The 260,128-nt window shown below is 40.0% G+C and overlaps 7 protein-coding genes and 2 long non-coding RNA genes across 29 annotated transcripts; 5 read left to right on the top strand and 4 right to left on the bottom strand.

Moving 5' to 3' along the window:
• Positions 1 to 2,200: 2,200 nt before the first annotated feature.
• Positions 2,201 to 15,485, top strand: TAGLN3 (transgelin 3). Of its 3 annotated transcripts, none has more exons than XM_006217319.4 (5): positions 2,201 to 2,552; positions 2,843 to 3,024; positions 4,193 to 4,367; positions 14,009 to 14,111; positions 15,007 to 15,485. In XM_006217319.4, exons 2-5 carry the CDS (start codon positions 2,845 to 2,847, stop codon positions 15,146 to 15,148), a joined length of 600 nt encoding a protein of 199 aa, XP_006217381.1. In that variant the 5' UTR covers positions 2,201 to 2,552; positions 2,843 to 2,844; the 3' UTR covers positions 15,149 to 15,485. The 3 variants fall into 3 exon arrangements, with proteins under 3 accessions (XP_006217381.1, XP_072821518.1, XP_015105911.1); XM_072965417.1 differs by having other exon boundaries at positions 2,201 to 2,562; XM_015250425.3 differs by lacking the exon at positions 2,201 to 2,552 and having other exon boundaries at positions 2,569 to 3,024.
• A 21,585-nt stretch (positions 15,486 to 37,070) lies between these two features.
• Positions 37,071 to 76,839, top strand: TMPRSS7 (transmembrane serine protease 7). The gene is made up of 16 exons (XM_072965403.1): positions 37,071 to 37,178; positions 39,470 to 39,537; positions 40,625 to 40,818; positions 42,252 to 42,290; positions 43,009 to 43,237; positions 44,546 to 44,676; positions 46,611 to 46,723; positions 49,393 to 49,499; positions 52,626 to 52,762; positions 54,676 to 54,783; positions 56,337 to 56,447; positions 57,175 to 57,291; positions 70,461 to 70,632; positions 72,958 to 73,226; positions 74,789 to 74,925; positions 76,669 to 76,839. Exons 1-16 carry the CDS (start codon positions 37,086 to 37,088, stop codon positions 76,837 to 76,839), a joined length of 2,196 nt encoding a protein of 731 aa, XP_072821504.1. The 5' UTR covers positions 37,071 to 37,085.
• LOC140698217 (uncharacterized) lies at positions 59,117 to 63,181 on the bottom strand. 2 transcript variants are annotated; one of them, XR_012075863.1, is made up of 3 exons: positions 63,048 to 63,181; positions 60,854 to 60,935; positions 59,117 to 60,183 (listed from the first exon to the last, which is right to left on the bottom strand). It is a non-coding gene; the product is annotated as an uncharacterized lncRNA (long non-coding RNA). The 2 variants fall into 2 exon arrangements; XR_012075869.1 differs by having other exon boundaries at positions 59,117 to 59,886.
• On the bottom strand, positions 63,680 to 92,420 carry LOC140697542 (uncharacterized). The gene is made up of 4 exons (XR_012074685.1): positions 92,142 to 92,420; positions 89,386 to 89,495; positions 81,657 to 81,863; positions 63,680 to 63,797 (listed from the first exon to the last, which is right to left on the bottom strand). It is a non-coding gene; the product is annotated as an uncharacterized lncRNA (long non-coding RNA).
• Positions 80,191 to 106,698, top strand: C1H3orf52 (chromosome 1 C3orf52 homolog). Of its 2 annotated transcripts, XM_015252222.3 has the most exons (7): positions 80,191 to 80,440; positions 86,403 to 86,532; positions 92,656 to 92,783; positions 98,914 to 98,984; positions 101,972 to 102,153; positions 102,963 to 102,988; positions 105,205 to 106,698. In XM_015252222.3, the coding sequence occupies exons 1-6, from the start codon at positions 80,303 to 80,305 to the stop codon at positions 102,977 to 102,979; spliced, it is 666 nt and encodes a 221-aa protein (XP_015107708.1). In that variant the 5' UTR covers positions 80,191 to 80,302; the 3' UTR covers positions 102,980 to 102,988; positions 105,205 to 106,698. The 2 variants fall into 2 exon arrangements, with proteins under 2 accessions (XP_015107708.1, XP_072821499.1); XM_072965398.1 differs by lacking the exon at positions 102,963 to 102,988.
• Positions 106,699 to 111,293: 4,595 nt separating this feature from the next.
• Positions 111,294 to 125,281, bottom strand: GCSAM (germinal center associated signaling and motility). Of its 4 annotated transcripts, none has more exons than XM_015252219.3 (7): positions 125,163 to 125,281; positions 122,323 to 122,397; positions 120,026 to 120,070; positions 118,954 to 119,000; positions 114,007 to 114,048; positions 112,545 to 112,573; positions 111,294 to 111,633 (listed from the first exon to the last, which is right to left on the bottom strand). In XM_015252219.3, exons 1-7 carry the CDS (start codon positions 125,189 to 125,191, stop codon positions 111,319 to 111,321), a joined length of 582 nt encoding a protein of 193 aa, XP_015107705.1. In that variant the 5' UTR covers positions 125,192 to 125,281; the 3' UTR covers positions 111,294 to 111,318. The 4 variants fall into 4 exon arrangements, with proteins under 4 accessions (XP_015107705.1, XP_015107706.1, XP_031537191.1 ...); XM_015252220.3 differs by having other exon boundaries at positions 122,323 to 122,391; positions 125,163 to 125,278; XM_031681331.2 differs by lacking the exon at positions 125,163 to 125,281 and having other exon boundaries at positions 122,323 to 122,468.
• An 8,879-nt stretch (positions 125,282 to 134,160) lies between these two features.
• Positions 134,161 to 200,240, bottom strand: SLC9C1 (solute carrier family 9 member C1). 10 transcript variants are annotated; one of them, XM_072965349.1, is made up of 30 exons: positions 200,154 to 200,240; positions 199,737 to 199,864; positions 198,258 to 198,460; positions 196,983 to 197,083; positions 194,501 to 194,629; positions 191,751 to 191,916; positions 189,570 to 189,698; positions 185,116 to 185,277; positions 181,186 to 181,285; positions 178,675 to 178,818; positions 177,329 to 177,503; positions 174,702 to 174,783; positions 172,762 to 172,928; positions 170,839 to 170,964; positions 167,641 to 167,735; positions 164,334 to 164,453; positions 161,948 to 162,143; positions 158,546 to 158,731; positions 157,287 to 157,436; positions 155,864 to 155,915; positions 154,579 to 154,727; positions 146,467 to 146,592; positions 145,237 to 145,335; positions 144,532 to 144,705; positions 141,946 to 142,077; positions 141,627 to 141,812; positions 140,002 to 140,125; positions 139,352 to 139,401; positions 136,906 to 136,993; positions 134,161 to 134,534 (listed from the first exon to the last, which is right to left on the bottom strand). In XM_072965349.1, exons 3-29 carry the CDS (start codon positions 198,400 to 198,402, stop codon positions 136,913 to 136,915), a joined length of 3,546 nt encoding a protein of 1,181 aa, XP_072821450.1. In that variant the 5' UTR covers positions 198,403 to 198,460; positions 199,737 to 199,864; positions 200,154 to 200,240; the 3' UTR covers positions 134,161 to 134,534; positions 136,906 to 136,912. The 10 variants fall into 10 exon arrangements, with proteins under 10 accessions (XP_072821450.1, XP_072821452.1, XP_072821455.1 ...); XM_072965351.1 differs by having other exon boundaries at positions 199,741 to 199,864; XM_072965354.1 differs by having other exon boundaries at positions 199,737 to 199,860.
• A 99-nt stretch (positions 200,241 to 200,339) lies between these two features.
• Positions 200,340 to 237,039, top strand: LOC107035137 (OX-2 membrane glycoprotein-like). Of its 2 annotated transcripts, none has more exons than XM_072965388.1 (6): positions 200,340 to 200,597; positions 211,296 to 211,634; positions 212,357 to 212,656; positions 221,233 to 221,332; positions 222,566 to 222,649; positions 236,867 to 237,039. In XM_072965388.1, exons 1-5 carry the CDS (start codon positions 200,570 to 200,572, stop codon positions 222,603 to 222,605), a joined length of 807 nt encoding a protein of 268 aa, XP_072821489.1. In that variant the 5' UTR covers positions 200,340 to 200,569; the 3' UTR covers positions 222,606 to 222,649; positions 236,867 to 237,039. The 2 variants fall into 2 exon arrangements, with proteins under 2 accessions (XP_072821489.1, XP_072821482.1); XM_072965381.1 differs by lacking the exon at positions 200,340 to 200,597 and adding an exon at positions 205,905 to 206,052.
• Positions 237,040 to 237,475: 436 nt separating this feature from the next.
• Positions 237,476 to 253,480, top strand: CD200 (CD200 molecule). 4 transcript variants are annotated; one of them, XM_031681303.2, is made up of 6 exons: positions 237,482 to 237,615; positions 239,726 to 239,807; positions 242,880 to 243,200; positions 245,523 to 245,795; positions 247,745 to 247,852; positions 252,207 to 253,480. In XM_031681303.2, exons 1-6 carry the CDS (start codon positions 237,604 to 237,606, stop codon positions 252,212 to 252,214), a joined length of 804 nt encoding a protein of 267 aa, XP_031537163.1. In that variant the 5' UTR covers positions 237,482 to 237,603; the 3' UTR covers positions 252,215 to 253,480. The 4 variants fall into 4 exon arrangements, 3 of the variants coding, with proteins under 3 accessions (XP_072821337.1, XP_031537163.1, XP_031537154.1); XM_031681294.2 differs by having other exon boundaries at positions 245,523 to 245,916; XM_072965236.1 differs by lacking the exon at positions 239,726 to 239,807 and having other exon boundaries at positions 237,476 to 237,615; positions 245,523 to 245,916.
• Positions 253,481 to 260,128: the final 6,648 nt, after the last annotated feature.

Genomic DNA, 260,128 nt, shown 5'->3' with positions numbered 1-260,128 from the left:
TAGCTGATTTCAAGCTGCCACAGTGACGCCACTGAACATAAGGAAGCTGGAAATAAACAACCAGTAGCCCATTATATAGCATATACACAATATAGAGACAATAAACATAAATATGTTTAAAAACATGCGAGATAGTCAAATACAGCAAAATAAATTAGGCAGCGACTTTTTTGTGATATAATTTATTCAAATATAAATTTACATCATTTAATTGCTTATGGTGGCTGAGTTTAACAACTGGCTTTCAAAATTCCTGAAAATTTAACCATGGACACTTGCAAGCATACTATTTGAAGATCTGTAGCCTGCCTGACATTCCAGCTATAGTTTTCCTTCTGTGTGGCTCTTCCTTTTAACCCTTCCTTTGTTGACACTAGACTATTTTCACCTTTTTTTAAAAAATTGAAGTATAGTTGATTTACAAAGTTGTATTAGTCTCTGGTGTACAGCATAGTGATTCATTTACTGTTTACAAGTTTAATTTGCTACTAGACCATGCTGTCATGTCTCATTCATTCTTTTTTTTAATCTCAGATACATAGACCCTTTAAAAAATTGTTGAAAAAATTAACTATAATATTAAAATGCATTCAGGATACGGAAAATTGAGCCAATTTCCACTGTCAGTCCCCAGGGGATCAAGCGGGTTTTTTTCTCTAAAGACTTCCTGTGGATTTTTGGACACTTCTAACCTATGCCTTGCATGGACACCCCTCTTTGCCACTGTATCCTCTCCAGAGCCGTGATTTTGATCATTCACTTACAGCACCCCACATATTTTGTTACAATGGGAAAAAACCTCTGGGTACAAAAATCTGTATAACAGTCTGGAAAAAAAAGGGGGGGGGGAGGCAAAGGTACATCTTTTAGAATTGTTTTTGGCTTGAGATAACAAACTGACATCTCCCTCAGAGCAATTCCAAGCCAAGGAGGAAGTAACATGCTTTCTGTTTGGGTCTCTGTTTTCTTAGTCCCAGGTTAGAAGTGACCTTCTTGCTGCCACCCAAGACTCAGCTGAGTGACTTCTGAAATTCTGCTGACAATTTCCCTGCTCTAAACTCTTCCCTTCAGCTCCAAGCCTCCAGAGCCAGGTCTGCTGTCTTCAGAGCTTCCTCACGATTCCACGCAGCATCCAGGCCCGCCCTTCGCCAGCCTTTCTCATGCCTTTTCCTAAACCTTCTGCTCTTCTCAAATCTCTGATTCTCTCACGAGCATTTGTTTTTTACAGCATTCTGTCTCTTGTGCCTTCAGCTACTGACCGCTAAGTCTTTTCTCAGGCAAACCACCCACATATCTACTGAGTAATTAAATTTTCTCGAGTCCAGGCCCCAGCCGGCAGGAGATTTTTCTCAATACATGTATTATTTGAGGTAATTTCCTGCATAGCTTCTCATCAATTTCCCACGGGGAGAAAAATCACTATCCCATGTCCTAGAATTGTTTGCGCTAATGTTCCTGAATCAATTGATCATTCTTTTCTCAAGGAAAAAAATCATTTTATTTCTCTCCAGTATAATACTTGGCAGAGTTAAGTGCTCAAAAAAAAAAAAAAAAGAGAAAATGTTGAATGGACCAAAGAACAAAATGTGTGGTATTTTTCTCATGAAAATTACCCAGAGACTTAGACAACACCAACAAGACTCAGTCTTTACCCCTAAGCGTGTTACAGTCTGGGAAGACAAACTGCCAAGCCCTCCAGCAGTTATAAAAATTTCAGGCCAACTTAGGTCTCATGATTTCTCCTGAGGTCTTATTTGTTCACACCAAACACTCAGTTCCCATGGATAGTGTGTCAATTGTGCCTTCCTGGTCCTTAACTAAGATAAACAGATGCAACCGTTATGCTCTAACCAGACCTTTTGCTTCAAGAGTTCTTAGTGCATTGAGCTCCATGAATTTATAAAATGTGCTCTCAGTGTCTTTTCGATTAAAAAATTGTGTTAAAACGCTACATTCCTTTACTAAGTCAAACCGAGGCACAACAGTTTCCCACCAGGATGGAAGTTTCTGGATCAAATCTGGTTGGCAGCTGAACAAGTTCATGGTTGCAGCTCTCAGCTCGGCCCCTCCCGCCCCGCCAGACAACTGTTCCCTCAAGGCAGGGGGAAAGAGGTTTGGCAAGTCCTGACAGATGGACAGCTGACACAATGGACCCTCCCCCAAACCCCATCCCCTGTGCAGCTGTGCTCTGGCCTGGTGTCCAATCGGCCGTCCCCCAGAGAAGGGGAAGGAATTGTGTGTCTGAGAAAGCAGCTCTCAGAGGGAGGGAGGCGGGGGGCCTTGACTGACATACCAGAGGGCTGGCTTTTTGGACGGCTCTTAGCAACGGCCCTGGTTTGACTCTCCTCAGCCATGAGAAAATCGAATCAGTGTACCATTCTTCCAGGCGCGATGCAGCATCAGCAGCTCAACGTCCAGGGGGCCTTCCTCTCTGCGTGTTAATTACCAGCTCTTTCTCATCTCAGGGTTCCTGCCTTTGCAAAGTGCTCCGGAGAAGAGGCAAGAAAGACCACCACCCCGCCCCCTCGCTGCCTGGGGCTTCAGGCTTGATCGTGAGTCCTGGTACATCTGATAGGCGGGACTGAGAGGGGGGTTCCAGCCCCCCTGGTCCGGCAGGGGCTTTATTCTAAGAGTCACTGGCGCGTGGCTGCGCTTTTCTTTCCTGTTTGTAGGTGAAACCCCAGTGGCTTCATTGGCTCCTCGATTTAAACCACGCCCGGCTTTCTGCCCGCTTTGCTGCTGCCGGGCCAGGCCGACCAGCCACATCCCAGCCCCGTTTGCGGGGAGCCGGGCTGCTGCTGCTATTGTGTGGATGCCGCGCGTGTCCTCTCTTCTCTTGCAGAGATGGCTAACAGGGGTCCCAGCTACGGCTTAAGCCGAGAGGTGCAGGAGAAGATCGAGCAGAAGTATGACGCGGACCTGGAGAACAAGCTGGTGGACTGGATCATCCTGCAGTGCGCCGAGGACATAGAGCACCCGCCCCCCGGCAGGGCCCATTTTCAGAAATGGTTGATGGACGGGACGGTAAGGCTGGCAGCGATCTTGGTTGCTGGGGCGGTGGGCAGGGAAAACACTCCAGGGTCTTCTTTAACGTGAGGCTGCGGGAGCAGCTGCGTCTGCCAAGCTCTGTCTCACGGGGGGGGGGACGGGGATGCCTTTATTTCTTCGCGGTTGGAAGATCTGTGCTCCCTGCACAATTCCCTCGCCAGATTAGAGGATTCTCCACCCATCCCAGATATCGCAGCTTCCTTCTGAGTTGTTGGCCAGTTTAAAGCCCTTTTGCTCTTTCCAATGAGAATAGAGATAAGCATTTCTCTGAGATCTCTCCAGTCTTCTTGGTGTATCAGCTCCTCTGGGGCCATCCCTTCCCCCAGGGGAATAGGTTGGTTACATAGTAAAACAAAGGAAGGGGTGGAGGGGGAGGACTAACCACCTTCCATCCTTCCTGGAGCCATACTCCTTGGGAATGCTCAATGCCTGTCTGTTGAATGGATTTGTTCTCATGAAACTGAAGGGAATCCTTATTTGATAACTGCTTTTCTATGGAGATCCTCCTGTGTGTTTGGGGGGTTGGGTACCACAGGCTCTACTGATTCCAACAAGCCTGTCTTTCCTCGCAGGCTGTGCTTGCTGTTACATAATGCTAGCCCACGCGTCTGTTGGATTGTGCCCAGCACTTGGGTTATAGGTTTCTGGGAGGAGGGTACCCCGTTCGGTTCTTTTACATATCACTAGCCCTTACCGGATGAGTTATTGAAGCCTGATTCTGACCTGCCTTTTGATAGAAGAAATAATATTAGACTCTATCCTTCAGCCTCTCCTGGGAACCCCTAACTCATCCCTCCATTGAAAGTCTGAAATCATGGCCTCATCACTGCACATCATTCCCTCTCTGTAAACATTCTTTCGCTCACCCAGAAAAAGGAAGGGAGGAGCGAGGGAGGAAGAGGATTCCCAGGCTACTGAATGCACTGCAGTCAGGAGAAGCCCTGAAAGTGGGGTCGCCTGGGTCTTTAGGGCTGGGTATGGTAGCCTGGCCCCCCAGCCCAGAGCCCATGCCTTCCTGGGGTGCAAGATTTGCCCATGCCCTAACCTGTGGGCTGTGCCCCGTGGGGGCTAAGACTCATTTTGCATTAGGGACAAGCACACACAAAGAGAAATACTGATTCTGTCTCCCCCTTTCCCTCCTCAGGTCTTGTGCAAGCTGATAAACAGTTTATACCCACCAGGACAAGAGCCCATTCCCAAGATCTCAGAGTCAAAGATGGCTTTTAAGCAGATGGAGCAAATCTCCCAGTTCCTAAAAGCTGCGGAGATCTATGGCGTCAGGACCACTGACATTTTTCAGACGGTGGATCTATGGGAAGGTAAACAGCCCTTATGCCTCGTGCCCCCAGGATCATCCTCCCCTCCCCCACCCGGTTGCTTTTCTCTTTGTGAAGCCTGCTCACAGTGTTCTTCCCTGTGTTTCTGTGTGTGTGCGTGCACACATGATTGTGTGTGTGAGATGGTTATCAGCTGTCACCCAGGGGCACTGTCAGCCTCCCCTTTGTGATGTTCTATTAAAAGTGTTCCTTCTCTAAGGAACACACACCCCACACAGCAGGGACCTCAGCAAACTAACATGTAAACAGAAGCCTCCGTGGAGAGGAAGCTAATATGGTTACGTGAATGCCTCTCATTTCTCTTACCCCTCCCATCACGTACTCTTAGCCCACAAATGAAAGCTGCCGGAGGAGAAGGGGGCGGCGAGTGTGCTTCTGACTCACCCGCAGCCGGGCTTATAGACAAAGCTGCCTACTGCAATTTTGTCATTCAATCCAAGAAATAAATAACCCCCCACCATTTTATTAAATGGTTATCTGGCAGCTTGGTGACTATAACTTCCAGATGTGTAATTTCTCAGAGAGGGTGACAAATGACTTTTTCCTTTCATATTTGTGAATTGACATAAGAAATCTAACAAGGCCTAAAAAAGAAATCAAGTTTCTGGACGTATTTAATGGTCCAGTGTTATTGGGGGAAATGATGTGAATGGAGATATTGCCAGAGAATTTGGGACCTATGGTCACAGACCTTAGTGTCCCCCTGAGCCCAGATGTGCATGCCCACCGGTGTGACTGTTCTACCCACATCAGGCCCACCCGGAGGCATGGACCCATCTGTGCTCTCATCCTTATTGTCACTGGCTGTCCTCAGTCACTGGCCCAACCAATAGGATACCCAAGGCAGTGACCCAAATGGCTCTGCTGACAGTGAGAATGGGCTGATTTCCCTGTGATCAAGAGACAATGGTATTTTAAGGGGCATTCAGACGATTTCTAACAGAGAATCATCCAACTAAACAAACTTAATTCCTTTATTCTCACCCCCTCCTCTGTTTCATACAGAGAGCTGGCAGTTCCTGTTTCCTTCACAAATGAGTAGTTAAAATCGTAAGACGCCGATCAGTTTATCAATAATGTTTTTCCATTATTTAGAAACTCATATATTCAGACCTTCAGGCCAGGCCGTTGGCCTACATGAACACTTGCCTCGAAATCCCCATGAAATGTCACAGTTGTGACTTGGTCCTTGCTTTTTAGGTCAAAACTATGATGATATTTCCTTGCTAATAAAAATAGCTACTGCTTATCGATATTTTCCTATACACTAGGCACGGTACTGGGGCTTTTCTGCATAATGCCAATCAATTCTCCTAACAAGTCCAGGCGGTGTTATAAATTCCCCATTACAAAGGTGATGAGACTGAAGCTTGCCCATGGTTACTTGTATGATTACTTGTATATATCATATGACCAACTAGTAAGTAGCAGAACCAGGACTCAAACCCAGGCTCTATGATGCCAAAGAAGGGAACTTTAACCAAACTGCTGTGCCGGGGCCAGGACGCTGTTTCCTTCACCTGCACCATGAGTGTGTGGCTGAGTCATAGGAGAGACTAATGAGATAAAGAGGAAGGGAAGGATGATTCAGGGCTCTGTGGGACACAAGGTTAGAGGCCCCATACCAGGAAGTGTGTGTGAATGGGAGGGAACCCAGGGAGGCCCCCCACATGCAGGAAGTGTGTAGGTAGAGGAAGAAACAGGGACCTCTGTGGGAGGTGGGGATCCGGAGGGTACTTCTCTGTCCTGAGGATGCGTTGTTTGCCTTTCCCCTTTTCCCAAAGACCACACAGGTGAACTTTATACCCAGGAGGTGCTAGCAGTGAAGGGAAAGCGGGTGGGGTGCAGTGGTTCCTAATAAGCAGAGTAAGTGGACGTCTACACCACCTGCTCCAGTCCTGTGCGATAGGGCACCTCTTAGGAAAGAGGGAGGTTGAAAGACATGAGTGTGACTGCAGTAGTCTGAGATCGGATAGTGGACACGTGGAGTCCAGGGCAGAATATTGCTCCTGGGAAAAGGGAACAGGGCAGACACGGAGGGCTCTCATTCTCAGGGCAAAGAAAGGTGGGGCTTTAAAGGAAAGGAGAAAGGAGACCTCTCCCAGGGCGCTGTGGCTGAGCGGCTGTAGATAGGTCACGCAGCAGGTAGGGATAGCTGGCAATAGGGAAGCAGATGCTTGGGAGAGTCCAAACGTCCTCTAGAGGCCCCAGGTTCTGGTGCTCCGCCCCACCCCCACCCCTATGGAGGGGAGCCGGGACTTAGGTTTGGGAGATTCACTCTCTAACTTGAAGGGGATACTTGGTGTCTCCCCAAAGCGCTGTCTGAAGCTCAGGCCAGAGCTGGTTTCCAGCGGGGCAAGAGGAAGGAAAGTGGGTTGCTTTGAGCAGAGAAAGGCGGGAGGGGTGGCGGCCTTGAACGAGCCCAGCAGTGAGACGCATTCGACAGCAGCAGGGACCAGTGCCCGAGGCTGGGTCCTTCTGCCAGAGCTGGTTGTCCCCTGGGAATATGGGGATGAATAAGCTGGGATCAAAGGGACGCCGTGTGCAGGGCTGGCGTGTGTTGCGGTGCCTGTGTGCACGGGAGGTGTCCGAGGGTTTGTGCGCACAGCTCTTGGACTCGCCATCTCGTTCTCCCTCCTCTTCTGCGCCCTGGCTGTGGTTTTAGTGCTGTGCTCACGTATTAGATTGTTCACATTCACTCCTGATTCCACACATCGCAGTCATGGTGGCCGTGGCTTGGAGGGGCCAGCCCTTCTCTCCTGAACCTTTCTCTTCCTCCTCTGCAGGCTTTTTATACTCCGCAGCTCCGGTCTCCGGTCTCCCCTGCTCGCCATCTTTCTAAGTAGGGCTGTGCTTACCCACGGCTGCCCAGGGACTCCACGCTGCTCTTGAGTCACGGCCGAATAAAGCCGCGGGAGCCCGGGCTTGCCAAATGTCTTCTTACTGTTTAGATAGACAAGCCCCAGATGTACCCTCTATACTGAAACCTTTTTTTAGATACAAGGTGAAATGCTTAGAATGGACTCGGGGTCAACCAGAATAAAAGGTTCAAGGCTTCAAGGAGGAACCCAGGACTGAATGTTCCAGAAAACAATCCAACTACAGGGATACAGACGAGGTTACTGACGTTCCCCTCGGAGGAAGCTGGGTGACAAGCCCCTTTCAGTGATGGGGGAGACGTAAGGGCAGCTTAGAGCAGGGAAGGGGACAGGGGAGGTCTTTCTTGTGGATGAGAGAAGGTGGATGCCTGGTGGGTTACTTTGGGATTTGCCCCTCGGGTCCTAGAAAAGGGTGGGCGGGGCCGTCTCAGCTCAAGAGAGCGCAGTGGAGGTTAGGTTTCAGCATCTCTTCTGTGGAGGGAAAGGCAGGAGGAGGGAAAGCGAGGAGCCAGGACAGGAGGGGTGTGTGTGTGTGTGTGCGTGTGTGCATGTGTGTGTGTAAAACAGAACACGAGAGTGAGTAAGTGTGCTGGTCAGAAGAGAGAGCAGAGAGAGCTCACCCTGGAGGGTAGAAGTGTGCAGGCTCCTAAGTCAGAAATTAGACTGCCGGGTTCAAACCTCTGCTCCATCACTTACCAGTGAACTTTCCTAAGCTTCAATTTTCTCTACTGTAAAATGGGGATGATAGTATTGATTTCACGCATTGAAAGTGCTCACCATAGTGCTGGCAAGAGTCGAGCATCACGTGTGGTGGCAAAGTAAAAATGACTATTGTCATTGGCTTTTTTTTTTAAGACTGATGGAAAATGAGAGCAGCAGGAGCAAGGGGTAAGGTCACATAGTCTGTCTTGGAACAAACGGACTTCATTAATAGCTTCACACAGCAGCAGGTAGGGTTGCCCCTTTGTCACCTGCAGCGCGTCACCTCATTGGCCGTTCTCCAAAATGAGAGACTGCCTTTATGAGTCTTCTTGACTTTTCCCCACCTCGTGGTCATTACCCTCTATGCCTTTCCCCAGGATATATTATTGCTTTGCCCATCTCACACCCGGACGATTTTGATACTGCGGAAAGAGCATGAGTTTTGGAGTCAGGTGGGTGGGTTGAAACACTTTAGCTACATACAAACTCTGTGACCTTGGTTAAGCTGCTTAGCTTCTCAGAGCCTCAGTTCCCTTCTCTGCAAACAGGTCTAGCACCTCCCTTGCAGGATTCGTGCAAGAATTAAATGTATAAAATGCCTAACACAATGCCTGGCCAAGAGATAATCCGATAAATGTGGGCTTTTCTTCCTCTGTTGTCAGTCCAATAGCAAGTAGCCTTTTTGGTTCCTGTGCATATCTAGGTAATGAGCATTAGACACCTAGAATTCTAGAATGTCGGAGCAGGCAAGACTCAAAGATCAGTCAGATCTGATTGCTCTTCTCCATCATCCAGCGGCAAGGATGCAGACACGTGGTTTCGTCCTGCCTCACTGTTCCCCTCCTTGATGACTGGGTGTTGAGGAGCCTGGTTTACACCAGGGGCAGAGTGCCTGGAAGGTCCAAATGTCTTCTCTGGGAGGTGTCACTGTGTGTGTCATTCCTCAGCAGCAGGAACAGAAGAGACATTTCACCTGATCTGAGAGCTATCTGGGGATATGGTACAGTACCTGTAGTGACTTGAGACATCACAGAAATAAACACCTGTTGCTGGAAGCCTCCTTTTCTATCAGAGCAGCTTTTACTGCATTTACTCCAAGTGCTGCTCACACTTATGTTTGGCGGGTTCTTCCTTCAGCGCTGGTTCTCTGGCTCCAGTGAGCACCAGAATCATCTGGTAGGCTTGTTACAACTCCGATTGCTGGACCCCAGCTCCAGAGTTTCAGAAGTATTAAATTTAGGCTGGGGCCTAGGAATTTACATTTCTTACCAATTCCGGGGTTCTCCTGCTGGCCCGGGAACCCTGCTTCAAGAGCCACTGCCCTCCGGAGTTTCTCCAGGGAGGCAAGCAACAAAAATTCATAAAGTCCACAGGGCAAGCCCAACCTGCCCTCTGACGTTTCTCCCTATCTGTAGCAATAGTTTTTCTATCTTCAGTGGAGAATTGGGAGCCATGCCTAAGTTATTACTCAGGGAAATAAAAAATGGTGTCTTCATCCACTGACCACTTTCTCTATATAAGTCCCAGAAAGATAAAAAAAAAAAACAACCCCCCCAATATTCCAAGGATGAGTCAAGACTAACAAAACAGAAGTAGCTCTGAAGCAGAGTTTTGAGTGTAAGACTGATCTTTAGTATTAGAATGTCCAACCTGGATTTACATACCCAGATGACTTCTCTGGCCTTTTTCCTTTCTCTTTACACTCCTTTTTATTTTTCCTTCCCAAAGATATGCATAAGATAGCATGAAAGTAATAAAAAAATTAAGAGAATAAAATTTAAAAAAAATTTTTTATTGACATGTAGCTGGTTTACAATATTTGTTTCAGGTGTACAGCCAAGTAAGTCAGTAATACATATACATATATATTCTTTTTCAGATTCTTTTCCATTATAGTTTATTACAAGGTATTGAATGCAGTTCACTCTGCTATACAGTAGGTCCTTGTTGTTTATCTATTTTATATATAGTAATGTGTATCGGTTAATCACCAACCTCTAGTTTGTCCATCCCACCCTTTGCCCTTCAGTAACCATAGTCTGAAGAGATCAAAATGTTTGTTCAAGTATTTTTAGGGTAATAAGACTCAAATTTATGAGCATAAGAAACCCTGGATTAGGATGGGAGTTGGGGGTGGTCCTTACAATGCAGAGCCCTTGGTCCCTCTTCCCAGAGATGGCGTTTGGTAGCTGGGGTGTAAGATCACATCTGGGAAGACACTACCTTGTGATAATGCAGTAAACAGAGGACACAGTAGCTTCTAGTAAAGGTGTCGGTTCCTCTTGAGACTCTGAAGAGGTTTGTCAGGTGAGACAGGAAAAGCTACTCTGCCACCATCTCTTTTTACAACTTCAAGACTAATATTAGCCTCCCCTATGCTGGGGGCTACAGGAGTCCAGGAGCCTGATTAAACTCCTGAGCCGTTAGTGTAAATGTGGCCCCTCTCTTTCTTGTCTCACTTCCTTGCTATGGCCAGCGGTCTTATTCATAGATCACCACCCAGACTCAGTTTCATTTCTGCTCTCCCAGCATCTAGAAAATTCCCAGCACCTAGTTGGTGGTTCTTTTAGAACTGTTCTTCTTTTTTTTTTCCTTGGCAGAATGGCCTTAAGCAGTGGTTTTCAGGCTGTCTTGCCAAAGTATCTAGGGGTTGCTTTCAAGAAGCAAAGGGATGCCAAGCTTCCAGGGCTCGGAGCAGGCTCCCGGCCTGGATCACAGCCATTTCAGTGGCTGCGGCTATGATCTGACTTTGTGGAAGATGTCTCTGAAGGGAGGAGTTATTGCTTAACAACTTTCATCTAGTACTTACCACATGCCAGACCTTGGGACAGTTTTAAAAATTCAAAACCAAGGTGCTGGGGCAGTGCTTGCCTATCTGTCTGGCTGTATCCGCATCATTGCAGATCATCCCAGAATCTGAATTTTCAAGATCCTTGGGTAATTCTGATGACTAGTCTAGTTGGGAGTCACCAGAAGAAACTCATATTTCTTAGACTTCCATGATGGCATATCACCCAGGGAGATTATTAAAAATATAAACTCCAACCCCTCACCCCCACCCCCCAGGCTTACTGAACTCGTCTCTCCTGGAAATGACCTCAAATTTTGTATTTTTAGAGACCTCCCCATCCCATCTCACAAATAGTTGAAGGAGTTTGGGAAACCATGCTCTGAAGCAGGCTGTGTTCTAGGCAGATGGTACATTTTGTTAGGCCAGAATACTGGGATTCTTTCCAAGGGAGGTCTACTAGATAACTAACTAGAAATGAACTGATTACAGGAGGTAGATTTCTGTTCACAGTGCTATGCAGAATCTTAACAATAATTATTTTAACTTGATCTGTACACTGATGGGGGACTCTGGACCCCAGCTGCTTTTTCTTGCTTTAATTTTATTCGCGTTGAGACCTTGAGAAATTATGCTAAACCATCATCATTACCATCATTTGGGGTTGGTGCCCTAGATCTTGTGGGACCCAAGAACTATGCCCCAGTTTCATCCCTCCACCTGGCATTGAAGCAGCCACTGCCACCCCTCAGGTCATCCCTGATCACCGAGGAACATGCCTCCCAAACAGCCTCCACCGGGGACCCACGGGAGATGGCAGTGCACCCTGCAGACTGCCGTGGGCTTTGCGTTCAGACCAACCTGAGCTGGAGCTGAGCCCTAATTTACTTGCTGGGTGGCTCTGGCACATTAATTAGCTTCCCTGAGTTAGTTTTCCCATCCACACATTGGGAGGAATAATAACAAGTCCATGGGGTTGATGTCACATATAGCAAAGTGTCTAGCCTACCATTTATATCAAATCTTTAGTCCTGAGGGCTTTCTTTTTAAAAAGTGTTTCCAGGGGGAGGATATAGCCCAGTGGTAGAGCACATGCTTAGCATGCACAAGGTCCTGGGTTCAATTCCCAGTACCGCCATTAAAAAATAAAATGAACAAATGAACAAACCTAATTACCTCCCCCTACACACAAAAAATAAAATAAAAAAGCATTTCCAATTTGTTCCTTCCCCAGCTTCTTCTGCCCCAATCGTATAATTGCTTCCTTTTGCACTTTCCAGGGATGAGGGTGGGTGGAAGTTACAGTCCGAGGTTCCCAGATACCTTACCCTTGCCCCTAACGTAGTTCCCTCCGTCCTTTCTGGGCTCATGTAGTGTACACCTTAGCGAGCTACTGGTGACGGGCGCTGGGTCTGTGGTTTAACAGGGCTTGTTTCGTCACCCATGGCTCCAGCGTGGTGTCTGTGGCTGGCTGCCAGTGTCAGGCTCTACAGTCCCCAGATCCTGGACATGCCAGACTTGCTCTTTTCAGTCACCAGAACCAGACTTCTGGTCTGCTATACATGCACAGTGGAGACGACTGGTGTACCCTGACCTTCCCAAGCCTCCGTGTGCTCCATCGTCTCTCTAGGTGCTCTTTAAGGACTCACTGCTTGAGAGCAAAACCTTTCCTTAAGTCCTCCGTCAGTGATCCTTCAGAATATCATCACGATGGTTCTATCAAAAAAAAAAAAAAAGGATGCTGTTATAGAGTGACAGTTACAGAAATGCTTTTCCTCTGCGGAAGAGAAGGATCATTCTCATAACCTCCTCTGCGCTTCCCCTCCCTTACTTCCCAGTATTCTTTGTGACCTCCCCCTTCCATCTGCTGCCCAGATCCTCCGTTCTCCACTACCCCAGCTGTTCCTTGAGTCTGCGGGGTTCTCCCTTGAGACCCTTTCATCCCTGTATCCATTCATCAACCCCGCAGGGCCTCAGGATCCAGGAAATCGTCCCTCGGTTCATGTGGGAGGTGGGGGGTGGAGGAGAGGGACCAGGAGAGAGGGATCTGCTGTCTCTCTCTCCTCTTTGAACAAACGGGCATCCTGGACTGGACTTCCTCTGTGGGCCTAATTGTTTATTTTGTCAGAGTTATGTTCCATTCTCCCTTTCTGTCTGCCTGTCCCCAGTAATTCTGTATTCCCTGGTGACCAGGCTGCCGCAGCCTGGCCCAAGAGACCACAGATGGTTTACTCGGTCTGAAGAGGGCCATTTAATGTTTGCCCTTAACTTTCACAGCCCCCTCCCCCACCCTGGGCCTTCAGCTTTTGTACTGCACCCTCGTGCTGTGTGTGGACCTTCAGGCTGGTTCTGACCTGCAGGGCTAACCACACGGTAGCATCTTTCCCTTTCCCTGTGCAGGACTCATCAGTCAGCAGGAAGGGGTGGGGCGAGGAGAAAGGATGGGAGGAGCAGGCTGCCTTGTAGCCCAGTGGCCTTCTCTGTGGGTTAAGGGTCCTTGGGCTCCACAGGTGATGGTGCGCCCCCTCCCACTGTGTGCCGGGCACACCACACACTCTCCCCCCCAACACACACACACTCCATTTATTTATTGTCTCCATTCAACTCCTTTCAAGCAGCAGAGAATGAAGGGCCTCTCACCGTGTCCTGTCGGAGTGCTTTCTGTGCTGATTTGCTTTTCTTCGTCTGCCAGGCTTCCAGCCCAAAGGGCCAAGTGAATACTCAATCTGATGCACATGGATGAGTTCAGACCCTTTTAACCCAGATAAAGGGAAAGAAAGAAGCCACCTGGGGTTTGGTGCAGTTCATCCATCCAGTATATTTCTTCCCGGTTTCCTTTTCTCTTCCCAGTCCTGAGGAGAACCCTCTTGTGCGGACCCCCACGCCAGCCCACACACAGGACCTCACCTTACAGCCGCCTGTGGGACCCCCTGAGGCAGGGCCTCTCAGCAGGGCAGGGACCTCTATCTGAGCTGCTAAGTGCTTGGAATGTGTTATTCATGCAGCAACTACGAGTGGATTAGAAACGGGATCTTTGGTATGTGCCATCTAGACAATCATTAGCCAGATTCCTTTCTGAGAAGTTTGGCTATGTGGTCTTCAGGCCACTTTGAGGGGCACCCTCAAACATCCCTCTTCCTTGAATGTGCTCACCTACAGCCTCCTGTCGGAACTTCCTTCCCAGAGGGCCAGTTGCATCCTGGATTCCTTGGCCCTGACTCATACTAGGTTTTAATCACTCCTTTGGCTTCCAGGGAAGGACATGGCGGCCGTGCAGAGGACCCTGATGGCTCTAGGCAGTGTCGCAGTCACCAAGGATGACGGCTGCTACCGGGGAGAGCCATCCTGGTTTCACAGGTAAAAACTCCCTCCCAGCCCCCCAGGAACAGACGGTAATGTTAGCGAGAGGGAGCATCAGAAGCCTTGTCACGGCCCAGAGGTGCTTGGACGCAAAGACCCTAGGAGCAAGCACTCCCAGCCCCACAGCCGAGTCCCCCGGAGCAAGGAAAGACCCGTGGTGCAGAAAGAGAGCTTAAACTCAACCCAGTAGCTCAGTGGGAGGTGAACACGTTGTAGCAGGTAATTAACTCTTCATGCCCCTAACCCCCTCTGCTTCTTGACAACTATAAAAAGGTACCAGCTTTTGGCGTTTTAAATGAACCTGATCTGAAACTCCTACGTATTGGCCAGTTGAAGCCCTGCTTTTAGCTCCCACTTTGTTAGTGACCTACTGAGGCCTATGTGGCCCCAAATTATTCACCATCTGACTCTTCACCGAAGTTTGCAGCCCTCTGGACTAGAGTGAGACATTTCCCCTGCTTCGCTCCCACACCCCTCAGCTCTAAAGGGGAGCAGTGACCTTGGTCCCATACAGGGAGGGGTGGAACAGGATTAATGACTTTGTAAGAAGAGCTGACTTCAATTTTCACAAGGGCTTGAGGTAACTGTGGGGGGGGGGGGACAGGAAAGCTGTCTGAGAGTAAAGTCCCCAGAGAGGCATCACTGGTTTCTTTGCTGTAGAAATTCTGGAAAATCATCCGAGCTTCTAAGGAGCAGAGAGGTAGGGCCTGTTCGTGGTGGGACCGTCGCCCAGGGCAAGAGCATAGTTCATAGAAAGACTGTCGTTCAGTATAAGGCCTGCCCTTCTGCTTGGTGACCCTTGACCTCCTGTAGAGCCTGCCTAACTGCTCATCTAGGCAAAGGTTTGGAAATGGTCAGAATGACACTGTTCCATCTCACTCCCTCTGCCCAGGAAAGCCCAGCAGAACCGGAGAGGATTTTCAGAGGAGCAGCTTCGCCAGGGACAGAGCGTGATAGGCCTGCAGATGGGCAGCAACAAGGGGGCCTCCCAGGCAGGCATGACCGGGTATGGGACGCCCAGGCAGATCATGTGAGGCGCCGCGCCCCGCCCCACGTAGAGAGGACGGACGTTCCACACCGCGGTCTCCGTGATCAAGAAATAGCTAGTCACCTTCCGGCCTTCTCCTCGTCCCAAAGCCTCCTGTCCCTGGTTGTTGCAAGTGCTGCGTTTCTGCCGCGAATCCACGTTGCCTACTGCCGCCACCTTCTGTTCGTTTAGAACTATGCAAAGACTCCGCTCCCTCTTCCCGAGCTCCCTCTCCCTGAAAGCCCGCCTTTGTCTGACTATTTATTTATTTATTTATTTGCCAGAAATTTCGCTCCTCAACTTATAGAAGGCACCTAATAAATGAATGAGTCTTGTGTCTTCAAGTGTAAAGTTCCTTCTTTGTCTTAGGGACTTTGCGGGCAGGGCTGGTCTTCATTGCATTCAAGAGGCCAGCAAGAGGGAATTAAGCTTAAATGGTAGCTGTAGAAATACAGGTTAACCTTGAGGAAGGCTTGCGAGGTTGTGTGGTTTACCTTGGCAATTGCAGTAGAAAGCGTAGGAATAGTTTTGCCCTCTCTGACAGCCGAAAGCCAAGAGTTCAAGAATGAGGTCTTTGACCCCCACATATTTTTGAGTACCTACCTTGTACCTGTTATGCTAGACTCTCTGGGGGTACAGGAATGAGCAAGCTGAAGCCCCAGTTTTTCAGGAGCTCTCAAAGAGATGACCACGAAGTGTCTGATGGAGGGGTGGTTTTGTCAACTGGGCGGGTGATTACTGGTTGAAAGAAAGAGCAGTTTTCACTTCTCTGTCAATAATCTTCCCACACCAGAGGCCAGATCCTGGGTCTGATGCAGACAGTCACACAGTTTCTTCATCAGCCAGGAGTGACAGAATGTAGATTGCTCTCTTACAGTCATTTGTAAGGTCTAACCCCCTAAAACGCTTGGACATTGCCTAAGATTGAGATCTAGTTAAGATGGGATAGGGTTTAAAGATTTTCTCATCTGTAGAAAACTTGAGAAAGCAAATAAGCCTGGGGACCACCAAGTCATCTTACTCTTTCCTGCCAGTAGAAACAAAAAAAAAAGTGACACATTTAGTAAGAAAAGAAATAAGGTCTTTTATTCATATAAGAATTTTTTATAACTTTTTTATTGAGTTATAGTCATTTTACAATGTTGTGTCAAATTCCATTGTAGAGCACAATTTTTCAGTTATACATGAACATACATATATTCATTGTCACATTTTCTTTTCACTATGAGCTACCACAAGATCTTGCATATATTTCCCTGTGCTATACAGTATAATCTTGTTTATCTATTCTACATATGCCTTTCAGTATTTACAAATTTTGAAATCCCAATCTATCCCTTCCCACCCCCCTCCCCCTTGACAACCACAAGTTTGTATTCTATGTCTATAAGTCTGTTTCTGTTTTGTATTTATGTTCTTTTTTTAGATTCCACATATGAGCAATCTCATATGGTATTTTTCTTTCTCTTTCTGGCTTACTTCACTTAGAATGACATTCTCCAGGAACATCCATGTTGCTGCAAATAGCATCATGTTGTCAGTTTTTTTGTGGCTGAATAGTATTCCATTGTATAAATATATCACATCTTCTTTATCCAGTCATCTGTTGATGGACATTTAGGCTGTTTCCATGTCTTGGCCATCGTCAGTAGTGCTGCTATGAACATTAGGGTGCAGGTGTCTTTTTGAAGTAGGGTTCCTTCTGGATACATGCACAGGAGTGGGATTCCTGGGTCATATGGTAAGTCTATTCCTAATCTTTTGAGGCAGCTCCATACTGTTTTCCACAGTGGCTGCACCAAACTGCATTCCCACCAGCAGTGTAGGATGAAGAATTGTTAATTAACAAGAAAAGGTAAAATAAATGAAGCTATAGACACCGCCATAGTCCAAATGTTTGGATTGCTGGTTTTTCAGACTGTGTTCTTTGCACTTCTAGGCTTTTATAGAGAGTCTTGAGGGGTTCCCACGGTGGGGTGGTCGGGTGGGTGGGTGATTGGGAGAGAGGAGGAGCCTGAATTCTGAGTCCCCACTGTGCTTCAGTGAAAAGTGTTACTGATCTATGTATTTTATATATTAGGATTCAGCACAGGATTATAAAAGACTTCTAACATTAAAAAAGAACAGGAAAAAAGGATTATGCTAAAGGAAATTAGCTAGTGAGTCTTGTAAGGGACCTAATGTGTCCTCTCAGAGCCTTACTGACCCTCTGACAACCCCTGGTGAGTTGTCCATTCCTGGAAGGATGTTATACGAACATGCAACTGAGTTTCCTCCTCAAACCTTACCCTGGAGTTGCCACAAAAGCAAGAGAGGAAGGTTGATGGATCCTCCCTAAAAAGATATAAAACTGGGAAGAAATTCTTGGCAAGAGATAGAAGCTGGTTGGGTCCCCGTTTGGGTCTGGGAGTGGGGGGCATGGGAAACAGCTTCCATCAGCGGGGTGGGGAGGGCAGGTGTGGGAGAGAGCTTTCAGGCTGTGCCTGTTCTGTTCCCCACATCGCCCTGGCTCCACCGGTGCTGTGCCAGAGACACCAAGGGGCAGAAAAGCAGCTCAATCTAGGGCGGCGCAGAGCCCGGCTGGAAAAGACAAACATATTGAGTCCAACTCACTTCATGAAGCTAATTTAACCTTGATTCCAAAACCCAGTGCGGTTAAGAAAAGATTAGACTGATTTCACTTGGGACCACAGATGAAAAATTCTAAACAAAATAATATCTAACCAACTCCAACAATGTATTTCAAAAATCTATCAAAATGAACCATTTTTTTCTATTGAGAAAATTCTTCTTTTTCTTCTTCTTCTTCTTTTTTTTTTAATGGATGGGCTGTTTGGGACCCACTCTCTTATAGAGCCAGAGACAGCCCTAAGGAAAACTTGAACTCGTGTTTCACTCCTTGCATTTTTCTCTTCTAAAGTCATAGAGAAATCACCTATTCCAAGCCCTGAATTTTATTTATAATACTGGAGACCAAGGGAGAAATGACTCCTCCAACGTCATTTAGTGAATTAATCTTTGGAGGGAGATTTAGATCCAATTTCCTAGGCCCCCAGAGCAGCGCTCATTTCTTTCTATGGCCTTTCTGCTAATTCTCTCTCACTAATTCTTCCTGAGGTATTACTAACTAATGTGCTAATGTCTCATTCTATTTTTTCATTCATTTATTTATTCAAAAGCTATAATCAGCAAAAGCTGTCAATGTCCTGAATGTACGAAAATGACTAGAAAAATCATCCCTGTCAATCAATCAGTCAAGAGTTTACTGAGTTGCCAATACAGTTAAGGACTTGTGTTATGAACTAGGAGATACACCAAAATACGAATGTGGCTCTTAACTGAATGAATTCACAGCCGAGTTGAACAAACAGAATAGGCTGAATGGCTCCTTGTATCATTAGCTGCTTGTTTAAGAGCCAAGTGACCACAATGTTCACTCAGACCCTCTGAAGGAAGACATCTCTGGCCTGAGATGGGCAGGGAATGTTTGCTAGAGGACACTGGACTCAGGAACTTCTGCCATTATGAGACTGTACTGGCCATTTTACCACTTGTCCCAATCTGCCTGGACCCCAAGGAGTTAAAGCAATGAAGAAGAGGCTTGGATTTCAAGACAAATCCTTCCTGGGTGGACTTGAGCAAGGGCCATAGTGATGTGAGAAACCCCTGTGGTACCCATGTCTGGGAATTTTATTCCATCTTAGACCTCTGGGAGGCAGGATTAAAGGTTAAGCCTTAAAGAAAGGCATAAAGTTTGTTTGTTTTCAAGTTACTTATCAAAAGGCCAAACTCGGTCACCATTGTTAGAGATCACCTTGATGTGGAACATACAAAACTTTCCATGGTGATTGTTGCAGGTCCCCCACAGGACCAAGATACCCCGCTCTCAGCTTCACATATCTGTTACCTCAACCCAGGAGCCAAGAACAAGGTTCCTGATGGTCACAGAAACAAAAAGGCTTGCTAACAACTAGTGACATCTGTAGGCATGCCATCAGGTCGCACCAGGCTGCTCTGTGAATGCAGGTCCCGTTTCTGATATGTCAAAGACAGAAAGATGGATTAAGAAAATGTCTGACTGCAGGCAGACAGACTAGGCCAGAGTTCTCTACTTTTTATACCATCCCTCCCACCAACAACTGGGACTAAAGCTGGGTCTTCCGTCAACGGAAACACAAAGCTCAGTTTTGATAAGGTCTTGTTTTTTGTTTCCAGGCATGCTGCCATTTTGGTTAACATTTACAGAAAGCTTTAATGATATAATAGATTAGAACACTATTGCTGATAGTAAATTTAATTGCCATGGCCTCAAATTAGCTAAACTGCTGATTTCATCGTAATTGAAACTGACATAATCCTGCTGACTGTGAATCTTTCACTGCTGTGGTAACAGCACAAAGATAAAATTTTAAATTATAATAGTATTATTGGCAGAAAGCACATCATTCCTGCAAGTTGTTTTGTATACCTAGTTCCCTTGAGCATTTTGAAGGCTAAATTTCTCCATTTGAACAGTCCAGCTCCTTGAATGTTATAGATGCAAGACCGTCTTTCACACGGGCTTGGTGATACCCTCATGTGCAGATGGTGACTAAGTTTAAGGCCGCTACATGCCCTGAGTAAGGTAAGATTCTCTGCTCCCAAGCATTGTTTAAGAACCACTTCAAATGGTAAGTGCCAATGCTTGATAGTTTCTTTACCCATTTCAGCTCCATAAAATAATCTAATGGTTTAATTGGCTCTAGACTATAGTCAAGTCCATTTATTTAAAAGAGCAGACTCTTTTCTCTCTCAAATTATAGATCTACTTAGCATGCTATGATTCTTTCTAATTACAAGCAGTGGTGATTGAGGCAGAATAAACTCTAAATAATCATGCAAATCCCATGTCTCCCCAGGGACCCTATTGTGACATTAAAACCACTGGCTAAGGGGGCCAACTGAATTGTTTTCTTCTAGGCCTCCAGTGCTTAGTTTTTCTCCATGTGATATGACATACTGTAAATTGTAGGAATGGGAATTTTCATGTCAAATAAGTTATTTGTCATGGTGTACACCCAACAAAGAAAAGAAACATAATTAAATATTTTCTAACATAAATTCTTTCTGGAATATATAAGTCAAAATTACCTTGTATTGCAAAAAGTAGGTATGATGTAATCCATACTAGCATCTCTGAGCAATGCTCCCTGGAAGCACATGGAGATTCTAGATGTTGGCTTGTTGTTTTATTATCTTGCTGCTGCTTTAATAACACTGATCTCAACTGATGTTTAGCACACTTTACTGTCACCCTAGCTTCAAGGTATCTGTGCACTGGGCTAGCATAATAATTATTCCTTTTTTAAATTTCAAAACAAATTTCCCCCCTTGATAAAACTTTGTAAAATATCCAAACAATTCAGGGAGTGTGACTCTTCCATCTCATCGTCCAGGATAACCACTGTTCACAGTGTAGTGTGTATCATCATAGGATATTCAAATCCATATGTAATCAGCCAAACGTTTTTCGAATGTCTCCATCTTCATTATCCCTTTGCAGGGAACTAGTTCCTCTTGGATACAACCTGTTCACCATAAAGCTTCATAGGAAGGGGAGGGCAGATACTGTCTCAAGAAACAGGAGGATGTGGCTCAGGGGGATGTCCTAACAGGACAGGAAGAGGAAGTAGTACTTCCTACATGGAAAGCTTCTCCACATGGAAATGACTGAATAATTTGCCATTGAAAATCCATTGAACGGATGTATCACATTTCAGTTAATTGATCCTTTAGTGTTGAATTTTGAAACATTTCCAAGTTTCACCACTAAAATTAATGCTATAAGAAATTCTTACAGATATATCTTCACATTAATTTCCTGAAAATAACTTCCTAGATGCTACATATCCGTTGTTGATTAATAAGGTCAAGTCAGATCCACACTGCCAGTTTACACCCACCTGTAAACGACAAGTGAGGCCATTTCTCTACACTCTCACTCTCACTTAAAAGTATATTTGTGAATATTCTGAAAGACATTGTCTGCATCCTCGAATGTCAGTGGAACTTGATGTTCTTCCTGGGCAGCTGCAAAGGATTTTTATGATTGCTCGGTCTTTGCCCCAAATCCCAGCATTTTTCGTTTCTACAAAAGAGCACAGTAAATCCATGAGCTGTTCATGCTTGTTAGTGACTCTGAAGTGGACACGGTTGGCAAAGACAGAAGAGCCAACTGGAAAAAAAAAATCCAAAACATGGGACCAGAACAGAAATGATTGTTTCCAGAATTTAACTTGAATGTCTGAGGCAAGAGAATTAAAGCAGAGTGTGAAATTGATTTGTCATTCAGCAAAATCAAAGTTCTGCTATGGCAACGGGCCTATTATATATTCCCAAAATAAATATGTCAACTTTCATGGCCCTGAGCTGAGGCCCTAATGCTGTTTTGAAGGGCAAGGACCCATCTCACAATGGTTCCAATGGGCTTGGGCTGAATATGGCTCTTGCTGCCCTTTAATTAATGAAACAGATATTGAATGGCCATCTGTCAGATAAATTTAAGAATCTATTTTGGTTCCACATTCTTGGATCAATAATTCTTTGGGAGAACATTGCCATCAGTCCTAGATGGGATAAGCTTGGCTCCCATAGATTGCAAAATGAGAAACTCTGCTGGAGAAGAAATCCTGCTTCAGAAAACTGCAGGGAAAAACAGTGGCCTAGGGGAATTCACTGGAAAAATATTTATTAAGTAGGTACTAAAGACTGGGCGATCTATATAATTCATCTCCTCTAATGCTTCCTGCAAATTGAGTACCTACATAACTTTCCAGACCCGGAAAAGGAGGATCAAAGAGGTCAAAGGATTGCCCAAGATCTCACAGTAAGAGAGGAAAATAGAATTTGATCTCTGAACATTATGATTCCAAAGTTTTATGAAATTCAATGAATACTGCTACATCCTAAACACACTGCTAGGCTCTAGGGAATACACAGGGGAAGATGTGGTCCCTGTACTCAACTAGCACTTAATCTCTCTACAGTAGGAACTCACAGTGAAGAGCTAACCTGTTTATGATTCAGGAAAGCACAGATATGACTGATTTTCTGCTCCCTGCTCAAAGGATAGGCTTAATTCCTTCCTGAATTCAGAGCACCCTTGTGTATACAAGTAACCAACACTTATGGTAGCTTGTTTTACATATGAAATATTAACCTATGATTTTTGATCAGAATTATTCCTGCAAAACCATGCAAATTTTATGCAAATCTTTCTTTTTCTTTTGACTCTTTTAATTAGGGCCAAGATTAGGGTAAAGTGCAAGAGGTATTCTCTTGGAGCACGAAAATTAATTATGAAGAGCAACTTAGTCTAGAACACTGTAAAAGGAATAAGAAAAGGCAAACTAGGTCTTTAGCAATGTCGTGTTCATTAATTCATAGTAATTAATAGATTTTATTAATTAATATTTAACACATTAGCCAAGACTTACTGAGCACCTGCTGTACGTCAGGCCCCGTGCCACCCTCAGGGTGTTTGTAAGGAACAGAGACTCAGCTGATGAGGGTTTATCATAAGGATAGTCGGGAAGCAGAGCCCCTTCCCTGAGCAGCCCTGCCTCGCGGCTCTGAATGACTGTGGACAATAATCACTCTCCCAGTCTGATGCCAGCCCAGTGAACAGACTCCATCCATCACTGGTTTGCTAAAACACTAAGGCATTTTATCAGTGAGGCTGAAAAGTCCGTATTTTGAGAAGAGGATTTGGCAGCTGTGGGTAACTGTCAGTTGATGCTATCAAGGACTTCTAGTGACATTCAACTTGCAAACGAAGTGCAAAAATACCATTTAAGATAAAAAACTTTCTGGCCCACTGAAGCAAATTGATGCACTGACTGATCACTTAGCAGAGACATCCACCCTTACGCCCTTTATGCTTGACAAGATAGTGAGAGGATGGCCGCAATTGCCTCAATAAGTCAGAAGCACTTAGCCTGTTGGGAAAGGCGATAAAATCCCCCTGGAGGCTCCTGCATTCTGGTGCGAGGCCCGTTAAAGTCCCCAGCCACATTGTAGAATTCTCAGATGAGATCAGAAACCATGTGATGGGCAGGAGACATCCTGGCAAATAAACACGTATCTCAGATACCCTGAGGTTTTCGGCAGGTCAGCTTAATCAAAGAGTGATACCAGTGAAAAGGAATAAAGTAGTAAAAAATAATTTAGTAACTGATGCTACAGAAACCACACGCAGACCTTGTATGTGCTGGCTGGAGCAAAACCTGAACCTATAGTTTGTAATTGAAAAAAAAGGAAAAAGACCCCCTTATTTGACACTAAATAATTGCCCACAGTTAGGGTAGAAAATGCTGGAGAGCCAAGATCTTTTTTTTAAGAGAAAGGGTCTAATTCAATTCAGAAATATTCTCTCTTGAGGGTTAGGGGGTAGGATTTTGTTTTTGTTTTACCACATCACTGATGTTTTAATTTGGATTTTAGCTGTGCTCCCAAGCATCTGATCTTTTACAGAAATGATCAGAACATGTAACAAAGGATTTCTCATTCGCCATTTGTAGATTTCATCAAGGCTATTGGGATCTTACTGTGAGGGATTTAGGATAATGAGCAAATAGCTGAACAGTATTTATTTCAGATTCCAGAGTATGTGCATAGCCTCTGGGGAAGTTGGAATGACCAGGGGCTAAACTCCAAAGGAGCTTGGAGCATCGAGCAGTGTGAGAGATGAAATTGGTGAAGAAGCCAGTTCTGCAGAGAGCCGTGTAGGACTTGATTTTGCTAAGAAGGGGATGTTCCCCAGGCCGACTCTGGCCTTGGAACACACATTCAAACTGATTTAATTGCTCCTGTCCCTCTGTTTTCCTCTCCTCTTGTTTTTATTCCTCCTTCTCTTCCCTGCCTCCCTATGCCACATTCATTTTTGATTCATCTGTTTTATTTCATTCTTTTTAATGGTTCTCATTTTTCATCATCTGTCATTTCCCCAATCCTATCCTTTCCATCTGATTAATCTCATTTTAAAGTTGGTTTTTCCAAAGTATTCTTTCGTATTCTAGTGACCTTTGCATAATTTCCAAAATCAATACTTTTTAGTGCTGCAGTTCATTCCCTCATCAAACTCTGAGCTGAAGCTTTGCCAGCTCAGCACGTTCATAGCTTCTGGAGGGTTCTGTGCACCATCTGGAGCAATCTGACCCCGTAGGGTTTGTCTGGTAGAGACGTGTTGTAGAATGACTTCTGGACTAGTTTACCCAAGTGCTCCTTAGCCCAACCACATGTTTTGTTTTGTTTTTACTGAATTTGAACATTCTTTACATCAGACACCTGAAAAGGAAAAAGAGGTCTTTTTAATGTGTCCATTGAACCAAAAAGAAAAGAGGCATTAGCCATCCAGCCCCTTATTCTCCCGTTACTGGCCCAATGCAGGACAATCTCGTCTGAGCATTCATCTCTTGCTGTTGAGATGGCTGATCTCGGATGGCGTACTAACAGCTCCTCCTGGACCGTGACTCAGTCACAGGGCTCCATCCTTCACCCTCCTCACCGTGGAGGGAAAAGGAGTCAGAAGAGCGTGGTGAGGTTTCAAGATAACATCTAGATAATATGGTTAGAACGCCACTGGCAGCATTCCCAGACTATGCGCAGGCTTTGGAATTTTTGCAATGCTGTCCAGGAAAGGCAAGTTTACTCTGTTGAGAATGACGAGCCTCCAGTAGTCTCCCTATTCCTACCGATCTCCAGGATGTTATGGGCTTGTGTCATTCCAAAAGAGAAGGTGAAGTCCTACCTCCCACAATCTCAGGACATGACCTTACTTGCAAATAAGGATGTTGCAGATGTAATAGGTTAATAGGAGATCAAGGAGCTTGGAGACAGAATATATAGATGACAAGCTAAATAACCAACAAGACAACATGAGACAGGCCACAAGATAGTGTTTGATAGATTATTATAACATTATTTAAGTCTCAAGTACTGATATGAACAGTAAAGATTTTGAGTTGCAGGAAGAAAGGAGTGCTGTGGGCTTGGGTGGAGATGCTGGCAAGAGAGCTGCAAGTAGGGTGTTGAAAGGGGTTAGGATTTGAATAATGTATTGTGGACTGGGGCACACATTTAGAAGAGAGGGCTGCTAATAGCAGCCTCTGTGATTCCATGGCATTTTGTTGACACCTTCTTGATAGCACTTATTACATAATGTAGTCAGTGGTTCGCCTGTCTGCCCCAGCCAGCTCTTGAGAGCTTTTTAAGAACAGTGGTATATTTTATTCATTAAAAAAATATTGTCACCTGTCACATAGTAGACATGCAATAACTGTTGAGTAAACAGATGGGTGGGTGGATAAATGGATGGCTAAAGATTGAAACCACATGATTTGACAGAGCAAATTTAGCAGATGTGATGGGAGGACACGAAAAGGTGGCCTGGTGGCACACGGAGGAAGACCTTGAAGGTCAGGCTAAGGGGACAGAAACAAAGGAGACTGGGCTGCCATTGCTAAGGGTGGAGGTGCCATTAGAGAGTTGTTTTAGGAAGATTTATTTAGCAGTGATGTGCACATGTGAGAGATACGCCTGGAGGAGGAACACCTGTGAAGGGAATATTACAACAGTCCAGATCTAGGGGTTCTCTAAGATGCTCCATGTCATTTCATTTTTCAAAAAGATCCATGTGATGTGATGCAAAGGATTAGGATCAGGCTCCCTGTGAGTCAGCAGGAAAAGAGAGGCTAGGATCACTGTCATGTCATTTTATTACAGGACAAAGGGTGATAGTGTCAAACGGCTGGCTGGCTTCCCAGGCTCCTGAGCAACCTGGTGTTTCCTCAGGATCCACTTCCCGCTGCAGAGACTGCTCAGTGGTGAGTGGTGATCAGATGGCGACTTTGTACGTGGCCATTTGTCATAACAGAGAAAAGTGGATCCTAAGTAGCAGAAATGAACTTCATCCGTTGCGGGAGTGCTGGCCTCTCCTCCAGCTAGGCAAGGACAGAAGTGTCACCCCCACTCCCAAGTGCCTTCTATGCCAGGGGCTCAGAACCTTGCTCATGTAAGGTGGATGACTTGGCCCTACCTCCAGGCCTTCAGATGTGCTGGGCTAACCTTTGGGACAGAAGGTTGAAGCATCTTAAATGTTTTCATGTGATATATTGGTATATTGGGTAAGTTATGTGCTCCTAACCATCACTTTGGACTCCAATGGGGAGATGTTTTGCCTCTGATCCAGGTCACCGCACACCATCCGCTCAGTGGGTAGACACCTGCCCCCTTTCCCTCAGCACAGGGGCCTTTGTTCCTTGGAAAGGAACAGAAACCTCTTCACTGTCTTTCAGGCTGTTTGTAACCGGAAGCACCGAACTACACCTGGCCATTGTGATTGTCTTTGGCCATGTGTTTTGGAATTCAAAGGATTTTGCCCCAGAACTTTCACACCAGTAAAAGCAAAAGATGACTGCAAACTCATTTACCAAGCCTTTATCTTGTTCCCCCACTTCCTTTGCTATTGCCTCTCAAAACCAGAGGCTTATCTGGAGTTTTGACTTCTGGAGATGATCATTTTCCCTCCCCATTTTATCAAGAAAAATGTCAAACATATAGCTGAAGAATTCTATAGTGTAAATGCATATACCCACATCCAGATTCCACCATTAATATTTGCTATACTTGATTTATCCGTATCTACCCATCTGGAGGGAGTCACTTTTTAACAACACTTGTCTTGACACAATGAACACATTTTCAGTAATAATCATGAAATAAAATGAATAATGAGGATGTCTAGAAAAAATACAGTGAAAAATTTTATTCAATTGTATATGTATAATTATACAAGCAAAAATAAATTCAACAGAATAAGTGTTGCATACAAAATATTGTACATTGCAGTTTACACTCTGTATAGTTATTTTAAATATAAATAAGTCCCAAATGGCCACGTGGAGTAACAGGAATGAAATAACTACCGTTCTGTTTCTTCATCTGTACAACCATTATGCTGTTATTGCTTCTGCCGTCTCTCTTGTTTAAGTGCAAGAGTATTTGTCCCACAGGGGTTCTTGAAGAAAGATTCTATCCCCCCAGATAAGCTCAGATGATTCCAAACTGTGAGAAATGTGATCTCAAAATGAGCTTGTCTCTTGTGTGTGAGATGAGACCAACTCTACCAACGGGAGTTCTTCTAGCTAACTTCTACATAACATTCCTTATGTATTAAATGATGAGTAATTAAAATGTGCTCATTTGAAGCTTATGTAGATATTATTAAAACTCGGTTGTAGGCAGCAATTGTCTGAACTTATACCAAATTTTTTTTTGTTTTTCAGAGAGGAGTATTTTATCACTGACATAATTTTAAATTACTGGCCAATGATGATAATAAAATAGTAGACTGTGGTTGGTTTTATGATTACTTTTAAATTCTGTGCACACAGTGCAGCCTCCTGTGATTTGCTGCTCCCACCATTCTTGGTGTCAAAGAGAAACAGAGACACACACTAGTGAAATGCTGGAAAGACAGATTTTATTCAGGACTTGTGTAATAGGGGAAAGAGATTCAGAATAGAAATTTGCTAATTCCAAATACAGTAAAGACAGCTGGTGATTTATGGCAGACAAGCAGAGTGATGGGGCCAATAGATGGAAAATTACTAAGAAAAAATATTAAGTACAGGGGGATTTGCTAAAGGCAGGCCAAGGATTTGCACATCAAAGGTAGAAGATGAGGAACTTGCCCAGATATCAGGGTGGGGGGATCCTCTCTAACCTGACGGCAGGGTTCTTACTGCAGCTGGGTAGGCAGCTGACGTCAGGGCCAAGGATGAGACCTGATGGTAAAGCGGGCTCAGAGGAGCCGGTGTGAAGTTTGATGTCTTTGTCAGTGCAAAGTGCCCAGGACATACATTTTACTCATACTGGTGAAATGAGTAGCTCTAGAAATAAGGGAAATAATACAGAAAGGATGGGCAACTAAAAAAGGCTTCATCTTTAAGTTTCCCAGTCTTGTCATTAGAAAGCCTGAAGCATTATTAGTCATTTTTATCAGTATTATTAATAAATAACAAAGCCAGGAAGTGAATTTATACAACATGACACAACATGACACCTTCCAGCACTTTCAGCAGACAGGTTCTCCCTTGCTCCCTTATGACGGACCCTTGCATGACATGGAGTTGGTGTCGGGGTCAGCAGAGCAGCGTTTCTCCATTAAGGCACAATTGATCAGCTTTCCACGGATGCCCATTGCCCAGAGGGAAGCCCGGCTGTGTCACAGGGACAAGAAGTGCAGTGTGTGGGCCTTTCCCACCCCTGTCTGCTGAGGAAGGTCCTGACAGCAACCCCTCACGGTCACTCTCCTCTTCCTGCCCTTGAACCTAACGCAGGTTGACACAGGAAGAGCAGGAGAGATGGAAACGGGACTTTCATCAGAAGGGGCCTTGGTTACTGAGGACTGCAAGAGGAGGCAGAGAAAAAAGGGGGAAAAAACCTATTGTAGACGGATTTTCAGAGTGTAGCTGGAAAGTTGAGAGCAGAACTGGAGAGTGAAGCCTCTGGAACAGGCAGGAGATGTGAGTAAGAGAAATGGGGGTGTGGGCATTACTATATATAAAATAGATAAATAATAAGCACATACTGTATAGCACAGGGAACTATTTTCAATTTCTTGTAACGAGCCATAATGGAAAAGAATCTGAAAAAAATATATGTATACATATGTATATATATATATATATATATATATATATAACTGAGTCGCTTTGCTGTATACCTGAAACTAACATTGTAAATACACCATATGTCAATAAAACATAAGAATTGAAAAAAAAAAAAGAAATGGGGATGTGGAGGTTTCTTTTTTTCTTATTGAGGTAAAATTGGTTTGAAACATTATATAAATTTCAGGCATGAAACATTATAATTTGATATTTATATACACCCCAAAGTGATCACCTCCCTAAGTCTAGTTACCATCCTCCACCATGCAAGTGACCCCTTCACCCATTTCAGCCCCGACCCCTCTGCAGTGTGGGGCTTTCTAAGAAGCATCACTGAGGGTTAGGAATTAGATTTTTTAATATTTTTGAGTAGATGCAGGCAAAAATTTAAGTGACTTGTAAATATTTGAGGGTTGTTGGACTGTGTCCTTGTGAGGCAACCTTGCCTTGAGGCTGGGCTCTGAGAGGACTAACTCACATTAGAGTAACGTTCAGAAACCTTTAGTTTGGGTATGCAAAGCTGACTGCTTGGTCCCTTTAACATTCACTGTATAGCAATGAGGCAGCTCAGTTTCTGAACTGGACCCGGTGGAGGTAAATTGATTCCTTGCCGCTGAAAGCTAGCTTGCATGTGGGAGCCCATCCTTCTCAAGCGAGAATGTGAGGGGGTGAGAACCGACTCTGAGGCACCTCTGGAAGTTCACATGTAGAACACAACACCTAAAAATGGACAAAGGAAACGGTGATGTTTCATCCAAACCTGCTGATGTGAACGTAAGTACAGCGTGAGACGCCTTCTCTGTTACTCGAATTCCATTTCTTGTTGACCCTGTTAGTAAAATGAGACTGGGTTACTTTATAAAAATAAAAGAGAACAAGAATAAAATACTGTACCTTCCTTTGGTACTTAATGGAGTTTACAAATGTGAGCTTGTTTTAAAGTGCTTACTTGGCAATTGATTTGCAGCTATTTTTCTAAAACTCCAGGGTAATTGTGCTGATCTCTACACAAATTCCATTTTAAAATTTAATCAGGGCTAACTGAGACTGCGCTTAAAGTGTATAAAGTATAATGTGTTACTGTGCTTAAAGACCCAACCTCGGCCTTGTCGGTCCTACATGGGCTAGCATTTCTGTGTTTCCCTTGTTTTACTTCTTTGGGGGAATGTTTGAAAGTAACTTGACACTGCAGTCAACTCATCCTCCAACAGAATGTTTTTCTCTTCAGAAACACCACCCTTACTCCTACCGGGAAGCACATTAAATGAGGTCTGGTCTAGTTCAATTTCGCCAGGATGGATAGAAGCTATGTTTTACTCCAGGGGTTGACAAAGGTGTTTGGCAAAAAGAATGAGGGAGCCATGAATAATTGAGAATGTACTTGGCCACATATTAGCCCATTCACTGGTAGGATTAAAGATGGGAAGACATGTGCTTTGTTGGGAACAGTGAAGGAGAGTAATAGAGAATGAGGCAACTCTTAGAGGAGAGCGCCAAAGAGAGATGATTTCTTTGGAACTGGTGTTCTAGATTCTGGCCTTTAAAAGAATGTGTGGTTAAGAGTTGCTCTGTCACTGAAGATTAGTTACCCTGACATGTCTAAATCTCTCCTTCAAAGAAGCTAAACTCTCGCTTACATTATTGAAGAATTTACAGCATCAAATGACAGAGGGTAGAGGAGAAAACAAAAGAAGGGGGAAACAGTTAAATAGTGTATTTTTTTTCCTGTCTCACAGAACACTTTGCACATCAATGCACTAATACCAGTAATTTTCTAATCTGAGGCTTCTGTTTCAGTCTTTATTTTTCAATCATTCTTTCATTTGTAATTGAGAACCCGAGTCACAGTCAGTTCGGTGACTGGCTTTGAAGTACATGCACGTGAGGCAACAGTGAAATAAGCCCTTTGATCCCTGTCCTACAGCCCTACACAAACCAGAGCATCTTCCTGAACGTTTTCTTCTTACCACCAGGTCAGGAAGCCCTAATTAGGAAATCAACTCATTTCTCTGAGGAACTCACTTATCTTCTTACTTTCAACCCTGCCTCAGCCCAGAAGACACTGATTGTGGGAGAAAAGCTACATGATACAAGGGCATACATCCCCAGAGCTGTGCACACATGAATCGAGCCACATAGAAGCCTAACCTTGGGATTTTCAGGTCCTCTGGTCTACACTCCATAAAATTCAGGACCATCCTCTACAGCAACTATGTAGTGGAGTTAGAGAGTTGAGGAAAGGACTTGGGAACCATTTCACTAGAGTTCATACAATGTCTTTTTTCTCTGATTGATCTTCACTATGTGATTCAATGCAAGTCAATTTAGTACGCTTACATAAATGACTGACTCATTTCGGCCTTTCAGCACTAAGATTCTCCTGACGGGGTGGTTGCATTTCAGCTCTAGACTGCTTCTAATTGATAACATTTTTATTTTTTGGAAGATATCCAATATCTCAGTTCAGGTGGTCAGTGCCCAAGGGAGGCCACCAGGGAGACGACCACCAAGAAAGCCCATCGGCAAAGCCAAACCCAAGAAGCAGCCCAAGAAGAAAGCTCCCTTCTGGAACGTCCAAAACAAAATCATCCTCTTCACGGTGTTTCTCCTCATCCTAGCGGTCACAGCCTGGACACTGCTGTGGCTCTACATCAGTGAGTTAAATCCGTGTGCCTTTGGGGTTGGGGTTTGCCCTGTGGGTTCTGCTCAGCAAGGCAGGCTCAATCTGCCCCTGGGGGTGTCTGGTAGAATTTTCTTATTTCCCTGACTGATAGCCATTTTCAAAACTGTTGAGGTTTTAAGGAGGAAGAAACCCGAATGGTCATTCTTATTTCTTCTTTTGCCACCACTGCTCTCTTCCCAGAGGAGCAGAGATGGGAAATAGGATGAGAATGCTCGGGAGCTTTGACTGGTTCAGAAATGTAATGCATTTTTAGCTTAAAAAAATGAATGGAATGCTAGGCTGTTGTATTTCCTCATCCACCCACTGCCTGTTCCTAGGCAACCTTGGATTTCCAGCTCCCTGAGCTTCATTTTACTCCTGTGCCTGTCTCTCGTTTTTGTATTTCTGTCTATCCAATTGATCACATTTTTGTCAATCTTACTGATCCTTTTGGATAGGAGTCATAACTGAGTTCTTCCTTAGAGAGCACTTACCTATGCAGCTCAGGAACTATAGTATTTATTGATTCATGCTGGGCTTCCCACCTTATGCATCTTAATATATTTGATGCAAGATATGTATACTCTCAAGGATATGGAAATTTGGTTGGAAAGCCAGATTTATAGGCAAAGGATTAATGACTATTGTCTTGAGCTGTTCAGGTCACTTATAATATCAATATATAAATCAATATATAAATTGATCACCTATATTTTTCGTGGCCCAGTGTAAGACATTAGGCATATCAAGATGTGTCTCCTACTTTCAAAAAACTCACAGATGAACTTTCTACTTTCAAAAAACTCACAGTTCGGTGCTGGAGAGGGAATGTGAGTTGATTTTTTTTCTTTCTTCCTTTTTTTTTTCACTTGAGCAATTACTTTGCAATCACAGAAGGGAGACATCTGACCCGCTCAGGGACAGAATCTAGATAAGGCTTCATGAACTGGTTCCTGAAAATTCCTTAGACACATCTTGGGAGGGCCCACTATGAACTGAGCCCCGTGACAGGCTCTGGCCAGAGCAATAGACAAGAAAGACTGTCTTTACAGACTAGTACGGGAAGTCAAGTCAATAAGCAACTAAGAAACACAAAATTACACACAATCCCAACCCAGAACAGGCCAACTTATTTCCCATCAGTTCTCTGCTAGCCCTGAACTGATATGTTTGCACTGCCCTAGCATTTCTATGTACAGTTTTGGGACATCACTGTGTAGAGGTAATTTGTTGATTGTGTGAGAATCAGACAAGGGCATTTCAGGAAGACAGACCAGTCTGAGCAAAGGAAAACTGAGAAATTTATGAAAAAGTGAGAATTTTTCAATTAAACAAGAGAGGTTAGTTTTGACACAAGAAATCTGGGCATGGAAGGTGGCCTTGAGAAATGTCAAAAAACAAAAATTCAACCAAGCAAATCTAGTTGGTTGTAGATCTAACTGACTCTATTCAGTGGCTCATGAGTCCGTAACATCCCATCTAGTAAATAACAGGGCACTCTGAGCGGGTGTGTGAAATGGACCATATTTTTAGGCAGGAGGGTGGGGCAAGGAAGCACAGTAGCAAAAGAAAAGAAAGGATTGTTCAGGGCCAGGCCATCTTCTTCTGGGGGTAGGGAGCAGCAGGGCTCTTTATCATGCAGATTACTTCACTAGAGTTGATCTGGACATTTCCAATTGTCTGTTTAAAGGTCACATTCCTGGGAGAGACTGAAATTGCAATTAAGTCTTGGTCTGCAGTCGGTCATGGGAGTAAGTGACTCCATTTGGGGCTTGTGATTTCTTTTTAACAGAAATGAGGTGCACAGCTCATCAGGGAGACCTTGTGTGGCTTGTGCACTGGGCTGAGCTCAGAGTGAGAAAACATAATCTTGCTGAAGGCTAAACTGACCTCTCTTGCATTGTTCACCCCTTGAGAACTTACTGATAGAAGAAGGATATATGTGCTTGTAAGTAGAAGTCTTGGGTTTTGTCGACGGAAATGAAATGCGCAACATAAAGGCTGGGAGTTATGTTTTATTCGGTGGACGTTTCTGAGGACTTGAACCCCTCGAGCCCGGGATGACAGCCTCTCAGATCGCTCTGAGGGACTGCTCTGCAGAGGTGAGGGAAGAGCCAGGGTACACAGGAGTTTTTACAACAAAGACCAGGTAGTTGGAACGTCAAAAGAGTACTGTTAATTAAAGAAAACCAGATAGCTTAAGTTAAGGAATTTAGTGCTTTTCTATGCACGGGAAGATGCAAAGGTCTGGGCTCAATGAAACCTTTCCTTTGATACACACCAACTATCCAGGGCCAGAATCCTGTGCTTTCACATATCTCAGGGTGCACTGTTGCAGGGGTGGCTGCAGAGGCCAGGTTGCCTGCTTGTCTGCATCTGAGTCCCCCAACTCACTGTCGGAGGTGGCAGTAGTGGCTGATGACTTGAGGGCCACAGCATTCTTTGTTTACTGATATGACTTGCAGTATTTTTTGTTCACACTTTCATTCAAATTTTAAAGAATCTACAGGGAAAAAGAAAATCTAAGAAGGACATTCCTGGTAAAATCAGAGATAAAAACTACTGTTGCTTTATACAAGGGTCCTAGTAAGGAAAGGTGATTTGTCCAAGGTCACGAAGCTTGTCCAGGCCAAGTTCATGTGCCTGACAAACAGTGAGGCCAAACAAATCGAAATGTCAGTGTTTGGAGCAGAGAAAGGTTTATATTAAGGACCAAGCAAGGAGAAAGGCAGCTTGTGCTCAAAAGACCCCAAATTTCTGATGGTCTGCAGGGAAGAATTTTTAAAGGCACATTTTTGGAAGAGGGCTGCAGTGTGTGTGACTTTCTTCTAATTGGTTGGTGGTGAGGTAACAAGGCTGTGTTTCAGGAATCCCAGCCATTAGCCTCTGGTTCTAACCAGTCTGAGGTCCACTTGCTTGTGCTCAGCCTCGTCACCATCCTCCACCTGAGTGGGGGCCTTACTTCCTATAGAAGAGAGATGTATCAGATGGTCATGTACATCCTTTGAGGAGGAACTAGAAACCTGCTTTATTGCTGCACTATTGTTTCTTGACTGCTTTTCATTTGTTTCTGCATCCCTTCACTTCCCTAATTAGTAGCAGTCTGAATCTGCTCTTTGGAACTCAGGGAAGGTCTGGGAGGTCGAAGTCCTTTTCCTACAAACAAGAAATGAGGAACATGGAAAGGTTTTTCTACCCAGGAGGGCCGCATAGGGTCCTGCTCGATTTTCATCCCCCCTTTTCTTTAATACTCCTTCATCTTGAGGTGAGCAGGTGTGGGACAAGAGAAGGAATAAATTTTGGATAGAGACGTTAGTCATGAAGTTGGCAGAGAAAGTCGGTTTTAAGGGGACTTGGTTTCATAAGTCAAAAGAACAAATGGAGGAGAGATGCTCAGGCCTCCTGCCGCTTCCCCACCCTCCACAGCCTCACTACGCTGCCGGGGGCTAATGTGACCTGGGATGGGTCACACAGGGAGGCTGCTTCCTGCCGTTTACATAAGTTACACCTTTTTTAAAAAATTATTTTTAAAAAATTATTTTATTGTGATATAATTTCTGTACAATAAACCATATATCCAGAGAAAAAAATAATTTGAAAAGACACATGCACCCCAATGTTTACAGCAACACTATTTACAGCAGCCAAGACATGGAAACAACCTAAATGTCCATCACCAGATGACTGGATAAAGATGTGGTATATATACATAATGGACTATTACTTAGCCATACAAAAGAACAAAATTTTCCCATTTGCAACAACATAGATGGACCTGGAGGATATTATGCTTAGTGAAATAAGTCAGCCAGAAAAAGACAAATACTATATGTTAGCACTTATATGTGGAATCTTAAAAAAAATAAAACAAACCAACGTAACAAAACAGAAACAGACTGACAGATACAGAGAATGAACTAGTGGTTACCAGTAGGGAGAGGCATGGAAGAGGGGCAAGATACAGGTAGGGGATTAATAGAGTTACAAACGCTACGTATAAAATAAATAAGATATAAGGATATATTGTACAACACAGGGAATATAGCCAATATTTTATAGCTTTAAATGGAGTATAATGCCATTTGCAGCAATATCCAAGGACCTGGAGATCATCTTTCTAAGTGAAGTAAGCCAAAAAGAAAGAAAAATGCACCTTCTTTTTAATGCAGCCATCACTTCTTTAGCATTTCCACCTGCTGGGCATTGTGCTTAGAGACTGTTCTCTCCCTCTCTTCTTTTTTCTCCCTTCTTGCCTGTGAACATCTATTGAGCTTCCAAGCTAGGTCAGGCACTCACCACCCTATGTTATGGACTGAAAGACAGCAGGAAGACCTTGTAACAAAAAGGAAAGGCTGAAAGGAGAGTGCCCATCTCCTGAAGCTATTCTCAGGTGCCTGAAGGCAGCTCAGACCCGGCATTGTTGCTGACTGTCTGGTCAGCAGTTTCTGGCCCCACTTGATGCCCCGTCCCACGGCCCTCACTGGGCAGGGTATTGAGCAGGCGTGACCTGATACTGGGCTGAGGACCACACTTTGTGGATGAATTCTCCACGCTCTGCCCAGAGCTGAAGACTGGCCTGGCACCCGGGGCATCAGCCACACAAGTCAGAAAGGGGCTCAGTGCCTGCGGCTTGGTGAAGGGTGAGGGGCCCTTTCCCCTCCTCCCACTGGGCTCGTGTCCCTTCTGAGCTTGGCTGAGTGCATTTCTTACCTCCTTACCTTCCACAGACTCGAGATCTATGAACGTTGTCTCTGCTCTTTTTGGCCCCTTAGTAACTCTAGGACATGTAGAAAGTCAAAAAAGTCTGTAACTGAGCAGGACCCTGTGGGGTCTTCACGGGACAGACGCCTCCCCAACTTCCTCTGCTGCAGCTCCTCTCGGAAGGACCCAGATAATAGTATCTCACGAAAATTTCCCGAGTTTTTCAAATGCTAAAACCCACCACCAAAGGGAAGAAGTTAACTACCTGAGGATGGAACATGGCCTCAGGCCTTCTGGCGTGCAGAGGCTGATAGTGTTGACCGTCCTGTGACCTCAGCATCAGCCAATCAGAGAGTCGTGCACAAGCTGATCACATACCCTGTGACCCCCCTCCCTTACCTGACCTTTAAATATGTTTTGCTGAAACCCTCTGGGGGGTCCAGGGTTTTCCTGGGTGTGAGCCACCCCTTTCTCCTTGCTCAGGCCTGCAGTAAACTTTTCTCTGCTGCAAACTCCAACGTTTCAGTTTCTTCAGCCTCGTGGTTCCTCGGGCACAAGAACTTGCATCCAGAAACAGGTCTATCTTTTACCTTTTAATCTTGTTCTTAAGTATTGGCCAGAGCGCATAGAAAGAATAAAGAGGTAGGCTGATTACTGCTGATGGAAGAGATGTTGTTAACTACAGTTAGAGCTTCACAGGCTGTGACCAGTAAACTACAAAGCTGTCTAGAATAAAGGCATTTTAGGAGCCTGCACTGACAGAGATCAGACATTGCCTCGCTGCCACACAGATGGGAAAGCCTCCTAACCACCTTCTCTCTTGGCTTACAGGTAAGACAGAGAGCAGAGATGCTTTTTACTTTGTGGGGATGTTTCGTGTCACCAACATTGAATTTCTTCCTGAATACCTGCAGAAGGAGTCCAGGGAATTTCTGTCAGTGGCACAGACTGTGCAGCAAGTGGTGAGGCGATGGGGGGAGCTTGAGAGTCTGGGGAAGGTGAGGTGGGGGGTGGGGCAGGAAGTGGCGGCGGGGTCACTGTGTTGCAGCTGAGCAGAGCGGATGAAGGAAGAACTCAGGGTAGCAAGGGATTTAGCGCATCTTGGTTGTAAGATAGAATTGCTTATTTATTTTTTTCTGCTGAAAGTAAAACAAAATGTCTCTCTGAGCATCAGTGTTTCTTATCTATAAAATAAAGGAACTGGATCAAGTGATCTTTAAAATACCCTGTAGTACAGAAGTTACATGCATACTGATGATTCTGTGACCCATACACATTTATTTCCACCCTGAAGCACTGGCATCTCTACTTAAAAAAAAAAAAACTTTCATATTGTAGAACTAATACATATTTATTGTAAAACATTTTTAAAAATTTACAGAAGTATTTAAAAAATAAAATCTCTAACACCGTCTCCAGAGACAGAGCCCCTTTTGATTCTGGACCACGTGGATACAGGACATACTGCAATATTGAGGTATTCGTAGATACTCAGTATTATAATCTGACTTTTTCCTCTTCACATTAGGTTGCATGTTTCTATGCAAGTAAACATTCTTTAAAAAGCATAAGTTTGGATAGCTACAAAGTTAGCAAGTGCCTTTTTACTGGATATTTGTTTCCAATTTTTTTAAAAGCACAATTGGTCCAATAGAAAGACATCTGTTGCTGGCTCTTGGTACCTGTCGCCAGTTAGAAGGCTTCTGCCAGTTTGCACGTTCACAGTGATGGAGAGGGTGGCCCAGCAGGGGCGAGATGCCTGTGGTGACAGGCACACTGGAGTGTAGAATGGAGGAGAGCCGAGAGACAGCAAAGGCTACAGTGGGCATAACAACTCTTACTGACCGAAGGCCTCCTATGTTCTGGGTAAATCGCAGAACCCTTCACCTTTCCTATATGTCAGTCAGTCCTCAAATTAGCCCAAAGGGCTAGACATTTAAAAAAAATTCTCTTTACCATTTTTCCTCCTTCCCCACCCAAAGCCATTCCTCTCTACTGCTGGAGTGATCCTTTAAAAAAACAGTATTTCATCTTCAGTTGAAGGATAAAGTACTGATTCTTAAGAATGGCAGGCAAGCAAGCACTTTTCTAATTCTGTCCCCTGATTGTCCCAGTCTCATTTCTTACCACCTTCTCCCCAAAGAAACCTTGTGACCTAAGGCAGTCATTACTTGTGTTATGAATAATCACTGCTCTTGCATGTTTGGGGGCCCTGATTTAGTGCTATTCTCTCTGTCTAATTTCTACTGAGTGAAATTTCATCCATCATTCATGACCCATCCAGGGGTCTCCTTTTCTGTGAAGTCCTCCCCGGCCTCCTGCAGAGTCAGTGCTGGCTTTGAGTAAACCCTGTTTGTATAGTTTGTATTACACTCAATACATTGCATTGCAGTTATTCAACAACCTGCCCAAAGAGGTAGGCATTTTGATCACATTTTTACAGATTAAAAAAGAAAGAACGAAAGAGAAAAAGGAAAAAAAGGAGGCTCAGCAGGTCTAGGTAACATGTTATGTGTTGCAAGGTGAATTTAGACTCCACAGCCCATTTTTTTTCAAGATGCTATATTTCTAAGGTTTTTTTGTTTTTGTTTTTTCTCCTGGTAGGTGATTTTGCCTCTTTGTCAGAAGGGGAATACAGGAGAAGATTTGGCAGAAGAAATTGGTTTTAGAAATACTAAGTAAGGGCAAAAAAAAAAAGTCAATTGATTGAAATAGCTCTCTTTTGAGCTTCATTTATGGTGTTTTAAAAGCTGGGTGCTTCCCTGGAAACTGGAGAGTTCTGAAGGGGATGAAGACCTGACTGTGGGCACCCTCTGCCCTCTAGTGGCTAATATAGGAACGTGTCCTTGAGAATATAAATTTTCCATACTGTGCATTGATAAAAAAGAGATTGGGTCAAATATTTTGAAAATGTGCTTAAAGGAGTTTGATTTACTCATTGTGGAGAAAATGAACCTTTGGAGTAGGCAGAATGCAGAAGTTAAGCTTGATTAGGGTGTATAAAGACAACAATAAATGAGTAAAGTTAACTGATGAATCTTCACAGACAGCGGAATGACAGTAGGTAACCCAAGACTGCAACAGAAAGTAAGAATTTACTTGAATTCAAGATACAGTGTCTGGGTTTGGCATTAGAGGCTTCTAGTTGGAGTCTTGCTTTTCTCCTTGCTAGCTGTCCAAGCTTGGACCTACAGCACGCTGGGTACCAAGTTCAAGAGACGTTTGACACCTTGGTTCATTTTTTTTTTTTCAGTTAAACCTGGTTTATACAACATCTGCCTTTTCCAAATTCTACAAGCAGTCTGTCGTTGCAGAGGTCAGGTAATGAGTGCATCTTGCTTTGGGACTTGTCCGTTCGTTCATTGCTGTAAATTCCTTGAAAGGCTGTGGAAGGGCTGAAATAGTGCCATTCTCAAGTAACTTCCTGTTAGCACACTAGTGACCCAATTCTTTGCCAAGCTGTCATGCTGGGTTTTTCTCTTCACTTACTAAAGCCTGCTGTCTCCCCAGAACTGGGACCCTGGACTTCTGCAATAAGGCCACTGGGCAAAATGGCTGTAAACATGGCCACTGTATTGGGTGGGGGCAAAAATAAAACACAGGCCAATGTCTCTCTAAATATGTTCAATATGTAAAAATACTGATTGCTAGAGATCTTCTGAGAAAAAAAGGATCCCATGGTCAAATAATTTTTAAGAAACATTGTGCATCGTGAACTGCATCCCACCTTCCCCCATTCCCTATAGATCTGTGGAAATTCACAGATTAAAGGCACTGAGAAGTCTTGGAGTAAAGCAATTTGTTTCTTTTCCTTTACCTTCCATTTCCAAAATTTATGCTTTACAACACTATGCATCTTTTTTTACCCCGTAAAACATGGCAATATTTGTGCAGTTAGGAGCTTCTGCTCCAGGGTCGGACTGAAAACCAAATTAGGCTTGATTCCAAGACTTGCTACTTAGTAGTCATGTGATTTTGAGTTGTAGAGGACCTTAATTTCCTCATCTGTAATACTGAGATAACAATAAGACCTTCCTCATAAGATTAAGGGGGATAAAGCAGATGTAGCCCTGTGTCTGGACATGGTGAGGTATCAGACATTCTAACTTCTTGTTTGTAATACCAGTGAATACTTAGTGATTTCCACAGAAATAGTATATTCTCCATAGAGATGCAAAATATACTAACTGTTATAGATTTGAACCCAGCACAAGAATACACATACCATGATGCTTTGCTTTTCAAATTCCCTTAATAGGAGTCAATGACTTCCTAAAGAAGGAAATGGTGCTCAGTTGAAGGATGTGCCCATTGGCTTTACCTTGAGGTTATCAGTTGGGTCACTGGCTCCTTAGGAAAGTCTGCTTCCTAAGAGGTATCCCTGAACTTCTTTCTCTTTTCACTGTAGCAGTAACAACAAAGGTGGGCTCCTTGTGCACTTTTGGCTTGTGTTTGTCATGCCAAATGCCAAGGGCCATGTCTTCTGTGAGGACTGCGTGGCTGCCATCCTGAAGGACTCCATCCAGACGAGCATCATAAACCGGACCTCAGTGGGGAGCCTGCAGGGTCTGGCTGTGGACATGGACTCTGTGGTACTAAATGGTGATTGTGGAGTCATTCTTTAAGCTTCCCTTCCTGCAGCACTCCTGATATGCCCTTATCATAGTCAGTATTGTAATAAAGAGCCATCTTCCCTCAGTATCCATGGACTCCACTTTTGTGGATTCGACCAACTGTGGATAGAAAATATTTGGAAAAAATAATTCCAGAAAGCTCCAAAAAGCAAAACTTGAATTTGTTGCAGGCTGGCAACTATTTACAAAGCATTTACATTGTATTAGGTATTAGAAGTCATCTAGAGATGATTTGAAATATAAATGAGGATATGCATAGGTTTTATCCAAATAGCTTTTTTAAAAAATTGAAGTATAGTTGATTTACAATTCTGTGTTAGTTTCTGGTGTACAGCATAATGATCCAGTTATAGATATATATATTCTTTTCATTATAGGTTATTACAAGATATTGAATATAATTCCCTGTGCTATACAGGAGGACCTTGTTGTTTACCTATTTTGTATATTACTACACCATTTTACATAAGGGATTTGAGTATCCATGGGTTTTGGAATTTGTGGGGGTCCTGGATCCAGTCCTCCCTGGATACTGAGGAATAACTGTGTTCTTTTCCCCAATCCCATGGGGCAGGATTAGCTGAAGACTTTGGAGCTTTGTTGATAAAGAAACCTGCTAGATGTTACACACAGTGATTGGACAATAGAATTGGGGTCATATACATGAAACTGAATTTATGAAAGTGTACCCCTCTCTATATTTATTTTGGCTTCATGCATCTTCAGACTAAGGCTCCACAGAACAAAGTGGGAGAAGGAACATGTTGCAGAGGTGTACCTTCCTCGTTTCTTCCCTGCTGAGACAGAACCGTGCCTGTGTTACTTAGTGTGTCCCAGTGTTTCAAAGTGGCTTGCTCCGTAGCACAGTCAAAATGCAAATTCCATCAATTGTCTTGACAGTAAAGTGGTTTAATCATTGTTTAATTCAAAACTTATTCAGCTTTCTATTTTGATTTAAATTATATATATATTCTAGGCAGATAGTAGGTGGCTGATAAGTATTTGTAATAAGTAACAAATGAATGAACAAAATCTCTGGTGGAAAATTCTGTACCACATATACTGTTTGAGATACAGAACTAATTATCATGTCTGGTTGCTTTTTTATCTTTAAAAAATGTTTAAAACTTCTTACTATGGGTGATTTCGAGCACGAAAGCTAAGAGAAGAGTTTAATGAACTCTCTCACACCCTTTGCTCAGCTTCAGTAACTGGGAGCTCCTGGCTCTCCTATTTGAGCTCTAAATACCTAAACAACCTCCCTTCCCTTCAGGATTATTTTACAGCAAATTCTCAGGTATGTTGGTTTGCTTTTAATGACTGAAAATACTTTTACTAAGCAAGATTCTAACAAAATGAAATGCTGGGACTGACTCTTTTCTATGTACTTTTTCGATGCAGCTGGGCTTCGGTCAGATTACTCTTCAACCATAGGATCTGGTAAATTATATCATGTGGTTTCTTCCTCTTCCCATCCCCCAGCTGCCTCCAAATCAGTATGCTTTCTGACTGTAGTTTTCCTGTTTAAATGAAGGTGTGTATTAGTGCTCTTTCAGTTGCAAGTAACAGATATATACTCAAACCAGCTTAAGCACAAAAGCAGCTTGATTGGCTCATATAACTGGGACATACGTGGAGGAGGCTGGCTGCAGGCATGGTTGGATCCAGGTTCTAAGAGATAAAATATCAGGACTCTGCATGTTTGCTTTCCTCTGTTGAGGTTTTATCAAATGGGTTCTTCCCATGTGGAGGCATAAATAGCCACCAGCAGATCCAAGCTTTGTAATTTATCAGTTTAGCAGTCATAGTGGAAAAAAAACTCACCTGATGGTTCCTGCAGAAGTCCTGGGGCCGAGTCTCATTGTCTCAAATTGACTGGCATGCCTACTCCTGAACCCACTTTTTTGACTCATTGGTCAGTCTGGGTTGTGTACCCACCTCTGGACCTAGGGGTGAGTTTAACTCCAAGCAAACCATGTTGACAGGGTAGGAACAGTTTCTCAAAGTAAAATCTAGGTGCTGTGAGAAGAGATGAGAGTGGATTCCAGGCTGGCAAAGATAGCAGATGTCCTCCCTGTGACCTCTTTGGCTCTTTTCTATAAAGATTTCTAGAAAACTCATTCCTAAAACAAAACCAAACCAAGTACCATCTTCACAGACAGAGGCTGCTCTCAGTACCTCTACGCAGATCGTCTGTCTCTCCGCTACCCTCTGGAGATTTCTGCAACCTCAGGGAGGCTGATGTGCCACTTCAAGCTGATGGCTACAGTGGGCCATCTGCTTCGTCTCTCCATAGAGTCCGTCCAGATTGAGGCCGACAACTGCGTCAGCGACTCCCTGACCATTTACGACTCCCTCTTGCCCGCCCGGAGCACAGTCTTGTACAGGTATCACGCAGGCACCCTGGCTGGCGAGTGAAAAGAATTTTTACAACATCTCTCTTTTGCAGTATCTGGGTTCCTTTTGGATTTTTTAAAACCATTTTTGCGTATTCTTATGAGGTCAAAGATTGCCCTGTGCCCTATTTAGCGCCCCCCCCGTTAGCCAGCACCTATCAGACACAATGTTTGCTTTTCACTTGTAGCATACACGAGTCAAAATCAGTACAGTAGGAGCTTCAGCTAGTATTTCTGATAGATAACAGATTTTTTGTTTGTTTAAATTTACTTTTATTGCAATCACAATGAAGTCTACTATTTCAACAGAATGTGAGAATATGTATTCTATTATGATTGCCTAGCGTTAGTAAAACAATTACATTTTTTCCTTATTATAAACATAATACAGTGTTCATTGTGAAAGTGAGGTCAATCAGAGAAAATAATGTCGATGACTTTACATTCTCATTACCTAGGATAAATGTTATATTTTTGCATGCATTCTTTCATTCATACATACACACAATTACACACACACACACATACACAGACATACCCTAGTATTTCTTTTTTACTAGTAGATATCTTTTTATGAGTGCTTAATATTTTGATGATCTAATAATGTCAGGCTTTATTAAGAATTTGCTCTTTTTACTCACTGTGCTAAATAGGCATATGAATTATCTTATCATTTTTAATAATGTTTATGTATGCATACAATAGTATTTTATGTACGTATGAATTTATATGTTGGTGGTGAATGCACACATTAAAAATTCAAACCATGTCTAAAGATTTGTATTGAAAAGTTAGGTTTCTTTTAATTATTCCCAGGTGTGTTTAGTTATTATTTCATTTAATCCTCACCTCTATGTTATGAGGAGTATACTGTTTTATTACTACCATTTCATAGTTGGGAAACTGGCATTTATGAAGATTTAGTTACTTCGTTACCCAGAATCTTTCAGCCAGTTATGTGATGGAGCTGAATTTGAACCCAATTTTCCCTGGTGAAGAGCCGGTGACTTCAGCCATTCAGTACCCTGCCTGTGCACCTTGTTTGTGCTCAAAGAGTGTCCTCTGACGGCCATTACAGAAAATTCTTCAGTAGTTATTGGACAAAAATTTCTGTACCTATACCAGCACCCCTCTATCTGTAATGTCCTGTGGTCACTTACTGAAGACCTGGCTGACAGACTCTGATTCACAAGAACTGTGCAAATGGCCCGGGAAATAGGGAGAATTCGTGGTGGATGTAGGGGTCCAATTCTCAATGACCTATTATTTATGTCCTTTTGTTTGGTTATCTGGTTTCAGAATTTGTGAACCCACAAGAACATTAATGTCATTTGTTTCCACAAATAATCTGATGTTGGTGACATTAAAGTCTCCTCAGATACGGAGGCTGTCAGGAATCCGGGCATATTTCGAGGTCATTCCAGAACAAAGTAAGTCTTCCCTAGTTGAAAAACAGTCATGAGAAACATTTGTTTCGATAGATACTTCAGTCTTACCTCTCCCGAGGCTGTGTCGTAATACTAGTTGCGTTAGTCAGGACCTTGACACGGTCCAGTAAGAAGAGAGATCACATTAGCTATTCTAACAGAGAGAATGTAAGATAAACAACTGTTCACAACAGTGTAAAGGTGTTAACTGGGTAACGCAAAAGGCAAAAGCAAAACAAAAATGTCAGGTATTATGATGTAACACGTGTAGGAAGCAACTAACACCTGTAGGTATGAAAGAACAAAGGAAAGCGATTTAATGATTCCAACTTAGGGCTTGGAGGAGGGCGTCTGTGAAATGAAACTCAGACCTCTGAGAAGGGGGTGCTGCCCAGCTGATGTTGGTGTCTGTGTGTTCAGAGGCAGGTGCTCATGAACTGGGGACCTGGATCTTTGAGAAGAGAGTACCAGGCAGCTGAGCTGGCATCTTTGAGGGAGATGCAATAAAGCAGAAGTTGGAAAAACTGCTAGCAGGATTCACCTCTGTTGCAGGAAGGAAGAGTAGCTGCGGGGGTGGGTAGGATTGCTGGGTGACACTCCCTGGAATAAGAAATTGACAGAAGTCCCGTTCTCCTGCCTCCAGGCTTCTGGTCTCCCCTTAGCAACCCCCCTCCCCGCTACTGGCAGAGCCTGTCAGGTAGGAAAGGAGAGAGGGGTTTGCAGAGTCCCAGCCCAGCCTTGCAGAATAGAGTAGAGAGGAGTGGGTTTGGAGGTGAGAGACAATAATAGCTCAGTAACCAGCACACAGACTGTCTTTTGTGAGCTCTCATTTATAGAGAGAGTGCCGTCGTGGAAGGTGCTTGTGATGCAGAACCCAGACAATGTAATGGGTTTTTCTAGTGAGCAAAATGTGCTTTCTTCTGTGTTCTTGTTTTGACTTGGTTTGATGTAAACAGAACAGAATAAAAAGAGACTTCACTGAAACTGTCATGTTTTTGTAATATTTGTTGCCCTGGAAACTGGTCAGATCTTAGTGGTCACATCGTCTTTATGAGCATCAGCAAAGCTAAAGGGATCAGAATGAGAGATGGAAGTGAGAAGGGAAGGGAATTTGGCTTAAGTAGATGGTAAGAGCCTCAGGTTCATCTATATTTTAGGCCAGTGGCTCATTTTGATAGGTTTTCTCTATCAAATGATTACAAAACCAATTATAAAATAGATTTATTGTACAAAATCGAACTAGATATTTGAGATATTTTTAGGTCAAAACTTATCTCTAACTCCAAAGGTTAAAAATAGAATCATATCAGAAATATTGTACTAGAATTTGTCTATTCACTCAACAAATATTTATTGAACATCTATTGTGTGCCAGAAATGACTCTAGATGTTAGGGAAACAGCAATAAACAAAACAGACAAAAATCAATACTCTTGGGCAGCTTATATTCTAGCAAAAAATGACTACCTCAGTAAGAATAAGCATTTAGACTGTCTTATTTAAACAGAATAACATGTTATGTAAACTGGGTATATTTCTTGAACAACAAATACACATTAATTTGAGGAAAATTAACTCAGAAATTTTAAAAATATGCATTTACAGTGCTGCATGTCAAAAGATGCTGTATGTCAGTTGTATCTCAATAAAACTAGAAGAAAAAATGTATATTTAAACCATGTTTTTAAAGAAAGTAATAGCATCCTATAGATCTGTAGCCAAAATGTATAATTTGAAAACAAATAAAGACTTTGTACAAGTACTTCAGCTATACAACTGTAGAGTACTATTGCTTTTTAAAACATTAGTTTGCATTTCAAAAAATATATAATCTTCTTGATTAAGGAAGTATGCATTTGTAGTTAAAGAAATGCATGGAGTGTATTTCCCATAATCTCGCAACTATAAATCATTGTGTATTATTGGATATTTTTCAGAATGTGAAAACACAGTGTTGGTCAAAGAAATCACTGGCTTTGAAGGGAAAATTTCGAGTCCGTATTACCCCAGCTACTATCCTCCGAAATGCAAGTGTACCTGGAAATTTCAGGTAACCTAGTTTTACCACTATCTTAGAAAAAATACTATTATCCTATTTTTTAATTTAATTATACTTAGTTTTTAAATTCCAAACAAGATATTAGTTAATTTTATAATATTTAAACCTTATTGAAATATATTACTTACAACATGCAACTTTGTTGTAATTTCAACCCTCTGCCCACGGATTAACTGTTTTTTTCAGACTGGGGCTTATTTTTCCAGTCTATTATTTTGTTTGTATTAAAAAATGCAAAGACATTGTGACGGGATCAATTTATTTCATTATGGTAGAGCTCATTTGTTAATTTTTAATTACTACATCGGCATTATAACAAGATATAATAAAGAAATAATAAATTGAATTTGGCAACATATATTTCTGTCGTATAAGCAAATCAGAGGGTAAATTTATATGAAATACACATCTCCCTCTGATGGTGGACAGGGAGTCCCTGCTTTTTGTTTGTTTGTTTGCTTTCAGAATCTCAGTCTGTAAACTATTTTTCTTTCTCTGCCTGTAGTATCATGAGGAGGGAGATAGAGCAAGGAGTCAGTCACCTTGGTTCTTTCACTGTATATGTGCAAAATCATTTCTGAGAGGACACACAGGCTGTGCTCTCACAGAACGTACTATAAAGTAGGGGGAGACAGGCGATAAACAAATATACCAGCGAAATATATACAGTGTGTTCCATGATGGTATAACGCTATGGAGAATAATAAAGTAGGGGAGGGGACCTCTCAGTTTGCATCTATTTTTTTTAACATGGGAAGAAATAACCAGATGACCAGAGTGGAAAAAATGTGATACATGTTCTCACGAGCCTTCTGAGTCTTATGATGAACAAAAGACAGTCCCGATCCTGCTGAGTTCCCAACATTGGTCTCTAAGCAGCCCTGAGGAAGGGAGGCCTTTAGAGAAATGCAAGACTGGTTTAAGTCTCTGGTCGGCGTTTCCTCACCTTGGGAAAGTTGCTTCTCTTTGGTTAGTCTTGGTTTCTTCTTATATAAGTTGTGAATTATACTACCTGCCTAACTGTGCTGTTGTGATATTTATTTTTTTATTGAGAGGGGAGATAATAAGGTTCATTTATTTATTTATTTTTAGAGGAAGTGCTGGGGATTGAACCCAGGACCTCTTGCATGCTAAGCATGCACTCTACCACTTGAGCTATTCCCTTCCCCCTGTCATAGTGTTTCAATGTGAGTCACTGTACCCAATCCATCCCCTCTCAAAGGTAGGTTAAGGGGAGGGGCTACCCTAAACACACATTAGAAAGAAGCACACAACACAACAAAAAAATTATAATATAAAATATGACAACATAACTGAAAAGCCAAATGTCTATCAGAACAATAGAAGACAACGTGCAAAATTCATCTATTAAAGGAAAAAGACAGTAGGACTGAATCACAAAGTATTGCCTAAAACTTACCTGTATGTTGTTTTCAAAAGACAAAATGAATTTAAAAAGTGATTTAATAAAGCTGAAAATAAAAGAATGGACAATATCATGCCAGGCAAATGTAAACAATAAGAAAGCAGGGACTGCAAACCTAATGCCAGGCAGAGCCGAAATCGGAGCATTCAGTGAGAAAAGGAAGGCAATCTACAGTGACTAAGAGGCCGATGAACATAAGAATCTAATTATGACAATTACGCACCAAGGCACAGAGAACTAACACTCATAAAGCCTGTAAGACGGACAAAGAGAGATTTTCCTTTCTCTTGGCTCATGACAGAGACAGCTGGGGACAATAAATAAGGCAAGGGAGACTATTAAACCATACAAATGATGAATTTGGTAATACATATAAACAGAAATCACCCTTTAAAAAAATTACATTGGAGCATTTATAAATTTGATCACAACAAAATCCTTAATAAATTAAGAAATCAAAAGCTATACTGTAATAAGTAATCTCTTCTCTAACTAAGATGGAATTTTAAAATTTGAAAATAGACAAACCAAAATTCTACTCCCTAGAAATGTAAGAACTCTCTTAAATAACTCCTGGGCTAAAGTGAAAATTAAAACTAAAACTGTGGCATGTTGGTGGTGATGTATGTGCTTATCATACAATGACATAACAAGGTCAGTTGCATTTTGTGTGTGTGTGTGTGTGTGTGGTCACTTGTGCATGTTTCAAATAAGCAGCTACTTCTCTTGTTTGATCTATCTCTTCTGAGAAGACATAGGAATGACTCAGTGACTGCCTTCCAGAATACACAGGTTTAATATGAAGAGGAGGCTGATTCATCCCTCTACCTAAAGAATCAGAATAGTGCCTTAAATAAACTACGCCATTATTGTCATCAGAGGAGGAAAGTGTGTACACTCATTAATAAGTGGGTGTTCTCAAAGTTAAGCTCATTTACTGGGAGGAAACTGAAACCTAGAGGTGATCTAATGTGTCCCACGTCACCCAGCTCGTCACACTGGGGCTCACAGCTATTCCCTGAGCACTGGAAGGCTCACTTTTTCTCTGCTTGCTCTTCTCATCAGGTCAGTTTGTTCAGGAGAACTGGTCTACCCCATCAAAGGCTACAGGGCACAAGGAATAAAACACCCTTAAAACAGCAAGCTTGGGGAATGAGCTCTGGGTAATAAAATCTTAGTCTGAAACCTATTCTTCAGCTGAATCATTTTTCTGACTTCTGCTCGTTGTTCACAGACTCCCCTATCAACTCTCGGCGTAGCACTGAAATTCCATAACTATACAATAGCCAAGAAGAGTGTGAAAGGCTGTGACCACGGATGGTGGGAAATTAATGAGCACATGTAAGTGGTTTCCATGAGTGAAGAATCCAATGACAAGCCTTGCCCTGAAGTTCAAAGCCTTGAATTCCTGTCCCCTAAAGAGTTTGCACTTTACAGACCGGGAAACTGAGAAATATGGGAGGAATAACTTGCTCGAGGTCGCTCAGCTCCTAAGTGTCTAAGCCGGGATTCAAGTCCGTATGGCCTGAAGTTCTATCACTGCTCTTTGTTGCTGGGCTATGGATGGAGTATGTATGGGCTGTGGCACTCTATCCCATGCAGACATAACTGGCAGATAAGCCACTGCACCCACGGAGGAAAACAGAGTACAGGTCCTGGTGTTGACAAAGGTTAGAACCCATTAGCTGGTTCCGTGCAGCAGGAGAGGCCCGTTCGTCCTGGCTGTATCCTGAGGCTGGGACAGGGGCTGAGGCGGACCAGAAAGCAGCTGAGAGACACCTAAGTGCCCAGGCTTCCTGACATGACCCAGGAGGTCCTCACTCTCACCCTTAATTCGTCCTTTGGTTGTAGTTATTGTTTATTTGCTTCTAAAGTTATAATAGGTCTTTTATTTTTAAAAATACAGGAATGCTCCGTCTTTGCAGAACAGCTTCTCAGTTACTTCAAGGATCCCTGTGAAGTTGGCTGAGGGATCCGTCTGCTAATTCTTTGCTCATTGCTATTCCATGAATGAAACCTTCTCTTTCTAAAAGATCTTCCTGAACAATCTTATTTCATTTCCTTTAGACTGTTACACGACTTGCCAAATAGTCACTGATCCTGTCTTCATTGGAATTCATTCTACCTGATTTAAAGGCATCCTCGGATCCATTATTAAGATGTGGCCTGTACTCCTTTTGGGAGTATGTTTTGAATAAGGGTCTATTGCGTAGACCTAGGTTCAAATTGCAGCCCTGTTATTTGGTAGCTACATTAACTAGAACAAATTATTTAACCACTTTAATTGTCAGTCTATAAAATGAGGTAATAAGGTGAGGATTTTTTGTTAAGTATTCAATGAAATGATGCTTACCACACACCAAAAAATGTATTAATACGATTAATAAAATTGCTTTGGAAATGATACTGAACACATAAATACTATGGAATGTACCCAGGGCTTTAAAGATACTGCATTTTGATTTTGGTATTTAATTAGAGGTCCAGAAAACAAATCTTTGCAGCTCTTTTGTAAACTTGTGTGCTTAAAATAGAGCAGTACTTTGAAAATGAGATTTTTTTTTTCCCCCGCTAAATAACAACCCCGACCACCCATTATGTAGTGCTAGAGTTCCTCCCACAAATACCAGGAAAGCTTTCTGCCCTAAATACTTCCCCTGGAGGGCCGGCTCTTCACTTGTGGGCTGGCTGAAATCCTATCAGATTCCTTTGACACTAGTTGTACCCTTGGGATTTAAAATGCCAGCCCTTCCTATTATCAGTCCTTTCCATCAGAAAGGCTCTAATTGAACGAATTTGGGACACCTTGCTGGTAAGTTAGCACTGGGTCTGTGCTGGGGAGGGAAGAAGTAATGCCAACACCAGGAAGCCTAGTGATCCTGAATTCAGAGAACAAGGCGGGGGTGGGGGAGGTGTGTGTGACTGCTCAGAGCAGCGGAAATGCAGTATATAAACCTGCAGAACTGAAAAGCCTTCCAGCGAAGCTTGTGTGCAGCAGAGTTCCTCAGAGGAAGGCTGTTGGTGCGCTAGTAAGTGCTCGGATTTAGTATCAGGTGGACTGTGTCTCCATCCTGCCTTTCTACTCAGTTGCTATTTGAACTTTAACAAATTACTTCACCTCTTTACACCTCAGTTTTCTTACCTGTCACCTGCCTGTCCATGTAAATTAGCTCTCACTGGGTTTCTCCAGTCTCTCACTTTATTTTACTTTTGTTCCATGAACTACCACTATGCCCCATTACATACCCCTTGTAGACTCTGGTCCATGCATAGTTTCAACTATCCCTTTCCTCCTGACTCCTCCTTAACATCCAAGTGAGGCTCTTCTTTGCAAGAAAACGCTAGCAAATGTTTATGGAGAGCACGAATAAAATCGCTATGAGACAGATAACAATCATCATGTTTTCAGAATGCAGGATTCTGATCCCAGGATGACCAACTAGAGTAGACTCTGGCCCCCCAGATCTTGACTCACCTTTCAGGTGCCTCTCATACCCTGGCTCCCACTTAGCCTGGCAGTCACCTGCAGCTGCTGCCTCTTCCTGGTATCCCACCCATCAGGTCCTGAACTTCAGCCAATTCCAAAGAGTCTTCCTGAAATATACACGAATGCTTTAAACCTTAAAACCATAGGTTCCTCCTGTACTCCTCCCACTATATGCCAGTGTCTGATCCATGGAACATGTGTGGTTCCTAAATGCCTTGAGGGTTTGGCGTGACTGTCATGCACAGATCTCAGCGGAGGACGACCCCCTCAAACTTTCTGTCTGCTGTTTCCCTTTAAGAACTTGCATGTTTCACCAGGGAAGAGCTTCGCCCACAAAGGGCAGGAGCCTAACTTGCCATGGGCCCCCCGGGAAATACTACTACATGTCCCAGGAACCACAGTGCTCACGTGAGAATTACTACTAGGAGAGACATTTTCTCTTCGGTGATGAGAAGTAAGAAAAATCAGGGTAGGGGAGCATTGTAGATAGACATCACTACTTTGAAATTTTGTCAAGGACAAGCCCCAAACTGCACATCAGACTTGAATTTAGATTGAAATATTGTTGTCTTTGGCTGTAAGTGTTGCTGGGATTCTTTGCATATTTTCAATCTGGGTTCGTGGATTCCACTCTGCCCTCTAGAGAGCTTTGTGGCCAAAGCAGTCAATGCTTTTTGTTAGGCAGTTATTTATGCCTAAAGAAGAGAGGACTAGGAGCATTAAACCCGTATCTCTTCTGTATTGTGGGAAAGCAACATGATAGCTGATAGTACTGCCATTGTTTTCTTCAGCAGAGGAGAAAATCAGGGGGACAGAAGTGACTGAGAGGCACTTAGCACAGAACGGATAGCTACCATCAGCCCCACCATAAGCATCTCCATTCACGAAGCTCAAATGACCAAAGTATCAGTGAGCTCACTGTCAACAGGAGTGTGGTTGATGGACCCTCATGCTGTGTGTCTCTGACCCTCGCTCCTCAGGTACTGTGGCTCCTACATGGATCACCAGACCATCTTCCGAGTGCCCAGCCCCCTCGTTCACGTGCAGCTTCAGTGCAGTTCAAGGCTCTCGGACAAGCCCCTCTTGGTGGAATACGGCAGTTACAACATCAGTCAGCGTAAGCCGGGGATCAGCTCCTTAGAACACCTTCATGAAGGGGTTAAGCAGAGGCCACCCCTTTACAACTCTAAACTTTGAGAATTTAAGGGATTTTTTATAGGAATATATAAATAAATATGTAATGTAAACAAAATAGGTGATAAATAACACATACAATTATGTGTTTATTCTGCTGAAGTTTAAATTATAGAAGAAGTAACACAGTTGTTACAAATGAAAAATAGTTCCTTACATCATTCCTGAAATAGAGGGCAAGCTCATTTCTTGATTTGTTGTTCTTCTTGCTAGCCACGATTCTTGGTAGATGGGAGGTATACACCAAGACTTGGTGGATCAGAAGGCAACAGTTTCGACTCACTGTGGCCTCTGATGTGCAGGGAGAGCTGGTCGCTCAAGGAGAGCCCAAATACCAGCCCTCAGAATGTTGAACTTCACACTGAGAACCGCTGGCACGGGGGCAGGAAGCGGTCAGCGGAAGAGGCAACGTCTGAGGGACGGCGTTAGTGCTGGAGGGAGTAGATACTGATTCAGGAAATCCTCAACCCGTTTTAAAAGGGGAAAAGTAAGGGTTAGCCACTTAGGTAACTATGAGGATAAGGCTTTTTAGACCCTTCCTTCTTTGCCAATCCCAATATACCTGCTTCTGGATTCAGAATATTACACTTCTGAATATCAGAATATTACAATTTCCAGCAAGGATCCAGCTATATAGTAAGCCATCTTATTTTTAACTGTTTTTTTCAAACCAGAAATATTTCCTAGGGACTCACGCTTTCCATCGTGTGCAGTTGCAATGGTGGTTGATCTGATCGTGCACTCTCCCTAATCTTTTGCACAAAGCACAGACAATATCGCTTATAAAGAACAGAAATTTCTTTCTCACAGCTCTGGAGGCTGGAAGTCTAAGATAACAGTGCCAGCCTGGTTGGGTGAGGGCCCCCTTCTGGATCTCAGACTTTCCGTTTTGTCCCCACATGGTGGGAGGAGTAAGGGAGTGCTGTGGGGCCCCCTTTATAAAGGCACTAATCCCATTCGTGAGGGAGCTGCCTTCATAACTTCTGTAAAACCTCCGTAAAACCCCACCTCCTCAAACCATCATCACCTTAGGCATTAGGATTTCAACACCTGAAATGGGTGGTGGGGGGTGGACACAAAATTCAGACTGTGGCAGAGAGCAAGGATTGATTACTTCCCTCATGTTTGGCTGTAAGCCCAGGATTAATGATTCTGGAGCAGGCAGGGAATGGATCTTCAAAGAGTAGCCTAGTTGAAGTGCACTGAGAGGTAGGAAGCAGGAGCCCCAGTTCTGAGGCCAGTCACTAATGTCCTTAGGTCCACTTTCTAAGGTCGGTGGTTACTACTACATTTTGGGACAAAGGTCACTTGAAAATGTAATTAAAGACACAGACTCCTCAGAATAATGCATCTGATCATAGAGGATTCAGAGACACCAGAAGACCATTTGTAATTCCCTGGGGAGTCTGAAGACAACACACTGGGCATGCTGGACTTGAAGGTATCATCCAGCTTTCTCTTTCTTCAAGTCTGTGATAAAGTCAAGTTGAGGAGTCAAGGATGGAGGTAGTAGGAATTAGACTGTACATGTGACCTGGATGCAGTGTTGACCCAGAACTCCTGCAGGATTAGTTTGCTTTCTTTGCTCTCTTAAATTCTCCATTTTGGTCTTTCAGTGACCTTGCTTATTATTTCAATTTTTTAACTCAATTTTTATATTTATTTAATTTATATGTTTCAATGACCTTTCAATAGTCTCCTCTGATGGAGAAATTGTATATTTACTACTGGTACATTGCCACCGCTTAGCCATTTAACACTTCATGCTTCTTTGTTAACGTGGTCTGGTGCCTTTTAGGGACCCACACAACATTTCCTGTTTTTTATTATCTCTAGCCTGTCCTGTTGGATCTTTTAGATGCTCCTCCGGTTTGTGTGTCCCTCAAGCCCAGCACTGTGATGGCGTAAATGACTGCTTTGACGAGAGCGATGAACTTTTCTGTGGTGGGTATTCAAGCTTTTACCAGGACTTTCTCAGGAACAGAGAGCTTGTCAGGACCATTGTCGCTGATGCTGCATATCCTGGGTCTTTGTAGCTGTTATCTCTCACCACGTAACAAGCTACCCCCAACCTCGGTGACTTACAAAAATCACTTGTTCCAGATCATCCATCTGTGGGTTGTCTGAGATATGACTGATCTAGGCTGGGCTCAGCGGGGTAGCACTGCTTTAAGCAGTGGTCCTCCTGAGCTTGGTTCTTCGCAGGTTGGGGTCACTCTTCTCCTCATGGTTCTTCTCCTTGCTGAGCTAGGGGGCTGGGAGAAGAGTTCACCTGACCATATGACACCATTGGCAGCACTTTCTTCTAAAGATCCAGAGTTAGATTTCAATACAATTGCAATAGTGACGCTATTTAACCTTTTTCATATTGTTGGGAAAATATTATAATTAATATAGCTAACCATGAAAAAATTATATTCATGAAAAATAATCTGTGACTCTACATTTTTTTTATTGACAAAACAAAATATAACCCTCCTAGCTTATGCTTCATTGACCTTTTAAATCTATAGGGTCTTCTATTCCTTAAGAAAAGAATACAATTAGATAGTGATTGAGGTTGCTTTTGTGTTTTATATTATTATGATTCCCTACCATGACGCTCCAAACAAGAGTGATTATTGTTACTTCATAACAAGGATCGTTTTTTGATCATTATTATTTCTCATCATGCCAATTTGGAAGCTGTTCTCCAGGCGTTGACTTGGTACTCTCAGAGACTTAATAAACTGTTTCAGGGCAGCAATGCTCTACCCCTGCCCCCCAACAAGACATACATTTGAAAAAACAGGAGCAGATAACAAAAATGATAACTTTTCCAAAAAACCCAGAAATGTCTAAGGAATCATACTCTATAAGTGTGCTTGCTAATATACTCTGTCTGTCATGTGGCTATAGGCAATTAATAAAAACATACCAAAGAAGAAATATTGTAATAGATTTACACTGGTATTTCCCAATTGAGGAAATGAATGTCTCAGGATAAAATCATTTAAAAGAGAGTTTTCCATACCAATAGACTACAAGTCCGCTGCTCTTTAAGTTCTTGCATTCGTTCACCTAGTCAACAAATCCTTAGTGAGCACCTACTACTTGATCAGGGGCTTGAAATACAGAGACGAATACGACAAAATCCCCAATCTCAGGGTACTCCCACTTTGTTTAGCAAGGTAGACAAGTTCAGTTTAGAAAACAGCTTATGATTTTTATTTTTCTTAAAATCTTAATGATGCATTCAATTGTAATTAGATAAACAAACCACCAGAGTTTCATATATTTAACGCACAGCTAGAGTCAGATCTGACACACTCAGGGTGCTAGGAATCACACCAAAGTGTAAACATTTGCTTTTCCTCATGGAGGTGTCAGTTTTGAGGAAACACAGTTTCGTCTGATTTAAGTCATCCTAAACACTTGCACCTTTAAAGGGCACTGCTGGCCATCAGAGTCTGCCGATGTCTCAGGCTCACAAGACTTCATGTCTGTTCTCGTTCCAGTGACCCTTAAACCTGCCTGCAACGCCAGCTCCTTCAGGCAGCTCAGCCCTCTGGTCTGCGACGGCTTCAGGGACTGTGAGGATGGCCAGGATGAGCAGAACTGCACTCAGAGTGAGGAAGACCCCTCTGTACTTTGCTGTTCTTCCTAGCAGACTCTTCCAAGTCAGAATTGAAGTAACTGTGGAGCTAAGGCAATTGACTTGTCCCAGTGTTCCCAGGACTCTCCCAGTTTTAGCACTGAAAATCCCAGGTCCCAAGAATCCTCTTGGATGCAGACAAAATGGAAAAGTTGGCCACTTTATCTGGGGTGGGGTGTGTGTGTGTGTGTTTGTATGTGTGTGTGTGTATACTGGAAAAATTTTCTTGCTTACTTGCTTTTAAAGCTGTTCCAGACTAAAGGATACTGAGATTCTGATACAGCGGGACTTGCCAGATACCATAATGGGGCGTGTTCTATTCCAGCCCCTGCAGAAACACACACCACCAGAGGTGTGAACAAATATGCTATAATTCATAAAATCTGTCCACTCCCCTGCCTCTAATGGCATAAAAGGACTAAATATGGTGTTGACTTTTGCTCAAATATTTTCTTGGAGAATAAGACAAAGTAATGGCAAAGAGAACATGGCTTAAGTCACTGATAAGGCCAATTGCCTTGCATCTCACTTACAGTGGAAGAAGGGAGAGGCTGTTGGATTGATTCTCAACAGGTGTCCCTGCCTGTCTTCCAGTGAAGCTGTTGAGATGCAGGGACGGGACACATGGGGTTGCTTCATTTCCTTTCACTCAAAATTGTTTCTGGGAAGGAAAAACTCTTCCTTCTTCTGCTCATTTTTAGGTATTCTATGCAGCAACAGAACTTTTAGGTGTGGCAATGATATTTGCTTTAGGAAACAAAATGCAAAATGTGATGGGACTGTGGACTGCCCAGATGGAAGCGACGAGGAAGGCTGCAGTGAGTAGAAACACGTTCCCCCTGATTCCTTGTACTTTCCTCCACAGTTGATTTGTTTTGCATTTGCATTCCCTTCTTGGTATAATCCCCTTGGCAGAAGTTGCCACAGGCCAGGGAGGAATAGTAAATATTAATTAACTGAATCTGAAATGGTTTCTCAGAATTAAAAATCCTAGAGTGGATTCTATCTTCTTTTTTGACAAGCATTAATGCACTGGATGTTTATAATGAAAACTTTTCACTGTCTAATAACTCTAATCAGATAAGTTCTTTAAAAAAAAACCTATGAAAAAAGAAATAAGTACTGGAATGCCGTTAATGATTATGTTAATTATGCTGTATGTTAAGATCTGTAGGTTGTCTTTTCATTTTGTTGATGGTATCCTTAGCTGTGCAAAAGCTTTTAAGTTTAATAAGGTCTCATTTGTTTATTTTTTTTGCTTTTATTTCCATTACTCTAGGAGCTCGTCTGAAAAAAATATTGCAGTGATTTATATCAAAGAGTGTTCTGCTTATGTTTTCCTCTAGGAGTTTTATAGTATCTGGTCTTACATTTAGAACTTTAATCCATTTTGAGTTTATTTTTGTTTCTGGTGTTAGAGAATGCTCTAATTTCATTCTTTTACAAGTAGCTGTCCAGTTTTCCCGGCAACATTTATTGAAGAGACTGTCTTTTCTCCATTGTATATTCTTGCCTCCTTTATTATAGATTAATTGACCACAAGTGTGTGAGTTTATTTCTGGACTTTCTATCCTATTCTGTTGATCTATGTGTCTGTTTTTGTGCCAGTACCATACTGTTTTGATTACTGTAGTTTTGTAGTATGGCCTAAAGTCAGGGAGCATGATTCCCCAGCTCCATTCTTCTTTCTCAAGAATGTTTTGTTTATTCAGAGTCTTTTGTTTTTCCATACAAATTTTAACATTTTTTTGCTCCAATTCTGTGAAAAATGTTTTTGGGTTTCTGATAGGCATTGCACTGAATCTGCATATTGCCTTGGGTAGTATGGCCATTTTAACAATATTGATTTTTCCAACCCAAGAACATGACATTTCTTTCCATCTGCTTGTGTCATCTTCAGTGTCTTGTAGTTTTTGGAGTACAGATCCTTTGCCTCCTAGTAGATTTATTCCTAGGTATTTTATTCTTTTTGAGTGATTGTAAATAGGATTGTTTCCTTAATTTCCTTTTTCTGCTATTTTGTTGATAGTGAATAAAAGTGCAACTGATTTATGTACATTAATTTTGTATCCCACAACTTAACCAAATTCATTGATGAGCTCTAGTACTTTTCTGGTAGCATCTTTAGGATTTTCTCCGTATAGTATCATGTCATCTGCAACCAGTTTTACTTCTTCTTTTTTCATTTGGATTCCTTTTATTTATTTTTATTTTCTAATTGCTGTGGCTAGGACTTCCAAAATTATGTTGAATAAAAGTGGAAAGAGTGGGTGTCATCGTCTTTTTCCAGATCTTAGAAGAGATGCTTTCAGCTTTTCACCATTGAGTATGATGTTAGCTATGGGTTTGTCATATGTGGGCTTTATTATTTTAAGATATGTTCCCTCTATACACTCTTTCTGAAAAATTTTTATCATAAATGGATGCTGAATTTTATCAAAAGCATCTTCTGCATCTATTTAGATGATCATATGGTTTTTATTCTTCAGTTTGTTGACGCAGTGTATCACACTGATTGATTTGTGAATACTGAATCATCCTTGCCTGTCTGAGATAAATCCCACTTGGTCATGCTGAATGATTCCTTTAATGCTTTGTTGGAGTCAATTTGCTAGTATTTTGTTGAGAATTTTTGCATATATATTAATAAGTGATATGGGCCTGTAATTTTCTTTTCTTTTTTGTGATATCTTTGTCTGGTTTTGGACTTAGAGTGATGGTAGCCTCTTTTACCCAAAAGAAAACAGTCTTTTCAAGCAACATGTGTAAAATACCCCAAAACTGAATTTAGTACACAAAAAATGACGTTGAACACTGTCCATAATGCAATAAAATTAGAAGTTTACATAATTCTTTTCACTCTTTAATCATATCAGAAATCATAGCAAGAACTATGAGTTACTATGAATGACAATGAGAAATCTGTAGAAAATCTGTAGAAACTGATAAAGCAGTTCTCAGAGGGAAATATTTAATCCTAACTTAATTTATTAAGAAATAAGAAAGGTTAAAAATGAGTACACACATATATCCAAAATTCCCATCCCCGCCAAAAAAATAACAGTTAATAAAGTTAAAAGCGCAAATTAATAAAACGGTACACAAAATGTAGAGTTAATCAAAAACACCAAAATCTGTTTTTTCTAATGCTAATGATACAGATAAAATGGCTAGAGTAATCAGGGAAAACGAAGGCAGCCCAACAACATCCTCTCAACAACCCTGAACATCAGGAATGACGAGATGGGCACAGCGACACGTACAAATCAGGAGCCCCGAGTGGTGCATACGTCCTGTTTCAGTGAGGGGTACTCTCAGTGGATGTGCATAGTTCCAGGGCAATGCCCGTTGTTAGGACCAGCGTTTCCTAAACATTGGTTGAGATGTTGCAGAGCAGAGATGTGAAGAAATTGCTGCTTTTAGAATGGAGAGGAGAAAAGGGTATCAAAGCTAGAGTTTTAACATCTTGGGTGATTTTCCTCTTTGACTATGGAAGAAATAATTTAGTGGAAAGTCTACAATTCTTTGCTGCTTGTATGAAATTCCATTTAGAGTCCCCCAGTCGGTAAATCCTGCTCTGTAGATGGTGTGACGCTTCCCCTGCCCACAACGTGAAGGCTGATGGAGAGCAACAGCACACAGGAGATAAAAGCCCCGCAGCACTTCCTTCCGTGTAGCACAGGGAACTACAGTCAACACCCTGTGACAACCTTTAATGAAAAGGAATATACGTATGTATATGCATGCCTGGGGCATTATGGGGTACACCAGAAATCGACACATTGTAACTGACTATATTTCAATTAAAAAAAACCAAACAGGCCAGCAGCAAGGTGAGGGGTGGTGTCTTATGGAATCACGGAGAAAGGTCTAACACAAGTAGGAAACTCAGCAGATAAGTGGGCGGTGCAGGTGTATGGTTTAGGCAATAGACTATGTGAACCTATGTAACCTCCCTATTTCATTATTTTTAATATTTTTCTGTAATAGAGGGACACACCCAATTTTAAGGCTTATTGCTAAATTACCTTCCAAAAAGGCCCTGTTCACTCATACTCCCCCAAGTATTCTCAATTCTTTACAAACATAGAGAATTATTATTTTAATCATTATTCAATTTGATAGATGAAAAATTAATCTTAATTTAGAAAGAATTTTTACATCTTTTTTGTCTATGAAAACAGTTTCTAAATATCAAAGTCTTTGAAAACAAAAATGTGGAAAGCAGAAAGAACCACTCCCACTCTTCCAAACGAATCACACATTGAAATAATCCACGCAGACAGACGAAACAGCACGGCACAAACAATAGTGCCCAAATGGCTCCACTCTAGAAATTGTGTTTCCTGGATTCCAAGCAGGGCAATGGAGTATCTTTACCTTGTGCCTCGCATAGCATCAGAGCTGACAAGAACCAGATCAGATTGCAGGTGAACAGATGACAGAAGAGCCTCCTGAACACCTGAAGACAGAAAGCAAAGCACAGAAATGGGCATTTGGATGAAGACAAGGCTAAGGAAGCTTTGATCTGATTGCTATCTCAGGGAGTGTTGCAGCTACAGTTTAACCACTCGAAACCTTTGGTTTTGTGGCAGAAGAGCAGCAGCGTGTCTCTCATCATGGTGGTCCCTAGCGATGGGAGGCCTTGGCGTCACGGCAAGGGAACAGTGAAACAGAAAACACAGGAAAGCAAGGCACAGATGCTTTCTGCCCTTGAATTTCAACCAAGTCCTATTACCATCCTCCTGAATTCCCCATTCCTGGGGACCAGGCACAGAGCATCCTTTTCAGGACACAAACTGGTGTCTTAGCATAGACACTAGTCAGTCCCTCTTTGCTCCCCCAGCCTAGGGTCAGAAAAGCTGCCACCTCCATCACCTTGTATTCTTCCCATCAACTCCTTCTGGGATGAAGCTTTATCCTTGGTCTTTCAGCATTTAGGCTTTTAAAACTCAAATACTTAGGCTCTCGCTATTTAACAACTTTGGCTTCTGAAACTAAAACGTTTTCTCTGGCATTCTAATCCCATATCAATTTGTTTTAAACCATCATGCCACATGGAAATCCAGGCTTTAGCAAAGGCTGTGATGAGGAATGCAGAATAGTTTGTCTCTCAGCGTGAAAAATCTGAGGTTTAGGATAGGAGAGAAAGCCAAAACACAAGATGTGTGAACTGGGAGCCAGCAGTGGTTAAGAAGCAGAAGCACAGTGACTGAGGCAAAGGGAATTAGAAGGAAAGGCCTGCTATTAAATGTACACATATTTCTGCTGGCAGACTTGAGTTCAGGCGAGCACAAAGGCTAGCTGCGTAAGCTGGGGCAGACCATTTTACATTTCTGAGATGCAGAAAAAATATTCCCAACCTTCTTTCTGTAAAAAAGACTAAATGAGGTCATATATGTAAAGCTTTTGGAACAGAGACTGATAGAAGTAAGTACTAAATCAATGTTGCTGTTATCTCATTGGGTTACTGTGAGAATTAAGCATTTAAAGCATTTAATACAGTGACTAAGATATGGTAAATGCCAACACGTGTTACGTGGTTAATCAAATTATACAGTAATGGAAATGGATAAGTTCATTTAATAACCCTTCACAAGAGGGCCAGGGTTCACAGAGGCCTGGCTCTTACCTGACAGCTGCCTGCCTGGCAGCTCCATTGTCCCTATAGGTACCTCTTACCCTGAAAGCTTCTAGGTCCAAATTCTGACCCTGACATATTACACAGTCACATGGACTTGGAGACATTTTCTGCCTGTTTCTTTGTGAAACTGGGTAATAATTCCTCCTCTGAAGGATAGTTGTGAAGGTTAAGAGCATCTAGCACATGGTAAACATCACTTGAAGGCCTTTGTTAAGAAAGACATTGAAATAACCGGCTGTGGGGTCTTGCCAATAAACTACATATGAAAAAAAATTTACCCTGAGGCATTACCTGTATTTGGATTTTAATATTTATTGTTTTCTAAAATTATACCAGTGTAAATGAAAACCCTCTCCTTCATTTTGTCATGTATACAGATCCTGAATAAACAAAATGTCTGTCTCTCATAGCCTGGGTTTTAACCCTGATGTATCCGATCGTTTATGGCTTCCCAAGGCAAAGGCGCAGAGGATGGAGAAAGAGGCTGGAGCGTCATGGAGGGAGCGAGCTCTCCCAGGGACAGTAATCCCGAAATTCACAACCCCACCCCAGCCTTCAGGGCCTAAACGGAGCCAATACAGCACCCTCCATCCCTGCCACCAGCGCGCGACCCCCAGGCCCAGTTCCCCTCCAGGGATGTCAATGGTCTTCGGGGAAGCGCCTGCGGAGCCACCGCCCGGCGGCATCCTTTCTCTAGCACGTTGAGACAGAGAACCGGGTGGCCAGAACGGCCTGTAAACCGTCAGCTAGAAGGCAAAATTAGCTTCTCTGCAAGGATAAGCGCTGAGAGGAAAGCGCTAGCAAAAATCCCAGCTCCGGACCAGCCTGAGGAGGGCCGCAGCCTGGCGCTCTCAGCCCGCCACCTCCCCAGGGCCGCCGGCGCGACGCCGCCCACCCCGAGCCCTCTTTCCCTCGCCTGGCCCGGCTCACCAGCCTCTCCATCCTCGCTCCCGGCCGCGCGCGGTGGCGGGCTTCAGCTGGAGGTCCGGAGGGATCTCACGCCAGACCCGGCGGTGCTGGAGGAAGCTCCTCGCCACTAGGACGCCCCCCGCAATCGCAGTGATTCCCCGCCCCTCACTCCTCCCCCCCCGCCCCGCCCCTTACTTTCCCCTGCACACACACACACATACACACACTTACACACATCACCCACACAGAGGAGCCGAGGCCAGGTAGGTTAGTGCTAGGCAATTAAATGCCTTTTAAAAATATGCTCATCTTTTTCTATCTTCAGAACAGTTCGCATTTTTCAGAGATGGCAACTGGGGAAACGGAGAAAGTGTTTGAAAAAAATATACACTTTTCCCATTTTCATCTTACAGAGAGAAAGGATACAGGGCGAGATGGGAGGACGTGAAGCGTTTCATGGCATTCGCGCTGGGAGGAATGGCAGTCTGCGCTGTGGAGCAGGCATGTAGGAAATGATTTTTGAGCAATGTTACAGTTTCCCTAGTTACCACCTCTGAAAAATGCAAATATTTTGAAGCCGAATCTAACCAAGAAGCACTTTACAAAAAACAAATGTATATTTATTTTTATCCAGAACCAAATTGTATCTTTAAGCCGTCAACATCGCTCTTTCACCAGCGTGACTGGATTTCTTTTCTGTGAGGCATTTTCTGACACTTGCGTTGATGCTGAGGATTCTTCTTATTTTAACAAGTTCCAGAGTTCTTGGCTCTTAAAAAATAAACAAAGACAAACAGATCAATGAAGTGCTCAATTCCTAAAGCCTTTCCTGTTCGCCCACCAGCACCCCTCTGACAAGGTGCTGGAACAGAGCCTTTACTTAAGGATTCATAGGGCTGTAAATCCCAGGGCTGTAAATAAAAAATGACTGATTCTTTTTTCCCAGAAAAACATTAACATAAAGTACACATTGAAAGGACTAAAAGATTCACAGAGTGGCAAACAGGCATTTATAAGAGAAAGCCAACTTAAGGACATATTACAATGAAATGAAGAAGATCAAAGTAAGGAAATCGAAGAGAAAATTCTTAAAGCTTCAAAAATGAAAAGTAGAGACACTGAAGAAAAAGAAATAAAGTGACTTTGTCACAAGGCAGTGCTGGATGCAGGAAGGCAATGAGCTAATTATCAAAATACTGAAGAAAATCAGCTTTGACTTCCACTTTGCCTTTTATAAATATTGCTACAAAGGTATATTTTAAAAAATACTTTTCACTTTTGATTGTGTTATTCATAGAGGAAAGTGCATACCTCATGAGTACACAATTTGAATTGCCGTAGAGTAAACATGCTTGCATAGCTGTGAGCAGATAAAACCCTGACGGTTCCCAGCCCCACAGAGCCGGTTCCACCCTCTTTGCTCACTCTTCCTGCACTGTCACCTTCTGTCACCTCCCACTACTCTCTTACTCTTAGCATCATGAAATAGGCCTGCCTGTTAGTGATCTTGATATAAATGACGTCATGGAGTATGTCCTCACTTGTATCTGGGTTTGTTCACTCAACAGTAGATTTGAAAAATTCATCCACGACTTTGCATGTAGCTGTGGGTCATTCATTCTCACTGCTGTATACTATCCCATTCTGTAAACACCGCATTTACTTACTACTTTACTGTTACTAGACATTTGTGTGTTTTCCATTTGGGGGTTATTTTTAATAGTGGTGCTATAAACATTTTTATACACGGCTTTTCCTAAACATGTGTACATCATTCTGTTAGATTATTTTTTGTTTTATCTTTTCCTCTTCATTTTTAATCTTTCTCTATTCTTTTCTTTCTCAGTTGTGTAGATGATATTTTGTGGGACTTCAATTTTTTTAAACTACTGAAAGACTCTGTCCTAAATTTTAAGAGCAAAATATTACAAAATGACAGGATGAAAAAAGATTTTGTTAAGCATATAAACCTCAGAAAATTTATTATATCAGGACTCTCCTTGAAAACACTTTTGAAAAAAGCATTCTGGAGAAAAGAAAAATGAACCCAGGAGGATGCTACATAGAAAGATATGCAGAAAGGACATAGAACTTATCAAAATTTGTAACTGCCTAAAAAAGCAAGATTCCCCCAAATCATGTATCTATAATAAAATAATTCAAAAATTCAAGCCTACATGGAAGGACGTAAGGGTTTAGGTAGTAAGATTATGAGAGGTAGGTGAGAATTATGCCAAGATGTATATGCTTAAGAAATAGACATTAAAAAATAAATATAAGTATTATTCTTAGTAAGTTAGGGCAAAGCATCAAAAGAATAGCATAATGTATGACTCAGACTAGAAAAAGAATATTTAACCTAATGAAAGACAGCACAGGAGAAAATAGGAAAATATTACCAAAATGACATATAAAGGTAAAAAATTAAATGGAAAAAAATGCCCTATTAGTAATTATGACATGCATGAATAAGGTGAAAACACAAAAGATAGAGACTTGGGATACAGAAGAGTGAACCAAAGAGGGGAAAAAGTTCCTGCCATCATGGAAAATAAATACTACTTTAAAAATTCTTTGGAAGAAGGGTGAAGGTATAGCTCAGTGGCACAGTGCATGCCTAGCTGTGGACTCATCATATGTGGCTTTTATTATGCTGAGGTTATTTCCTTCTATACCTACTTTCTGGAGAGTTTTTATCATAAATGGGTGTTGAATTTTATCAAAAGCTTTTCTTCATCTGTTGCGATCATCATATGGATTTTATTCTTCAGTTTGTTACTGTGGTGTATCACACTGGTTGAATTGTAGGTATTGTACCATCTTTACATTCCTGGGATCAATCCTATTTGATCATGGTGCATGGTTCTTTTTAAATATTGTTTAATTTAGTTTGCTAATATTTTGTTGAGGAAAGTTGCATTTATGCTCACCAGTGATATTGGCCTGTAATTTTCCTTTTTGTGTGATATATTTATCTGGTTTAGGTATCCAGGTGATGCTGTCCTCATAAATGAGTTCAGAAACATACCGTATTCTGCATTTTTTGAAAAAAATTTGGGAAGGATAAGAGTTAACTGTTCTCTAAATGTTTGATAGAATTCACCTGTGATTTATCTGGTTCTGGCCTTTTGTTTGTTGGGAGTTTTTAAGTTACTGATTTGATTTCCGTACTGGTAATTGGTCTATTCACATTTTCTATTTCTTCCTGGTTTAGTCTTGGGAAAGTGCACATTTCTGAAATTTCTCCGTTTCTTCTAGGTTGTCCATTTTATTGGCATATAGTTGCTCGTAGTAGTCTCTTATGATTCTTTGTATTTCTGTGGTGTCAGTCATAACTTCTCTTTCATTTCCAATTTTATTTATTTGGAACACCTCTCTTTTCTTCTTGATGTGTCTGACTAAAGGTTTATCAATTTTGTTTATCGTTTCAAAGAACCAGCAATGAGTTTCATTGATCTTTTCTATTTTTTAAGTCTATTTCATGTATTTCTGCTCTGATCTTTATGACTTCTTTCCCTCTGTTAACTTTAGGTCTTGTTTGTTCTTAATTTTCTAGTTCCATTAAGTGTAAGATCAGATTGTTATTTGAGATTTTTCTTGTTCCCTGAGGTAGACTTGTATCATTTGAACTCGTCTCGCAGAAAGCTTTGGCTGTGTCCCATATATTTTGTATCATTGTGTTTTCATTTGTCTCCAGGTGTTTTTTAAAATTTCTTCTTTGTGATTTAATGATTCATTGGCTATTTAGTAGCATATTGTTTAGCTTCCATGTGTTTGTGTTTTACGCAATTTTTTTCTTAGAGTTTTTTTTTTGTCTAATAGCCTGAGGGTTAGAAAAAAATGCTTCATTTGATTTCAATCTTCTTAGACTTACTGCGACTTGAATTCTTCTATGAATTAGCATGTGATCTGTCTTGGAGAATGTTCCATGTGCACTTGAAAAGAATATGTATTCTGCTCTTTTGGATGGAATGTTCTATATAGATCTACTAAGTTCACTTGGTCTAAAGTGTTTTTTAAGGCCACTATATCATTACTATTTTTCTGTCTGGACGATCTGTCCATTGATGTAAGTGGGGTGATATTGTCCCTTACTGTTATTGTATCAGTGCAAATTTCTCCCTTTATGTATGTTACTATTTCCTTTATATATTTAGGTGCTCCTAGGTTGAGTGTATATGTGTTTGCAATTGTTACATGTTCCTGTTGGATTGATCCCTTTATCGATGTGTAATGTCCTTCTTTGTGTCTTGTTACATCTTTGTTTCAAAGCCTATTTTGTCCGATATAAGTATCACTTCCCCCGCTTTCTTTTGATTTCCATTTGTGTGGAATACCTTTTCCATCCCTGTACCCTCCGGCTAGTGTATTTTTAGATCTGATGTGAGTTTCTTGTAAGTAGCATATATATGGGCTTTTCTTTTCATTCACTCAGCCACTCTGTCTTATTTTATTTCTTATTTTATTTCTCTGTCTTATTTTTACTTCTTAATTTTTATTGAAGTTTAATCGATTTACAATGTTAGTTTCAGGTATACAGCAAAGCAATTCAGTTATACATATACATTTTTTCAGTTTCTTTTCCATTACAGCTTATTACAAGAAATTGAATATAGTTCCTTGTGCTATACAGTAGGTCCTTATTGTTTATCTAGTTGATATATAATAATGTGTATCTGTTAATCCCAAACTCCTAATCTATCCCTCTCCCCTTTCCTTTTTATAACCAGTGTTTTTTTTTCTGTATCTATCAATCTATTTCTGGTTTACAAATAAAATTTGTGTCATTTTTAAAAATTCCACATGTAAGTGACATCATATAATAGTATCCTTTCTCTGCCTGGCTTACTTCACTTAATATGATAGTCTCTGGGCCCATCCATGTTGCTGCAAATGGCATTGCTTATTCTTTTGTATGGCTCAGTAAGAGTCCATTATTTATATATATATATAGAGAGAGAGAGAGAGAGAGACAAATATAGATAGATAGATAGATAGATAGATAGATAGATAGATAGATACCACATCTTTATCATTCATCTGGTGATGGACATTTAGGTTGTTTACATGTCTTGGCTATTGTAAATAGGGCTGCTGTGAACATTGGGGTGCATGTGTCTTTTCCAGTTATAGTTTCTCTGGATGTATGCCCAGGAGTGTGATTGCTGGATCATATGGAGAGTATATTTTTAATTTTTTAAGGATCCTTCTTACTGTCCTCCATAGTGGCTGCATCAATTTACATTCACACCAACAGTGTAAGAGGGTTCTTTTACTTCACACCCTCTTCAGCATTTATTATTTGAAGACTTTTTAGTGATGGCCATTCTGACTGGTGTGAGGTGATACATCATTGTAGTTTTGATTCGCAATTCTCTAATAAATAGCAACAATGAGCATCCTTTTATGTGCCTGCTGGCCATCTGGATGTCTTCTTTGGAGAAATGTCTATTTAGGTCTTCTACCCATTTTTTGATTAGGTTGTTTGGGGTTTTTTATGTTGAGCTACATGAGCTGTTTGTATATTTTGGAAATTAGTCCCTTGTCAGTTGCATCATTTGCAAATATTTTCTCCCATTCTGTAAGTTGTCTTTTTATTTTGTTAATGGTATCTTTAGCTGTGCAAAAGCTTTTTAACTTTAATTGTGTCGTATTTGTTTATTTTTGCTTTTATTTCCATTACTCTAGGAGCTCGTCTGAAAAAAAATATTGCTGTGATTTATGTCAAACAGTGTTCTGCCTATGTTTTCCTCTAGTTTTATAGTATCCAGTCTTACATTTAGTATGTTAATCCATTAGTATGAGTTTATTTTTGTATATGGTGTTAGAGAATGTTCTAATTTCATTCTTTTGCAAGTAGCTGTCTTGCTTTCCCAGCAACATTTATTGAAGAGACTGTCTTTTCTCCATTGTATATTCTTGCCTCCTTTATTATAGGTTAATTGATTATAAGTGTGTGAATTTACTTTTAGACTTTCTATCCTGTTCCATTGATCTGTGTGTCTCTTTTTGTGCCAGTACCATACTGTTTTGATTACTGTAGTTTTGTAGCATGGTCTAAAGTCATGGAGCATAATTCCCCAGCTCCATTCTTGTTTCTCAAGATTGTTTTGTCTATTCGGGGTCTTTTGTGTTACCCTGCAAATTTTAATATTTTTTGCTCCAGTTCTCTGAAAATGTCATTGGTTATTTTATAGGCATTGCATTGAATCTGTATATTGCCTTGGGTAGTATGGCCATTTTAACAATATTGATTCTTCCAACCCAAGAACGTGGCATTTCATTCCATCTGCTTGTGTCATTTTCAATGTCTTTCTTCAGTGTCTTGTGGTTTTTGGAGTCAGGTCCTTTGACCCTGTTAAGGTCACTACTAGAAGGGCTCTGCCCTGGGCCTCAGTCCAAGCGAGATTCTGTGTACTCTTCCCAAGAGAGTGATGTGTCTGTTTCCCCCAAGTCCTGTGGAGCTCCTGGAGTTAAGCCCCACTGGCCTTCAAAACCAGATGTTTTGTGGTCTCTTCCTCCAAATGCTAGAGCCCTGAGCTGGGGAGCCTGAGGTGGGGCTCACAACTCTCACTTCTATGGGAGGGCCTCTGCAATTTAATTATTCTCCAGATTGTGGGTCACTCACCCAGGGGTTATAGGGCCCATTTATATCGTGAACACACCCCTCCTATCATCCTGCTGTGGTTCCCTCTTTATGTTTCCAGTTGAATAAGATCTATTTTTTCAGGTTATAGTCTTTTTTTATCGATGATTGTTTAGTAGTCAGTTGTGGTTTTGTTGTCATTGTGAGAGGAGGCGAGCTCTTGGTCTCACTACTGCACCCTCTTAACCACAGATCTGGTTCTTTTTTTAGCTATGACCTGAGAACTCCAACGTGCTTTCTTTTATTATTAGTTGTGTGATCTCTAACTGGCCATGTGACAACATGTTAATTATACATCCTTATCAATACTATTTATACTGGAAAGTAATTGCTCTGATAACCAGTGTTTCTTAGCTAGTTTTTCTTAACTAGGTTTTCATTTGTTTTGGACTTGCAAATTTCCTCCCAAATGCTTTCCCTCCAATCAGCACAATTTCAATGACACTTTCAATTCTGTTGCATTTGAAACTAATTTTTTCTCTACCTAACAACCTGAACCCCACGTGTGCTGTCCCCGCCAGTACAGCTGTTCCTAATAGGTCCCCTCCTCCTTTTGTGTGTGTTATTGTGAGGAGTCAGTAACTCTGTGTCAAGGCCTATTTTCGGGAGGGAGGGAGTGGTTTGTTGGTGCTGGTTTTAGATGAACCCACAAACTGCCTTTCCAGATAAGCAGGGGATTTCAAGTTGCCTACCTGGTTAGTCAGTTCCCAATAGCTCAAAAGTTGACTGTATTTCCAGTTTTTCTTCCAAGTCTGCCTTTAAATCATGTGACCCTTCCTCTCCTAAAGGCTGCAGCAGGAGTTCCTCCACCCTCCACCGCATCATTGGGGGCATCGACACCCAAGAAGGGGGTTGGCCTTGGCAAGTCAGCCTCCACTTTGTCGGATCTGCCTACTGCGGGGCCTCAGTCATCTCCAGGGAGTGGCTTCTCTCCGCTGCCCACTGTTTCCATGGAAACAGGTGGGGCATCTCAATCCTTACTCTAAAGGGGCACAGTCTCTGACCACAGACCATACAAATGCCCTCACACTGTGGGAAGAAATTCCCTGTTGGAATTGTTTAATCAGTTCTGTTGGTGTTTTTGTTTTGTTTTGTTTTTATTGTGACACCAGTTGTATGCCAAACATTTTTTTTTAGGTATTATTGATATAAATAGAAGAACACAAAGGAACATCAAGAATGAATAGGCTTTTATGAGGCTAAGAAAATAGGATAGGGCTTTCAAGTCAGAAGGAATTCTGTGCGAATGTGTGAGGAATGTGGAGTGTGGGACTGCGTGGGAAATGGGCCCTGGAGGAGGACTGGAGTCCAGGGATCCTTATTTAGAGTTGGAGGTAATGCTCGGCTTCCCAATTTCCAATGTGCTGGTGGGAAGGGCGCCCACACCCCTCTCCAAGCTGTTCTCTGACACTAGCTGGGTGTCCGACAATTCAACTCAATTCTGCCTTTCTCGACACAGAGACAGCATCAGATTAAACAGTTTAGGGGCCCAGTCCTGCAAGACTACCCCCACCCCCCAACTTCAGACACCAATCGAAAGTCGAAGTTGTCACCTGTACTTCAGACTGACTAACTATAGAGCAGAGGTTCCCATGACCCACTCCTGGTGGTTGATCAATTTGCTAGAGCAGCTCACAGACACATTTTATTATACGAGGAAATAACTCAGGAGCAGTCAGATGGAAGACATGCGTAGCGTGAGGTATGGGGGAAGCGGGCAGGGTTTCCCTGCCTTCTTGGGGTGTATCGCTCTCCCTGAATCTCCATGCATTCACTAACCCGGAAGCTTTCCAAATCCTCTCCTTCTTGGCTCTTTTGGAGGCTTACATAGGCATGATTAATTAAATCATTGGTCATTAGCCATGAATTCCACCTCTAGACTCTCCATCCTCCCCAGAGGTCAGGAGGTAGGACTGAAAGTTCTAGCACTCCAATCACTTGGTTGGTTCTCCTGGTGACCAGCCCCGAGTCTTAGTTGCTGGCCCAAAGTAACCTCATTAATGTAACAAAAGACATTTGGTCCCTCACATCACTTACAAAATTCCAAGGGTTTTAGGAGCTCTGTGCCAGAAATGGAAAGTAGACCGCATATGTATTTCTTGTTATGAACCACAGTATCACAGAGGAGAAGTCATGCAAAAGTCTGTTAGGGTCACTCCTGGAACGGCTCTGTCTACCTTTACCAGTGGGATTATTATGGGGCAGACAGTCTCCCAGATAAGGGTGAAAAGAAAGTTCAGAAAACAACTTGAATTAAAAGGTAAACTTATTTGGAATCTGTTGTATCTTAGGTACACAAATATATCATTCATTTCTCATTTGGCATTCTTTTAAGTGGAGTATTTCCATGAATTTATTCAATTAGGATATTTGTTTCTCCTGGAGATGATAGGATTCATGTTAATGACTAAAATGGCTACATTTCTGTTCCACCTTTAGTCTTTCATGCAGTGAAACTGCTCTGAGTAATATGTGACCCTTAGTATGTCCCCGGGTCCCCAGTGCTGCCTGTGAGATGTCAGCTAAGCAGATTAGGGGCCACGCTCTTTGGGATCTGTCCTCATTTTTCTCCCAAAGTTTCCACATTCTCTTCACCCCACCAGAGCAAGGTTGCTGCGCTGATGGAGATGGAACCTCAGATGGAGATTACAAGCCCTTCAGTGACTTCATGCAAAGCCACTGGGGTCAGGATTAGAATTCTGGAAGGACTAATAGAGGTGGGGCCCTATGAATGGTCAAGCTTGAGCAGTTAGAGCAGAGTAATCTTTAAGGCTTCTGGCAGTTTGCAGGAAGCAATTTCATTAAATTCCTGCTTGTAGCACTGATTTTTAATCTGTCTTGGTATTGGTGTCATTTGAATTTCGTAAAAGGATCCCTAAACCACTGACTCACTGGCCCTGTCTGTCTCCATCAAATACCACTGTCAGCATGAATAGGGACAATGAAACAAATTAATTCCTTGACTAACAGTCTTGACCCGTATGTGGTTCATGAAATAACAGTGGCAAGGAAATTTTCAGTGTGTCCTTAGGATGCCATTGAGAACATTTTCTGGAACATAGCTATTGTTCACCAGCTGACTACACATTACTTCATCTCTAGTTTACTAAGGCGACAGGGGAGGCTCTGAGACAGTGTGACTCTTGCTGTATCCACAGGGCAGAGCCAGCGACTGCAATAGGGACTGAAAGTCAGACCGCCCTCTCCACAGCCCTCATCCCTCTGTTTCCAAACTCTGTATGGTTCTTCCACCTCTGACTTCGTTCTTCATTCCTTTTGTGCCAGGCTGTCTGACCCCACACCGTGGACCGCACACCTTGGGATGTATGTGCAGGGGACTGCCAAGTTCGTCTCCCCAGTGAGAAGAATTGTGGTCCACGAGTACTATAACAGCCAGACCTTTGACTACGATATTGCCTTGCTGCAGCTCAGTACCGCCTGGCCCGAGACCCTGAAACAGCTCATTCAGCCGATATGCATTCCTCCCACTGGCCAGAAAGTGCGAGGCGGAGAGAAGTGCTGGGTGACCGGCTGGGGGCGGAGGCACGAGGCAGGTGTGTGTCTCCGTGAATGGCCATGCCCTTCCCCTCCAGATAACACTGATAGCTGTTGATGTAGTGCTTCGGGCTTCATGGAGAGGAGTTTCGTATATGGTCTCATCTCAACCTTCTAACAACTCTGAGAGGTAGAGTGGAGGAGAGTATTATAATTCCTGTTTCGTGATTCTCCCCGTGACCCAAAAAAGAAGTGGGACCCACTTCTTACGAGCAAGGCAGGATTGGATAGATAGTATGGGTCCTTTTCAAACTCTGAGGGGTTCGCTAGGGTTTTCACTATGGAAGAGCAATTCCTTCTTATTTTTAGGTTTCCTTGCATCCAAAAAAAAGAGACTCATTTTCATAAAGAAGAGTAGGATACCCTCCCTCTCTCTCACACACACACACTCACACGTCTGACTGTGTCAACCCATAGAATATTGTGTGGAGGATTATGCAAATACGTCCTTCAGAAGGGCAACTGCCACGTAAATAAGAGTGAGGGCCGAAATCCAGCCTGCCCTTAGCGCCCCAGACTGCAAATTCAGGCCTGGGGTTTTTATCAGCCTAGAAGTGGTCCACCCAGAAGGGGGCATCCTTTTCATATGCACAAAGGTCAGACTGTATGGTAGGGAAGTCTCTATATCTGCCCTGCCAAGGTTTTAATGTCTAGGATGCTAAACATACAGTGAGAAGAAGAATCCAAAACCTTGTGGACATCTCCCCGAAGATGAGTGCCAATGCTTTCCCTTGATCTCCCAGTCACCTGAGATTCCCTCACAGTCATTTCCAAGGGTTTAGGACAGATACATTTTCTGTAACTCTTGACCTTCCCCTTAGCCTCGCTTTGACACTCTCTAAAGATTCACCATGGGTAGCATCTCAAGTGCTCACTGCCTCCAGTTAGTTATCGAAGTCATGAAATTTACCACCTGTCTGGACCTGCTGAGGTCATGGGTCCCAACAAGGGAAGGCAGCAAAACTACTCAATTATATATAACACCATTCGTAACATAACAGGACTGGGCTCGGGGCTTTAATGACATTATCATATATTATAAAAGAAAAGAATCTACTCAACCAGTTTATCATGGGACATTTTGTTTACAGGCATGAGTGTGTGAGAGTTGATTTTTCTGAATCATCTTAGCCAGACAGGTTAAAAAGGAAGTGAGAGGGCTATATCCAAAATATTATGTTTTTATGGTTCCTAGGGGATTCCCATCTGTCAGTTATAATGCTCCACTTAAGGGGCCCTTTTGACCAGTGAGTATCAGTAATAACTGTTGCTGACTCACAGTCCTACTGAGAGCGGGAGGTACGTGGTGAAGGAATATGGCACAGTGGGTAGGAAGGCTGAGTCACACCTTGGGTCTGAATCCTGCTCTGTTAATTGCTGGTCGTGTGCCATTAGATAAGTCCTTTATCCTCCTAAGCCTCCATTTCTTCATCAGAAAAATGGGGATCATGATAGAATTTACCTTAAAAAATTGTGAAGGTACAAGGAAATAATATGAGTAAATTGTCTAATAAAGTAAATGTAATCATTGCCACGATTTCTACTTCTCTGTGTTTTCCAGACAATAAAGGCTCCCTTGTTTTGCAGCAAGCAGAGGTAGAGCTCATTGACCAAACCCTCTGTGTTTCCACCTATGGGATCATCACTTCAAGGATGCTCTGTGCAGGAGTCCTGTCAGGCAAGAGAGACGCCTGCAGAGTAAGTCATCTTAATTTTTCCTTGCCTGACAGGTGGTACTTTCCATAAATGCTTTCCTATTTAATCTACACTGGGCAGTGCCTAGGGCAGGTGCTTCCTTTAATTCAGATATTAATTATAATCCCACTGCCTAAGATCCGGGAAATGTGGTTAAATAGTAATTGGATCTAAAACACTTGTTTTCCTGTCCCTATGTATATTACTCCAACAATTAGAGAGTGAAGTAAGCATTTATCATTTTGCCATGATTTTCTTATAACCAAACCTGAAAAATAAAGAAAAACACATACACACACACACACAGTGTTTTAGGATTGCTACCTATTTCCTTAACAGTGGCTATTTACCTTCTAAAGTAAGAAGTGTTGTATTCACTTACTCTTTGATGCATAGGCTGGGGGAAAGGAAAGAGGAATGGGAGAAGTGACAGGAACTCTTATTTTTATGCATCTGACGGTGGTAAATTTGAAGGTCACTTTTAGGGGGACATTTTTATGAGCCTCAGATTCCAATCTATGCAGATATCTATTTGCTTGCCAAAATGTGAACAGATAATTTAGAAGATGAGGAGGGCAGGGGCAGTGGGAGCTGTTCCCACCTCTTTCCGTAACCTTCGGCACTGGGCCACAAACATTCACCTTATAATTATGACCTCTATCTTCTGACAAGCACCATGCTAGGTCCTTTACCTACATTCAAATTATTCTTTTATCCCTATTTTACAGAAGAGGAAGCTAGGGCACAGAGAGAAGTAAATTACCCAAGGTCGCACAGTCTGTTGAGCTGGGATTTGAACCCTTATCTCTCTAAACTTAAAGCTACGATATTTTGAATGTTTCCTGCAGCTAGTCAGTTATATAGTCCTGTTCCACACACCCAGCAGGGTTTACAGGTTAAATAAGAAGAGTTGGTGTGGCAACGGTTAAAGTTAAAAGACCCCAGTCTCTCTACGAGTTAGAATTTACCTAATCAGGTTTAGAATTGTAGAATTCAGGGGCCAATTTGAAACACTTTCTGAGTAAGCTACAGCTTTAGCTATCCTCCAATGTAAGAAAATGAAAACCCAGATATTATAATTTAAACAATCAACACAGTAGGAATTCAGTTTAAATACTGAATTTTTTCAGCCTTTGCTTTTAGAGTTGAGATATCAGAAAGGACTCTCAAGTGAGGGTGATCTGCCTGTGACAACCGTCAGCCAGTGATGCTCAGACGTGCCTCATTGGACTTGACCAACTAAACAGGGTCTCCTTTCCTTTCTTCCTCAGGGCCATGCGTGAGGCAACACATGGGCAGAGGTAGAGGTCAACCTACCCCCAAGATAACCATGCCTTGCAAGGTTATTGTGAGGATTAAATGACCCAAAACCGTGCTTAGCACATAGCAGCACTAAGTAAGCTTTAGCTCTTATTATCGTTACTGCTACTACTGTTGAGGTTTGTTGTTCATTTGCAGGTATGTGAGTGTCGTTTCCCCTGCAAGAATCTTCTAATGTTATTCTTGGCCTAAAGGATCAAGTTTCTTAACCATGAATGCGTCTTTTTGATGATAGGAAAAATAATTCTAAAATGGCATTAGAAGTTTCACATTATTTCTTGACGCTTCCCCAAACTGCATAGTAGTTAGTCGAGCAAAAACCTGTCAGGGTGGGAGTCTGAACACAATTTATTAAACACTTAATGACAAGTTGATGATCACGGGACAAGCATACTTTATACTGACATTATTTATCTTCTTGTGTAGGGAGATTCGGGCGGACCTTTATCTTGTCGAAGAAAAAGTGATGGAAAATGGATTTTGACTGGCATTGTTAGCTGGGGACATGGCTGTGGAAGACCAAACTTTCCTGGTGTTTACACAAGGGTGTCAAAATTTGTTCCCTGGATTCATAAATATGTCCCTTCTCTTTTGTAACTGCACAAGTTTGATTTTTGACTGTGTTTTATGTGATAGATTCTTTCAAAAAAATGCAGTAATTATCAATAAAATGGGACACAATTTTTTTTTCTTCTGAAAATTTCAGATTGCATGCATTTGGTATTTATTGAAAGACAGAAAGATTAATATGTATTTTATTCCATGGAATATTACCTCAAGGTTACAACTGTATTCATTATTAAGCATCAGAGGGCCATTAATTAAAGAATGGAAGAAAACTGAAGTAATGTCATCAACCAAGTCTCCAAAGTAAGAAGTGAGTGAGATGCTCAGGAATCCATAGTTTAATTTATGTTCCTATTCAAGGTGCAGATATTTATAAAGATCTAGGCAAATCTGACTTATTGAAGTAAGTTCCATTAAAAAACCCATGCCTGATCTTCAGTATTCTAATGAAGTTAATTGCATGAAAATGACTCCTTCACAAATGCAAATTACGTTAAACTCAGTATTGACAGAGAAAGTACCTCTATTGTTACTTTCCAATCCAGTTTGTCTAACATACAGGGCATTTTTCTTCAGAGAAAAATGGTAATATTGTGTGCAGAGAAACTATCAGTCAACAAAACTGACAATAATCTTCACTAAAATAATAGACTGAAGCATCATGGTAGTTGGATTGAAAATACGTACATGGGATTTAAGAAAATTGTGGTAATGCTGGTCAGCAGTTTAAAGACTTTTTGGATGATTGTTTTGAAAGTGAAAAATTTCAGAAATATCATCGTCTGACTTCTGATCCTTCTGTAAAACTTCAACGGCCAAGACTTTCTTTTATTTTCAGAGCCTTGTGATACCTAGCAGAGGTGTAAACCTGTGGTACATGCTCCCTACATCAGAGTTACTGGTTTCTTTTATCTCGATTTAGAGTGTTTCCACATTTAATCTCAGAATAATCTTTTCGTTAACAGAGGCCAGACTTAATAATATCACCAAATAGGTAAGAACAGCAGAAAGAAGAATGATATTATTCTTCTCGCTGGGACAAAGTCAAAAAAGTAATAGTAATTCTATTTTCAAGTGGGGCCCAAAATAGTAAATCTGGTTTTCACAGGACCCAAAATAATGAAATTGTTTTCATAGGTCGATCACCCTCTTTATAATGACAACTTCCAACCTGCACCAATCAGCACTCCAACCTCCCTTACTCTGCTTTACCTTGTTTTTTCCATAGCACACGTCACCGTCTAATATTCTAGAAATGTTATTTATTAAGTTCGCTTCCCCTCATTAAATACTAGCCTCACAATGGCAGTGATTTTGTTTTATTCTGCTTCATATTCTTCAGACGTGTCTCAAGTATCCAGAAGACTGTAGCAAGCATTCAGTACTTCTTGTGGAATGAAATTGAACTGAATATGTGATGTAATTAGGACAGGAACAATGTGTGTTGGTAACAAAGAAGAATGTGGATGACTTTCGGTGGAGGAGGAGTCTGGGAAGGTTTAATGGAAAAAGTATGCTTCAGCTAGGATTTAAAGATGGACGAAAGTTATCCATGCAGAAAGTGAGCTGGAGTGGGAGGAAAAGCATTCTGAGCAGAAGGAACATCATATACAAAGAAGTAGGGGTGGCAACAGAATTGGACAGGAAGGGGCCAGCCAGGAAGAGGAGTCTGGTCAGACCAGAGGAGTCTACTGACTACTGAATGTCTGAGAAGGAAGATCAAAAGTCAGTTATTGTAGAGAAAGGTGTACATGCAGGTTCCTCTTTCTTTGCACTGCAGATTTACTCTCTGCTCTGAGCCTGGGAGGCTGAACCCCAACTTCTGTCACCAGTTTCCAGTGGGAGTTACCATCAGGACACTGGCAGGTGGAGAGAAAGCTCAGAGTACTTTTTCTCTTGGATTCCTCCCTTCTGGATCCCAGTCCTAACAGTGGCTGCAAACTTCTGTGCCTACAGATCCTATCTGGAGGCCCTCCTTGATGGCTCCAGTCCTTAATCAGGCTCCAGTCCTTTTTAGGTCTCAGGGTACTGAAGGCTTTCGACTGTTGTTAGTCTCTGGGTGTCTCAGAGCCCCTTCTTGATTGCAGTAACCCTTGCTCCTTGATTTAAAATTCTGTTACAAAATCCCAGCTGAGAATACAACCTGAGTCCTACAGGATCGGCCTTTCAAAGCAGAGAAAGCAGAAGTCTGAGCAGGCTAGCAGCTGAGTGGCTGCAGTGAGCATGACCCCATCGGGTGGGCAGATGGAGTCCAAAACCCAGATGATCTGGTAGCAAGCAAGAGACAACTCTGGTATGTAGACAGAGACTGAACAGCAGGTTTCGAGGATGCCAGACTTTTGAACACAAGTCAACATCTTCTGAAATGAAGTTGATTTATGTATATCCCGTCCACACCTCAAACTCATCTCAATATGTGTAATTGTTGGGGGCAGGGATGAGAAATAAGGAAGCAAGCCTGCTCTGAACAGACGCTTGAGAGGGTCAACACACACCTGCTTAGCAAACAATTTCAGGCTCATGAGACTGGAAGTTGTGAACTATGGATTGTGGATTGTGGCTGGGTGCATATACTTTTTCCTCAGGGTGTGTGTGTGTGTGTGTGTGTGTGTGTGTGTATTTGCTGGGGGTGGGGGTGGGGTGTCTGTGACTCCTCTTCCCTAAGGTAGATAATATAATAAATGCTTATGCATGATTGTTAGTGTCTGAGTACTTCGCTGATGCCAACTCTTTAAATCCTAGCCACATCTTAACTAGGTGGGTACTAACATTATGCCAATTTCCCACATGAGGGAACTCTGACGCAGGTCTCACCGTTAGGAACCCTGTGAGGGGATTAACCTGGGCAGCCTGATTCCTGAGCCTACTGTCCGCTCCACGCCTCTTTACTCTTTCTTTGCATGACTCCGGACTTACAGGAGGAAGAAGTGTGTTCCTGTGTATTATTCACCTGCATATTTTCTGGTGTGCTCAGAATCCTGCAGGATGCCTGGCATGCAGGGGAAAGTTATATGTTCATAGCCATATGTTGATTAACTGAATGAACTTTTGCCAGGCAGCGAAAGCCGGGGCAAGCCCTGGTAACAGAGAGCTCCTGGGGTGCCTGGAACGCCAAACTTTTCCGTGGCAAGGCGCTACGGGCCCATCCAGGCCACAACCCGCCGCCCACTCCGGTCCCCAGTCAGCTTCTGCTTTGTATCTGTACCAACAGAAAAAGGCAGACAGCGCCCTGAACAAACCAGAAAAACAGCCCTCCTTGGCTCTGCTCCTAGCAAGACACCGAGGCGGCGCGGGGCAGGAGCGAGGGGCGCGTCCGGGGCGCGTCCGGGGCCCGAGGACCCGCCCCCCGCCCGCCCCGGCCGCAGCCTGAGGTCTCCCCGCCCCGCCCGCCGGGGTGGAGTGTGAGCCACCTGCAAGGCCACTTTGGACTCTGCACCCTCGGGTGTGTGCGTCCTGCTTCCTGGCGGGCTGTTCAGTCCTCCTCCACTCGTCCATGGAGGGGGCCAGGCCCCCATCGCCAGGAGATGAGCTGGAGCTCTCGGCGCTCCAAGGGCAGCCAGACGAGCAGACGCCTCTCAATGGAGCCGTCCAGGGCTTCCATTCTTCGACCGAGGAACCCTGCCCAGCCCAGGTAAGGTCGTCTCGGCGCTGGCGGCGTTATTCGAGGGGCTGCGAACCAGGCTGCCGGCTAGGACCCGGGCCTGGCACCGCAGGGCTCCCCGGGCGCAGCAGACCCCGAGCGCAGGCGGTGCGCGCTGGAGTATTCTAAATGGAGCGGACGCAGGAATGCCCTCCAGGCGGAGCCTGCCCGAGGCCCCTCCGAACCCTCTGACTCTGGGGAACTTGAGGAATCTTATCTGGGAGGTGTACGGCTCCTCTCTTCAGAGAGAGAATTCCCATAGATAGAGCTGGTTTTAGAAAGTTCTATAACTTTTAATTTAGTTTTCCTTTTTCCAGCAGGGAGAGCTCCAGTTATCTCTGGAGTCTCCTTTTCTTCAGAATCTCTCTGCCTTCCGCTTTCCTAGTCTGCCTTGCCGCTTGTCCGCACCCTCCCCTAACCTCCACCCACCTCCCACCTCCCACCTTCCCCCATCCTGGCTCACCTAGACCCACACTTTATCTCCTCCTAATCTGGCTATTTGATTTCGCAGGAAGAGATGAGGGACGGAAGGAGGGGGCAAGTATAGAAAGGCTGGCGGAGCGGGTGTGCTGGGGGCCGTGAACTTGCCCTGCCCAACTGAGGGAAATAACTTCCAAGTTCTTGTCTCAAAGAACTATGCCTTATTTGCTCATCTCAGTTTCCAAGGAAGTCCCTGGTGATGTTTAGGCTGAACTCTTTTCTGATTCAGCCTTACCAGTTAACAGGAAAATTATTCATTCTCATCAAATGCTTATAAAACAGCAGAGACTTTGAATTCTGAACATCTGTCTTCTGATTAACCCTTCAAACTGGCTTGATGTCTACTGGGTATCTGGAACGCCCCATATGTGTGTGTGTGTGTGTGTGTGTGTGTGTGTGTGTGGTTCCAACCTGACCTTTCTAGGTCTCACTCCTCCACTCCCATCCCTTTGGCTGCTCAACTGTTGATTTCAGGGATAAGCAGGAAATTCAGTAGTTGAAAGCATTGCTTTTGCTTCGTCATTGATTCCTGGAAAGATTGTAAAGTCTGCTTTTATGGTTACCCTGTAGAGTGATTAATACTTTATATTTGAATGAAAGAGGAACAACACAGAAGAATGGAAGCGGGAGGAAGATGATTTGATCTCTGTGCAAGTGGCCATAACCGTGGACTCACAGTTTGGATCCTCCGAGGCAGTGTCTAGGAATGGGAATTGGGGGTGCTTACCTCATGTTAGGCAGACGCAGGACACTCCACAGACTCTTGGTTTGGGACCGAATCCAGAGATCTGAGTTCTGGTGACAGCTCCCCCACTGAAAGCTATGTCCTGAGGCAAGGCACTAAGGTCTGGATTTTCCCATTGTCAGCTGGTGGCGATGTAACGTGGCTAACCAGTCTTCTCTGGGAGGCTGGGGGATGGCATGTTGAAGACGACTGAGGAGTAGAATGTACGGAACACATGCAGGGTGTCAATATTTTATAGTCGTTTAGTACTTACCCAGTAGAGATTGCTCTTTCATGTTTTAATTACTTCCTCGTTAGCCAGGTGTATACAGATATCTGAGACTTCCTTGTGAACTAGCTTTGTAGGTCACTGAATAAGAAAGCTGTGTGAGGGACAGAATGGCGTGAAGATGAAGGGTTACATGAGCACCTGGAGAACATTCTAGAAATGCTTGAAGAAGAAAAACTTAAAACAGAGAGAAAGAAATCCTCATCTAATGTGCCAAGTGTTCTCTTCGGTTCCATGGAATCAGCTGAAGTGTATTTTAAATTGAAAAGTCCACTAATGTAGAGCCTTTTAAAGTGGGTGGCACAAGCACCAGACCCAGACTCTTCAGAATTTTGTGTGTAGGTCTCTTTAAACCACATGTTAAGATTTCCAGCTTTGAAATGTGGTGTAAGTTCATGAGTTTTTATTATCTATATGTTTTTGTACCCATCATGTGCCAAGTACTTCTGCTGCATAAATGCATTTAATTGGTACAACAAACTTCAGAAGAAGGTAGGAGCATTTTGGCTTGACAGATGAGGAAACTGAGCTCAGAGGAGTTACCGAAATACTCAAGTTCATGCAGTGGCGGCTCTAAGATTGAATGCAGGCTTTTTAGGTTTCAGACCTAAGCTGCTTTTATTGATTTATCTTATGTATATATACATATATATATAAAAACACAGAGATATGTATATAAACATATATTTATACATTATATAAATATAATATATAATTTATATTCATTTATATATAATTGCCTAAATTATATATTATTACTGGTTTCTGTAAGTTACAGAATGTGGGTGAAATAAGAGGAGTTGAGTAGCGTATCTGGAATGATGAGGGGGTTTTGTGCAGATGGGTAGATGGTGAGGAGTAGGGAACAGTTTGGGGTCATTGGGAAGAAGACATTCCACATCATGGGTATCTTCCTACTCAGAAGAGCTATCTGGGAGAGTGTTCAAAGGCAGTGGAAAGAACTTCCCCTTTCTTGATCTGCGCTTGGGCCTTGAGGGAAAGGAAGACAAGCCATTGAACTTCACTTTGCCTGCTGTCACTGTAAACATGGCGATACAGGCGGATCAAAACTAGAAAGGGCCTCAGGGATAATTGAGGGAGACTGGTTTACTTTTATGGCTCATTTCACGGGCTCTAACCTCAGTTTCCAAATAGACATTCTAGAGACATTTTAAGGGATGGCAGCATCATTATATTAATGGCAGTAGTAATCCAGTACAGTGATAGTTTTGAGGTGGACAAGACCTATATGAATGGGCTAGCTAAAAATCAACCCCATTGCCATGTGTTGTTTAGAATTTAGGACAAGAATCAACTGACTTTTGTGCTTGGATCAACAGGTGGATTAAATCCCACAATGAAGATTACAAAGTATAGATTTTACTATGTGCTAAGAAAATTTTCCCCTGATCTGTATAATATCTCCTGCTGATTGAGCCAAAGAGAAGAAAAGCTTTTTGTATCTAAGAGTTCAGTAGTCCTGCCATTTTTGCAGGACCTTACATCATGTGTTTGGACCTTATCTGAAGAGGGATGGGAGTATCTGGGGGAATAGTCAGAGGAAAGTCACCAAAGGTTTTGGGCCATATAATGCCGTTACAGAATGTGAGCTGCGGCTTGCACACATATTTGGAAGCCATCCTGAAGAGGAGCTTGCCTGTGGCCTCTCCTCATAACCTAGAATCTGGGCAAGAGAGAATGAAGGAGGCAGTCAAGGAGCAGGATGTTTTCCTGACCCAGTGCGCACAGGTAGCATCTGCTGGATCCGAGGCTCTCCACCCTCAATGCACAGCAGAATCTCCTGGGGGCACTTCTGAAAAACAGAATTCCTTGGTTGAGTCTAATGTGCGGACAGCTGAGAAGCACTGTACTCTGTTGCTGGGTTGGGAGCAGCTGATGGACTATTTTACATTGACTTAAGTATGTGAAGATGAGTCACTCTAGAGATAGTGGTCTCCGCCTTAGGGCTGATGACAGGAAGACGAAGAGGGCAGGCTACAGGATAGCATCTTTGGGCTGGACAGGAAGAGGCATTTCTTACAGAGGAGGGCTGTGTAATTCTGAGCTGAGTTCCCCCAGGAAGTCAGAGTCTTGGTCTCCTCAAACCACCAGGGTCTTCGCTGATGATCTCTGAGGGACAGCAGAAGTGAAGGCACAAAAGGCCAAAGAGGCACATTGACCCTCATTCTCTGGCTCATTTGAGACTCCAGACCGTTTCATTTTGTACTAATTTTTATGGTCCCTGCCATCCCTTGTGGAAGGAGGGAAAATGGCCGTGTCTCAGGAGCTCTGTAAACAGAAAGTTACGTTTCTGTCCCCTGAGACGTTAAAGGCTTCTTGTCCTGGGACTTCTCTTTCCCATGAGCCTTATCGAGCCTCTGGCTTTGGTGACCTTGGAGCAATTCTCAGTCTTCAGGTTGGGGTGAGAGGGGGCTCTCTCCCTGGACTTCAGGAACACTTATCTCAAGAGGGTTTTTCTCTGTCCAGATGTTGCGAGGGCCTTTACTGCATCCCTCACGCCACCACCACCACCCCGAAGAGCCCGTGTACGGGCTCCAAAGTGTGACCACTACTCTAGAACTTCTCACAGTACATTGTCACAATTCTTGGAGCCTGCTCTAAAGAAACAACACATAGTTATTAAGTGCCTGTTACTTGTACGAGGCAGAGGTGTCGGGCATTTTCAGAGCCTCCCCTCCCTCTCTGTGGTTTCACTTTCCCTAGGAAGATAAGGCCGGTATCTGTTTATATTTGAACATGAAACCAGACAAGGCTGGCAGTGGAGGAGCCATGTGGACAGCTCGCGGCCTGGGAGAAGTCTCCCTGGGCGGGCTGGTAGGGAGGCCTCCATGAGAAGAGAGGTTTGACCTGGTTTCCGAAGAGCAGAGAGGCTCCAGACCAGGGGCTTGACTCTGGTAAAGCCATCGATGCACCTTGGGACGTTCACAGTTACAAGCTGGGGTCTGCCCCCACCTCCCCTACAGTCTGATTCCCTGGGTCCAGGTAGGGCTTGGATGTGTGTCATTTAATTTTTCCACAGGTAATTCTGATATGCAGCCAGGCTTGGGACCTTCTCACTGAGATAGATTGAACTGCAGTCCCGACGTGAATGGTTTCCTCTGCTGATGGCTGCCACTCGAATCATGACTGCGGAGAAAGTGAACAGGGCATGGGTTCAGGAGCGAGTCCCCGAAAGTGCCCGCCGCTGCTTGGTGGAGCTGGTGAACACTCTGCCTGACTGTTGGCTCCCGTGTGTTGAGAGCCCTGTGACGTGCACTCAGGGGCTCCAAAGTGCGATCTCTGCTCTACCCTTGTTCAGAAAGTGCTTCACGTACGTGACCTCATACAGCAGCCCTGTGAGCTAGACTGGTTACTTGTACGTTTTACAGTTGAGGACCTTGGGGTCGGTGAGTTTCTTCACAAAGTAGTTTGCTGCCCTGCCTAAGTGATATAACTGGGATTGGGATCCTGATAGGGAAACGCATTTACCCCCATCATATTCCCTTGTTTCCCATGGTCCTCATGTAGGAATTGCCTAACGGCCCAGTGGGAAGTAGGGGGAGAGTGCAGGTGATGGCACTGGGAGTGGAGGCAGCCAGGCGCCCTCCTCACCAGGAGCTCCGCACAGTGATGCGGGGAGCCTGTGGTCCGGAGGGAGAGGGTGTGAGTGGGGCAGTGACATGCGGCAGGAGTTAGTCCTGGTCCATTTCTCCCAAATGCACCTTTGAAATTGGCTAATGCCTCCCTTGCATTAATTGCCTCCATTGCATGTGGGATGAAGTGAACCGGTGTTGGTGTCAGTAGACCACAGTGGTTGTAATTATTTACTTTGACCCCACCCTCTGCCTCCCTACACCCGTTGCAGCTTATTTCCTGGTGTCTCTCACATGCTTGTCCTTCCCTTTATTTCCCCTTTCCAGGCCCTTATTACTTAGAGGCCAGGCCACAGCAGTGTTTTCTTAGCTCTTTCTTGGTCTAAACTACACATCATTTTTCTCTTTATCTTCTGCTCAGCTTTTGTGTTCCAGAACCTTCAGCTGGTTCCCAAATTAAGTCCAAACTGCCCTGCAGCGTTCAGAACCCTCTCGGATTTGCTCCAGCCTTTCACTCTCTAATCATAACTCTCACTACTAGCCTCTGAAACCCGCATTGCCATCAGATTCTTCTTGTGGCCAGTTCCATTATGAGTCAACACGGAGGTTGCTCTTTCCTGGGTTTGGAATCCCTCTCTCTGTCCACCCTTCAGAACCCTGCCTGTCCTTCCCACCTCAGAGTCCCCAGAGCACTTTCTTGCCGACTTCTCCCTGAGGTTCCATTCTGTCCCTTTGTAAACTGGACTCAATAGAGCGGAGCCCCTTGAGGTCAGGGTCCTGCTGCCTTCATTTCTGAATCCCTGGCCCACGCTAAAACACGACTGTTGAAACCAGATGACTGCCTCACAGTCTCCCTCTGCTTACCAGGCTGACCAGGAAAGCCCTTGGAGCGCCTGTAATAGGACTTTGATTGGAAGATGCAAACTGTGGATGGTCCTGGCCTCCATTTTCCTGGGTTTCATTATAGTCATCATCATAAGCTTATGTCTTACGGGAGGTAAGAGCATTTAATATGACTAAGTCGATGCATTTTAAGAACTTTATAATGCTTATGACTTACGCTGAAATCGAAGGTGGACTCACTGCGATTTTATCGTTTATAATATGAATTTAAAAGTGGTTTAGGGTATGTTGTATGGGTGGGAAATATACATGATTCATGCTTTTCTGTTTTCATTTTTTTGTTTGTTTTATAAACTCTGAAAGAAGTGTGTTTTACTTTAAACTCTACCCATTGGATGGTAAAGATTTCTTAAATTTTTAATTATGTAAACCTTAATTTGTATTTTATTATATCTTACACATATGTATTTGAAAAATTTTTAAAACAATTTGCTAAGTAAAGATAATTACTGTAAAAGGTAATTATTTGTATAAAGATAACTTTATCTGATATATTTGGTATATTATTATAATGATAAAATGATAATGTATTTGAAAGCATTTAAAAAACTATAGAACCATGTATCTGTAAGCTACTATTATTTTAGCATATTTTAGAAATCACTATTATATGTGTGTTGTATATGCTTACAAAACAAAAACTTACATGGTGCTAACTATATATTTTACATTATCTCATTTTATTTATTATTTATTATGAGTATGAAACATGTCTGTACTAACGTGTTGAGTTACCCATAAAACCCATCCACATTAATATTTTGTTGTATTTTTCTCCAGTCTTTTTCTTAATTGCATTTTAAAAATAATCTGAGATCAAAAAAAATCTGAGATCAGATATTTTTTATCATTTTGTGGCTCACCTTTAGGATTTTAATTTTATGTTGAGATCATTTTGCCAATTCATTAAAAATTATTTGTGAACATCTTTCTTTTTTTTTTTTTATGACTGCATGATGCAGTCTTCCACACCATTTTAAAGCCTTTTAGGTAGTTGCTAATTTTTTTCCGATTATGAGTATTAAGGATTTTATAATGCATAAATATAACACCCTCCAGTGGGCAGTCATTTCAATTTCAAAATAGGAAGGAAAGTAAGTGTCTTGTATGTGGAGGTGATGGTAGTGTGCGGGGGTTGGGAGGTGCTTTTCTGGAGCTGGGATACCTGTGAGGGTGACCTGGTCACCACAGGACTGGAGTTGAGCCGGGCTCTCCATAGCAAACCTGCTCATCGCATGAGAGCAAGAGTGGGCAGCCCCTGAGTCTCTCCGGAGGGGGCCCTAGGAATTCTCAGGAACTGCATTTGTTATTCACCCTCTGTTCCTCCTTCTCCCAACCCTTTCATCACCTGCTTCAAGGTTTTATAGTCCCTAGAGGAATAGGAAAACTCTGCCATGTGTCAACCTCCAGCGTGTGAGCGTCTCAGGCAGTCACCATGTTTACTGAGTAACTCAGGCATTGATGGGGTGGGATGGATGCGTCTTTGAGGCCATAGGCTGGTCCTGAGGTAGGGAGAAGTTGGTAGGAGGTGCTGTACCTCCTCCATCATGCTGAGGACTGTAGTCTTGGTGTAAGCGTTGAAACTCCCTCTTCCCATCAACTCCCACATGTGGGTGTTGAAACTGAAGTTGAGTCACACCACCTCATCCTATCATAACAGCCAGTGCTGTCCTCAAAGTTGGCTGATTTGTCTGTTGGCATCTGGGACCTATAACAAAGGAAGATGCAATAGATCTAGTTGGTTTGATATTCAGGATTCTAAAGCACAAGACCCAAGAACTGTCTTCCATTCTTAAAAAGTCATCGGACATTTTCAAAACACTAAGAGCAATCTGCAGAGGAAGGGATTCCATTTCTCGCCACAGTTTCTTGGGGGGACAGGAGAGTTCATAGGGTAATATTCAGGAAAGAACTTTTTAATATTTGTGGTGCAAACTTCGTTTTCAGTTTGGTTATAAAATTGTGTTTTAAAACTGTTAATGCTGTAAGAGATTTTCAAACGTTTACTTTTTTTTTTTTTTAAATCAGGGAAACACTTTTATTTTTGCTCTTCCTGTATGAGCTTTTCTGTGAGACATAGAAGGGACTTCCTACGTGATGCTGTGCTGGTTGGATTTGTATTGCCTTCAGTTGGAATGGGAGCCACATCTTATGATGTCACACAATCCTGGTGGACAAGCTGGTTGCACAGGTTTCTCCCTGGCATAGGGTGACTCATGGGAAAATCCTAGGCAGACAGTAAGGTCCTTGGGGGCAGAACTTAACAGCCCAGTACCTTGAAATTTCTTCACATTCCCTCAATTCTCTGTGTTTCTCTGTCTTCCCAGGACCAACCTCTTCACCTGTGCTCTGCATAGGGTCCTCTCTCCACTTCTTCTGACTGGTGGACCTTCAGATCTCTCTCTCTAAGCATCCTCTTGGGTCTCTTCAAATGTGCTCGTTCAGTCTTCCATCAGAAACTTGCTACTTCATTTAGACAATTTTCTCTCTCCTTTTTTTCACTGACAAACTTCTAGAAAGTGAGATCTGCCTTTGGATCCTGCCTCCTGCTCACTCCTAAATCCCTGTATCCATTGGTCCCAAATTGTCCTTCCTAAGGTCACCAGCAAGTGCCTGATCATGAAACCCAATGGCCTGCCTCGCATCCCCTGCCCGGGTTGTAACCTTCAGCTCTGTCGACTGTGTTGTACTTTTCCACATCTTCAGAACTCGTGGGCTTTAGGACTTCATTTCTGTCTTTAGCCTCCATACAGGTGGTTGCTGGAGGCTTGTCTTCAACCTTCTTACTCTTCTCATTCTTCATTCTTTCCCTGCCCTCTCTTGGATGCACATGCTTTTCCTGACTTTGAGTCCTGCTGGAGATCTCTACCTGGAAATAACTCATCATCTCAATCGTTATCCGTGTGAAACTACCATTTGTGTGTATCCCCTTCCCCAGTGAGCTCACCTTTTAATATTTTCGCAGTGAATCATGAGGCCAGGTTTATTCTAGCTCTGCCACCATCCAATTGTGTAATATGAGGCAAATTCTTCAACACTCTTGGTCTCAGTTTCCACCTTTGTAAAACAGAAATGATTTCTGAATCTCTGTCTATAAATGTACCCTAACCCTCCTACTTCCTAGCTCAACTGACCTGAGCAAATTATGTATATTTTTTCTAAGCCTCAATGTCTTCATTTTAAAATGAAAACGTTAATCTTTAATTCATTGGGTTGATTTGAGGATTATATGAGGTAAGAACTACAAGTGCATAGCAGAGTCTGTGCACAATGCTTAGTACGGTAGCTACTATTCCTCCTGTCACCTAGGCTAGATACTCTGGAACATTTTTGATATCTTCTTCTCCCCCATAACTAGATAATGACCAAGCCTTACCAATCATCCTTTTGTAGTGTCTTGATAGTAACTTTTAACATTAACTACCTGCTTACTCCAAGGTACCGTATTTTGGCTGGGTACTTTATATGCAGTGGTTCTGATCTTTACTATCACCCACAATGATATTTCTGTTGAGGAAACTGCATCAGAGATTCAAGTGACTTGCTCAAGACACATGGCTAATAAGTAGCTAATAAGACTTTGATAGCCTTCTCCGTTTCCACCATCCAGGACTTTCTCCTCCCTCTCTTCCTTCCTCCCTTCCACTTCCCACTGCTTTCAGTCAAAATCTCTCTCTCCCATTCTTGTGTCCAGTGGCTTCTCTGCCTTCAGTCTCTCCCAGTTCCATTTGATCTCATCCATCACCAGCAGGTTTATCTCCACCCCCTTCCTGGGAGGCTTTTGACAACCTCCATTACTCCCGAAGACATCTGGCATTGAAGGCCTCCCTCTCCAGCCTCATTTCTTATATTCCAGCCAAAGAGCTGTTTCTGTGTACTTCCAATGTGCTTTGTGTATGTATCATGATTTTTGTTTAAAGCCATTTTCTCTACGTGGAAATACTGTGCAGATTGTCATTAGTGACGTAAACTTCTGCTCAGTAAGCCTGTTTTTGCTGTTGATAGTGTTTTGACAAACGCAGCCATTGAGCCAGGTCTTGTACAGATGCATTATATGGATTCATTATACTTGTACTAACAAGTTAAGTGTATGTCATTAAAGCTATTGTTGGAGACCTCTTTTTGAACTTGGCATTTCTTAGTGCCCTTGAGTTTAGCAGTTTTGTGACTCCTGTATTCATCCTCTGGCATCTTTATTCCTTTTTGAAGCAATGATATCTACTCTGGAAATGTGCCTGGTGCATGTAGATCTCAAAGATACCGATTGCAGCATTATTTATAGCACTGGAAAGCTAAACACACTAAATGACTTCAGAACATTAATGCAGCCTTTAAAACAATCTTTGCAAGGAATTTCAAACATCTGGGGAGTGGCTTTTTGACATGCTAACAACAGCAACAACAAAGGATCAAGGCAGATAAGCAGTGACCACAGTAAGCAACAAAAAGCAGTATGCAAATTACCTTCTCATTAAGACCTCAAATATATAATATGAAATATGGGCAAAAAGCCTTTTGGTTAAAGAATTATTTTTTGTAATGTTTTTCTTGCTTTGCTACAATTTCCTATACTCTGCATGTTTCCTGCTTTGAGAGCATAACTTTTATTGTCAGACAAATAATTTAATGACTTACAACAAATAAGGACGCAGGGATAATTCCCTGTGTTGGGGTCCCCAGGATCACCCCCAGATTTAGTGATTTGTTGGAAGGACTCAGCATACAGTCACAGAGATGACTATGATTCATTACAGCAGAAGGATGTAAAGCAAAATGTGGAGGAAACCAAGTGCAAGCTTCCAAGAGTCCTCACTCGGTGCAGGCACAGTGCACTTAATTCTTCTAGCAATGAATTGTGACAACACGTGTGAAGTACTGTCCACCAGGGAAGCTCCTTAGAGACTCAGTGCCCAGGGTTTTTATTGGAGCTTGTCACATAGGCCGCCTCTGTCTGGCACCTTCTGAGACTCCAGACTCCCAGAAGGAATGGAGAGGTTCAGCATGAGCCATGCTGTCCCTGCAAACATTTGAGACCCAGCCAGCCACTCTAACCAGCAAATGTGGGACACCTCCCTACCCCCCAACTGAAATCCAAGTTCCAGACTCCAGCCAGGGGTCAACCTTAATGGCCTCTCTGAGGCTGGCAGCCTCCAGCCTGTTCTGTTAACTCTTTCCTGCACATTCCCTTGCTCCTGGTGCCTCACACTTCCAGACGTCCTCAGGGAGTGAGGCCCAGGCTCTTACTTCCATCGTAAACCCGGAATTGGTTCTACCATGTCCTTTTCAAAGTCCAGTAAAAGAGGCTGATTATGTTATGTTTGAGGCGTGGGATCAGAGAGAAAAGTACACACGACAGGAACCCCTGGTTCCTCCCACCCACGCCTTTCTCAGGGCACGAGAGGTGATCCCCCGTGGCCCTGGCAGGGAAGCGGGCAGGGAGCCAGGAGAGCATGATTAGTTCCAGTGCGCCAGCGTCCAGCTCCTGGCTCCCGACTCTGTGTGTTTTTCCTTTGGTTCTAACTGCTGAAAAATCAATTAGCCCACAGCCCTTAGAACACCAGCAGTCACCCAGAACTCATTGTCCCAGGAAGGTAAGTCCCATGGGCCCTGAGGCTCTGGGTGTAGTTTGGGTTCCTTCTGCAAACAGAGTGTGTCCACATTCCCTCCCGGGGGACAGACTGTGGGTGATGACCTCACGCTCACCCGCTCAGATTCTAATCCCCGCGCAGTTCTGCTCGCTGATGTCACTCCTCAGCGCGTGCGCAGACGGAAGGCGATTCAACAAACTTCCCTGCTCTGCTCCCGTCCCGCCGCACCCATTGTTTGTTCATCCCTCCAGATTGCCTCCAGCACCTGCCTTGACACCTGTGCAGGTAGCTAAGCTACAGGGTCGGCTTAACAAAGATGTTCATCCCGCCTCCTCATCCCGCCCTCCTCCCAGCCCTGTTCAGTGGAGTCTGACACCCCTGTGGCATAAAACGAAGAAGCAAAATTCTTACCATGATGGAGGCAAGCCCCTGTTTTTATTCAGTCTCACTGAGAAGAGAAAGCATTTCAGCTGATACTTGCTTCCTGTGTCCAGGCTTTATGCTTGTTGAATGCTCATTGTTTTTGTTGGTTTGTTTTTTAAGTATAGTGACTGTCAATGGAGTAAAAAAGTTTATTATTTTATGCATGTGTTTACTTTTACTTTTTATTTCCACCTCCCACCCTTTAGTGACTTATGTCGATGAAGATGAAAATGATACATTTGAATTATCGTCAAGTAAAACATTCTTACTGGTGCTAAAGCTTCCAGAAGAATGTGTCACTGAAGAGGAATTGCCTGACTTGCTCACGGAAAGGGTGAGATACCTCATACATTGTTCACTGGGTTCTTAGCATTGGAGTATGTGTGAATTCTTCCGGAACAGCTGGCTTAGTGCTATGCAGCAAGTAAGTAGCTTCAAGGTTGGATTCTTGGTCTGGATATTGGCAGAAACTGATGCTTAGGAATGGACTTTCTGTAGTGCAGACCCAGAGGGAGGAGCCCTGGCCTCCAGCTAAATGCTTCCCAGAGGACAGCGTTCTGTGTCCTTACTCTGCTTTTACCTTTGAATCAACCTGAAGTTTCACTGAGGGTCTGTGATGTGCTAGACAATATGCCCAATGCCAGGGCCACAGAGTTTGTGCCCTCAGTGGGGACTCACAGTCCAGGTGGAGGAAGCAATTAAATAGAGAGGTATAAACAGTGTGATATGTTCTATCCCTGAGATGTGTACAGTGTGTTTTACAGCCACAGAGGAGGGGCATCTAAACTATCTGAGGTGGGGATGGAGGCTTGGAGGGCCTCCTGGAAGAGGTGATACTCAGGATAAGTCTCAAAATGTGAGACAGGGGTGTTCCAGATTAGAAGGCAGGAAACACTAGGGGATCTGCCTGGCAGTGGACTCTGGCCTCTGCATACTATGTAGCGAACTTGCAGAGGTGAGGCTGAACAGGAAGGAAAGGGTCAGATCATGAAGGTTTCCATGTCCTTTGGAAAGGCACGGAAAGATTTTAATCTGCAGGTCGACATGATCAGCTTCTCCTTTTAGTCTCTCTGTGTGATGATGGAAAACCCCTGGTGGTGGAATACTTGGTTAGAAGGTACTGCAGTAATCCAGGTGATAAAGGAGGGAGCCTTCAACTAGGGCCATGGCGGGGGAATAATTGAGGTTCAAGTGAGATTTCAGAGGTCTTCTCACTCAGCAGGACGTCGTGGCTGGTTGGACATAGTGCTGAGGGAGAGCATGGCTCTGGGCTCCTGGTTGGGTGGCCACGTGGGTGGGTGGTGACGTTGTCATGGACTGGGAGATGCAGGACCCTGAGCTCCGTGCAACATGCGGGCTCTGCAGCCAGACCACGAGGCTTGGTCAGGGCGGTCCTGGTTACCCTGTCAAAGGCGGGGGGTTCACAGCCAGACCCAGAAAAACGTTTTGGTGAGAAAATCTGTATGATCAATCAGCCTGCCGTCCGTTCCCCTCTTCCCTGCAGTTGATAGGCCGAGTGGAGCGAGTCCTCTTTAGTTGGCTCCCGTTGGGCTCCTACAAAAGCTGAAGGAGGTGATTCCATCGAGGTCACCCCAGAGTCAGTTTCTGCCATGTGATCACAGGAGTTTGTACCTGGGAGGATTATTCCGGTTTCTTTTCCTCCTTCCTCCTCTTGGTTACTATCTTATCTGCAGGGCCTTTCCTTGCACCTGCTTCCAGAGCAAGTCGCTGACTGAATGCCTCTTGCTACTTTCCTCTTGGTTGCTTTTTTAACAGAGGGCTTTTGCATTGGCTGAGCAGAAACCAAATGAGTCAGCACCGCTGTGTGTCACCTGCTACAGACAGGACTTAGCTCTAAGTCAAAGGGAAACGATATTAATCACCCACCTTCGAGCCATATCTCTTGCACAGAAGTGGACGTGAGCAGATTCTACAGGTGTTTTTAGCTCGTCACTGTGCAGTGGCCGAGGAACAGGGCCTGGCAGGGATCCCTGGGGCGAGTTCACAGGCCTCTCTGAGCTGGTTCCTGCTCCGATAAATGGAAATCACCGTACTTTCCCTGTATACCCACAGGTGCCTTGTGAGGTGCATTTTTAAAAGAATGATCTGATTTATAGATGACAAACATAAGGCGCAGTGAGGTGAAAAGACTCCTGCCCCTGGCTTCCCAACCGAATGTGTTCAGAACAAAAATAAGGAACTCAGAGATAGTACTACCTTCTGGTCATGTTAAGAACCGCCTTCCTCCAGCTAGACCAGTTTCCAGAAGTTTCTGGCTGTGGAAGGAAAATGGGAGTGGATATTGAAACCCTGTTCCCCCTTTTATGCTTTATTGTCTTGCTTTTCTAAACACAGTTTTCCTGGCCCCTCTCATATCTCACTGCCAGTTTCCTTCTGTTGTGGTTGAGGCCGTTACCCTGGTTAAGCTAGTCCATCAGCTGTGTGGGTCCCACCTCAGCACACATGCTGGATGCAGGAGTTAACAGTGACTCCTCTGATAATGCAGGAAGCTATCCCTCTTACTCTGGAAGCTGGTTTCTTCCCTTCCTTCCTCCCTTCCTTTTTTTTTTTTTTAACATTATCTCTTTTTAAAAAATGGAGATGTAGTTGATGTATAATATTTTATAAGCTTCACGTGTACAACATAGTGATTCACAATTCTTAAAGGTCACACTCCATTTATAGTTATTGTGAAATATTGGCTATATTCCCTGTGCTGTACACTATATCCTTGTAACTTATTTATTTTATACGTAGAAGTTTGTACCTCTCAATTCCTACCCCCAGTTTGCCCCTCCCCCTGCCTTCTCCCAACCGGCAACCACTAGTTTGTTCTCTATATCTGTGTGTCTGTTCTTTTTTTGTTACAGTCGCTAGTTTTAGTTTTTAGGTTCCACATATAAGTGATATCACACAGTATTTGTCTGACTTATTTCACTAAGCATAATATCCTCCAAGTCCATCCATGTTGTTGCTAGTGGCAAAATTTCATTCTTTTTTATGGCTGAGTAGAATGCCTTTGTATATGTAGACGACAGCTTCTTTATCCATTTATCTGTTGATAGACTCTTAGTTTGCTTCCATATCCTGGCGATCATAAGTAATTGGAAGCTGATTTCTGTGAGCCACTGTGCCCGACACTGGGGTTCAGCTCACTGGCTCTGAGCTCAGTCTGCACCCAGCCTCGTGGGCACAGCAGGGAGACACCAGAGCAAGGGGTGAGGAGCGCCTCGTTTCGCTTCTTTGGCCTCAAAATGGGTAGTGTGATTAATAGCTCCCAAATATGTAAATATGTCCTATTGATAGCTGGGGACCGTGCCACCAAAAAGAGTCTTACAGCAGACACTGAAAATGATCTGGTATACCACACCATCTCCGAACATAAAATTTTACCTTAAGGCTTTTTCTGAGCGCCTCTTTTGTGCAAAACACAGTGCTCAGGGCCCTACGGATTCATCAAGGAAGGATGAGAGGGAAGGAACAGAGAAGGAAGGACAAGCACAATTCCTGACAGAAGAAGCTCAGTCTGAAAGGAAGGGAGCGACATTATTGTTATTATTTTTAGTGCTTGAAAAAACTCCCCTCTAGAGCACCCTCACCCCCTTCCCTGCGTTCTGAGCGGCCGGGTGAGAGCCGCTTTCCGACTTCCAGGGTTTCCCAAATGGCTGTTGGCCTGTGGCAACTTTCTTTTTTCTGGGGCTTAGAAACTATAAGATGACTGCCCCATAGTTCTTCCTCTCTTTTTTTTCTTTCTTTTTTTGAATATATGAATTTTTATTGAAGTATAGTCAGTTTACAATGTTGTGTTAATTTCTGGTGTACAGCACAATGCTTCAGTCATACATGAACATACATATATTCATTTTCGTATTCTTTTTCACCATAAGTTACTACAAGATATTGAATACAGTTCTCTGTTCTACATAGTATGAACTTGTTGTTTATTTTATATATGTTAGTATCTGCAAATCTTGAACTCCCAATTTATCCCTTCCCACCCTCTTCCCCACACCGTGTAACCATGTTTCTTCTCTATGTCTGTGAGTCTGTTTCTGTTTTGTAAATAAATTCGTTTGTCTTTTTATTTTTAGATTCCACACATAAGTGATATCATGTGGTATTTTTTTCTCATTCTGGCTTACTTCACTTAGAATGACAATTTCCAGGTCCATCCATGTTGCTGCAAATGGCATTATTTTATTCTTTCTTTGCCCCGAAGTTCTTAACATGTTATGCTTCTTTCCTTCTTAATATTCAGGAGACACTTTCCTCCTTGCTTCGTGGCCCTGGGTAGTGTGGTAAAATGTGAGGAAGCCAGGATTAGTGTCTGTAAACAGGTAGGACTGAAGTCCTTACTAGCAGAGTGACCTGAAGCTAGAATTTTTTGTTTTTTAAGTCAGTGAAAAGGGGAGAGACAGCAGTACCTCTTCTGGCAGGTTCTTATGCAGATCACAGCCGTAATGACAGGACTTGGAGCTCTAATCCTCTCTGCTCTGCCTTGGAGAGGCTGAATTGTCACCAGTGAGTTAAGCGGGGAGTGTTCCGTGGACTCAGACTCCTTGAGATTCTGTTGGGACTCGGATAGGAGACAGATGGGCTCGTTCCCCTGGGGGACCCGCTGTCGGGGTAGTTCTGCCGCCTGCTGCTGGGTGAAGCAGTGGGGCCCTGAGCTGGGATGGGAGCAGCTGTGTGCACCGGGCTCAGCGCTGGGAACTGTGGGTGTCCGTGAGATTTCCAGAATGTCAGAGCTGAGGGTTCAGGCCGGCAGGAGTGGGTCTGGCTGGTTTCTCAGGCCTGGCTGTGGGCTTGCTCCAGCCTCAGCGCTGGGTCCATGCTGGGGGCTGTAACCGGATCCCAGCACAGTGCTCCTGTCTGCTAAGAACAAGGCATTTAACCTTCAAAGCAAATTTTAAAAATGCAACGTAATTACGTTCAGCCACACGTTCTCGGGTACCAAAGGTTAGAGTTCATTCACATCTCTGACACATGACGAAAAGACTAGTCAAAAACTGGTAGAAGGTATTTGTAACATAAAACCGACAGCTGGTATCTGGAATGTAACACCAATCCGTTCCAGCAAGAAAAAGACAACCTGAGACAAAGGCACGACTCTAATAGGCAATTCAAAGGTGAGAAATCCCAGGGAGTTAATAAACACATGTAAAGATTCTCAACCTCACAAGCAAGACATTGCAAATTAAAACAGTAAAAAACACAATGTTATACCCCTTGGCAAAAATGAAAAGATCTGGTAACATTAAGTGCTGGCAAGTCTGTGGAAAGTGGAGTATTTATACTTTGCTGGGAGGGGAGTAAAGTGGAGACTGATTCAGGAAGACTTAGTTAAGGTGGAGATGCTCTAACTCTTGGACCCAAGTCCAACTCTCGGTATACGCCCCAGCGAAACCCCTTCAGGTACAAGAAGATGTGTTCAAGGATGATGAGCTCAGCATAGTTTGTAACGGGAGGAAATCGCAAACGAAGCGCATGGCCACCAGTGGGGGGAGGGATGGGCGGTGCAGTCATTTCACGGAATCTCTGCAGAGCCAGGAGTTAGACTGAATGACCTCCATCTGGACGGACCATTATGGATAAATCTCAAATGTGATTCTGAGTGAAAAACAGCAAGTCGGAGAAGATTGTGTAAAATAGGGTACCTTTTTTTTGAATATAAATGGAAATTACATTTATGTTTGGTTATGATTACACAGGGAAGCGTTACATTTGGAAAGACATGCATGAGAAGGATACATACCAACTTTAGGACAATGGTTAGCAGTGGGGAGCGAGGGAGGAAAAGTGGGATAGTCTGTAAGTGTAGCTTTAGCTTGGGTTTTGTTTCTTCAAGTAAAGGGCTCAGCTAAGTACAGTAAAGTGTGAGGGCATGACACCTGAGTAGTGGGTACATAGGTGTCACTATTCTTTATGGTTACCACATTTCATGCTTAAAATAAGAACTCCGTATCTTGGCAATTATACCATTGCATTCCATTATACCATTGGTTCCATTATGCAGGGGAAAGTGGCTTAGTGTGACTGTTTCTCCTTGGAGTGAAGCTCTGGAGAAAGGAGAGAAGAGGCCCTTGTTCCGCGATGTGGAGGCCTGAGCGGCCTGTTCTGCAGTCTTCCTGGCCCCCTAAAGGGTTCCCTCCTTCCCGTGGTGCTTGGGGTCTGTGTGTGACCATTAAGACCACAAGGTGTCAGCACAACATACAAGAGATGTTGAAAATGCCAGCCTGGTCACTTGGTCCTTTCAAATGAAGTTCTTTTGAAAGAATGTTAACTTGAATTTGGGTTGGTGGGAGGCCCGCTCCTTCCTGTTTCTTCATCCAGAGCCTCCAGATAAGTTAATTCCTGGCCAGAGTGGACCCTCCTTTGTCTAAGAGTAGTTTTGCTTTGCCAGGTGATGCGGGATGATCTGGCGGTAATGTGTGTGGTGGTTTATTTGTTCCTGTTTGTTTTAGATCACAGATGTGTACAGTTCATCACCAGCTCTGAGCCGTTATTTTACTTCTGCTGAACTCATGGACTTCAGGTAAGAATGTGGAGCATCACGTGTTGGTCTCTCTCTGGAAAGTGACACCCATCACCAGTTACCAAAAATGACTTCCCAAGTCTCAAAGCACAAAGGGGACCAGTGCTAGATAGAACCATGGTGTCACTGCCGGGAGGGTCTTTGGAGGCCAACTAGTTCAATGCCCGTGCTCTATAAAGGAGGAAAAGGAAGCCCAGACTAACTGATTAATTTTACGACCCAACAAGCGCACAGGGAGGAGAGGAAATGCCTGGGTAAGTCATGGCTGTTCCCCAGCAAATGCTTGAATAAGCTGAGAGTAGAACTAGAAACAGATCTCAGATAGCAATGTGACATGATATACTCCGTGTACTGGCTTTTGCTTTGGAGGAACACAAGTCATACATAAATCCATGCTCCTTGTATAATATTAAAGATAAAGACACATGCTACAGGGTAAGTCCACCTCCTGTCTCCCCCGCCCCACGTCCCCTGGACACTTCACGTGCCAGTCAATTCCATACACTGAGTGAATTCCACCCCTCTCTACAAAATGAACAGCCATCTGCAGTCTGTGTGATTTCTTCTATACATGTATTTACCGTGTATATGGTATGTACCATACATGTGTAGCAGATACACACACATACATATTTTTCCTTTTTTAGTTTCTGGTAATCTTTAATGTTTTTATATATGTCTACAGACACCTAGATAAAAGCGTGTATGCATGTAGAGTAATCATTTTATTCTTTTGTATAGTTACAGCAAGATTTACATGGCAAAGCTTTATTAGCCCCTATTCCTAAGGTATCCCTGGAATGTGACCATCAAAGGCAATTTTTTGCTGAGTTCCTCCTCTCAAACCGTAGATTTCAAACCTGGGAGGGAAAGCATGTAAAGCTGTGGTGCACAGTGGGCAGAACCAAAGGGACCAGAGTCTGAAAACGCATCCAGTGACAGGTTGCCTTGGCAACAACACTAGTCCTCCTTCTTTATAAAACCCCAGTGTGCATATTACCTATGGTGACACCTTTGACCTTGCTTATCTTAATCATAAATTACTAGCGTTAAAATGCTAATAGAAAAGGGAGGAATACATAATCAGACCCAACTTTCCTCTGTGCACCTGCCCTAACCTACAATAAAGACAGAGTCGGGAGAGGAAAGATGCTCAGAACCTGAAGGGTCTTTCCAAGAATCCAGCCCACACTGTGGGTCTAGAGGAGGTGGGATTGCATGATGGGTTGGGGTAAAACCCATCAGAAAACTGAGTAAAATGTGTTAGAAATCTAAAAACTAAGTGTTAGAGAATATATTTTTTAAAGTTATTTGAAAGAAAAACCCAAGAGTTTTATGATTTTTGGACACAGAAATGTCTGAGAAACATTTTTGTTGCATTTTTTAAAGTCCAGGTAGATTTTCAACAATGTTGAATTGAGAAACAACAGCCATTGTCTCCAAAAGGCTGCTGCTGCAGGTGGGCAGGAGGCAACCACATCCCTAGCAGACGGACTTGTGTCCATGGGGATTCTGACCTCGGTCCTGGACCCGCCTGCAGGAACCTGGGAAGATGCCCTTTGGTTCATCAGCTGCTGGGCCCAGTTTAGTGGTGGGCAGCTGAAGCAAAGCCCACAGCGTTCTCTGCTTCCCTGAAAACCCCTCCTCTCCCCTCACAATTGAGCCTTACGTCAGTTCACCCAGCAACCTGACTTGGAGGGACTGCGTGGGTCTGGTCAGGCCAGGTTAGGCAGTGTGACCCTCTTATTCAGCTTCTGGCCAGGTCTTCTTGAAGCCAGCCAGCCTCCATCAGCTGACCCCAGTCCTTGCTGTGGGAGTGCAGGGTGGCTGCGTGTCAGGATGCTGACCATTATTTCCCATAATTAGAAGGTGGAGGACAGGGCACCCCAAACCAGAGTCGCTGGCTTAGAGTTTGAAAGCACATCTTTCACCTTTCAGCAGTGCGTCATTGAACCTGTGTGTTTCTCAAGTCCCGACTGTAATTCGTTTGAACCCCAAGGTTTGGCACATTTGGCTTTAGTAGGGTTTGTAAACTCAGCTGTCAGCCGCATCCAAGAGTACTGGCTTATGTGACCTCTGGCCACAAGAAGGAGCTCTTTGCCTCTCGTTGGCAGGGACAGCATTCTGATTCATTACTGGGACTGGCTCGTCTACAAAACTTGCCGTTGGGTGAGTCTTAGATGTGGCCGCTCTTAATTATTTGACTGCTGGCTCTTAATCGGGGCCTCCTTGAACCAAAGGCTAACTGTAAGAAACCTCACGTTGAGGTAGCATTTAACAAGCTGTATAAGCTATTAATTAACTAAGGATAGCCTTATGATTATCTTTATTTTGGAAACAGGAAAAATATGTTCTAGGAAGATGAAAACTCCCTTTCCTTAGGTCCCCTTACTGAGAGTTGCGAAACTTTGTGAAGTGGAAGTAGGACAGAAAAAGTCTCACTTTGGGGACAAATCAGGGAGGCTTGATTTGCTGCTGGTACCCAGGGCCACCTGTGGGAGTTCAGGATTCCGTACCTGGCCGATGGCAGGCAGCTTTGGGCCCTACCTTGAGCATTTTATAGGTTAAGCAATGAAGTGGTTAAACCGAGGAGTTCTGACATGCCCTGTGGGGGCAGGGAGAGGCTGGGGTGTGAGACTTGGAGAGGATTTGTAACAGGAGAAACGGCTTCCCTGGGCTGCCTCAGCGGAAAGCCTGGTGTTGGGCAGCCCTGTGCCCGCCCTTGACAGCAGCTGAGTCAGCCTCTCCCAACCAGCGCTCACTCAGTGGACTCCTAGGGGATGGTTTCTGGTGGAAGGAGGAGGTGAGGACCACCCAACTTTGTGTGATGAACCTGTGGACCAGGGGTCTTAGAGAGCACAGGCCTTGCTCTTCTGTACTGGAAGAGCATGCAGAACAAAGAAAACAGTATTGCTAAAACCAGCTTCCTGAGTTGCAGTGTGATTCAACTGCTATGCTTAATGGTCGCTGTTTGGTTTGCCTTTCAGTGGTGAAAACGCCACAATAACCTATCAACTGCAGTTTGGGGTTCCGTCGGAAGAGGACAGTTTTATGAAGTATATGATGAGTGAGGAGTTGGTGCTGGGTGTTTTACGCCAGGATTTCCATGATCAGAATGTATCTGGCTGTGAGACGCTGGGGCTTGCTCCAGGGTCCCTCTTGCTCTACGGTAAGTCGAGAAGTTCAGCAGGCAGAGCTGTGATGGTAAACGAGTGAACCAGTCAGGACAGACTGCTCACTTTGATTTCTGTGCGGGTGATGTTCCGTTCTCTGGGGACGTTCCCCAGTCCCTGCCCTTCATGCGTGTACAGAAAACAGTTGGAAAAAAAAGTCACAGAAAAAAATAAACTACAGATGAGGGTTGCTACGTGTTTCCTTGTTGTGGTTCACCCACGTTCTAAGCACGTATCCCACGTCACAATATCATTAGAAACCTTCGTGGAAACACTGTGGTTTCACAAGTGAAGCAAGTGCTGAAGAATTCAAAACAAATAATATAGCTAAATTGTTGAAAGATTATTTCAATATGCGGAAGCTCTCTCTTTTTCTTTTGAAGGCCACAGAGTCCATTAAGAAATTAATAGAAGGGCATAAAAATACAAGTTGATCTCTTTCCCTAGATGATGATAATAAATTTACTTATCTACTATTTTTTTAAAATATAGTCAGTTTACAATGTTGTGTCAGTTTCTGGTGTACAGCATAATGTTTCAGGCATACATCTGCATACAAATATTCCCTTTCATATTCTTTTTAGAGGTTACTACAAGATATTGAATATAGTTCCCTGTGCTATACAGTACAAGCTTGTTCTTTATCTGTTTTTTATTTATAGTACTTAATATCTACAAATCTCAAACTCCCAATTTATCCCTTCCTATCTCTTTTCCCCCTGATAGCCATAAATTTGTTTTTTATGCCTGTGAGTCTGTTTCTGTTTTGTATATAAATTCATTTGTGTTTTAAATTTTTTTTTAGATTCCACATATGAGTGATGTCATATGGTATGTTATTTTTCTTTCTCTTTCTGGCTTGCTTCACTTAGAACAGCAATCTCCAGGTCTATCCATGTTGCTGAAAATGGCATTGTTTTATTCTTTTTTATGGCTGAGTAGTATTCCATTGTATAAATATACCACAACTTCTTTATCCAGTCATCTGTCGATGGACATTTAGGTTGTTTCCATGTCTTGGCTATTGTAAATAGTGCTGCTGTGAACATTGGGGTGCATACATCTTTTCAAATTAGAGTTCCCTTTGGATATATGCCCAGGAATGGGATTGCTGGATCATATGGTAAGTCTTTAATTTTTTGAGGAATATCCATACTGTTTTCCATAATGACTGCACCAAACTATATTTCAACCAACAGTGTAGAAGGGTTCCCTTCTCTTCACACCCTCTCAAGCATTTATTATTTGTGGACTTTTGAATGATGGCCATTCTGACTGGTGTGAGGTGATACCTCATTGTAATTTTGATTTTCATTTCTCTGGTAATTAGTGATATTGAGCATTTTTCATGTGCCTATTGGCCATTTGTATGTCTTCATTGGAGAATTGCTTGTTTAGGTCCTCTGCCCATTTTTGGATTTGGTTGTTTGGTGTTTTGTTATTAAGTTGTATGAGCTGTTGATATATTCTGGAAATTAATCAGTTGCATCATTTGCAAAGATTTTCTCCCATTCCATAGGCTGTCATTTTGTTTTGCATATGGTTTCCTTTAAGGGGTACATAATGACGAGACATATATCTTGAAATGATCAGCCTAATAAGTCTAGTTAATATCCATCACCTCATATAGTTATGAAACATTTTTCCCCTTGTAATGAAAACTTTTAGGATCTACTACTCTCTTAGCAACTTTCACATGTGCACATGCTCCATGCAGCAGTGTTAACTACAGTCACCATGCTGTACATTACATCCCCAGGACTTACTTGTCTTAACTTCCTTCATCCAATTCCCCCTCCTCCACACCCCACCTCTGACAACCACCAGTCTAATCTCTTTTTCTATGAGCTTTTTTTTTTTTTTTTAGATTCCTCATCTAAGTGAGATCAGGCAGTATTTGGCTTCCTCTGTTTCGCTTAGCATAATGTCCTCGAGATTAAGGGAATTTTATAATGGATCACCCCCCCTTCCCCATCTTTGAGCTTCTTCACTGTGTGGAGGGTGAGGCCCAGGCATAGGGAGGGGAATTCTCTCTTACAAGGTAAAGCAATGTAAAAAATAACTTCGTGAGTTGTTTTGGACCTCATGAGTTATTTTGGACATGGGCTAGTTATTTTGTACTGTTTTCTCACACGTGAAGAAGTCGCCAGTAGACTGGGTAAGGAACAAAAGCAGAGACCAATTAATGTGAGAAGAGGAAAAAGCTCCAGGTAGTAAGAACAGTGAACTCTGTGCAAGTTGGGGGAAAACTCATGGACTGGCTGCTGGTGGACAGGCCAGCACATGTGTCCTGCCCTCGAAAGGACTCCCTGGGATGTCAAGGGAGACCACATAAAGTTGTGTATAGACTCCCCAGGAAACGCAGAGAGATTAGCCAAAGAGCCCTACTTCTCAACCAGGGCAGTTTTGCCTCCCTAAGGGTATTTGGCAAAGTCTGGAGACATTTTTAATTGTCCCACTGGGAGTGTATATGAGGTGCCAGCATCTCGTGGGGAGCCCGAGGGCCCTTCCAGCCACCTCACAACGCACAGGACAGCTCCCGGCAGCAAAGAACTGTCCAGCCCCAGACCTCACCTGCCAGCGCCCCACAGTGCAGCCCACAGTCTATGTTGTGTCCCCAGTCCTTCCAGGGCACCTGCCCCTTAGTCGGGCCAGCTCTGCACGTTTTCCCAAATCAGATTGTGCCTGTATTAAAAAACTGAAAATTTAGAGGTATTTGTATGATTAGATTATGAGAAAAGACTGACTGTAAAATGGCCTCAGCATCCAAAATGTCTCATCAAAATGGTACTTATCAGGAATTACACCAAAACAAATGAGCAAGCAATGTGTTATTTGCCTTTTGGAAAGTATTCAGAATTTTGTGTGAATGTGTGTGTGTGTGTGTGTGTGTTGTCCAAAATGTCCTGTTAGAAATTTGCAAACATTCCAGTTTTACTTAAGAGTTTATAATCAAGCCCAATGAAATAAAATAAAAACAGAAATGTTTAAAATAGTCCATTATTATTTTTTTAAAGTGGTGACTTCCGTTTGCATTTTCTTTCCAGAATGAAGTGGTGGAGGCCGACCTTTGTCTGGAAGCAGTGCTCCATTGAGTTTTGGGATGAAGAGAATTCATTCCATTTTTCAGAAAGGATCCTGTGAATTAACGTATAAGGACTCACAATGACTGCAGGGGTGGAGACAGCCCTCCTTCTCCTGATTCTGCACAGTTACGGAGTCTGGCCCTACGTGCATCAGAGCAGCCCCCGAGCGCTGCCCTGGCTGGGTCCAGTCTCGACAAAGGCACGAAGCCAGATGGGGCGGGGGTGGGGGGACGAGGTGGCAGGTGAGCCTTGCAGTGGGAGGTTCCTGCTGTTCTTGAAGCCCTAGCTGCCTCCACCCACATGTGGACACTTTCTCTTTGGTGTGAAGGTGGCCTTTTCCGGCAGGACCCCACCAGCCTGAGCTGGTGGAGAACAGAGGCAGGCAGGTGGCGAGGTGAGGCAGAGCCCAAGCGATCACTCGCTGAAATCCGCCTCCCACCTGCGCCCTCCCACCATCACGTTTGATCTACCTCTGAGCAAGGCTGTGAGGGAAAGGCAGGCACCTCCGCAGACGTAAGCGGCTTTGCTATGTCTGCTTCCGTGACCGGTAGCTGCATCTCTCAGCAGACCAGCCTTAGACACGCCATCCAATGTCACTGTGTGATATGGAGCTACAGAAGGAGGTGTGTGTTTCTTCATTTCATCTTCTCTTCATTATTCCTGTGACCTCTGAGCACCTCTTTTGGAAACATGGGCCCCTGTGAGTTTGGAACACACTACTCTCCCCATTCATATTGTCACCAGCTTCCATCGGAGAGTCTTTAAGACCGCTTCCCATCTGCTGTAGATCGCAGACGTTGGCTTTTTGTAAATGTCCGGCGTTCCTAGCCTTCCTGTGGGACTCAGTGTCTTCGGGCCTTGGCTGTGTGTCTTACTGAAGAAGGTCGTGAAACAGGAAGACCCACTCTCGTTTGAAATAAACTGTGGGAAATGTAGTGCCAGGGCCTCTGGGGGGCCGGGGTGGGGACTGCACAACAGCGACAGTTTCGGTCATCTCCAGAGAGAGCACTGCCTGCCGTGGGGGAACAGAGTATTTTGTTGGGAAAACTACTTTGCTGGAAATTTTCCAGGAGAGTTTTGTAGTCATGTGACGAGAGGTTCCTGGCCTCAGTATCTTGGTTAAATTGGCCCTGGGGGGACGTCGGGGTGGGGCCCGCTGTGTGCAGGGATGTGTCCGCATGCATGTCTCAGGCCAGGTTTGCCTTGAGCTCTTTATGACCCAGGACTCTGGATAATGTGGATTTGCTTTCTTATTTAACTGGAAGATAACATTTATTGTAATTCGAGTCTCATTTTGAGGATAGTTCCTCAAACTAGTCAGACGAATTTCTCTTCCTTCTGTTTATTTTTTACATGTCAGACGTAAACTTCTGTGTGTTTGTACTTTTTAGAAAATAATAACTTCAGTGGATGAGGATTTTAAAATATTGACAATAAATTATTTTTGCCTCTGTATCGCAGACTTGACGTTTGCTTCGTAGGGGCCGGGTCTCCAGGGCCAGGATCTGGGCTGGCGTTTTCTCGCAGTAAATAGTGTTGCAAGTGATCTTTTTGTTTCCCTGAGGGCGGCTTCCCCTTCTGAATGAATACCACTGAACCCGACTGGGCTGGGTCCCCCTCTCTCTGTTCCTGTTCCAGGGGGAGCAGGGGGCAACTCTCCTCTCCACTTCTCCCCGGACCCTGCGGGCAGGACCAGGTGTCCGAAGTGCCCGGGGCTGGAAGGAAGGGTGGGTTCCTGTCTGCAGGCAGGACTGGGTTTCCTTCTGATCGTCCCTTTTATCTGGAAACCACCAAGATGCAAGCACCTGGGCTTGGGTTCTGACCACTTGAAAGCATGGAGAGGATTTTCTGTGGGTTTGTCTCTTCTGCCCAAATGGTATGGAAAGAACTGAACTTTGTGACTAAGAGCATTTTGAGGTCTTTGGGGGAAAATGGCACTTATATATACACTGCTCTGCTATAGGAGATGAATTGACTGGCCACCACACATCTTCATGATGAGCAGAGCACCTGGGGCAGAATAAAGTATCAACAAATGCCTGTGAAATCACCCAAAAGATTTGAGAGGAAAAACTGGTCTTTTCTGGCAGTCACATAGGTATAGGCAGAAAGGATACAGCCAGATCAGTGGAAGCCATGCCTCCTCCCGTCCCCAACAAGAATTCTAGACACATGTCCAATTCTTTCTGCCTCTCAATTTAACTTAGTTCTGTAGATTTTTTAATGATGTGTTTTGCAGAAGGCTACAGGAGATACCAGAGAAGAAGAGGACGATGATAAGGAAAAAGGTGCTAGTCTTATTAGGAAGTCAGACTTTGCACACATGAAACAGGAAACAGCAGGATAAAATAGGCAAGTGTTAACGATAAATACAAACTGTTGCGTTGTGGGTGGTCAGAGAAAAGGGTGATCAGTATGGTTTAATCGGAGAAGGCTTTGCCTAGGAAGTAGGACTCAAGCTGAACCCTCAAGCAGCGGTGGGACTTGAATAAACAGATTCATCTTCCTTTGTACGTGTCTAGGGCTTATTCGGATGAGGTGCACGTTGTCTCCTTTCCCTTTTAGATGTGGACTCTGGGTGTGGACCCCTGCCTTACTTAGAGTAGTGCTTAGAGGAATGGGAGAAATCTCTATAAGTCTTCCCTTCTCTGCTCCCATTACTGTTTCATTGTTTGGAAATAAGCTAGCCCACACTTTGACTGCATTGCTGCAGTAGTATTCCTTAATCTATCCTTTATAATTTGAGCTCATTATACTCTTAGCATCAGAAGGCGACCCCCTCATCTTACGGTTAGGAAATCAAGGTCTGGAGAGGTGAAAGGACCAGCCCAGGGTCCCAGTTTGGCACCCCAAGTCCAGCCTTCTAGACAACCGCACATGATCATTGGCCTCCAACCCTGGTGGCCTCCCAGGGTCACGCTCAGTTCGGGCACAGCTGCTATCTGGGAGCCCCTGAGAAGCACAGGTGGTGAGGGGGAAGGGCTGGGTTGAGACACGTGGTCATCAGGCTGTAGAAGACTCTGGGGTGACAGTGACCACTCAACACTTCTCCAAGTGCCTTACAAAGGAACCCCCTACTGGGAACATGGGAGAGACTTAACACTGATCCGTTAACAGGTGGCAGAACTGAGGCACACTCGGGTCAAGTGCCTTTCAAGCAGCTTTCAACAGGTCGGCTTGGAAGAGCACAGAGTCAGATGAACGTAAACAGAATCTCCTTTTCTCTAAAGGCTCCTGTGCAGTCCTGGGGACTCAGCTTCCCTGTTCTCCCTGGGCCCTTCTATCCCTTGGGGTATCTGAAGCATCCGTCACCCAAGGTTGTCTTAAAACTGTTAGCATTTGAATTTATTTGTTGTCAACGGTAGACTTCCCTGACCTATCTTTGTCCTTTTCTTGCACCTCTCTTTTGCTCTACCTAAGAATTTATACAGATTATTTATAGATACTAGTATGAACGTAAAACAGAAACCACAGAGCCTGTAGTTACTGCGTAAAATATGCCTCTGTGAACTTTGACTATGCTGAGTTTCAAGACCAGCCCTGGGGAGGGGAGTTTTCTGATTATCCTTGTGACTTAAGGGGGCAATTTAAATTCTCAGCCTCACTTCTTTATCAAGAACAGGAATTTTTTAACTTAGGGGTTGCATGCCCTACCCTTTGAAATTCTATACAAATATTGTGTGTGCGTGTGTGCGCGTGTGTGTGTGTGTGTGTGTGTTTGTGAATGTGCATTTTCTGTAAAGGGGTTGCCCTTTTCCCTCCTCTTGGTAACATTTATACTTAATATGTTCCCTGCAAAAGGCTATTTGGGACAGGTAATGCTTTCACAAGATAAGACTCAAACAAATATAACATCATATATAACTTATCAGGTATAACTTATCATGTTGTAGTAAGAATCTTTAAACCAATCAACTTCCACAGTGGTCCAATGTCCAAGTGAAAAATTCCAGCTTAAGGCCCAGCAGTTTTGTGTGTCTGCCTTGCTGGAAGACTGTGGTAACCCTGCAGCACCGGCATGTCAGCACGTTTTTCTCTTTATGTCATAAAGATTTCTGTTTCCTTTTGCTCTTTGATATCATTTGTTCAGGGTCTGTGACAGATGACTTTTATCCATTAGATGGAATCCTCCTGTTTGTGGGTGATGAAGCCGAGCCTCCGAGTTCCATGCTCAAGGTCACAGCAGGAGGGAGAGCTAGAACCAGGATTTGAATCACTGATTATCTGACTCTAGTGTCCACCCCCCACCCCCGAAGCCATGCGCCTCTCATACTGTATTCCCTGCTACCACGCATGCCTCCTTTTGAACTGGAGTGACTCCTGGCCAAGGGTCAAAGGTAAGATTCCATGTGCAAGAATGTTGCTGAAAATAGGAAGTTGGTGGAGGACAAGATTCTAAGATGTGATTGGTTCTTTGGCTGGCTGAAGTCTCAGCAAACCTGTGTTGATACATCCAACCTCAAGCCACTGGATTCATCCTCATTGGGCACTTGGCACATTTTAAATAGCAATGTTATTTAACCTTGGTTCGTTTGGGAAACAAAACAGTAATTAAACTCATAATGCATCTACTGCTTGTCTCAACGAACTTCTTCCTATTTTAACATCCCTAAAATTAGGACAATGGCCAGGCGTTAAATAAAACAGGAAGTTGAGAACACAGGTGTGCATATAGAAATAGTCTAATTTGCTAATTGTTGTTGGTCTCACTCATCTAATTTGTGGTTTAGTAATTTCCATACCATTTTATTTGTACCAGCTCTTAAGGGTTATACCAATACCCAAACACATTTTTGTTCAGTTTATCTCTACTTATGATTGTTTAGGAAGAGGGCTGCAAAATTTTCAGCTTTGTAGTACCTGCAGTGTGTATCACAACCTTTCAACTCTTCTGAGGTTAAGAAGCCATAGATGGTACATAGACACATGAGCAGGCTGTGTCCAGTGACACTTTACCAAAACAGGCAGGTGGCCAGATTTTGCCTATGGGCCATAGTGTGCTGACCCCTGTTTTGGGGATAGACACAATTCTCGGAACATTAAAAAAAAATGAGGGAAAATGAATAATCAGGGCAAATGGAGAAGTGCTCATTAGAGAAGGAATATATGTCTGTGTGTGAGCACGCATGTGTGTGTTAATCTTTCTCATGTGGACACTTAATTCACAGCTTATACATGACATATTATTTAACATGCACGTATGCCATATCGTAGAGGCTGTTCTATGTGGTATATTGGAAGAGCACTGAATTGGAAGCCAGGAAACCAGGCTCTAGATGAAGTTCTGCCATTCACTGGCAATGTTACATTCAGCTAGTTATCCTCTCTGAGCCAAAAAAAAGATAGTGGGATTTAAGGATCTCCAAAGATCTTTCTACTCTATCCTCCTCTGATGCTATGATTTTCTTAAGACTTCTAGGGAGAAATACAAAGTTAAAAAATATGGTTTAAAATTATATGAAAAATTATATAAAAACCTGGCCTGGAACTTACTAATTCAACCAACGTAACTAACCAAGCCACCACAGCCAATGAGTCAAAGGACTCTATGCAAAAGACGTTGCTTAGAGGCATGGAGACACAAGAATGCCGCAGGTGCCCACCTGCAAGGCTATGGGTGAGGATTCTGGTCCAGAAACACTGGTGGAATGAGGACTCTCCTTTGGGTACACAATATGATGGATGAAGCTTCCTTGTGACTTCAGAGGACAATCATGTGGACCTTTTATAAGAAGAACTTGAACTGAGGAGCAGGGGACTAGGGAGTCCCTCCCACCACTGAATAGTGTGGCCCATTTTCAAAGCCACTTGGAACCAAAGATGGTCACTCCCTTCTCGAAGAGTGGGTGTTCAAGATAGTTGTTGATCTTTGGATGTTGGACACTGAGGAGGATCTAAGAGGCCCTGTGGCTTGGAAATCATGTTCCACAGAGACCCCTGTAGAAAGAACTGGTGTATGTGTGTGTGTGCGTGCACGCGCGTGTTGGGGTAATTTGTGCTCCACACCTGCTTCAACCAGAACTCCCTACCACTGGCTTTTATTTGCTGGTGTTAAAAGTTGGTCCAACCACTTCATTATAAATGGGAAAATGGAGCCTGAGAAGGGGACGTAAGTGAGTGTGGCTGTTGCACAGAGCGAGGGAAGATTCTACTGGGCATAAGAAGTTCATACTGATCTTCTGGGGAGGATGGGTGCCTGGGGGTGGCAGGCACACAAAGAAGTGAGTACTCGGTCTCAGTTCCTCCCAGTGACTCTCTGGGCCTCTCAGCCATGAGGGAAACGTTCTCATAGCACTCCTCAGCCAAGTTCCCTGTTGGCCTTCTCCCAGCGACACTGTGGTTGATGGAGGCGTAGCACAGGTCCTCCGAGGAGCTCCGGTAAGCATTCTCCTGTGGGTCAAAGGAGAGCCATCACCAAGACTTGGCCTCTTCTCATTCCTTTTATACTCCAGTCTCAGCACAGCTCAGCCTTGGGCAAAGTCTCCATTCCACGGCCACTTCCCCTCCATCTTTTGGCTATTTTTTCTAAATGACTGCCCCCACCCCAACCACTAGCCCAAGCAACCAGAGTCCTCATGCTGCTCAGAGAATTCAGCCCACTCAGGCATGTCCTCTCTGCCCCGGGCTCCAGAGTGACCCCTGACCACCCCATATAATTCCCAAAGTCCCCAAAGTCCCCAAAGACCCTGAGGCAGCTCATTCTTTCATAAGAGAACAATCTGAGGACACCTTATAGTGCTTGGGTTATGATATTTAACCACCTATTCCAGAGATGTTTGCATGAGTGAAAAGGGAAACCAGTCAGGGGAAGGTGTCATTTGGTGAAATCTCAGGAGATAAAAAGCCAAACAGCAAAGCGCAGGGGAAAGAGCACAGATTTGGGAGTGAGGCTCATTTCTGAACCGTGCCCTTGCCGTCTTGTCAGCTGTCTGGCTTTGAGAGACTATCACTTAATCTCTTAGTTTTTTCATCTGTAAAATGGGTGGGAAAATAACAGTCCCCGTCTCACAGGGTTGTTGTGACAGTTACATGAGATGATTCAGGCCAAGCGCTCAGCCCACCGCCTGGCATAAACTAAATGCTCGATAAGTATTCATTCCTTTCAATAAACTGTGCAACAGAGGTGGCTACTTCTTCTGCCTCCAGGCCCTGCACATGTCCCTGAGCTCACAAGCACTGGCATCTAAAGTGGTTCACATTAAAGTCACAGACGTCCTGGAAGCCTTCCCCTGCCGTCTGAGGTGCCTGCGTTTCTACTGTCATCTCAGAAAAAGGAAAAGGCTCAGAGGTGTCTGCATTACCTGAGTGAGAGCAGATGATGTCTCTTCATCTGGAGAAAGAAAATACACTTAATGAATTTCAGGTCCTAGGGAGATTTCAGGGAGGGGGGAGGTGGGGCAAGGAAATATAAGCAGAGAGCCAAGGAACAGCGGGGGTAGCTCTTATCAGGCTATCTTGATCTACAACACATCGCTGGGGAGTGACAAGCTATCTGAACAAGAAACATCTAGCGCTGAGCTGGGTGGAGGGAAACACATTCATGGATCTTTGGACAGGAAATCACACTTCCCTCCCTTCCTCACTCCTTCCCCCCCTGTCCTTCATGACCCCAAATGTATTGCATACCTCCTCTGTACCAAGCCCTGGGGAGACAAAGAAGAATCAGAAAAAGTCCCTGTCCTCAAGGGCTCACAGGTTAGCAGACAAGGACCTAAGAGAGATCCACAATGCAGAGGACAGCTGCTATTTCTAGTAGGCGACAAGGGATGATGGCAGTGTGGAACCTGGTGTGCAACGAAAGCTTTACAGAGGAGGAAACTCTTTAATTGAACGTTCCCATTTTTGAAACTGCTGGCAGACACAAGCATAAGCAGGCCAATTTACTTAAAACCAGCTGGCCCTGGCCACTCAACAAAGAGGCAAGGGCACAAGCTCAAAAAGCAAGCCTGAGCTTCCATGTGGAAGCTTCATGGCACTACCCGACGCGGGAGGCAGATGTGCCACCTTACCACATGTCGATTCGCTCAACACTGGCATTCCAGATTCTCCTATCTGCATAAATTCCTGTGGCTATCTAGGACTTCCACTATTATCACTACAGGAGAAGGGCCTGTGGGGGTCCAAGATGGTGGCATAGGAAAACCCTAACCTCAGCACTTCCCATGGACACATTGAATCTATACCTACATACAGAGCAACTCCTTCTGAAGAAGAACTGAAGGCTGATTGAACAGTTTCTGCACAATAAATGCCAGAAGGACTACACAGAGGTGGGTCGGGGAGATGGAGACGTGGTATCGATGGGAACCCTATTCCTGATGCAGTGACCTGCAAAAGGGAGGGAGACCACTGGGACGCCCATGCACAGACTTATCCTCCCTGGGGCACAGTAATAAAAACAGCAGTTTAAAGTGCATCTAGACAGTACGTGAAGGAAATCCATTTACTAACCCGGGAACATCTGCCAAATGGGCGGGGAACAGTTGGAACACTCCTCAGGGTCAAAGGCACAGGAAAGCACCATTTTTTGCATTCCCCCTCCACCTTGGTAGCACAGGTTGGAACGCAGACCAGGTGCTGCAGCCAGCCTGCCAACGTTGCCCTTATGTGCCCCACGTCCATAGAAGCTCCAGCTGTCCCCTGAAGGCAACACCAGAAAGGTGCACCCTGGGACCCCGCTGCTTCCCCCACAAGTCTACCTCAGCTGCAGCCATCCCACCAAAGCTGCGTAACACATACAATCTACTCAGAGGACATACTTACATAAGGCCATGACTTCCAGACCGAGAGAGGTAGCTGTTTTGCCTAATTCATAGAAACAAATACAGAAAGTCAAACAAAATGAGGAGACAGAGCAATGTTCCAAAAGCTTTCAAGATAACCCCCCACCAGATAAAAATCCTAATAAAATAGAGGTAAGAAATTTATCTGATAGAGTTCAAAATAATAATCATAAACATGCTGACCTAACTTGGGAGAAGACTAAAGGAACACAGTGAAAACCTCAACAAACTTGGAAAATGTAAGAAAGAATCAATCAGAGCTAAAGAATGCTATAACTGAAGTAAAAAATACACCAGAGGGAATCAACAGCAGATTAGATGACAGAGGAAAAGATCAGTGATCTGGAAGACCGGAGAGCAGAAATCACCCAATCAGAACAGCAAAAAGAAAAAAGTATTTTTAAAATGAGAACTGTTCAAGGGACCTCTGAAAAAAAAAATCAAGAGTACTGTCATTCACATTATAGGAGTCCCAGAAGGACAAGAGTGAAGGGAAGGGGTAGAAAATGTATTTAAAAAAAAAAAGCTGAAAACTTCCCTAATCTTGAGAAGGAAATAGACATCCAGGTCCAGGAAGCTCAAATAATCCCTAAAAAGATGGACCCAAAGAGATCCATACCAAGACATTATAATTAAAATGGCAAAAATTAAAGAGAGAATTTCAAAGGCAGCAAGAGAAAAGCAGCCAGTCACATACCAGGGAGCCCCTAGAAGACTGTCAGATGACTTTTCAACAGAAACTTAGCAGGCCAGAGGGGAATGGCATGAATAAAAGCACCGAAAGGAAAAATCTTACAACCAAGAATACTCTACCCAGCAAGATTATTATTCAGAACCAAAGGAGAGACAAAATTTCTCAGACAAGCAAAAACTAAAGGAGTTTATCACCACTAAACTGGCACTACAAGAAAGGTTTAAGGGTCTCCTTTAAGCAGAAAAGAAAAGAGCACAACTAGAAATAAGAAAATATATGAAAGAAAAAAAAACTCACTGGTAAAGGCAAATATATATTAAAGCCAGTGAATCAGCCACTTAAATAACTAATATGAAAGTTAAGAAACAAAAGTAGTAAAATCAACTATAATTACAGTAAGTATTTAAGGGATACACAGAGTAAAAATGTAAAATATGATGTCAAAAGTGTAGATGTGGTAGGAGGTAAAAATGTCGTGCTTTTAGAATGCATTCAAACATCAGCAACTATCAGCTTAAAACAAACTGAGATACACATGTATCTCATGGTAACCATCAACCAAAGTCCCACAGCAGAGACTCGGAAAAGAAATAGAAAGGAATCCAACATCACACTAAAGAAAATAATCAAACCACAAAGAAAGAAACAAGGGAAGAAGAAACAGAGAAGAACTATAAAAACAATCAGAAAACAATGAACAAAATGGCAGTCAGCATACCTATCAATAATCACTTTAGTTGTAAATGGACTAAACGCTCCAATCAAAAGACACAGGGTGGCTGAATGGATAACAACAAAAAAAGAAAAAGACCCATCTATATGCTGCCTATAAGGGACTCACTTTAGATCTAAAGACAGACACAGACTGAAAGTGAAGGTATGGAACAAAAATCCTCAACAAAATGTTAGCAAACCAAATTCAATAATACATTAAAAAGATCACACGCCATGGTTAAGTGGTATTTATTCCATTAATTCAATATCCACAAATCAATCAGTGTGATACATAACATTAACAAAATGAAGGCTAAAAAATCGTATGATCAACCCCACAGATGCAGACAAAGCATTTGACCAAATTTAACATCCATTCAGGATAAAAACTCTCAACATACTGGGTATAGAGGAAACGTACCTCAACATAATAAAGGGCCATACACATCAAGCCACAGCTAACTCCTACTCAGTGACAAAAAGCTGACCTCTTTTCCTTTAAGATCAGAGCAAGACAAGGATGCCCACCCTCACCACTTTCATTCAGCCGCATACTGCAAGTCCTAGCCCAGCAACCAAACATGAAAAAGAGATAGAAGTCATGCAAATCAGAAGAGAAAAAGTAAAATTATCACTCTCTGCAAATGACATAATACTATGTACATATATGTAACTCTAAAGACCACCAAAAAACTCTTGGAATTAATAAATGAATTCCATAAAGTTTCAGGATACAAAATTAATATACAGAAATCTGTCACATTTCTGTATATTAACAACAAACTATCAAAAAAGAGATATTAAGAAAACAATTGTATCAAGAAGAATATAATACCTAGGAATAAATCTCACCCAGGAGGTAAAAGACTTGTCCTCTGAAAACTGTAAGACATAGATGAAAGAAATTGAGGACAACACACATACACAAAATGGAAAGATACACTATGCCCATGGCTTGGAAGAATTAATATTATTAAAAATGTCCATGCCATGGCTTGGAAGAATTAATATTATTAAAATGTCCATTGCAGATTCAATGCAATTCTTATCAAAACACCAATGGCATTTTTCACAGAGCTAGAATAAATGATCTTAATGCTTGTATAAAACCACAAAAGATGCAGAGTAGCCAAGGCAATCTTGAGAAGGAAAAACAAAGCTGGAGGTATCACACTCTGTGATTTCAAACGCTATTACTATAATAGCACTATGGTACTGCTACTAAGTGACTACTGTACTGGCCCTTATCAAAAAGACAACAAATAACAAATGTGGAGAAAAGGATACCCTCTTACACTATTGGTGGGATTGTCAATTGGTGCAGCCACTATGGAAAACAGTATGGAGGTTCCTCAAAAAATTTAGAATATAACTACCATATGATCCAGGGATTCCACTCTTGGGTATTTATCTGAAGAAAACAAAGACCCTAATTTGAAAAGATACATGAACCCCAGTGTTCACTGCAGCATTACTTACAATAGTCAAGATAGGGAAGTAACCTAAGTGTTCCTTGGCAGATGAATGGATAAAGAAGATGTGGAATATGTATATACAAAGAAATATTATTCAGCCAGAAAAAGAATAAAATCTTGCTATTTGTAATATGGATGGACCTAGAGGGTATTATGCTAAGTGAAATAAATCAGAGAGAGAAAGAGAAATACCATATGATTTCACTTACATGTGGAATCTAAAAAACAAAACTCTTAGAAACAATGAATGTTACATAAATGTAGATTAAAAGATCAATGTGCAGTTAAAAAAAAAAAAAAGAAATGAGCTATCAAGCCATGAAAGACATGGAAGAAACTTAACAGACATATTACTAAATGAAAGAAGCCAGTCTGAAAAGGTTACCAACTGTACAATTCCAACCAAATGACATTCTGGAAAAGGCACAGCTACAGAAACAATAAAAAGATCGTGGTTTCCAGGCGTTTGGGGAGAGAGAGAGAGAGAGAGAGAGGAATGAATAGATGGAGCACAAGGGACTTTTAGGGCAATGAAATTATTCTGTATGATACTACAGTGGTGGCTGTATGTCATTATGCATTTGTCAAAACCCATAGAATGTACAACATCAAGAGTGAACCCTAATGTAAACTGTGGACTTTGGTTGATAACAATGTGTCCACATTGGCTCATCGATTGTACCAAATACGCCACACTGATGAGGGATGTTGAGGGTAGGGCAGTATATATGTGTGGGGAGGGCTATGTGTGAACTCTGTATTTTCTGCTCTATTCTCTGTGAATCTGAAACTGCTCTAAAAAAATAAAGTCAGTTTAAAAAAAACCCAGAAATCTTAAAGGACAAAAAAAGTGCACAAACAATAACAAAACATAAGCAGACCCATACAGAGAACAACCTGGTGGTTATCAGAGGGGAGGAGGTGGAGGGATCAGTAAATAGGTGAAGCAGATTAAGAGGTACAAACTTCCAGTTATAAAATAAGCAAGTCACAGGGACGAAATGCACAGAACAGGGAATACAGTGACTAGTATAGTAATGACTGTGTGGTGACAGCTGGTAACTAGACTTACCGTGGTGATCACTGTGAAACGTATAAAATATCAAATCACTCTAACATAACATTGCAAGTCAATAACACCAATAAAATTTCAAAAAAGAAAAGGCTCTGTGAGCTTCTGCACTAGGGGCCTTATTTCCACCACGTTTTGCTCTGGAGGAGACCGGGGATTCCTGGCACCCACAACTCCCCTGGGTGAAATGACTACGGGTGGGAGGGCTGTATTATTTATTTATACGCCTACATGGCTGGTTTTTAAGATTCAGGGTTCATGAGCAAGGCTCTCCTCTTTAAACCTAAGAAGGCACAGGCAAAACTCAGTTGTTTTTCTTCTTTAGAAATGCAGCGGCCTGTCCGCAGGCCTGTACTTTTCTTTGTTTCCTCTCTTACCTACGGCTCTATTCACCACCCTCTCCCTTGAATTCCCTTTCCTTAACTTCACCCCTGTTCCATCACCAGAGACCACGGCATCGGCCTCCTAAGTGGCCTTCCAGCCCCTGCTCTTGCCACTCCCTACTACAATTCGTTCTCCACACAGCAAAAAGGTGATGTCTTTAATGCAAATGTGAGCGTACTTGGACCTTGTTTAAAGCCCTTCAGTACCTCCTGTGGCTCTCAAGACAAAAACCTCAACCTCAGACTTGACCTTAAGGCTCTGCCCCTCCTCTGTACATCCTGTGTCCACGCTGGCCTCCTCACCGTTTCTTATAGGTGCCTCACACCCCCACCTTTTGCTTTCATTGTCTCATTTAACTCCTTCCACCTCAGGGACTAGCAGAAGGATACAAAGATCACCAAGCCAGTTCCTCCCACACTGAGCTCCCAATCTAGTGGCCAAAGACACATGCAATCAGGCAAACTGCAGCAAAATGTGTTGAGTATCATCCTAGACAAAATATGCCCAAGGACCTTTGTGAGCACAGGGAAGGGGCAGCTCGGAAATAAAAGTGTCAAAAGTAAAAATGATGTGAAAGCAGTAACTTACTTTGCTTTGGGGAATCTTGTCTTGCTTTAAAAATGCGCATTTTTTTCCTGTAAAAGAAAAGGAAAGGAAATTGGTTGCTCCAATATTCAGAAACTCTCAAAGGACATTACACTCAACTGTACGAACTTATTTTTACCTACTTGTTAAAGTTTTAGGCCTTTTGTGATACCCCTTAGAGCACAGAAAAGAAGATTAAAAAGGAAAAAATGAAAGACAAGGTCAAATAGAAATCTACTCCTTTGTGATTCTCTCCCTCTTTCTCTTTCCTTCTCCTTTTTCTGAGGCTGATATGGAATTGATTTATAGATGGAGAACTATCGTGATGTTATGGGTAACTTTTTTGGATTTTTTTTTCTGATAAAAATATCAATTTATTTTATAGCAATGAGTTAAAGAAGCATTGTTATATCCAATCCCAATCCCAACCCCAATCTATGATACCCAAGCAAGCACCCCACCCCCCATGTGAGCACAGAGGTAACTACACGATAGAGATGACCCCCGGAAAAAAACACAGTATAAATATGAGGGAAACCTGTTGTCATTTCAGGAGACAAGGACGACATCTGCTCTAAGGAGAATGACCATGTGTCCTGGTTGGCACAGACAGTCTAGTTAATGTCGTTATCAATCATTTGGTGACCCTTAATTATTTTTAGCCTCCTTTTCGCTCGCAAACGTTTCCTAGTTTGGACAATGAATTACATAATCATCCTAGCTATACGTTCTCTGCGCAAGGGACAGAAATGGGTGCTTCCTAAAGGCAGACTCTGAGATCTGCAAGTGATTAGTGGTCTTTCTCTCCATGGGTAGCCAGTTTCATCCTTGCTTCTGAGGCTTTCTCGTTTGAAGAATGAGTACCACACATGAGACTACTGTTTCTGCTTCTTACCAACTTGAAGCATTGCTTCCCTGATTGACTCTCAGACAATGATGTCTGGATTAGTGACAGGCTTCTACTGTCACAGGCAGTACTGTGGTCACAGACAGAGGGGAGTTCACAGGTAACTTTTATTAACTTATATTAACACGCACTTGGGGAAAGAACTCTGGAAGACAGTTCTCCACTCACCACGGAAGGCAGAAACACCCTTCAGCGAAGTGGCAGTCCCAGCGTCTAAAATACCCAAGAGGTGACAAATCACAAGTTTAGTTTCTGCAGCTTGGTTAGGGTGACTCCCTTCCCTTTCCCATTTCTGTGAAAAAAGCTTTTTCCCCCAGGAGAAAATCCGTTCTAGGCGACTTGGACGCGTCTATCATACTAGAATGCCTTTGTCCTCCCAGGACATTAACTGGCCGTTTGGAAAGACGAAGATGACATTATCAACTCTCAATCAGAGAAGGAACTTTCTGCTGTATTCCTACCAAAAGAAAGAGGCTTGTTCACCCCCAACTCCAGTTATTTATGTAGCCTCTTGAGATGAAGGGCACGTAAGAATTATCTCCAGGAAATCAAGGTACGTTTGTTTTAGAAGTTTCTTCCAGGCACTAGGTAGGCAATATTTACATGATTCCACTGCATCAGAATTTCTCCTATTTACACTATCATGTCTGCTCACTTGTCTATATCCTACACTAGAATGTGGGCTTCACAAGGTCGGGGAACCATATTTATCTGTTCATCATGGTATATATCGCTAGCCTGTGCCATTTTCCAGTAAGTATTTGATAAATGAAGGAGTAGCCCTGAACAGAGCAACTCTAACCGGCTCAGATCATCAAATCCACCTTCTTGACCCCAAGGTACAGCCATATAAAAAAGGATTTAATGGCAGAAAGGGTCAGGACCTCTCTGCAGCCAGACACCTAGGCTGAGGTCTAAGTATCATTGTGGGCATCTTTCTGAATTGATGCAGAGTTAACTACCTACACGGTTGAACAGGAAAGCCTTTTATAAAGTACTGCATGTACCAGTAACACAATATACAAATGCTTGGAAAACACCATCCAGAAATATCTCCCCCAGTGAGCTGTTTCAAGAAGTTCTCTTGGAGAGGACAATGGAGAAGAGGCTGGGGCATGTGACCCTGGCTGTGGGCGTCAACATGGCTGAGTGCCCGGACAGCCTCTGGGGTCCGTGTGCCACTGGAGACTTTGGGGCTGAGAGGCATGGCTGGCTCTCTCTTCTTCAGACTATATTCTGATTTCTTTAACCCATTTGCTTACACTTCCTATTTCTGTAGCTAAAAAAACACCAGGAGGACACTATTAAATCACAACAATGCTAAGAAATTAGGTTCTCTGAGCAGATATGGGCGTGAGATAAAAGATGATTTTGAGTTACTGGATTGATACCTCTGGACTCCCTGAGCCACAGTTTATGTACGAAATGAAGATTCCTATGCTGCTTACCTCATGGAGTTGTAAAGGTCGAACAAAGTTAAACATGGGCAAAAGCTATTTTTAAACTGGTTATTTCCTCCACTCCACCTTTCTGCAATATATTCTTGCATTTCAATTTGGATGTTTTGGTCTAGGGTATGTTCAGACAACCTCCATAAAGGAGGTCAGGTGATTCTCTATGACAGCGGACTATGTTACCAGCAATTCCAGGTTCCTGTCTCTTACACAGAGCTTCCCTGGCCCCTCAGTCTCCCCAGTCTTTCTTTTGTTATAATGCCCTCCCAGTCTGTTTCATCATTTGGACTGTGTACTTTAACATACATCCAATATCCCTCAAATGCATGATCCTTAGTTTGCACAGAAGAAAAGCATTCTGCTGGGAGGGATCTCCGGGTTCCCAGCTCTTAACACTGGCTTTAGCTCTGTGGTCACTTTTTAATTGATGCTCTTTCAAGAACTTCTCCTGAAACCATGAGGAAGTGCACACAACACTTCAAGCTACAGAACAACTGACTTTGCCAGTCTTTGGTATTCTTGGATTCAGGGGCACTTGTTCCATATTGTAGTGATTTCCTGGACTCAAAAAGCCTGGTCAGAAAGGATTGATGGGGCAGGTTTTGTTGGATAGCATCAGGGTATTCACAAGCGCCTCTCTCCACAAACCTTTTAGCAGTTGTAGCCATGTAGGGGATGTGGTTACCTCAGAAATAGAAACTTAGAGCTCAGTGTGAAATGGCCAGGATGGAGCTGGAGCACAGAGGCACTTGAGACAAACAAGCAGAAAGCAGATCCTTATTTACAGTTGCCAGGGGTTGCACCAGGTTCCTAGCAAAATGGCACATCTCCTGCCCAAAGGTTCAAAGTGTTTTACTCTTTTGTCTTATCTTCACATTTACTATCATTACGACCTCTGCTAGGTCTGGTCTGAGCAGGGTCCTCTGTTGCAGGGTGTGCGATTCCAGGACCCGACAGACTTCACTCCTCACGGGCAAAGGCTGAGGGAAGTTTTGTTGGATTTGCGCTCACCTGGATGTTCTCTGCTGGTGGCTTTGATTCCTCGGATTCCAGGGTAGCTCTTGAGCGTTCTGGTGCCACCTAAAACTCCACACACAGGGAACCAGCCAAGTCTTTCCTTTTCCACCTCTCGTTGTAAGTTTCCCAACTGCCCTCATTTCTGCTGCTCATGCGGAACCCCAAAACTGCCTCGGCTTCTCCTTCTTGCTCTCCCACCTGTTAACATGCCCTCAATCTATCCTCAGTCTGTCCTTGATTTGACCTTCTCTCCATTTCCATAGCAACAGCCCCTCAACGTTCTCCAGCAACCACCATCTACAATCAGTTGTAAACCGTTTGTTCCCAAATGTCCAGGAATCCTCGCTGATGACCCTGAGAACATTAATGTCTAGAAAAGGCGATCTGCCTGGCGCAGTTTCAGGGACTGTGCACAGGAACAGGGAAGGGTACTGGCCTTGTCTCGTGTGAATTGCTATTTTCACAAAAGCACCAAAGCAGAGAACATGGGATAAAAGGGAAAGAACTAAATAAAGAAAATGAATTGGTTCATTGTTTGAGTTGGGTTTTTGTATAACTATCTTTTTATTTGTGGGGAGTCTAGGGTATAGACAAAAAGAAACTAAAAATGACACACAACTTACTATGTACTTGCTAAGTATATATGCACACACACTATAAATACTCACTATTATACATCAATACTGCTTACTATACATACTACTTACTAGAAGTAGATAACGTACAGTTTCTATGTTATATTTCATTTAATCCCAGAATAAATCTATGAGGTAGACATTATGATTCTACTTCTTACCGTTGAAGAAACTGAGGTTTAAAAAGTTAGGCGACTTGTCTGAGGACAAGTAGGTGGGGGAGCTGAGTTTGCTTCTGGCAGTTGCCTTCCTTCTCTAAGACTCGGAGCACCTCTCAGGAAGGGGTAGGTGCCATTCTGCCCGATGGGGGGAATTGCCTGGGTTTTTGTAACAAATTTGATCTGGAGAGACCTGGTTGGGGCGGGGATGCTAGTTGGATGATAACCAGGTGGCAGGGGTGAAGTTAAAAATCAGATCCCAGTAGATATAAGACTTTTGAATATATAAAGTGAGACAATTTAAATCAGCATAGAAATGAAGACGCTGAGCCAACGGATTAACAATGTGGAAGAAATATATATTTTTATCTGACACCACATTTGAATGTATGGTGCTAAATGTAAAGCAATAAAACCATAAAAATTATGTTGTGGATTTGTCTTATCTTGGGATGGGAAAAGAATTTTAAGCATAAATTGGCAGAAACCATAAAGCTTTCAATAGCTAATTCAATTATGCTTAAAATATGATAAGAAAAAAACAAAAATTCTGGGAGGCACAAGACACGCAGAATGGAAAAATATTTTTCACAGTATTTAAGGGAAAGGACTACTTTTTTCAAAGTACAAATAGCTCTTACTACCAATAAGACAAACAACTCTTTTATCAATAAGACCAAAATCCAAAGCAAAAATGAGCGAAAGATAGTACTGGCTCTTCACAAAGGAAGAAATACAAGTGGCTGATAAACACAAGCAGTAAAATAAAGCTAGCGCTCCTAATGTTATCAGCAGTTATAACTGTGATTCCCCAGTTTATTTTATTTTCTTGTTAATACTTTATGTATTTTCCAGTTTCTTTTACAACTAACATGCATTAGTGTCACAATCCTTCACCTCATACCAAAGTTCTAAGAAGCAAAATTACAAATGTGACACCGATCATAACTTTCTCAGTCACATCATATCGGGATTTTGTTTTATTTTTCAAGACAGTTATTATTTATGATTCCAATCATTCATCCAACACTTATTGAAAGCTAACTGTATGCCAGAAATAATGCTAGGAAACAGAAATTCGAAGATGAATAAGGGTCTCACAACAAGACATAAAAATAGGGGTTTATATAGAGGAATGCTAGATTTGCAGACTGACAAACCACCGGGAGGATCTGGGGAGAAGTCTCAGACAACACTGACCCTCATGAGGTCTAGGAGACATCCTGTGGGTTTGCTAAGCTTCCTTTTGGCAGGTGGCATTTTGAATTCTGTGTCTTAGCTCCCAGCGACATGAGCTGAGCTCTGGGACACCAAACACAATCCTGTATAGATTCCCGCCCTCCACCGGCTACGCTAGTTCATTCTGTCTAGACCAGCTGGCTTCATACTTGAGAAATTCCCCTGTTTTGGGTGATACTAACTTTTACAATGGCTGCTTTGATGTTAATGAAGATGATGGTTCAAAAAATAGTATCTTCTAATTACTGAACTTTACTATGCATCACACACACACACTAGAACCCTCCAATGTAGCTATGGTGTTATTATTTCCATTAAAAATGAGGAAACTGAGGTCAGGAAAGGCCAAGTTCTCTACCGATTTCAATGACCTCTGCTTACCTGTTGCAGAGAGTGTGCACCAGCCAAGGTCTATGGTATCAAGGAGCTTGCTATTTATTTAATAGAACTTTAATAGCAACAAAAAGTGTGGTGATGTCTTTGAGCACTCTGTGGGGCATTAAGAGCTCAGGAGAGCATCCCCTCCATGCCCCAGAAAGCTGTCCCATTTCTTAGGTGGTAGTCTACTGCACAGACCTCCCTTGATAAAGTCCTTCTGCGTTCCAGCTCTTCTCCACCAGCTGCTCACTATGATTCTGAGGAGAAAGCCAACCTACAAGGAACTGAACGTGGTGTCTGGCACATAGTAGGCACTTCATTCTCATTAGTCCCTTACCCAATTGCCTTCTCCCAAGAGCAGATCCCTTTTTCTCTTTCTGCCCTACCCATCTCCTCTGCTCCCAATTGGGAGGTCTGTACTCACTTGTTTTCCCTCAGCAGAGAGTTCCCCATCCTCTCAGTCCTCCTGGTGCCTTCCCCCAGCCTGCCCTGTGCCCTGACGGCAGCAGCTCCTCACTCAGAGACGGGGCTGCGTTGCTCTGGCCGCCGGTGCAGAGAGAGCTGAATGCAGAAGAGTCTCCCTCTGCAGAGGGGAGGGGAGCCCAGAGGGAGGAGATTCAGAAGAGTCACATGCACCACTTCCTAAAATCTCAGAGGTTGAAAGAACCGGGTTATTGCCCTTAACCAGAAGCCATTCGTTAATGAGCAAATGGGGAAGCCCTGTCTGCATTTATAAACAGGCCCTGAGGGTTTTTAATTTCAGATGCCTTAAGCTTATTAAACCACTTTGTAGACCTAGAAACGTCAGAGAGGGGAACTTTGTTTTTAAAACAAAAAAGCTTAAAACAAAAGTCAAGCCACAGACCAGTAGAAAATATTAGCAAAACACATTGATAAAAAGACTTTTATCCAAAGTGTATAAAGAACGCTCAGAACTCACTAAGGATAAAACAAATATCCAATAATAAATGGACAAGATATTTGAACAGGTATTTCATCAAAGAAAATGTACAATTGACAAATAAATTCATGAAAAGATGCTCAACACCATAGTCATTAGGAGAATGTAAATCAAAACCTCAATGCAGTATTTTTTGCACACTTACTGGAATGGCTAATATTCCAGTAAGTGAATAAAAAACAAAAACTCATAATACCAAGTGCTGACAAGGGAAGCAGAGCATCTGGAAGTCTTACTGCTGGGAATGCAAAACTGTTCAGCCTCTTTGGAAAACAGTACGGCAGTTTCTTATAAAGTTAAATACAACCTGGCCACCCTACTCCTAGGCATTTACCCAAGTGAAAAAGAAAATTGAGACTTCTAAGAACCTGTATGCATATATTTATAGCTGCTTGACTCACAATTGCCATCCCCTCAAACCCTGGAAATAACCCAAGTGATCTCAAGTAGTGACTGGCTAAACAAACTATATCACAGCCACACAATAGGATCCTGCCCAGTAATTAAAAGGAGTGGACTACTAACACACACAATGGCATGGGTGAATGTCAAAGCGTTATGCTGAGTGAAAGAAGCCAGACTTAAAGCCTACTCTTTGTGACATTCAGGACAAAGCAAAACCATAGGGACCTAGAACACATCAGTGGTGGCCAAGAGGAGGGTGTGGGAGGGGTTGACTTTCAAGGGTCGGGAGGGAATTTTTTTGTTGTTCTGTATCTTGTGGTGGTGGTGACGTAGCTGTGTAAGTTTCTCATAATTCATAGATCTGTATACCAAAGAGTGTGTTTTCCTGTGCATAAATTATATCTCAATAGAAAGAGGTTAACGAAAGAAATGAACTTGGGGCAGAAATTGTGGGTTTTTAGAATTATTCTTATAGTTGATGGTTAGTTTCAGTTTGGTCACACACGTGTTCCTTCATTCCTTTAACAAGTATATGCTGAGTGCCTACTGTATGCTGGTCACCGTGAGTTCAGCAGTGAACAGAGCAGATACAGGCCTGCCTTTGTAGAGCTCCTTGAAGTGGAACAAAGCGCAAAAGACTTTATGGCTTGTCCTGGAGTAATACAGAGGTCACACTCGCGACAGGCAGGGCCGCGTGGGGAGGCAGTTTAGAAGAAGGCGTGTTAGAGAAATTGGGTACCAGTTGTGCAACACCAGACCCATCACGCAGCACCCTGGGCCCTGCAGCCACTGTCCAGACTTCAGGCTGCCTCTATGCGGGATTTCCAGGAGCACGTTATTTCAGATGGGCCAAAAGGCAGACACCCCTTGTCTAGGAGAAGGTATTCTGGAGTGAGGGGGGCCTGTGACAGGGAAAGGAGGGTAATGCCAACCTAGGAGGGCTTGGTGCTTGAATCAAAATATGTTATTACTTATAATTTATAATGTAATATTTACATTTTAGTACTGTCAGGACAAATACAAATGAATAATAAGAAGACTAATTTTGTCTGTTGAAAATAAGGACAGAGACTTTCTCCCCTCCCGTTTCTTAGAGCAGTTATTTTCCAAAACTTGTAAATTCTGTCTCTCCATCTTTAAAATACATGTAAATCTCTTAAAGAGCTAAATAAGCAATCCAAGCATGTTTCTTCCAGCACCTGGGGGGGGCCATCTTTTCGAAATGTAATCATCAGGGAAAATAGGGCCCTTATCTCCCAGGTTTCTGGGAGGAGAGGAGCCAGACTTCACCTGGCACCTGGCTCCAAATTGCAAACCTACCTCCAGACAAAAAGATAAGAGGAAAATTTGTCTTTTAAGGACAATTACTAAGCATATTGCCAAATGCATTTAGGATGAAAAATGTGTGACAAATAGTTCAGTGAAGTCCTCTTATTGGAGGGTTAGACATTATCTTGAGAAAATGTATACAATGGGTTGTATCTGCTTGGCTATATAAAAGGGCACGATTTCTTTGTTTTTGTAATCTTTTTAGTGGGTCGCCTATAATTCTCATTACATTCTGGTTTAATGCTTATTCAATAATAAAAACTTTCTTTTTCTTCTACTTTGGTGGGAGATTTTCTGAGGTGGCAGGAGATTTTGTTTTTAATTATGTTTCTCCAACCATACCTCCATTCAACTTTTCATTAATCTCTTAGGTAATTAACCCTAGGAAAGATATTAAGATAGCAGATTTTCTTATTTTCAGAATAACTAAAATTCAGGGTGAGGAAACCCACTCCTCAGTAAATTAGATGAAGCAGTGAAGTAAGAAAGAAAATCCCGAACAAAGCATCCATTAAAAATTAGAGATGCCTACTGCATACAGATCTAAGAAATCTAGGACTGCCCTGGTCTGTTCCTCCCATTCTCTGTTAAAATGACTTCTTTCCCCAGGCTGGATAATTATCATAAATTTTAAGGAATATCTTACAAGTCACCTAAAGCTTTCTATTCTGTTGTGGGGGAGGGAAAAAAAGAAACCCCAAAACTTTCTCTAGGTTCTCCTGGCTGGTCTAAGCATTAAATCAACAGGAGAAGGATTAGCAGGAAAAAAAACCCAAATTTAATTGTAAACATATGTGGGCTCCATAAGAATATGACATTCAAGGACAAGTTAGGCAATTGAGGCTTATATGCCTTCTGAGAGAAGGAGGTGGGGTAGGGTCTGAGACTCAGGAGGAAGGCAATTCACATGGAGCTAGAGATACAGATCCTTGCTGGGCCCTGCAGAGACAGTGGGATGCAGAGAGCACGCTGGTCACCGGGACCTGCTGAGGTCTCCCTGCCACACCAGCCCATGTTTTTGTAGAGGTCTCGGGTAATAGTGCTCTTCCTGGACCAGGCCTTTATCTAAATTCTTCTAGACAGTTAAGGGAGAGGCAAAAAGAAAGAGCTCTTAAGCTCTTTTTGTTTTTTTATAAACAATCAGCCTCCAATAATCCTCAAGCCAAAGAGATATTCCGGGGTGGCAAGTTTTGTTCCACTATGGTATATACAGGAAATCGGAGATAACAGCCAATGGTCTGCCATTTTGTGTGTAAAGAAGGTAGTGTGCGTGTGTGTGTGTGTGTGTGTGTGAGGGAGATGAAGAAGTCTTTTTTTTTAACATTTTTTATTGATTTATAATCATTTTACAATGCTGTGTCAAATTCCAGTGTTCAGCACAATCTCCCAGTCATTCATGGACATATACACACTCATTGTAACATTTTTTTCTCTGTGATTTATCATAACATTTTGTGTATATTTCCCTGTGCTATACAGTGTAATCTTGTTTATGTTTCTACAATTTTGAAATCCCAGTCTATCCCTTCCCACCCTCTACCCCCCTGGTAACCACAAGTCTGTATTCTCTGTCCATGAGTCTATTTCTGTCCTGTATTTATGCTTTGTTTTTGTTTGTTTGTTTGTTTTTGTTTTTTAGATTCCACATATGAGTGATCTCATATGGTATTTTTCTTTCTCTTTCTGGCTTACTTCACTTAGAATGACATTCTCTAGGAGCATCCATGTTGCTGCAAATGGCATTATGTTGTCGGTTTTTATGGCTGAGTAGTATTCCATTGTATAAATATACCACCTCTTCTTTATCCAGTCACCTATTGATGGACATTTAGGCTGTTTCCATGTTTTGGCTATTGTAAATAGTGCTGCTATGAACATTGGGGTGCAGGTGTCATCCTGAAGTAGATTTCCTTCTGGGTACAAGCCCAGGAGTGGGATTCCTGGGTCATATGGTAAGTCTATTCCTAGTCTTTTGAGGAATCTCCACACTGTTTTCCATAGTGGCTGCACCAAACTGCATTCCCACCAGCAGTGTAGGAGGGTTCCCCTTTCTCCACAGCCTCTCCAGCATTTGTCATTTTTGGATTTTTGAATGACGGCCATTCTGACTGGTGTGAGGTGATACCTCATTGTAGTTTTGATTTGCATTTCTCTGATAATTAGTGATATTGAACATTTTTTCATGTGCTTTTTGATCATTTGCATGTCTTCCTTGTTTAGGTCTTGAGATGAAGAAGTCTTGACACACTGTCGTAACTAATCCTTCTCTTCCCTATTACTTTCAGGAAAAAATTAAAATTCAGTTTAAAAGTCTCCCTCCCCAGTGGCCTCTGTACCTGTTGCACCCCCTAGAGGTCAGCAGCAGGAACCAGAGTTTCTCAGTATCTGGAGAAAGGCAAAAAGGGCAGGGGAGCTTAGAGGTCAGTGAGGCTGTGGGTGACTCCTCACCAGTATGAATTAAGATACCCCACATCCAGGGTGGGGCCACTTGAGCAAACAGCCTGCACGCTGCCCCAGGGCTGGCTTAGTTAGTTTCCAGGTTGAGCAAAGGCTTGAGTCCAAGAGACAACACCATAGGGGTGAGGGTTAGAAATCAGTCTGCCATTGTAATTTAGGGAATTGCGTCCTAACTTTCAACTTTCAGTTTCACTCAGGCCATTAGATGGAGAAGCTGAGCTGTGGAAGCATTAGCTACTGATCATGAAAATGTCTTATGATTGTGTAAGGTAGTGGGAAGGAGCAGGGCACTTACAATATACACATTTATTGCTGTGAAAATGACTCTGGATTAAATAACGTACTTCTATCCCACAAATAAAAGTACAACAACATACACATCCACACAAAGAAGCCAAAATAACAAACCTTTGAATCATACATTCTTTTTATCCTTTTTGGTTTTACTCTAGTGCCTAATACAAATGAGAAATTATATGAACTGAACTAGAAATAAAAGCCTGGATGTTTGTAAGCAGATGATGGTGAAATCAGAGGGAGAATGAGTTGGCATCTTTAAATTTTCTTTCCTACCCATAGGCATTACTGTAAGAATTCATGACCAGTGCTAAGCCTGTTTTGCTATACCTGCAAGATCACAGGAGAATAAAATCAGAACAATCATTTGTTGAGAGCTTTCTATCATCCATGCACTGTGTTAAAACATTTTGGATACAATTTCTTATTTGTTCATGTAAGAATTCTGTGGGTTAAATACCATTTTCTCTATTTTGTGGATGAGGACACTAAGCTCATAGCAGTCAAGGGACTTGCTCCAGACACCCCAATAGTAAGAGAGCTAGGATAGAAGTTCAAACAGGGCGTGACTTTGTTTATCCACTGCCCTGTTCAATAAGTTCTTGTGGAAGGATGGGTCTGGCTTTGAACTTGGGCCTGTATCACTCCACGGTGTTCAGAAAGGCTAAAACACATTTACGTGGTTGGAGTGTGTTATGACTTCCCAGTTCTTGTGTGCATTTGTCGACTAAAAAAAATGCACAGCGTGAGAGCTGTGAGTTCAGTTTTATTTGGGGATTTACTGAGGACTACGGCTCAGGAGACGGCCTCTCAGGTAGGTCTGAGGAACTGCTCCGAAGAGGTAAGGGGGAGGTCAGCACACACGTGATTTTGGAGGAGGGGTTGCAACCAAGCACACATCTCAGTAGACATTTACTGGCAGTCACGAAGAACAGATGCCTCAGTTAATGATTTTATTGCTTCTCTAAGTATGGGAAGAGATCATAAGTTTATAAAATTTTCTCCTGAAAATTCTTAACTCCCTGAAGTCCTGTCCCGCCTGTCTTCCCAGAGCGCAGAGCTCCCCCTTCCTGACCCCCACCCCGAGCCCCTGGCAGGGTGCATTGAAGGGCAGTGGCTGCCATGGCTCATGACTTAGCTCTTGCAGAGCCCCAGGGCCAGTGATTTTTAGTTGGCACTTTCCAGTCCAGCCTGACTTCAGCTGCCAAGGCAGCTCAGAGGCCTTTTGGGTTAAGAGTGACTCTTTGAACCCTTTCAGCCTCAAAGAACTAGACGGCGTAAATCTACCTCTGGCCTAGTCGTTTTTAGGCATTTGTGATTAGAGATGGGAGCTGGGAGAGCTGTTTATGCTAAGAAGAATTCTTTTGGAGCTTCTTATGACAGGAAAAGAGCTAGCTCATTTAAGAATTCTTGGAGTCGGGGATCTAAGAGTTGAGTGGCTTCAGCAGGCTGCTTCCCTGCAAGAGTCTTGTAGAGGCACGAGGCCTGCCCGGGGGGCAGTACTGAGACGTCTCCCTGAGTCTGACTTTCTAATTCTTTACTCTGTGGTCCAGAGTGTGAGTCGATTAGGAGTCCTGGCTAGTGTCAGAGAGTTATGTGAAAACTATGTTAATGGCTGATATTCCTCATCAGGGAGTATTTGGCTTTAAAAAGGAAGTAGCAACACAGTTCCAAGACCTCTGTAAGTGAACTTTGGGACTGGGGGTTTTGCTTTCTGGGAATATGTCTTTTTGAGAGCAATAATAAAACAGAAGGTTGTTTTTAATGGGAAGGGGACTGTTTGGAAACAAAAATGGGAATTTGTTCAGCTCATTAAGAGGGCTCTTAAGGTATGCACTGGGGATACATTAATTATGTATACATTAATAAATTAATGTATAATATAACATAATATTAAAATTAATAGATTAATATTAATACATTAATGACGTACCGGGCAAGTGGATGGCATAGCACTTCCCTGTCATTGTTTGGGCCATTGTGTGAGAATGAATGACTCTTGGGAAGAAAGATCCTTCAGCTGCAAAGTTTCCTGTTTTTCATCAGTAAGGCTAACATAGAATATAGATTATGTAACTAGAGGGAAAAAAAATAAACGAGGTTTAAGCACTGTAAAAGTTAAAAGCTAAATTTAAAAAATCCTAATGGTCAAGGGACCAAGGAAAATCTTTTATCTAAAAATGTTAAAGGCAGACAGTATTCTGGGCCTTGAAAGCAAGTAAGAAACTTCCCCTGAAGAGTTAAATGAAAGTGAGCTCTAAGCGCCCTCCTCAGGCCAAAGGCTGAGCAACACCTTCCTTCCTGTGAAGGCGGCATCCTGGGCACCAGTCACAGTACCCTGCTGACGACGGTGGGGACGCAAGGTGCTGGGATTATCTCACATCTCAGTGCCTTGTTCAGGCTTCTTTCCCCACGTGGAAGTGTTTAGGCTCAAGGACACAGACCTAGTCGAACACTGACAATGACTAACGTTTGAGGAGTGTATCCTTCTCTTCTCCAATGTCTTAGATTTCCAAAATAAAATCTAAAGAAGTTTCAAAGCATTGTAAATTATTCTGAACGCGCTTGGGAGATTTGGGTCTCAGTGTCGTCACGTCTAGCTGTGACTTGGAATAATTTACCTGAATTCTTTAAGCTCTGTTACTTTCTGTTTATAACAGGGTGATAATAGTACCTACCTCCTAAAATTCGTGTACTGATTGCCCAAGCTAAAATGAGGGCAACGCCCCCTGCAGAGGTCTGGTGCACACTAAGCTCGCTGTCACTGACGGAGGGCACGTCTTCCCCTCTCGGTGTCCAGACTGAGGGCTTCACTCTCCGTTGCCTTAACGCCCTGTTGCTTTATCACCACCTCCTTGTCTGTTCTGCTGAGGTGGAGTAACTTATCAGGTTGATAGATTTGGAAGCAGAACCTGGATATTCTCTGTCCAACCCCTTCTTGATTTCTTTTGGAAGTGAGCTTGCCCTTAGACATCTACTTTCTGATGTCTCAGTTATGCACTCAGTGAATGGTAAATGCCTGCAGTGGTCAATCTGTCCAAATTTGCGGGTCAGAAGGGGACCATGTGCTCTATGTCACCTCAGTTACTAATAAAGGTGTGTGTATTTGTGGCGGGGTGGGGGCGGAGGGCAAGGGTTGGAGGTGTCTTAGGCTCTAACTGCTTTCATCCTTTGTCTTAATTTTCAATCGGTTCAGAAACCAGGAGAGGAAGGGTGTTCGTTAATAAGATTCCTCAGACACTAAAACAGCTGTCATGTAATTATCACTGGGGAAAAAAAAAGCAAAAACAACCAGTTGGAGTTAGTCTTGCGCAGAAGTGATAGTTTGGTTCAATTTACCCAAGAGCAGTTGACCAGACTGTCTTCTCCACAAGCACATTTGTGAACAGAGTCTCCACACTTGGCTTCTGAAAACGTGCCCACCACCAGATGTGGCAAGAACAAAATTTGGAACAGCATTTCCCAACCCCTGAGTGGAAGCACGATCCTGAAGACATATATTTAAATTTTTATTAATTCTTCAGATACTGGAGGGATATATGGTAAAACAGCTAATCTTAGGCTTGGTTTTCAAATCTTTGCTTGCCTCTCACTAGCTGTGAGATTTCTGGCAAGTTACACTCACTCTTTCAGTTCACTCATTTGTAAATTGGAAATAATAATACCTACCTTGTATGGTTGCCATGAAGTTTAAATACATTCATAACTGTATAGCATTTGTTTTACACTAGCATACAGAAAGCACTCAGTAACTTTTCACTGTTAAGGTTATTTGTAAAAATTACATGCTGGGCATTGTGCTCATGGTTATAAATGTAATGGTGAACAAAGTGGATACTGAAAGTTTCATTTAGGACCGAGTTACATGATTTAGCCTAAATCCGTTTCCATTCGCTGCTGTTTGAACTCACTGAGTGCTTCCAAGAGGAGTGAAGTGTAATGAAAGGCAAAAATCAATCCTTGGTTCAAGAGCAACATTTTAACTACATTTTATTTTTCATAAAGTGAATCAAAACATTTTTGCTCTAAGAATAATATGCAAGCTATCTAAGTGGCATAAGCTTATTTTCTGGCTCTAAAACGAAAACTTAAAGATTTTCTGGTATTTTAGATACTTTAAATAATAGATGTTTTAAATCAAGGAAATTTTGCAAAAAAAAGTATTTTAAATGGAATGGTGGCAAGGTCCAAATTTCTTTCCCTGTGGCACCGAGACTATCCACACAAGATTCGACTTGAAGTTGCTCCCTCTTGAGGGGGGGGAAATGTGTTTCAAAAACAGGAGGCATCTCAAGACAGCAGTGCCAATACGTGTGTCAGTCTTTGGAACAGTCTTGTCAACCATTCCTGGAAAGGAGAAGGGAAAAAACAAAGGAAAAAAAAAAAAAACCTTTGGAATCTTTCAATGTTGATCCACAACCCAGAATAGGATGTACTAGAGGGTCAGTTTCATTCCCATAAGAAACATCTTTTGGTCATTATTGATGAGGCCAAGGAATAAAGTTGAGCAGGTGAGTGTGAATCACTCGTCATAAAGCGGTGGCAGCGTGATTTAAACTGAGAGCCCAAATCCAAGAAACCAGGGGAGTCTGCGGAACTGGTCAGGGCTAGATTATGGATTTTCAGGAGGAGGGTTTCCCATTGTGGGAATAACTGCCTGGAGTCATTATCACTCACTGATTCAGCGCTGGCTGTTACCACTCCTTTTCCTAGCACTGTGAATTAAATCATGCTTGATAGTTTTATGATCATATTTTTTCACTATAAAAGTAACAAAACCACTTAAAATAAGAGCAGTAAACAAAACCATCCCCAATCTCACCTTCTAACATACAATTGCATCATTTGGATTTATCTTTTCTGGCCTTGTTTCATGCTAAAAAATTTGTTTGTGCAATTTTGCCTACCTCTTTTATATTGGACTAATTAACCATTTTATTTTTTTGCATATTCCTAAAATCTTTGTAATATAATTAACATAATTTAAGTTGTATTTATCCTTCTTTGTATTTTATTTTTTAATTGAAGTAGAGTTGATTTACAATGTTGTGTTACTTTCTGGTGTACAGCAAAGTGATTCAGTTATACTTATACACACAAGTATATTCTTTTTCATATTCTTTTCCATTATGGTTTATTACAGGATATTGAATATGGTTCCCTGTTCTATATAGTAGGACCTTGCTGTTTATCTGTTTTATGTGTAGTAATTTGTATCTGCTAATCCCAAACTTTTAATTTATCGCTCCCCCACCCCCTTTCCCCTTTCCAACCAGTCTTTTTAATGGTTGTATGATATTCCTTGTGCAGATGCTCTGTAGTGAAATTTTACACTTTCTTATTGTTGAACACTTGGACGTTTAAAAAGTTTTGCTACTAGAAATAGTAGTGTAACTAGACATTTTGTACATATATCTACTTGAATACTTTGAATTACTCTCTTTAGATTAATTATCAGAAGAAAAATCACTGAGTTGTATGTGAGCATTTTTACGACTTTTGTTACAAATTACTTTTGCTTGTCTACCAGCAAAATATGAGAAAACAAGTTTCACTCTATTTTCATCTATTTCAAAGGAAATAAACTTTACCGTTGAATAAAATTGCTCATTTAAGAAAGCAAATGTTGATACTTTATGTTGTCTAATTTTGCGTTTAAAATTCTCTCCGTGTACTGGGTATTGCCTTGTCTCTGAATGGCTGTTCATAAGTCTACCTGTTGGAATCACAGTGTTTTCCTAGGCATTATGTATACATCTTTCCCATGTAAAGATATTCATTGTGTTGCAAGTAATTTTTGTAAATAATTTTTTTCATGGTGTATTGTTAGCCATTAAATCTATTTTTAAATATGATCTTTATCATAGGAAGTGGCATGCAAGAGCTAACATTTTTGAAATGGAGATAAAATAATTTCAAAGTATACTGTATATATGTATTTACATGCAATATAATGTGTATATGCAGTTGAACTGTAATAATTCTACATAATAAAACTGAAAAAGGAAAAAAAAGAAATAAAACGATTTATCTGAAGGTCATTTTTAAACCCAGGGATATGTTTAATGTAATATAGAGCCATATAAAGCACTTATATACACAAATATTTCCCCATAGACACCACATTTTGAATAGCCGATAGCCAGACCGGTCTAGTCATTGTTCCTCAAAAGTCTCACTCTCTTGTGTCTTCTGTTCTGAACATCTGCTTCCTTTCTCTACAAAGTCTTTGTTGATGCTCAGTCGCTACCTGTTTCTCTTTTAAATTCATTTAGCTTCAGTTGGCACTATTCATAGTATATCTTGTATTCTTATTTAATTGCCTTCTGGTATGTTTTGTCTCCTTAAGCAGAACATACGCTCTTGAAAATGAAGTCATAGCTTGTGGCCTGTTTCTATCTTTCACAGTACACGGCAGCCTGAAAAATGACTTGCCGAATTAGGAGCAATCAGTGTTGCATTCGAGATTAAGTAACAGAATATGGAGAAAAAACCATGAGAGTATAAAGTTTTCAGAAATCTAGATAAAGGAATCTTATTCTAAAGTTAAGTCTCCAAATTAGAGTTTAGAACTAGTGTCATTAGAAGGATCAGCTGGCTCGTGGAAAGTGGGATAATGCACGCTATCACACAAAGGACAAAGAAACTTCTGGCTTCAGTCTGCATCTCCAGGGACAGGCGTGCTCCTGATCATGTCGGGGAAACTGAGGCAGCTTACCAGACTTTCATTCATGTTTATTCTGGAGGTTTTCATAGATGTTCATCTCCTCCTTGGTAATATCAATTGATTCTCTGAGCTGTTGATTCTAGAATTTGAGATAGGAGAAAGGAGTCAAAGAGTGAGACTCTTAATAAGATTTATAAAGCAGGGCTGGTATTGAATCTGGTCTTGAGAGCAGCGGACCGAGAACTGGGACTTCTGGCAGTGGAGACACTGCGTGCTCCATCCTGGGGACCAGAACCTTCGTAAGGGGCTGCTTGATGTTGTGAAAGGCTTTATCACTGTGTAAAGGTAAAGCCACAATTCTGCAGTGGTGGTGGGGGAATGGTTTGAGGGGAGTGGGAAGGGAGCCAGCCCACCAACACAGCTAGGACCTGACATCAGGGAGGAAAAGCATCTACTAAGTAACACAATTGGTTGTCTCACTAGCAGATGTTTCTACCATTTAATGGACTGTCTCTCACTTCCACACTGCTTCCTCTACATTAACAATCATCATGCAATCTTTTTTTTTTTAATTAAGAAAAAGCAGCATTTTAGGGGAATACGTACTGGAAGAGCATTAGCTCACCTGGCTCCTCCCTCTATTCCCCCAAACAGGCGATTCAGATGAATCCTACAGGTCTGGCAGCCTGCCAGGGCTGAGGAGACAGTGGCCTAATTGGCAAGTTTTAGAAGCCATGTAATGTGTTCTCTTAAATGTCCTTCTCATCATTTTTTTCTGGTTGTTTTTTAATTGTAATTTCCCTTTGTTATTTCCTAGTCTTCAGCAGCAACTGTTAGAATTAGAGGTGGTGACTGTATATATTGTTTTTAGAAAATTAATATGGGGAGAGTAAGAGAAGTTTGGAGAAGTAGTTTACAATGGTAAGGAGGGGTCAGCAGAGAGTAATGGACATTATGTGTATGTATTGCTTGTTATATGCCAAATGCAGCATGTATCTTTAATCCCCACAGCAGCACCATATGAGACAGGGATTGTTACATCCCTGTTTTACAGACAGGGAAACTGATGCTTAGGCGGAATGAGAAATGCATCCAAGGTCACACGGCTAATACGTGATGGAACCAGGAGGCAAGCCAGAGAGTCTCATGCTGGAGCCCTTGCTTTTAGCCTCTATGCTATTGGGTCAGGAGTTCCAGGCAACAAGCAACAACCAGGGAAGATTTGGGGAAAGCTTCCCCAGGAAGACTCCAAAGTTCTTAGGGAGAAAGTCCGCTTCCTGCTTTCATGCAGGATGGGAACTTGTGTATTAAAGACAAGTGTTGGCCTCTTGAAGGCCTGAGAACCTGGACATATTTGACTTAAAGACAAACGTGAGAAAAACACCTTTAGCGTCTGCCACAGAGCAGATAATCACCTTTTATTCAACATACACTTGTGAGGAGAGGTTTGGGGGAGAGGGAGTGTGTGTTTTGACTTTTGTGCCTACTGTTAGTAGAGCAAATGGACGTGGTTAATGTAGACATTTTTAACAATCAAATGTACAATTTTCTGGCTTGTGTATTGGTAGCAGAGATTTCTCAGATTCTGGGTATTATAATCAGCGTCTCCCGCAGGAATACAAACAGCTTGATGAAGACTAGAATCAAAAATAAATTCTCTACCCTACCTGAAGCTCCCTAAAATCCAGTCTACAGACAGGCTCAGGTAGAAATAATGAGGTACAGTTGTCCCTAGGTATCCGCAGGGGATTGGTTCCAGGACCCCTTGTGAAAACCCAAATCCTCAGATGCTCAAGTCCCTTATATAAATGGGAATGGGTTCCATGTTCTAGGATTGGGAAAATCAATTGTACTTTCACTCTATTTCTCTTTGTCCCAGTGTCAATTCCATGGCCTGATAGTGTTTTATAACTTGGGATCTTGTTAGAAAGTTGGCCCAGGATTTTAAAGATTCCTACATCCCCAAGCGACCTATCCAAGTTCACCATGGACCATGGAATTAACCAATATTTGTGGGGCTTTCTGCATAACTTGAGTTAGCCTGGGGTAGATTAGATTAGAGCATTTTTTTATTGAGCTCCTGCTTTGTGACAGGCATTGTGAATACCGGGGCAAACCACCTGCAAATCGAAAGATCCTAAATGCGTAGCTGAGGTGGCAGGAACGTATTCAGATCAAAGTCTGAGCACAAGTGGAGAAGGGCTCTCTACACTGTGGCCATACACATCCCGGTGGTGCCTGGTTGCTAATGTGATTCAAGAATATTCTGGCATCTCCTGAACTTTATTTTTTTTTGTCATTTCTCTGACATTAACTTAAAAATATAAATACAGTTTCCACTGTACCCTGTGCTGAAGGAAAGCGTTCATATCAAAATCTATAAAGTAATTAGCAGGTGAACTCCTTCAGAGCAAGAGAAACGCACTGGTAGTTTCCATAAGTTCCAGAGACCCTTTTACCCAAAATACAACTTTTCAGAAGACTGCTTTAAGTTTACCTGAGTGCTTATTTCATCCTGAGAGCGTTCGTCATCTGTTCTGCCTGCAGCTGGTTCAGAAAAGACTGTGTTAGGTCAAGCACTGAAACAAAGGACCGTATCAGTTAGTCCAACCATCAAATTCAAACAGATTCGGATCACTTAGGCCCAGGGCCTGTGATGTGAAGTGGTGGAAATTTCAATTGGTAAGAAGTAGGGTCACTTTTTAGAAAGAGATTAAAAGTCTTTTACTTTAAGGATTGGGTAACAATATGCAGAAAGTTTGGAAAGTAGAGAGACAATATCATGTATTGTCCCAGCATCCCCCAAATACTTTCATATTAATATGCATTGAGAGTGCCAGGCCCATTGGTAAGTAATGAGGATACGTAAGAAAGCAAACGAGTTACGATCCATGCTTTCTCGGAGCAGACGGACCAGCAAACATACAAACAAACAAAAGGAAATGCAAGATGGAAAAATACAGAATAATTTGTAACTATAACTCAGATGCTATCAGTCTTAATTCACACACTGGATGTCAAATATGGCAGTTAAAAGGATTCCTCTGTACTCTAGACCGAGTGCATGTAAGTTTCCAAATACAAATATGACTATTTTATGAAGGGAAAGTAAGTTCACAGTTACTCAGAGAAGTGTCACTCACATACCTGAGGTTGTTGAATGAGATGGTTTTTGTGACGGTATATCTTTTCTAGTCTTCCATCTGAATCTTTTCACATCAATTGAAGTTTGAACAATCATTACCTTTGTGAAATCTTCAGTGCCTTGTATCTGGCAGGTGACAGATTACAAGCTAATTTCTGAGTCAATACCATACAATTTAAAATGTTTTTCTGATAAGCTACTATCTCAGGCCCTTTCTAAATATTAATAAATAGAAAATATTAATGCATATTAGATACATATCTTTAAATACCTGGATATGTTGGTTTTGTGAAAGTCAACATTCTATATGCTTTCACTGACTTTTAAATATCTTGCTCGTTTTTCTGACAACTGGGAAAAGTGTTCAAGAGTTAATCAACAACAACCCTTTAAAATATCACCCAGAGAGTTTTCTTTGTGGCAAAAAGAAAGTTTAAAAATCAATGGATTTCAAGAAATCCTCTGACCTCATGGCCGTTTTTGGTGTGCTTTGAATTACATTGGTACCCAGATCCACAGCGAGTGGGGCTTTATGCCCAGGTCAGGGGACATGTTTGGGCAGACTTGGGTTGCCTTAGGAATCTCTTGCTTGACCAACTAAATTCTCAACCAGCACCCCTGAGGTCTGTTGTTATGTATTCAAGAATAGAGGTAAGGAATAATTAGGAATAATGTTTCACTTCTTCTCACTGAACGTCACATTGGTGCTGGTGGCGTCCACTTAGAAAACTTTCTTGTGACTGTTCTCACCTCAGGAGTCCTCTTATCCCCACCTCAAATCTACTTTTTAAGTACTTCTATCAAAGCTGTAAATGTTTATCAATCTGTGTGTGTGTGTGCGTGTATATATATATATATTTTTTTCACTTAGTTGAGAGATCTTTTGAGGGCAAGTCACAAGTCTCATTTGTCTTGACCACTTTAGCATCTAGCACTGTTCTGTCTTGTATCAGTTGCTTAAAAGAATATGTGCTTTATTTGATTGACTCTAGGTCCCTCTTCCAGTTTACTTTCTGTAGTTCTATTTCATATGTTCCCTGATTCCTCCTGACAAGTGCCTCTCTTACTCTACCCCAACAGACACAAACACACACACACAAGCATACATATATACCTTCTTCTCCTTCCCAGGGCACAGCTTCTCATTTTGATTGGAAGTGTAACTTAACAGCTTAAATATGAGAAGTCCTTCACTTTCACATTCTCTTTCAAAGTAGCTGGGGAAATACTACGGGGACTCACTTCAGCATGGAGCTGGCAGAACCTTGTTAGAGTACTGTTCATATGGTCCAGAGAGACCGTGATCCTTCTGCAACATGTACATGAACTTAATAGGCCCTCTTTTACTATTTACAACTGCATCCAAATCTAACTGTGGCCAAAATGTATAACTTAGCTTGCTTCATTGACATTGAACAGGAATAGCTTGGTGTTTGGGCTACCCAGTGCCAAAGCAATCAGTGGACTTGAGGTGTGTATGTTGTGTGTGTGGTGTGTGTGTGTGTTTATGGAGTGGTAGGAGAAAAGGAGAGAATGAGAAGGTGGAAAAGTGATGATTTTGCTAATATTAACACATTGTTGGAAAAATGGCACATTGACCTGAAGACATGAATCAATGTTTCTTTACCTGATGGCATGTTATAGGAATTAAGAAAGGAGCCTTATAAGTTTTTCGTAACTGACAATCTTCTACAGCTCCGTGGATGAGGATGACATAAATTACAGTTTCATCGTAGATATCAGTTTTGGTGCACTTTGGTATATCTCTTACATAAATGTTATGGAGTTTTAACTGCATCTTGTAATTCCAATCCTACAAGAAAAACAATTTCATAATCTATGTTCATTATAAAGTTTAAAATAAATTCCTAAATAGTTAATTTCTAACAGTACTTCAGGGCAGTTTCATTCAGAGAGAAGGACAATTTTACATAAATACCTCTTACCTCATAAGATAAATGCTCTCTGATTTTTTTGGCAGTAATAGAAAGTCCAATTTTTAGCCACATTTTATATTCAATGTGAGGACAGAGTTGTTCAAAAGCTTCATACAAGTGATTTTTGGCAATAAAACATGTCTGGAAAAGAGAAGATACCAATTTAATATTTCATTCTGTGCACCTGTGATTTAAGGGAACAAGATTTCTCACTTATATTTGTAATATTAAAACTAAGAATTTAAATGATATAGATTCATATTATTGCCTGGAAACCTAACAATATGTGCATATTTAATAAATACTCGTGTGATCTTGTCATACACTAAATTTAAAAGGCCACATGATCCAATGAGAGGTTCTTTATCATTCTTGGTGGTTCTGAAAAAAATTAGGAAACAAAGTATCAAAATCATTTAACCTTTCAAACTAGAGACATAATTATTTCTAAAAACATTTCAGAGGAGCAAACATTTTGGTCAATACTAAAATGCTGACATTAACAGTGAACATACTATTGGCTGTTGGGAATAAGCTCCTATACATTCACAAGCCATGGTGTATGTTGGCTTTTATTTCTCTTGGGTAGGAATCTATGAGTGGGATTTCTGGTAATATGGGAAGTGAGTGTGTAACTTTATAAGAAACTGCCGATCTGTTTTCAGAAGAGGTTGTAATATTTGACACTTTAACTAGTCATATATGACTTTCAGTTGCTTCATTCACATCCTTGCTAATACCTGGTTTTCAGTCTTTTTGTTTTTAGCCAATGTAATAGGTGGGTAGTGACACCTTATCATGAGTTTAATTTGCATTTCTCTGAGAGCTAATGATATTAAGAATCTTCTTCATGTGCTTATTGGCCATGTGTATATTCTTTTGTGAAGCATCTGCTCAAATCCTTTGCCTAATTTTTAAAATGGAAGCACAGTTGATTTACAGTATCATATTAGCTTCAGGTGTACAATATAGTAAATCAGAATTTTTATAGATTATACTCCATTTAAAGTTATTATAAATATGGACTCTTCCCTGTGCTATATGATATAAATTTGTACCTTATTTATTTTACACATCGTAGTTTGTACCTCTTAATCCCCTACTCCTACCATGTCCCACCCTATCCCTTCTTCCCATTGGTAACTACTTCGTTTTCTAAAGCTTTGAGTATGTTTATGTTTTGTTACATTCCTTTATTTAATTTTTTAGATTCCACATTTCAGTGATAACATAACATTTGTCTTTCTCTGACTGAATTATTTCACTAAACATAATACCCTCCAGGTCCATCCATGTTGCAGCAAATGGCTGAATTTCATTATTTTTTATGACCAAGTAATATGCCCCCCCACAAGTACATATATCTGTGTTTTTCCTGGTTTCTTCCTGTAATTGATTTCCAGTTTTTTATCATTGTGCTTAGAAAAAAAGCTTGATATAATTTCTATCCCCTTAAATTTGTTGAGACTTCTTTTGTGGCCTAGTATGTGATCTATCATGGAGAACATTCCATGTGCACTTGAAAAGAAATGTCTTCTACTGCTACTGAATGGAATGTTCTACAGATATCTCTTAAGTCTAACTGGTCTAATGTGTCGTTCAAGACCACTGTTTCCTTATTGATTTTCTGTCTAGATGATACATCCTTTGATGTAAATGGGGTGTTAAAAGTCTCCTATTATTATTGTATTGTCAGTTTCTCCCTTTATATATGTTAATATTTGCTTTACATATTTAGGTGTTCCTTATATTAAGTGCATGCACGTTAAAAATGTTCTATCCTCTTCTTGTATTGATCCTTTTATAATTATATAATTTCTTTGTCTTTTGTTATAGTCTCTGTTTTAAAGTCTACTTTGTCTGATATGAATGTTGCTACCACAGCTTTCTTGTCATTTCTTTTTACATGAAATATTTTCCTCCATTCTCAGTTTCAGTCTACGTGTGCCTTTAGCTCTGAAGTGCGTCTTTTGTAAGCAGCGTAAAAATGGGGTTTGTTTTTTATCCAGTCAGCCTTTCATCCAATCTTTTTTGTGTGTAGGGGGAGGAGGTAATTAGGTTTACTTATTTATTTATTTTCAGAGGAGGTACTGGGAATTGAACCCAGGACCTTGTGTATGCTAAGCATGTGCTCTACCATTTGAGTTATACCCTCCCCCAACCCTATGTCTTTTGATATTTAGTACCATGAAATTTAAAATGACTATTGATAATTATGTACTTATTGTCATTTTGTTACTTGTTTTCTGCTTATTTTTGTAATTCTTCTTTGTTCCCTTTTTCTTTTTGTTTCTTCCTTTGTGGTTTGATGATTTTCTTTAATAGTAGACTGCTGTTCTTTTATTTTTAGTTTTTGTGTATCTATCATAGGTTTTTAATTTGACCAAGTAGTATGCCACACACACACATACACACAAATATGTACATATATCTGTGTTATCCTGGTTACTATGGTAACAAAATGACAATAAGTACATACAATTTTTGTAACTTATCACTAGACTGTAAACATATACAAGCACAGAAATAACCTTAAATTTGGTACTAGATATTTAACAAGATTCAACAGTAAGTCGTAAAGAGATGTTTTCTGACCTCCACTACAGTTTTGCAGGTGGCAGAATATTTCATGGGTTCATTAGTCAAGCAGTTTAGCTCTCCTATTATTGCCCCACTGATCACAAAATCTGTGTAAGTTATCTGGTAATCTTTCTCCTCTGACTCCCAGATTATTTGGTCAATTCCCAAACCTGGCTTTGACCTTTGAAGCTGTTCAGTGACAAAGAAAGAAAAAAAATACATACACCAGTTAATTTATCAAAACTATCTGATTTATGGCATTTTCTCCTTTGGTCTTAACAATTTTAATATTGACATACTGTTTTGAGAACATGTATTACTCATACCTTTTAAGGTATATTGATTAAATTAGCAATGACTTAGAAACAAAGCACTCTTAAATACTCTGAGCTTTCTGGTTCCACCTACTCAGTCAGCCTATACCTGCCTCAGAATGGCTAAATGCTCAACTCAAACATAAGGTAAATAACAATTTATATTATAATTTTCCATCTTAATGATGATCCTTTTAAGGTTTCTTGTTATCTACAGGAAGGTATGGCTTAAAAGGTAGTGGGTGGTGTTATCCATTATGTCTGAGGAAGAAAACTGTTGTTTGGATGGTAGCCGCTGTCCTAAAAAAGGAACAATGGAGTTCTTAACATTGCAAGGTATTTTTCTCAATCATATGATGTTTTTAACTAACGCTCACAAGTGCATTTATAAATAACTCTGCCTTACCTTCACCATGCCTGAAATAATTATATAAATTCCTTGGGGCTCATCATCTTCTTCAAATATATTATTTCCACAGTCATATGTTACAATTCTGGCTCTTTCCTACAAATATCACCAAATACATAAGCTACAAATATTTTAGCAATGGTTGGAGTTCACATTTTAATAAAAGTTTTACACTTTTAAATACTACTCAAAAAGATCTGAGATACTGTGTTAGCAATAAATTTGTAATAGAAGATAGGAATTGTGGCTAATAAAGAGAAGAAGGTGGATATTCATGGGTATGTACAATTTCAGATGGGGTATTTATACATAGATTAGGAAACAGTCTAATCTATGAATAAGAATGTAATGGAAGGATGAAAATATTTCATTTGGATGAAAAATAATTAGGACAGATGCAAGCTAATGGTACATATATGTATTATACATACCCATGTTCTGAACTGATGAAGTAAATAAAAAATTTATTCATTCAAAATATTTTAAGCAGGGGAAAAATATAATCGTTCTTTTGGTACTAGCTAGATATAGAAAAAGATGTTATTATAACAGGTGAGACCCATTTATTTGTTCACCCCCTAAAGCTTATTGAGTGCCCACTATGTGAGATGCAACATTGTAGGGGCTGAGTATTCAAAAGCTGAAAGAGGTGAAAAATAGAGTAGGGGAGAGAGACATGAAGATAATAATTGTAATGTAATGTAATTATGCTATAATAAAGGTATATATGGAGACAATGGTGACACCTTTAGTCCTCCAAACTCAGGATGGACCACAGGATGGTCTTCTACTGGTGGGGAGTTTGACTCCAAAGCCTGCTTTTCTGAGTAGCTTTGCTGGGGATGTTTCCAGAGAAGGAATAGCAGAGAAAGTTTTGGGGGAAAAAAAGTGAAAGCAAAGGGCACTTCAAGATAAGTAAGCAGCACTCCCAGAGGAATGGACTTAGAAAACAGTATATAGTGCCTGGGGCACCATGAGTGGTTTAGTGTAAATAGAGTATGGGGCATATGACATATGGGCGACAGAAGGTAAAGATGGAGGGGTAGGAGGAGGCAGATTGTGGGAGAACTTGGCATGCCATTCAAAGAGATTTTGATTTCATCCTATAGGCAATAAAGGATATTTAAAGAATTTAAAAGTGAAGAATATTGTGATTAAATCTTTATTTTTAAAAAGATCATTTGTTGGTACATTAAAGATGGTATTACTAAGAAATAAAAATGTTACCTGAATAAAGCTTATGTAGTCTTCGTCTTTATCTAGCCATGGAACATGATGAAGTACCTCATCAACAGTAATCGGTTTGTATATAGGTTGAAGATCAAGTATCTCTCTTTTTCTGGCTGTTATTAACTAAAACCACAAAATTTAAGAAAGGAGATGAAGAAAACCGGTGTTCACAGAATGTTTAAAGTAATTATGGCTTTGTACTATTTCTTCTCCTTGTTCTTCTGAGATTTTTGTTATTCATGGAAACCTCTAACCTCTTCCGTTACAGCATTTTCCTGTTATCATTATTCTGAACTTTTAGAAGTAAACCTTTTTACCAAAGTATAGGAAATATACAAAAGAGTGCACAAATCATAAATGTCCACTGAAGGAACATTTACAACATGAAAACATCGCCCAGATGTAACCAGTGCTCGGATTAAAAAATAAAAATTTATAGCACCCTAGAATCCTCCCTTATGTTCTCTTCTAATCATTACTTCTACCCCAACTTAATCACTCTTCTATTACCACACTTCAGCTTTGTGTGGTTTTGAGCTTTATCTGCATGAAATCAAAGAGTATGTACTTACCTGTGTTTGGTTTCATTTGCTCAACATTATGTTTCTGAGATTCATCTATGATGTTGCAAGGAGCAAATATTCATTCATTTCATTTTCACTGTTGTTTAGTATTATGTTTTATGAATACTCTACAGTTTTATTTATCTGTTGTGGATTGAGATTGGGTTGCTCTAGTTTTGGAATTTTGTAATGCTGCTGGAAGTATTTGCTGTACATATGTACACATTTCTGTTGTATATATGGTTATATAATCTAATTTCTGGGTCTTAAGATATGTATGTGTTCAAGTTTAGTAGAGTCTGCCAATTTTTCCAAAGTAATTGCATCAATTTATACTCCCATTCTAATAATGTTCCATGTGTTCCACATCATTGTCTACACTTGGCATTGTCTGTTTGTTTGTTTTTTTTAAATTTAGGTATTATGGTGGTTGTGTATTTGTATTTTCATTTTGGGTTTAATTTGCATTAAGCTTTTGACAATGATATTGGCACCTTTTCTTACATTTATTGGCTATTAGAATATCCTCTGTTGTGAAGTGCCTGCTCAAGTCTTTTGCTGATTTTTAAAAAAATGAATTTTCTGTCTTGTTCTTATTGATTTATAAGAGATATTTACATATTCTGGACATGAGAACTTTGTTGGATATATTTATTTTGACAATATTCTCTACCTTTTTGTGGATTGTCTTTTCATTACCTTAATTTTCTAATAAAAAGAAATGATCAATTTTAATGTTATTTAAATCCACTTTTCTGTTCTGTTTAAGAAATCTTTGCTTAAGCCTATTATAAAAATTTTTATTTTATCGTCTAGAAGCTTATTGTTTTAATTAGGTCTATTTATGTTCTATTTATTATTGTATTATTTAATTATTTTTTATTTTGGTGGGGGGAGGTAACTAGGTTTATTTATTTTTAAGAGAGGTACTAGGGATTGAACCCAGGACCTCATGCATGCTAAGTAAGCGCTCTACCACTTGAGCTATATCCTCCCCTCTAGAAGCTCATTGTTTTACCTTTATAGTTATATACTATCCATCTGGTGTGTGGTGTAAGAGTCCAGATTCACAAATAAGATAGGTGTAAATACTCTTAACATGGAAAAAATAAACTATTGAGGCAAAATTAAAACCTAATAAAGTGAAGAGCTATGTTAATAGATTGGATGAATATCACAAAGATGTCAATTTTCTCTAAATCGATATACAGGCTTACTGGAATCCCATCAGAAATTTCAGGAGGTTATGAGTAGAAACTGACAAGATGACTCTAAAATTTATTTGAAAATACAAAATGCCAAAACTAGTCAAAATAATCTTGAACAAAGAATAAACACCAAAGCTGGAAGATATACACAGTGAGATATGAAGATTTATTATTAAGTTTCAGTATAAGACAGTATGATATACATTGAAAAAGTTTCAATGATAGATAAGTAGAAGAATGAAACAAAGAGAGTCCAGAAACTCATCAGCATATACACAGTCACTTTATGACAATGGCTCCACTGTGGTGTAAGGGGGTAGGATGACCTTTTCTATTCTCCCTTATGGAGAGGGTGTGGAGAACAAGGAACCCTCCTACACTGTTGATGAGAATGTAGATTGTTGCAGCCACTATGGAGAATAGTATGGAGATTCATTAAAGCACTAAAAATAGAGTTACCACATGATCCAGCAATTCCTCTCCTGAGCATATATCCAGAGAAAACTCCAATTCGAAAAGATACATGCACCCCAATGTTCATAGCAGCACTATTTACAATAGCCAAGATATGGAAGCAACCTAAATGTCCGTTGACAGATGAATGGATAAAGAAGATGTATATATACAATGGAATACTACTCAGACATAAAAAAGAATGAAATAATGCCATTTGCAACAACATGGATGGACCTAGAGATTATCATATGAAGTTAGAGAAAGATAAACATCATATGATATCACTTATATATGGAATCTAAGAAAAAAATGATACAAATGGACTTATTTACACAATAGAAATAGACTAACAGACATAGAAAACGACCTTATGGTTACCCAAAGGGAAAGTAAGAGGGTGGGGAAGGAGTAAATTAGGAGCTTGGGATTGACACATACACACTACTATATATAAAATGAGATAAACAACCAGTTCCCAGGCTATATAGTTCCTGTATAGCCTAGGAACTATATTCACTATCTTGTAATGTATAATGGAGAAGAATATGAAATATATATATAGCACTGAATCAATCTTTGCTGTACACCTGAAACTAACACATTGTAAATCAAATATACTTCAATTTAAAAAAAATCAAAGTTGATGATATTATACATATTGTTTTATAAATTACTTCTTCCCTACTAACAATATATCTTGGTGAATTTTTTTGTGTCAGTACATACAGATTTTTCTTATGTAATATTATTTTGTACACAATGTTCATTTGTGTGGATTATCGCAATTTACATAATCATTCCAATTTGATGGTCATACTAGGTCGTTCCTAGTATATGGTTGAACATATATCTTTGTTTACATTTGAATATTTATACATTTATACATGTGTAATTGCTGGTTTTAAAGGTATGTATTTTAAAAATTATCATTTGTTAAATTGCCCTCCAGAATCACTGTATTCATTTGCATTTTTTTCTGCCATATTTAAGTCTGACACTTTCTCATTACCTCATTACCATTGAACATTGTCAGTTTTTTCTGTTATTGCTAATTTCATGGGCAAAATATAGCATCTGTTAATACTTTAGTTTCTTTATCTTTGGTTACTAGAGATATTAAATATCTTTTCAAACACATTGGCAAATTTTCTTTTCACATCGTGAAATGCCTGTTTTGTATTCTTTTCTCATTTTCTATAGCATTCTTTGTCCTTTTCTCATTGTTTTGTGAGAACTTTTTAGGTACTATTGCTATCACTACCGTGTAATTTTTGTTGCAAATACCTTCAAAGCTGTGCCTTGCTTCTTAACTTGTTTGTAAAATATTTCAACATATAAAGTTTTAAATTGTATTCAGTAGTATCTACTAATCTTTCCTCTGTTGGTATCTGGGTTTTGTGAAAGGTTTACCGAAACTTTTCACACATCAGGAATGCAAAAATATTCTTTATATTTGATTATGATATTTGCATAATTTTTCATGTTTAAATCATCGTTACGTCTGGAAGATTTTCCTTCTCTATGTGTTGTGAGATACGACCCCAAAGTTGTTTTTTTCCATATGAATCTTGAATGTCTCAGCATCACTTACTGAATTATCTATAGCTTTTCCTAATTTGCAATACCACCTTACTATATGCTAGATCACTATGTATATTTAGGTCTGCTACTGAACTTGTCTGTGCCATTTACGTATTATTTTCTAATTCTATTTAATTCCACATTATTTGATTATTATGGATTTATAGCATGTTTTACTATCTAGTAGGGTAACTACTGCCCACTGTTTCTTTTTCCCATTTTTTCACTTCTGATAAAATACACAAAATACAAAATTTACTACCTTAACCATATCTAAGTGTACAGTTCACTGGTATTAAGTACATTCATGTGGTGCAACCATCAGCACTGTGCATTTTCAGAACGCTTTCTACCTTGCAAAACTGAAATTCCTCACCCATTAAACAGTAATTCTCCATTCTCTGCAGCCTCCACCCCCAGCTTCTGGAAATCACCATCTACTTCCTATCTTTAAGATTTTGACTACTCTAAGTACCTCATATAAATGGGATCGTATAGTATATACCTTTTCATAACTGTCTTATTTCACTTAGCAGAGTGTTCTCAAGGTTCATCCATGTTTTAAGTATATGTCAGATTTTTTTCTGCGTTTTTAAGGTTGAATAATATTCCATTGGAAGCCCATACCACATTTTGCTTATCCATTCATCCATCGATGGACACTTGTATTGCTTTCTTGTTTTAGCTATTGTGAACAATGCTGCTATGAACATGGTGTACAAATTTCTCTTTGAGAGCCTTCTTTCAATTTTTTAATATATATTCTCAGAAGTGGAATTACCAGATCTTATGGTAATTCTATTTTTTTTTTTTACATTTTTATTGATTCATAATCATTTTACAGTGTTGTGTCAAATTCCAGTGTTCAGTACAATTTTTCAGTCATACATGGACATATACACACTCATTGTCACATTTTTTTCTCTGTGATTTATCATAACATTTTGTGTATATTTCCCTGTGCTATACAGTGTAATCTTGTTTATCTGTTCTACAATTTTGAAATCCCAGTCTATCCCTTCCCACCCTCTACCCCGCCCCTCCCCGGTAACCACAAGTCTGTAATCTCTGTCCATGAGTCCATTTCTGTCCTGTATTTATGCTTTGTTTTTGTTTGTTTGTTTGGTAATTCTATTTTTAATTTTTGAGGAAGCACCACACTGTGTTCCACAGTGGCTGTACCACTTTTCATTCCCACCAGCATAAGGTTTTTTAGTTTTATTTTTGTTTTGGGGGAATTGCCATCCTAATTGGTATGAAGATGATATCTCATTGTAGTTTTGATTTGTGTTTCCTTCATGACTAGTGATGTTAAGTATCTTTTTATGTGCTTATCTGTCATTTGTAAATGTTCTTTGGAGACATATCTATTCATGTTCTTTGTCCACTTTTAAATTAAGTTGTTTGGTTTTTATTATTGAGTTTTAAGAGTTCTCTGTGTATTCTGGATATTAATTATTTATCAGATATGTAATTTGCAACTATTTTCTTTCATTGTGTAGGTTGCCTTTTATTCTGTTGATACTGTCTTTTGATGCACAAGAAGTGAATCATGTGCATTTAAAATGTTTAAAAATTTTCACAAAATGCAATCTGTCTATTATTTTCTTTTGTTGTCTGTGCCTTTGGTGTCATTTCTGAGAAATCATTGCCAAATTCAATGTCATGAAGATATGCCCTATTTTTACTCCTATGAGTTTTAAAATTTTAGGGATTATATTTAGATGATGTATTCATTTTAAATTAATTTTTGTATATGGTGTTAGGTAAGGATCCAACTATATTCCTTTGTAGGTAGATATCCAATTTTTTCCATAAACAGCATATAGTTGAATAATATTTTTATCACTTCTGCTACTCTTTGTGTTTTGTTTGGAGAGTTTAATTTATTTACATTTAATTACTGATGAGACAAAATTACTTCTGTCATCTTACTATTTTTTTCTATAAGCCTTATAGCTTTTTTGTCCCTCATTTTCTGCATTACTGTCATATTTGTATTTTGTTGATTTTTTGTAGTGAAACATTTAAATTTCCTTCCTCATTTATTTTTATGTACACTCTTTAGTTATTTTCTTTTTGGTTACCATGAGGATTACATTTGACATCCTAGAATATAACACTTTAATTTGAATTTATATCAATCTAACTTCCATAACTTAGAAAACTCTGCTCCTTTAACAGCTCTATTGCCATCCCTTGTAGTTGATATCATAAAATTATATTTTTATATGTTGTCTGTCTAAAACATAAACTAATAAATTTTAGAATCCATTCATCTCTTAAATTATGTAGAAAACAAAATATGGAGTTATAAGCCAAAGCTATAAGAATTCTAGGTTTTAGACTAATAATTACTTTAAAAATGTATTTGTCTCTCAAATTATGTAGAAAACAAAAAGTGGAGTCATACATCATTATTACAGTAATACTAGCTTTAATAATTGCCCATGTGTTTACCTTTACAGAAATTTTTATTTCTTCATATAGATTTTAGTTAATGTCTAGTGTCCTTTCATTTCAATCTGCAAGATGCTTTTTTATCATCTTTCAGGGCAGGTCTAGTGGTTATGAATCTCTCAGCTTTTTTAAAATTTGAGAATGTCTTAATTTATCCCTCACTTCTACAGGACAGCTTTCCTGGATATATGATATTTGGTTGATTTTTTTTTCTTTTAGCTCTTTGAATACATCAGCCCACTTTCTTCTGGTCTCCAAAGTCTCTGATGAGAAATTTCTGATAATCTTATTGAGGATCCCTGGAATGTAATCCATTGCTTTTCTCTTGCTGATTTCAAAATTCTCTCTTTGTCTTTTGGCAGTTTGATTAGAATGTGTCTTTGTGTGGATCTCTTTCAGTTCACCCTACTTGAAATTCATTGAGCATCTTGAATATTGATATTCATGATTTTCATCAAATTTAGAAAGCTTTCAGGCAAATATTTCTTCAGATATCCTCTCTGTTACTTCCTCTTTCTCTTCTCCTTGCAGAGACATCCACAATGAATATGTTGGTCCTCTTGATGATATCCCATAGGTCCCTTAGATTCTCTTCACTTTTCCTTAATTATTTTCTTTTTGTTTCTCAGATACTGTAATTTCCATGGTATTGTTTTAAAGGTGACTGATTCTTTCTTCTGCCTGCTCAAGTATACCTTTTAGTTTTAGCCACAATGTGTTATATATACTTTATATTAGGTTCATACTTAAGGATTTAATGTTTTTAAATGATACGGTGAATATAATATTTTTACATTTTCTTCCATTAGGGAAGAATTTTGAATGTTGATCTTATTGCTGGATATCCCATTGAATTATCTTATTGGTCCTATATTATTAATTTTAAGTTAATTCCCTAGGATTTTAGATTAAACAATCAACAAGTAATAATAGTTTTCCCCCTTTTCCAAAATTTCCATCTCTCAAGTTCCTTTTTCTTCCCCTTCTTGATCTGGCTAAGACCTACAGCACAGCATTCAATACTTGGAATGACACTGTTTATTCTTCTTTTGTTTCTAACATTAATGGAAATACTTTTAAATGTTCTGTCATCTAATACAAAGTTTGCTTCAGATTTTTACTAGATATTCTTTATCCAGTTAAGAATGTCACTTCTTTTATTATCCTCTGAACATTCTGAATGAGAATTGAATTTTATCAAGTGATTTTTCTTCTTTGGTTGCTTAATGAGTGAGTTATATAGCTATTTTGGGAGATAAAACCTCCTTAGTCATAGTGTATTATGCTCTCAATATTCTGCCAGATTCAATTAGCTACTATTATGTTAAGAAGTTTTATATATGTATTCACAAGTACAATAGCTTAATGTTTTTTTCTTATGCTATTCCGAATTTGGGGAATAAATTTTGTACTTACAGGGTGAGTTGGGTTCCTCTCTATTTTTTCACATTTAAATAACTTAGAGAAAGGAAATATAACTGATTCTTACCCTATAGTTGAGTGTTCTTATAAATCATGGTTTCTATGCCACAGGCAATTCCCACAAACATACTGATATCCAGTGTAGCCTAGGATGAGGAATAGTTTCATTATACCTTTAACCTGGGAGCAGAGCATAGAAAGAGGTGGTCCCTTACTGTGGCAGGAAAGGAAAGGGAAGTTGACCACTGGATCTGCAGGAAGGAAACTCTCTCTGGTGAGTGATTTCTTTAGACAATTATTTTAAGTTAGATGTTTATATCTCAAGGATGGCCTATATTGGGAAGAGCCAAAAGTAGGTTTGAAGATCATACTTGACTATATCAAGTAAGTATATTTGCTTTGAAAATATTCTACCTTACCTTATTAATTTCAGAACCTTCAATTTTATGAAGAATTCCTTTTAACCTGAAGACTTTAATAATTTCTCTGGCCAAATTGAGCATGACGTTGATCTCTTCCTTTGTTTTCATAGTGACAGCGATTTCTGGGTGATCGTATTCTAAGTAGCCTAAAAAACCCAAAATATTTTCAGTTGAAATAAGGACATTGTTTAAATATTTCATGTGAACAATAAGCTAATATTTCTGCTCAAATTCATGGAATACAACCTTCATCACAGGGAAATGTATCTCTCCCTGTAGAGACTGCTACAGTCAATCAAAGTTTACCAGTAGTTGCAGAGCTCTGCCTGACATTTTCTTGTCAGCAGCCCACACTTGCTTCTAAGCCCATGAAGAAGCACAGATAGCCACGGTCCTGGGATTAACAATTACACTGATGCACTTGCACTGGACACCGAGAGGCTCTTCAGGGCTCTAGGTCTGGAGACCATGACCCACTTTTCTGTTCTGTTTGAACCAGGATTTCTGACTACAGTTTGTGTCCTTAGATATGGCTTCTGATCAAGTTCTGTCACTCAGCCTGGGTCCTTTCCACCCACGCTGCTTGGGCATCCAGATGACTTATCAATCTATCTTCTTTTGCCTGTCTGATGTAGATCTCTGGATGCTCATCAAAGTTTCATCCACTTAAGTCCCACATTTGGCCTTTTTCTTGGTCATGAACTCTTGTTTGGTTTTCTTCTTGGTCATGACTTCTTGTCTGGCTTTTTCTGGTAATGACCTCTTGTCTACTCAGCATGACTCACAAAATAGGCTGTCGTTAGGTTTGGGCATCGAGCCACCTAGCAGTCATACCAGTGATCTGTTAGACTGTTCTGATTTCAACTCATTTTAAAGCCTAAATCCCCAGTTGGCAACTCTGTGGCAAAAGGAGGAAAAAATAACTTCTTTTCTTGTGTGGCTCCGGAAGGTACGTGTACTTCTGGTTTGAAAGGAATTAGAATTTATAAGATGATACTACCATGCATAATTGTGACATGCTAATGTGTTTTCTTTAAGCAGAAATTAACAGTCCTTCACTGTGGTATAGGACAGAGAAAACAAATGTGAAGAGGTAGTATTTCACTGTTCCCAGCCAGCCAAAAATATGATCATGTTGATTGTTGAATTTATCCACTTTTATTACTGATAGTTAGTAGGCTTCCTCAAAGATCACTTAGTTTAGTTGTCAAAACCATTGCCTCTCTGAAGTAGTAATGCTGAGAGATGGTCATGCTGGATCTTTAGGGTGAGAGGTACCTACCCAGTTCTTTCATAGCACGTCCCGTGTTCTTCGTTACCCTCCTTAATAACATCTACAAAACAAAAGAAATGTTATCCCCGTTGGAAAGTAAATGTTACAAAAATATCTTTATATTTGCAACTGATGAATTTTTAACGTAAATTAATAACTTTAAAGAGAAATATGATGGAGATCTTTTCAGGAATTAGAATTGAATTTTGTGCTGTGAATTTTATTTTACGCCAGCAAGTGTGGTGGAGAGGGTAAAAAGTGGCATTACCCAGACCGATTTTGAGAAGCCTAAAGATGAGTCATATCTTTTTTCTTAAAGTAGCTTCCTTTAAGATACTATTGATTCTGAAAAATGCAGGCATGCTAGGTACTTTCCCATTCGACTTCTGACAGCCTTCAAATTTGGGAAATAGGGGTGGCATTCAACCTTAAATGAGGTAGTTTTAGCCAAACTATGTGAGAGCAGAAATGATGACTAAAACTGGCCAACATCTTAGAGATTCAAGCCCTTTTGTATTTTCTACTGTGTATCCTTAAGTTACAGTGCTAAATATGAGTGGTTAGAAAAGGTAACAAAATTCCAGAAAATAATTTTAAAGTTATAGGCAGTGAAGAGAGAAAAAATACTGCTCTTTGTGTTCTACTACATACTGAATGCTCAATATTTTCAACTACAAAGATTTGGGCATATAACACATAGCATTTAAATGTTCTAAATTACCTTGAAAGGTGATCATTTAATTCCACACGACTGGCAAGCTTGTGGGCACATATCAATGTTAATCTGCCTCAATAGAGAAAATAGAAAACAAGATCTAGAACTTTGAGGTCCTAGAATCTTCTTTGCTGTTTACTAGCTATGTATGTGACTAGACATAATCATTTAACCTCTCTTGGTTTCATTTTTCTCATCTGTGTGACAGAATTAGACAAGGTTTCCCTCTAAATAAGTTACTGGTTCTTCTTTCTACTTGCCAGATCCCAATCCTTTACTTCTTTTATTCACTGTGGAAAAATCAGGGATAGAGAGAAATAGAAGGAGCCTTTGGAAATGATGAGTTAGATCTGTTTGCTCAACAGTGCCATCACTTCTCATCCTCCAGTGTTTCCTATTTAATGCATCTGTAGCCTGACAGATCCTGGAACTTGCATTGAGAAAAGCTGACAACTGCATGTGGGTTTCGTGACAGCTCCACAAGAATCAAAAGGTGTGTTCCAAAACCCTCATAACTTGTTAATACGGTACACACACTGCAGTGAGGAGCCATTTGAGTAATCTAAATGTAGACTATTTTAAGTTTTTACAGAAATTTCTTAGCAAACCAGGAGTCAAAGATCACACCTACATACATAGGCAGAAGATATGATGAGTGAGGGTAACTGAGGGATGGGGGAAATAAACACTCTTCTTGGTATTTAAAGTTTTCCTCACCTGTTTAATCTGTTTAGAACTTGCAATCTTATCAATTATAGTCATTATGTCTGCTTCGCCTTGGACATACCCTTTTAGGATAGCATACCTAAAGGACAGCTGATGACTCATATTTTTGTCTATTACTTGCAGCAACTTTGGTGTCACGAGCTGAAAAAACAGGACTGCTGTTTAACACAAATTGTACAAGTTTTAGTTGATTTTATGTTGGTTAGTTTAACTAAGGTAAGTAATAATAGAAAATGATATGCTGTCAATGGTAACTATAGTAACTGGTCAGGATTTTTAGTTATTTTGTTTCTAGTATCTCTATAACTTCGTGGCTAGAGCAATTTCCTCATAACTGATAATATCAGACTCCTTTGTAAGTTATGATTTATTCTTTACTTATTTCTCTTAGAGAATTGCATGCTATTTTCACCTGGTTCAAATCCTTGAAAAACATGTGATTACTCTTCTGGGCCTAGGTCATAAAATGACTGTCTATGAAGTACTGCCACTTTTACCTGCTAAACCTCCTCCTAACCTTCTCACTAGATGGTTCATTTGGGTTTGAGCCCACTGCAGCTATACTCCTTATTTGACCCCACCATTAATTTCTAGTTGTTTTTTCGCTAAGTTTTAAGTCTCCAGGTTATCTGTTACCACTGTACAGTCCCCTAACTTCAGCAGAGTTGGCTCGTCCCTATGTTTTCCTCTCTGTGCTCCACAGTCTCCACATTCATATAGAAAATAAATAACTACCCATTATTCTTGCTATAGAAAGACATACTAGACAATCCAAGGTCATTTTTGATGCTGTGATTCTATAATACTATGAATTCATATAACACAAAATGTGTATTTTTTTGGTTTCTTAATGTATATGAATGTATACTATTTGCTTTATCAATATGAATGGCGTGTACAGTTTGTTTTGTTGATTCTGTCTTTTATTTTTGGTATTCATAAGAATAAACATTACTTTGGGGTTAATTTGTACTTACACTAATACATATTTTTTTATGTGCTCTCTACTCAAAGGAAAAGCTGTGATGAATATTTCTGTACTTTCATGTGCTAAAAGAATTTCTAATGTAATTTGAATATTCATAATGGTATGTTATAAAACTTAATTTGTCAAAGAGATCTAAAATTTAAAATTTAAGCATCATTCCAACAGAAAGTGGAAGCCACAAAACTGATAAATTGATTTTAGTCTTTATTATGTGAAGCAGTCAGGAGTAATTTGCAACTGCATGAATTTAATAGTTCTTTACCTTCAAAATGCGTAGAATGCGAAGAAATCGAACAATTTTTATAAAAACCACAGTTTGAATCAAATAAAAACTTGAGTTAGTAGCATTTGTCTCAATAAGCATTACATCTATGATGCCAACTAATGTAACTGTTAACTCAAATAGGTTCCAGGCATGTAAAAAATACTCTTTCCTCATTGCTGCTACCTGTTGATTTAAAAAGAAATTGCATTACCTTACTTGTTTTTGCTTTTAGAACACCACTTTCCATAATAATTAAAACATTGCTAGTTAGCGTTTTCTCTGATCTACCTTCAGACTCCTTTTTTTGAAATACTAGTAAGTGGTCATATCAACTTGAAATTTAATTGTTAAAATATTGAAGCATCTCCTCCAATGGAGAAAATATTCAAAATATCTATTCTTTTATGATAGTTCACTCATTCTTTCTTTATTAAAAAAAAAGGTTTTATTGAAAAACTACTATAGCTAAGCGAATAGTAGCTATCAAAGATGACTGTGGATTCCAGCCTGAGAAACCGGGCTTCCAGTGGAATTTTAAAGCAAGAGTAGATTTAGAGGCATCAAATTTGTTCTGAATATGCTGTTTGGGATGTTAGCACAGTATTTTGTTGTAGAGATCCAGTCATCAGTGGTCTTTGTGATCTGAGGCTCTGGATAAAATCTGAGCTGGAGCCATGGTTTGGGGAGTCGTTAGGCTGTGAATGGTCGTTGGTGGCAGGGAAGTGGCTGAGACAGCATGGCCCACAAGACCTGTTGTTTAATTCACATCTATATCTCCTGTCTCCTGTGTGGAGGATATGGAAAAATCTTCTGATTTAACATCTCTGCAGTCTCCATCCTGACCAACCCATCCCCAGGCTCCTGTCATTAGGAATAATGCTATTTGTCACACCATTGCTTCTAACTTTTCCCTTGCTCTTTTCGTCCGTGCTGCATACTCACATCCTCAATCTCTACTTTGACTCCTATTCATTATTCAAATTCAGCTCAAGCATCTCCTTTCCTTGATAGCCTTCCTTCTCTGACCCTACTATTCTGTGTAAAGAACTGTTTTTTTTTCCCATAGCTCCGTGTATTTCTCTATTATAATACTTAAGATACTAACTTGTAATTTTGATTAATTTGGCTTTTTTAGCAGCCTGATTCCCCTACTTACTGTGATTCAGAGGAAGTATAGGAGACAGACACATTTAGGCCAGAAAAGCACATGTGCCATTGTAAGTTAAGAGATTGTCATACTTTGTGGGGGTTTTTCTTGAGGAGGGGTATAATTAGGTTTATTTATTTATTTATTTAATAAAGGTACTGGGGATTGAACCCAGGTCCCTGTGCATGCACACTCTACCACTGAGCTATATCCTCCCCTGCGACCATAACTTGTTTATAAACCAACTCCTGTGTGCTTAGTGGTACAGGGTCAGTTCCCTTGAATCTACTCATATCTGGCAGGGCTGAGGAAATTCAATGTCTAAATTTAGAAAGTAGAAGACCAGATCCTGGTCTTACTAGGTCCTGCTCAAGGCACAGTTTAGCTCCTACAGATGCTTCATTTCATTCTTATTGAAACAGAGCATAGGCTGTATCATTTTCTTAGGAATGTGAAAAAACTGGTATAACGAGTATGACCTTATCCAGATACCAAGTATTCAGACACATGAAGGAATTATTTGAAGGTCAGTAGAATACAGCCACAGGAAAAGAAGAGCTTGGTGTAAAAGGCTAGTGTAGGCTTCAAAGGAAGAGGGGCTTGTTGAATATATGGCTGTAAAAGGCTGGTTGGAAGCTCTGGTAATGGAAGCCTGTGGCATTCAGATGCAGAAGAGTCATTACCTTCTTCTGAGAAAGTTTCCAAAGACCCATCACACTAATAGGTTGAGGAGTGTTTGAGGGAAAGTTTGAAAATACAAAAAGGAAAGTTAAAGCATAATTGTATATTAGAAAGAAGACAAAGTTTGAGGGATTGGATCCTAACTCTACTATTCATGAGCTATGTGACTTTAAAGAAGTTACACAATTTATCAGAGACTTGGGTCCCGCTCCTGTAAAATGCACGGCATAGTGTCTACATTAAAGGGTTAATTTAATGATTTGAAATGTTGTAATCAAAATGACTGGTACCTTATGGGTGATCATTTATTATTACTGTTATTAACATGATATTTAAAAAGGCACAGTACAAAGGGGCAAAATTCAACTAAAAAGAAAAGATGTTGAAGGATATGATACGTGAAGGCAAGCATGCAAATAGGGCAGCGAAGATGAATGTTGAGTTAAATAGAAGGGAGAGACAAGAACAGCAGTGCACAGCTGGGAGTATCCTCTCAGTACAGAGTGTAATGGTGTCTTTGTGGTCCTGCTCTGCTGTCTTAAGTGGACCTACTGAATGGAGCTATGGCTGTGCACAGCTATGATAGCAGCTTAAACCTGGCAAAGCACAGAGACAACAGAGCTAGAAGGATCTTTATCTATCATTTAGGCCAACTGTGACGTTTCATAGAAGAAATTGAGATTGGGAAAAGTGGAGTAACGTGGTAAACAGCTAACAGGCTTGTCAGAGAAAACCGAAACCAGAATCAATTCTGCTGTACCCCAGCTCAGTGCTCTTTCTGTGACAGTACGTATTATATGATTTTAGGGAACGCTTGACTCTCACCCGCACCCAAGTACCTAACCCTAACCCTAATTGTTTTATTTCTTCTTAATTATGTGGCCTCTCCCATGGTCTTTACAACTAACCTGGAATTTACGACACACAATGTGATTGAATAGGAATTCATTCCCCTCCCCTCACAAATCATAACTCTGCAGTAGCATTTTAATTTTCCACTAAAGATTGAAGATTCATCTATTTTGTCTACATAAATATAATTCTTCTATTTAAATCTCTGGCTTAAAATGTTTTATATTACAACTTGATCTACTATGAAACAATACTATTATCAATTTGTGGGCATACATTTCCATCATTTAACAACTACCTTTATATTGGATTTAAAAAAATCAAGTTAGAAAATGTTTTCCAAGTATAAATGAATCTCTGTCATCTACATTTTCATCTGTTTGTCTACCTAGTATTAAAAATAATAAAATGAACATCCATGTGCTCACCATCTTGCTAAGTTGAAGAACATTATCGATACCTTTGTAACCCACTCTGTGTCCCCTTGACACACTATTTTAAAGTTTATTTTTGCAAATAGAAATCAGTCCTTAAAGTATGAATATTTTCTAAAATACCCAAAAAATCACCTTTAAAAATGAAAGTTTATTTGTTTGAAAAGTGAGAGAGAATTTTGTAGAAAACTGACTGCAGTTAGTGTTGAAAAATGAAATTGAGAAATCTCCCTGTTAGACATATAACACACACACACACACACACACACACACATTTTAGATTACCTTAAGTAAGGCCTCCACAATATAAAATGCAAGAAAAAAGTAGTTAGCATGTCTTAATTCATCCTCATAGATAACATTTAACCCAGGTATCCAAGAAATTATAATAGGAAATATATTCATTAGTGTTACAAGGTATCCGACGTACTCAAATTCATCAGCAAATACTATTTTATGGCATCCACGAAGAAAGCAATGTCTGTAAAAAAAAAAAAGATAGTTTTATCTGATAAAAAATTACACTGAATTATTTTAATTGTATGCTTAGTTCTGTTTAATCATCAATAGCTACAGAGTCCAGCTTAATTCTGAGAAGTAGCCATCACTTCCAGGCACTTTCTGGCATCCTACTTTCGGTACTGTCCCTTTAATTTCCTCCTCTGCTAGATGTCTCCAGGCTGGCTTTCCCTCTTTCCTTCTGACTTTCCTCACCTCACCTCTTACTCATTTTTACTTATACTTTTAATACAAATATTTTAGGTCGTAAGACAGGGATATTTCAAATTGGAAATATTAAGAACAAAAAGCAAAAATCCCTCCCACCTTCTAGCAATTCCACTTCTCAGAGATGACTACTATTACTAGCTTGAATATTGTTCCAGTCTTTTCGTTTATATAATCATTATCTAAAAATGCAAAAGGAATTATATTATACGTATTATTCTATAACCTATTTTTTCCTTTTAGCAGTGTTATCAGGAGCATTTTTCCTTGTCAAAGCCTGTAATCTGGAACAAATCCCAGGATGTTTGGTAGTAGAACAGGATGCATCCACATTTTATCAAAAAATATAAATTAATGTATATGCTTTAAAAACTACTTCCATACTGAGTGTGCTAGAGAGTGGAATTGTGGGTGAGAGGATTTACTTAATGTGTTTTTAATTTTATTTTTAAATTATTCACACAGTATAATAATGCATTTTTATTGCTAAAACTCAAATGAAATGATTAATCAATTATTGATTAGAGTGGGTAAGTGTTGGATTCCTTAGCTATTCTTAGAAAAAGAAAATAAAACTATGACTACATCTAAGATCCTGTCATCAAATTGCAGAAACCCTCCAAGGCCTCAGGCAGTGCCAGTGAGAGAGAAGCCCTAGAGTGTAAGCCTTGTTAACTTCATGGTAACACTGCCTTTGCCCTTCTCAGCCCTCTCTCCAGACAGTTTTCTCTTTCTTTTTTAAAAAAAATTTCAGCCATATTGAGGTATAATTGACATACAAAATTGTAGACATTTGAAGGGTACATCATAGTGGTTTGATACACATATACACTGTGAAAGGAGTCCCTCATCTAGTTAATTAACACATTCATTAAGATTGCACAGAATTCTTTTTTTTGAGGTGCAACCATTTAAGCTCTACTCTCTAGCAAATTTCAATTACAAAATTGTTCTCAGTTATAGTCGCCATGTCTTTCATTAGCTCTTCAGACCTTATTCACCTTATGACAGTTTGTAACCTTTTACCAACCTCTCTTTATTTCCTCAACCCCTCAGGTCCTGTAACTGATTTTTACTGTTCCCATGAGTTGACTCTTTAAAAATCTGAATTGGTTTATTAGTTCTAACAGGTTTTGGTAGGGTCCTTATATATATATGAAATTATCATGTCATCTGCAAATAAAGACACATAACTTCTTCCCTTCTGTGTGGATAATTTTCTTTCTTTCTTTGCCTAATTTCTCTTTCAGGACTATGTTAAATAAAATTGATAAGGAGAGATACCCTTGTCTTGTTTCTGGTCTTAGAGGAAAAGCTTTCTGTCTTTCATAATTGACTATATTGTTCACTGTGAAACTGTCATATATGGCCTTTATTATATTGAGATATGCTTCAACTTTACCCAGTTTGTTGAGTTTTTAATCATAAATGGATGTTGAATTTTTTCAAATTCTCTTTCTGCATCTATTGGTATGATCATATGATTTTTCATAAGTTGTATGATTCTATTTATATGAAATATCTGAAATAGGTAAATTCATAGAGGCAGAAAGCAGACTAGTGCTATTCAGGAGCTGGAGTAGGGTAAGTGGAAATGAGAATGACTGCTTAATGGGTACTGGGTTTATATTTAGGGCAATGAAAATGTTGTGGAATTTGATAGAGGTGATGGCTGCTCAACACTGTGAATGTACTAGGTAACACTGTATGGTATGCTTAAAAATGGTTAATGATTCATCCTCTTATGTGAAATTTACCTCAATAATAAAAGTTATAACACTATATCTTTTTTCTTTAAGTAACTTTTTATATGTATGTAAATAATTGAGTTGTAAACTACCTCAGGTATTTTGCAAAGTGTTCAGAATATAAATTTTCAAAGAACAATACAAAGGAAATTTCAAATGAATACAACAGTATTTCTGGTAAGGTTCAAAGCACTTACCTTGATGGTATCCCTTTTTCCTTTTTTGTATTATACACCCAATTGAGCAATACTTTTCTAGTAAAGACAAGAATTTTTTTGCTTTCAAAATAATTCTTTATGGTATCAGCATTAATATATCTAAAAAAAGACAAATTTTAAAAAAATACTTTAAAATTTTTGAGATATGTTTTATGCAGTATTGTCAGGAAGCAGAAAGACTATTTTGTCCAGTGATGAGAGGAAATGAGACCCTTTCATGGGCATGGGTGCAAGTCATGAAGATGTAGATATAAGTGGATATATAATTATGAAGTTAGGTTGTGGGACATCAAACAGGGAGTATAAAAAATTGGAGAGAAATGGTACAAAATAGTAGAGAAGTCAAGATTCAGGGAGAGAAAGCATATCATGATTCAAATATATGTAGGTTTTAATGGTGGGTCCTCCATTATCTGGTGTGGCAATGAGCGAATCACTTCACTCACCTATTTGCTCTGTGAAATGGAGATAAAAATACTTATGCCAGCCTGGGCTGATTCAATGAGAAAGTATGTATGAGGCACCCATCTCGCATATCTCTTTTCTTTTACCTTCTGGGCAAGTGATCAGGGCATTTATGGGGAAAATGCAAGTAGTGAAATAAAAGAGCAAAATGGTTATTTGGAGAAGTCAGTGTTTCATAACCCTCCCAAAACATTTTGTTAGTACTTGTCTCAAGTTGCCTATAAAGTTCTGTTGACTTCTCCATTGAGACAGCTCAAATCAATGTGCTATGATTTGCTTGCTTAGCTAACTCCCTTTGTTTTATGAGGAATTTACCTGCTGCTGACCACATGTGTTCATTATCTTTCTTGGATGGAGGATAGGGCTCCAGTCTTGGATCTGGGGCCCTACCTTAATGGAAGGGCATTGGGGGCTTAAGGTCAAAGTTGGACTTTGTTCTCCCTATGGATTATAACGTTCTCACTCTAAAATTTGGGCAATTTCTCTGCTTCAGGAATACTGATATAATTTAAAACAAGGAGGTTATTCAATTATCTGTGAGTCAACATAATTTTCCATGTAGTAGTTATATGGAAAATCATGAATGTGTATATGACTTTATTCATTTCTGATTTTTAAAATATTTACAGTAGGTTGCAGTAAGTGTTCTACAGAAATAATAAATAAGAGGGCATTCTGGACCCATGAAGGGGGGTGTTTAATATAGCCTTGGGGAATCAGGAAAACTTCCTGAAGGAATTCATGTCTAAGCTAAGATCTGACCATTTCACAAATTCCTATGAATCCTAAAATTCTGTGATATCAATGTGTGTGATGTTTTACCGACCAAATTACTGTGTCTTTTAAGGTCCTGAATTCCTATGTTACATCAACATGTTCACTGTTTACACCAGATTTAGGAAAACAGTATGATCTCTTTAACTGGATAGAAAGGCAGCTTAGCTTTGAATCCAGGCTCTGTAATTCATTAGTCAAGCAGCCTTGGGTGAATTGTTTAACCTCACTATGCCCATCTACAAAATGAGGATAATAATAGCACTTATGGGAATTTTATGACATTAAATAGGTAATACACATAATATGTTTAAAACTGTGTCTGACATAAGACTCAATAAATAAAATCTCTATTCAAAGCATTTCTTCTTAGGCACTTAGCACAGGTCTTGGGACCTCTGTTTAAACCCACCATTCTATCTTTTTAGACTTCTTCTCTTGCCACTGGACACCCCAGCCCATAGGGCTACTGATAAGAATGATCAGCAAATGGCAAAATAAGCTTTAAGGCAGCCCAGCAAAGAAGCAACTACTGAATACAAGTGTAATTCATAGACAGTTCTCCTGGGATTTGAATACCATTTCAATAATCTTGATGTTCTCCACAGTGCCTGGCATACAGCTTTGCACACACTAGTGTTCAATATTTATCTCTTGCATGTACAAATGAAGTGTAATACATTGCAAAACTTGCCTTTTCTGTCCACCATGAGTCCTTTCAACCCTTAACCCCTTTTCCCCACTGTTTATCTCCTCTTTGTATCCATTAAATCTGGATCCTCAGAGGTATATGTTGCTTCTGCGTTCAAGGAGGATTTAAAAAGGAAAAATCAAAGTGGTGAGCTAAATTGCTCTATACGGGTGCTGTGTGTTTGTGTGTGTGTATGTATGTGTGTGTGTGTGTGTATATATATATATATATATGTATAAAATATGTTCACCTCTCCTGGACAATGCAGTGATAATGCTTTTCAGCATATCATCTATACATTTAAAAATTTCCACTGTACACTGTACGTCTGTCTTCTTTAAAGTATGAATCATATTGTTCTAAGTTGATCACATATGCCCAGCCCCCTCCTTCTACTCTGTGAACATCACTCAGGTCCCCTAAGGATCTGAAGGGCCTAGAGCAAAAGGGCCAGTTGAAGCCCTTGTACCATATATGGAAATACAATGTCATAATAATTTACAAGTCTGGGTTTGAAATGAAAACCCTCAGACTCTTTGAAAATCTGTTCTTGCACTACAGCAAGAACTTGCTCCAGTGTCTGGCTGCTTCTCTTCCCACACATGACTTATCCCTCACTGAACCTCAAGCTGGTGCACGTACATGGACACCAGGCTGGCACATCTCTTAGGATTTGAGGGGTGCACACCAAAGGCCCAGATTGTTTGTGAGATGATGGCATAGGGGAAAAGGGCCAAGAAGACCCTAGAAATAAATTTAGGACCATTTGAGCAGGGACTTTTTGTGTCCTTGGTACTAAGAGTGAGGTTTAGAACAAGAAGGTATGTTCAGGTTTGGGATCGACGTTATTGCACTGCCCTATGGTTTAACTCTGCCCCCTGCCCAGTCATACAGCCTTCATCCAGCCACAGGGGATGGTCTGAGGGTACCCCCTACCACACTGACTTTGAGGAACTCACTGCTGACTGTGGAGGCTTCCATCTAAAGAAATGATTACAGTGTAGCAAAAGAAGATGTGCATTGAGAAGGTGCGCCTGGAAGTCTTTGACTTCGTGAGGTATTCGAGTAGCCTGAAAGGAAGAGTGGTTTACAGTAGCTTAGCTTTGGGGGGCAAAGGGAGAAAGGGAAGAGCGTCTCAGTCAGAAAGAGCAGCTTGTTCAAATGCACAAGGGTGGGAATGAGCAGAGTAAGTTTGGGGAACTGGAAGGAGGTGATTTGATCTGGTTGTGGCGGCCAGAGTAGGCAGGGGCTCACACATATATCCTCAAGTTACCAGACAAAAATGAGAAACTCATTTGCACAATTTCGTAAATGCAGTGGCTTAGGATGGAAACCTTCTCCTGGAAATATACTTACTCTCCCTTCTCACCAAAGCTTCCTGCTGCACCTACCAGCACCTGGACTTCACTCTGGGACAGAATCTCATCCCTGTATTGTCTCTGGTAGCTCGCCTAAAAGAAACATTGTGTCAAATATTACATAATATGGATAAAAATGACAATGTATTATTCCCTTTATGGAAAAATAATCTGTGAGAAGGAAGTCAAAATTCCCAAGTAATCTAGTACCTTTATAGAAAGACTCTTTCTATGGAGACCAGACTATGAGATTAGTGCAGAAAGTAGGTCTGAGCTTTGGGTGGAATGAAACTGGTTCTGCAGAAAACTAGGCCCCTATTAGATGTTAATTAGATTTTCAAAAATGAGTGGAGTTCTGTGGCCAAGTAAGTGTGGGAACTGCTACAAACTATCCCCATCTGAAAAGTTTATAATGCATATTAGAAGAGTAGAGGCACTGAGAAATCTTACAGTAAGGGATTCTGGTTTATGCCTTTGCTTAATTCCAGTTTCCCAAATATTTTGACAACAGCACTCTCTCATCTCCAATTAATTTCAAGCATGAAATGTACTTCCCCTTTGGTACAGAACACAGATATTCATTCAGTCAGTCCATGTCCTGAGAACCACTTTGCTTCAGTGTGTTGAACATTATTGAGAGTCATCTTCCTAAATTGGAATGCATGACATGATTAAGGATTCCCAGGTTCTACAGAAGACATTCTGTCTGCATAATCATTTATGGACATTAAAACATGGTTTTGCTCTTGGAGGAATACTAGAAAGGGATAGAACTAAATTTAAAGATGAAAAATCAAAAGGCTATTTGTTCATAATTACAGAAATTCAGCAGAGTATCATTTTCCTTTTTAAACATCATTAGAATACTTGTAAAATACCCTGAAATTAAAATATTTTCAGTATCCTCAAAGATAAACACTGTAGTTTGTGGGAAAAATGGGAGAAATAAGGAAGCTGAAAATAATATGAAACTCATGTCATTCGTCACACAAACAACGAAGGAGTTCAATCCTAGAAAAATGTTAATTCTTAAATGATCGTTCACATCAAAATGTAAGAAGAATTTAGAGAATGGTTGATTCCTAAAAATAACTACCATTCATTGAGGTCTCTAATATAATATTGAATTAACATCATAATTTATGTTTTACATAAAGTTATTTAATTCTTGCAACAACTTTATGAGTAAGGCATTTTAATTGGCATTTTACAGATGAGAAAGTTGAGGCTCAGGGAGTTAAGTAGTTTTCTCAAGATCACATCAGAAACTCAGTTTCTCTCTGAATTTAGAGTCTGTCCCCCATTCCCCCATTAGGTTATGCTGCCTCTCCGGTACCACTATCTTGCCATGATGTTATTTCTCTTCTAATGTACAGTTGTAGAAGAGATATTGCTCCAGTTAGTAAGAACTGGCTGAGATTTAAATAAAAAATCTCAAAGCTTTGAAAACTGTAATAACCAATGAATAATACTATTGGGAGCCGTGAACATTAGAGTTAAGATTGTAGAAATCAAATCAACAAGCCAAGATAAACATGAAAACATGTTTAGAAAGAAGAAGGACTAAAAAGCCATAAAGTGAGATGAAGATCTGGAGAATAGAACAGAGAGATCCAACCTCCTTTGAAAAATAAGATTTCCAGATTAAGACCTAACACATAGCACAAAATCAACAAAGATATAACAGCAGAAACAGAAAACAAACATTTAAGGCAATAAATCAAAAAGGAACAGGGAATACATATTGTAGAAAACATAGGATTATCACACATGGCGGGAATCTAAGAGGTCATTCAGTTAGCATAAATTTCCCCTTTTACAGATGGGGAGAAAGAAGACTAAAAAGAATAAGCCCTGAGTCATACATCATATTAATAATAAAACCAAAACTGAGTCTCCTGCACTGATTATAAGGATTCCTGAATATCGTATTTTCCTGAAATAAATTAAAAATCTGGAAGTGACTCAAGAACATGATCTCATAAAATCTGCTGGTGGGACAAAGCACCACATAGGCATAAGTTCATCCTTCATGGCACTACCTCAATTACTTAAAGAAGTTATTTTATGAGGACCTTGGAAAGCTGTCTTTGAGACTCAGCTTGTCTGCCACGACTACTGCTGAAGAGGGAACTGTCGTACCCTAAAGAACTTCCATTTTCCATGTTACACTGAGCAAGCAGAATCCTTCATGAATGGAATAGCTGAGAAATGAGGAAGGTCCGGCATGAACATTTCAAGAAGATGAGTCATGCCAACTAGTCAAGACTCTGACCTGGATAGAAAATGTTAACTGGGCTATTAACAATTTCTCACAGAGTCCTATATGCTGCTGTGCTACAGAATTCCTTGAATTTTTACCTAAGATTTGATATGAAAACATACTATCTTATACCCACAGTTATTAGTGGACCTGGTGGTATTCTTCAATGAAAAATTGGTTTGGACCCAGATATGGGCAGTGTCATGGAACTGACTGCATAACACATCAGAAGGCAGAGCTCAGCTGTAATTCCTGCCATTGGGATCTGTGAAATTCCCAGTTTCTCAAAATAAAACACCTACTTAAGCTAATTTGAGTGGATTTTTTTTCTTTTTCCCTTTTCTTTTCCTTTTTGCAGTCAAGCAGATTCCCAAGACAATGCCAAACTTCCCTTTGCCTTTCTAAGCAATACATTAAAATATGCGGGTGAATATAACCAAGATGTCTTAAGCAAGGAGGAAATTTTCAGTATAATTTTAGCCCAGCATTTTATTTATTTTTTTAATTTTAATTTTTTTAGTATAGTACTGACACAGAAGCAGAAACATAAATCAATGGAACAGAATAGAGAGCCCAGAAGTAAACCCATGCACTTATGGTCAATTAATCTGCGACAAAGGAGGCAAGAATATCCAATGGAAAATAAATTAAAGACCTAAACATAAGACCAGAAACCATAAAACTCTTAGAAGAAAACATAGGTAGGACAGTCTTTGATGTAAGTCATAGCAATATTTGTTTGGATCTGTCTCCTAAGGTAAATGAAACAAAAGCAAAAAATAAATAAATGGGACCTAATTAAACTTCAAAGCTTTTGCACAGCAGGGAGACTACTGACAAAACACAAAGACAACCTACTGAACGGGAGAAACATATTTGCAAATGATATGACTGATAGCCAGTAATTTAAAAAGCATAAAATAAAATACTAACTATTTGTGCCGACAAGAGACGCCTGTTGGCCAGCTCCATTGCTTCAATGTTGAGGGTCTCATCTATTTCCTTGTTACATTCTAGACATCTCACTTTTTGATGTTCTGCTGTTTCTCCTTGGCTCAACTAAGTAAAACACAAATCAAAACCAAAAAACAAACAAACAAACAAACAAACAAACCCATAAATGTAAACATATTTTTTAGCATAAACTTTAAGCAATTCACATATCTGTTTGGTTTGAAAAATTATACAAAATCTTCTAGATACAGAAAAATGTTCAGATGAGTTTCCTCATCTTTGCACAGTCATCTAGAAGGTAAAATAATTGCCAGTTTTGGGGGGAAGGAGTTATAGCTTTACCTTTAATGGCATCATTAGTAGTGTGTAAAAGCTACTACATTTCTGATCACACTTGAAACAAGTGGTTCTGAAAGTGAGGTTCCCCAGCAGCATAGCCTCACCTGGGCATTGTTAGAAATGTACATTCTCAGGCCCCACCACAGACCTGCTGAATCAGAAACTCTGGGGGTTTCAGCAGCAAACTGTGTTTTTACAAACCTATTCCATGATTCTGCTACAGTTTAAGTGTGACGACCACTGCTTTAAACTAATCACTTAAGATAGAATACAAAGTGAACATGGCGTTTAGGAGATGGATATATGGATAACTCCATTTTACAGATGAAAAAAGCTGAGGCTTAGATAAAAGGAAGGCTTACAAAAGATCACAAAGCTACTTATTAAGTGTCAAAGCTAGGACACAAACCCAGATTTTCTGAATCCAAAGCCATTATTCTATCTGGAATGCTAGAATATCCGTCGTGTCTGCATTGTAAAGAGGAGAATGCAGCTTTTTAAAATTACCTGCCTTCTGAAACAGATCAAGTACCCAAGTGGTAGCCTTAACCCTGAGGCTTTGCATTAGAATTAGCTGGGTAAATGGATTAAAAATACATATTCCTGGGACCCTCCTCAGACCATCTTGCATCAGAATCTCCTGGGTAGACGTTGGGAAATCAATCTGTATTTTTAATAAGCTTTGCAGGTGATTCTGATGCAGCCAGGTTAGCAAAAGGCCACCATCAGTTGTTGGGAGCTACTCTAAAGTCCATAGACTTGACTTGGTATTCTTCTTACCCAGAAATCCTGGCAGTATTCCTGTTAGGTAAAGGGCTTCATTCTGGGCCCCCATCTGGAGCTTCAGGTACCTTTTAAAGGATATAAAGTGGATTGTTGGAAGTCCTATTCCATAGCAACCAATTATATCTACACTCCTAGAAGTTGACCCCTCATGTTGTGTGATGCAGAAACATTGCAGTGAAAACTGGATGTGATATAGGAGATGGCAAACCAGAAGAAGCATTGAGCAGATCCCAGAATAACTTTTATTATTTCCCCCTATGGCAATCATGATCACTGATGAGTTATGTACTCAGAAATGAATAAGAAATCTGACCACGGAGATTCTACAGCATATCTCAGGAGCAGGAGGTGATGTTTCACTGCATCCTATCTTATGATATTGGTTTGGATCCTGTTTTATATTAAAAATGATATTAACTATAAGCTAGCAAGTACTTACATATGTAAGTGTATTATATACTATATAATAGCCTAAATAAATGCTGAATAAATGTTGTCCACCCTCAATCTAGTAAAAAAGAAAAAAAAAAAGAACTAGCCATTTTCCAAGGCTCAGTCTCTTCTTTTTCTTTAAAAGGCAGCTCCAATACACTGCTCCTTCTTTTGAAATTACAATATATATTTGCTATACACTCAAAAGGGGCATCACCTCTACTTTGTCCCACAGTGATCACAAAATTTCCTAAGAGCTGTGAATTAATATGTATAACATTTATACTTATGTAAGAGCAATCATATCCACTTTGAAGGAATAAACAAAAGCTGTTACTTGCTTACCGCATATGGGTTTTGAAGTATAATTGCTTCCTCCACTATGTTCCAATCTGCATTAGCAAGATCTCTGTCAAATTTGAGTGCCGAGGCTGCAGATTTGGTTAACTCTTGAAAATGTTGAAATGTATAATACAGTGATTTATATTTTGTTGATGTGACATCATGAAGACCTTTGATACAAGGAGCACACTTTATAAATAGTAAAAACACCATCATTTTGATATGAATTAATAAGCTTCCTTTAGTTCTTATTGTCACTAGTGTTTTTTTAAGTTAAAGACTCATATTGTTTGATAATGGGAATACTAACAATTTCAAACTTTTCTACTTTCATACTCTGTCTCACAAAAGCTGAGGTACATAATGATAATAGTAAAAGCTATTTGGGTAAACATGATTCTGGTTGTGTCTGTGACAGTATTTCTGGATTTAGATTGGTGGTCTGAGAAAAGGAGACTGCCCTCTACAATGTGGGCAGCCTTATCCAATCCACTGGAGGCCTAAGCAGAAGAATAAAAGGCTGAGCAAAAGAAAATTCACTCTCTCTGCCTGATGGTCTTTGAGCTGGGACACTGGTCCTCTTCTGCCTTCAGACTAGGACTGGAACACACCCTGTCGGCTTTCGCGGTTCTCAGGCCTTCGGATTGAAGATCTTGGGACTTCTTAGCTTCTATAATCACGTGAGCCAGTTCCTCATAATAAATCTCTTTCAATACATACATATATATATGTATAGAGATAAGGGAGGGAGAATATATGTACATTTACATATATTAGGATTTTTATATATGTATACATGTATAGCCATACCTCCTACAAAGTATCTCCTACACATCTATATGTATATGTACATATATCCTGTGTTTGTGTGTATATATATATTCTGTACACATAAACACAGAATATATGTACATATATACACATAGATGTGAAGGAGATACATATGTAGGAGGTATAGATACACATATATGTGTACACAGAGTATGTGTACACATATACATATATTTCCTACCTATATGTAAGATCATATATATGACAAGTATTTATGGTATATATTTATTTATCTCCGGATATATACAGTTGACTCTTGAACAACACAGGAGTCAGGGGTGCCAACCTTCCACGAAGTTGAAAATCTGTATATAAATTTACAGTTGGCTCTTCATATCAGTTGTTTTGCATCCTCAGAGTCAATAAAACTGGTATTTCTGCTTCTACTCTCTTCAAAGCCAATCAGCTATCCACAGAACTAGAGTTGTCATTTTTAAGACCTTATTCATAAAATTATACTAACTTGCTTAAAACCAACCAAGTAATTCCTTTTGCTCTTAGAATAAAATCTCAAAATTCAAGGGCTTTCCTTATCTAACTCCTTCCCTACCTCTCCCACCAGCCATCCTCCTCTGTCGGCATTGTTCTCGAAGGTTCCAACACCTCACTCTCTGTCCTTGAACACACTCGCTTTCTGACTTACTCAGGAATCTACTACCTGTTGTGTTTTCTATTTTAGTTTTATGTGCTTTGTTTACTTTGATGCACAAATGATTCACTGACATTACTTTATTTTGACTTGCTTACTGTCTGTTTCTCCTCTCTCCAATGTAAGCTCCATCAACTCAGAAATTTTGTCTGTCTGCATAATGCATCATTGTTAGAATAATGCCTGGCACTATAGGAGGCTCTTAATAAAAGTTTGTTAAATAATCAAATAAACTTATTGTATTATTTTACTTAAACTGGACTAATATAAATAAGTAATCTTTAAAAATAAACAAGCTTATTGGCCCAAACAATTCAAATGACATTCCATTCCATTCCAGTTTCCTCTTCAATCAGACACTGTTGATTTGTATTTATATGGCTTCTTTCTTCATTATTAGCAATTCTTTAGCATATTTGGAATATTTTTCTCTTCACTCAGAGTAGGAATTAGCAGGGCTTACCTAGTTCACTAACTGCCATTGGCAAAATAAATCTATTGATAATCATGCCAATTAAGCATACTGACACTCCATGAAATAATATCTGGAATTGAAAAAAAATACAAATAAGTGTTCATGACAGTTTCATATAATGCACTCTGTATTTACCAATGTAACTTAAGCTAGGTTGTACTATGTCAGTAGGTGCTCAGGGCAGAAGAGAATTGGGTACCAGACATGACGAAAGTACTCCGGAGACTCACTTTCTTCCTGTGTGTACTGAATTCATGTTTTTAAAACCAAACCAAAAGTCAAGACACATAGTTTGACAAGTACTGATATACTTATAGAGACATTAGGGGAAAAAAACAAACTTGTTCTTAAATTCCATCACTACACTTCTTGGGCCCTGGAAATATACCTGTACTTTATCAATTCTTATCTGACATACACACCTCCATGTAGGTAGCCACACAGTTCTCTGCTCAATGTTACCAGCACATTTGTATCAAATAATTCTCCCCACCTAGGAAAAGAGAACTCAAAGGCCTTGATACATTTGCTCCACCTCATACTTTGTCTCTCTGGCATCCTCATTGCCAGCAGGGAGGAGCAACTGATGTCTTTTGTGCCCCTGGATTTTTTTTCTCCACTTTAATCTCAAGCAGGTCTCCATAGACAGGTTGAAAACCACTTTTCAATCTGATACTACATACTTCCATTAACTTATGGAATTCTAAGTTTCAGAACTTATGTTAGACTCCTAGCCAGTCCTCTGTTCTCTGGCCACAGATGGGGATTACGAATAGAGCATGGAATGACACCAGAGGCTCTCAAGTTTGCACACTAGGATCATTCAAGAAACTTTAAAACGTTGATGCCCAGGATGCTCCCACTGAATGCTCTGATTTAACTCTTCAAGGCTGCAGCCCAAGCAGTGGTAATTAGAAAAATCAAGCTATAATCTACACACATTGAAATGTACTTGTGTATCACTTGATGTTTTGACAGTGCATACACCCACATAACCCTCAGTTCTATCAAGATGTAGACTATTCTCATATCCCTCCAAATTTCTCCAGTGCTGCTTCCCAGTCAATCTCTCATGCAATATATTTATTTCTATAGATGAGAATTGCCAATTTTAAAACTTTCACATAAATTAAATATTAGGTTTCTCATTGTAGTTTTAATTTGCATTTCCCTAGAGTAATGATGTTGAGCATTTTAATGATGTAGTGCCTAGTGGTATATATCTTTCTTTTTTTTTTTTGAAACATCTATTCAGCTTTTTTGCCTATTTAAAAAAACTGGGTTGTTTTTCTTTTATTATAAAATTGCAGGAATTTTGAAAAATATATTCTGGATAAAGTACATTGTCATATATATATTATAGACATTTCCTCCCAGTTTGTGACTTACCTTACCAATTTCTGTAAAGCTATCTTTTGATAAGCAAATATTTTTAATGCTAATGACCTCCAATTGTTTTGTTTAGTTTTGTTTTTGACCTCCAATTGTTGTTGTGGTTTTTTTGGTGGTGGTTGTTCTAAAAACTCTTTGTCAATTCCAAGTTCTCAAAGGTGTTCTCTTAGGTTTTCTTCCAGAAGTTTTAGAGGTTTTGATTTTATATTTAAGTCTATGATCCATCTGGAATCAGTTTTACATATGGTGTGAGGTAAAAACAGAAGTTTTCTTTTCTTTTTTTTCTAAATGAATGTCCACCATTTTCAGGATTGTTCAAAACCATTTGTCAAAATGATTATCCTTTCCCCTACTGAACTGCTTTGACAATCGTCAAAAATCAACTGATTGTATAATTGTGAGTCTTTTCTGGACTCTTTATTATATTCCATTTATCTATTTTATGCCAATATTATACCAACTTAATTACCAGATTTTTATAATAAGTCCTGATCTCAGATAAGATAAATCTTACAACTTTGTTCTTCTTTTTCAAAATTGTTACTGCTATTCTAGGTAATCTCTCTAAATGATTTTATTTACTAAAGTTTTATTTCAAAGCAGGTCAGCATGGCATCATTATCATCATCATCATCATCGCTCAGATATTTTCTACATTTCCTATATGCTAAACAATGTGTGCATCATTTTATGTATATTTTCAGCTTCTCATAATGACCCTTTGAGATAGTGTAGACAGTGAGATAGCCAGACAGACCTGGCTCTTATCAGTTTCTGAGGGCTGATCATTAAATTTTCAGGAAGTGTATGAGCGGACTGATGTTCTGTTGATGAAAGTGATTACGCAACAGAAACTGGCAAACACTACAAATTAGGGTCTCTCTCTCCAAGAAAGTTAAATATTTACTAGCAAGCCATTGGTATTATTATTAACTCTGTTTTGGAATGAGGAAATTATAAAATGATTTATAAGGTTTAATCCCTTGACTTTCACAATGAACCTATGTTTTGGAGTGTCATGGAGGCATTCAGGGATCCCTGAACTAGAATGGAGAAGAGGAAGGTTGTCGGTTGTTCCTTCTCATCCCAGTCTTCTCATCGTGGATAATTCACTCCCACAGCCCCAATGGGGTTGAGAAATCTCATGACAAAAGCATATTTTAGTACATAGAAACAATTTTTATAAAATATACAAATTAAAAAAAAAAAACAACTTCCTTTACTTGAGATTTTTCCCTCTCAGATCCAAGAGAAGATTCAGAGTAGGCAATCAGAAGGGCCATGTTTATGTTGGGAGTCCCTTTCATTTCACTCCAGACCATTATGAATGCCCAGCGCCAGCTGAAACCATGACCAAGTCGGGACAAAAGAGGGCTTATTAATAGAAAGACCAGAAGTCTAAAAGACAAAACAAATTTTAAAAAGTTATTTTTGTCATAGAGATTTCTTTCCATTTCATTCTACACTAGATCAATCTATCCCCCGTGGAACTGCCAACTCTTAGACAAACAAGCTATCTCTCACACACCGTCAGCATGGCACCTGAGGAAGGCAGAAGGGCGTTCCACACAGAGACAGACACATCAAGAGAATGGCATTATTGTTTTTCTTTCTTTCTTTCTGTCAGGTAAGTAGTAGGGTGATTCCACACTGCCCTTGAATGATGCTTCTTTATACTAGAGATGTTTTGTAAATATACTCTATCTTAGATCCCCAAAACAAATAAAAACAAATCTAATAAGTAAGAAGCGACAAAATAATGTCCTCTCTTTTTCTTTCTTTGTAGATTTTAATCTTACTGAATCTGTCTGGTATTGGTTAATTCGTTTCTATTTCTTTTTTCAGTCACATATCATTCTTATATTTTACAGTAATTGTTTCTGATAATTTGGAACTAATTTCCATTTACTTGGCACTAGCTGACTTGATGCCGACTTCCAACTAATTTTCCTCGCTAGAGGCAGAATGTTAGCCTTTTGGGTGATGGAGATGAAAGGATTGTTATGGCGGTTTTCCTCTTCTATGTTATGTCCTTTTCAGCTACATGGGCAGACTGCTTTCTGTCTCTTAATACTAGAAAGGGACTACAAAATTTATTAGGCAAAAAAGATATTTATATGGAGGACTTCCTTACAATATCTAAAAAGCTATTTCCAACTATAATTTACTAATAGGAAATTATTTGCTATATAATATTAAGAAAACAAAGCAAGATAAAATTTTTATTTGTGATAGGTATTTAACTTCATGAAACCTCATAGAATAAAAAAAAAAAAAACACTGGCTAAAATATCCGAAATGTTAATAATGGGTGCCTCTGGGAAATAATATTATGAAAGATTTTTTTTTCTTTTTTCTAATTTTCAAAAACTTTTCAAAGTGTTTGCATTGTTTGAAATGTAGTTAAAAATTAGGGGGGGAAAAAAACTAAGCACTAATTTGCAGATGATTCCTTGAAGCTTAAGAGTGAATTTTTCATTCTAAAGAAGGAAACATTTCTGTTATTTAAACAATATCTTCAGGCTTAGTTTATGTTCTATAAATAGAAAAATTCAAATGACATTCTTACCTGAAAACCATAAGTGTTAAGTAGACATTTAATGAATAATACACATCAGAAAATGATACATATAAATATGTATGTGCAGGAATTAGAAGTCCAACGAAAGTAAACACCATAAGAAAAGCAACAAATGATAGACAATTCCAGAACCTACATTTTCAGAAAAAAAGTAAATATAGTTAATTAATCTAACATTTAACATAAGGCTTATCTATGTGAGGCATTGTGCTAGGCATTATGAAGAAAATAAAGGTGAATAAGGCATTCATCAACACTCAAGGGGCTTATAATTTAACTAGGGAGAAAGGAGCACTAAGGCAATTAAACAAATAATTCTAAAGCAATTTTAACCAGTTTACACCGAATGTAAATTAGTATCTTTCTTTTTGGATTGACCTTGAAAGACATGTTAGGTTGTAGCCATGGTATTTGACTAAGCTCATTCGGGCACCATGGCTCACGTAGCTCGAAAATACTGGTTGTGAAGTCCTTGTATCATTAGGAAGAGCTACAATCAAACATTTTGAAAGGGAATTCTGAACTGCTGGTCTGATTTACATAGTGACAGAATTAAGCCTTTGCCTAAAATCTAGCTAGCACTTAGAGGATGTGAATGACTCTTTTATTCACAAGAATGTGCCCTTTGTAGATTCTCCTTTTGTGACTTCTGAGCCTGCGCTTGCTCAAGTACTCCAGAGCCCAGGAAGACCTCATTATTCCCAAAGCTCATGTTCTCATTAGCTGCAGGCAAAGCAGTTTAAAAAAGTACATTCAGACACCAATATTTGTCATTTTGGGGTGTTGAGACCATAGCTATTTAAAATTTACTTCTTGTTATCTTTCTATGTATTTCATGTCTTTAATGTCAACATTATATTTACAGCAAAATAATTGAAAAGATTAAAAAGGCACATGAATATCATTTTATGAGAGGCAAATAGCTTGGTTTTACCCTTATGCTGCCAGATTCTGTCCCTGAAACACAAATACCAAGGCATTATCAAAGAACATTTCAATATAAAACATTCTAGCCTAGGAAACATTAAATCAAATTTTTCAAAATATTTTTTCTATGACTCAACTTAGGCTAATTACTCTAGGCCGTGAACTATCATCCGTTTCTTGTATTTATATAACCATAGTTTTAATTCTGTTATTTTCTGGATTTAAGTATTGTATACAACATTAACTTGAAGGGAAACACACTAAGACATATTTTATGACAATTGTGTGATTCCTGCATTTTTTTAACCTTCTTTTGACCGTACTATCAAAAGCAGATCCAATTGTTGCATCACCTACATAGGCACCAAAAATAATATTCTTCAAAGAATTATGCCAACCTACCCATGTAATTGATAAAATCACTAGGAAATATTGAGCAGGATAATTTGGTCAGATGAGTGGTGACTATGACCCACTGGCATACTTTACTATTCATGTAACAATTACCTAATTAAACTTTTATCCTTAACACGCTGAAAAATGCCTCCAAATATCAAAAATCCCAGTCTTGTTCTTTAACACAAAATATAATCAAATCAATTAGGCAACAATGATTGAGGAGTTGTCAAGACCTTTCCTATTCGGTAGAAAGTAACGGGAGAAACCCGACAAAAGGAAACCAGATTCTCTAAGGAAGCAATGCCCATCAAACTGAGAGTGGGTCTGAGCCGAACAACTAAGCTCCAAACCCATTTAATAGATGTATACATGTACTAGTATATGTGTGTGAAGTACTCTCAAATCCTATAAAATCCTGTATTTTTAAGCTTCTGACTTCTGAACTCACTTCGTCTTCCATAACGTCCTCCCAAACTCCAAAAAATCATTGATTAGGTTCAGGGCCTCTGTTAACACATATATTACCATTGTGTGATTGAGACCAAACTCCCATCGCATGTATTGGAACATTACAGAATGCATCCTTCTTCAAAACTGACACAGATTCCACTCACCCCTCAGCTGAGTGGGGCACAGCTCATACTTTTCTATTTTCTGTTATAACACTGACAATCTTATAAAATGCCTGAGCTCAATCTTTTAATTGATTTTGCATGTTCTCTTCAGTGTCCTTAAAACATTCTTTATTTAAAAATTTTGTACTTTTCACTATGGATTTTTTTGCATTCATTTCAATTTTAAAATATTATTTATCTTGGTTGCTGAGGCTTTTGGCACCCTCTTAAATTTTGTGCCTGAGATGAGGGCCTCACTTGCCTTATCTTAATCCTGGCCCTGTCTAAGGAATTACATTGAACTCTACTGAGTAATATGATCAAAGACTTAGGGAATTAGTGGTGAAATAAAGTCAACATGAACTCAAGGTGACGTTACAAATTTTCCCTAACATTAGAGGTTTAGAAGGCACAGGCAATAGAGTTTTTACAGAGTGTTTTAGTTGTCTGGTTTTCAAGTCTGTATCTTACTTTGACCATGCGGATGTAGATACAGTTACTATTACAACAGTATAACTTCTAATGTGAGAAACAAAGTGAAAATATGCTAGCCACTCACTCGAGAAGGGGTGCTTCAACTCCTGATTTAAAACTTGTAGAATTTAAAAATAGGCCCATAATGGCAAGGGCAAATATTCCAGACATTCCAACTAGTTCACCTATTTTTTTAGAAGAAGTAAATATAAAGTATTAATTCAATATCAGCAGTAGCACAAATTTTACCAGAGACGAAAACATCAGATACCTGACAGTACAGTGACTTTATAGAGAGGCTCTCCCACTTGGTTTGAACTGGATAATACTGCATATCATTAGCACCACCCAATGTCTTTCGTCCTTCTCAGATTCATACCCAACTATGTAGAAAAGTCTACACTGGACATCCTTGCACTGCTCTGGTTTCTGATCATTGGCAATAGTGTGAAACTCACAAAACTCTTCATGTTCTCTAGTGAGGTTAGGTCTAATCTTTTTTAAGACGGGATCCGGATGAATTAAATGGAAGTGAGATGATGAACTCTCTACAGATTAGAGAGCTTCATGTTTTCTTCTTGGGAGACAGTAGGAGATAGAAATGGTTTGATTTCGTGGCAGGACTAAGGGAGTGGAGCCAGCAGAAACCCAGTATGTATCGACCTCTCCAGTTTAATTTTGGCTTGGTGTATTTACTGTTAGGGACTGAAAAGTGTAAAAAAAAAAACTGTGGAATATTCTCAAATATTCTTTTAACATTCATGAGCTAGAGGGGGAAAATAATTCTGACAGTAGCTTATGAAAGTCGTATATTATCACTGTGAAAAATTTAAATAACATGGTATAGTATAGAGACTACATAGTTTTTTGGGAAAAGGGAACACCATAATTCCACTGCCAAGACTTAAGGACAATTTTGATCGAAATTTCTATTGAGGAGAGGACTACATTCACCTAGAAAAAATAATTTGATAAGTTACTTGAGAATAGAGAATGCAACCCACAGGCAGCTTCAAGCATGAAAGGTTGCTTGCTGAATTTCTATATTGGAGGCAAGTGGTAAAAATCAAGCAGGAAACATGGAAAAGTGAGGAGCTGATAGATCTCATAGAACCGTGAGCTACACAATGTAACTTTCCCTGTGAGCTTCCCTTGTCTGCATCTTCAGTAAAGCTTATTAGGAACCAGAAACTTCTATATATTTAAGAGTGGGTAGCAGAGATTATAAGGAAGAATACCCCAGAAATTTTCAGAAAATTATGAGTAGATATCTTTGGGTTTTCATAGGCTATAGAATTGGAAATTTAAGATAACTGGATCAAGATCTTTGAGAGGAGTGGAGTACCCAGTGAACACTCACAGCAGCACATATTCAACACACATACACTCAAAGTCACTCATAAAAAAACTCAAAGGGATTTTGCAGTACCACAGTTCTATAACAGTGTTCTTTTTTCTCTTAATGTTTACCAGAAATTGTTCAAGTTAATAAATCAACATTTTTTGTTTTACTACTAACGAATATTATGGATATGCCATTTTTATCATATTGCCGTGTTTATCAAATTGTCATACATGGATCAGTTCTGTGCCCCATCTGTTTCTTTGGTTTACTATGTATTCCTTTGTTACATCAGTTGTATTTTAATTACTGTAGGCTTATTAAACGTTCATACCTACCTAGTAGGAAAATTCTTCACTTTTAAAAAGTTGTCTCACATAGTCTCACAGTTTGTATTTCCAGATGAATTTTTAAAATTATTTTGTAAAATTTCATCCCCCCAAATTTCTGTCATTGAGTCAGATTGTGATAATCTTAGTTTGATGAAATTAATATCATTATCACATTACTGACTCTTTTCTTCTAGATAGGGAAAATTACAAGTTTTATATTCTTTATTTCAGTCCTGGCTAAGAATGGTACCTAAGCTAAAAATGAACACTTTAGTCAGTCATTTTTGAATCATGAAAGAAAAGGGAGCTGTGAACATGGGTGCTTTGAGGAGATCAGATCCTGGATTAGTCATTGTAACTTGTCAGGTAATGGTGAGATTTGGAAAATATTTATGATGACTATCTTGAAGATCTTAATAACATAAACATTAAGCCAGGTCAGAGTTACAGCTCTTTTACATTAGATTTATATTTACCTTTCATCTTGTTTTCATGAAATTCTGTCCTAGGCAGGTTTTTTTTTTTTCCTGAAATGTTTATTGAGACATCTTGACTCTAAAATTTTTTAATTTCTTTCTTGGAGATAAGGATAAGGGATTAAGAGATACAAACTAGTATATATAAAATAAATAAGCGACAAAAATATTAAGTACAGCAAAAGAAAATATAGTTATTATTTTATAATAACTTTAAATGGATTATAATCTATAAAAATATTGAATCACTATGTTGTACACCTGAAACTAATTTAATATGGTAAATCAACTATACTTCAATTTAAAAAATTAAATAAAAAATTTTCTTCTTCAGCATAATGCTTAATCTTGACACTATGCTTACCTACTTAATGATGTTAGAGGAAATTATATTTGCTGGAATACATATTTTGTAGGTTTAGGTATACATAGTTAAAGTAGGACATAATGAATGTACTTATACTGACCAATCATTCTCTCACTCTCTGTTAATTCATTAACCTGATTCTGTAACCTCACTAGATTTTAATTGGCTTGAACCCACTGATTAGTGAGGAAACTTCGAGAATCTATGTTCTGCCTTTCCTTCCTCAGACATGAAAATAATGAACCTTTTTACACTAGCATTTCTAAAGAAAAATGCCTCAATTTATTTGAATTTTATACTTCTCCAAAACCTTTTGAAGTACTCTGTTTAGGTTCAAATTTTTGCTAAGTTTATTCCTTGATTTTTTTTGTAACTTTTTGCCAATACAAAGACAATCAATTTTTTCTAACTAGTTACTGCTGGTTAATAAGAATACTACTGATTTTTTGTGTATTTACCTTATATCAAACTATTAAAGAGCCTTGCTGTCTTAGTTTTTTAATTAATCTCTTGGGTTTTCTGTGTAATCTAAAATGTTGTGATTAATGTAACCATTTTCTCTTTCAAAATATACATAAACTTCTTTCTTTTTTTCTTATTATACTAGCTAGAACTTCCAGAACCATTTATAATCATGGATATGAGGCTAGACAACACTGCCTTATTCTTAAACATAATGGAAAGACATGGTGTAAGCTGAGAAGTAGGTATTATCACACATACCAAACTCAAATCATTTGTAGCGCTGTCTGAAAAGCTGGGCTGAATGTGATGCTGAGGCTGTACCAGGAAACTGGCATGTGGCTAATTATCAATGTCTGCTGTACTTCTTGAGAAGGGAGTTGTGGTAAATGGATCAGTAATGTTGATAGAGTTTCTAATATGTAGCCTTACTTGATCTGTAACTTCTATTTTTATTTCCTTTATGAGCAATGAATTACCAAGAAAAGCATTTGATTTCAGGAAATTAGAATGTTAATTTTTAAAGACCCTCCTTTTGTAGTTAGCATTTAATTGCATTGTGGTTGAACAATGTTTAGGATTTTATTGAAATGTTCTCCTAGTCTAGCTCATTTATTCCTATTAACATCTGCAAGTCTATGTAAAGGATAAGCATCCTGTTTTGGGAGATAAAACTCTTTATACAGCTTATAAACCAAGCTAAGTTTTTGTGTAAATCTTTTTAAAGCTATAATCTTCTTTTTCTCTGGTTGGTTATGAAATTATCTAGGAAAGGCATGCTAAAGTATCTCTTGTAGTTAAGGTTTTGTCAAGTTTCTCTCATTTTTTATACTGGAATTTACTTTATATATCTTGGTGTATTGTTTTCTGTTGTATAGATATTAATATTTTCATCTCCTTTGATACATTATTTTCAAAAATGTTCCTTCTAGATCAGTTGCGGGTTTTTTTTTTTTTTGGCTTGGTAGGTATTTCCTACGTTTTTATTTTGAATTTTTCTATGTCATTTAGTTTTAGGCATAGCCCCCTCACTTACAGAAAAAAAAGATGAAGTACAGAATTGAAAAGCTGAGACTTATATGATTGACGTCATCACCAAAAACAGTACTCATCCACAGTTGAATCAGTTTTGAGCTTAGAATTCCAAACAAGAAACTTGCTAGAAAATATGACCAAATTTTAGTCATGATGCTATAGTCTGCAAGAAAAGAAAGTAAATAGAAAACAATTACTAGAACTTACTTGTTCTTAATTTTAAGTGATAATCTGGGTCAAACTTTTCTTTTTCATTATCTTTAAAAATAGCTCATAGCCTTTGGAATAGATGTAGGGTATTTTCTTATTCCTAAACTGAGAGAGTTTCTTTTCAAATGTTAGAAGCCACACTTAAGCTTGTAAAATTTGCTCAGTTTAGTTTAAGAGCCTTTTTCCAGTCCCCACTAAGGCATATGTATTTATTCAGTGCCAAACTGTATAATGCATTTTAGAAAAACAGTAATGAACAAGAAGTAGAAAGTCTCTAAACTCGTGGAATTCATATTCTAGGTCTAACATGATACACATAAGGGATACAGAAAAAGGAATGCCTCTGGGTCCTAGTTGAGTGAATCTCCTGTACCACCTTGACCTGCCAAGCCAACCTGACTGGTTCCTTAATGTTGGTCGGTTCACTGTTCCCAGTTTTTCCCGAGAAGCCATTCTGCAGTGTATATTCTGTATAGAAATTTTTTTATTTCTCTGATTACTTCCTTAGGACCCAGAAGTGGAATCACTACACTAAAGGATAGTTGATCCTTTACTGACATGGCTATATTTTGCCAAATTGCTTTCTACAGTCATTATGATGCCCTTCCCAGAAAACCAGGAAGCCTGAGGCCTCGACAGCCTCGATGGCTGGAACCAAGCATGCCATGGGTGAGAAAGGCCTTCCCACCTTCACAGGGTGCGCAACAGTGGAGCAAAGTTTGAATCATGGGTGAGAGTGGGTCCTGAGGGCAGGAAAACCTGAAGGGTCAACCCCAACAGAATATGTGGAGGGCAAGAACAAAACCAAACTAAAGAATGGCCACCAAAAAAGAGTAGCAGCAGCCACATCAAAAAATCAGGCTAAATTTGGGGAAGGAAATCCTAGAACTGTAGTAATATGAAGGAGAAAGAATCCCTTTATGAACCCTTATTCATAAATGTCCACTGCTGAGGAAGGCACTGCTAAGAATGCTGACAAGATTTAGATTCCTTCATACCTAGTCTCATTCCCATGGCTGAAAGAGAGCCATTATATCCAGATATGCCAAGTAGAAAGATTTATCCTCTGTAGGGATCAGTGTGAACTTGGGAGGAGAGTTTCATAAATGACCCTCTAGGTCACATCCATTCTAGGTATGGAGTTGGCCTTGGTAACAATTTTGAAAGTCCAGCACCTCCTTTAAGGTGGAGGCTGACTCTGGTGTTGGATGATGCAGGAAACTGCAGTTAAAAGGCCCAGTTTAAAAGTTGCTTTCTCTTTTAAGAAGGAAAAATAGCTCTCAATGAGTAAAATGTTTGCCAAATGGATTTATTAGGCCGGGAAAAGCCTCAAAGCAAATCCGTTATTTCTTCCAGTGTTCTTAAACTTCTAACATACAAGTAGGAAAAGGCAGGAACTTTGAGTACAATAACTCTTCTTGTTTTTCCCTGTTATGAAATATGTGCTAACTTCAAAGATAGAGCAACACTTTAAATAATTACATAAGTTAGAAGAATAATAATTAGTATGAAAATTATTTCTTAATTGTGTCAGTTGGTATAAGTGAAATACCAGTAAAACTTATCAAGCAGCTTTCTTAAGAGAAATTCTTCTATTAAAAATTCAGAGAAAGTCCTAATGGCAAAGGAAAAAAGTTTGTAACTGAGCAGGACCCTATGGGGCATGCCCAGGACAAGCCCCTCCCTCATATCTTCTGCTGTAGCTCCTCTCTGAAGTATCTAGATAATAGTGTCTGATGCACACTTCTTGAGTTGTTTTACAGATGCTAAAACCACTACCAAATAGAAGAAATTAACTACTTGATGATCATGAGCCCCAGACCTACTGATGCCTAAGGACTGATAATGTTAACTGCCCTGTTACCTCACTATTAACCAATCAGAGAACTGTGAACTAGCTGATCACATACCCTGTGACCCTCCCCCACCACATGTGGCCTTTATAAATGCTTTGCTAAAACCCTACGAGGAATCTGGGGGTCCTAGAGCATGAGCCACCCGACCTTCTTGTATTGGCATCTTTACAATAAATACTGCATTTTTCTTCAACACAACCCAGTGTCCGTATATTGGCTTCACTCCGGGCGGGTGAGCAGACCCATTTGATTCAGTAACAAGTTCGTTGTTCTCGTCCTCCTACAGCAGAACTTTTATTATTATAGCTGTTACTATGATTATTTTAAGAGTGCTTACTTAACAGTTTTTACTCCTCCGAAACTTAAAAAACCAAAATTCTGTTCTTTTGATTACTGTCAAAATTATGAGGCAAGCTCTACAAAAGCAAGGACTGTTATGTTCATGGCTGAATCACCAGGGCCTAGAATATGTGCTATCATATAGTCTATCTCAACAAATAGTTTTTGGATTAATGAATGAATGAACTCCCATATCAGTATCTTTTTTTTCTTCCAGTGAATATCAAGAAAGTTCTCATGATTAGATTATAGATGTCATCTCTGATAAAGTTCCCTGAAAGTCTGTGGTCAGTATTTACTTAAAAGGGACCTGGTAGAACACTAGAGTGGGTACAGAGGTGGGGCATGGATCCTCTGACCAGCGTGTATGCCTGCACTTCTTTGCTTTTTTATTTCCCCCAGGGATTGTTCTTGAGCTTCTAAGACACTTCTGAATATAAACATTTCTTTTTTTGCTCACCTTAGTCATCTTCAGGAAGGCCTTATCTACACCAAGTTTTATAGTAAAAAATTGTCTGAGTGCTGTATTGTGCCACCTCCTTTTGTACCCTGGATTTTGGAAAAGGCTGCATTAATGGAGTTGGTTTGGTTTTCTCACTCACCACTTTGATGGCATACACTAAGCATTTAAAGAGGATGTACCTACCTTCCTGCACTAAATTTGGGCTCTAGGATCACCACAGATGATCCAAGCTGCCATGGTCTGGGTCAACTAGTTGGATACAGAACAAGGCTTATGCCCAAGTAGGGTAACTGACCACCATCTGGACCAGCTCCCTTGATTCTTTCTGGGAAAGAATAGTCTTCAATTCTGAGTTTTAGGCATTGATTATGATCATGTAAGGCATGGGTGAGTCAGAATAGAGGTAAACAGGGTCCCTGGCTGCCCAACAGCTAAGTGCTCTCCAGGGACGGGGAAAACAGTCATAGCTAAAACTTCCTCTCCTGAGTGGTTGGGAAGGTAACTTGGGATGTGCTTGATCGCTGTAGACAGGTGGTAGTAGAAGGATCCCACTTCAGTATAAGGGATTATTTGGCACCATGCAGCTTCTTGATACACTAGAATGTAGTCTATAAGCACCTCCTAAACACTCTTTTTTCAGTTGGATAGGAAGGTGGAATGATAACACAGAAGACATCCAGTGAGTGGAATAGTATACATCGGCAATTTTCTCAGGAAGATTATAATCATTGCTTTCCCAAAATGAGTATAGATGGCAACACAGTAAAAAAGGCATATAACTTCTTAGTATTCAAACAAAAATATATGACCTCGTGGACACCCTTAAAAGGTCCTGTAGACCCTCTCCCACATCAACCCAGAGACTGTACTCTGAGAATCATAGAAAGTACGGGGTTTTGATCAGGAAGGGGCATGAAAGATACCCCTGGAGAAGCTGATAACACTATTTCTTGTCTTGAGTGAAAATTACCCATCTGTGTACTTTATAATCACTCATTATAGTGTGCATATGTAATTTATTTTATACACACATATACATATGATAAAGGAAAAGACATACTATGGTTCAGGGCTATCCGAATGTGGCAAATGAGCTCATGTGCACCTTGCAATCTTTCTGCTTACAAGCACTGCTCTCAGGCCCTGTAGGTGGCCCTATAACTCACACTTCCTCCCTGGGTTGACAGCTTTCTGTGTTGCCTGCAAGGAGATTGTCCCAGGGTGAAGGGGAAGGAAGCCACCTCCTCTCACCACCAGTGGATGCACTCCCCAGCTTATCTTCTGAGTTCATCTTCAACACATAAAAATCTCACTATCTCTCATTGTTGTTGCCAAGCATTCTGATTCAGCCCAGGCCTGTGGAATGCTACTTCTATACGTGTCCTCAGGAAAAGTCCCAGCTCAGCCTCGCAACAAAACAACAGCCAATATTAAATAAGGGGTATGTAAAGGGTAAATCACTATACTAATACTCACAATTATGTTTGTACAAGCATAGCTTACGGTAAGGTATTATGAAATCCATGTCAGCTTTCAGAAAATATAGGATTCTAATTTTAAGAAGTTAAGAAAAAAATCAGTCCTTACTTAAGGAATAGTTTGTCTTTCTTTGCATGCTGAAGTTAATATCCAAAATGCTATCAAACAAAATTAAAGACATTATAGCGGTCATCAGACTTTCTCCATTAATTAAGTTGACAAGGCTTCTAGAAAGACCTATGGAAGGGAAAATATTTTTTTTAAGGTGGGAAAAACATCAATAATAAAGAATAAAATTTTATCAGCAAGTAGAAGGATGTTGTTAGCTACAGATTTGTATCGCATATTTTTCCTACATACTTAAATAAGTTTCGTCATGTTTGAAAACTCCCTTCAAGGAAAAACTTCTTTATAGATCAACTATAAGTGAAGTCCAGACCATCATAATTAGGTACCAAATTAACTGTAGTTGATTAAGTGAGATAATCAACCAGAGCTCTCATGCCTTCTTTCAAAGCACAGATGAAAACATAAAATTTATTATTTTCTTTTGTTCTGAGACTTAGCCTCTGTAAATACACAGACTGTGAATTTAAGACAAGACAAAAAGCAGTGATTAAGGGATAAAGTCAATTATAAACTAAGGCATTATACCACAATACTTAAGTCAAATATTAAGGCAATTGTCCAGATAATCTCACTATAGTTTGAAATTGTCTGGTTTTCCCATGTATCCCTTTCGGTGGTTTTAGAAATCAAGCTCCATGAATGGTCGGCACCTTTATATTACCTACCTTCATCCTAATTCTCCTCCATTTATGATGATATTCTACGTTTAGATATCCATCAGTTATCATTTTTCTTTGCTATTCAGTGTGTCTGTAGGGCAAAACTATAATTTTTAGCATCTTTAATGATTTTCAGAATGTCCACAGGAAGGAAATATAATTAAGGAAATGATAAGAGCCCTTTTTGTGAACCAACAATCTGTGGTCACAATCCAATACAGTAAGCATGCAGTTGGAAGAGAATAAAAGCCAAGGCAGTCTGTTTCTGTGAAAGTTCATTTGCCTTGATGGTCCAGGTCTTCACCTTGCCCTGCATCCATGCCCTCTGCTGTAAGACTCTGCAGTTTCTCTCACCCAAGAGATCTGTTTTGTTCTGAGACTTAATGCAAACAGAGGCTTGAGAAAGATTTCTGCTTCCTCTCTCTTGGATCCCTGCCACTATCATGGCAGCAGTCCCGGGTTACCCTTATGGAGGAATGTGAGAAATACGTGGAAGAACAGTGGGTCATCCAGTTGAGGCCATCCTAGATCACCTAGCCCCCAGATGACCCTCCAGCTGACTGCGGATTCCTTAGTGAGCCTAGCCAAGATCAGCAGAGGCCAGTCTATATCATCAGAACTGCCAGACTCATCCGAAATAATGAATAATTGTGGTTTTAAGCCACTGTTTTAGAGTGACTTTTATTCAAAAACCACCCCCAAACCAACTGATACTGTTGTATAACTATTCCATTTTAGAAAATGGAACTATAACAAAATGAAAATAGCTCTTTTCTCTTTGTGTGCATGTGTGTGCACACACGCATGTATGGGCCATATTAAAATTCTACTTTAAAACACATGTTCTAGTCCTCATTATTAAAAAGAAACTGAGGGAACACAGGTTATTCTTTTTTTGAATGAAGCTCTTGGCTTTTGTTCTGGGTTATGTTGACTTGGTATTTTACTTTTAAATACAGGTTTCTTTCTCCTAAAACAGTACACACTGAAAACACTGCCCCTAGTGATTTGCTTTTGACTTTTTAGGCTTTTGGTCTTAATGGTGACAATGACTCCAAAGGTTTTTTTTTGTTTGTTTGTTTGTTTTTAACAAATGGCATTATCCTAAGGACAGTGTTTTCAACAGAAAAGAGGTGCTGGGCAATAGAAATGTAACCACAATGTACATGCAATATTGTAATGTCCCCAGAACTGTTCTGTTGGCTCAAGGTAGAAGCATGTATAAAGTCAAATATTCCAAATAATCCCCTTCCTTATTCCACAATTGAATGTAAGACTTTATACACACACACACACACACACACACATATTTTTTTTTAGGAAGCCCATTACTGGCATTTCATTCTGTTCTAAACATCACCACCTGAATCTCTATGCTCAATCCCTAATGCCACAGCACCCCACTTCACATAGAGAAAAGCTATGAACAAAAGATATTAAAGCTAGACAATTTAAATATTGACAAAATTTGAAATAGAATAAAAGATAAAAATATACCTACCAAGGTCTCTTATAGCAGCTGCAGTCAGCATGGGATCTGAACTCATAAGGATAGCTGAAAATAATAACCATTGGGTGGTTTTCAAAAGTAATTTATTCACAGATGCCAGATACCAAAGAATTAAGATATAATTAATAAAAAATCCAGGAATTGTAATTAAAAGTATCTGCAAAGAAATTTTACGGATTAAAAAAATCAGAATGCATTTGCATTTCATTATTAAAAGCAGATAATCAGGATATTGGAGATATAGAATCACATTCAATCAATCCATCAAAGGGAAATCTGATCTGAAGTTATCTTATTTAACAATTATGTACTTGCAACTCTGGAAATATGGAACAAATGTTGCAGTGAGATTCCTAGGACCCCAAAAATACCAGTTATAGGAAATACCATATTATAATTTAAAAGGAACTTTTAATTTTCTTGATAAGGCCATTGAATATAGACGTGCATGTGTGAAGATATGTACATACATCCCATATATATACATATATATACACATACATATATACACATATTTATGCATAAGAACTGAGACATAGCCTATTAACATAGAAAATAGAACACAAGTTTAGGATGAAGTTATAAAAGAGGAAAAAAAAGAGAAAACAAAATAATAGAAGGAATGAAAGGAAATGGCAAAAGACCAAAGAAAAGATGGGAAGGGAAATTCTATTATTCTAGGACTGGCTTTCTACCTTCTCACCATTGCCTTCTATTTTTTCTTACTTTACCTGTGGTGACTCTTCAGCAAGATTTTATTACCAAGTGGACTTGCGGAAATGTGATGATTATGCCTCAAAGTACCTGTGAGAATTCAGAACTATGCCATATTTGCTGTAGCATAGTTTACAATAGCCAAAACATGGAAGCAACCTAAATGTTCATCAATAGGTGAATGGATAATGAAGATATGAGATGTACACACACACACACACACACACAGGAATATTACTCAACCATAAAAAAGAATGAATATTGCCACTTGCACTAACATGGATGGACCTCTTAGATGGTATTATGCTAAGTGAACAAATATAAGAAAAAACAAACAGATTTACAGATACAGAGAACAAACAGGCAACTACCTGGAGAAGGGGTTGAGAGGGGGAAAGAAATAGGTGAGGGAGATTACAAACTTCCAGCTGCAAAATAAGTGGATATGAAATGTCCAGTGTGGAGTACATAGTCAATATCTTTGTACAGTGACATGCTTTAACTAGACTTATCGTGATGATCATTTTGAAATGTATAGAATATTGAATCACTATGTTGTATAACAGGAAGTAACATATAGTGATGTAGGTCATTTATAATTCAAAAACAAACAAACAAGCAAACAAACTCATAGAAAATGAGATCAGATTTGTGGTTACCAGAGGCAGGCCATGGGGGAGTGCGAAAAGAGGAACTGGATGAAGGCAGTCAAAGGTACTAACTTCAGTTATAAGATAAAGAAGTAGTAGGGAGGTAATGTAAAACAACATGACCAATATAATCAACATTGCTGTATGCTACATATTAAAGTTGTTAAGAAGTAAATCCTATGAATTCTCATTACAAGGAAAAATATTTTTCTATTTCTTTAATTTTATATCTGTATAAATTGATGGACTTCACTAAACTTATTGTGATAATCATTTCATGATGTATATAAGTCAAATCATTATGCTGTACACCTTAAACTTATATCGTGCTCTATGTCAATTACATCTCAATAAAGCTCGAAGAAGAAAAATGATTCTATAAAAATTGAATGTTAATTTAGAAAGATAACATGAATCTGAACACTCACCTCACATCATATAAAAAATTAATTCAAAATGAATCATACACCTAAATGTCAAATCTGAAACTATTAAACTACTAGGAGAAAATATAGGAGGAAATCCTAGTGACCTTGGATAAGGCAAATAATTTTTAATAGGACATAAGAACACAAATTCTAAAAGAAAAATTGATGAGTTGAACTTCATCAAAAGTAAAAATTTGGGGAGGAAAAAATCTACAGTGGTACCAAAGCTAAGACTTGCTGTTTTTGATTGTGAATCTAAGTCATACATGGAAGACAATGAAACTGTTATGTAAATATTACAGAACCTGCTAAAAACAACATGTAGTGGATTTTTTTAAAATCAATGTAATTGAATAAAATTTATCTTGCTTACAAATGCCTTTTGAAAATAATGCCTGTAATAATCACTGTGCACATTTTTTCACCTGACATCTATTTGAGACTTTAATAATAAGGCTATAGAAATGATCTCCAACTTTTCTCTGAGGATTAATATTCAAAAGGACATATACTATATGTATATGACAATTAATGAGAAAGTGTTTTCACTCATACCCTATGACCTTGTAAATGACTATCTGTGCCAAAAATCACATCAATATTTGGATTGAATTTCTAAAGTAAATCAAATGAAACTGGATCATTAAAAAAAAAAGGAAAGAAATTGGATCAGGGGTTGCCTCTCTGAGGCACTGGTGAAGGATTGAGTTTAAAGAAGTCTAAGGGGATATTCTAGGGTGGTAGAAATTTTTATATCTTGATTGTGTGGCTATGCAGATATACATATTTGTCAAAACTCATCAAATTGTGCACTCAAAATGTATGCATACTACTGCATGTAAATTGTACCTCAATAAAATTGAATTTTAAAATATAAAAAAAAACTCAACATTGATAACATGTGGTAGTTCTTGAGTGAATAATATTTTTGAAAAAGAGTACTTCTTACCTGCCAAAATAACTTGTGGAGCATGTAAACATCCATGTCAAATGCAACATTAAAGATAATTATTGGTGTAAATAAACTAAAAAATAAATGTGGATCTATCCATTGTATGGCGTCTGCAAATTGTTGGACCTAATAATATAAAAACATGTCATTTTCTCATTTATCCATTGGTCTCTTGGCATAGAATACATGCCAGGCACTCCTATCTCTAGCAAAAGATAGAAAGATCCATCACAACATGATAAACACTAAAGTCTTAACACTGTTGGATATTCACAATTTTTCATCAGATCATTACCAACTACAAGAAAAGGTTAGTGTAATCTCTATGCCTATTTTATCTTCTTAAAGAACAGATATAGGAAGCACATTGACATAAGTACTAAAGAATATGTAGGAGATTTTCAGGCGTACAAGATAAAGAGATTTCAGATAGATGAAAGAGATTTCATGATGATGTACAAAGTCTGCAAAGGAGTAAACAATCATATCAAATTTCCAAAACTGCGTAATTAGTCATGGCTTACACAGAAGCCGTGTATGGGAGAATAGCAGGGATAGAGACTAGGAAGGTAATGCAGTTCATGAAATAACAAATTAATGGTGTTTTAGTTGATATTTGTAAATCCTATTATGGGCATCCATTCAACAGTCATTCATTAAGGAAACACTGAGTACCTACTGTGTTGGGTGATTATCTTTGAATTTGGGAGATGATTCTTCATGGGTCTCTTGTGTTTCTCCATAATTTACAGATGGAGGCAGTGATTGCTTTCTTCCGGGAATATTTTCTTTCAAGAATATCTAACAGCTTTGGAAGAGAGAGCAAGTGTCCCTCCAGAGGAAAGGGCAGGTTTACTATACTCGCCAGTGTAATAATGATAATCTCTCTCCGGAGCAAGGGGGCAGAAAAGCTTACTGCCCATCATAAAATATTGAAGTTCTCTAATCTCAGATTTCTCCTCCTGTAATGCAACCTATTGAAGTGTGCAGGTTTCACTTCTTTGCTTCTCCTTGTGGGGCTCATGGAACAGGGACAAGAAAATGCTGATACTCTGGCTTCTGCTATTGCTGTGAGTAACAAATCCTCTCTCTCTAGCCCAGGAGTCCCATGCCTTTTGCCAGGACCATGAAACTGTGGCAAGCCAACTGAATAGCTTGAAAGTAAAGTCTTAGACTCTTCACAGGTCTTGACACATAGTCTTTTCCTTTAATGGGTTATTGACACATAAGCTCATAGAAGTACTTAAAATTGCACTTACGTCAAAAATCATATGGTTATGAAACCTGTTCATGACAAATGAAGTAGTAATCTGCTTCTGGTTCTCACATAGATACGTGATTTCCACTATGTTTTTTTAACATCACTGGTTAAATTTGTTTGGGAAAGTCAATCATTTTCACACACATTCTCATTTACGCACTGATTTACTAGAGCAGGTGTTGGCAAACTACACCCTCTGGGCCAAATCTGGCTCAAAGCCTGTTTTTATAAATAAAGTATTATTGGAACACAGCCATGCCCATTTACTTACGTATTGTCTGTGGCTGCTTTTGAGCTACAATGGCAGAGTTGAGTAGTTGTGAAAGAGATCATACGACCTGCATAACCTAAAATGTTTACTATGTGATCTTTTACAGAAAAAATTTGCTGCCAATACCTGGGCTAGGGAACTATTTAATGTGTCAATAAATTGGGCGTTCAGGATTTGCAGGTACTAACTACTATATATAAAATAGATAAACAACTAGTTCATACAGGACAGTACAGGGAACTATATCCAATATCTTGTAGTAACCTATGATGAAGAAGAGTATGACAACGAACTTATGTATGTATATGTATGGCTGAACTATTATGCTGTACACCAGAAACTGACACATCATAAACTGACTATACTTCAATAAAAGATTAAAATTAAAAAAAATAATGTATTCTGTATCCCTTGTAGTAAGCGTATTCTCTCTCCTCTACCAGACTCCAGCTGTTTCTGGTGATTTCATAATACTGTAGCTTGAGCCAGGTACACTTAGCGACTGGTCTCTATTCTATGAGGCTTCTATGAAACATTCCTGAGGCATTGGTTCAATGTCAGAATTCTCTTACTACTAGAGTCTTGTACCAGTAACTCGAAGTCTCTCTGGGCTCTTAACGTCTTAACCAGTTTCTTGTCTGAGCATTTGAATGATGCTGAACTACTCAGCTACTCACACTCTGAGTAGCTGGAAGTGTACTCGTTCTGAATTGCTTACCTAGTCTCAGACCTAGGCTCTGTTTAGACTATGTTTAGCTGGATTTCAGCTCTTTCACTCCTGGTTCCTTTTTCTACCCAGCTGATCGGATGCTACCCACATCACAAATATCTTTCAACTGGCAGAGCAGTGAAGAGATAGGTTTACAAATTTTCTTAAGCCATCTTTGTATTTACGTGAATTTTAGATACACTCAGATATACAAAATACTCATATTCATTGTACACACCTGGTCAGATGTAAAACTTAACATTTCAAAACTGCATCCAATTAAAAATAATATCACAGGGAGAGGAACTGGAAAGTCTTTCAAGTGTAGGTTCAAAAATGCTGCAAAAAAACTATGTCTTTACTGAAAGGCAATGAAATACCACATTTACAGAACTTTAATTTGATATGATTCCTTAATTTCAAGGACAATGAAATACTGTTCCACCACTTTCTTGCTATACTCCTGTAACTGAAACCCTTCCTCACACTTTGGCATACAGAATCAGTGTAATTGGTAATCTGCTAAATTCATGCTTTACCTCTTCTATGAGGTATATCATTTCCTTAGAATCTTCAGTAAATATTGTTAGCAATCACTGGCTGTTGGGTTGTACTAAAATATTTGTATCAATTTTTGTACATGTCATAAGTTAGATATTTGCTTCGTTAACGAATCTTTAGCAACCCTGCAATAAGGGGTTAATAATAAATAACTTAAATGAAATATTCTGGCTGATTCCCAAGATAACAATGGGGAATTAGTAAAATAATTTAACAATGAAAAAAAAATTGGCTACCTATTACTAGTTACCTACTACCTATTAAAGCCCAAAATGAATATTTAACTTTGCTTAACTTCTTTCATTACTTGTTTTCAAAGTGCAATAGCAGTATTACAGTGTTTCCTTCAGTTTAATGTTTTCTGATTTTCTTGGTAATACATTTCCTATTCAGGTCAAAGAAGGCAAAAAAGGTGCTCTCTCTTGATTTCTACAGTGTTCTTTTCTTCTCATAAAAGCTGAGTATAATTTAGCACTTGGACAAAACCTAAGGGATATCCTATCACGTGGTTAAAAAGTAATTGAATCATTCAGAAGATCTGTCACTTTGAAAATTCTTTGTCCAGGGGAAGAAAGCTGTGGGACAGCTAACTTTAAAATATGAACGAAACAACAGTTTATGATAATGCAGGTAACAATAAAATCCCTAAACCCTTGAATTTCTGCTTATGTGCTTCAGTTCTCCACATCACTTAAATCTAACCATGACCTAGCTGGTAAGAAGGTATGAATACTTTGAACTCAATAGAAGTGCAGAATATGGATTAGATCCTACATGTCTCTTCTCGGAGCAGATTACTGTTGGATTCATTTGATTAAAAATCTGAGGATAGAGGTATGAGTTTAAAAACAAAAATCTAATTTCCTACTCTTGCTACTTTCCTTAATTCTTTACAATGATGTTTACAAAATACGTCCATAGAATAAACTTAAATAAAAAGAATTATACTTACCTCCAACTGTACAGATCAAAGACAATACTAGAATGATTTCAGGAAGATCTTCAGAACTTTTCATGAATACAGTCCAGAAAAATTTCAGCCATCCACTAGTAAATCTTTTCTCAAGAAAATCCAAATCAGAACCGCTGGAATTCATCCTGTTGTTTGTCACAGGCTTTCTGAATTCAACTCTTAGGACTCTTGGCAAAACTCACCTAGGACCAAAGGAACGTAGGATTTGCCTTCTTGATGGCCTTCTAAAGCTTTCCTTCGAAAGACAAATGAAAAGCTCATATTTCTCCTTAATTATTTCTAGTGATTTCTTAGAGTCTGTGAAAATTAGGGATACTTTCCTCTTCTACGATGCTTTTGATTTAAATGAGATAGAAAAGGTACAACCCCAAGGGACAGAGGCTAGTCAGCGTCATCCCATGTTCTTAATGATACCAAGCACTACTCAGCTATTATTCACTCTGTATCTATCCAACTGAAAAGAGGATTTTTCATGTAACCAGTCACCGGGACCACAAGCTGAAACAGGTTACTTAGTTAGCTCTGGGAATAGACAACTGAGGGATTTGCCCTCAGCCTATCTGAGCCTCGGGAAGCATGTTCTGGCAGCTACTTCAAAGTCAGAAGCAGTGGGGGTTTGGGTGATGGAGTGGAGGATATTCTGATCTCTTATGTTGTTCTATTCAGACAGAAATTAATAGACCATAATGATATTCAGTCATAACTTTCTTTTATCTCATTTGAGACCTTGATGGGCCAGGTTTTTTCCAACTTTTATATATTTTTATAGCAACCAAGTTCAATAGAATCTCACTGCCTGACTGTGAATATGTGACAAATACTCAGATTGGCTTCTTTAGTCTCTACTCCAGAGTTTCCTAACAAACCTTTTCCCCCAAGAAATGTTAAGCCAGCATATAAATGCTAATATTACTCTATTTTGATACTTTAAAAGAGTTGGGTAAAGAAGTAGTGGTTTAGAATAAACAGAATTTCAATGTTATTAAAACTCTTTTCCAGCTTAAATTGACTTTTAACAGTTGTGGATAACTTTTTGAGTCCATGTCTCATTAAAGAAAAAAAAATACTGGTTTGTCTTAAAATTGCTACATAGATTTCTGACATTAATTTATAAGTAAATTAGATAATGCCTCAATTCTCTTTCTATGTGGAGTTAATGATTGTCCTCTCAAAAATGGCATGTGGATTTGTCCTCAATGTCAGTCAGCCCTGAGAAATTCTCTTTCTCTTGGAGGGAAAATGGATTCACCTTGTCCCTGAAAGTGGGAAGTCTTTCTTCCCTTTAATCACTACATTTTATAGGAACTGTGTGACAAAATTATCCTGAAAGGGGTACTGTGGGCTCTCAGTAATTATCACAAGCTGCAAAGCTCTTAATGGTTTATGACAGTGAACTGGAGTTGGATTGCCTGCTCAGAAAACTCTCCCAGCACACGACGCAGCGGCCGTCTGACTCACAGACCCTGAAGATGGGCGGTCTGTCGTCCTCCCAATGACCTTCACTCAGGACGAGCCCTTCCTCCCTCGGGCTCCGCTCCACATACCTGAGGAGATGCACCGCGGCATCAGTGTGCTTCCAGTACTGCCTAAGGCAAAAGGAACAAACGCAAGGCAGGTGAGCAGTCTGGAAAGTTGACACCGGAAGTGTAATGACGGAGGGCAGGGCTTGGGGGCAGAAATTCAAACTGAGTGGCTGGTTGATCTTCGTGAAAGTCCGCTGCCTTAGGAAAGGTGGAAACTACAAGAGGGAATGTCTGGCTGAATCTGTAGCTGGAACACCGTGGGAGCATTTCCTTCTTTCTGAGGAGAGGCTGAGGAAGAAAGTACCAGAGGGGAAGGGCAACTTCCTGAAGGGGAAGCCAGGGGAGGACTCACCATCAGCGCCTCAGGAGGAGCATCATATGGTATGTAAGTGACAAGTGGAGGCTAGCTAATCCGTTCACCCGGAACTGCCACAACCAACTGCAGCCTCACTGACAGTTAGTTGCTCTAAGCCCCGCCCCCAGCCTGCACACATTGGCTTCAGGTTCACAACCCCTGACTTGACTGGCTGACGACGAAATCAGTCCTAGAAGGCACTACACAGCATCATTGCCCCTGTACCTCTATGGCAACTTTTGAAGTCTTAAGACCATGTATTTAAAAAAGTTGATTCCAGCAATTGTATTACTATACTAATTTAAACCTTAGGAACAGTGAATTTCTGGCAAAGAGCCAATGGACACTGTTTTTCCAGAACTCCAGTTGGAGTGAATTTCCTGGATAAAATAGAATGGTAGAAATTTTGAAATATGAGGATGCAGGTTAGGAAAGACAGAGGTGTGTACTTATTGCCATTTTGTTCATTGTTTTGGGGTTGTTTTTGTAGTTCTCTTTTGTTCCTTTCTTTTTGTTTTGCTCTTTTCTTGTGCTTTGATGACCATCTTCAGTATCTTGTTTGGATTCCTTTTATTTATTTATTTATTTATTTATTTATTCATTTTACTTTTTTTTATTGATTTATAATCATTTTACAATGTTGTGTCAAATTCCAGTGTAGAGCACAATTTTTCAATTATACATGAACATATATATATTCATTGTCACATTCCTTTCTCTGTGAGCTACCATAAAATCTTGTATATATTTCCCTGTGCTATACAGTATAATCTTGTCTATCTATTCTACAGTTTTGAAATCCCAGTCTATCTCTTCCCACTCCCCACCCCCTTGGCAACCACAAGTCTGTATTCTATGTCTATGAGTCTATTTCTGTTCTGTATTTATGCTTTGTTTGTTTGTTTGTTTGTTTATAGATTCCACATATGAGCAATCTCATATGGTATTTTTCTTTCTCCTTCTGGCTTACTTCACTCAGAATGACATTCTCCAGGAGCATCCATGTTGCTGCAAATGGCGTTATGTTGTCAGTTTTTATGGCTGAGTAGTATTCCATTATATAAATATACCACATCTTCTTTATCCTTCACCTGTTGATGGACATTTAGGCTGTTTCCATGTCTCGGCTATTGTAAACAATGCTGCTATGAACATTGGGGTGTAGGTGTCATCCTGAAGTAGGGTTCCTTTCTTTTGTGTGTGTATCTATTATAATCTTTGTTTTGTGGTTACTGTGAGGTTTATATATAGCAACCTATATATGTATAAGTGGTTATTTTAAGTTGCTTATTTCTTAAGTTCAAATGCATTTTAACAACTCTGCATTCCCCCTCACCATGCTTGCTGACTTTGACATCATATTTTATATCTTTATGTTTTGTGTATCCTTTAACTACATGTTGTGGATATAGATGATTTTATTACCTTTGTCTTTTAACCTTACTTGTACCTTTATATATTGTTGATTTACTGCCTTTACTGTATATTTGCCTTTACCAATGAGACTTTTAATTTTGTAGTTGACTTGTAAGTTTTTATATTTCTAGTTGTGGCTTTTTCTTGTTTACCTAGAAAAGTCCATTTAACATTTCTAATAAAACTGGTTTAATGGTTTAGTGGTGCTGAACAAGCTTTTGCTTGTCTATGGAACTTTCAATCACTTCATCAAATCTGAATGAAATACTTTCCAGGTAGAGTATTCTTGGTTGTAGGTTTTCCCCATTCACCACTTTAAATATATCATGCCACTTCCTTCTGGCTGCAGTTTCTGCTCCTATTTGGGCTATGTGGGAGTTTCTGCTTTAGTGGGCTGACTACTGCGGGTGGTCTGGTAGGTGTAGCTGATCCCTGGTTTGGTTACTTGCCGTGCCTTGCCTTTTGTGGAGGCTCTTGGCCACTGGAGGGCAGGGTTGGGTCACAAGGCCGCTGGCTGCATTGCCCCAGGAGGTCCCAGTGTAGTGCTGGTCTACTGCTGGGCAGAGTTGGGTTCTGGAGTGGGTGGATGTGGTGCTGGCAGTCCCAGATCTAATGTTGGATTGCTGGTGGGTAGGGTTGGTTCTTGGTGTGGCTGGCTGTTGGGTTCAGGGTGTCCTGAATTTGGTGTTGACCAGCTGGTGAGTGAGGTATATCCTACGGCAGCTGGCTGAGGTGTCCAAGTTGTCTTGGATCTGATGTTTACCTTCCATTGGGCAGGACTTGGGCCTGGGGCTGGGGGGGTCCCAAGGCCAATAGAGCTGGCTCACTGGTGGGTGGAATCAGGTTTCTGAGCCTCAATCTGTAGGGCCCTGAAGGGCTAAGAGCTGGAGTAGGTCCACTGGTGAGAAGGCTGACATGGCTGGCTGAAGGGTCTTTGTGTGTTCCAAGCTGGTGTTGGCTTGCTGGTGGGTGAGTCCAGATCTTTGGGTGTCTGGCTGAGGGTCTGCAGTAGTCCTGGGGCTGGTGTCTACCCATTGGTGAGTGAGGCTGGTCCTGGGGCTACTGTTGGCTAACTGATGAGTGGAACTGGGTCCCAGGGTCTCTGGCTACAGAGTCCTAGAGTCCTGGGGCTAGTGCCAGTGTGCTGGTGTGCAGGCCTGGGTCTAGGGTCCTCTGGTGGACAGGACTGGTCCTGGGGCAGCTGTGGGCTGAGGGGTGCAGCAGGCCTACTGGTGAGTGGAGTTCTGTTTCTGCCCAGCTAGTTGCTTGGCCTAAGGTGTCCCAGTACTGGGGCCTACAGGCTGATGTGTGGCACAAGGTCCTGGCACTAGTAAGCTAGAGGCAGGATTCCAAAATGGTGCTTGCCAGCATCAATATCCACATGGCAGAATGAGCTCCACAAAGTGGCTGCTGCCACTGTCTATGTCCCTGGGGCAAGTCCCAGCTGCCTTCTGCCTCTCCAAAAGGCTCTCCAAGATCAGCAGATGGGTATAACCCAGGATCCTTTCAAATTACTGCTTCTGTTCTGGTTCTGTGTGCGCCTTGTAGGAGTGGAATCTCTAGCTCCTATTGCTCTCTGCCTCTCCTGAAAGCAAGCTCCACTGTCCTTCAAAGCCAAATATTCTTATGAAATTGTCTTCCTGCTGCAGAACCCCCAGGCTAGGGAGCCCAGTTTGGGTCTTGAACCCTTTGCTCCTTTGGGAGTGCTGCAATTGTAATTATCCTTCCATTTGTGGGTTGCCCACCTGTGGATATGGGTCTTGACTGTATCACCTCTCCACCCCTCTACCTGTCTCATGGTGGTTCTTTGTTTATATCTTTAGCTTCTACTAGACTTCTGATTTTTTTCTCATCAATAGTTTATCTCTATGAGTAGTTGTAATTTTGGTGTGCCTGTGGGAGAAGGCAAGCTCAGGGTCTTCATACCCTTCCATCATGGCCATTCCTCTTAGCAATTTTAGTTTGTCTCTCACCTCTGTGGTTTGTGATAAAAATTAGCTGTTAATGTCATTGAAAATCTTTTGTATATAAGAGTTCCTGTCTTTTGCTACTTTTAAGATTCTCTTTGTCTTTGATTATGTTTGATTATTATGTGTCTTTGTGTGGATCTTTTTGTGTTTATTCTACATAGAGTTTGCTGATTTTTTTATTAGATATGGAGGCTGATGTTTCTCATCAGATTTGGAAAGTTTTCAGTCATTTTTAAAAAAATATTCTTTCTATCCCCTCTCTGTATCCCCTCTCCTTCTGGGGCTTTCATTATGAATATGATGGTGCTCTGATAGTGTTCCACAGGTCTCTGAGATTCTGTTCATTCTTCTTCAGTCTTCTTTTTTCTGTTCCTCAGATGAGCCAACCTCAACTGATCTATCTTCAAGTTCATTGTTTCTATTTTCTGCCTCCTTGAACCAGTTATTGAGCCCCTCCAGTGAATTTTTCATTAGTTAATACACTTCTATAATTCAGAATTTCTATCCACTCCTTTTTTACAATTGTTATCTCTTAACTGATATTTTGTATTAGTGATACATCATTCTTATACTTTCTTTTAATTCTTTAGACATGGTTTCCTTTAGAGTACTTTGCTGGAATCCCAGTCATTCTTTAAAGTTATAATGCTCGAGTTCACATCTTTATTACTCACAGGAAAAGGATCAGGGGATGGATTTTCCCCTCAATATAACTTCCTGTCCCCTAACATAGCAGCAGTGTTTCTCACTGACTCAGAGACTGCTGGGCATCTAATCCTAATACCTTTTATTCACAATGAGTCCTCTGTCTTTTTCAGAGATGACCCCTGAACCAGAGGTAATATATTTGTAGTATCAGTTTCATTTTCCCTTAAAAACTGAGTTTTCTTGCTTCCTTAACCAAGGCAACAGCTCTCAGGTGGGTAGTGGGTTTAGAAGCTAGAATTTAAATAGCGGAAAGGTTTATCTTAAGGGAAGTCAGGGGAAAAAAGATCTCCAACACCTAGAGTCATAGGAAAGAGATGAATATTGATATATGAGGTGGTGGGGGGTGGCGAGTAGCGACAGTCCGTGCCAATAGAGGCTTTTGATTTCCTGAGACAGGAGCTGAGGGAGAAGTTATGAGAGGGGAAGGTAATTTTTATAGTGACAAAAAGAAAAGAGAAGGCTTATTGCCAAAATGCGTTCTATGTGTGCACACAGTGCGTGTGTGTTTGTTCGTGTTGGGGGTGAAGTGTGGCTGTATGTGTACTACCTGGAGGCTGGGTAATGATCTCACTTGAGAGAAGCTAAGCCCAACAGTTCTCCTCTGAGAACAGTATTTGCCCAAGCCCAAGCCCTCGCTCTGGTTTCATTCCCCATCTCTGGTCTGTTTGGCTAATAAAGTGTAATTCTAGGACATTCTAGGTAAAGATCACTACCCCTAAGTTGTAAGGCAAGATACATAGTCCAGAAGACATTAATCATTAAACCAGCAATACCAGGATGCAGGAAGAAATAAAAAACTTCACTTTCAAATGAATTGTTCATATTAAAGCATATGATCTGGTAGTAAAAGCACTTCTTTTCCAGGATTCCAGCAGGAGGAAAACCTTCTCGGGAAGCTGGTATGAGTTCATGTGCATAAAGTGCCAATAAGCAGGTGGCTGGGTTGGCATTTAAAGGAGAAAAATAGAAACCAAGAGCACCAGGAAAGGAGTGCTTTCCCTGTATTTAAAATTGTATATGGAGAGGGGAGTTTATAGGAAAATGAAAGTGACCTGTGTCTGTGTTTAATTTTCCCATTCCAGCTGTTTGAGGAGATGGGTTGTAGAGATGTAGATGCCAAGGGGAATGATTTTTAGAAACTTGGCATACCTCTGTAGAGAGCAGTATTTTCACTAGATCTCATTGTGGATAAACTAGTTTAATGTACATTATGTACATAAATAGCAGGACTTCAAAGACTCATTAGTAACACTCTCAATAGGAGATCTAATTAAGTTTTCTTGCAAGTTAGCAGGTAAGTTTTCAGACCCTGTGTATGAATCACAGGACAGTTACAGAACAATGGGCAGATATGTTTATGATTTTAGACATAAACCTAAGATTCTTTTTTCTTTTATTCTTATTTTTTATTTAAGTGTAGTCAATTTATAATGTTAGTTTCAGGTGTACAGCAAAACAATTCAGTTATACATATCCATGCATATATTTTTTTTTCAGTTTCTTTTCTATTACAGCTCATTACAGGAAATTGAGTATAATTCCTTGGGTGTAGTATAATCAGGGATTAGGCAAGCAAGGAAGTCCAAAAATGAAAATCAAATTTTAACAGATCACCAGAGTAATGGCTATTGAGTAATAGGTTTGGGAGGAAAAACCCAACGGCTGCATCTGAGTTCCAGAGTTTCAGGTAGAAAGTGAGATACTCCCAATGTTAGCGAAGAACTTATCAACGAATTTCATGGGCTTCCCACTCCATCCTGCTATCCAGCTCCTCATGCTTTCCCTCTGGGTGAGAGGATCAGGTAACTTTTAATTTTTTCTCTCAAGGGCATTGGCTGGAAATCAATGGCAAATAAATACCAGACTGTAGTCTTTTTACTTTTATCAGGTTAGATAGAGGATTATGTTTGGGTCTGCATGTTAATCATGTACATATCTGAGTTGTTGGCAATTAGCAAACAGTTGAAGCTGAGCATATTTGAAATAGTGACTTTGTAAACAGAGAATGAAAGAAATGTAATGAGTCCTGCTTCGGAAGTGAGCCCAAGTCTCATAAACTAGAGAGCCAGAAACCTGCTGGAGGCAAATGAGCTCTTTGCAGGTTAGTTTGTTTTGCAGTATTCTTTGCAGCCCATTTGCCTTTTAGGTTTTATTTGTTTTGAGGCTTTTCTTGGTCAAAAAATTTTTCATTTTTATGCTGTCAAATCTGTTGGGATTTTTTTTGTGGGCTTACTTGTCATGACAAACTGAGGTTCACCTGAAACACATTAAAAATTTAGTAAATATTTCAAGTCTTGTTATTTTCTAGTCATTTAAAATAATTTAACTCAAATCCATCTAATATATTTAACACAGATCCATCTAAAACCAGTCTGGTTCTTGGTCAAGGCAATAACTAATGTTCTATAGAAATTCAATAGAGAAAAAAAACTCATAGTGGCTTCTAGTTAAGAATTTTTTTTTCCTGGGGCAAGTATCATCTGAGTTTAGTTAGATGGTTCAATCAAAATTTGAATGTGGGATGATATATGCTGAGGACAAAAAGTATGAGAGGTAGAGGAAACCATTATGTTACTTCTCCTTAATTTACTTCTGCATCTAAAATGCAAAAATGGGTCAATAAAAAATGTTTAAAAAAATAAAATAAAAGGCAAAAATGGGAAAGATTGGTAGTGTCATCAAGTAACTCAGAATCTTGTAAGGGAGACAAGCATGTGAAAAAGTAATGATGAAACTGTGCAGTAAGCACAATTATAGAAATTGTTATGGAAATAGTGATAGCTTGTTAACTCTTCTATATTGCTATTTTTTTTACTTCCTTATGTATTATTGGATCTTTCCTTGAGGGTAGGGACTATATCACCCATATAACTGACATTACATCTACATGTTCTTTTTTGATATTCACAATACCCTGTGAGTCAGGGTATACCCTATCAACTCTGATGTCTATATAGGTTACATCTGCAATAAACTTAGCTTTTCAGGTTACAGTCTTTATTACTTGGCATCTTCAGTCTCCTAAATGATTGGGGTTTTTTAGTTGTATACATTAAAGATCACTTTACCTGCTGTAACGCTCAATTCATCTTGACAAATGCATAATGTCACTTATCAACCACTCTGGCTTCACACAGAACAGTTTCGTTGCCCTAAAACTCCCCTGTGCCTCACCCATTCAACCTTCCCCCAACCTCTGAATCCCTGGCCACCACTAGTATTTTTACTGTCTCTGTGGTTTTATCTTTTACAGAATGACATAGACTCATTCAGCATATAGCCTTTCTAGACTGACCACTTTCAGTTAGTAATATGCATTTAAAGTTTATCCATGTCTTTTTGTGGTTTGGTAGCTCATTTCTTTTTATAGGTGAGAAATATTCTATTATATAAATGTAGATCATTTACTCATTCACCTATTGAAGGTATCTTGGCTGCCTTCATTTTTGGTGATTATGAATAAGGCTGCTATAAACATTTCTATGCAGATTTTTGTGTGGATCTAAGTTTGAAAATAAGTTGCATAAATATCTAAGAACACAATTGCTGGATCATACATTAAGTGTATGTTTAATTTTGTAAGAAACTGCCAAACTGTCATGCAAAGCTATACCATTTTACATTCTTATCAACAATAATGAGAATTTCTGTTTTTGGCCATATCCTCACCAACATTTGGTATTATAATTTTTTTAACCATTCTAATAGGTATGTAGTAAAATCTCATTATTGTTTTAATTTGAAATTTCCAGATGACAAGAGATTTTGTGTATTTTTTCATGTGCTTATTCGCCATTTGTATATTTTCTTTGATGAGGTGTCTGTTCAGAATTTTTTGCCTATTTTTAAATTAAGTTGTTTGTTTTGCTATTTTTTGTATATGTTGAATACAAGTCTGCTATAGTCTAAATGTTTACACTTCCTCCCTCAATTCATATATTGAAATCCTAACCCATAAAGGTTATGGTATTAGTAGGTGGGGCTTTTGGGTGGTGATTAGAGCATGAGGGTACAGCCCTGATACATGGGATTACTGCTCTTGTAACAGATCCACAGAGCTTTTTAGTGCCTGTCCATGTGAGGATACAATGAGAAATGTACAGACTGTAAGAGAGCCCTCATCCAGTCATGCTGGCATCCTAACCTTGGACTTCCAGCCTCCAGAACTGTGAGAAGTACATCTCTGTTGTTCATTAGCCACTCCGTCTGTGGTATTTTGTTACAGCAGCCTGAAAGGACTAAGACAAAGTCCTATGTCACATATGTATTCTACAGGTACTTTCTTCCAATCTATGGCTTATCTTTATATTCCCTTTACATTGTTTTTCACAGGACAAAAAATTTTAACTTTCATGAAGTCCAATTCATGAATTTTTTTCCCTTCATGGGTCATACTTTTAGTATTGTATCTAATAACTCATCATCAAACCCAAGGTTAGCTGGATTTCCTCCTATGTTTTCTTCTAGAAGTTTTATAGTTTTGCATTTTTATTGGTCTATAAATCCATTGTGAGTTAATTTTTGTGAAACTCAGTTAGATGTCTATATTAAGTTTTTAGCATATGAATGTTATCAGGGGTTGAATAGTGCCCACTACCCCCTGTTCCCAATTCGTATCTATCTGGAACTTCAGAATGTGATCTAATTTAGAAATAAGGTCGTTGCAGATGAAAGTAAGGCAAAGATCTAAGAATGAAATTATCCTGCGTTAGGGTGGGCTCTGAATCCAATGATGGCATCCTTAAAAAAAGAGGGATGGACATAGAGCCACAGCATAGAACACCATGTGAAGATGGAGGCAGGTATTATAGTGATGCACCTACAAATCAAGGAATTCCAAGGATTATTGGCAACCACAAGAAACTTGGAGAGAAGGAACCAACACTACTGACAATTTGATCTAGGGCTTCTGACCTCTAGATCCATGAAAAAAATACATTTCTATTGTTTTAAGCTACCGAGTGTGTAGTAGTTTGTCATGGCATCCCTGGGAAGGTAATCAGACACCCAGCTCCCCCAGCAGCATCATTTGTTCAAAAGATGATTTTTCCTCCATTGAATTGCTTTTGCATCTTTGCCAAAAATCAGCTGACTGTGTTTGTGTGGGTCCATATCTGGACTTTCTTGTCTGTTCCATTGATCTATTTGTCTGTTCTTTGGACAATACCACACTGTATTGATTACTGCAGTGTTATACTAACTCTTGAAGTTGGGTAGCACCAACCCCCTGACTTTGTTTTTCTCCTTCAGTATTGTGTTATTCTGGGTCTTTTGCTTCTTCATATAAACTTTAGAATCAGTTTATCAATATCCATAAAATAACTTGCTGGAATTTTGATTAGGGTTGCATTTAACTGACAGATCAACTTGGGAAGAACTGATAATATTGAGTTGTCCTATCTGTGAATATGGAATATCTCTCATTAATTTAGTTCTTCTTTGATTTCATTCATCAAAGTTTTGTTGTTTTCCTCATACAGATCATGTATGTATTTTGTTAGATTTATGTCTAAGTATTTCATTCTCATGTTAATGATTTTAGTGCTTTTCTGTATATAGGAAGATGCAAGAATCTGAGGTCACTGAAATTTTTCTTTAGGTATGTGTCTTAACTATCCAGGGCTGATATATCCAGAGCACAGAGTGCTTCCTGTTTTCTCCATCTTGAATTCCCCTCAGATGCACTGTTGGTGGGTGACTGCAGTGGTTAATGGCTTGATCCTTAAAGAACTGGAATGTCAGGCAACTTTTTTTCTTTACAATACTATGTTTGAGTCTGGTTTGGATTCTTGCTTTGTCTCTTCAGACTGTTTTTATTCTTGGCTCATAGCATGCCTTATAATTTTTTGTTACTATCCAGATGTGATACCTCCAGTAATAGGAACTAAGGTAAATAGAGCTTTAGCATGGGTTTTATGTTAATCTGGCTAGGAGATGGGTCGTGTTGACTCTTACTGTAGGTCTAGGTGTCAAAGGCTTCAAATTCTTGTAGTTCCTTGTTTTTGCTTCCCCTGTTGATTTGAACTTCCCTAAGAACTCCTTATTTATTAAAGCCTGAGACTTGCAACCATTTCAGCTGTAATCCACTATCATATTGGAGCCCTGTTGATGTGGTGTAAAGAGTGAAGGAGGAGAAGTTTTTAAAAATCTTACAGTTAGAGAGACCATCAAAATTCATCAAAACGTACATCTGAAATACATGTAGGCTATTGTACAGGAGCCATATCATAATAAAGGTGTTAAAAATTTAATTTAATTTAATTTAATTTAATTTAAAAGTTTAAAAAAATTGTAAAACAAAGACTATAAAGTACATCTCTTTGGAAATAAGCTCTGGGTTGTTTTCAAAATAAAATCTGTGCAATAAAGAAAAATCTTATGGTTAAACCTCACTCTTTTAGTAGGCCTGTGTCCTTCGGCTGTGACCTTCAAAATTTTTTACCTATTTTTTTCCTCCTTCCCCAACTTAAATGAGACAGGGAAGCTAAAGGAAACTGGAGCGGGGTCATTGTCCTTCCACCCACATGAGATAAGGCTCTGGCAAAATCTTATTTCCTGTAGTAAGTCTTTTTATGGAACATGCGCTGGGCTTGTTTTAAAATGGTGACGTTCCCTTCCTCTTGCTAAAGTTATGAGGTGATTTTTTTGGCATTGTATCATGAGAACTGGTGGAGTTCCAGCTGGTGAAACCTATAAAACCTGGGGTTCTCCCTAAGACTAGGTCCCTGAGGAGTTCATCACCCTCTAGCTAGGTCACACTTAGCCTTCAGAAATTCATCAAAATTATCATTATTCGTCTTATGTTGTTTAAGTTATGTTTCAACTTTCGTATTTAATAAATATTTATTGATTAGGTAGTATATACCAGAAACATTTTCAGAGACTACATATCAGTGGTGAAGAAGATAGAAGAATTTATTTTCTAATGGAGGAAGAGAGGCAAATAAAAAGATAACTATGAAACAGAGAGATAAGTGCTATGATGTGGTAAGTCTAGGGTAGTATGAAAATACATCTCTTAATTTGTCCTGGATTTTATTTTCAGATTATCCACAGAGGATAAAGCACAAAAATAATGAGACAGCTGTATTGGGAGAAAATGTGACAATTTTCTGCAATTTAACAACTCCAGCAGATGTTGTTCAAATTACCTGGCAGAAGATTCAAGATTCTTTGCCACAAAATATTGGCACATATAGCAGTAAATATGGAGAAAAGATTCTTCCACCATATATAGATCGGCTGCACTGTGAGGCCATTGAATTGAATTGTTCATTCATAACTATCCGTGAAGTGACATTTGAAGACGAAGCCTGCTACAAATGCTTATTTAATATTTTCCCACATGGACGCTATGGAGGACAAATCTGCCTTAACATTATAAGTATATAAACGTTTTATGTGGAGTCAAAATCATGGGGATGTGGTCTTTGAAGTTTAAGATCCAGAGAAAGAATTTTAGAAAAGGAACAACAATAATAGAATTCATTCAGGCAAAGTCCTTTATTTTACAGAAGAACAGAACAGGAGCCAATGATGGTCACATGCTTTGCCTATTTCCACACAATGCAAGACCTAGCACAGCTTTTAGGTCTTCAGACTTCTTATCAGACTTTTTGGTACTACACTGCACTGCCTTTAGTCCATTGGATGAATCTCATGAATGGCATTAGGATTTTCACTGGGAAAATAGAGGAGAAAAAAAAAGAGACAGTAGAGGAGAAAGAGGAAAAAAGATGCTAAGAGAATAAGAATTTTCCAATCATCAAATTAACAGACCATTGAAGGGATAGTGATAGTGTCATACTGTTCCCTCATTATGTTTCTATAAATTTAAAGTATTAAGGGTTTATATAATTTAAGTTTAAAGCTGAATGGAAGTAGAGATACCAATTGTCCCTCTCAAACTGGAGGATAGTGGGTGTAGGAGGTAGAATTGGGAGCTTTTGTAAAAATGTGGGGAGAGGTATTTGAGATGGACATGTTTTCAACATTTTATTTTTGTAGAAAAATTTATTGGCGAGTCCACCTCTAACACCATAGAAATCTAGGATGACGTATTTTTATATTAATTTTGTTTCTCTCTCTCTTTCTTTTTTGCCTCAGCTCTATCTGAATTAAGAACTGAACTCCAGTCCAATCTTGACTGTGAAGATTTTCTTAGATTTACTTACTCAGCTGTGGGAAAACCTGCTCCTCAAATATCTCTTTTCCCATTACAAGTCTTGATTAATCCACCAGAGGAATCCCTTGTTCTGAACCCCAATGGCACAGTTACTGTCACTAAAATGTATAACGTCTCCTTAGAGACTGTGAGGTCCCTCAGACTCCAACACCTGATTGTGCACATGGATCATCCTCTGAAGAATGAAAAGAAGATCATTCCTCTGACAGTCAAACAAGAATGTAAGTAGAAGTAATAACCAACAGTGGGGAATATTCACCTTTAAAATTCACTACCACAAGTATTTGTGTGGCCATCTATTTGTAAAACTATAAATCAGGGTAATACACCCACATGGTTAAGAGAATCAAATAATGAAGGTAGGATCTACCCTAGCCCTGCTTCAGGGGTATCTGTTCTTATACTGCAAAACTTAAAAAAAAATTTATTTATTTTTTCTCTTTTTGTTGGGGAGATAATTAGTTTTATTTTTTTTAATGGAGGTACTAGGGATTGAACCCAAGACCTTGTGCATGCTAAGCACACACTCTACTACTGAGCTATACCCTACTTACACGGCAAATTTTTAATTGATCTCCATTACATATTTTCCCCTAAATTTCTGCTACAGTCAATGAAGATTAGGCTCCTTCAACTTTTGTTCCTTTCATAAAGGCCCTTTCCTCTCAATATAGTTCTTTTGCTGCTTAACCTCTGCAACTTTCAACAGTATGGTTAAACCTTTTTTCTTTTTCATTCACCATAGAAAGCCTTTGTTAGCTACCACTTCTGCTTGCCCATCTTCCTTTCAAGCTTTGTCAATGGTATCTTCTGTTTCAAAGCCATAATTCAAAAGAGATAACTTCCCTAAAGAATTTAAATAATAATTCAAATATATGCATTTCTGTAGAATTTAAATAATTAAATATTTCACCTAATAATCTTTTAAAATGAGAACCTTTAATCTCTATATATTCAGTACAAATACTGATGTATTTGGGTTTTAATCCGCCACCTTACTATTTATTATCTGACCAGTTTTATGTCTTTTCTTTCTCTTCTTGAATTCCTGTGGATTAATTATTTATTTTTGTTTCATTTCCCCTCCTCTGTTAGTTGGTTAACTATACATTTCTATACCCATCTTTAAGTGGTTGACTTGGAAATTATGCATCCTTAAAATCCTATCTTATTATCTAATTTTATACTAGCTATTACCTTTTCATCTTTTACAACTGCATTTCCATAGCTTCATTGTCAACAGAGCTCTTGTCATCATGTTCAGAAATTAATGTGCTTTGACCCCAGTTTCTAGGTGTGAGAAAGCCCAGTTTCCTGCCCTCATTACATAGTCTTAAATATATTGTATAGAAATAGAGAAGAGCTCCTGGCTTATCTGCCAGCTAGAGTTTCCATCTCTTCCTCCAGAAGATATCCGCCTCCTGAAGAAAAGTAGACATTCTACTCACATTCTAGCATTTCCCCACACTTTCTGGATACCTTTTTGTTTGAGTAAATACTACAGAATAAGTTTAGATGTCAGTTATGGTGGGTGAATCCTGCTTACCTCTTAATCTATGATAATATCACATCACTATATCACAGATAATGATAGTCATTGTTCTATGGTATTAACTATAAATTAGTCTATTTTTATATTATGTTTTCCATAGGCAATAAAATAATAATTTTTCTCTTAAGTTTATCAGTTCTTTTTATCCAATTTTTGTTAGTTTCAAGGCTCACAAATTTTGTTCTTTGGAGGGCCAATTAACCATACCAGTCACTGTATGTGACTGTCATCATTTGTTTAATTCAGTGGATAACCATTGAAGTCACTCATTAGGAGTTCTTTTAATAGCTGTGTCTGTAATAATATTAGGTTGAACCATGTGATATTGATAATATTTCAATCTTTTTATCTATAAAATTAGTTATTTTATAAGATTAAATCTAATATAATTAGGGAATATCATTTGAGCATTATTAAGACAAGGCTAACAAAGCTTCCTATTATGAAACTTCCACTAACTTTGAGGGCTTTTCCCACTTTTCAATACCTGGGAATTTGATCAGTTCCTCCTTTCAGAGCAAACATGCCAAATTCTCAACTTTATTCCAAATTGCAAAGAGCTGGATTTTCTCTTTTCACCTCCCTTCCAACTTTTCCTTTTGAGTTAGGACAAGAATGCATTGGATCTTGTGGCTGAAGGTCCAATGACAAACCAAACAATCTTTACCATTTTCTAGTGTCAAAGAATAATGTACTCTCTCCTTTCTGTTTAAACAAGGGACCCAAGGCAGTTATGCCTTCTCTATATTTTAGAGCAAGTGCTCTCATTCCTTTATAGAAGCCTAGACTTTTGGTGACTATCTTGCCATGAAGTATCCCACTTAAATATCCTAATGAGTTACTAGGAGATGCAAAGAAATGATTCCATGCATCTGATTAAGAAATAACATTTCTCTGGGTTGTCACAGAGCTTCAGACAGTTAAGCCTATAGTTGTGTCATCCTTACCTTCAAAATACTACATACTTTTTAAATGAAGTATAGTTGATTTACAGCATTGTGTTAGTTTCTGGCATACAGCATACAGTCGTACATATATATACATATTCTTTTTCATATTCTTTTTTATTATAGGTTATTAAATCATATTGAATACAGTTCCCTGTGCTATACTTTAAGACTTTGTTATTTATTTATATTATGTGTAGTAGTTTGTATTTGCTAACCCTAAACTCCTAATTTATCCCTTCCCCCCTTTCCCTTTTGGTAACCATAAGTTTGTTTTCTACCTTTGAGTGTGTTTCTGTTTTGTAAATAAATTCATTTGTTTCATTTTTTTAGATTCCACATATAAGTGATATCATGTGATTATTTGTTTTTCACTGTCTGACTTACTTCACTTAGTATGACAATCTCTAGTCCATCCATGTTGCTGCAAATGGCATTATTTCATTCTTTTTTATGGTTAAGTAGTATTTCATTGTATATATTATTGTGCATGAATTCTTTTTAATGGCTGAGTAGTATTTCATAGTGTATATGTATGTGATATATTATAGCTATATATACACACACACACACACACACACACACAAAACTTCTTTATCCATTCATCTATCTATGGACATTTAGATTGCTTCTATGTCTTGGCTATTGTAAACAGTGCTGCTATGAAAATTGGGGTGCATGTATCTTTTCCAATTGCCGTTTTTTCAGGATATATGCCCAGGAGAGGGATTGCTGGATCACATGGTAACTCTATTTTTAGTTTTTTAAGAAATCTCCATACTTTTGTCCATGGTGGCTGCACCAAATAACATTTTCACCAGCAGTGTAGGAGGGTTCCCTTTTCCCCACACCCTCTCCAGCATTTATTGTTTGTGGACTTTTTAACAATGGCTACTCCGACCAGTGTGAAGTGATACCTCATAGCAGTTTTGATTTGCATTTCTCTGATAATTATCTATACTGTGCATCTTTTCATAACATTCCATATATTTTAACTTAAGTCTTAAATCATAGCCTAAGGCATTTTAAGTCTCATCCCTTGACCTTTATTTCTGTATGTTTTTTCAAACTAGTGGGCTACATCTCAGATTTCTGGAAGTTAACAAACACATGTACATATTTTGCTGAAACATACCCTCTTCTTTTAAAGCCTTAGCTTTTTCAAATCACATATTATCAGAAGATGTAATGGCTTAAACAATATATTTCCTCTCTCTCTTTTTCAAATTACCTTGATGATTTCCCCTGAAGGATTTAGGTTTAATGAGTCTAGGGTTTTTGTGTCTCTCCCACTTCAGACTCCAATATGCATGAACAGAGTTGTGACAAATTTCAATATTAAATATGAACTGAAGGATTGACAGACATCACTTGGGCAAATCAAACAAAATTTATTTATCTAAAAAGCATCAAAATATATAGCAAAGGGATTAGCAACATTCTTCAAGGGAGATATCAACTTCTGCAAATCAGCTTAATAATATCAGAGTAGACCAGCTAGCTAGTACTAATCACACTGTAAGTGTTTAGTATTCAGATAATAAAACTTCAAATTCTAGACATTAAAATGAGAGTGAAATATTTTCTTTTTCCAGAATACTCATTGAGAAGGCAACTAGTTTATTACAGATCATTTTAGAAACTAGAGTATAGTACTTCAGCGTATCTTCTGCAGAAAGCACAAGCTAATGACTTTTTCAGAATGTGATTTGATAGGATAGCCTGCAATTGAACTTAAGGTGTTTAATTTTCAGTTTTATATCTTGATAGCTTTCATAAAATTGCTATGGGTGGGTGATAATATTAAATGTCAGTTTTGTAAGAAGATACCCTGTTTTATTAAGATAACTTCACATAATTTATATTTTTGTTTTTTATAATGATGAAAAGGTTAAAATATCTCCATAATTTGTCACATTCACCAAGACCCAAAAAGCATCACTAGCCTTCCATGATGTTGAATCATAAAGTTTAAATGAGTGAAGGAGACATCACAGTTTTTGGAAATCTAACAGTTTGCAAATAGGCAACTACAAGATTGTTGGAATGAGCACTTTAGTAAGCAGTCCAGATGGGCTAAACATAACCTTATTTAGGCCTAGGACATCTCATCAATCTCTGAATTAAGCAGTCTCTGGGTTAATCTAAGTAAAGCACAAAATGATGACTAACACAAAATGAGACTATTGTAAAGCATAATACACTCAGGTCAACACAAACCACTCTCTTTCATTATTTTCAACCTCTCCAGGCTATGCAACCTGGTTCAACTCAATGCTTAGAATTAGAACAACTAGTGATTTTCTTAGTGACTCTGGTGGTCATGCTAACAGGCCACAGGATATATCCTACAGTCTTATAATGCTTTTACATGTGATTGACAGCTTGCTCTTTATACGACTTTAGTTTAATCATCCTTCTTCCCTCATAACTTCTAGAGTATTTTTCCATTGCCTTGACCATCCATTGTTATTGATGAGACGTCAAATGTCAATCTGAAAATTGCAATAGTAAATATTATTGTATCTTCTCTTTGGTAACATAGTATCTTCTCTTTATTGTTCGAGTTTTGAAACTTCCTAGTGCTATTTTTAGTTGTCTTTTTTTTTTAATCTTTGATGTGATGGGTATTTGGTGAGTTCATTCAATCTGGAGACTCAAATCCTTCAACTCTGAATATTTTCTCATTTCTTTGAGAATTTCCCCCTGCTCATTTAACATTCTCTTTTGATAAACCTCGATTAAGTGGGCAATAAAACATTTAGATTGGATTTTATATTATTTTATTATTTAATATTCACATCTCTTTTTCTTTTCTTTAAGCTACCTGGGAGATTTTCTAAAATTTGTCTTCAAACTCTTTCATTCAATTTTCCTTCTTTTGACAATCAGGTTTATAATTACTAACTGCCTTTACAATTTAAAATTAATTTCACAAATTAAAGTTATTTTAAATCATCCCGTTTGTTATCTCCACCAATACCCTCCTCACCTCCACTACCATCATTTTAATTTTATGTTTCTTTTACTCAGTATTTCTCACTTTGATTACAGTCTACCTTTAAAGTCCTCTGAGCCTTGACTGAAAGTTTACAGACTCTTTATTTGGTTTATTGTGGCTTGTGAAGTGATTAATTTTCCTTGAAGAAAAAGATCCAACAATCCTGTAGTTGGCTGCTGAAGAGAACAGGCAGCAATTAGCCAGGAGACTCTAAAAGCCAGAATGTGGAGGCCTTTTACTCTGGTGCCTAGTTATTCCCATATGTTAAGTAAATTACTTTCCCTCCATGTTTTTTGCCTGAGGGGTAAACATTTGTCTGTCCAAAGTTGTGCGTTGGGATATGGAAGTAGATGCTTTTGACTGCAACTTTTATTCTGTGATTCACTCTTCCTCTCTTTATCTTCTGAATCCTGAGCCTTTCCAGGCTCTCCAGGCTCTCTCTGCTCATACAGTCTCCTTTGTACGTAGCCGAGCCTGCAGTGACTTTCATCCTGCACCTTTATAGGCCATTCCTCTATGTTTTTTACATCTTTCATAAGTTTGTTTAAACCTTTTGCTAATGAAGATCTCTCTTCTGTTTGTTATTTTTCGTTTAATCATTTTATTTTTGTTACTATTATTTTCATGGAGCCTCAGGAAAGAGGAAAGAGTAGAAATAACTATTTTTGTTATATGTATCTCTTGAAACTGGAGTTAATCAGCATTTTTTTGTTTCCTAGTAAATTTCCCCAAATTATGAGAATGAATTATGCCAATTGAATAGCACATGTATCACCCATCAAACTATTGGGTAGATTATTCTGGTTAATTTCACTTCTCACTGAGATATAAATGTCTGTAAAAAGTAACATCAATTCAGAAGAGGACTTCTCCTTGCTTAGTTTTGTAACAAGTATTTGTGGTATAAATCAGTGATTCTGCTGAAACCTTGTATAGTTTTTTCCCCTGTGTTCTGTTGCCGTTGACTTCAGAGCTGTGTTCATATTTTCATGCCAAATTCTTCCCATTCAGCTTCCTCCACCAACTTTGAATGAGCTATGTAGCATCTCATTGAAAAAAGAACATAGTTAAAACTAGAAACTGAGACAAAGTGATAGCTGAACAGTCAAAAATAAATGGCACAACATTCCTCAACTAAAACACATAGACTTTCTAGTAGTATTTCAGGGAAGAAGTAATTGCTAACAAGGATTTCTCCTTTCCTTCAATGGTACTGGAAAATTAAAGCAGCAAATTAAAAAGGAATGAGAGTTTACAATGAACAGAAAAATGACGTCAATCTGACAATCAGAAAGAGGACAAAAACAACCAAATCATGAGAAGACCTAAGAATGTAAAATGCACAGTAGTTCATACCATTTAATATAAGTGCAAATTTCCTAAAAGTCTATCCACAAAGTATAGGTTCATTTTTATATTACATTTAAGAAATACCATTGATAATCATAAAAATGGCCTTTGTTAAGTTTAAGTTGCAACAAAAGATAACATTGTGTTCAGAAGTCTACATAGAAAGAAGTGAAGTTTATAATGCAAGTTAAAAACATTGTGGTCAGAATAGCTACTGTAAAAGTGTTGATACTCAAAATTTTACAATTTGTGTTTTACTTAAGAGTACAGACCCTGGAATCAGACAGAACAGCACTTGCTCCCCAGTTTTGTCACCTAATCACTGTAGTTTTGGGCAATTTTCTTACATTTCAATGCCTCCATTTTGCCATTTGTACCAAATAACTGTGCTCACCTAGTTGATGTAAACAATTGGAGGGGTGTCCCCAGTGTTCATAGCAGCACTATTTACGATAGACAAGAGATGGAAGCAACTTAAATGTCCATCAAAAGGTGATGGGATAGAGAAGTTGTGGTATATATATACAATGGAATACTACCCAGCTATAAAAAAGAATGAAATAATGCCATTTGCAGCAACATGGATCAACCTGGAGATCATCTTCATTCTCAGTGAAGTAAACCAGAAAGAGAAAGAAAAATGCTGTAATATCACTCATGTGGAATCTGAAAAAAGGACATAAATAAACTTTTTTACAAGCCAGAAACAGACTCACATAGAAAACAAACTTATAATTACCAGGGGGAAAGGGAGTGGGAAGGGATAAATTGGGAGTTTGGGATTTGCAGACACTAATTACTATATATAAAATAGATAAACAATGAGTTTCTCCTGTATAGCACAGGGAACTATGTTCAATATCTTGTAGTAACCTATAATGAAAAAGAATATGAAAAGGAGTATATATATATATATGTATGACTGAAACATTATGCTGTATATCAGAAACTGACACAACATTGTAAACTGAATATACTTTAATAAAAAAATGAAGAGGTTGAAAAAATATTCCTTTCTTCCCTTTTAGGTTCTTTGGTGAGTCTAATAATTAAAATTGTATGACAGATTAATGGGACAAAAACAAACAAAAGTTTAGTAACATGTATACATGGGAGATACCCAAGAAAACTGAGCAGGTCTTTGAAAGGACTGAAGATATCATGTAAAGTACCATCTTCAGCTAAAGACAAAAGAAAATGGTGGGGTGGGGAGTTAGTTATGGGAGGTCACCAGGAAAAGCACTGTAAACAAGGGTAAGTTTATTATGTAGATTTAAATTGTTGCCTTCTCAATTGATAAGTTTCTAGAGATTAAGGGTCATCCACCTCCTCCTGGAACAAATGGAGATTTCTCTTATATACATGAACATGTCTGTTACAAAAAGGGTAAGTTCTACTTGATTTTCAGTGTTTCTCCTGTGTTTGCAGCTTCTTACAATCAGTCTAAAATAATTTTTATGTCAGAGACATATGTTGGGGTGGCAAATATTGCTCCCCTACATAATCTTTATAAAATGCTTATCACATTGCTTAGACTATTAATCTTAAATACTAATTATTAATATAAATTTATTTTCTGAGGGTATTACAGAATCTTTGGAAATTTCATTTTAGTAATTGAATAATATTTCGTCAAGTGAATGTATTACATTTTACTTAATCATGTTTATGTGATTATATCTAAGTGGATATTTAAATGACTATACCATTTGTTAATTCTTGAGAATGGTAGGATGATAATAAATGTTATCTGTCTTCAATTTGAATGCAGATTAGTATATTCTTTTATAAAATTCAGTATGGCAAGTAATCTAATAGTATCGATTTGAATGTCAACAAGGCAATGGTAAATCAAAGGCATTGCAGTTCAAAGGTACCAAAATGACAGTACAGTGTATAAAAAGAGGTATGGTCCCAAAGAATGTGTTTCTGACTTGTGTTTTTCAGGTTCTGCTCGTTCTTCTTATACTCGGCTGCATATAGTTGGTGTGCTTATAATTTTTCTATGTATTTCATTTATCATCTGTATTGTTCTGAGAAAGAAAAAGTAAGTTTTATTACTACCTATCCTGATAGAGAAGGTGAGTAAAATCAGGCTAGTTTCAAATCTGGAAAACAATAACCCAAGGGCTCTGGATCATAGAAAGAATCATCATGGAAAACTCTTTTCCATATCCTTGGTGATTTTTGCAGTCAAGGATTTATCCTTATTAAGATGATACCCTACTTGGGATTGTTACAAAGGTAGGCTATTAGTAATCATTCATGCTTTTGGTAAATTGAGTTTAAGATTCTTTCTTGAGGACAGATTTTGACAAGAGAGAGCATATAGACTTCAGACAACTGGTGGGAGGAGGACTACTGGGTGGTAAAAAAGCCTGAGGTTGGAAGTTTGAGATAAATCTACCTGACAGAGCCACAATAAGATGACAGTGGTCCTACTTTACAGGACTAGTATAATGAAATATCCATTCAGTGATTTAACAAATACTTCCTGAGGGTCTATGTATTGCATTGTTCCCGGTGTGAGAGACAGAGACACAACTGAAACAGACAAGTTCTTTGCCATCAGAAGCTAATGTCCCAGTGGGGAGGGGTAGTCAAGAAAAGATAGAAGAAAATACTGGGTAGTGATAAGTACTATTTAGAAAGCAAAGCAGAATGATATAATTGAAAAAGACCATGGGGCTAATTGATGTTGAGTGATCTCTTTGGGGAGATGACATTTAAACTGAGAACTAGGTCAGAAAAAAAGTCATGAATAAAGTTCTTGGCAGAGCATTCCATGCAAAAAAGGAGTTAGTATAGGTCCTAGAGTGGGAATGAGCTTGGTGTGCCCCAAGAAAAATGAGAAGGTCAGTGTAACCTTTTGAAGTATAGAATAATACTTCAAAAATAGGAACGGGGGCCAGAACAGATAAGGCCCACAGTCCTGGACAGGCATTTGGGCTTTTAACTATCTGCAATATCAATCCATTGAAGTACTTAAAACCAAGGAGTACAAGGAATCAGATTTAAGTACCTGAAAGTTACAGAGATGATAAGGGCCAGAGTTATAAATTTGGGAGTATAGTAGGAAATTTCTCCAGGAAATTTATAAATCATATCAAAACATTATTAAAAATCAGTGATCAAAAGTATTATTGAAAAGATATTTTGTCTGTCAGGAGAGCTTCAATATCCCAATTTTTAATTCAGAGCATGCTCTTACAATGGACTCCATTTGGGGAGGGTTTGGGCTGATTCAACAATGGATCCATTACTGTCATTCTATCTGTAGGTCAGAGAATGTGCTTCAAAACACGCTCCACCTGAGATAACCTAACTGGACACCTGAATGAGCCACACACCCGAATGAGCACAGGTAATTGGAAGATGTGTAATTTTTGTTGTCATTGTATATACTTCAAATTTAAGACAACTAACCTTCCATGTTAAATCTTCCATTTGGTAGCAGCAATCATTATTTTAAAAATAAATGGAAGAAAAAGATTGTTTACATATCCAGTTTCATGAATTACTGCTTTCAGATAAGGTTAGATTAATATTAATGTCTTTAAATGTTTCTACTCATTCCCTGATTCATTGTCTATTCACTTCTCCCACTGTTACCAGTTTAATGACTGCTTTGACTTACGGATATTTTTCTGATTATTAAGTATAAGCACGTCTTATGTATTGTTAACCATTCAGGTTTCCTCTTCTGTAACATTCTTTTTTTTTTAATTGAAGTACAATTCGTTATAATGTGTCAGTTTCTGGTGTACAGCATACTGTCCCAGTCATGCATATACATACATATATTCCTTTTCATACTCTTTCTCATTAAGGGTTATTACAAGATACTGAGTATGGTCCCCTGTGCTATACAGAAGGAATTTTTAGATTCTATTTTTATATATAGTGCCTAACATTTGCAAATCTCAAACTCCCAAATTTATCCTTTCCCACTTCCTTTCATCCAGTAACCATAAGATTGTTTACTATGTCTGCAAGTCTGTTTCTGTAATGTTGTTGTCTACATCTTCATGTGACCTCTGTCTATATTTGCAGAAATTCTTTATATCCTAGATCCTTTATGTACTAGATACTGATTACTTCTCCCTATTTTGCATAACTCCATTAAATTTCTCAGTTTTATCATTAAAAGAAGTCTTTAATGTTTTGATGTTATTAAATCCACACTTTTTCACCCAATAGTTTGAGTTTGGGATCTTATTTAAGAAGTCCTCATCCACCTAAATTCACAAAAATATAATCATATTTATTAGCTTCCTATTTTTTCTATTTTATATATAGGTATTTAAACCTTTGCACATAATGTAAACTTGATATATAGTATTAAATGTTGTTATATAATGATTCAGATTTCCCACCATCAACTTCTATACAATCTGTTCTTCCCTTCTCTTACTTATGAACTCCATTTCCATCTCTCTCAGGTGGAAATTTTGTTCCATTGTTTAATTTTTTGTTTTTTTCATAAATGCATATAGTTTTTATTTTGATGATTTTTTGTTATATGTTAAAATGTGATAGGGAGAGATTTCCCTCTTTTCTTTCTTAACTTGATATTTCAATTCAGAGACGCACAAGCACACGCATAAGTCATGAACTAAGTTTACTAAGTTCTTTAAAAAATGTGGCTGGAATTTTGGTTAGTCCTACATTGAATTTTTAGATTAATTTAATTTTGGAAGTATCGATATCTTTACAGTGTAATTTGCTCCACCTATAAATATGTCATCCATTTATTCATGGATGCCTTTTAGGAAAATTTAAAAATTTTCTTTCTGCAGGGTTTATGTAATTTTTGTTAAGTTAATTCCCTGGTGCTTTTAATCTGTTCACTATAATGAATGGCATCATTTTTTAAATGAAATTTTCTAGCTGATTATTAGTGGTTTAGGAACAGTTATGGATTTTGAAGTTAACCTGTAGCTGGAAACCTTGCTAAACTCTATTTATTCAAAGCTTTTCTGTTGATCTAACGATTTTCCCTGTAAATAACCATCTGTCTTGCACATAATGACATTTTTGCTTTAGAACATTTCTGAATTTAAAGACCATGTCTAAAATTTATCTAAGTATGATATTTGCTACAGTTTTTGGCTGTTAAGCACATTATCAAGTTTAGGAGATGTTTCATTATTTCCATTTTCTGTGGTTTTATCACATATAGGTTGTTGAACTTAAGAAATAATTTTTTTGTACCTGTTAAGATAATGATACGAATTTTCCAAAGCAGTCCACTAATATGATAAGTTACATTGATAGATTTTCCAGTGCTAAACTATTCTGGGATTTTTTTTTTCCGCTTTATAAGTAAAGCACGACTATACTTTTATTTTTTGGCTTTAAAATAAAGATTACAAATTAGGTTTTGAAATTAACACTAGCCTCAAAGAAAGGGTTTAGTCATTTAGTATTTCTTCTTTTAGAAATATGTACGAGAGCGATTTCCTTAACAACCATCTGGATTTATGGATGTTTTGGTAGTGGAATTCTTTCATTTCAACTGAGTTCCTTTCAAAATTGTTGGCTTATTCAATTTTCAATTTCTCATAATTTTTTATCCTCTTACTTCTATTTTTTAGTTTGTTGTGGTAAGAACATTTAACATGAGCTCCATCCTCTTAACAAAATTTTTTAAGCATATGATGTAGTATTGTTGATTATCAGTACAACGTGGAGCAGATCTCTAGAACTTGTTTGTAAGTTGCTTAACTTATGCCCGTTGATTAGTAACTCCCCATTTCTCTGTCTCCTCAGCCCCTGGCAACTACCATTTCACTCTCTGATTCTATGAATTCGATTATTTTAGGTACTTCACACAAGTGCAATTGTGCGGCGCCTGTCTTTTGTGACTGGCTTATTTTACTTAGCATAGTGCCCTTGAGGTTCAGCTATGTTGTCACATATTGCAGAATTTCCTTCTTTTTAAGGCTGAATAGTATTCCATTGTTTGTACATACCATGTATCCTTTATCCATTCATCTCTTGATGAATATTTAGGTTGTTTCTACACCTTGGCTAATGTGCATAGTGCTGCAATGAACACAAGGGTGCTAATATCTCTTTTAGATCCTGATTACAATTGTTTTTTTTGCATAAATACCCAGAAGTGGGATTGGATCATATATAGTTCAATTTTAAATTTTTTTGAGAAACCTCCGTGGTGTTTTCCATAGTGGCCATACCATTTTGCATTCCCACCAGCAGCAAACAAGTGTTCCAACTTCTCCACATTCTCATCAACACTTGTTGTGTTTTGTTTTTTGATAATAGCCATGCTGACAGATGCCAGGTGATAGCTCACTGTGGTATTGATCTTCATTACCCTGATGATTAGTGTCATTGAGTAGGTTTTCATATACCTGTTGGCCATTTATATCTTCTTTGAAGAAATATCTGTTCAAATCCTTAGCCTATTTGTTTGTTGGGTTATAGGGCTTTTTTTGCTACTGAGTTTTAGTAATTTTTAAATATATTTTGGTGATAAACCTCATCAGATACATGGTCTGAAATAATTTTTCTCAGGATCTTGTTATCTTTTATTACTAGCACTGATTAATTTGAAAACACACTTGGAAACTTGCCCTAAATAAAATAGAAACTAGTTTTAGAAACTAATTAGGCCAAATGATGTGACTGTAACCGGAAGAAATAAGGCTTAGAACAGTCCCATGTGCAAGCACTTCGGGGCTGCTACGAGACCTCTGAGATTCAGGAGGAGGACAAACCCTGAGAGTGACCAAATGCTGTTACCATCCTAGAGCTACTTGCCTGTGTACCTGTGTTTCCTGTTCCATAACTGGAAAAAACATGAATAGGCTATGGTTTTAAACGTCATTAGTACAGCGAGAAACCAACATTTGCATGCTTGTGATGGGTTTTATGACTCTTAAAGACCTCTGGAAGTATTTCTCTTGTTCTGTAGGTTGGCCCTTATGCTGTTGATTTTTTCCTTCATTGTGCAGAAGTTTTTTAGCTTAATATAGTCCTGCTTGTCTATTTTTGTTTTTGTGGCCTGTACTTTTGGTGTCATTTCCTGAAGTCATTGCCAAGACCAATGTCATGAAGTTTTTTCCCTAGGAGTTTTCTAGGAGTTTAACAGTTTTAACTCTGACATTTAAGTTTTTAATTCATTTTGAGTTTATTTTTCTGTATGGCATAAAATAAAGGTCCAGTTTATCCTTTTGCATGTGGATATCCAGTTTTCACAACATCATTTGTTCAAGAGACAGTCCTTTCCCCATTATGTGTCTTGGCACCTTGTCAAAGATCGGTTGACTGTATAGTGTAGATTTAATTCTGAGTTCTCTATTCTATTCCATTGATCCGTATGTCTCTCTTCATGCTAGTTCCAAGCTATTTTGATTACTTAACTTTGTACTATATTCTGAAATCAAGAAGTGTGATACCTCCAGCTTCATTCTTCTTTCTCAAGGCGGATTTGGCTATTTGTGGGCTTTCTGTGTGTGTTCCATATGGATTATAGAATTGTTTTTCTATTTTAAAAAATGCTATGGGAATTTTGATAGGAATTGCACAAAAAACCTAATGCTACTTCTTAAGGAGCTATAAAAAGAAGCAAAAAACTGAGTCAAGAGATAGGTGAAGGAAGGAAGTTACAAAGATTAAATAAAATAGAAAAAATCAACAAAACTAAGAGTTCGTTTTTGAAAAGATAAAATTGATAAACCATTAACTAGACTAACAAAAAAAGAGAAGACTCAAATAAATTAAATAAAAAATGAAAGAAGAGACATTATGACTGATGCACAGAAATAAAAAATATCGTAAGAGACTGCTATGAAAAATTATATGCCAACAAACTGGATAACCTAGAAGAAATAGATAAATTCCTAGTAACAGCTAAATCATGAAGAAGTGGAAAGTCTGAACAGAAATATAACCAGTATGGAGATTGAATCAGTAACCGAAAACCTCTGAACAAAGGGAAGTCCAGGACTAGATGGCTTCACTACAGAATCCCACCAAGCATTTAAACAAGAATTATTACTAGGGCTTCTCAAGCTCTTTCAAGAAATTGAGAAGGAGGCATCAGTTCCAAACTCATTTTACTAGATCAGCTTTACCTTGATAGCAAAGCCAGACAAAGACATCACAAGAAAAGAAAAACTACTGGCCAATATCCCAATATTTTACATATATATATATATATATATATATATATATATATATATATATATGTAAAAATTCTCAACAGGAAATTGAATTCAACAGCACATTAAAAGCCTCTTACAGGCTTGGACTTTGTCAAGATGGTGGAGTAGGGAGACCCTGAGCAAACCTCTGCCCATAGGCACACCAAAATTACAGTGATTTACAGGGCGATTATAAATAAGGACAACTAAAAACTAGCAAAAAAAAACATCTTCTACAACTAAAGATGTACAGATGGAATCACAATAAGGTGGTAAGAGGATGGGAGATGCAGTATAGTCAAGACTACACTTCCAGTTAGGTGGACCCACAAACAGGAGGATAATCACAATTGCAGAGGTTACACCCAAGGACCCAGGGGTCCAACCCACATCAAACTCCCCTGCCTGGGGGTTTTTCACTGGGAAGACGAGTCCCCAGAACATCTGGCTTTGAAGGCCAGTGGGGCATGCATTCAGGAGAGCCAGAAAGCTGTAGGAAAGAGAGACTCCACTCTTAAAGGGCACACATAAAATCTCACACACTCAGAGACCCAAGGCAGAAGCAGTAATTGAAAGGAGCCTGGGTCAGACTCATTTGCTGAACTTGTAGAGCTTCCTGAAGAGGCAGGAGGCAACTGGCACTGACCCTGAGGACACAGATGCTGGCGAGACCTGGCCCTGCCCACCAGTGGGTCAGCACCAGTCCTGGGACTTGGTCTCACCCAACAGTGGGTAGGCACCAGCCCTGAGAACCCCAGGCCACCACAGTCAGACATACCAGAACCCAGTCCCACCCACCAGCAGGCAAGAATCAACCCGTTAACTAAGAGACCTCTGCAGACAGCTGCACTGGGAACTGGCCCTGCCCAGTGGTGGACAGGCATCATCCACAGGACCTCGTAGGCTCCAGTCCTGCCCGTCAGTGGGCCAGCACTATCCCCAGGACCTCCTGAATCCCACAGTCATCTGCAATAGGACACAAACCCACTAATCAATAGGCTGGCACCAGTTCCAGGACCTGGCTCCACCCACCAGTGTCTGTCTGGCAGACACTACACTAGGCAGGGCCTGACAATCAACTAGGCAAGGGGCCAGCCATGCTTACCAGTGACCCACTGTAGCCAGTCCTGCCACAATTAAAGGGCCTATGCAGTTCACCTGGAGGCATCCCTAGAGCATATACCTCTGTTTAACAAAAGGGAGTATGCTGCAGGGCACCATAAAACATCTTCTACATTAGGCCACTTTTCCAAGATCTGTAAATGTAACAAACATACCTAATACGTAAACATAAAAACATAAAATCAGGAAAAATGAAATGACAAAGGAATATATTCAAAATGAAGGAACAAGATAATAACTTAGAAGAAGAGCTAAGCAAAGTGGAGATAGGATATCTACCTAATAAGAGTTCAAGGTAATAATCATGAAGATGCTCAATGAACTTGAGAGAAGAATGGATGAACACAGTAAGAAGTTTGACAAAAAGTTAGAAAATGTAAAAAAGAGCTAAACAAAGCTGAAGAATATAATAACTTAAATAAAAAATACACACTACAAGGAATCAACAGTGTATTAGATGACACAAAGGAATGAGTCAGCATACTAGAAGACAGAGTAGTGGAAATCACTGATGCTGAACACAAAAAAGAAAAAATAATTTTAAAAAGTGAGGACAGTTTAAGAGACTTCTGGAACAACATCAGGGGTACCAACATTCTCATGATAAGAAACCCAGGAGGAGAAGAGAAAGTGGCAGAGACATATTTGAAGATATAATAGCTGAAAACTTCCCTCTTCTGGGAAAAGAACAAACATCCAGGTACAGGTTGCACAGACAGTCCCAAAGAGGAAAAACCCAAAAGAGGACTACACCAAGACACATTGTTTTTAAAATGGCAAAAATTAAAGACAGAATATTAAAAGCAGCCAAGGGAAAGCAAAATGTTATACACAAAGGAACTCCTGCTGACTTTTCAGCAGAAACTCTGCAGGCCACAAGGAATGCAGGCATGATGTATTTAAAGTGATGAAAGGAAAAACCTACAAACAATAATACCCTACCCATCAAGATTTTCATTCATATTTGATGGAGAAAGTAAAAATTTATACACAAGCAAAAGCTGAATAAGTGGAGCTGGGTCCTGACCCTCTAGTGGGCAGGGCTATGTCCAGGGGCATGTCTAGAGGCATTTGTGGGCTCAGGAAGTCTGCTGATGGGTAGAGCTGTGTTCCCATCTGGTATATTGTTTGGCCTGAGGTGTCCCAGCACTTAAGCCTACAGGCTGTTGAGTGGAGCCAGCTCTTGGTGCTAATAATCCAAGCCAGATGTCAGCCTCCAGGGAAAGCTCATATAGATGAATACTCCCCAAATGTTCTCCACCAGCTTTTATTTCCTGAAGGGGAGCCACAGCCACACTCACCTCTCAGGAGACCTTCCAAAAACCAGCAGGCAGGTCTAGCCCAGGTTCCTATGAAATCACCGTCTCTTCCCCTGGTCCCAGTGCATGTGAGATTCTGTGTGTGATCCAAGAGAGTGAAGTCTCTATTTCCCCCTGTCCTATGGAGCTCCTGCAATTAAGCCCAGGTGGCCTTCAAAAACAAATGCTCTGCAGACTTCTTCTCTTGATGTTGGACCCCTGGGCCCACTCACCAGTGGGCAAGCACCAACCCCTCCTGCCAGGCCTACACAAGCCTCTAGTCCAGCTTCACCTACCAAGGGGCAGACACCAGAAGTAAGAAAACAACAATCCCACAGCCTGTGGAAGGCATCCACAAATGCAGGCCAGACTCTACCCTGGGACCGGCTGAACCCTGGTCCTTGAGTGACAAGATGGGAGCACACTGCTGGGATGCATATGATAGCTCATACAAAGGGCCATTTCTCCAAGGTCGAGAAATGTAACAATTCCTTAGAAAGGTACAATTTGCCAAGACTAAACCAGAAGAAATAGAAAATATGAATAGACCAATTACCAGTACAGAAATCAAATCAGTAATTTTAAAACTCCCAATAAACTGCAGGACCAGATGACTTCACAGGTGAATTATACAAAATATTTAGAGAAAGGTTAACACCTATCCTTCTGAAACTATTCCAAGAAATTGCAGAGGAATGAACACTTCCAAATTCATTCTATGAGGCCACCATCATCCTGAGACCAAAACCAGACAAAGATATCACACAAAAAGAAAATTACAGGGCAATATCACTTATGAATATAGATGCAAAAATCCTCCAGAATATGATACCAAATAGACTCCAACAAAGCATTAAAAGGATCATACACCAAATCAAGTGAGATTTATCTCAGACAGGTAAGGATGATTCAGAATCCACAAATCAATCAATGTGATACATTATATTAACAAACTGAAGAATAAAAACCATATGATCATCTAATTGATACAGAAGAAGCTTTGATAAAATTCAGCATCCATTTATGATAAAGACTCTTCATTAAGTGGGCATAGAGGGAACATACCTTAAAATAATAAAGGCCATAAGCTAACATCATACTCAGTGGGGAAAAGCTGAAAGCATTTCCTCTAAGATCTGGAACAAGACAGGAATGCCCACTCTCACCGCTTTCATTCAACATACTTTTGGAAGTCCTAGCCATAGCAGTATGAGAAGAAAAAGAAAAAAAAAAAGGAATCCAAATTGGAAAAGAAGAAGTAAAACTGTCCCTGTTTACAAATAACATGATACTATACATAGAAAATCCTAAAGATGCTACCAAAAAAGTACTAGAGCTCATCAATGAATTTGGTAAAGTTGTGGGATACAAAATCAATACACATAAGTCAGTTGCATTTCTATTCACTAAGAACAAAATAGCAGAAAAAAGAAATTAAGGAAATGATTCCATTCACCATCACATCAAAAAGAATAAAATACCTAGGAATAAACCTACTAAGAGGCAAAGGACCTGACTCCAAAAACCACAAGACACTGAAGAAAGACACTGAAAATGACACAAGCAGATGGAATGAAATGCCATGTTCTTGGATTGGAAGAATCAATATTTTTAAAATGGCCATACTACCCAAGGCAATATACAGATTCAATGCAATGCCTATAAAATAACCAATGACATTTTCAGAGAACTGGATAAAAAATGTTAAAAGACCCTGAATAGACAAAACAATCTTGAGAAAGAAGAATGGAGCTGGGGAATCATGCTCCATGACTTTAGACCATGCTACAAAACCACAGTAATCAAAACAGTATAGTACTGCCACAAAAACAGAGATGCAGATCAACGGAACAGGATAGAAAGTCCAGAAATAAACTTACACACTTATGGTCAATTAATCTATAATAAAGGAGGCAAAAATATACAATGGAGAAAAGACAGTCTCTTCAATAAGTGTTGCTGGGAAAACTAGACAGCTACTTCTAAAAGAATGAAATTAGAGCATTCTCTAACACCATATACAAAAACAAACTCAAAATGGATTAAAGTCCTAAATGTAAGACTGGATACTATAAAACTAGAGGAAAACATAGGCAGAACACTGTTTGACATAAATCACAGCAATATTTTTTTTCAAACGATCTCCTAGAGTAATGGAAATAAAAGCAAAAATAAACAAATGAGACCTAATTAAACTTAAAAGCTTTTGCACAGCTAAAGATACCATTAACAAAATAAAAAGACAACCTACACAATGCGAGAACATATTTGCAAATGATGCAACTGACAAGGGACTAATTTCCAAAATATACAAACAGCTCATGTAGCTTAACATAAAAAACCCCAAACAACCCAATCAAAAAATGGGTAGAAGACCTAAATAGACATTTCTCCAAAGACATCCAGATGGCCAGCAGACACATGAAAGAATGCTCAATATTGCTATTTATTAGAGAAATGCAAATCAAAACTACAATGATGTATCACCTCACACCAGTCAGAATGGCCATCACTAAAAAGTCTTCAAATAATAAATGCTGAAGAGGGTGTGAAGAAAAGAAACCCTCCTACACTGTTGGTTTGAATGTTAATTGGTGAAGCCACTATGGAGGACAGTATGGAGGTTCCTTTAAAAATTAAAAATGCACCTACCATATGATCCAGCAATCACACTCCTGGGCATACATTCAGAGAAACTATAGTTGGAAAAGATACATGCACCCCAATGTTCACAGCAGCTCTATTTACAATAGCCAAGACATGGAAACAACCTAAGTGTCCATCACCAGATGAATGAAAAAAGATGTGGTATCTATCTATCTACATCTCTATATATTTCTGTCTCTCTCCATATATGAAATAATAGAATGTTACTGAGTCATACAAAACAATAAGTAATGCCATTTGCAGCAACATGGATGGGCCCAGAGACTATCATATTAAGTGAAGTAAGCCAGGCAGAGAAAGGTTACTATCATATGATGTCACTTATATGTGCAATTTTTTAAAAAATGATACAAATTTTATTTATAAACCAGAAATAGATTCATGGATATAGCAAAAAAAAAATAACACTGGTTATCAAAAAGGAAAGGGGAGAGGGATAGATTAGGAGTTTAGGATTAACAGACACACATTATTATATATAAAATAGATAAACAATAAGGACCTACTGTATAGCACAATTAGTTGTAATAAGCTGTAATGAAAAGAAACTGAAAAAATATATATGTATGTATATGTATAACTGAATTGCTTTGCTGTACACCTGAAACTGATATTGTAAATTGATTAAACTTCAATAAAAAATAAGAAATAAAATAAGACAGAGAAATAAAATAAGACAGAGTGGCTGAATGAAAAGAAAAGCCCATATATATATGCTACTTACAAGAAACTCATGTCAGATCTAAAGATACACTCGCTGGAAGGTAAGGGGATAGAAAAGGCATTCCACACAAATGGAAATCAAAAGAAAGCTGGGGAAGTGATACTTGTATCAGACAAAATAGGCTTTGAAACAAAGATGTAACAAGACACAAAGAAGGACATTACACATGGATAAAGGGATCAATCCAACAGGAACATGTAACAACTGCAAACATATATACACTCAACCTAGAAGCACCTAAATATATAAAACAAATAGTAACAAACATAAAGGGAGAAATTTACACTGATATAATAACAGTAAGGGACATTAACACCCCACTTACATCAATGGACAGATCGTCCAGACAGAAAAATAATAATGATATATTGGCCTTAAAAAACACTTTAGACCAAGTGAACTTAGTAGATCTATACAGAACATTCCATCCGAAGCAGCAGAATACATATTCTTTTCAAGTGCATATGGAGCATTCTCCAGGATAGATCACGTGCTAATTCATAGAAGAATTCAAGTCGCAGTAAGTCTAAGAAGATTGAAATCACATGAAGCATCATTTCTAACCCTGAGGCTATTAAACTAAAAACCAACTCTAAGAAAAAAATTGCATAAAACACAAACACATGGAGGCTAAACAATATGCTACTAAATAGCCAATGAATCATTAAATCACAAAGAAGAAATTTTAAAAAACATCTGGAGACAAATGAAAACACAATGATACAAAATATATGGGACACAGCCAAAGCTTTCTGAGAGACGAGTTCAAATGATACAAGTGTACCTCAGGGAACAAGAAAAATCTCAAATAACAATCTGATCTTACACTTAATGGAACTAGAAAATTAAGAACAAACAAGACCTAAAGTTAATAGAGGGAACGAAATCATAAAGATTAGAGCAGAAATATAGAAAAGGTCAGTGAAACTCATTGCTGGTTCTTTGAAAAGATAAACAAAATTGATAAACCTTTAGTCAGACACATCAAGAAGAAAAGAGAGGTGTTCCAAATAAATAAAATTGGAAATGAAAGAGAAGTTATGACTGACACCACAGAAATACAAAGAATCATAAGAGACTAATACAAGCAACTATATGCCAATAAAATGGACAACCTAGAAGAAACGGAGAAATTTCAGAAATGTGCACTTTCCCAAGACTAAACCAGGAAGAAATAGAAAATGTGAATAGACCAATTACCAGTACGGAAATCAAATCAGTAACTTAAAAACTCCCAACAAACAAAAGACCAGAACCAGATAACACCACAGGTGAATTCTATCAAACATTTATGGAAGATTTAACACCTATCCTTCCCAAATTTTTTTCAAAAAACGCAGAATACGGTATGTTTCTGAACTCATTTATGAGGACAGCATCACCTGGATACCTAAACCAGATAAATATATCACACAAAAAGGAAAATTATAGGCCAATATCACTGGTGAGCATAAATGCAACTTTCCTCAACAAAATATTAGCAAACTAAATTAAACAATATTTAAAAAGAACCATGCACCATGATCAAATAGGATTGATCCCAGGAATGTAAAGATGGTACAATACCTACAATTCAACCAATGTGATACACCACAGTAACAAACTGAAGAATAAAAACCATATGATGATCGCAACAGATGAAGAAAAGCTTTTGATAAAATTCAACACCCATTTATGATAAAAACTCTCCAGAAAGTAGGTATAGAAGGAAATAACCTCAGCATAATAAAAGCCATATATGATGAGTCCACAGCTAGGCATGCACTGTGCCACTGAGCTATACCTTCACCCTTCTTCCAAAGAATTTTTAAAGTAGTATTTATTTTCCATGATGGCAAGAAATTTTTCCCCTCTTTGGTTCACTCTTCTGTATCCCAAGTCTCTATCTTTTGTGTTTTCACCTTATTCATGCATGTCATAATTACTAATAGGGCATTTTTTTCCATTTAATTTTTTAACTTTATATGTCATTTTGGTAATATTTTTCTATTTTCACCTGTGCTGTCTTTCATTAGGTTAAATATTCTTTTTCTAGTCTGAGTCATACATTATGCTATTCTTTTGATGCTTTGCCCTAACTTACTAAGAATAATACTTATATTTATTTTTTAATGTCTATTTCTTAAGCATATACATCTTGGCATAATTCTCACCTACCTCTCATAATCTTACTACCTAAACCCTTATGTCCTTCCATGTAGGCTTCAATGTTTGAATTATTTTATTATAGATACATGATTTGGGGGAATCTTGCTTTTTTAGGCAGTTACAAATTTTGATAAGTTCTATGTCCTTTCTGCATATCTTTCTATGTAGCATCCTCCTGGGTTCATTTTTCTTTTTTCCAGAATGCTTTTTTCAAAAGTGTTTTCAAGGAGAGTCCTGATATAATAAATTTTCTGAGGTTTATATGCTTAACAAAATCTTTTTTCATCCTGTCATTTTGTAATATTTTGCTCTTAAAATTTAGGACAGAGTCTTTCAGTAGTTTAAAAAAATTGAAGTCCCACAAAATATCATCTACACAATTGAGAAAGAAAATAATAGAGAAAGATTAAAAATGAAGAGGAAGAGATAAAACAAAAAATAATCTAACAGAATGATGTACACATGTTTAGGAAAAGCCATGTATAAAAATGTTTATAGCACCACTATTAAAAATAACCCCCAAATGGAAAACACACAAATGTCTAGTAACAGTAAAGTAGTAAGTAAATGCGGTGTTTACAGAATGGGATAGTATACAGCAGTGAGAATGAATGACTCACAGCGACATGCAAAGTCGTGGATGAATTTTTCAAATCTACTGTTGAGTGAAAGAACCCAGATACAAGTGAGGACATACTCCATGACGTCATTTATATCAAGATCACTAACAGGCAGGCCTATTTCATGATGCTAAGAGTAAGAGAGTAGTGGGAGGTGACAGAAGGTGACAGTGCAGGAAGAGTGAGCAAAGAGGGTGGAACCGGCTCTGTGGGGCTGGGAACCGTCAGGGTTTTATCTGCTCACAGCTATGCAAGCATGTTTACTCTACGGCAATTCAAATTGTGTACTCATGAGGTATGCACTTTCCTCTATGAATAACACAATCAAAAGTGAAAAGTATTTTTTTAAATATACCTTTGTAGCAATATTTATAAAAGGCAAAGTGGAAGTCAAAGCTGATTTTCTTCAATATTTTGAAAATTAGCTCATTGCCTTCCTGCATCCAGCACTGCCTTGTGACAAAGTCACTTTATTTCTTTTTCTTCAGTGTCTCTACTTTTCATTTTTGAAGCTTTAAGAATTTTCTCTTCGATTTCCTTACTTTGATCTTCTTCATTTCATTATAATGTCCTTAAATTGGCTTTCTCTTATAAATGCCTGTTTGCCACTCTGTGAATCTTTTAGTCCTTTCAATGTGTACTTTATGTTAATGTTTTTCTGGAAAAAAAATCAGTCATTTTTTATTTACAGCCCTGGGATTTACAGCCCTATGAATCCTTAAGTAAAGGCTCTGTTCCAGCACCTTGTCAGAGGGGTGCTGGTGGGCGAACAGGAAAGGCTTTAGGAATTGAGCACTTCATTGATCTGTTTGTCTTTGTTTATTTTTTAAGAGCCAAGAACTCTGGAACTTGTTAAAATAAGAAGAATCCTCAGCATCAACGCAAGTGTCAGAAAATGCCTCACAGAAAAGAAATCCAGTCACACTGGTGAAAGAGCGATGTTGACGGCTTAAAGATACAATTTGGTTCTGGATAAAAATAAATATACATTTGTTTTTTGTAAAGTGCTTCTTGGTTAGATTCGGCTTCAAAATATTTGCATTTTTCAGAGGTGGTAACTAGGGAAACTGTAACATTGCTCAAAAATCATTTCCTACATGCCTGCTCCACAGCGCAGACTGCCATTCCTCACAGCGCGAATGCCATGAAACGCTTCACGTCCTCCCATCTCGCCCTGTATCCTTTCTCTCTGTAAGATGAAAATGGGAAAAGTGTATATTTTTTTCAAACACTTTCTCCGTTTCCCCAGTTGCCATCTCTGAAAAATGCAACTGTTCTGAAGATAGAAAAAGATGAGCATATTTTTAAAAGGCATTTAATTGCCTAGCACTAACCTACCTGGCCTCGGCTCCTCTGTGTGGGTGATGTGTGTAAGTGTGTGTATGTGTGTGTGTGTGCAGGGGAAAGTAAGGGGCGGGGCGGGGGGGGAGGAGTGAGGGGCGGGGAATCACTGCGATTGCGGGGGGCGTCCTAGTGGCGAGGAGCTTCCTCCAGCACCGCCGGGTCTGGCGTGAGATCCCTCCGGACCTCCAGCTGAAGCCCGCCACCGCGCGCGGCCGGGAGCGAGGATGGAGAGGCTGGTGAGCCGGGCCAGGCGAGGGAAAGAGGGCTCGGGGTGGGCGGCGTCGCGCCGGCGGCCCTGGGGAGGTGGCGGGCTGAGAGCGCCAGGCTGCGGCCCTCCTCAGGCTGGTCCGGAGCTGGGATTTTTGCTAGCGCTTTCCTCTCAGCGCTTATCCTTGCAGAGAAGCTAATTTTGCCTTCTAGCTGACGGTTTACAGGCCGTTCTGGCCACCCGGTTCTCTGTCTCAACGTGCTAGAGAAAGGATGCCGCCGGGCGGTGTCTCCGCAGGCGCTTCTCCGAAGACCATTGACATCCCTGGAGGGGAACTGGGCCTGGGGGTCGCGCGCTGGTGGCAGGGATGGAGGGTGCTGTATTGGCTCCGTTTAGGCCCTGAAGGCTGGGGTGGGGTTGTGAATTTCGGGATTACTGTCCCTGGGAGAGCTCGCTCCCTCCATGACGCTCCAGCCTCTTTCTCCATCCTCTGCGCCTTTGCCTTGGGAAGCCATAAACGATCGGATACATCAGGGTTAAAACCCAGGCTATGAGAGACAGACATTTTGTTTATTCAGGATCTGTATACATGACAAAATGAAGGAGAGGGTTTTCATTTACACTGGTATAATTTTAGAAAACAATAAATATTAAAATCCAAATACAGGTAATGCCTCAGGGTAAATTTTTTTTTCATATGTAGTTTATTGGTAAGACCCCACAGCTGGTTATTTCAATGTCTTTCTTAACAAAGGCCTTCAAGTGATGTTTACCATGTGCTAGATGCTCTTAACCTTCACAACTATCCATCAAAGGAGGAATTATTACCCAGTTTCACAAAGAAACAGGCAGAAAATGTCTCCAAGTCCATATGACTGTGTAATATGTCAGGGTCAGAATTTGGACCTAGAAGCTTTCAGGGTAAGAGGTACCTATAGGGACAATGGAGCTGCCAGGCAGGCAGCTATCAGGTAAGAGCCAGGCCTCTGTGAACCCTGGCCCTCTTGTGAAGGGTTATTAAGTGAACTTATCCATTTCCATTACTGTATAATTTGATTAATGGATTATTTTGACCATGTAACACATGTTGGCATTTACCATATCTTAGGCACTGTATTAAATTCTCAGTGTAACCCAATGAGATAACAGCAACATTGATTTAGTACTTACTTCTATCAGTCTCTGTTCCAAAAGCTTTACATATATGACCTCATTTAGTCTTTTTTACAGAAAGAAGGTTGGGAATATTTTTTCTGCATCTCAGAAATGTAAAATGGTCTGCCCCAGCTTACGCAGCTAGCCTTTGTGCTCGCCTGAACTCAAGTCTGCCAGCAGAAATATGTGTACATTTAATAGCAGGCCTTTCCTTCTAATTCCCTTTGCCTCAGTCACTGTGCTTCTGCTTCTTAACCACTGCTGGCTCCCAGTTCACACATCTTGTGTTTTGGCTTTCTCTCTTATCCTAAACCTCAGATTTTTCACGCTGAGAGACAAACTATTCTGCATTCCTCATCACAGCCTTTGCTAAAGCCTGGATTTCCATGTGGCATGATGGTTTAAAACAAATTGATATGGGATTAGAATGCCAGAGAAAACGTTTTAGTTTCAGAAGCCAAAGTTGTTAAATAGCGAGAGCCTAAGTATTTGAGTTTTAAAAGCCTAAATGCTGAAAGACCAAGGATAAAGGTTCATCCCAGAAGGAGTTGATGGGAAGAATACAAGGTGATGGAGGTGGCAGCTTTTCTGACCCTAGGCTGGGGGAGCAAAGAGGGACTGACTAGTGTCTATGCTAAGACACCAGTTTGTGTCCTGAAAAGGATGCTCTGTGCCTGGTCCCCAGGAATGGGGAATTCAGGAGGATGGTAATAGGACTTGGTTGAAATTCAAGGGCAGAAAGCATCTGTGCCTTGCTTTCCTGTGTTTTCTGTTTCACTGTTCCCTTGCCGTGACGCCAAGGCCTCCCATCGCTAGGGACCACCATGATGAGAGACACGCTGCTGCTTTTCTGCCACAAAACCAAAGGTTTCGAGTGGTTAAACTGTAGCTGCAACACTCCCTGAGATAGCGATCAGATCAAAGCTTCCTTAGCCTTGTCTTCATCCAAATGCCCATTTCTGTCCTTTGCTTTCTGTCTTCAGGTGTTCAGGAGGCTCTTCTGTCATCTGTTCACCTGCAATCTGATCTGGTTCTTGTCAGCTCTGATGCTATGCGAGGCACAAGGTAAAGATACTCCATTGCCCTGCTCGGAATCCAGGAAACACAATTTCTAGAGTGGAGCCATTTGGGCACTATTGTTTGTGCCGTGCTGTTTCGTCTGTCTGCGTGGATTATTTCAATGTGTGATTCGTTTGGAAGAGTGGGAGTGGTTCTTTCTGCTTTCCACATTTTTGTTTTCAAAGACTTTGATATTTAGAAACTGTTTTCATAGACAAAAAAGATGTAAAAATTCTTTCTAAATTAAGATTAATTTTTCATCTATCAAATTGAATAATGATTAAAATAATAATTCACTATGTTTGTAAAGAATTGGGAATACTTGGGGGAGTATGAGTGAATAGGGCCTTTTTGGAAGGTAATTTAGCAATAAGACTTAAAATTGGGTGTGTCCCTCTATTACAGAAAAATATTAAAAATAATGAAATAGGGAGGTTACATAGGTTCACATAGTCTATTGCCTAACCCATACACCTGCACCGCCCACTTATCTGCTGAGTTTCCTACTTGTGTTAGACCTTTCTCCGTGATTCCATAAGACACCACCCCTCACCTTGCTGCTGGCCTGTTTGGTTTTTTTTAATTGAAATATAGTCAGTTACAATGTGTCGATTTCTGGTGTACCCCATAATGCCCCAGGCATGCATATACATACGTATATTCCTTTTCATTAAAGGTTGTCACAGGGTGTTGACTGTAGTTCCCTGTGCTACCCGGAAGGAAGTGCTGCGGGGCTTTTATCTCCTGTGTGCTGTTGCTCTCCATCAGCCTTCACGTTGTGGGCAGGGGAAGCGTCACACCATCTACAGAGCAGGATTTACCGACTGGGGGACTCTAAATGGAATTTCATACAAGCAGCAAAGAATTGTAAACTTTCCACTAAATTATTTCTTCCATAGTCAAAGAGGAAAATCACCCAAGATGTTAAAACTCTAGCTTTGATACCCTTTTCTCCTCTCCATTCTAAAAGCAGCAATTTCTTCACATCTCTGCTCTGCAACATCTCAACCAATGTTTAGGAAACGCTGGTCCTAACAACAGGTGTTGCCCTGAAATTTTTCAGGTCTACTAAGTGTACCCCTCACTAAAACCAGACTTATGCGACACCCCGGGGTCCTGATTTGTGCATGTTGCTGTGCCCATCTGTTCATTCCTGATGTTCAGGGTTGTTGAGAGGATGTTGTTGGGCTGCCTCCTTTTTCCCTGATTACTCTAGCCATTTTATCTGTATCATTAGCATTAGAAAAAACAGATTTTGGTGTTTTTGATTAAGTCTACATTTTGTGTACCATTTTATTAATTTACACTTTTAACTTTATTAACTAACTCCTTTTATTATTTTTTGGGGGGTGGGAATTTTGGATATATGTGTGTACTAATTTTTCAATCTTTCTAAATAAATTAAGTTAGGATTAAATATTTCCCTCTGAGAACTGCTATATCAGTTTCTGCAGATTTTAATATAGGATATTCTCATTGTCATTCATAGTAACTCATAATTCTTGCTATGATTTCTGGTATAATTAAAGAGTGAAAAGAATTATGTAAATTTATAATGTTATTGCACTACGGACAGTGTTCAAGTTCATTTTTTGTTCACTAAATTCAGTTTTGGGATATGTTCCACGTGTTGCTTGAACAGACTGTTTTCTTTTGGGTAAAATTTATGAATACATGCTATTATACACATACATATATAATAATTTGCATATATATGTTTGTTTTTCAAATCTTCTATATCCTTATATTTGATCTTATTGCTTTTCTTTTTTAATATATAGAAGTGAAAATCTGAGAGAACTGTGAAAAACTCTCCCATTATGATTGTAGATTTATATATTTTTCTTTGTAGTTCTATTAGATTTTATATATTTCAGTTGTGTTTGTAGGTGCATGAAGGTTCATGATTAATATATCTTATTTTAGATTCCTCCTTTTATCATTTTGAAAACTACATTTTTGTCCCTTACAGTGTTTTTGACTTCTGGTCTCCCTTTGTTTTTTCCTTTTAAAAGTCCTACTGGACTGATACTGAAATAGTGCAGTCTTTCAATTTCTCTCTAATACCTTTTATATCTTTATCCCTTTGTGCTACTTTCTGAAAGAATTCCATGACCTGATCTTCCTACTTACTAATTTACTCTTCAGTGATATCCACTCTGCTAAGTCAGCCAATCTGTTAAGATTTTATATTTCTCATTTCTATATCTCCAGTTTCTACTATTTATAGTGCTGCTTCCTTTTCGCACTTAAGATACCACGTTTATTCATGTCAAAGTGTTTTTTGATTTATGGTATCTTTATTCATCTGGTATGAGTTCTTGGGTTTGTAAAGTTTATTACTCTTCTATCATTCTGTTAGCTTTCTCGAATGTTTGGCTATTTGTTATTATATTGAGATTTCCCATTGAGTCATCTATCATATCAACATGAATAGCCAGTATTGGAGAGAGAAGAAATTACTGCCATACCTTATATTCTGCACTGCATTCAGTAAAAATGGGAGAATGTGTAGATTGTCATTTGGTTGTCAAAGCTCTCTGGTACAGTCAGCCTCCTGGAGCACTGTCCTGTGTATCTCTCTGTCTTATGTTCCTGCCTTCACCTGTTCCTGAAGGCAGCCATCACTATTGCTGCCCCTTCCTTTGCAGAGTGTGTGCAGGGAATGGTTAAGGCATATATGCCTTCTTCACATAAACTAATCACTCTGCCTATTGCCCATTGACCCTTTCTCGTTCCTAGCTTATACCTCTCAAGTAAGCACACTTGGTGATGCTTCTGTCCTATCTGGCAGTTGCCATCTTCAACCTCACTTCACCTACTTTTCGGCTTATAAGGATTCTTCATGCAATTTCTGGTCACTGGGAATTTGCTTTCTTGTTTTTCTACTCTTAAGGACTGAACAAATATATTTGAGCTTATATTTCTTTAGCAACATCAAGAATGTAGGTAAATGTTTTCTCTTTCTTTGCATTTTTTTAACTTTCAGCATGCGTTTTTTTAAATCAGAAAATGTGTATATTTGTGTATGTATTAAAATTTAAAGTATAATGTTCTTTTATGATTCCATGATGAAAGTGGTGACCCAGGATGTAAGAGAGCCGCTGAACACACCTGCTTCTTTAAGCTGCTCTCTGCAAAATCCCCAAGAAGTCTTGATTGTGACATGGCAAAAAATCAAGGCTGTAAGTCCGGAAAACATGATCACCTTCAGCGAGAACCATGGGGTTGTAGTCCAGCCTGCCTATAAGGACAAGATAAACATCACCCAGCTGGGACTCATGAACTCAACCATTACCTTCTGGAATACCACCTTGGAGGATGAGGGGTGTTACAAGTGCCTCTTCAATACCTTTGGTTCTGGGAAGATCTCAGGAGTAGCCTGCCTCACCCTCTCTGGTGAGAATCTCTGAATACATTGTCTTTGGCTAGAAATGTTACTTTCAAGAATGACTGGAACATAGTGGTAGTGCCTAGTTTTTCAGGCTCCTAATCCCAGAGGCTCATGGGAGAACACTTGGCTTCCACGTCTACTGTAATTGTGGTTATGGTTATTTGGAGAGTTCACGGTTACATGATATATTGAATCTCTGGTTAGAGTTATCTTTGCCCTAAAGAATCCTGTTGTCAACAAGAGTAAGTTAAGGACCATAATGAGGACAAGTTCTTTGTAAGCAGTTACATGGTTCAGACCTGGCTTTGCCATTAGCAATCACGTGCCCCTAGAAGGGTCCTGTCTACTCTCTGTACCACAGTTTATTTATCTGCACTGTAAGTGTGAAATAGATCATCTCTTGGGTCTCTAACAGCTTTAATATTTTTAGATCTAAGGACAAAGCTAGATTGGGCTCACCTGGAGCTGGTTATGGGCATCCCTCTCATTTTGTTTCAGGCTCACTTTCTCAGGACTGATAAGGGGATATGAGGCTTTTCATACCTGATGCCTACTGGGGATTTAACTGAATAATAAGCATTCTTTTAAAATCCAAAAGGCTTAGTTTGACAAGGTTCCTTTCGTCTTAACTGATGCTTAGCTGAGATCAAGAATTGAGAAGTAGAAATAAGGGGTAACATTGGAGCATGGCACACTTGTTGATGGTCTTCGAAGGGAAGAGAAACAGGCAGGCTTATTAGGAATGTTAAAGTGAGAGTTTGAGCACAGCAAGAATACTGAACAGAGGATAGGAGGAAACTCAGTAAATAGGAACGCAAGGAGAAGGACGCCGCCGAATATTTTGCTCATAGTGAGTCCTCTCTGCAGGATCTTGCATCAGGCTTTCTTGTTGATTTCCACTTCTTTCATCCTCTCTGTCCCCATCTGTCTCTCTCCCCACCTCCAATCCCCCCTCCCTCTTCCCTTTCCTTTTATTCCTTTGCCCCCCTTTTTCTTCTCTCTCTCCTTTCCTTCCATCTTCTTTTCCTTCCTTTCTTCTTCCTGTCTCCTTTTTCTTCCTTTCCCTTCTTTTGTCATAGTTTTATCATTTCTGTTTCTTTTTCTTTTCTTTCTCTTCTTTGCTCATCTTTCTCTTTCTTCCATTCCCCCCTTCTTTACTCTTAATCTTTTTATTATATTTTTTGCTTGAAAAGCAGATGCCTCTGAGTCTTCTAGCTGGTAATCCTGTAGTTCTTTTCCACACTGACCCTTTCCAGCCACACCTTATAGCTTTCATCTAAGTCATTCTTTGATATACTAGAGAGCCCTGCCAGCCAATCTGGCCATGCCACCATACTCGTCTTCCTTCATTTTATCTCACTTCCTCCAGGGCTCACTGATGTTAGTAATGTGTACATTCTGGACAGAGCCACATTCCTATAGGGCCCATTTCCTCCAGCCTACTGCCACCCACCCACTCCTTGACCCTCTAAGTCAGACAGATTTTTATTTAGCACTATCCTTTAATCATCTTGTGGGCTCCAAAGCCAACCACAGAAAGGCAAGTTTGCATTTCCCCAGGAGAGATAAGCTGTATATTACAAGGAAAATGAACTCATTAGTCAAGGGACTTTTGAAAGGGAATGGGGTACAGCTGACCTAAAAATAACCTTCTGTTTTCATAAGCTAGTTAATTTTCTCTTAACTCCAGAAGGTGATCTCCAAGGTCCTTACAACTGTCATTCTGTGATTTTTTTCTGACTATTGGCTGTGAATTCCTAAGTTACATTTTGTATAGATACTTCAAACTGGGGCTTTCCAAGTCTGCTCCATACATGTCATTCACTAGCCCAGTTCCAAGCAGAAGGCCGTCCCTAAGTGGCAGCCCCTCTATAGGCTCTCTGTTCTGAAACTGCCCTGGTGCTTCTGAGAAGTGCAGGCTACGTGGATGGAGGTGCTGACTGGTGGTCATTGTCAAACTCTTTGAAGGGGATACCCAGAAGAAGGCGGAGATGTTGCGTTGCTCAAGGAAAAGAGAAAAGCATACTGAGGCTCGGGGAGGGAGGGGGAAGGGTACCCTCTGTCCGTGCAGCTAAATCTCCTAGAGACAAACTACACAGAGGATCTTTCTTGTCACAAGGTTGTACTAGGTCAGTCTCTATCCTGCAGGTCAGAGAATTAGATACAGAAGGAACTGAGAAGGCCCCAGTTTGGATCAGAGGTGCCACCTTATGTTTCTAGCCCCCACTGTCTTTCTGTAAAGATCTTTCTTTCATCCCTGGGGAGAGTGTGGGCCTCTGACTAGATGTTTACCTGATGGCAGGTCATTGTTTTTTTTTTTGTCCCAGTACAGCCCACAGTTTTCCTTCACTACAAATTCTCTGAAGACCACCTAAATATCACTTGCTCTGCCAATGCTCGCCCAGCCCCTGTGATCTCCTGGAAGGTCTCTGGGTCGGGGATTGAGAACAGTACTGAGATTCTCTCACACCCCAATGGGACAACATCTGTCACCAGCATCCTCCAGGTCAAAGACCCCAAGAGTCAGGTGGGGAAGGAGGTGATCTGCCAGGTGCTGTACCTGGGGACTGTGACCAACTACAGGGAAACGGTGAACAAAGGTAAGAGAGAGTGGGCCGAGATGGCGGTGGTCACATCTGCAGACACACGCGTGGAAGGCGCTGAATGCTCTGCAGAGCCTCTCAGCCTCTTAGCAAAGGAGCTGATAAGAGACAGAATGGGGTAAGTAGGCAAAGAAAAACAGTCGAGGAAGCCAATGATGCTGGTTTTAGTTTGGTGAATGTGGGATGCTGCCCACTTACCAAATGTTTTTGCTGAGATCCAGCTGTTGATTGTGTCTTCTGTGCCACCTACTGAGCATTTGTTATGCCAGAAATGTGACAGAGAGAGCTTCTAGTCCACTAGGGAATGCAGAGGAGGGGCTGGGCAGTTGAAAAACTGCATGTCACATGCTTCAGTAAGAAAGCTGTGCTACACCTTGGGAGGACTGAGGGTGGGAAGCAGGGGCATCAGCTCAGTCTGGAGGGATCAGGGTGTCTTCCTGGAGGAAGCGACATCTGTGATGAAACCCCTGCACAGTCTACACTGTGGGAAGGGGGCAACAGAGCTTTTGGGAAGAAGGCTGATTGGAGGTGTTTTCCTCACCCCATTTAAAAGTAAACTGCCTCCTGTTCAAGACCCCTTTTGCTCGCCTGTGTTTCTATCTAAACTGCTATCTCAGGGTCTCATCGATTCAGGAGGTGAAGACTATGGGAGAGAGAATAAAGGGAGCAGTGGTTTTAGAAATGAGACCCTTTAGCGATAACAATCCCAGTTTTCTTTCTCTGGGTAGTTTTAAGCACTAACTTCCGCTGAGGCACTCAGGAATAAGCCTCCTAAAAAGATACTGCTGCTTTTTCGGAGAGGCATTGTGAACAATAAAAATCTGGAAAAGCCTGTGCCTTGTTGGCATGGCGGCCTCCAAGGAACATCTCCTATAGTCATTTCTGGGGTCCTTGAAAACTAACTAGTCAAAAAGTCAACATTTTGTCAAAATGGGTCAAGAGGCATTAGATTTGGACATTCGTGGAAAGATCCTCAGATTCAGCCAAAGTGAAGGGTAAATTTCCCTGAAAAACAAGAACCTGAAAGGGAACATGTCTTCCTCTTCCAAGAATGCCCAAATTGGCTTATTTGTAATGCTTATACATCACTCATGTAATGTTTGTTCATCCTGTGACCACAATTTACTAAAAAATCTTCCATGCTTAAAGCATTATATCAAGCACTAGAACTACTGAAGTTACGCAAATCTGAAGACGCTCAGTTAAATTATGATGTGATAAATCTCATTAAAAAGGTATGGAGAAGGTGTGGGAGGCGCCCGAGTCAGGGAGTGAGCACCTGCCTTTGTATTACACAGGGACACCGAGGAGCTGAGATCCAGGCTAAGTTGCGTTTATGGACTATTGGGAAGAGATATGATAACAAGGACATAGACGAGAGGGAATAGAATAAAAACATTGAGATGAGTTATTCCTAGGGCATTGGAATCACGAGATTCATGACTTTTTTCCCTTTATATTTCTGTGTATTTTCTAAAACTCCCTCAATAAACACAGTCCTTTAATGGACAGTATGGCAAAGAATATGTGCTTTGGAGGCAAACAGACCTCTGACCAAGCCTTGTGCTACCACTTATGGCATTGATTTTGGGCGAACTTAATTTCTCTGAGCCTTGGGGGTTTTTTGGTTTTTATTTTTTAATCTGTTTAATGATGGTAGTAATACCTAACTCATGGGCTATTTTGAGGATTAAATGAGATGACATATTCAAAGCTCTTATTACATAGTAACCACATTAAACATGTTAGCGATTATTAGTATCTAAATGTTATGAACATAATATGAGCTCATGAATTAAGACCTCAGTTTGTATATATCTAAGAATAATCTTCATCAGAATCTCAACTCTAATAAAAACTCATCACAAGTATGGCTTTATCACTTTTTACCTCAACGGCTTCCACTTATGACCTTGTTTTTCCTTTTCTCCCTTCAATATCCACAGGCTTTTGGTTTTCAGTTCCACTGTTGTTAAGTATTGTTTCCCTGGTAATTCTTCTGGTCTTAATCTCAATTCTACTGTACTGGAAACGCCGTCGGAACCAAGACCGAGGTGAGTCCCTAAGGGAAGTACAAAGGCGAAAAGAAATCATTGTTCACGACAATTGGGGGGTCACACGAAGATATAAGTAAGAGGATTTGGTTTGATGTTTCCAAAATACATACATGTTGATGTTATTTTGAAACACTTTGGGACCATTTTCTTGCATTTGGACCTGAAACATTTCTGCTTTTCATTTGTGAAGATTGTTTAAAGGCTAATTATTTTGTAAATTGAAAGTCAGGGTTGAGGAGAGGAAATGTGGAAAATATTTATTCTGTCACTATGGAATCGTCTGATGGCAAAGCCAGAGAAGTCTTGGTGCCCACGCTGTGTTCTTCCTACCCTGGACAATCTCTTCTCTTTTTACAGCATCCTACAGGTCAGCTCCCCTGAATACGTCCAATGTGACCACTATTATGTAGTGCTTTCTGTGTCACACGCTCACTATGTCTCAGACGCTATAGACAACACACAGGTGATTCATACTCATGATGACTGTGACATATCATTCTCCACTTCTGCACCGTTCATTTCTCTCCATGCCCTACAACATCCAGCATGGTGTCTTATGTGTACCAGGTCCTCAGTAGATGTTCATTTAAAAAGTGAGTGAATGAATGAAAGGATACATTTGCAAAGTGATTTTTTTTCAATTTCCTTTTTGTATTGTAAATTCAGTAACCTCATAGGTGCTGAGTCTAAAACATTGTGAGACATCCTAAAACAAGAGACGATATAAACCCAGAAAGGTCAGCTAGAGGGAGAGAATTAAATTTCCTTGGCTTCTGAAGATGGCACATAATTTATTAAAGCTAATGCAGAGCTGCAGTTTCTGTTGTAGGTAATGGGACTTTCCTAGGACGAAGTGGTGATGGGGGAGTTTTCTGCATCTCAGATGCCTGAGAGAGGGGGAAGAAAAACTGCTGGCTTTGAGTGTTATTTTACATTTCTATTAAAAAAAAATCTCACTCAAACGCTACCTTTTTTGCGTTTTCATTTTGTCTCATAGATGAATATCTTTCATGCTCTAGGCTTTTTGAACACTTAATTTTGCATAAACCTTACATAAACACCAGATTAATTCTTGTGATTTTATCAGAAAAGCAACACATCACTGGTGTCAATGACTCTTTTGCAAAAGTAGACACAGGGATTTGCTCTATCTGGGACAGGAGACTGCACATCAGATCATCTTATTGCACCTAAACATAAACCCATGGAACCCATGAGCGCTCTGCAAAATGACAAAGGCAGGGGCCATTGGATTCTACTTTTTCCAAACATTTCACTTTTCCAGTTAGGAACTGAAGTTGACCTTCTTCCCTGAGGTCACAGTTAGCAGCAGGCCTGGTACTAGAATCCTGGTCTCCTGATTTCTGCTGGAATATTCTTTCAGTTATGGTTTCCTGACTTGAAAGGCACTATTGTTAGTGCTTGCTGACTTTTCTGTATTCTTTTGTAAAGTGCAGGCAGAAAAGTATAAAGTGTTCATTTTAAAAAGTCCCTTTTGGATAAGAGTCTTACAATACAATCTATTCAAGCTCAAGGTAAATTTCACTAGAAAGGGGCGTTTGCAAAATGACTGTCCTTTGTTCATTAAGTCTTGTATTTTCTGGGAAATCTAATTGTTCACCGCCTTATTCAGTTCCTGAAGTGAAGATTCAGCTTCTCTCTGTTGCCAGGCTTTTTCTCATTTATGAAGTAAACATCCAAATCTGTATGAATCTTGTAAGTGCTGGGATCGCCATTTACTGACTGTTTTCATGACATACGGCCAATTCAGTTAATTACACTGAACGTGCAGTAACAAATTTTGAGTGACTAGATTTTTTTTTTGTCTGGTTTCACAAGTTTTAACAACCAGATTATTTGGTCCCACTTACTTAAAAACTAGTAAAATCCTGTGTCAATTATGCTGGAGACTTAAAACCTCAAGGTTGGGGAAATACTGGTTTGTTAAGACAAAAACTTAAGTTATATGAAAAGTTGGGAAAAAAGGAAGAAAATCATCAAAGACGCTGTCATTTTTTTTTTATTTCTTCAAGTATCGCATTCTGATTGTCAATTTGTGATGAAAGCAAATAGTCCTACCACATTTACCTTTCATCTCTACTTACTCTTACTTTATTTCTCTCTCTCTTTTTCTTTCTATTATCTTCTGAAACAGAAAACTTTTGGATGGGCAGGGAAACATGATTAGTCAAAAATGACTCTAAGATTTTGGACCTGGTGACCTGAAAAATGGGAAACAGAAACAGAAGTGGAGAGGGGGACCTGAGTGTGTGTGTGTGTGTGTGTGTGTGTGTGTTTTCAGGGTTCGTGGGGAGAGAAAGAGTAGAGGAGAAATGGATTAGTTCTTGAGCTTACTGAGTATGAGTAGACAAAAAGTCATCTCCATGGAGCTGCCCAGTGGTAAGACGCATCTGGTAAGTAACAGAAGTCTGTTAAGTAAGGTTCACCTTTTTAAAAAATAAATGACCATAACAAAGTTTGTTTTAGCTTAAAATCACTTATTCATTGCTCACTAAAACATAAGCAGATTCATAGTTTGTGGGCAGAAGGGTAATCTCTAACGATGGATGTTACCCTCATGGAGAAGTCCGACTCCCTGCACCTTGCTTGTGATGCTGTGTAATATCAGAGAGTATGATGTTGGGTTTTTCAACTGTAAAGCTGCACTCTGGAGGAAGGTGTGATGAGACAGGGCCAATTTCTCTTTGCACCATTCCTGGGGGGATCATCACAGTTACTTCCCATGAGACTATAATAATACAACATTAGATAGGTTTTCAAAGAACATTTTTTTCTTTCATGAATCAGTCCTTTATTACTGAAATAGAAAGTGGGAAGAGACTAAAATTTCCTAGGGAGATTTCCCACCATTTCATGATAGTTCTTTCTGTTAAAACCCAGTTGATAGCATACCTTTGCCCCTTCCATACATACTCCAATGAAGTTCAATTTGAGGTTGACAATAATCTTTTATTTCTCATGAGTCAACCCACCAGTGATTATAAGCTTCTCAGAAACAAAACCTTCACTTTGGGGCAGATATTTGCAGACAATTAACTAATTTGTAGAAATCTTTGAGTAGCAGTTTTCTTTTGTTTGATTGGGTCAAGGCTGAATTGGAAAGCAATAGAAGATTTAGACAATCATGTGAAACATATATTCCAAATTTCACTTTTCCTCAAGTATCTAACTATTTCAGATAGAAGTGTTTTTTTTTAAACTATTTTTTTCACTTCACTTCGTAATAACCTAACCTCTAAGTGGACTCTTCGCAATGGTACCAATGGCAGTGTTAGTCAAACACTGTATCTTGGGTGGAATCGTGTTGCTTTCTCCTATTCTAAGCTTAGTCCTATGTCATATAAGAGGGCTTCTCAATAAACAATTTGTGGTGGTGAATTTGTTGATTAGTTGGAAGGATGGTACAAAGAATACTTGTTTCCAAAAAAAAAAAAATCTTGGCTTTGCTAGATAATTGTACTTATGCTTCCCAGATTAAGGCTAGATGAGTGGTGACCCTCACTCCTACCCCAGTTTCCTCACAGGTCCAAGCAGCAGAAATGTGATATATAAGAAAAGTGTTAAGCAATCTTTACAGAACTGCCCAGGTTAGAATTGCTGGGAGAGATCTTGCATTCTAAGGCTTCTACTTTTCTACAAAATTTTGCCCTTGAATGGGTGCCAATGCTACACATCACATCAAAATGTCATAGCAAAATCCAGTCATGAAGTAGATGGCTAACAGGCCCACAAGCCTGGGCATTCTTGCCTGAGCTATTCTGTCTTTCACCACAGATCACTGATACTGGAAACGTTAGCAACATTAAAACATGTAGGGCTTTGCAAGTTCTGGTGAAGAATGGCCTAAGGTTACACAGAGAGTGAGACATGGCGCCAAGATTAAAACCCTGGTCTTTTACTTAACTGTCTACGTGCTTTGTAGGGAGGCCCACATCCTCCCAGTTTAAGTGTTAGAGAGCTAATAGCCCTTGAACGGACAGCCATCTGTTTACTTTGTGACCATTCCCAGCCCAGCGTCCAGCAAGTGAGTATCCACAGCAAACAGAACTCAAGATCTGATAAATAAAACACGTGTAGGACATTGGAATTCTTGAACATGTTCTTCTTCAAGACTCAAATGATTGTGCAAACCATTATTTCCTAGAATTACCTACATTTTTTTAAAGAGACCCTGACCCTCATATCACCTTGGGTCAGGAATGTCTACTTCATCTTTGCCGATGTGCAGGAGAGTTCTGTGTTTATCGATTCTCCTGTTGTCGTCTTAAAATCCATTAGGGTAGAAATTATAAATGTTTAAGGTTAATATTTTGATCTTTCTTTTACCCAGAGCCCTAGAAGAGTCAACAGAACCCTGAAAGTTATTCCCTGGTCTACTTGAATCTGACTCAGTAGGATAGCAGGAGAAAGGGGGTCATTCTCCAAGGAACCTAACAGAGCAAAAGAAGTGGGAGTCAAAGCCTAAGGATTTTGAGAATTTCTGCTGCCATCTAGGCTACCCAGAGCTTATGTGAGTTCCAAGAGGAAGTCATTTTACCTCTCAGGTCTGTTATAGGACTTGACTTTGTGAAACGATGCAGTGCCGTGCTGTTGAAAGGATTCTGGACTTAGAATCAGGAGCCACTGCTCAGAGGCCAACTTTGACTCCAACTGGTGGCAACTCTGTGTTCATCACTAACACAGTGAACTTGCATGTTTGCATCCAGAAAATTAAGAGGTGGGACCAGATGATTTGCCATTTAGCTCTAAAAACTGATGAAATTCCAGGAAAAAAATGAATAAAAAAGAAAGAGAAGAATACAGGAAGGTTAAGGACCAAAGAACTTTTCTGAGACTACCTTTTGCCTTTCTGCTGATGCTCTGTCTCTTCTTCCCTTCCTCTTCTTGGGTCCATAAGTCTGTTTCCTCATCACTTGGGATGTAGTCTACTGCCTGCTTACTGTTTTGCTAAAAACTGGTCTTTCTAGAAGCTTCAGTGTCACTGCTATTCTTCATGTACTTCTGTGATGTTTACCACAATGAAACTGGAACTGATTTGTCGTGAAATAACATTGGCAACCTTAACTTTACTTATCTATTTTTATAGCCGACTAATTATTGTTAGTATTAGACAGCGGCTCATATTTTGAAAAAGCATGCATATCTTGTCCCATTTGTCTCACGGTAAGACCCAGACCTGTTTTAGTCATTTTAAATTCAGCCTAGTAATATGAAAACATATTATGAACATAGGCATTTAGGGAGTTTCCTGAATAGCAGTCAGCCAGTTCCAATGCTTTGTGTCTACTAGCTTCTTTTTTCACGAGTTAACTTCTCACAAGAGCAGTGGAAGCATGTATGGGTGTACAAATCTTTGTTGTAAACATATTGTTCGAACTAGTAGAACAGTTATGAACTCTTCAATAGTCATAAGATGAAGTTAGTGACCTGTTCAGTATCTTTTGCTTTCTTGTCTCTATCCAGTGATGTAGGAACTGAAACTTCAATTGTTTTCACTTTTGAATGGCATATTTATATATTTAGTAAGTGTTTCATATGTTATTTAATTCTATATTATTTTGTATATTTGTATTAATATACTGAGTAATTAAAAGTGTCTAAATATTTGGTGCATGATGTTCTCTTGGGAAATGTGGAAAATGTGTAAATTAATGATAATCTATGTCTTTTCCCTCTGTGTGTGAAGCCTTCCTCTCCCCTCTAGCTCTTACTCCCAAAAGATGCTGTTGACATTTGTGTGACAAGGTCACATATCAGATGTCCTTGATCTGACCAGTGAGTGCTCCTTCATGTTGGTGCCTGTCCTTCTGATGCGACCTGGTCAATTTTGGAGCACTTCCTTACATGTGCTGTTTTGATTTTGCTTCTAGATACCAACCTTTGCAAACGAGTTGGCTTATAGTTTTAAATTTAATAAGCATTACCACCCTGCTTCTGGTTTTGCTGTATTTCTGGTATCTCAGCTGCCAGATCAGACAGGATAACTTAAGAAGCAGTTCTCAAACATTGAAAGGTCTCAGGACCCCTTTACACCCTTAAAACATTATTGAGGACCCCAAAGAGCTTTCCTGTAAAGTGAATTATGTCTGTTGATAGTTACCATCCTTGAGATTAAAACTGATAATTTTTTTTAAAAAGCATACAAGCATGCATTTCATTAGACATCAGAGTGATGACAACGTCACACATTGTGTGACTAACTCCACCACACACTTGTGAGATAATGAGAGTGAAAAAGAGGAACAAGGAAATGATGTGATTACGATAATAGTCCTGACTCCGTGGATCACCTGAAATGGTCTCAGGGGCAATATTGAGGACTGCTCACTCAAAGTATAGGCAGAGAAGGAGCTCACCTTATGAGATTTCATGAGTCTTTCCCAAAGGCACTCCTTATGAGACAGCTGTCTTCACAACCCCTAAACATCCCACCGTCCCACCATAATGTGAGTTAGGCCATTACTTTTCTGGGAGTTCCCCTTAAAGTGCAGAGAGCCTGGGGACTAATCCTTCTTCCACACTAATAATTCAATATAAATTGGCTTATTAAATGGCTTATCAGTTACCTTGCATAGGTAGGTTTTGATGGGAAAGACTGGGAGGATCATAGAGAATGAAGAGAGGAGGAAGAAGCTGTAGCTCAGAGCACATGGCTCTGTCTGAGAAGGCAGCTCCCCATGGAGTGCCACTCTGCCTTGTGACTCCTGCTCCCCCAGCCCTGGGAGGGGCTCACCAGTTCCCCTGCACTCATCCTGAGCCTTTTACTACCAGTGCTTTTTCTGAATTTGTGAATTGGAAAGAGACAGCTTGGGCTTCACATGCTTAAGCAAGGCCGGGAAAGTTGTAAACATTTGAGTCACTTAGAAAAACTCAGTCATAGTTTTTTTGTTAGTAAAAATTTAGAAAAATTCCAGAGACAGGGGAAAGCAAAAGAAGCATTTTGTGCTTAAATAGAACTAAAACTGAATATGAGGACTTGGGGGAGGGGTGGGAATTTATAAACCACCAACTAGGTAATATTTCATAAATACAAGTTGAAAGAGTACAAAATCTATGTTATGACTAGAGGATATGAGGCTCTAGTTAAAATAGTTTTTTGGGGACTTTCTTTTATGGTTATTCTTAGCTCATCAAGAAGGAGATTCAACTTTTTACAAACAAAGCTTCCTAAAGTAATTTCTCACAATTGTCACATTTTTGTTTTTTGTTTTCTATCTTGTTCTGAAGACATTCCAGATTGGACTACAGTCTCCCCACCTTAGTCACTTAGGCTAATGAACTTGCTCAGGGTCACAACAGAGCTCTGATTCAATTGTAAGCAAGCGAACTTTTGCATAGACATCATATTCATTTGAGCCTTGTGAGGTCAGGAAGGCATTTAAGCCCATTTTTATAGGTATGAAAAATGAGGCGCCAAGCTTTTCCGTGACCTTCCTCGGGTAACACTGAAAAGGTTAGATGGGACTGCAACTCCAGCTCAGAATTCCAGACTTCCTGCCCAGTGCTCTCTGTTCCCTCCACTCGTGCTGTAATTCATCTCTTGTCCTATTTGTTAGTATATCTTACTTGCTCTATCAATATGTTGAGAATCCAGCTCTTACCCCCAATCTTACCACCTGGCCCAAACCATCATCTTTCTCCTAGACTGCTGCCATAGCTGTCTAATTAGTCTCCCTGCTTCTGCTTTCTCCTCCTTTAGTCTTTTCTCGTATCTGTTCTAAAATATGGGTCAAAACAAACCATGTCCTTCTGCACAGACTTTCTCATGCATCCCATCTTATTTGGGGTAGAAGCCAAAGACTACATGGACTATGAATCTCCACATGGTTGAGCTCCCTGATACTCTCTGAAATCACCTCCTACTGCTCTTTCTCCTGCTCATGCTCTGCCAGCCACACCAGCCTCCTTGCTAGTGCACCTACATTCAGACATGTTTCCACCACAGGACCTTGGCACTTACTCTTCCCTCTGCCTGGAATGTTCTTTCAGTGGAGGACCACAGAAGCTCTTTCCTCCCCCCCCCCAAAAAAACCCTCTCTAGCTCCCTCTCCTGCTTCATTTTCCCTCCCTTGCATTCATCAGCATCTAGCAGGCGCTGTGCTTTATTTGCCTAGTTTATTATCTGTCTCCTTCCAATGGGTTGTAAGCTTCACAAAGGCAGTGGTTTTTATCTGCCTGCTTGCTTGCTTTTCCCTAGCACCTAGTACAAACCATCAACAAATATGTCTTGAACAAGTAAATTTTATGCTAATACATCATGGAAGAGAGGAGTAGTTCAAACAACTTTGCCCTGGAACATCCCTCCTGCCCTCTGAGAGGGCATGATGGAACTCGAGAGTAGAAAAGGACTTTTTAGAAATTGTCGGTCATGAGGCATAGAGAAAAGCATTATGGATTTGGAGCCAAAAGAATGGGATTTAAGTTCCACCCCTGATATTTAGTAACGTGCGATCTTGGGCCAGTCACTTACTCTCTCCGAGTTTACATGTCCTCAATTATAAATCAAACGTGCATTAAGTCTGTCTTTCTGAGTGGCTGTAAAGGCTCGGGCGAGAAAGGGTCTGTCTCCCAGTACGTGCAAGTTTACGTGCTGAGGCATGCCTGCCCTGAGACCCCCAAACCCCCGCTGAAACAGCACAGGCCTCTGTCCTCAGTTGCTTCCCAGTTCCTTCTCATTCCCACAGGCAACCACACTCTTGTCAGAAGTGGACATGAGGTGGAGGTGGAGATACGGGGCTGGGTAGAGAGAAAAGCTGCTGGGCTTTGCTTCAACACAAGCAGGGGCTCAATGAGGACAACAAGCTGATCTGAAAGTAACAGTCAAGACTATTCACTTACACGGAAGCCCCCAAAGTGTCCATGAACAGATGACTGGACAAAGAAGACGTGGTGTATACATACAATGGAAAACTACTCAGCCATGAAAAAAGAATGAAATAACGCCATTTGCAGCAACATGGATGGACCTGGAGATTGTCATATTAAGTGAAGTAAGTCAGAGAGACAAGCATTATATGGTATCACTTATATGCGGAATCTAAACAATAGTACAAATGAACTTATTTATCAAACAGAAACAGACTCACAGACATAGAGTACACGAGGGCCTGAATCCTTGACTGTAACTCCCTCCAGAAAACTGCAATGCACTCCGTCTGGTGTGGGGAGGGCAGCTGCCCCCACAAGTCCTGCCAATAAAGCCCTGGGATTTTGCCTGTGGTGGAGCCGAAAAGATCACACATAGGATTCTGCCTAGAGATGGCCACCTCGCCTACCTCTTTAAAAATCCTGCAGAAGTGCAGTGCACTGAAGGCAGTCCTTCTCCACAGCTGACCTCAATCCTTCATGCTGCAACACTACACCACTCTTTTTATTTTGTCTTCAGTGAAGGTGGAGAACTGTTGCTTATAAACATTGGTATCATGGTCGTGAAGGCCCTGGCCTCATCTTTTCTACTCTGCTCTGTTTCAGCTACAGTCCTCCTAAGCTACAGTGACAGGTGCCATATGTAACAGCCACGGAAAAAACGCACTCCAGCATGAAGGCGAGCAAGTGATCAAAGAAAAACGAGGCCGCCTATAACACCAAATGTGTGAGGGGTACCAACAGTTGCTTCAAAGCCAGCCTGGTGCTCAGGGAGAGGGAACCAAGATTGTATCAGGTCCTGTTATTTCTATTAGAAAAAGGGCATTCAACAGATATATTTTTATTTAAATAAAAGCCTACTATTTGACCTAAAAGATAATGAAATAAAACAAGAGAAAGAAAAAAAAAATAAAAAACAAAAAAAAAAAAAACACAAGCAGGGGCCCTACTGCACCATCCAGGATGATCTGGCACTTCCTTATGCTGAGGACAAGCCCAAAGGAAAAAAAAACACACAAAAGTTAAAGTCTTTTCTATTTAGCATCAACTTTCTGAATACAGTCCAGCAGCAGAAAGGCACTGAAACGCAGCTGCTCGGCTGATACACTTCAAATCCAGGATCCTGGATCTGGTGGTGGTGTTTAGCTTGTATGTAGTAATTCCCTTAACTTGTATTGGTTTCCCTTCTTATAAATCAAAGACAATCCCGTAAATAGCTCACATAAAATTAAGTCAGATGCTGGCTTAAATTAAACGCTCTTAAGTAATGTGTTGACTAATAAACCAGATGGCTCTCAGGTAAGAAGCATTAAAATCTCATTGATGGGGAAGAAGTTGGAGGGAAGCACATGGATACCTTCATGGGTGAGTAGCACTGGCCTGGACCAGTGTTTGTGAAATGTAGCCTAAAGGCAGCCTAGAATTGGATTCCCCCTTTTCACTTGTCCCAGTGCATTCTATGAGACCAAGCCAGTTCTGGGGCTGCCCATGCATGGTTGGAACCACTTGGGGAAAGGAGACACTTTTCTCTACTGTGTCTTAGGACTAACCTCAATTTACAAATCCCTTGAAAAGAGAGAATCTATTCCTCAAGGGAAGCCTACGCTTACCAAGTTGTATTTGATTTGACCGGGCCCTATCCCCAAAGTGTCATCGGAAGCCAACATCTTGTATAAACAAAGGTCAGCAACAGTTTGAGGTCTAGCATGTCCGGAACTGACTGGCACCTGTGCCCCTGGGAAGGCTGCGTCTCCTCGTGCGTGCCGAGGGGCGCAGTAAGAGACTGAGTAAGAGTCAGAAGTCAGAGTCAGAAGAGATTTCAGAAATAAGAAAACAGGGCTCAACATGTCAGATGGCTCGCTGAAATCACACAAACCTCAATCCTTTACCAGGACACAGGAGAGAACCAGGCAACAGGAATTCCCAACATAGCTACAGACCAAAGACTCTTATGCAGCATGATGGAATCTGCTTGAGGGTGCTGGCTCAGCCAAGAAAAACTTTTCTCAATTTAAATATAGCTTCAAGACAATGGGGCTTTACTGAAACCCCAGACTTCCCTGAACTGCCTCCCTCTGTGTGAGGCTCAATGCTGTTCCTATCACTGGTTTTTGATGCACCTCCAGCTTCCTTGGCAGTGAACAGGTAAACAACTGGTTTGATAGATAATATGTAGTTTTAACCTGATGCTTAAATTTTGGAAAACTCTTTCCCTTGGATAGAATAGTTTTGATTGTCTTCAGCAAAGGTATTTTTTGATGGGAGAATGTTGACGGGAAAAAGAGAGTGAGGGCGAGGGAGTAAGTGAGCACATTCTTGGGTAGGGAAGGGAAAGTTTCCAGACATATCAGGTTAGAAACAAAAACAAGAATACCCCCAAACCATTTAAGAAGCTAACACTTATAAGGGTAGACTTGAATGAATTTCCACTCACTCTCATCAAGTTTCAGAAGCTAAGCATATCAGAGAGAACAATTCAAAAGTGGTGAAAAGAGAAAGAGAAAGAAAGCAAGTGATCTCACAAGTGTGGGGGCTGAGATGAAACAGAGGTATTCGATGAAGTCGTGATAACTGGTTTTTATACCAATGAAGTGTCTATGAATTTTCTGGCCCTACAGTGGTTAGAGAATGACACTGCATTTCTCTTTACTGTTTTATACGTGTATTTATACTAGTTGTGTCCATGGCAATCAGAACAGCAGCCTGTGTCTTGCAGTGGGTACCATTTTATCAAGCACTGTGGGTAGTCACCCAACTGTTCAGGGTCTGGAGAGATTGCAGCAGAGGGAGGCACTGAAAAAATTCGTCTCTTAGAGAAATGTAACACTTAATGGCAGACAGAATAAACCTACTTGCATGTATTTAAAAACAACTTGTGAAATTTCGTGAAGTAATGTCATGAATGGGAAATAAATTTAGAGATGTATTTATTAAAATTCAATTTATACTTTGATCATTACATATTTAATGGCACGATGTCTTGGATCTGGAAAGTGGGGGATAAGACTGGCCATGTGTGGGTCACTGCTGAAATGGAGATTCTTTATACTCTTCTCTCTACCTTTGCATGTGCTTGGAAGTCTCATAATTCCAAGTTTAAAAAAGGAGATGAGTTCCAACTTTGCTACTAAGTGTTCCTTGAGCGTAGACTCTCACCTGAGCAAGGACACTATGACCTACTTGATTTTCACAGTTTATTCAGCTCTGCTACATTTACTTCTGGTTTCCAAATAAAATCTTTCCTCAGTTAACATCCTTGAATTCCATGACTCTAGACCTTCAGCAATGGAAATAGAATCCCAGTGCTCTGCTCTCAATCTTACATCAAAGCCGGGTGTCAAAATGATTTATACAATCATTCTCTTGACAAAAGTCATAGTAGAAAGG

The sequence above is a fragment of the Vicugna pacos genome, chromosome 1, assembly GCF_048564905.1.
Source record: "Vicugna pacos chromosome 1, VicPac4, whole genome shotgun sequence".
In the NCBI taxonomy this organism is placed as follows: domain Eukaryota; kingdom Metazoa; phylum Chordata; class Mammalia; order Artiodactyla; family Camelidae; genus Vicugna; species Vicugna pacos.
The sequence above is the reverse complement of the archived record's forward strand: the minus strand, read 5'-3'. Positions and strand labels throughout refer to the sequence as shown.

Excerpts from the sequence above, each read along its gene's own strand:
- TMPRSS7 (XM_072965403.1), top strand. The coding sequence starts at position 37,086 with ATGTTTCGTGTCACCAACATTGAATTTCTTCCTGAATACCTGCAGAAG. Across the intron at positions 44,677-46,610 it reads CGAGGTCATTCCAGAACAAA|AATGTGAAAACACAGTGTTG; the intron begins GTAAGTCTTCCC and ends GATATTTTTCAG. Across the intron at positions 73,227-74,788 it reads GGGGCGGAGGCACGAGGCAG|ACAATAAAGGCTCCCTTGTT; the intron begins GTGTGTGTCTCC and ends TGTGTTTTCCAG.
- LOC107035137 (XM_072965381.1), top strand. The coding sequence starts at position 205,959 with ATGTTAGCGAAGAACTTATCAACGAATTTCATGGGCTTCCCACTCCAT. Across the intron at positions 206,053-211,295 it reads CCTCTGGGTGAGAGGATCAG|ATTATCCACAGAGGATAAAG; the intron begins GTAACTTTTAAT and ends TTTTATTTTCAG. Across the intron at positions 211,635-212,356 it reads AATCTGCCTTAACATTATAA|CTCTATCTGAATTAAGAACT; the intron begins GTATATAAACGT and ends TTTTTGCCTCAG.
- CD200 (XM_031681294.2), top strand. Across the intron at positions 239,808-242,879 it reads GATGCTATGCGAGGCACAAG|TGGTGACCCAGGATGTAAGA; the intron begins GTAAAGATACTC and ends CCATGATGAAAG. Across the intron at positions 243,201-245,522 it reads AGCCTGCCTCACCCTCTCTG|TACAGCCCACAGTTTTCCTT; the intron begins GTGAGAATCTCT and ends TTTTTGTCCCAG.
- SLC9C1 (XM_072965349.1), bottom strand. The coding sequence starts at position 198,402 with ATGAATTCCAGCGGTTCTGATTTGGATTTTCTTGAGAAAAGATTTACT. Across the intron at positions 170,965-172,761 it reads TACTTCAAAACCCATATGCG|TTGAGCCAAGGAGAAACAGC; the intron begins GTAAGCAAGTAA and ends TGTTTTACTTAG. Across the intron at positions 139,402-140,001 it reads ATCTCATTCAACAACCTCAG|CTGCAGGCAGAACAGATGAC; the intron begins GTATGTGAGTGA and ends TTTCTGAACCAG.
- TAGLN3 (XM_006217319.4), top strand. The coding sequence starts at position 2,845 with ATGGCTAACAGGGGTCCCAGCTACGGCTTAAGCCGAGAGGTGCAGGAG. Across the intron at positions 4,368-14,008 it reads GACGGTGGATCTATGGGAAG|GGAAGGACATGGCGGCCGTG; the intron begins GTAAACAGCCCT and ends TTTGGCTTCCAG. Across the intron at positions 14,112-15,006 it reads GAGCCATCCTGGTTTCACAG|GAAAGCCCAGCAGAACCGGA; the intron begins GTAAAAACTCCC and ends CCCTCTGCCCAG.
- C1H3orf52 (XM_015252222.3), top strand. The coding sequence starts at position 80,303 with ATGGAGGGGGCCAGGCCCCCATCGCCAGGAGATGAGCTGGAGCTCTCG. Across the intron at positions 86,533-92,655 it reads AAGCTTATGTCTTACGGGAG|TGACTTATGTCGATGAAGAT; the intron begins GTAAGAGCATTT and ends CCCACCCTTTAG. Across the intron at positions 98,985-101,971 it reads GCTGAACTCATGGACTTCAG|TGGTGAAAACGCCACAATAA; the intron begins GTAAGAATGTGG and ends TTTGCCTTTCAG.
- GCSAM (XM_031681331.2), bottom strand. The coding sequence starts at position 122,468 with ATGAGGGCAGTTGGGAAACTTACAACGAGAGGTGGAAAAGGAAAGACT. Across the intron at positions 120,071-122,322 it reads CACCAGCAGAGAACATCCAG|ACGCTGGGACTGCCACTTCG; the intron begins GTGAGCGCAAAT and ends TGGGTATTTTAG. Across the intron at positions 119,001-120,025 it reads GGGTGTTTCTGCCTTCCGTG|GAAAAAAATGCGCATTTTTA; the intron begins GTGAGTGGAGAA and ends TTTCTTTTACAG.